General features: G+C 46.0%; 2 protein-coding genes and 2 non-coding genes across 9 annotated transcripts; all 4 read left to right on the top strand.

Annotated features, from left to right (window-relative positions):
- The first annotated feature begins 8,428 nt into the window (after positions 1 to 8,428).
- On the top strand, positions 8,429 to 184,266 carry ARMC9 (armadillo repeat containing 9). 6 transcript variants are annotated; one of them, XM_065930363.1, is made up of 26 exons: positions 8,444 to 8,516; positions 9,887 to 9,921; positions 10,279 to 10,366; positions 14,628 to 14,753; positions 19,324 to 19,494; positions 21,100 to 21,255; positions 24,895 to 24,987; positions 28,858 to 28,882; positions 36,187 to 36,344; positions 41,798 to 41,896; positions 54,893 to 54,927; positions 58,289 to 58,400; positions 61,339 to 61,431; positions 65,944 to 66,034; positions 68,006 to 68,129; positions 71,525 to 71,664; positions 72,817 to 72,893; positions 76,611 to 76,685; positions 93,205 to 93,295; positions 96,558 to 96,613; positions 141,778 to 141,882; positions 154,702 to 154,817; positions 164,582 to 164,718; positions 171,748 to 171,877; positions 181,457 to 181,629; positions 183,101 to 184,266. In XM_065930363.1, the coding sequence occupies exons 3-26, from the start codon at positions 10,316 to 10,318 to the stop codon at positions 183,121 to 183,123; spliced, it is 2,457 nt and encodes an 818-aa protein (XP_065786435.1). In that variant the 5' UTR covers positions 8,444 to 8,516; positions 9,887 to 9,921; positions 10,279 to 10,315; the 3' UTR covers positions 183,124 to 184,266. The 6 variants fall into 6 exon arrangements, with proteins under 6 accessions (XP_065786437.1, XP_065786436.1, XP_065786434.1 ...); XM_065930365.1 differs by lacking the exon at positions 9,887 to 9,921 and having other exon boundaries at positions 8,429 to 8,515; positions 36,187 to 36,329; XM_065930364.1 differs by lacking the exon at positions 9,887 to 9,921 and having other exon boundaries at positions 8,429 to 8,515; positions 183,143 to 184,266.
- On the top strand, positions 20,539 to 20,642 carry LOC136165723 (U6 spliceosomal RNA). Its single transcript, XR_010662720.1, has one exon. It is a non-coding gene; the product is annotated as a U6 spliceosomal RNA (small nuclear RNA).
- On the top strand, positions 137,846 to 137,948 carry LOC136165676 (U6 spliceosomal RNA). The gene has a single exon (XR_010662678.1). It is a non-coding gene; the product is annotated as a U6 spliceosomal RNA (small nuclear RNA).
- Positions 184,267 to 213,140: 28,874 nt separating the features above from the next.
- On the top strand, positions 213,141 to 217,213 carry B3GNT7 (UDP-GlcNAc:betaGal beta-1,3-N-acetylglucosaminyltransferase 7). Its single transcript, XM_065927608.1, has 2 exons — positions 213,141 to 213,200; positions 215,324 to 217,213. The coding sequence occupies exons 1-2, from the start codon at positions 213,190 to 213,192 to the stop codon at positions 216,516 to 216,518; spliced, it is 1,206 nt and encodes a 401-aa protein (XP_065783680.1). The 5' UTR covers positions 213,141 to 213,189; the 3' UTR covers positions 216,519 to 217,213.
- Positions 217,214 to 218,795: the final 1,582 nt, after the last annotated feature.

Raw genomic sequence — 218,795 nt, 5'->3', positions numbered from 1 at the left:
TGTCTGTGGAGATGGGGCCTCTCAAGAAGTAGTTAAGTTAAAATGAATTCGTATGGACGGGCCGTAATCCTATGACTGGTGTCCTTGCAAGAGGAGCTGAGGACACAGACAACACAGAGGTCAAAGGCAAATACGTAAGGACAAGCAAGAGGGCAGGCACCTGCAATCCGAGGAGAGAGGCCTCAGAAGAAACCAAACTGCCGACGCTTGATCTCAAGTTTCCAGCCTCCAGACTGTGATAAATTTCTGAGGTTTAAGTCACCCGGTCTCTAGTTTTTAGGATGGCAGCCCGAGCAAACTAATGCAGGAGCTCTACAAGGGGACCACTGAGGTGACTGGATGCGGGGGGCGGGTAAGGGTGAGGATGTCACTGCTGTCACTCAGCAGGGAGATGAGTCTTGAACGAAGCGGGAGACAAGTGATAAAGAGAAGGACATGGATCTGAGAGAAAGTTTAGGCCAAGCTGACACAACTCGGCCACTGGCTATGACGAAGTGAGGGTAGGGATATCAAGCTTCTTGCTGGAGCCGGATGGCGTCGTGTCCTTCACGGGAGGGAGGGAAGTCAGAGGCACCAAGTGGTGACCGTGAACTTTCACTGTGTTTGTCCTCACATGCCCCATGCCTCTCCCCACAGCAGGTTATTAGCTCCTGAGGCCCAGCTTGGTGGATTCGTTCATCTCCCCTCCACCGTCACAGCCTGGAACTAGGCTTCTCAGGACGGGACCCAATCACCCCCAGAAGGAAAGCATGTCCCGCATTGCGGGGGTATGGGCATTTTTAATTCCCATTTGATTGGCCTTCCCTGGGGACTCAGATGGTAAAGACTCTGTCTGCAATGCAGGAGACCCAGATTCCATCCCTGGGTTGGGAAGATCCTCTGAAGTAGGAAGTGGCAACCCACTACAGTATTCTTGCTTTGAAAATTCCATGGAGAGAGGAGCCTGACTGGCTACAATCCAGGGGGTCACAGAGAGTCAAGACACGACTGAGCGACTTTGATTTCACTTCATGACCGGGGACCCCAACAGTGTTTCTGGTGGGAACGCACCATGCTGGACGTCCCGCCAACCGTGGCTGAAGCAGCACACTGGGCTGAGTCTGGTCCAGAACTTTCCTATGAGCCGTTCCTCACCTTGAACTAGCCAGTCAAAAAGTTGCATCGCAGCAACTGCCTGAGGCCACGTGGACCAGCCTGCTTCATGTCCTCCCGTGAGGTCGGCACAATCTCACATGTGAAAATATGTGCTCCTTTAAATACACTGCTTTCCTTTTATTTCTTCCTATTACAGTGAGGGCATTATAAAAATCATTTTAAAATCAGGGGGATGAGCAGGTTATATTTTCTGGGGATTTCATTTTAGGGCAGGAAAGAGGCTGTTATTACAAACCATGTTAGAGAAGACAGCCTGAGAAGGTGAAGGAGACGCACCAACCAGGGTGGCAGCTCAGACTCAGTGGCGAGGCCTCCAAGGCCTCCCAGCCCGGGTATCCCTCAGGCCAGGCCTCTGCACAGCCTCTACCCTATAAGGCTATGTGTGGGTTGAGCAAGCAGAGAAAATAAATGGGCTCCCCCAGCAGGCGCCTGCAGCTCTCACAGCTTCCTGGAGAGGAGAGAAGGGGGGCTGGGGTGGGTTAGGGGCACAGCAGCCTCTCAGAGAGCCCCTTCTGCCCCCCAGAGGGCTTGGGCTGCACCATGCCCCGCTGCCGCTCCTGATTAAAGGAGCCAGAGTGAGCCTCGCTCCAGACCTTCAAGTGCAAGTAAAGAATGTTACCTTGTCTGCAGCTCCTTACTTCCTCCAGACAGGTACACATACATTTCCATAAGACACAGTGAAAAAGTGTTAGACACACAGTCGTGTATGACTCTTCGCGTTCCCATGGACTGTAACCTCCCAGGCTCCTCTGTCCATGGGATTATCCTGGCCAGAATACTCGAGTGGGTTGCCATGCCCTTCTTCAGGGGATCTTCCAGATCCAGGGATCGAATCCGGGTCTCCAGGACTGCAGGCAGATTCTTTATCATCTGAACCACTAGGGCAGCCCATAAGACAGAGGGTTCTAGAAAATGTGAGTCAGAACAGACCAGAATCCTGCGGGCTTTTGGGGTCAGTATTAAGGAGTGGGGAGGGCAGGTAGAGAAAACTCTCTTGTCTTGGTTCCTTCCCAAACCTGTGCTCCGTGTTCAGCACTGCTGGGGAAATGGCAAAAGACCTGGGCAGTTGTGTGACCACAGCTTGCCTAGCCTGAGACCTGGCCATTCAGAAACCTGGACAACTTTGACACAAGGGGGTTCCAAGAAAGGCCTGGACACTGTGGGGAGCAGGGCCACCATGGTGCACCACCATCCAGAATGACCCCTGGATACAGCAGTGGGTCAGCCAGCACCCCAAGACTAGCACTCAGCCCCCTTAGAAGGCCGAGAACTGCTCCTCTCATCTGCTCCTCACCCGCCCTAACCCCAAAGGACTTATCTGAGTATTTCTTCCAAATAAATCCAGTGCTCAGCCTATGAGAAAATCTAGAGAAAGAAATTTCCTTCCTCTCCATCCACATGGCCCCCGTCACCCTCCTAGCCCGGCCTTGGTTGTTGAGCTTCACCACGCACAGCCCAACTGGGGAACCTTGAAACAGAGCGGTTCCCCCTCTCCGCATCCACCAGCCAACAGGCCCAGAACAAAGGTGCTGCTGCATCTAAAGTGCTCCAGGTTCCAGCCGGGAGCTGAAGGGATGGATGGAGACTCCCTTCACAGCAGGAGGGCCCCTCCCAGGGACTTCTCTCATTCTAGTTTTCTCCTGTGATCCCGCTGACTCCAGAGCCTGTGGCCAATGCAGTAGTCCCAAAGACCTGGCTTCCAGTCCCAGCCCCATACAGAGGTGGTGGCAGAGCAGAGAGGACAGAAGCCAAGAGCTGAAGGTCCTCCTTCCAGCTCTGTCCCAGGCAGGCCAGCTCCACCCGACTTCCCTGTGACCAGAGCCCCAGAGAAGGGGAGGAGAAGGGAGCCAGAGAAGTCTGTTTTGGCTCAAGCTGCTTTGAGATGGGTTTCTGTCCCTGGACGTGAAGGAGCCCTTTGCTTCCCTGGTGCGACTTTGTCAGGAGTTGAGGAGGGAGGAGAAGGGACAGGGCAGGACCAGAGAGGCTTGGTGATAGGGAAGGTGGGCGTGGGCCTCGGCTGGGCAGCTACGACCCCGCCCACTCCCCTGCTCGCCCGTTCCCCCCCGCCCAGTGTCTGTGCCCGACTTCCTTCCCAAGGTCACAGCTGTGGGCAGTCCTGGGAGGAAAACAGTGATGCCCGGGCCACGGGTGGTGAACTGCCTCTGCTCCCGAGCGCGGGTGATTTCTGGGAACCTCTCTGCCCGGCTGGCACAGCCAGGGTCCAGGTTCCTGGAAATGACCGCGGGGCGAGGGGGAGCCAGGGTGTGCCTGGGGCCCGGGCCGGAGCCGAATTGCCGCCGGGGCGGAGTCCGGCTCAGGACCGAGGGCTGCTGTCTTAAGCTCTCCCCAGGACCCGCGCTGACCCGATCCTTCCCAAGTCCAAGGTCACTGTAGTGACCATCCCCCCACACCAAGATGGGGGTCACTGGGTGATAAGTGTTTGCGGGGTGACCACGACTCCAACTGGTCCCCACGGCGGCGGGGCGGGGTGCAGGGGTGGAGGGGGAGAGGTGGGGCGATGTCTGCGCGGCTTCCAGGGCCGTGCGGGAGGCGGCCTGGTTGCTCCGCTAATAGATTTATCCCAGCGATGCGGCGGTCGCAGATCTGGCCTTGCACTCTCCGGCTCTCCGTGCTGTGGTCGGGAAGGATGGGGGCAGCGGGCGGATACTCCCTCCCTAGCCCGCCCAGTGGGACCCACACTTGGAGTGCCCACCTGTCCCCATCACCTAGATTGCGGGGCGCCACCCCTAGGGTTTCCGGTTTGGCAAATCTTGTGGGACCTGAGAGTGTGCGCTTCCAACAAGCTCCCAGATGCTGCTGTGGCAGTTGCTCTGGGGACCCCCGTCCTCCCAAATGCTTTCCTTAGGGGCCATAGATTCACTTTTGGCTTCAAATGTCTATTAGCAGTAAAAGGGTTCACCCAAGAGCAGAACAGGGAGTTCTTCCTCTTACCCCTGACCTCGGGCTCATTTGAGCTCAGGGGACATTCATTACAGGTGGGGAGAAGGGTAAAAAGGGAGATTTACTGTTACTACCTGCAACATCTATCATCATGAATTATGCTTTATTTTTTTAATATTTATTTATCTGTTTGGCTGTGCTGGGTCTTAGTTGCGGCATGCAGGAGCTTTAATTGTGACATGCAAACTGTTAGTTGCATCAGGTGGGATCTAATAGTTCCCTGACCAGGGATCAAACCCAGGACCCCTGCATTGTGAGTCTTAGCCACTGGACTAGCGGGAAAGTCCCTGTTTTGTTTGTTTGTTTTTTACTGTCAAAATTAATCAACTGTTTATTTAGGAGCTGGGTTGTCACTTTGTCTCATACACACCCTTCAAGTCCACACACAGGTTTCACCGAGAAAGCAATAATCATAATGTAAAGTTGGTTTGCAGCAAGTGAGCCGGTGTTTAGGCTCAGACAACAATGAGGTCAGGAAATGCTTAGTGACAGGGTTGGCCACCTAACTAAACAGGTTCCCTGTGAGCCACGTCTTGCTGGTCCTCAGGATGTGTCCACCTGCAACCCAAATGCAATCACCGTAGCATCTACTCTCAAGTTCAAACCAACATACTACCTTCTGTGCTCACATCATGTGCCTTACAATGAGTGTTTTTAAACTTGCTTAGAAATTAGTTTTATTCCTCACTAAAAATCATGTCTGTACCTAGGAACATCATTGCTGAGAATGGCCTGAGGATTTCTTGCAGTAGCTGACTTGCTTTGCAATGATCTTGGATCCAGGTCTGCCCTATGGGAAGGCCATTTGAAGGCCTGCATCTTTTTACCAACCTCATCGAGGCCACAGAACTATTGGGGGTGGGTGCTTCCCTGGTGGCGCAGTGGTAAAGAATCCACCTGCCAAAGCAGGAGACACAGGTTCGATCCCTGATCCAGGAAGGTCCCACATGCTTCGAAGCAACAAACCCCATGTGCCCCAACTATTGAACCTGCGCTCTAAAGCCTGGGACCTGCAAACACTGATGCCATGTGCCGCAACTACTGAAGCTGGCGACCTGAAGCTTGTACTCCAAAATAGTAAAAGTTGCCGCAATGAGAACTAGAGAGTAGTTCTCATCTAGTTGCCACATGGCAGCTAGAGAGTAGGCCCTACTTGCTGCATCTATAGAAGAGCCCACACAGCAAAGAAGACCCAGCACAGCTAAATAAATAAATACAAAAATAAAATTAATTTTAAAAAGATCATTAAAAAATAGTGAAGTGTCTCAATTTAAAAAAACGAAACCTTTCGGAGGCCGTGATATGACTCACATCCCTGGGTCAGGGCAAAGAAGGACAGCACTCGAGGCCAAGGTGGATGCTCTGGTCTCCCCCATTTTCCTGCTTCCCTGCTTCCCTGCCTATGGACAGCTCTCCTGGGGCGATGTACATTCCCACCTGGCTGTGCTCTCCTTCCAAGAAACCAGGCAGCTCTTGGGAGACACCAAGACCCAGTTCTTCTATTTCTACATGGACCCTGAGCCAAGAAGACAAGTGGCTCTGACGTGTATGGGCTCTGGCTGCTCGCCGTTCAAAAGCCAATAAACAGGCCAGGCTGGTGGAAAGGAAAGTTTGCTTTAATTCAGGGTGGACATCTGTCCAAAGGCAGACTACCCACCCCACCCCCCGCCCCAATCGCGGACAGACAGGTAGGAGCTTTTATAGACAGAGATGGGGCGGGGGGCAGGGCTACATACAGAAACAGCACAGTCATCTCTAACAGCCATCTTTCAAGTTTGTCATCAGTGGTCTGACCAGTGTCATCTTGGTTGTTTTAGGTACAGTTAATCTTCAGTTCCAGGGTCCATTTGTTCCCCTTTTTTGGGGCCAGTTCTCAGAACTGTGGCAGCTCCTGTCCTGGGCACAGTCTGGTCATCATGTAGTTAACTTGGTACTTTGGTCTTTTGGTATCTATAATACAGTTCACAGGATATGGCTCAGAATATTATCTATAGCCCTTCAGAAAGAACTAAAGGCCCTTGACTGTGCTTAATGACCACATTAGTATTACTTGATCTCCTTTGACTGTTTTCCTTTGTTTTCACATGTTCTCATTTCTCTGATTAAACTTGTGCTTTGACTGAAGTTTTCCAGACAAAAGGCAGGCAGAGGACATGGTGAGGGAAGGGGGCGGGCAAGGATCATAGGGTCCTGCTGTTTCATGGGAGCTTCAGAGCCACCTGTTTTCTTGACTCAGAGTCCACGTAGTATAGTTCTTCTGTGTATTCTTGTATGAGTGCAAAGTTGCTTCAGTGGTGTCAATTCTTTATGACCCTATGGACCGTAGCCTGCCAGGCTCCTCTGTCCATGGGATTCTCCAGGCAAGAATACTGGAGTGGACTGCCATGTTCTCTTCCACAGGATCTTCTAGACCCAGGGATCGAACCCACATCTCTTACATCTTCTGCATTGGCAGGCAGGTTCTTTTCCACTAGTTGCCTCCTTTAAACTCTTCTTCTTCTGTTAGGTCCTTGCCATTTCTGTCCTTTATTGTGCCCATCTTTGCATGAAATGTTCCTTTGGTATCTCCAATTTTCTTGGAGATCTCTATCCTTCCCATTCTGTTATTTTGCTCTATTTCCTTGCAAGAAAAGATAAGAAAGCCTTCTTAACAGAACAATTCAAGGAAATAGGGTTGCCATATTTAGAAAATGAAAATACAAGACAATATAATGTCCTGTACACACAATTAAATAAGGCAATATTGGGGATATACTAAAAACTCATTGAAATTAAAGCTTAATTGATTGTCCTGTATTTTGTTTGGCAATCCAGCACAGAGCAAGCTGATAATAAATATTAACTTTCTTCATGAATGGAGAGATTTATTTTCAATTCATATTACCAGGAAGGGTGTCTCTCCTGCTAAATGCAACCTTTACTTTGAAAAGAATCTCAGACCTCCAGAGAGCAATTGCAAGGCTGGGTCCTGGAGAGATGACCACAGACCATCTCAGGGCTTCTTCAAAGGCAAGCTCATTTACCTTCTCCATGCCTTTTCCCCTGTCTCTGGCCTGTGTGTTCTCTACCTTCTTGGGGATGTACACATGTGAGATCAGGCCCACAGTGCCTGGAGGGGAGGGATTTTCTCCATCTCCAGCCACCTCCCCAGCATCCAGCCCAGAGTTAGAAGACTCACAGGTGCTTCTTCAGTGCTGGTGAACTTCAGTTCAAAAGCACCACGTGCAAGGTGAGGGAAGGTTTGCAATCCTGTTTTATTTTTACAAACCCACATTTCACATGGGGGGGAAAGTTTCTCTAAATTCCTGAAAACTGCTGCAGTGGGGTGGAATTCTAGTGCCTGGAGCTTTAAGGCAGATCTTGGGCTACATTTTTGGTTTTAAGGTGGCTTCAAAATCACTGCAGATGGTGACTGCAGCCATGAAATTAAAATAAATTTGTTCCTTGGAAGAAAAGTTATGACCAACCTAGACAGCATATTAAAAAGCAGAGACAATACTTTGCCAACAAAGGTCCGTCTAGTCAAGGCTATGGTTTTTCCAGTAGTCATGTATGGATGTGATTGTTGGACTATAAAGAAAGCTGAGCCCTGAAGAATTGATGCTTTTGAACTGTGGTGTTGGAGAAGACTCTTGAGAGTCCCTTGGACTGCAAGGAGATCCAACCAGTCCATCCTAAACGAAATCAGTCCTGAATATTCACCGGAGGGACTGATGCTAAAGCTGAAACTCCAATACTTTGGGCACCTGATACAGAGAACTGACTTATTTGAAAAGACCCCGATGCTGGGAAAGATTGAAGGCAGGAGGAGAAGAGGACCACAGAGGATGAGATGGTTGGATGGCATCACCGACTCAATGGACACGAGTTTGGGTAAACTCCCGGAGTTGGCGATGGACAGGGAGGCCTGGCGTGCTGCAGTCCATGGGGTCGCAGAGTCGGACAAGACAGAGCAACTGAACTGAACTGACTGAACTGAAGTCTGCTCCTCTGAAATGGGAATAACGACGCCTATCTATTTCTACTCACACCACACTGCAATCTCTTGCCAGTTTACTTTCCAGCCTGATTGGGCTTATCCGCAGAGCCAGGCACAATATTTGTGGAAATGAACCAATGGGAAGTTGTGGAAAGGAGGACGGGTTACTTGGCTCTGCAGCATGACATCCGCAGCCGTCACCGCTCCACGAATCCCAACTTCACTTCCGACGCCTGTAAGCTTCGGAGCGTAGCCTCCCAGGCTCCGCCTTTCCTCCCAGGATGCTCCGCACAGGTTGCGCCCCGTGATTGGCTGCTCTGCTGCACGTGGTGCCAGACTGGCGGCGGTGGTTGCCGGGGCGACGGCTGGAGACGTGGAGGCCGGGCCAGGTAGGCGCGTGCGTTCGCTACGGAGGAGCAGGTAAGTGCGTCCTCCCCGCCCCTACACGGCTGGGCGATCTCTGAGCCCGCTGTCCCCGGGGTGGGAGGGGTAGTGATGGGCCCGAGGGCCGCGGCTCTGCTGAGGAAGACCCCAGAGGAAGACCCCGATGCGCCAACTCAGCAGCCGCAGCCGGATGCCCTGACTTTTCGCTTGCTGTCCTGGACTTTTTCTCTGGCGCGGGCCTGAGGCGGCTGCCTGGAAATCCCGAGGACCAACCGCTTGCCACAAGTAGTCCCCGATCTTTGCTCTAGTGAGTCGGACAAAGGGGCCCCAGGTCGTCCAGTTGGGTAGTGGAGGCACGAGAAGGTGGCCTGGGGCTTTTAGATCCATCCCTTCCGTTATCCATCAGCTAACCCCTCTCCCGAGGCACCTAGGTTAAGTCCAGATTTGTACCAATCGAAGCAAAAACAGGATGCTTGCTATGCAAATTCCTCCTCCAGACAAATCCCATAGTCTTACCTTTTTTCAACTAGTTCGTTGCCCTAAATCCTTATCATATAGAAATTGCGAAGCTGCCACTGCAACCCTCAAAAGTGACTGAAGAAATTTTCTCTAGTTTTTGTGTAAAGTAAAGCTGTGGTTCTCAAACTTGGAACGTGCATAAAAGTCATCGGGAGAGATTGTTTATAGCAGTTTCTGGACATTATGTTCCATAAGATCACAGAGATGCTAGGAATTTTCATTTGCACAGGCATCCCAGGGGATTCTAATTCAGATGGTCCAGACTTTGGGGTAATACTGTGTAGTGGTTAATATCAGTGTGGATTTAAATTTCCACTTTGTCACTTATTAGTTGAATTCTAGGGAACACCTCAAACTCCCTGGGCCTCAGTTGCCTCATCTGTAAAAGGAGAATATAAATCATATTCATCATTCAGGTTTATTGTGAAGATTAAATGTGAAGCATTTTGCACATTGCCTGGCATATGGTAAGTCCTCAGTAAGTGAGCCTATTATGATATAAAGGTGTACAGAAAATTCTGTACTTTTTAAGAATGTCAGAGTAATAGAACACCCAGCGATGGCTCATATTCACTGAGAGATGATCACAACAGAATCTTATTCAGATGATGGTCATGAAGAACTTCTCTGACGAAGTGATGTTTATTAAGCACAGGGGTCAGCCAGGTGAAGAAAGAGAGGGGGAAAGTGTTGCAGGCAGAGAGAACAATATGCACAAAGGCCCTGAGATAGGAAGAAGCTTGATTCCCCCCTTCTAAGGAACCTCACATACTTACCTGTTCTGGGGATTAGGACACAGGCAACTTTGGGGGCCATTATTCTGCCCACTACAGCTGCCTTTTTTAAAAAAAGAATTATTACTTACTTATGTATTTTTGGTTCTGCTGGGTCCTCATTGCCGTGCAGGCTTTTCTCTGGTCGAGGTAAGCAGGGGCTACTCTTTGTTGTGGTGCTCAGGCTTCTCTTTATGGCGGCTTCTCTTGTTGCACAGTCTCTGGGCATGTGGGCCTCAGCAGTTGCTGCACTCTTAGTAGTTGTAAGGCTTAGTAGTTGTGGCCTCTGGAGTCCGGGGTGCATGGGCTTCAGTAGTTGTGGCTCATGGGCTTAGTTGTTCCATGGGCCATGTGGAATCTTCCCAGACTAGAGATGGAACCCGTGTCCTCTGTATTGGCAGGTGGATTCTTATCCATTGTAGCACCAGGGAAGTCCCCTACAGTTCTCTTTTGTTAATTCACAGATGATTGAAATGGAAGCCTTTGTTTTATGTTTTTGCCTTGCAGAGATTTTTGCTGTGAGAATTAACAGTATCTGTTCAATATGGTAGACATTCTGGCTCATGAATCAGAATTACTTGGACTAGTGAAAGAGGTATGTTTCACAAAACACAGGTCACAGAGAAAGAGATCTTGAAAACTTGTGAAGCTTGTATTTTACAGTGCAACAAATTCTATAATGCCTTGTAATGTTTATATCATTATATTACAGTTATCTATTTTCCATTTTATAATTATCAGTGTGTTCATAATCAGCTGAAATCTTAAAGTTGCTCTTTAGAATTCTTTCAAAGAAAGTTATAAAAGCAACACATGCTCATGGTAAAAGATTCAAACAGTATAGAAGTGTAAACAGTGAATTCTCCTGCTCTGCTCCTATAGTGACCACTGTTAATGGTTTAGTACATTATGTTTCCAGATTTTTTCCTTTGAGTATTCAAAATATATTTGCATGACTCTAGTTTCTTTTACAAAATGTAATACCATACACATTGTTCTGTAGCTTGCCTTTTTAAAAAATTTATTTATTTTTAATTGATTAATAATTGCTTTACAATATTGGTTTGATTTCTGTCATGCATCAATGTGAATTAACCATAGGTGTCCCCTCCCTCTTGAATTTCCCTCCCTGTAGCTTGCCTTTTATCTACCAACAGTCATACAGGATAAACATCTTCCTGTGATCTGCCTCATACTTCTGAATGCTGTAGAATATTTCATTGAGTGGCAATGTCATCATCTAGTTAACTTGTTGCCTACTGATGGATATTTATGTGCCCTACATTGAAAGTAGGGCCTAAGCCTTATGCTTTTTGGTATTCTCTACAGCTTTTAGCCTGCTTCCCAGGTGACTCTGCAGTCAAGAATCTGCTTGCCAAGCAGGAGATGTGGGTTCGATCCCTGGGTCAGGAAGGTCCCCTCGAAAAGGAAATGACAACCCACTCCAGTATTCTTGCCTGGGAAATCCCATGGACAGAAGAGCCTGGTGGGCTACAGTCCATGAAGTAACAAAGAATCAGACACCATTTAGCACCTAAACAATAATAGCTACTTTTATCAGGGGTCTGGCATAGAGTTGATGCTAAAGAAATGGTTGCAGCCATTTTGGGGTGTGACTGAAGTGTCCATTAGGCATTTAGTCCCACATGAGAGACATGGCCGTGGAGCAAAAATGAGGCATCCACCCTAGGGATGCAGCTTTGAAATTTGGTGTGATCATGAATAAATTTTCAAAGGTGTCACAGCAGAGGGTGGTGGACCGGGCCTGGAAAAATAGCCACAGTTAGAGGAGGTGGAAACAGAAAGGTGTGACTCACACAAACTGAGGAGATGGGCAGAGAAGTGGAGAGCAGCAATAGAAAAGTCTGTGTCACCAACATAAAGCTGTGTGTGTGTGTGTGTGTGTGTGTGCGCACTCGTGTGCACTTAGACCTGTCTGACTCTTTGCCACCCCATGGACTGGAGCCTGCCAGGCTCTTCTGTCCATGACGTTTAAAGATGAAGGGTGATCCTTAGTGCCTTACTTGAAGATCACAGATGGTGTTGCCCAGATTTAATGATTTACCTTTCTTCTTAGGGACAGGCATTATTTCTAATCCCTGTTGCAGGTAACAAATTCCCAGTGACCTACTAGACCCAAAGCCATCAAGCCTTCTGCCAATCACTTTTGCTTTTTTCAGGCTGCTGCACATATTATTTTCTTTTCTTTTTTCTTTTTTTTCATTTTATTTTCTATTAATAATTATAATGAATCATACAACTCACATTTTCATTCTAAAAGCACATCTATTTTATGTAAATGAACATTTTCTCCTCTGATCACAAGATGGTGGAATAGAAGGATGTATGCTCATCTTCTCCTGTGAGAAACTAACCACTGAACAGCCATCAACAGGAGAATGTTGGATCCCACCAACGTCCAAGGACAAAGGAGAAGCCCTAACAAGATGGTAGGAGGGGCGAAATCACATTTAGAATCAAACTCCTTACCCACCAGAGCCATCTGAAGGGCTCAAACAAAACAAAACATTTATACAGTCAGCAAAAACAAGACCAGGGGCTGACTGTGGCTCAGATCATGAACTCCTTATTGCAAAATTCAGACTTAAGTTGAAGAAAGTAGGAAAAACCACTATACCATTCAGGTATGACCTAAATCAAATTCCTTATGATTATACAATGGAAACAACAAATAGATTCAAGGGTTTAGATCTAATAGACAGAGTGCCTGAAGAACCATGGATGGAGGTTTGTGACATTCTACAGGAGGTGGTAATCAAAACCATCCCCAAGAAGAAGAAAGGCAAAAAGGCAAAATGGTTGTCTGAGAAGGCTTTACAAATAGCTGAGAAAAGAAGAGAAATAAAAGGCAAAGGAGAAAAGGAAAGATATACCCATCTGAATGCAGAGTTTCAAAGAATAGCAAGGAAAGATAAGAAAGCCTTCCCTAAGTGATCAATGCAAAGAAATAGAGGAAAACAATAGAATGGGAAAGACCAGAGATCTCTTTAAGAAAATTAGAGATACCAAGGGAACATTTCATGCAAAGATGGGCACAATAAAGGACAGAAATAGTATGGAACTAACAGAAGCAGGAGATATTAAGAAGAGGTGACAAGAATACACAGAAGAATTATACAAAAAAATCTTCATGACTCAGATAACCATGATGGCGTGAACACTCACCTAGAGCCAGACATTCTGGAGTGTGAAGTCAAGTGGACTTTAGGAAGCATCACTACGAACAAAGCTAGTGGAAGTGATGAAATTCCAGTTGAGCTATTCCACATCCTAAAAGATGATGCTGTTAAAGTGCTGTACTCAATATGCCAGCAAATTTGGAAAACTCAGCAGTGGCTACAGGACTGGAAAAGGTCAGTTTTCATTCCAATCCCAAAGAAAGGCAATGCCAAAGAATGTTCCACACAGTTGCAGTCATCTCACATGCTAGCAAAGTAATGCTCAAAATCCTTCAAGCTAGTCTTCAACAGTACGTGAACCAAGAACTTCCAGATGTTGAAGCTGGATTTAGAAAAGGCAGAGGAACCAGAGATCAAATTACCAACATCCATTGTATCATAGAAAAAACAGGAGAATTTCAGAACATTTACTTCTGCCTCACTGACTACACTAAAGCCTTTGCCTGTGTGGATCACAACAAACTGGAAAATTCTGAAAGAGATGGGAATACCAGACCACCTTACCTGCCTCTTGAGAAATCTATATGCAGGTCAAGAAGCAACAATTAGAACCAGACATGGAACAATGGACTGGTTCCAAATTGGGAAAGGAGTATGCCAAAGCTATATATTGTCATCCTGCTTATTTAACTTATATGCAGAGTACATCATGAGAAATGCCGGGCTGGATGAAGAGCAAGCTGGAATCAAGATTGCTGGGAGAAATATCAATAACCTCAGATATGCAGATGACACCACCCTTATGGTAGAAAATGAAGATGAATTGAAGAGCCTCTTGATGAAAGTGAAAGAGGAGAGTGAAAAAACTGGTTCAAAAAACTAAGATCATGGCATCTGGTCCCATCACTTCATGGCAAATAGATGGGGAAACAATGGAAACAGTGAGACTTCATTTTCTTGGGCTCCAAGATCACTGCAGATGGTGCCTGCACCCATGAAAGTAAAAGACTCTTGCTCCTTGTAAGAAAAACTATGTCAAACCTAGACAGCATATTAAAAAGCAGAGACATTACTTTACCAACAAAGGTCTGTCTAGTCAAAGCAGTGGTTTTTCCAGTAGTCATGTATGGATGTGAGAGTTGGACCGTAAAGAAAGCTGAGCACCAAAGAATTGATGCTTCTGAACTGTGTTGTTGGAGAAGACTTTTGAGAGTCCCTTAGACTGCAAGGAGATCAAACCAGTCAATCTTAAGGAAATCAGTCCTGAATATTCATTGGAGGGACTGATGCTGAAGCTGAAGCTCCAATACTTTGACCACCTGATGTGAAGGCAGGAGGAGAAGGGGACGACAGAGGATGAGATGGTTGGACGGCATCACCGACTCGATGGACATGGGTTTGAGCAAGTTCTAGGAGTTGCTGATGGACAGGGAGGCCTGGCCTGCTGTAGTCCATGGGGTCGCAAAGAGTCGGACACAATTGAGTGACTGAACTGAACTGAAATGAACATTTTCTATAACACTGTCTTTCTAGGCCTTTAGTATGTATATCAATAAGTAAATTTCTGATCCCACAGTACTTCCCCAAAGATGACAATTAATTAATCCCATTAATTAATCCCATATATTTGTGATAATATTGAGCTGATACAATTACATCAAAGACAGTCACTTTGTTGATAAATGTATGCTCACTTATGCTCTTTTTTTTTTACAGTATTTAGATTTTGCTGAATTTGAAGACACCTTGAAAACATTTTCAAAAGAATGTAAAATAAAAGGAAAACCATTGTCTAAATCTACATGTGGCTCTTTAAGGGACCCCAAATCATTGAAATTCCAGGTAACATTTTACTTTTTTGATTTTCGTATATAATCAAGATGCTCCCAACTTCTAAAATATGTCCCCATTAGAGAATGTTGGAATCGTTTCTGGGGACCTGGGCAGAGCAACTCGTTAGACTGTGCTGATATTTATGGATAAACGAGGGATATCATCTTCAAATCTCTGGAGAGATTTCACATCCTTCCTTGACTGACCTTGAAAATAAATGGCAACACAAGGTTTTTCCATACATATTTCTTGGTAGGAAGAAGAAGAAACCACACAATGCTTAGAAGCAGAGTCAAATGTGATCCCTACCCTGAGGAAGTTTAGGTTATTAAATCTAAGTACTGGGGACACTATGGTGAACAAAATAAAACAAAATATCGGCCCTCAGGGTGCTTGCCATCTAGTTTGGGGAGGTCGGAGGGGGCAAGAGCCATATACAGGGCAGCATCCTGCCAAAGGAAGGCCTGGGTGGCTGGGAGCCCCTGGCGGTGGGCTGCAGAGGGCAGATATCACATGGTCCTCAACTCTCAGAATCAGAAAGGACCTTGAAAGTCCTCATTTCAAGGACTTCCCTGGTGGTCCAGTGCTTAAGACTCTGTGCTCCCAATCCAAGGGGCACGGGTTCGATCCTTGGTCAGGGAACTAAGATTCCACATGTGTGGCCAAAAACAGAAAGTCCTCATTCCAGTCATTTGATTCTGTGTCCAGTTCAAAACCTTCTAGGTAAGGGATTGGCTCACCTTGAGTACGACCCGTGACAAGAGAACATACCCTTTCCTGAGGCAGCTTGTTTCGACTTTGCCTGATAATATTTTTAGTTTTTGGAATTAACAAATTTTATTCTAACTCTCTTGTTCATTTCCTAAATACTACATGGAGTGAGGTTAAATCAGTGTTAAACAGATCAGAATTTCTAATGGTAACCTATAAAACATGATTTGATTATTTTAATAAATTTGTTTCACTATACATACTTCCAAGAAAAATCGGGGACTTGGTTTGAGAGTCCCACCGAGTTGCTGAAGGTCAGGCCACAGCCTGACTGCCCCATAACCTGGCAGGGGTACCAGTGAGCAGGGACACCGTTGAAGTGGCCCGGGGAGTTGGAGTGGGGCTGTGCCCATGCCCAGCACCCCTCCAGGCCTTGGGCATCTGGGTGCCGAGCCCACAGCACTTCAGACACAGGCTCCTCTGTCAATGCTGCACCGGGCAGCCTGAGGCGTCCTCCCAACCCCAGTGCAAACTTCAGAACAGAAAACGAGAATCTGGTCATCATTAGACATACAAACAGGCTACTTAACTTGAAAGGTCTTGAAACTTTCTGCTTCTGAGAAGCCTGTCTTTTCTGCCCATTCAGTAAACAGCTGTGTCCCGCCTGTACAGATTTCCCAAACAAAAATACCTGGAGCGGTGGCTTAGCAATACTTGCTAAGCACCAGTGGCCCTCGATAGACAAAATTTCCTTAATTACAGTTCTGTAAGAACCTGTATGTATGGGTGATTGTTGGTGGTGTGTAAATTTTCTGATCTTGGTAATTCTGGCTGCGATCACACTTTACATTCGAGAAGTTAATTTTTTGTGACCCCTGGGAGTTATCACACTGGATTGTTCTATTTGTTGTTGTCACTAAGCTGTGTCTAACTCCATGGACTGCAGTACACCAGGCTCCTCTGTCCTCCACTATCTCCTGGAGTGTGCTCAAATTCATATCCATTGAGTCAGATTGTTTTATGTGTAGATATTATTTTAAATTCAGGGATCACTTTTTAAAATTAATTAATTTATTTTTATTTTTCTTGGAGGATAGTTACTTTACAATACTGTGATGGTTTTTGCCATATATCATTATGAGTTGGCAATAGGCATACATGCGTCCCCTCCATCCTAAACCCTCCTCCCATCTCCTTCTGCGCCCCATCCCTCCAGGTTGTCATGGAACACCAGCTTTGGATGCCCTACACAGGGACCATTTCCAGGTTCCAAATATGTTTCATAAATTTGGAGTATCATGGCCCAGCAAAGGTTTGTGGTCCCATGTCTACAAATGCAGAGTCTAGAAAAAACTGTAGATGGGCCATGTGAAGCGTAGGCACACTTTGCCAAACCATGTTAAGAAAACACTTGACTCCAGGCTTTAAGACACCCTGGAGAGTCTGTACACAGTCCCTGGACCTCGCGGGAGGCTCCTCCCCTGGGTGGTCCGCAGGGTTTGCTCAGAGCTTAGCAGGTGTGAGCCTGGGGCAGGGCCAGGCCCCAGCAGCACGTCCCTCTCACCTTCGTATTAGGAAGTGACAAGGACATGGGATCCTCTGGCCAGGTGCCCCCAGAGAGGCTGGTTTTGAAGTAGAATTTCACTGTGGGGCTTATTTTGAAAACTTCTGAGTTTCTTTCCAGTGTATGCCAGTCCCTTCCCGAGTGAGGTAATATTCAAAGACCGTTGTTCTCGGTCACGTGACACAGAGAACATTTTTGTAGTGTTCACATCGGAAGACTCCTTATCAGGGAATGTTTCTGACTTAAGGAAAACCAAACACGGCAACCCTGTTCTCTGTAGGTTTCTATCTTATGTTAAAAAGCTTGATTATAAACAAATAGAATGAAAGTGAAAGTGAAGTCACTCAGTCGCGTCTTTGTGACCCCATAGACTGTAGCCTACCAGGCTCCTCCATCCATGGGATTCTCCAGGCAAGAGTACTGGAGTGGGTTGCCATTTCCTTCTTCAGGGGATCTTCCCGACCCAGGGATCGAACGCAGGTCTCCCACATTGTAGGCAGACGCTTTACTATCTCAAATAGAATATGTTACCTTAAAACAAATTTACAGAAAAAAATGTAAAACTTTTCAAAGCATAAAAGAACAGTGCCCCGGTAATTGTGGTAAGTAATGGTGGTGAAGGATGGGGGAACTGGAGAGTCTACAGAAAATCTGAAAAAAAATCAGAAAACTCTGAAAAAAGTTTCTGCAGTTGAGCCCAAAATGGAGGTCTGCATATTGTGGGCATTTGATACAGAAAGGAAAACACTGCAGGAAGCTCTCTTGATCCTGAAGGCAAGCATGTGTGCTGAGTCGTGTCCCACTCTTTGCGACCCCATGGACGGAAGCCTGCCAGGATCTTCTGTCCATGGGATTTCCCAGGCAAGAATACTGGAGTGGGTTGCCATTTCTTTCTCTAGGGGATCTTCCCGACCCAGGGATTGAACTGGCATCATTGGGGGCAAGCAGATTCTTTTACCGCTGAACCACCTTGCCTAAATCCGTAAAGTCACACAGCAGGTGTTGGTGGCAGGTCAGTTATCGCTCCTCCTGTGAGACAGGTGATGTCTGACTGCCACCTCCTTTCTCCAGAGTTCTTTGTCTCAACCTCCGCGTGGTGAGTTGGGCTGTGGGCTCTGCCCCACGTCGTCAGGCTGGTACAACCCCGAGGCTGGCCCGGAGCCGGGCCTGTGCTCCTCCTTCCGTTTCCAGCTCAGGCGTCCTATTCCTGGACCTGGAGGCAGTCACTCTTTGGGGGGCTGGGCTCTGTGGTCACTTACCGCGCTGCCCTCTCCACCAGACACGCTTGTGGCAACAGCAGGCTCATGATGATGGTCAGTCCCACCTCCCAGGCCTGGGATTGACTGCTTCGAGTGGCTGAACTCTTGGCTGTATGCCACGTCTTGGCAGCTATGGTGTCAGCGACTCTCTGTAGGTATGAGGTCGCTCTGCTGAGGTCTGGCTGGGCTCTGGGTCCAAGCCATTCTCATCAGTCTTAGGCCGTGGGTCACCAAGTCCGAGGGGCGACCTCAGTGTATTCTCGTGCTGGTGGCAGATTCCTTCCATTTCAGAGATCTTCACCATTGCATCTGTTCTTCAGGGAAAGCTGCTCAGTCGTGTCTGACTCTTTGTGACCCCATGGACTATACAGCCCATGGAATTCTCCAGGCCAGAATACTGGAGTGGGTAGCCTTTCCCTTCTCCAGAGGATCTGCCCAACCCAGGGATCGAACCCAGGTCTCCCACATTGCAGGTGGATTCTTTATCAGCTGAGCCCCCAGGGAAGCCCAAGAATACTGGAGTGGGTAGCCTTTCCCTTCTCCAGCAGATCATTCTGACTCAGGAGTCGAACCAGGGTCTCCTGCATTGCAGGCGGATTCTTTACCCAACTAAGCTACCTGGGACACCCTCTGTTCTTCAACATGCTCAGATTTGAGGTTGCCGAGCAGTGGAAAACCAGGGGCGGTCTGCGGGAATCTCAGCCAAGGCAGTCTGAAGCCCTCTGGATCCCTCTTTTCCTATCCTTTACCTCTGAAAAGGAGACTTGGTTTTGCTCACACTGAAATGATGGAGTATATGGGTGTCTCGGATGAGGTGGTTGGATGGCATCACCGACTCAATGGTCCTGAGTTTGAGCAAGCTCCGGGAGATAGTGAAGGCCGGGGAAGCCTGGCATGCTGCAGTTCACAGGGTCACACAGAGAGCCGGACATGAATGAGCGACTGAACAGCAGCAAGGCGTCAGGAGGGTGTGAGAATCAGGGGTGTTGGGAGATGCGGCGTCCCTTGTGACCGACCGGGCTTCACTCTGATGTCTTCTCCACAGAGGGACCTCCTTGCTGCGTTTGACAGTGGAGACCAGAAGGTGTTCTTCAGGCTGTGGGAGGAGCACATCCCCAGGCCCGTCCGGGATGGCGACTCTCTGGCCCAGAAGCTGGAGTTCTACCTTCACATCCATTTTGCCATCTATCTTCTGAAGCACTCCGCAGGCAGACCTGTAGGTTCACCTTGTGCTGGGGGGTTGGTCCACGGGGTGTGTTAGAGGAGAATGTTAGCCGTTACCTTTTGCCAATGAGGATTAAGTTAGTTTTTCACCCCTTTTATCATATTGCTTCTCAGGAGTAGGCCTCATATGTCCTGATGAATGCTTTTTCTGTCTCATTCCCAGCAGTTTCTTTTCTAATTTGTATGGAAAATTAATCATTGCTGTGATGAAAGCTATGTCATCATTTCCTTGACTATCTCAAGATGGGTATGTCTAAAAGAATACATCTTTAGACCACATTTTTAACCAGAAGATGAATTTAGGCTTAAACAGTGGGGAAATGGTGTGCCCGTTTGTGAAAGTTTGAATGATGGGTTGAATTGGGCTTCTGCAGTCTTCCTGGAGGTGTGAAGGAGAGAGGGGAGCAGACACAGGCTGCTCTGCGGGTGAACCGTGGGGTGCGGAGGGAATGACAGAGGGGGGCTGGCCAGGCTGACATTGGACCATCCGCCTTTGTTTCACCACTTCTCCCTGTATTGGCTACTGCCCCGAGGACCTGTGTTACCTTGTTAACATGTCAGTGGCCACAGGAAGGGTCAGAGTGGAGGGAGCAGCTATATAGCCCGTTGTAGTAGCTGTTCTTGGAAGGCTGTTCCTAAAGATGGTTCTCAGCTGGGTGCCATTGTGGGAGATTTTCATTTCCCTTGTATCTGTTTTTTCTAATTTTTTCTGTTTTGCTATAAGATAAAAAAAAAAATCAATAAATTTTTTAAGTCCAGTGGGCTTCATGATATAGGTGAAGGGAGATACACTGATGAGAAGAACTGGCCTGTGTATGAGGCTGTGAGGGACCTAACAGGTGAGACCAGGGAAGACCTTCTCATTGAGGCCCAGGGGGAGGTGGAAACCTGGCCGGGGTGGACCCGACTTGCCTGGGGTTACACCCAGAAGTAGTGAAGCTGGCAAGGTCACCTCCTGGTTAGCTTAATAAAAGAAAGGAATAATGATATGGAAACTGCTGTTTCAAAAAACTGTTCACCCTTAAGTGCTTGCTTTGGCAGCACATATACTCTTAAAAAAAAAATAGAATGACACAGTGAAGATTAGCATGGCCCCTGTGCAAGGATGACATGCAAATTTGTGAAGAGTTCCACATTTAAAAAAAAAAGACTATTCACCTCAAAAAACCTCTCCTAAGAAAACCACAGGAATGCAGACAAATATTTTTTCTGCTATCTGTACTATGAAAACAATGTACATATCTAGTAATGGGAGATTGATTAAATAAATTATGATAGACCCACAAGATGAGGTTTTGTCATGCCATTAAGAAAGATGTTGATGAATTTAAGGATATCAGAAAATGGTAATGATAAAGTGAAAAGGCAGCACTTGGACTATATATATTATACATCTAGTTCTCTGATATTCCTGGCAGTTTCATGAAGGGGTGAAATAGGGGGTGATGTTCTGATGACTGGAGACAGCTCACAGGCTGGGCCAGGCTAGGAGGATGCCAGTGACGAGGCTGGAACCGAGGGAGCCTTGGAGGGAGGACAGGTGAACCGGTGAGCCAGCGTCAAGCAGGAGATCTCAGACATCCTCTCTTCCTTGCAGGACAAAGAGGACCTGGATGAAAGGATTTCTTATTTCAAAACCTACCTGGAGACCAAAGGGGCGGCCCTGAGCCAGACCACAGAGTTCCTCCCTTTTTACGCCCTGCCTTTTGTTCCCAACCCCATGGTGCACCCCTCGTTTAAAGAACTCTTTCAGGTAAGTGACTGTCTCCAGTTCTTGGATCCTGGGCAGCGTAGCAATTCCACCTTTTATACACTGGTGATTTCTGAAGGATGCTGTAAAAAAAAAAAAACCCTAAAATTTGGCATATGTTGTGTTTTAAAAGAATGTACAGGTAATTTGCTTTAACAAACTTTTTATCTGCTATAAATGTGATTTTGTTGTTGTGCACCAAGACTTGTTAACTCAGACTGACAAAATATTGTAAAATATACTAACTTCTTCAGTCATTCTGTGTAAACTTTTGCTGTATTGAAACGATAGCCTATTCAATTATACTGAAAACTAGTAGCCAGAGAAAAATCCAGGCTACTTTACACAATCACTGGTCATGTATATTTTGATTTGTGTTAAAATTTTCACTTACTCGGTGTATATTTGATTGTTTGGTTGTACTACATTATTTCTATCAGACTATTTGTCTATAGCTCTTCTAATTGTTATATTTCATCTTACTTGACATTTTAGCATAGTATTTATAAATAAATTTTACCTATTAAGGTAATTTTTGTTGACTTACTAAAATTAATACATCCCACTGAGAGGTTTATTGAAACGTATTTAGAAACAAATATTTCGATATGACTAGATAGTTTTTCTAAAGATCTCACACTGTTTTCAAAAATTTGTATGGCACTTGCTCCCCAACAACTGAACAATGGATGCAATTCTTCCAAACTCAGTACATTTCAGTTTCTACCATTTTTCTCTGTTTACTGAATTCAGTAAAACCAATTTCGTCACTCCTGAATAGCAGCTGCTAAATTGAAGGTCAGGTGGTTGACTCATTCTATCAAAGCCAGATTGTTATATAGTGGCACAGTTGAATTCTGTGCTTGTTTTTCTGGTCAGTCCCAATTTAGTTTTACTGTCTTCTCCTAAAAGGTTAAAAATATGGGACAGTTACAAGGGTGATGAACCTTGCAATGGAAGGTTAGATTTTCTCACAGTCAAGGTTCTGTTTATGAGAGTTATGACGTGGCGGTGTGGCTGCAGCTCAGGTCAAGGTGAGGTGGAGCTGGGAGAGTCAGGGAAAGGTTCCCGCTGAGTCCTTGGTAGGTCTGATGTTCCAAGACTGAGTTCAAGTTCTTCTTCAGAGTTCAGGAGGGTAGAGATATCAGTATTCACAGAGTCGTTTTATTCTCCTTTTTCTCCTTTGCTGCTGCTGCTAAGTCACTTCAGTCGTGTCTGACTCTGTGCCACCCCATAGACAGCAGCCCACCAGGCTCCCCCATCCCTGGGATTCTCCAGGAAAGAACACTGGAGTGGGTTGCCATTTCCTTCTCCAATGCGTGAAAGTGAAAAGTGAAAATGAAGTCACTCAGTCGTGTTGGACTCTTAGTGACCCCATGGACTACAGCCTACCAGGCTCCTCCGTCCATGGGATTTGCCAGGCAAGAGTACTGGAGTGGGGTGCCATTGCCTTCTCCTTTTACTGCTCTCTAAATATATTCTTTCAGTGGTCATCACAGGTACTTCAGTATACATAATAAAATCTAAAGTTAGTATCTTTACTCTCTTCCTGACCATTACAAGGACCTCATTTAACTTACGGTCTGTAGTTGTCAAATATTTTAGTATATACTTTAGCCCCACAAAATCTGAACTTTTAAAAAATTTTATGCAGTCAGCATGTGTATCGATTTACCCTTAGATTCACCAGTATTTTTGTTTACTATTCCATCTTGTGTTGAGGCCCTTCCATCCAGGATCGTTTTCACCCTACTTGAAAGATGTTCCTTTAGAATCTCCTTTCGTTGAGGATCCCTTCTTTCAGTTCTTGTTGTCTGAAAGGATCTGTACTGCCTTCTCAGGCAGGGTTAAAATACTAGGTTTATAGCTCTTTTTTCCCTGTGGCATGCAGGATCTTAATTCCTCGACCAGTGGCTGAACCCATGCCCCTTGCAGTAGAGCTCAGGGTCTTAACCACTGGACCTCAGGGAGGTCCTGACAGTTACTTTCTTTCAGGACACTGAAGGTTTTTTATTTTGTCTCCTGGCTCCCACTATTGCAGTTTTGGAGTTGGCCATCAGTCTGATTGCTATTCCTTTGCAGGTCACCTGTCTTTTTCTCTCTGATTGTATCATTTCACTCTAGTGTGTCTAGTGTGTCTTAGGGATACCCACATATTATATTTTGCTTTTATTTTTTAAGATGTCTTGGTTTATGTTGGCCAGCCTAGCAATGCTTTCCTGAGATTCATTTCTATATGGTTGAGCACAGAGAGCTCAAGCTGGAGCACACCGTATGAGTTTCCTGCAGTTGCTATATCCAAGGACCGCACGCTGGGTGGTTTAAAACAACAGAAATTGTCTGTCTCACAGTTTACGAAGCCAGAAGTGTGAAATCAGGGTGTCGAAGGATTGTGCTCCCTACAAAACTTCTAGGGGAAGATCCTTCCTTACCTTTTCCAGCTTCCAGTAGCCTCAGGTATCCCTTGGTTTGTGGCTGCATGATTCTAAATCTCCTCTCTGTCTTTGCATGGCTGCCTTCTTTCCGTGTCTGTGCCTAACTGTCCTCCTTCTTGTAAGGACACCAGTCATATTGGATTAAGAGCTTATTCTCATTCGGCCTCCTCTGAGCTAATTTCTTCTGCAGTGTCCCCACTCCCCTGACCTCACATTCCGAGGAGACTAAGGCTTCAACATGTCTCTTTAGGGGACACAGTTCAACCCACAACAGACACATTAGAAATAGAGTCATTGTGCTGTGGCAGGGAATTACAAAATCTTTTTTAAGATATCAGACTTTTCTGCTTATTTGGCAGTATTTTTTTTAAAGTGTCAGAGAATGCACTGGATAGACCAGTGGAGCTGGGTAGGGGGTGTGGGTGATGAGAGCTGGAGGGAGAAGTCGGGAGGATGGGCAGGTCGGAGGGAGATGGAACAGGATCTCAGAGCTAAGTTGACATGAATTTTTAGCAACAGAACTTCTTTTAGTGGGACCTCCCGGTTTAGTGGTAGACACTCTTGTCTAAGAACCTTCAGGAAAATTGTCCCGAGAAAGGTCGTTGCTTGTGACACTTATTCTTTCACTACGTAAGTCATTATTTTTTCCTTCTCAGTGAACATTATTTGAGATAAATAATTTATTCTTAAGGAAGAAATCAAACTAGACACATATCAGAATGCTGGACACAATGGAGTATTTGAGGCAGACGACCGCTTCTTTCTGGTTTTTCTTGTCTGAGTGAGGTTTATGGAAATGAGTCCTTTTCTTCCGGAGACTTTCTGTAACTTAGCTATAATTGTATATGCCTGCCAGTGCCACATATGCCTAAACCATACTGAATTATTTTTGGTATTCAGTCTAATAAGATTACTTGGCATCCTTGAAATACTCAAATCATGTTCAGGGTTATTTTTTCCCTGATTATGAAAGTACTCTGTCCTTTCCTCCTGCCATGGGCTCTTGAATATTCTATAAGTGAATTGGTCAAATGTCCTAAAACCTGTTTTTTACAACATCACACCACTGACAAGACATCTTGCTTCTGATTTCAGTAACTGTGGCAGAGCTATTTCATCCTGAAGGCCACAGCTTGACAGTGTTTGTTGACATTTAGTGACCTGGTGCTTTTCTTATTTTTCCTTGTTCTTTTTTCCTTACCTTTAGGATTCTTGGACTCCGGAATTAAAGTTGAAATTGGAAAAGTTTCTGGCTTTAATGTTCAAAGCCAGTAACACGCCAAAGCTTTTAACATTGTATGTATCCTTTTAAAGCAAATGGAGACCACCTATGGAATTAATAGTTGCCTATGTGTGTGTGTGTGTGTGCTAAGTCATTTCTGTTGTGTCCAACTCTTTGTGACCCTGTGGACTATAGCCTGCCGGGCTCCTCTGTCCATGGGGATTCTCCAGGCAAGAATCCTGTAGTGGGTTGCCATTTCCTCCTCCAGGGGATCTTCCCAAGCCAGGGATCAAACCCTCTTACATCTCCTGCATTGGCGGGTGGGTTCTTTATCATTAGCGCCACCTGGGAAGCCCAAGAATGGCTTGCTGCTACTGCTGCTGCTGCTGCTAAGTTGCTTCAGTCGTGTCCAACTCTTTGCGACCCCATAGGCGGTGGCCCACCAGGCTCCCCCGTCCCTGGATTTCTCCAGGAAAGAACACTGGAGTGGGTTGCCATTTCCTTCTCCAATGTGTGAAAGTGAAAAATGAAAGTGAAGGTGCTCAGTCGTGTCAGACTCTTAGCGACCCCATGGACTGCAGCCCACCAGGCTCCTCCGTCCATGGGATTTTCCAGGCAAGAGTCCTGGAGGTGGGGGGCCACTGCCTTCTCCCAAGAATGGCTTAGATGGCCACAAATAGGGATGGTTGTGGTTGTGCTGCTTCTATACTCGAGTGAATGAAGCACTAACAGGAGCATGTACCAAGGCCTGTAAAGAGTTGACTTCTGTGGCATTGGGTCTCTGAGACTTGGCGAGGGTCTTATTTTCATGTCATGTGCCAAGAAGCTGTCTTGAGTAGGAAAAAAATAATGCCTGTCTTCTTGGAAAAGAACTCTTTAGAATTGTCCCTTTACTGAAGGTCAGTCACTTAATGCCTTGAGGTCATGACATATGGATCAACTCATATATAACTTGTCCTTCCAATCAGGACTTTTAAGAAACAACTTTGTTGAGGTGTAATTTATATACCATAAAATTTGCCCACGGTAAGTATGTTATTGAATGATTTTTAGCAAATGCCCAGAGCTGTGCAGCCATCACCACAATCCATTGTAAACAGAAGCACTTTTGGGAGCAGAAGGGGGACACTGACCAGACAGAGGCCCAGGACGACGTGTAAGCGGAGGCTGGCCAGGGAGGAGCAAGGCCGTTGCCTGCCCATGGAGGCTCCTTCCCAGAGCTGGTCGGTCCCTAAGGATGCTCGTCTCCTTTTATTCTGAACAAGCATGTAGCAAAAGTTATTTCATGACAAGAGTTAGCATTTTGATTTGTAAAGTTGGTGCTTATTTTGTTTACTGTAATAAAAAATTTAGGCCGCTCTGCTGGGTAATGCCTTCTGCTTCCATTCTGACTCCAAAGCGCTGGACTCTGTTTTCCTAATTGGACTCTGAATAGAAATCCCTGGGATTTCATGACACGTTTCTCCTGCTTCCGCTTCCTGAACATTCAGTGGCTCCCTCTTGCCTGTACTCAGCTCCTCACCTCACCCTGAGACTGCCCCCAGATGGGCTTAGTACACCTCCCCTTTCCACTTTTATATCCTTTAAGGTTTTCTTCAAGTTCTTCTCTCTGCCCACGTTTGCAAACCTAGTTCCTTTCCCTCTTATAGTTTTGTATAAAAGGACAGTTTTCAGTGAAATTAGAATTTCTTTACTTGGTTTATGGCTTTTTAAATACACTTTGAAAAAGTATTTGTCAGGACTTCCCTGGTAGTCCAGTAGCTGGGATTCTGTGCTCCCAATGCAGGGAGCCTCGGTTCAATCCCTGGTCAGGGAGCTAGATCCCACATCCCGCAACTAAGAGTTCACCTGCCACAACTAAAGATCCTGTGCAGCCAAATAAATAATTAAAAAAATTAAAAATAAAAAGCCTTTCTCCTTAAAGGTAACAGGTACCAACCATTATGTAAAGGTTCTAAAAGAAAATTTTTACATAATGATACTGGCATATTAATAATAGCACCCACTTCATAGGAATAGTATGAGGACTGAGTTAATACATGAAAAACCTGCTTAAAACTATCCAACATGTAGTAAGCAGTTGTGTTATTGTTACCTGTTGTATTATAGTTTGCAAACACTTGTCACCTTTTATCCCATTCAACATTTGCTTTGAAGCAAATACACTGAAGTCCTGCAGGTAATTTTAAACATTATTCTTCTCTTTTCTTTCTTACGTGGAAATACTTGGAGTTCAGTTCAACATGTATATTAGGTTGAATAGTGTGCTAGGAATTAGGGATAAAAGAAAAAGCCAAGATCGTTGTCTTAGCTGGAGTTTTGAACATGAAAATGGGTGTCTGCGAGGCAGACAGAATGAGGGATAGGAGTTCCAGGTGGAGGGAACAGCTTGTGTCCAAGTGCTGAGCCAGTGTGTCTGGGACACTGAAGGAGTCAGTGTTGCTGGGGCAGAAGGATTGAGATGGAGAGGGTCAGAGATCAGGCAGGGCCGGGTCATGGAGCTTAGTGTGAGGTCCCCTAAGTATTGAGGAGAAAAACATGCTCATGTTTACATTTTTTGAAAATCACTCTCTTTTTATTCCTGATTATAAAATTGGCCCTATTCCTTATAGAAAGTTTGGAAAGCACAGAAATGCATTTGTTTGCACACATATACTTCAAAGTATGTAATGTTTACAATAAGCAAGGATAGACATCTCTATGCACGTATATTTTTAAATATTTTTCTAAAATGAAGAGTGTTTCCTCATAGCGTTAAAATATTCTTCAAAAATAGGTGGTCTCAAAGTTTAAACTTAGAAATTACCTATGTCCCAGCAATTCCACTCCTAGCTGTATCCTCAAGAGAAACAGAAGTGTCTGTCTACGCAGCACCATGTACATGAATGCTCACAGTGGCGTTATCCAAAATAGGCAAAAAGTGCAGACAGCCCAGATGTCCATTGTCTGATGCATGGATGACCAAGTGCACACAGTGGAATATTACGTGGCAATACAAGTGAGTGAGTTACTGATCTGTACTACTACATGGATGAACCTTGAAAACATGATCCTAAAATGAAAGAAGCCAGACATAGAAGGCTGCATATTGTATGATTCCTTTTGTGTGAGGGGGCTAGAAAAGGCAGATCTGCAGAAAGTGTAAGTGGCTGCCTAGGGTGGGGGAGGGTGGTGAGACGGGGTGGGGACCGCTGATGGCACAGGGTCTCTTTCTTGGGTGGTGAAAATAGTCCACTCCTGATTGCGGTGATGGTTGGACAACTCCATGAATATATTGAAAACCATGGAAATGTACACTTTAAATGGGTGAATTCTATAATATGTGAATTACATCTCAACAAAACTGTTACCAGAAAAAGTAAGGAAACCCAAATAAACTAGCTAAACACCTTGGCCTTCAATCAGGGGGCCAGATGTGTGGAAGCTGAGGTTCAAACCCAGGCCACCCAGCACTAGCGTCTGTGGTCATGGGCACTGTGCCATGTTCTTTTCATCAAAATCTCAATTTCCTTAGGCTAGTTGCTTTAATACTGAAGGTACAGAGGTAAAGGGTATGAACACAGATTTGCAGTTTTAGTCCAATGTTTTGGTAAGGAGGCCAGTTAGGGGGCTGTTGGATGCATAGACTGGTTCCTGAGATGGAGAGAGGAGGATTTCCTTAAGGGTAGTCACCCCAGGATTGAGAAGTCTGTTAGCTGTGTTTGCTGTTCATCGGGTTCCAGTTACCTGTTGTGAGCGGTTAACCATCTCAGCTCTTCATGGGGTTCGGGTTACCTGTCCTAAGATGGTTGGTTAACTGTCTTCGCTGTTCATCAGGTTCCAGTTCCCTGTCCTGAGATTTCTCTTTTTCACTGCACTGGGGCTGTTTCCCAGATCACCCAGCACAATGAGAGGGATACCCTGAGTACTGTCTCCTGAATGCCTGTTTTCCTGAACTTCTCATCCCAGAAGGAGAATGGACAAAGCAACAAAGGTAAATCATCTAGATTAACCATTTTTAAATAACAACTTCGCCGACTCGAGTTTTAAGTAATAAATTGGAGAGAATTCCACAGACTTGGCAAATGAGGGCCTTGAAAGTCTAAATACTTATGAAGTGCTTCGCAGTCATTCTCTGCATTCCTTGAGGCCCACGTCTCAGAGTGGCTGGTACTGTTAGCCTTGTCTTGTACGTCAGATGACTAAGACAGGGAGAATCCACTCAGGTGCCAGAAAAATGTCACGGCAGCAGCAGTTAGACGGCGCAGTGCAGCACGAGTGAGGAGAGAGTTATTTCCATGTCTTTCACTTTTACCTTGAACTAGTATAGTCTAACAGGGTCTTATCTCAGCAGCACATGGAGTGTCCGTTCTTATGAAGCGTTTCCGTTTTTCACATTCAAAGTAGGAATTCCAGTCTTAAATTTTTAGCATAAACTGATGGTTTTTCCATGATGAGTCATTTTACCACACCCCTTCATTTTTCAGAAAGATGAGAAAAGTTTTAGTGAACATGGTGGCCACAAGTGGGGTTCTCTGTAGGAGTTTTGTCTCTGACACAATATGATTATGAAAACGGCTGAAGTTACTCTGTTGGAAAGGGTGTGTGACGTGCTTCTTGCCTTTGCTAAGTATTGATGGCATCATCCTGGACTTCCAGCAGGTGGAGTGTTACTACGTGAAATAGCAGGTTTGTCCTTTTCACAGCAGTCCTGCCAGAGAGGATTTCAAAACTTCCTGCCATTGTTTCTCGGTTTCCTTTTAGAGAGTTAAAGTTTTCCAAAGAACAAAAGCGTTAGGAAGTTGTCATTGGCTCTTGGTTCTCCAGCACTGGGAGGATGATCAGTGCTGAGATCCCCACGGGGGCTTCAGTAACTTCAGGTGGGAAGTCCTGGGGTGTCTGTTCTCCACCTCGGGAGCCCTGTGGCCTCCAGCCCTGCGGTTCCAACGGTACAGCCAGTTCTGCGGCCAGGCCGCCCCTCCTGGAGCTCCGAGGCCCCACCTGGAGGAGTGGCAGGTCTCAGGACCCCTCCTCTCTGTCTGCCCGAACATGGAGGAGCGGGGTGCAGCTGTGTCCTTGTGGGGTCAATGGGGACCTCTCTGAGGGTCGCAGACCGCAGCCTTTAACCGTCGGGGTAACTTTGCCTCCAGCACAGTGACCCCGAGGACGAGTGCAGCCCCCAGGACTGCTCCGTACTGGGTCAGTGCAAGTCCGGGCCTTGACCAGGGCGAGTTCAGCCCAGTTTTGTCCCTCTCAGCACAGCTGGAACTCTTCAGCTGGGCCGGCACCTCCCAGGAATGCTCTTGTGCTTCACTGTTTCTCTAGCCATCTGTTTCTCTAGCCGTCCAAGCAGACCACCTCAGGCTTGGTGGCATGAAAGAGCAATGTCCATCTGTTATCCTCCTCTTGCGTGGTCTGGGAGTTATGGGCTCAGTCAGTTCTCCCTCAGGGTTTCTCCCGGGTGTAGACGGAGCCAGGTTGGGTTCGAGCCACCTCCAAGGCTTCCACGAGCACGGGTGTGGCGGCCGATACTGCTGTCAGCTGAGCTCTCAGCACAGGCCCTGGACCGGGACCCCCAAGTGGGCTTTCCTCGTAGCCTGGGTTTCCTCAGGGCCTGGCGGCCGGGTTCCCACCCAGGGTGAATGTCCCCAGAGGGGTGCGGATGGAAGCCGTTTCACCTCTTCACCCAGGCTCTGAAGTAACTCGGTGCTGTTTCTGGTACGTTCTCTTCATAACAAGCAAATTCCTGAAGCCCACGTTCAAAGGAAGGAGAATTACATTCCGCCTCTTGACGGGAAGGCGTGTCAGAGACTTTGCAGTCATGTTTTAGCCGCCGCCCCACCTGTGTCTTCGGGTCCCCGAGGCCTGCCTCAGTGCCTGACTGAGTCTGTTCAGTCCCTGTTCAGATTCGGTCTTTGGGCTCCTAGGCACTGAAGGCAGGAAGGTGGTGAGAAACTTCTCCCGGATTGCCGAGTTTCTGCCAGCCCCTGTCACCCGGCGTGCCCTGCAGTTTAGGGGGACAGCTTCTTGCCAGGAACCAGTTATGTCTCCAGTAAGCGGCCCAGTTTTGCAGACAAAAATAAACATGGGTGGGGGGAGTGCACGTAGAAGAGCCTGTGTTTTTTCTACAGATGTTTCATTTGGTGTTTCAGCAAGGAGGACAGGGTTCCGAGCCTTCTTTAAGTTCGATTTGAGTTTTCCGAGGCTAGCTAAGCAGGATGTCTGTGGAATTGAGTCTGGCAGGCACGGCGTGTGTCTGCGGCAGAATAGCCCCAAATGCAGTGTCGCCATGGAGATGAGGGAATAGCACCCGGCAAGGCACTTGTGCCAGGGGTTCGGGCCCAGGCCCAGCGTCACCACAGCTAGTTGACTGGATAATGTCATTATGTGTCTGGATAGGAAGGTTTCATGGGCAGAGTGAGATTTCCATTAACTTTTTCTTTTCTTGTTTTTGTTCTCTCTTTTTAATTCGTTATTATTTCCGTAAACTTTGGAAGAAGGGTGGGCAAAGTGTTTGGAGTATGGAAAAGTCTCTCAAAAGGAATTATATTAAAAATGGTGTTAGGAATAAAAACTTAGGTTGGCAGCATAGCATGTTGGATTATTATTTTCACCTAGCCGTCTAAAAAAGGATATAGAAATAGCATCTTTCAGCATTCCTGGCATTATTCATTTGGCCCCTTCAGAAAATGGGCAACTGATCATTTTTCTGGAGTTCAGAGCTATAAATAGTGTTTCTGATCATGATGACTGATATTCCTAGTTCTTTCTAGCCTTAACTTTCTTCATCCAGCATTTGTGGATTAGCAAAAGAACAAAGAACTGATTTATATCTAAATACAAAGAAAAAAGTATGTATATTGTAAAAATAAGGAGATTAATTTAGTTTTTTATATTGTTGTTGTTCAGTCGCTGCGTTGTATCCGATTCTTTATGACCCCATGGACTGCAGGACATTAGGCTCCTCTGTCCTGCACTATCTCCCAGAGTTTGCTCAGATTCATGTTCATTGAGTCAGTGATGCTGTCTAACCATTTCATCTTCTGCCACCCTCTTCACCATGTGCCTGCAATCTTTCCCAGCATCAGGGTCTTTTCCAGTGTGTTGGCTCTTTGCATCAGGTGGCCAAAGTATTGGAGTTTCAGCTTCGGCATCAGTCCTTCCAATGAATATTCAGCATTGATTTTTATATTAGGTTAGAAAAAGTTTCTGTATTTTGAAAGGTATTGTCTTGAGCAGCCTAGGGGGTCTCCAAAGTTAAATCTCATCTACTCTTATAAAAATGGTACACTGGGATGACCCAGAGGGATGGGATGGGGAGGGAGGTGGGAGGGAGGTTCAGGATGGGGAACACATGTAAATCCATGGCTAGTTCATGTCAATGTATGGCAAAAACCACTACAATATTGTAAAGTAATTAGCCTCCAACTAATAAAAATAAATGGAAAAAAAAAGCAATGCATCTAAATGAAGTATAAATGTTAACAGGAGAAAACTTGATTGTTGTACTGTAGTGAAGATCTCCGTCAGTTTTGTTATTGTTTCATTTCCTGCAGGAATTAAAAAAACCGTCTGTGACCTTAACTGGCATTCTTTTAGTTGTGTATATGTTTTGTTTAAAGCTTGCAGTTCTTTGTCCAAAGAATGGACAGAGAATGCAGTTCTTTGGACTTTTGCACAAATTATGTCAGTGACCTTGAAATATAAAGCATCTCAATAAGTTTTGCTGGCATGACTATGGCAGTTTCATTAAAATAACATGAGCCAAGACATCTCCACTAAAAGTTGACATCTTGGAAGGCGAGGCATCTTGGCTGAGTTGTCCTTCTCTCATAAAACTTTTGACAGGGAAAAGAAAGAGTCAGAGTTCTGTTTAATGCTCAGAAATAGAGTTGATATTTTGAGCTGTAACCCAGATATCTTACAGTAATGGTCAGGTCCTGTTTATAACTGTGAAGTTGTCTGCACATTGATGTCTCTGGATAGCAGACTGTTTTTGCTAACAGAGAAGGAGTTGCCTACTTCTTTCTTTCCTGTTTATAAAATTTGAATTTTTTCCCCATGAATGAAACTAATTTTTATAAGTAAATGCTGGGTTTTATGGGCTTCCCCTGTGGCTCTGCGGTAAAGGATCCACCTGCAATGCAGGAGACAAAGAGACACAGGTTCAATCCCTGGTTCAGAAAGATCCCCTGGAGAAGGGCATGGCAACCCACTCCAGTGTTCTTGCCTGGAGAATCCCACGGGCAGAGGAGCCTGGTGGGCTGCAGTCCATGGGTCCATAGGGTCCATAAGGTCGCAAAGAGTCAGACACGACTGAGCGACTAAACAGCAACTCTTTTCTGTAGGCTGCTGGTAGTTAGGGCTCTTTTCTCTCAGGTTACCATACTTTGAAATTGTCATAAATTCCATTTCTTTGTTCTCAAGGTAAAAGCTCCACAAATAGTCCCTTACATTTAGTTAATTGACAGTGAGTTTCTGAGGGGAGTTTTTTGGTGCAGTCCCCTTTCAAGAGGGACTCCTTGGGTGACATTAACATTGATGGTTTGAGAAGTCATTTGACCGAGCTAATGGGTTTTGGTATTTCATTCATCTACTACTTGGTACATGTTGAGAAAAATGTCATAGATTCTCTCTAATATTTATTAGCATAAAATGGGACTGTGAATAATCTAAAATTTTCATCCCTGAAAGTTCTTATCTATGTAATTTTGAGTTTTGGATGTATGAGAAAGCTTAAATAATACTTAGTGGGGGAAGAAGGTAGTGACTCTCAGTATTGTATTAGGAGAATGATAAATGATTCCCAGGGATATTCTCCAGAGGTTCAAATACTGGATGTAAATTTGTTTCAGATGACTTTTTAAAGCTATCTTTCAATACTGAAAGTTGATGGGTATTAAATAATAATAATAATTTGTTACATGGTAACTGGGGTTTTAATAGTTAAAGTATTTTGCTTCTGTACATCAACAATTGTGAAACATGAACGTTTTTTAAATACAGTGGGAATGTGGGTTATCATGGTAGCTGTTTAGGATACAAATTAAGAGGAATAGATAATTTAGGGCAGGGTTTCTCAAACATGCAGTTATGTGTCAGAGCCATTTGAGGAATGTAGAGTTTGTTAACAATGTAGGAATTTGTTAACAATACCCAGTATCCACAAAAATCAGCCTCTGAAGTTGAAGCTTGATCATTTTTATTTTTGGATGATTCTGATATATTTCAGAGTTTACATACCTCTGCTTTAGGACATAACCTTTCTGCCATTTTTTTCAAGTGATCTACTTATATAGAAATATATTTAGAAAATCTTTGACCCTTTTCCATGAAAGGAAATAATAATAATAGCTGCCATGTATAGCCCACCAGGTGACTGCAGACACAAAACTAAAAGATGCTTGCTCCTTGGAAAGACAGCTATGACATACCTAGATGTATTAAAAAGCAGAGACATCACTTAGCCAACAAAGAGGTCCATAAAGGCAAAGCTTTGGTTTTTCCAGTAGTCATATATGGATGTGGAAGTTGGACCATAAAGAAGGCTGAGTGCCAAAGAAGTGATGCTTTCAAACTGAGGTGCTGGAGAAGACTCTTGAGAGTCCCCTGGACTATGAGGAGATCAAACCAGTCAATCCTAAAGGAAATCAACCCTGAACATTCATTGGAAGGACTGGTGCTGAAGCTGAAGCTCCAATACTTGGCCACCTGATGCAAAGAACTGACGCATTGGAAAAGACCCTGATGCTGGGAAAGTTTGAGGTCTAGAGGAGAAGGGGGCATCAAAGGATGAGATGGTTGGATGGCATCATTGACCCAGTGGACATGAGTTTGAGCAAACTCTGGGAGACAGTGAAGTACAGGGAAGCCTGGTGTTGCATGGAGTTGCAGAGAGTCTGACACGACTGAGCACCTAAGCATAGCACAGCGTAGTTGATTTACAGTATTATATTAGTTTCAGGTATATATACAACATAGTGATTCAATATTTTTATAGGTTATATTCCTTAAAGTCATTATAAAATAATGCCTGTATTTGGTCTTTATAAAGTCTCTCTGTATGCATGGATGTGGGGCCAGCAACGGGTCCTTCCATCAAAAGTGTGACCTTCCAGGCAAGGGAGAAAGTAGGGCAGAGGCAAGGAGGGCTGCCACCGATGAAGATTCCAGCTGTGCCCAGGGTGGCTTGGCCATCTTGTGCCGCTGTGAGGGATGGGGGCAGGGTGGTGGTGGGGTTCCAGGAAGAGGACCCTAGAACCTTTCAAGGCTACTGCTGTAAGGCCCAGTGGGGTGGCTTATGCTTTCTCAAACCGGCAGAGTGAACACCAGGCATCTTACCTAACTTTTACTTAAAACTTTTACGCAGCCCTAATTTTTACTTAAAAGGAAGAACTTATCCCTCATACAGACTCACAGGGCACAAACAGAGAAAAAGACTCAGTTTTGGTTCAGCCATTTTGTGAACTGGTGATATAAGGAAACATTGAGTTCATTTCTCGTATATGTACAGAGAGGAACTGAAAGAAGTTATATGGGATTCAGCCAAGGAAGTAGATTTTGTTAGGAAAGTCAGTGATGAGCAGTTCAACTATCAGGGTAAAACATTAAAAGAAATCAAGGACTTCCCTGGGGTCCAGTGGTTAAGACCCTGTGTTTCCAACGCAAGGGGCGCATGTTTGATGTCTGGTCAGGGAACACAAAGATCCCACCTGCCATGAAGTGCAGCCAAAAAGAAGAAATTAGAAGATCGATGATTACAAAGCACTTTGTAAGTAAATGTGACATCAACAGAAGTGTAAAATACATACTGCTAAGTTCATTGTTATAGTAAAATATTCTTACAGGAGGCGTGGTATTCAGTTGAGAAGAATATAATTATTTTTTATTTTGTAGTTTTTTTTTAAAAAATCTTTTTAAATTTTGTTTTTGTTTCTTTAAAAAATTATTTATTTATTTACGGCTGTGCTGAGTCCTCCTTGCTGCACAGGTTTTTTTCTAGTTATAGCAAGCAGGGGCTACTCTCTAGTTGCAATGTAATAGCTTCTCTTGTTGAGGAGCACAGGCCCTAGAGCGTGCAGGCTTCAGTAGTTGCAGCATGTATGCTCAGTAGCTGTGGCCCATGGGCCGAGTTGCTCCATGGCACGTGGGATCTCGGATCAGGGATGGAACCCGTGTCTCCTGCATTGACAGATGGATTCTTTGCCCCTGAGCCACCAGGGAAGCCCTTTGTAGACTTTTTCCTTTTAACCATCGCTTTTTTGTTTTGTTTCAATGTACATGTAAATTGCTTCCTAGACATGTTGCAGCAGCTCCACCAGCAGCTGGTAGAAGCTGAGCGGAGGTCCATGACGTACCTGAAACGGTACAACAGGATTCAGGCCGACTACCACAACCTCATTGGAGTCACGGCAGAGCTGGTGGATTCTCTGGAGGCCACGGTCAGTGGCAAGATGGTAAGGAGGTCCCCCATTGTCCACGTGTCTTGAGATAAAGATGAGTTGTGGGCACAGATGATTCCTTGCCACCCCCAGCCAGTGACATTTGCCCTCTACTTTACAAGCCGAGGAGCAGCTGTTTATCACGCCGCTGCAGTATTTCATCCATTTTTCCTGACATATTACCTACTGAGTCTTTATTTCTCTAGCCTGTTCTTAATGTTAGCAAATAATGGGCAGCAGAAAAAAAATTATGTTGTGGCATAAAAACAGGGGGAGATACTCTTTTGGTATACAGGAGACCTCTGGGTTTTTATATACTGATTTTGTATCCGGTAACCTTTCTGAACTCCATAATCTGAGAGATTCTTTTGATCGATTCTCCTGTATTCTAGATTGGCAGTCATATCGCTTTCAAATAATGCTATTTTGTTTTTCCTTGTCTATCCTAACTTTCTTTTTTCTTGCCCCCCTTAGCTAATTAGCTAAGACTCTCTGGGAGGCTGTTGAATGAGCTGATGGGCATGTTTGTCTTCTCTCTGACTTTAATGGGAGTGACTCTAGTGTGTTACTCAATAAAAAGGTAGAAAGCATAATAAAATCACATTCTGGAAGTAGAATTTCTTTTACTGGAAGTAATTGTGGGTTCACATGTAATTTTAAGGCATAGTGCAGACAGTCCTTGTACCCTCTTCCCAGTTTCCACCAGTTGTAATAGTTTGCAAAACAATAGTACAGTATCTCAGCCAGGATATTGGCACTGATACAATCTATTGCTTTACCCTGATTTCCCCAGTTTTACTTGTACTCATGTGTGTGTGTGTATGTGTGTGTTTTAAGCTTTATACAGTTTTATCACCAATATAGTTTTATGTATTAAACTTGCTTTAACACCTTAAAATGTGAATATAAAATAAAATGTGTTCTAGAAATTTTTGAAAATATAGAACTAGGCAAAAATAAGATTAAAATTACCTGCCATTATCTCACTTAGTAATAACACTTGTTAACATTCCAGACTTTTTTTTTTTTTTTGACCTTTTTATTTTTTTATTTTTTCAGTGGGTTTTGTCATACATTGATATGAATCAGCCATAGAGTTACACGTATTCCCCATCCCGGTCCCCCATCCCACCTCCCTCTCCACCCGATTCCTCTGGGTCTTCCCAGCCCACCAGGCCCGAGCACTTGACTCATGCATCCCACCTGGGCTGGTGGTCTGTTTCACCACAGATAATATACATGCTCAGACTTTTTTTTTTTCAAAACTTAGATACACACGTTTTACAGAAGTGGGCTCAGTTCACACAGTCTTCTAGTCTGCTTTTCTCCTAAATACCGAATCATGCATCCTTGAAGTCATTAAATATCCTAGGATGCCTCACCTCTCGTGGCTGTTTTCCGTCATGTTACTTAGTGTGTTGGGTCTCTATTGTTAGGATTGTTTCCAGATTTTTACTTTCGTAAGGGGGCATTTTAGTAAACACTTGAATCAGTTGTGCAGTTCCCTGGGATTACCCCAGAACTCTAGGCCAGAGCAACAGGTGTGGATTCCTTTTTACTATAAAAAATTGTGAAAGTGAAAGTGAAAGTTGCTCAGTCATGTCCAACTCTTTTGCGTCCCCATGGACTGTATAGTCCATGGAATTCTCCAGGCCAGAATACTGGAGTGGATAGCCTTTCCCTTCTCCAGGGGATCTTCCCAACCCAGGTCTCCTGCATTGCAGGTGGATTCTTTTAAATATGTTTTAATACCCTATACTGAAATGTCTTTGCCCGGATGAAAACACAGCACACAAACATTCACAGAACTGCTGAAAGTTGCATGGTGTGACTGGAATGGCCGAAGCTAGAGGGTGGGGAGTAGCGTATGTTGGAAGACGAGGCAGGGGAGGTGTATTGGGGGCAGTCACGGAGAGATTTATAGACTGTACTTAGGAACATGTGCTTCACCCTGCAGTTACTGAGGAACTTTTGAAATGTATATCTTGAAAATTGTTGAGGCTTTTTAGTTCTGAAAACAACACATGCCGACTTTTCTTTAGTACAAAGAAGTACCAGAAACAAAACAAAGATGGCTTATGTAATCACTGTTAACAAAAAAATGAAGAAAAGAAGGCATGTATGTAAAGAATTCAAATAGTACAGAAATAAAAGAAAACGTGCGTTTTCCTTTTGCCGTCTCTCCTATTAAACAATAACTGCCATCGTCGTGGTGTGGCTGCCACAGCCAGGGTTGATGTGATGCTGGGTGTGACCTGCTGACCACAGGTGGGATCTGAGCTCAGTGGAGTGTGCAAGCAGAGGCCCACACACCACTAGGCAGGCGGTTGGAAGGGCCTCCATTATCAAGACAGGGAGACATGGGGTTGGGGCAGGGGGCAGCACTGGAGTCTGAACTAGCTTGTTTTTAATGTAAAATAAATACATGCTCTTAGTAAAAAATTGAAACACCTCAGAGGAGTATATAGTTAGGAGCAAAAGGCCTCTTACACACACAGTTCCTTAGTCTCATTTTCTTGCAAGATTAACACTTGTGTATTACTTCAAAACCCTTCTGTGCATACATGTGCATGCGTGTGCATATACACATACTACTTGGGGTTATGTAACCCATTATCCTTCTCAAACTTGCTATTTCACTTTCAGCATATCTTGGAAATCTTTCCACATGACCACACACTACTTCATTCTTTTTAATGCTTGTACATTATTCCACTGTAAGGGTCAGCCATAATTCGTCAGATCTCTGATGATGAACATTTAGATTTTTTTGTTTGCTATAACACAAAATGTTATACATACTGTGAAGTCACTCAGTCGTGTCCAACTCTTTGCGACCCCGTGGACTGTAGCCTACCAGGCTCACCTGTCCATGGGATTTTCCAGTCAAGAGTACTGGAGTGGGTTGTCATTTTCTTCTCCAGGGGATCTTCCCAACCCAGGGATCAAACCTGGGTCTCCCGCATTGCAGGCAGATGCTTTACCCTCTGAGCCACCAGGGAAGTCCTGTACATACTGTATATATCCTTATATATACAGTATACCTTTGAATGTAGGGAAGATAAACACCTGAATGGAATTACTAGGTCAGAAGTTATGGGCATTAAAGTCTTGATAGATGTTGCCAAATTATTTCTCCAAAGATTTCAACAATGTCTACCCACCCTCCACCCCCAGTAGCATATCAGAATATCTATTTCTTCACACATTTGTCAACACTAGGCATGATTATACTTTGAAATTTTTGCTGGTTGGATAAGTAAAACTTGGTATTCTGAATATTTCAACTTACATTTCTTTAATTATGTGTGAGGCCAAATATATTTTCATATGTCTTTTGGCCATTTATATTTTGTCCTTTAGTCAACTATTGTATAGATGTCCTGTCCTCTTTTCACTTGTTTTAAGCAAGAAGGTGACAGAATCAGATTTCCGTGTTAAAGAAACAGTTCTGGTATCAAAGGAGAGGAAGCAATTTCAGGAGCAAAGTGTTGCTCCAAAGTCTCAGAAATCACAGAAAACTCTAGAAGTCCAGAACTGAAAAGTGTCCAGTGTGTCTGCCGTTTAGAAAGTCATTGGTGGTGGCCTTTACCTTGGGAGTTTCCATGGGGGTGGTGCAGATGGAGGCTCACCTGGGTTGTGTGGACAGGTAAAGGGAAGGCGAGGCAGCAGATGTCGGCTGTTCTTTTAAGGACCATGGCTGTGAAGGAGGAACATCGAGAGGGTGGTTGATAGATGAGGATCTCGGGAGGAGAAAGGGGAAGGTATTTTTGAAATATGAAATATATCTGTACACGGTTCTAGGTTGTAGGGAAGGAACTGGTATAAAAGGAAAGGTGAGATGCACAGGATGAACAAGGAATGATTTGATTTTGATCCTGTAGGCGTTCAGAGATGGGCTGAGGATAATGTAGGAGGTGCAGCCTTGAGGTGGAGCCCAGATGATCCAAGAAATTCTGCACAAGGAACAGTCTTTCTTGTGGCTGAAACAGACCAGAGATTTCCAGGGGACAGACAGGAGAGCCACAGGGAGAGAAGGGGTCTAGCCCAGTGTTCCTGCTCCTTCCAACCCACCAGTTAGTTGAGTAGTTGTCCTCTTGTAGGCATGAGTGAGTGAGCATTGGGAAGGGACGCCTGTTACATTAGCATGTGGGAGTTCACCACACACAGTCAGGAGACTGGGAAAAAAAGTGTCCCTCCAACAGTCAGGCATAGAAAAAATCTGGAAGGAGGTAAAACTGTCTGGTGGCTCAGTGGTAAAGAATCCACCTGCAATGCAGGAGACGCAGGTTTGATCCCTGGGTCAGGAATATCCCCCGGAGAAGAGAAAGGCAATCCACTCCAGTATACTTGCTTGGAAAATCCCATGGATAGAGGAACCTGGCGGGTTACAGTCCATGGGGTTGCAAAAGAAGTCAGATACAACTTAGCAACTAAACATCGACAACCTCTAGGGATTGACTTGTGGGGGCAGGGTGGACTGGGGACAGGTTGGGGCACTCTTACCTTTTTTTTTTTTTTTTGACCACACAGCTTGTGGTATCTTAATTCCCTGACCAGGGATGGAACCTGGGCCCTTGACAACGAGAGGAGAGTCCTAACCACTGAATCACCAGGGAATTCTCATTTTTATATATATTTTTTTTAAAAATGAGAAAAAAATGTTTCAGAGATTACCACCTTAGATGCTGGATATCAGTCCTGAATCATGAAGGCTAATGAGAGAGGCATGAAAGGTGCTGAAGAAAGAGGCCATCGTGTGACTGCTTTGATGCAGAAGTAACCCATCTCCCGTCGTCGTCGAGCACTGGGTGGTTCATAACAAGCCTCCGTCACTCATTCAGTTACCGTTTACTGAGCGTCTATCACGTGCTGGGCTCTCCCCTGGTCCCCGGGACACAGAGCCATAGGCCTCCTTCATCTCTTCCCACAGGTCCGGAAAGCAGGAGGCAGACCCATTGGTTTTGTTGAGTCCACTGCTTGAGCCCAGATCTTCAGATTTTAAGCCCGGCATTCTTTCTATCATGACTTTCCATCCATTCTTACCGCTCCCCCCTCCCCCTGCCCTACCATGACTTCACTGCTTGAATTAACAAAAAATTGGTTTAAAATCAAGTTTATTTTATGGGAATTCCCTGGCTGTCCAGTGGTTAGGTGCTTTCACTGCGGAAGGCCCAGGTTCAATCCCTGGTCAGGGAACTAAGATCCCACGAGCCAGGCAGTGTGGCCAAAAAAGAAAGTTTATTTTGCAGGACAGTGGGAGTATGTTAAGTGCAATTACATGACTTAAAGTATGCTATCCCGTGGTCACACCTGGAGAGTGTTAGTTTTCTCATCAGGTTCAACTCGCTAGCACTCCGATGTTAAAGCAAAATCTCACCTCCGCGCCCGTGGAGCGGCCGTGGAGAGTCAGTGCCCGCACCGGCCAGGGCAGCACTCACCAGCCATGCCTCCTCTGTCCTCTGCAGATCACGCCCGAGTACCTGCAGAGCGTCTGCGTCCGCCTCTTCAGCAACCAGATGCGGCAGAGCCTGGCGCGCAGTGTGGACTTCACGAGGCCCGGCACGGTGAGGCCCACAGATTTCACCACGTGTGTTAGTTGCTCTGCGGTGTCTGACTCTTTTGCGACCCCATGGACTGTAGCCCGCCAGGCTCCTCTGTCCATAGGATTCTCCAGCTAAGGGTACTGGGGTGGGTTACCATAGATTTCACCATGCCATAACTTTAAAAAATGAGAGAGCAGGAGGAAAGAACACATTCGGGAGTCTGCATTCCAGCAGGCTTTGGAGGTCTGTACCTTCCCAGAAGGAAAAGAAAGCTGTTTTTGGAGAGTGAGCAGCTGGAAGGCAGCCTCCTGGCGGGGAGACAGGCTGGTCTCTTCCGGGTGGGGCTGCTCTGTGGGCACCAGGGCCGGTAACAGCAGCAGGTCGGGAGGAAACCAAGGCAACTTCATCCTCTTTTACGGATAACTGCCAGGTCTCAGGCAGGGCCTTTCTTTTTCTCTCTTTCAACTTTATAAAGCTATAAATAGCCCAAAGGACACTTGTATACCCTTTACCCATATTCACCAACTGCTGATATTCAACTCTTTTGTTCACTTCCTCTCCACACACACACACAATATGTTTTCTGAACCATCTGAGGATAAATTACATATATTATGTCCTTTTCTCCTAAATACTTCAGTGCACTGTGCATTCATTAATAGGAATGTTCTCTTATATAACTATGATGATCAGTTTCAGTACATTTAATAGTGATGCAGTATTTTGCCTCATTAACTTACTGTTCATTTTCCAGTTTTGTGAGCTGAACTATTAACACCCTTTACAGCATCTCCCCACCCCCACCCCACAGTGTGGGGTCAGGTATTACAGTTGACTTGTCCCATCTCTTTAGCCTCCTTTCGTCTTGAAGGTCCTCTCTGTCTTTCTTTGACTTTGATGACATTGACATTTTAGAAGAAGGGAGTCCTTCCCCTCCTTTAAAAATAGAACATTTCTCCTTTTGTGGTTGATGTTTCCTTGGGGTTAGATTCAGGTTTGCCTTACAGGCCAAAATACCCCATAGGTGATATATCCTTCCTCGGAGAGTTTGTCTGGAGGCTCGGGGAGTTGGTTGGGTCCTCAACCAGGAACAGACAGAGTACACCAGCGTCTCTTGAGGGAGTCTTCAATTCATGGACCCCTGTCCCGGGAGATACCAGCCTGGCGCTTGGTCCAGAGGCCGAATGTGTGGAGCTAGGCAGCTAGGAGGGAACACTGGGTTATCCTGAGGCACACTCGAGGGTCAGAGCTTTTCCCCGAGGACTAAAGCCCCATCACCCGAGGGTCAGAGCCCCCCCAGGATCAGCCCCCCCCCCCCGCCGTGAGGGTCAGAGTCCCCTCACCTGAGGGTTAGATTCCCCCCCCCAAGTTTTAGAGCTCCCCACCCCAGGATCAGAGTCCCTCCCCCCAAGGGTCACAGCACCCCTCCATGAGGGTCAGACCCCCTCCTTGAGGGTCAGAGCCCCCCCTCGAGGGTCGGAGTCCCCCTTCAAGTCAGACAGAGCCCCTCCTGCCGAGGGTTAGAGCCCCAGTTTTTCCTGAAGTGTTTGTACATGAACACTAGGGTCTTCATAAACAGAGGCCTTTTTTAGTTTTAAAATAATCTACCTCATTCTCAAATAGGTTTGAAGCAACTTCTTATTATGAGAAAACACACATGTGAGAAATGAAAAAATAGAAAATAAAGATAAAGAAATTTTGGTTAGAATTCATAGACACTGAAAGTAGATTGGTGGTTGCCAGCAGGTAGGGGAAATGGAGAGATATTGGTCAAGGGGTGCAGACATCCAGTTTTAAGATGAGTATGTTCTGGGGATGTAATTGACAGCATGATGACTATAGTTAACAATACTGTATTGTGAACTTGACGGTTTCTAAAGGAATAGATCGTAAATGTTCTTACTAGAAAAAAAGGTGAGGTGACAGCTGTGTATTGTGGTAATCACGTCACAGTACACACCTTTATCAAGTTATCACACTGTACACCTTGAACTCATACAATGATACATGTTAGTTATATCTCAGTGATACTGGAGGGAAAAGAGAAATTATGGTTAAAAGGAAATGAGGGTGAGAAAAATAAAAGTAAGCCAGGCTAAGACTGGTATAAAAAATGCACGTGGGGAAGGTGGCCTGAAATTGGTGCCGGCTTTCCAGCAGCCAGTGCAGAAAGCAGTTACATGATTTATTTATAACGGAAGAGATGATGATATTCACTGCATCTAAGACAACATTTGTGCTGCACGTGCAGCCTCCGAAGCACAGCGGTAAAATGAATGCCCATGAGCCCATCACACGTGCCCACAATAGACCATCTCAGTGCCGCCAGCGTCCCCTGGTGCCCTTTAGACCATGAACTTTTTCCAACTCAGTGTATTACTCTTACAGTTTAAAAGCAAGTCACTAAGTACATTATTTTTGAAGACTGGCAAGTCAAAAAAGCGCTGCATGGGGTGATGCTGTAGCTCAGACCTGAGGAGAGTTCCTCTCGTGGATCTTGGTAGAAAGGATGTGGTACCATCCTTGTGAGCCAGCGTCCTTGACCGTGTCCTTGGGGTGCACGTGGAAGGACTGGCCAGCCGCTGCTGTGTCGGCTGCGCCACACGTGGACAGTGAAGGATAGGAGCTGTGGAGCCGGTGCTTGAGGATATGGCTCCAATGACGTCTGTGTACAGAAATCTTAGTGAGTCGGCCATTTTTTTAAAATGTCAGTTAAGTACACACAGACATCTGAGTGTCAAACAAGTAACTTCCTCGTGGGCCCTCTAGGATGGAGGGCATTAGGCCACCTCCCTGAGGACCGGCTGAGTTGAGTTTTTATGTTCTATATATGCCTGGCTGTAAGTCATCAGTCTTGGGATGACTTTAAGGATCAGAGTGTCTTTACCAAAAATAGGGGCTTTCTAGGGACTTCCCTGGTGGTCCAGTGGCTAAGACTCCATGCTCCCAACGCAGGAGGCCTAGGTTCAATCAATCCCCTCATCAGGGAACCATTAACAGATCCCACATGCTACAACTAAGGTAAATTTTTAACCATAAATTGAAAGAGACCCCACATGACTTGAGGCAGAGCACAAAACAGAAGACTGATGTCATGTTTGAAAGGAGTAGCATCAAAGGGGATGGGGGCACAGCACGTAGGACCTTTCATCCCGCTGGAGGTCACCTTCGTTTGCCAAGAGACTGGTCCTGCCATCCTCCCCCGTTGCAGTGAGGCCAAGATACAGAGTCTAAGCCTCAGAATTCACAGGAGGGAGGGTGAACTCTGTTTATCTTAACTCATGACCATTTTTTTTTTGGTCACTGACTGAGTCACTGACTTACTAGGCAATAAAAGCTGCAAACAGTCTTTTATTGTTCCTGGTATATCTTTCTTACAAGATGATAAAAAAGAGTAGATGAGGGGTCATTATGAAAGTGTACAGGATATTGTCATTGATTGGGCATGCCTAACGTCAATGTGTGGTGTCAGATGTATAATGTATGGAGAGGAAATTAGGATACAATTTAGATGGGCTGTGTGGTGACTGAGCTGATAGGATCTAGGATTCGGAAGGAGTAAGTGCATGTGTTAGTCACTCAGTCGTGTCCAACTCTTTGAGATCCTATGCACTGTAGCCTGCCAGGCTCCTCTGTCCATAAAATTCACCAGGCAAGAATACTAGAGTGGGTTGTCATTCCCTTCTCCAGGGGATCTTCCCAACCCAGGAATTAAACCCAGGTCTCCTCATTGCAGGTGGATTCTTGACCATCTGAGCCACCAGGGAAGCCCTTCAGAAGGAGAAGATTGCTTTTTTATTTTTTAAAGGGGAATATATTCTATCGTAAGGGCTTCCGCAGTGGCTCAGCAGTCAAGAACCCACCTGCTATGCAGCAGACACAACAGGGGCCATGGGTTCAGTCTCTGGGTTGGGAAGATCCCCTGGAGAAGGAAATGGCAACCCACTCCAGTATTCTTGCCTGGAGAGTCCCATGGATAGAGGAGCCTGGCGGACTACAGTCCATGGGATGGCAAAGAGTTGGACATGACTGAGCAACTAAACAACAACAACATTCTACTCTAAGACCATACAGAATGTCATCAATTTCAAGATAAATCAGTGAGCACAGACCAGCCTTCTTTCTAGCCTGGTCCTTGATCAACTTCTCTTTGGGCTCATTCACTGTATTCATGGAGAAGCCTGGCCAGGATCCATCATAAAACAGCTGCATCTTCTACAAAATGTAGTACTTTGATCTGGTTTTTAAATCTGACTGCTAAGAATCTGGTCCTGTGCAACCTCATTCACTGTTGAAAGTTGTTCGGTAAATCGCACCCTTCTTCCCCTGGAGTTCTGAACCAATTGAAAAACACGATAGAATGAAGGAAAATGGAACTGAAGGTATTGCTGCTGATTCTGAGAAAGCTTATACTGGACAATGTGGGGGTTTTTTGGTAGGCAAGTGGGTTACCTACTTTTCAGCCCTGGAATTAAAGAAACGTTCTCACTCAGTCATGGACAGTGAAGGCCAATCCCTGCCCCCCACCCCCTCCACCCACACAGCCTCACTGCCCAGAGGAAGAGGGCCAGGGTAGTGCAAATCCAGCAAGTCACCCCCTCTGGGGAGTGTGTGTGAAGATTACCCTGGCAGAGGGCCCCATGGGGAGACCAGAGGTGTGTTTCTACCCTACCTCGTTCCCGCCCAGGTAACTGTCCCAAAGTCTGCTGCATTATCAGAGTTGTCTGTTGTGAGGTGCTCAGTCGTGTCTGACTCTTTGGAACCCCATGGACTATAGCCCACCAGACTCCTCTCTCCATGGGATTCTTCAGGCAAGAATACCGGAGTGGGTTGCCATTTCCACCTCCAGGGGATCTTCCCGACTCAGGGGTTGAACCCGCATCTCTTGCATCTCCTGCATTGGCAGGCAGATTCCTTACCACCGTACCACCTGAGAAGCATTATCAGAGTTGGCTGACAGATCTGGATGCTCCTAGGATTCAGTTCAGTTCAGTCGCTCAGTCGTGTCCGACTCTTTGCGACCCCATGAACCGCAGCACGGCAGGCCTCCCTGTCCATCACCAACTCCTGGAGTCCACCCAAACCCATGTCCATCAAGTTGGTGATGCCATCCAATCATCTTATCCTCTGTTGTCCCCTTCTCCTCCTGCCCTCAATCTTTCTCAGCATCAGGCTCTTTTCAAATGAGTCAGCTCTTTGCATCGGGTGGCCAAAGTATTGGAGTTTCAGCTTCAACATCAGTCCTTCCAATGAACACCTAGGACTGATCTCCTTTAGGATGGACTGGTTGGATCTCCTTGCAGTCTAAGGAACTCTCAAGAGTCTTCTCCAACACCACAGCTCAAAAGCATCAATTCTTCTGCACTCAGCTTTCTTTATAGTCCAACTCTCACATCCATACTTGACTGCTGGAAAAACCGTAGCCTTGACTAGACAGACCTTTATTGGCAAAGTAATGTCTCTGCTTTTTAGTATACTGTCTAGGTTGGTCATAACTTTCCTTCCAAGGAGTAAGCGTCTTTTAATTTCATTGCTGCAATCACCATCTGCAGTGATTTTGGAGCCTAGAAAAATAAAGTCAGCCACTGTTTCCACCGTTTCCCCGTCTATATTTGCCATGAAGTGATAGGACTGGATGCCATGATCTTAGTTTTCTGAATGTTGAGTTTTAAGCCAACTTTTTCACTCTCCTCTTTCGCTTTCATCAGGTTCAATTTTTGAGACAAGAACTGTCCCACATAGCCTCTTCTAGTTGGGCTGCTTGTCACCACCCTAACCCCAGGCTTGTCATGCCATGGTCCCTACCAAGTCAGGTTCCAAAGCCTGGACCATGATTTACTGGGATGTGAGATGAATTTGGGGCTTCCCAGGTAGTGCTAATGGTAAATAACCTGGCCGCTGATGCAGGAGATGCGAGTTCAGTGCCTGGGTTGGGAAGATTCCCTGGAGGATGGCATAGCAACCCACTCCAGTATTCTTGCCTGGAGAATCCCCATGGACAGAGAAGCCTGGCGGGCTACAGTCGTTGAGGTAGCAGAGTCAGACACAACTGAAGCGACTTAGCACACGCACATGCATGAGATGAATCTGATTTCATATTATCAAGCATCTAGTGATAAGCAGTAAAAGAAGAAGCTTCTTCTAAGAGCACAAGGAGAATTTTTTGTTTTCTAAGATTATACAGGAACTACACAAATATGTGTCAGCTGGAAAAAGTATAACAGTTTAGCAGGAAATGGAGTGAAGCACAAATCCCTTCCCTCCCTCACACCCCATCCTGCCTTCCTCCACAGGTGACACTGTTTGACTGTGTTTTATATGCATCCTCCAAACCTTTAAAAACTATATATGACTGAGATTTTATTAGATACATCCTTCTGCAGCTGTCTCTTTTAACTTAATGGTATATTTTCGGGAGTCTTTCATGTCCTTTTAGCATACTTATATCTCCCTTATCTTTTAGAATCTTAATTTGAGAACAGTATGATTCATTTAACTATTCCTCTGATAGACATGGTCAGTTTTTTGCTGTTTCTAACGGTGCAACATCTATCTTTGTGTGCTGCAAACAGCCTTTAAAAGTGCCATGGAATGCCTTTCTCCTCTTAGCCCCTGTTTGCAGTGGGTAAGAGTGAATGCAGAGACACTCTCAAGGTGGACACAGCCCCCTGCGTGAGTCCCAAGGCCCACCCAGTGGCACCTCTGGGTTTGTGATTCTTCAGATGGGAAAGTTTCCATTTAAATCTGTCCTTAGTGGAGAAAATGGCTTATTTAGAAATTAACCCTCCCTTTCTCGCACAACTCCCAGTAGGCCCCACTGGAAGTATAAGAACTTCCCTGGTGGTCCAGTAGCTAAGATTCTGCACTCCCAAGGCAGGGAGCCTGGGTCCAATCCGTGGTCAGGGAACTAGATCTCACATGCCACAAGTAAGAGTTCCCATGCCACAAATAAGAGTTTGCATGCTTCAGCTGAGACCCAGTGCAGCCAAATAAATAATATAAATAAATTTTTAAAAAAAAGAAATGTAATTTATAGTACTTCCAGATCTGATAGCATTAAGTATACTAAAAGCTCAGGACATGTGGCTCTTAGGAGGCATCTACTTCCAAAATCAGCCATCTATCTTAGCAGTAACAACCTGCAGGGGGCTGGGGGGGTGGCCGTGACCGTGACCCTTTTGGGAAGGGGCCTCGAGCAATTGTTCAGGAAGCCTTGCTGTGACGCTGTTCCGCTAAGGAGGGCACTTCCTGAAGCTTCCAGTAGGGGGAGCTGTGGCTCCCCCTGCCCTGCCTCCTGGTTTTGTGTCTGTTCAGGGTCTGTCTTTCTGTCCTGATTAAAGCAATGTTTTCTGCCTGGTCTCAGTCTCAAAGCCCTTAGATCTCTGATGGCTCCTTCTCATGGGAGCTGGAGTGACCTTTTTGGTTGTGTCTTTTTTTATTTTTTGGCCACAAATGGGATCTAGTTCTCTGAACAGGGATTGAACCTGCGCCCCCTGCATAAGATACCACGGAGTCTTAACCACCGGACTGGCCAGGGAAGCCCCTGACTGTGTCCTATTTGTTTAGCCCACAGGTTTCAGGAAGGATTTAGGTACATACAGGAATCTGACCTTGACACTCTACCTCGTGTAATACCTGTCACTCCTTGCAGTCCAGAGTGCTCTGCGTGGAGTCCTCAGCCCTCCGTGATGTGATGCCTGTCCATCTATCTAGGCCCAACTCTGGTCACAGAAACCCCGAGGAGCCCCAGCATGCCCGCCCCTGGCCCCAGGAGCTCAAACACCTGCAGGCTAGTGGGTGGAGGGACAGAGCCAAGGGCCTGGGGAGCCAGAGAGAACCCTGCCCGGAGAGTCCTGGAAAACTCGCCGGCACATTCAGACGCGGGCACACCCACGCCACTCACACGCTTAGCTCTCTTTCCACATGTCATTGGCCCCATGGTCCATGGCAACGCTCCCCTCCTGTAGCCACACCCCTGCCCTCTCGAGTCGTGCACCTCCTGGTAGAGGGTTGGCCATAGCAGTCACCCTTCTCCAGGTGGTGGGGATGCTCCCTGGGTCTCCGGCTCCCATGGCCTCTCTGCCCGCTGGCCAACACACAGTCCCTCAAGTGTCCTGTGGTTATTTAACGTCTCCTGGCGATCATGCCTTGTGAGGTCTCTTGACAAGGGCCCTGCCTTTGTCTGCACCGCACAGGCGGCCCCTGCATCAGCATTAGTCCTGGGTGAGCAGGGCCTGGGAAGCAGGGCTGGCCGCAGACTGGCCTGGTCCGAGGAGGTTTCGGGCCCCAAACAGGGCCTTCCGTCCCTGGTGTCCTTGCGGCTCTTCCTGACCCTCCCTGGACTGCATCCTCTGGAACAGCAATTTCCGAGATGTGTGCCCAGAAGCCAGCCCCACAGGATGACCCTGTCCCCAGACAAAGCGTTGATGTCACGAGTTTGAGACACGCTGTATCCTGAGGTTCACAACCACACACCGGCATCTGGAGAAGGCCCACGGTGAGGGACCGCTTACCCCGTCCCCATGGGGACTACTCTGCAGTCCCCATGACCGAGGGACACTCACGGCATGTCACACCTCACAGCAGTTTCTCTAAATACACTTCCTGATGTCATGCGTCATTAGCAAAGCCCCTCATCCTGCCGCTGTCACCAAGAGCTGTCCCAGGCTCGTGTGGCCCCTCTACCCCGAGGGCCAGGCTCAGGTCCCTGGCCTGCAGGCTGAGCAGTGATGGAGGCATAGCTCTGCCCTGTCACTCTCAGCCCAGGTTTATCGATTTATCTCTTCCACGTCCAAGCATTCCAGAGAGCCCTGCCCCGAACCTGGCACAGGAGAGGTGCTCAGTGACTAATGACGGGTTCAGTAATGGGTTCCTATGTTCATTGTTCCGCTGGCCTCTGCCTGGGCCCGGAAAGGGTTGCTGCACATTCACACTGTGTTTCCCCAGCTGGGAAAGCACCGCCTGCCCGCGCCTAGCATCCACTGTGGGCTGGGATGCCAGTCTCTTTCTGGTGCCCCAAGCCTTGGGGTCCTCGCCCTGACCACCCAGCGTAATGCACCAGAGGTCACACAGCACCCACATGGCCTGCAGTCAGGCCCCTTAGCAAGGGGATGCTCTCTGGGCCCATCGTCCAGACTCGGAATCCATTGTTAGCTCGAGAGGGAAATGATTCCAACTGATGATGGACTTGGACCCTTTCTCTCCCAGCTTTCTCTCCCTGGGGCTGTCCTTCCTTGGCCAGACCATTGGATCTGTGTCCACCCCACCTGCCTGCAGAGCAGCGCCCACAGCTGGTGGCGGTGACCTTTAGAAATCCTGTCCAGTGTAAAGGCTGGTCGAGAGGTCAGAGCAGGCCACCCCCCCGCCCCCCGAGGTGTTTGAGTGTTCTTACTAACGCCTCCACCTCAGGGAAGGAAGTGGTCATTGTCACCTGCAGTGAGGTTTCCATTCTGTGGGCAAGCTTCTACCGGGGTGTCAGTGTTAAGGTCAACATCCCAGTTCATAACTTCAGCTCATTGCCGCTCAGCTCCAGCACCCTCGTCAGTGCAGGGAGCTCAGGGTGGACGGGCAGAAAAGAGGGGGAAGCGAGGCTGACTTCCACGTGCTCTCCTTGGCGTCTGCACCCGCTGGTATAATATTGCCCCCGTCTTGCAGATTTGGTGCGGAGAGTTATTTGATCACTGATTCTCCCCACTGAATTGCAAGCTGTCTGAGAAGAGGGTCTTTGCCTGCTCACCAGTATCAACAGTGCCTAGCAAAGGCCTATTGGGTGAGCAGTCAGTAAGGACTTAACGAAATACCATAACCTCTCCTTTCTCATTAAGAGCGTGCTTAGCCATTCTTCCTACAGCTCATCACCAGTTTGGTGTTTTTTGTTTTTTTTTGGTGGTGTTGTTTTCTTTTACTTGATTAGATAATAAAGGAGCTTCCCAGGTGGTGCTAGTGGTAAAGAACCTGCCTGCCAATGCAACAGGGGTTCGGTCCTTGGATTGTGAAGATCCCCTGGAGGAGGGCATGGCAACCCACTCCAGTATTCTTGCCTGGAGAATCCCATGGACAGAGGAGTCTGCAGGCTACAGTCCAGGGGATCACAAAGAGTCAGACACAACCAAAGTGACTTAGCATGCATGCACAGATAATAAATTCTTGATACTGTTTGACATACTGGCTTTTCTCATGAAAGGGTCAGTTATTACTACTTTTCAGTTAATTTCTTCATAGGACAAATAGAATGACATAGAATTTAGCAAAAGAGGAACAGAATCAATTTTTTGAAAGATAGAAAAGGTTTTCTTAATTATGAGAAAAGGGGATGTATGTAAGTGAATTTTATTTGTGGACATGTGAATTAGCCAATATCACTAATTTTAAAATATTTTTCTTTTGTGCATATATTATGCTAATATTTTACTATGGCTATGTCCTTAATTGACTCATTCCTGGCTCCTTGATCCTCTTAGTGTGTTAGATGAGTAATGTAGTTGACATTTCCAACTTATTTTCTGAACTCCTTCCTACTTAAGCCAGTAACAGGAATAACAGGTAGTTTCTTCAATTAAAAAAACAAAAAAAAAAGTCAAGGGTTTTTAAAAAAAAAAGAAAAGAAAAGGAAATTCCCTGGTGGCTCAGTGGTTAGGATTCTGCTTTCTCACTGCCAAGTGCCAAGGGCCCAGGTTCAGTCCTAGTCAGGGAACTAAGATTCCACAAACCATGCAGTGTGGCCAAAAAAAAAAAAAAATAGTGAAAGAGTTAAAAAATGCAAAACATACTTGGTCATGAGCCATTTAAAAGCAGGGTTTTCTGTCTTCGAGGTGAGAATTGGGAGGTCTGTAAATACTTTGAAGGGAAACAGTTGACAACAGGGCTGATTTATTACAGTTGTTTGTTAAATTTGTCAAGGATTCTGAAACGGATTCTATTTTTTAAAATAATTTTATTTATTTATTTATTTTTGGCTGTCCTGGGTCTTTGTTGCTGTTCGGGCTTTTCTCTAGTGTGGCGAGTGGGGGCTACTCTCTAGTCCAGGTGTGTGGCCTTCTCTTGTTGCAGGGCATAGGCTTCAGTAGTTGTGGCATAGAGGCTTAGCAGCTCTTCGGCATGTGGGATCTTCCCAGACCAGGGATCGAACCTGTGTGTCCTGCATTGGCAGGCAGATTCTTTACCGTGGAGCCACCAAGGAAGCCCTAGAGTGCCCACTTTTGAAGATTTTAAAGAAAACAAAAAACTTTTTTTGGCTACGTGGTTTAGGGATCTTAGATCTTAGGGATTGAACCTGGGCCTTTGGCAATGAGAACATGGAGTCCTAACCACTGGACCACCAGAAAATTCCCTGAAGTGCCCCTTTAGGAAGTCAGTCCTGATTCATTCATTCAGCAAATGTTGACTGAGTGTCTCTGTGGTCCAGGCACTGTGCTTCGTGTTAGGTACCCGAGGGTGCTGTATCTCCAGCCTTTGAGGAACTCAGTGTCTGCTAAAGGAAAAGGACACAGAAGTGGCTGCAAAATAACCACCATTGAATATGATCAGCATGGATAAGGCTCGAGGATTGTAGTGACATAGAGGAAGCAGAGTACCACTGCCTGCCCCTTCTGGAAAGGCCCCACAGATGGCTGAGACTTCCTCTCTTCCGCTCTACTTAGCTTTTCCCTCCTAGAGTTCTCTTCAACAAATTCTAAACATTCTATCACTCTCAGTTCAGTTGCTTAGTCGTGTCCGACTCTTTGTGACCCCATGGATTGCAGCAACGCCAGGCTTCCCTGTCCATCACCAACTTCCTGAGTTTGCTCAAACTCATGTCCACAGAGTCAGTGATGCCATCCAACCATCTCATCCTCTGTTGTCCCTTCTCCTCCTGCCTTCAATCTTTCCCAGCATCAGGGTCTTTTCCAATGAGTCAGTTCTTCGCATCAGGTGGCTAAAGTATTAGAGTTTCAGCTTCAGCATCTGTCCTTCCAATGTATATTCAGGACTGATCTCCTTTAGGATGGACTGGTTGGATCTCCTTGCAGTCCAAGGGACTCTCAAGAGTCTTCTTCAATACCACAGTTCAAAAGCATCAATTCTTTGATGCTCAGCTTTCTTTATAGTCCAGCTCTCACATCCATACATAACTACTGGAAAAACCATAGCTTTGACTATCTATTACTTTACCTATAAATAATTCAGTATACATCTCAAAGAGATAAGGGCTTTAAAAAACAAACAAACAAACAAAACATAACCATAGTACCAAATATAATTAACACTAACTCCTTAGTATCATGTAATACCAATGAGATTTTCACATTTCCCTTCTTTTCTCAAATGTCCTTTATGGTTGGTTTGCGTCAATCCAAACAAGTGCCATTCACAGCACTTGGTTGTTTCTCTATTGTAGTGGATGCTTAATATGGCAAAAAGAAAGCAAGAAAACAATAAATGGGACATGCCCATAAAGTAGGCCGTGATTTGGCCTATAGACAGGATCTTTAAATCCCCTTTAGGGAGTGGTATGGGAGGGGGCTTGTGAATTTTTTCTATAAACATTTCTATAGTGTTTGACTCCGTGCAACGTGCACGTGTTATTTTTATATTCAAAGATAAAATCTTAGTAAAACCAGGATAATAAACTGATTTTCATTGCTTTTATTCTTTATGATGTCTTTGACTAGGCAGTTTTAAGTTCTTCCTCCAGGAGCTTGGTCAGGGTGACCCCACCCGGGGTTTTATAGAGTGCTCTTTGGAGTGGAGTTTAGCAACAAGTCAAGGGTGGGTGGCTTGGGAAATGCATCAGTAAGATGTTACGTAACTTGGACTTGGGCTAATTTTTATTTTTTATTTTTTTTATTTTTTCTTTTCTTTTTTATTTTTTTTGGGGGGGGGGCTAATTTTTAAATTGAATCTGATTATGGTTGGAGAATCCGATGGATGAAAAACTTTGCAAATCTGTTGTTTTTGTGCCACTGTAGTGATTGGGGGTTAGTGCATTGCTGTCAGTGTTTTAACACAATCTGTTTCCTTCTATCCCTTCCCCCACAGGCTTCAACGATGTTAAGAGCCTCCTTGGCACCCGTGTAAGTAACTGCTCTGAGGAATTGTTATTAAGGGGAATAGCTATGGGTAAAAATGGATTTCCAAGTGCTTTTAATAAATTCTCATTTTAATTGCCTAATTTAGATGAATTCCTTTAATTATCTGGAGCTCCGTGTAGGTATTAAAGGAAATACCAGTAATTATAAGTAATACTTATCAAATATGTTTGGAATAAAGTTTTTTTTTAAGTCCCCAAAAATACTTATAAAAATATCTTTTAAAGTTATTTCTATTTATGTTGGCAAGGTAAAATGGAATGGAAAAATCACTGAATTTTTCTTATAATGTTTTATAGAAATCAATTTAATTTCCTGTCATAAGGCAGTCAGCGGAGTGTTGCAGTGTTTACATTTTACGTTCTCCGCTGATTCACACCATGGCCAGGGCCACAGGCCGGCTCTGTGTTGTGCTGGAGCATTAGGTTGTCCCCCAAGGGGGTGGGGAGCTCCACCAGGCATGTGTGTTGCAGTAGCAAGGAAGTCGAGAGCCTTTGGCATGGACATGAGGACTAGGGTGGGTTCTGGTGACCCCCTGAGCCAGCCTTGGGTGGCAGGGAGTGGGGAATGCGGTGGGCTGGGTGCTGTGAGATGATTACACAGACACCTGCAGTTCACACAGCATTGCTCCTCCCTCCATCCTGCCTGAGCCTGACGTGGACCCTGCACTTGGTTCACTTCGGTTGGTGGCTCTAGAATGTGGTGCTTACGAGCACAGACTGTCAGGATTAAAACCCTCTTGGCCACAGACTCTGTGACCTTGGACCACTTTTATACCTCTCTGTAGCTCAGTTTCCTCATGGACCCTGGGAGAGTGGTTGGACCACAGAAATGCCAGGCTGTTGAGCAACTTGTTGGTAATATTGCCGTTGTTGTTCATTCTTTTAAGTCATATATCCAACTCTTTGCAGCACGCAAGGCTTCCCTGTCCTTCACTATCTCCCAGAGCTTGCTCAGACTCATATCCATCCAGGCGGTGATGGCATTCAACTATCTCATCCTCTGTCACCCCCTCTCTTGCCCTCAATCTCCCCCAGCATCGGGGTCCCTTCCAATGAGTTGGCTCTTCACATCAGGTGGCCAAAGTGTTAGAGCTTTAGCATCAGCATCAGTCCATTATTGGCAAGTAAATATGGCCCAAATAGGACAGTTTTTCCTCTTTACAGTAGAAGCTCCCCAGCTATGGAACATTATCAGACTTGGTTTTAAAAATGGAAATTTTTTTGTCTAGAAAAAGAGACTGTTTGAATTTTAATTTTATTTTTTTTTACTTTTGAAATAATTTCAGAGTTGCAAAAAGAGTACAGAGAATTCCCATATATCCTTCACCCAGATTCCCCAGTGTTACTGTTTTACACAAGCCCAGTGTAGTTATCAAAATGAGAAAATTAATGCTGAAGCAGTACTGTCATCTAACCTGCCGGCCTTACTCACACTTTACCAGTTGTTCCACCATGTCTTTTCTGTGAACTGAGACTCAACCCACGATCACACGTGTTAGTCCTGGCACGTCTTAGTTTCCTTTACTTCGAAATCCTTCTTCAGTCCTGGTCTTTTGTGGCCTTGACACTTTTGAAGAATACTGGCCAGCTATTTATAATTGCAATTTTTAACATATTTGTATTACTTTTAAAACTTACAATAGTATCTGCCTCCGGGGGAAAGAAAAATCAAAATAATCAATGTGTCATGTACAAAGATTTACCATTTGCTTGTTTTAAATTGAAGATGCTCTTCCCCAGGAATGTTAACTGAGACCCCATTTGATGCCTCTTTTCTAGCTTTTTCTTCCAGGCACTGTAAGAGGATCTTATTTTGTCTTTTAAAAACTAACATTAAGGGAATTCCCTGGCAGTCCAGTGACTGGGATTCTGCACTTTCACTGCCAAGGGTGTGAGTTCCAACGTGGTCGGGGAATTTAAGATCCTGCAAGCCACATGGTGTGACCAAAAAATAACCTAGCATGTAAATTTTTTCTATAATGTAAGTAATACATGCTCATTATAGAAATTTTGACTCCACAGAAACATATGAAGAAGAAATTTTAAAGAACCCCCAATCCTACCTCCCAGAAATATTAACCCAGTTTTTACTCCACCCTTAAAAACAAATGAAACCCTACATATTTAGTCTTTTTACTCAGTTCTCAATGAATCCTCATTGAATATTAATATTCTCTGCACAGTTTTAGTTTTTAGTCTTTTTGTTTTGAAACAATTACAGATGCACCTGAAGTTGAGTCCTCCAGTGTCTCCCCAGTGGTGACATCTCATCTGGCTGTAGTAAAACATCCAAATGAGGAAATTAACGTTGAGACAATCCATCATTCAGTTTTCAATTTTTCCGTACCCTCCAATCTCCTTCTGTTCAACAAAACAAAATGTGAGTTTGCTTGTTTAAAAGACAAGGCATCTAAGATGGTTCATTCCATTTCTGGTAAACCAAATGCAGGTGTCGGGTCGTCTGCACCTTGTAGATCTCTGAACAGAGAGCTCTCTGATTTGAAACCTGCCTTAGCCTGAGGTCCGACTCAGGTCCTCTCGAGGAGGGTTTGCAAATTGTCCTACTTACTACTCGCCTCACCCACATGTACTGCCACTTCCTGGCCATATCCTCCTACCTCCTGGAGCGTCAGTGAGGTGCACCGCATCTTCAGGGTGGTTTTCTGACCCCTGGTCTGTCCTTTGGGCTTCCCCTGTGACTCAGCTGGTAAGGAATCCGCCTGCAATACGGGAGACCTGGGTTTGATCCCTGGGTTAGGAAGATCCCCTGAAGAAGGGAAATGCTACCCACTCCCGTATTCTGGTCTGGAGAATTCCATGGACTACAGTCCATGGGGTGGCAAAGAGTCAGACACGACTGAGCAACTTTCACTTCACTATCCTTCACATCCCCCCAAGCCCGCCCCTCAGGTTTTTAGGAAGGACCCTAGGGGCCTGCTGACACTAATAAGACTTTGGATTTTGCTCAGAATCTTAGAACTTCGATGGGAAGTTGTGAGGTCTCCAACGCGATTTCTTCCCTTGGAAGCCCTGGTGGAGCCGTGGTCTATTGTGCATGCAGTGGTTTCCACAGCCATTAGGCAGACTCTTCGTGTTAGGAAAACGTATATAGATTTTGGTACATAAAAAAGAGAGGCAGAGCTGAGCCCTGTGAAGCCAGGGTCGGGGCCTGGAACCCAGCCCTCTCGGTAGAGGTTGATGCCAGGAACATAGGGAGAGCAAGTGGACCCCTGCCCGACAAGTCTGTCAGAGCCGCTCAAGATGGGACGTAATGATACTCAGGAGGTATAATGAACATGCCCTTCTGCCCTTTTCTTTCTCTTTGAACTTGTGTTGCTGAGCAGGAAATTGAAGGATGTCCCGTTACTGCCCTCCTTGGATTATGAGAAACTGAAGAAGGATTTGATTTTGGGGAGTGACCGCTTGAAAGCCTTCTTGTTGCAGGCTCTACGTTGGGTACGTACCTTTTTCTTGAAGTAGAAAAAAAAAAGACCATGCTGGTTTTCTTGACTGGCTCCCTTGCTTGTATCTTTCAACCCATCTTCTCAAAATCATTCTTCCTGCTGCCTGCTGATACCAAGAGCTAAAATTAAAAAAGCAGCTTCTGACGATCCCTGTGGTCTCTTAAAAAAAAAAAAACAAAAACCCTTATATTGACATCGTAGCTGCCATTACCCTCACTGGATGATTTGATACATGCAATTTCCAGGCCCTGGAGTCGCGCTGTCCTCTGGCCCCTTCCCTGGTTGTGAGTCAGACCTGCAGCTGGTGGCATCAGCCTGTTAGAGTTCAGGGTCCCTCTCATACTGACCCCCATAGAGATCTCCGGATTTAGATATTCCCCTGCAGCCACATCAAGAGAGAAAACTTATTAACAAGTCTTTAAGGAAAATACAGCCTAAACAGTGGCTTTTCTGGGAATCCCCCGGGGCTCCTGGTGGTTAGGACTCCGCACTTCCACTGCAGGGGGCCGCTGCTTTTGCCAAGGGGCAGACAAAAAAAGAAAAAAAAAAAGACTTCATTAAAAAAAAAAAATAGAAACTTCCCTGGTGGTCCAGTGGCTAAGACTTTTCACTCCCAATGCAGGGAGCCCAGGTTTGATTCCTGGTCAGAAAACTAGATTCCACATGCTGAAACTGACACCCAGTGCAGCCAAATAAAAATGAGAAAGTAAATAAATAAATGGTTGCTTTTCTCCCCAGTTTTCAGATTGATCACAGTTAAGGCAGTGATTCCCAAGCCTTTTGGTCTCAAACCTCTTGACATGGTCAAAAATTACTGAGGAACTCAAAGAGGTTTTGTTTATGTGAATTTTTTTCTACCAAAATTTATAGTGTTAGCAGTTAAAACTGAGAAAATATATATTTATTAGTTCATTTAAAATGAACAATAATAGGACTTCCCTGGCGATCCAGTGGTTAAGATGCCACACTTCCATTGCAGAAGAAGTGGGTTTGAATCCTGATCAGGGAAATAAGAGCTCATATGCCATGCATGTGGCTTGACCAAAGAATAAAAATAAATAAATAAACACTAATAAACCAAGGACATAACATAAATAACATTATGAAAAGTAACTGTTTTCCAAACTAAAAAAATTTTAGAAGGCTGACATTAGTTTGCCTTTTTATAAATTTCTTTAATGTGTGGCTTGATGGAGGACAGCTGAATTCTCATCTCTGCTTCTCCATTGTTTGTCACAGTATCACACTTCATCTAACCTCTGAGAAACTAATCATTAAAAAGACAAAACATGTCTTAGTATTATTATAGAAATAATTGTGACCTTGTAGACCCCTCTGAAGGGACTCTGGGAAGCCCCAGGGTTCCCCAGACTACACTTTGAGAACCGCTGGTGCAAGCCAATACCGGTTCACTCCTTAACTGAACAGTCTACTCTGATTGACCCGCAGTAGTGTCAGACCTCTTCAGGGATCCCCACATTTCAGGCTATCTTGACATCAAAATACCTTTGTGTCATTTCTCCATCTCTGGATAAAAATAGCTCTCCTCACGTGCACTCTGATGGCTGGTAGCACTTCCGGGAATGTGTTTTTTGGGAGCACTCTGAGTGCTCCCAGACCAGCAGGAAGAGTCCAGCGACCAGTTAGCATGTCTGCTCTGCCCAGTTGACTGGAATGGGTGGGGCAACAAGAGTAACCTGCCCGGAGGTTTGCCGCAGCCCTGGTTACCAGCCACGCTGGGGCTCTTGGATTATCCACTGGGTTCCCGCTGTTTGTGCAAGTGAGCCTCGTGGTGAGACCTGGTAATCCTTTGCTTACTGAATGACATTATCATAGAACAAGCAGGAAAAACACACAGATCCTTATAAGATTCTGTCTGAGACCCCTCCAACACCCCCACCTCAGCCCCTTCACACCAGCCCAGCAGAGGCCTCCTAGGTGTGACCATGAACAGCACATGGGTGAGAAGACAGGGTGGCAGACTACCCAGAACTGAACGGTGGAGGTCCCCAGAGGCAGGTGTCAGAGATGGACTGGACCCGCTGCAGCCAAGGAGAGAAAGTGAAAATTGCTCAGTCATGTCCGGCTCTTTGCCACCCCATGGACTATACAGTGCATGGAATTGTCCAGGCCAGAATACTGGAGTGGGTAGCCTTTCCCTTCTCCAGGGGATCTTCCCAACCCAGGGATCGAACCCAGGTCTCCCGCCTTGCAGGCGGATTCTTTACCGGGTGAGCCACGAGGGAAGCCCAACACTGGAGTGGGTAGCCTAATTCCTTCTCCAGTGGATCCTTCCCACCCAGGAATTGAACTGGGGTCTCCTGCACTGCAGGCGGATTCTTTACCAACTGAGCTATCAGGGAAGCCTGCCAAGGAGAGGCACCCCGGGAAAGAGAAGGGAAGGCAGTGCCAGGGATGCCCCACACAGACACTCACGCACACACAGTATCCCCAGGCCCCTGTAGAATGAGTGTGCTCCGTGGGCCTCGCGCTCACTCACAGCCCGCCCCATCGGACACATCCCTCCGCCGGACCACACATCCTAGCCTGCACCACGCTCACGCGTCACGTGAAGCCTGAAGGTCTGCTTATCCTTCAAGGACCAACTCTTGAGCCACTTTCGGGGGGCGGGGGATAATACCCACCAGGCACTGGGGAGCCCTCCCTTATCTGGTCCCTTGCAGTCCCGTCATTTTCCACTTTCACTGCTCAGGAGCGTATGTATGTTAGGTGACTCCTGCATCACCCATTAGGAAGTTCGCTGTAATTTTTTGTTCACCAGCATGTCGGCTGGTTGACCAGCTGCCCAGCTGGGTGTTACTCGTTTGGTTTGGTGAAAGGCACAGTTACTGTTCCCACCTGTGGTGAGAAAACGCCTTTTCCCCACGTTCACACTTGGACCTCGCTGCTCTTGTTTTTCTTTGTCCTAGCGCTTGACCACATCGCACCCCGGAGAGCAGAGAGAGACCGTCCTGCAGGCCTACATCTGCAACGACCTGCTGGACTGTCACAGCCACAGCCAGGTCGGTGGGAGACGGGCCGGCGCCCAGCCGGGGCCTGCCCTTCTGGGGAGGGTCTTAGGAGGAGGAGGCTCTTCATTTCTATGCATGACTTCAGCAGAGTGACCATATGTCCGCCTGCCCCAGGCCTCTGAAATCTGCTGTCCACCGTGGACCTGGGCCCACTTTTCACTTCTAACGCAGACTCCTAGTAAACAAGCTAGTACTGCCTGATTCAATTCTGCATCTCTTTTCTGCCATTTTTCTTTTTTTTTTCTTCTCAAAGTCTCTGCTCTTGCCCTCGTGCCACTGCTTACCATGAGTTTTAAAACTCAGCAGGACTTAAAATGGGCAAGGTAAAGAAGCAGATTCCAGTTATTTTCATCTGGACCTGACTTTTACACATGTCTTCCACACTATTTGTATAGAGCTTTGGACCAGATGGGTCTAATGGTGCAGTGGGGGAAGTATGGGGTTTAGAGGGACATGAACTGGTCTCAGATCTCTACCCCACCAACAACTGGCCAACGCCCTTAAGTAAGTTTCTTGCCTCAGGGAGCTTTCCCACCACCGAGTCACCTGCCTTGGGATGCTGTGGGATGGTTATGTGTGGTCACATGTGTGTAACTTGGTACCCAATGCGGAGGGGTCCATACATGGTGGTTCTCCTCCCCACGCCCACCCCTCTTCCACGGTCTCAGCACCTGTTATCAGACGGGAGGAACATCGAGAGCTTGGCCATGGTCTACAATGAGAGGATACTGCATCTCATTATTTCACTTACATCTTTATCTAGGATGCTCTAAACCTTCATCTCCCTACTGTTAAGGGAGTGGAGTATCCGTACCTCTTCGGAACCTGATGAAACAGCCCCCCCAGGAGGCTTGTCACACATGATGTGTTGTGTACACAGGCGGCAACACTGAAGGGTTTTGCATTTCTTCTTTGTACATTATCTTATTGCTCCCATGAAAGAGTTGTGTTAAGTATGAAAAATAGTCTCTCAAATTCTAGAGTTATTTTCTTTAAACTTTTTTGTTGTTGTTGTTGGTATTTGTAATGACATTGAATCTAGTTGAATTAAGCATGAAGCAGCTGAATAATAAACTCTCCTGACTTATAAACTCAAATTCAGTTGTATTTAATTGAATCAGAATTCAATACTGATTCTTTCTGAATTATGATATTTCATCAAATCTAAGATGCAGTTCCCCCTGCCCCATGCTAGCATCTATAAAAATAGTCGATGGCCTGTTACAGTTTAATTGGCAGTGCAGTTTTCTTTCTTGGTTGTGCATAAAAAAATACGTCCTCTAATAAAAAATGTCTTAGGTTTTATGATACGTGATATTTGTCAAAATGCTATAATCTTTATAGTCATGGAAGATGTCATATCTTCCTCAGGTCATTATTTTTTTTATTGGTATGGCTTATTTGTTTATTTTTTAATAAGAAATGAGCTGGAGTTATTTTAAGATGTCAGAGAATCTGCAGAATGGGGAAACTCCTTGGGAAACATGGATGCCATGTCACCATGACACCAAAATAAGTTGGGATATAAGTATTTGTCTCACAGTTTGTTTATCTGTTCATCTATTGACAGACACCTGAGTTGCCTCTCCCTTTTGGCTGTTGTGAATAATGCTGCATTGAACATGGGTGTGCACATCCTCAGCCTCATCTTAATCAGTTCCTTGTTTTTCTTTATAAGTAGCCTTATTTGCATATGTCCCCGGAATAATACAGTGTTTGATTTGGGGTTTGCTGAGAATCGAGCTCAAACCTTACTCTGCAAAGAATGGGTACTATTTCCAGGTTAGATGAAGGCACCTAGGGGAAGGTGATGTGAACAAAATCGCTGGATTATGCTCAGACATAGCTCCCCTGGGCTCTTATTGGTTTGTCTGGGGACATTGGTAGTCAGAGTCAGGAGAGAGTCTGGGGAAGCATAGGGCATCTGGCAGGGCTGAAATGTAGCCCAGGTGCTGGTTATCCAGCAGCAGTGTGCATGGCCAAGGGGAATGGTGAGGCACTCTAATTTGGGTTTTAAGTTGGCTTGGCCTGCTCATAGTTCTCAGGAGTTGATCACACTTCTGTGGGGTGAACAGCCTTTCCACAGCTGATCCACGCAGCAGGGTGTGGAAGGGGAGTTGAAACTTCATCAGCGCGTGGGCAGGGGTGTCCAAGTACACATGAGTCGGCTCACCAGCCCAGGTATGTTGCACTCTGCTTGAAAATGTGTTCCATGGTGAGCTACTGTGGAACCCTAGCCGTATTTACTATAACTGCATAGTCTGTGCCCTAGCAAAAACACACCTAAGTATAATCCCAGCAGAAGTGTGCATATGTTCAGCTGCAAGAGGTATAAGAATGTTCATAGCAGCAGTATTTATAAGAACCAGAACACTGGCTATAACCAAATGTCCGTCAAGAGTAGAATGGATAAGTCATCTTTGATATATTTTTAAGGTGGGATATATTGAGCCATTGGGCCATTGGGCTTCACTGCTGGCTCAGATGGTAAAGAATCTGCCTGCAATGCAGGAGACCTGGGTTCGATTCCTGGGTGGGGAAGATCCCCTGGAGAAGGGAATAGACAGAGGAGCCTGGCAGGCTACAGTCCGTGAGGTCACGAAGAGTCGGACGTGACCGAGCAAATAGCACTTTCTTTCCTTTCAAACACTGAGCCATGGGAAGGAGCACACAGCACACAACGTGGATGAGTCTCACAAACATGACATTGAATGGAAAAAGTCAGATGTAAAAGAATAAATACAGCATGGCTTTTTTATTAAAAAATTTAAAACAGAACTAACCCACGATATAAGAAGCCAGGAGAGATGTTGCCCTTGGTTTAGATAGGGACCCTTGGAGGGCATCTGGGGCTTGGATAATCTGTTTCTTTTTTGTTGTTGTTCTATTTCTTGATGTGACATGTCCACTTTGTGAAAACCTATCAAGCTGTATACTCATGATCTGGGCGATATTCTGGTGGATGTTATATTTCAATAAAATTTTTATCTAAACAGAGATGGCACAATGGCAATAAGCATCTTGGGGGTGACAGGCTTCAGTATGCCACTCTCTTGAGCCAGTCATTCAGTCTGCACTGGTGGCCCTCCACCTCTGGGGCAAAGCTGTCTTCCAGAAATCTCTCTCCACCAAAGCTATATTGATTCCTTTTACCCCTTTCCTGAACTGGATCTCTGTTTCCAACATTCTATAATTGTCTTTTTGGTGGAGCACAGCCTTTAGTTAATAGCTTCTAGAGAAAGGATAGATTGGGGGAGTATATTTTTCGAGGCTGTATATATATATATATATGTGTGTGTATATCTATATATATATCTTATATATATGTATTCGAGGCTGTCTGAAAATATCTTTATTCTTTATGTAGAACTCTGGGTTGTAAATAATCATCCTTCAGAATTTTTAAGATATTGCTTCACTGTCTTTCAGGTTTCAATGTTGCTCTTGAAGAGTCCAAAGCCTTTCTAATTACTGACCCTTTGTATGTGAGCTGTTTTTTTTTTCTTTCTAGAAGCATGTTGAGTCTTTTCTTTTTCACCAGTGTTAATGAATTTCCCATTGATGTCTTCCATGATGTGTATTTGATTCATTTTTTTGGAGTGCTTTTTGAGCCCTTTCAATCTGACAGCTCTAATTCTGGGAATTTTCTGGAGTTCTTTTGTTGATTTCTTCTCTTGTTTTCTCTGTTCGTAGGTAGGTAGGTAAGGGTTTGGTTGCTGGTGTCCTGGGAGCCAGGTAGGAGAGGAGGAGGGGGTGGCTGTTGAGCGTTTATTCTGCTGCTTTGGTATGGAAGCTCTGCTCACCTGCACCTGGTGTCCTCCATCCAGAGACCTTTGTGTGGCCCTCAAAAAACAGCATCCCAGGTGTGTGGTGTGGGGTGCACAGGAGGACACGGAGCAGGAGCAGCATGTGGGACTGAGCTACTGATCCTATAGCTTTCATTCCTTCTTGATTTTTCTCCAATTCTGGTGACTTCTGAGAATTAAGTGATGTAAACCGGGTAATTCCTCATTGCCTGTTTGGCATTCTTGGGTCTGCTGAGTGTGTTATCATCCTGCATTCCTGACCCCAAAATTGTGTTGTCATGGTTTCATGTTGTCATCTTCTCTGTCCTGGGAAATATCTGTCTCCTTAAAAACTCCATTTACTGATGGTTTTATGGTGTTTTGGAGGAGCAAAATTAGACATGTGTGCTGGGTCATTCATTCTACCTGGAAAAATGTCAGCAACAATAATAGCAAACAGCATTGCCTCCTTGGAGTCAGTCACCATTGTAAATGCTTTGAACAATTAACTCTTCTACTTTGGAAGTCTGAACAACTTCCTTTTGCCAAGTCACAGAAAAGATCAGTTGGAAATCAAAACTGAATCACTTCTAATACATTCACGCAGAGGGAGACTACAGCAGACCCTCAGAGGAGACACAGGCTTCTCTCTCACTTGTGTTTACCTCCATTGCTTTTCCTTGTTTGATGTTTTCATGTTTCTCCCCACCCCACACAGAGGAGTGTGCTTCAGCTGCTGCAATCCAAGAGTGAAGTGGTACGGCAGTACACGGCCAGGCTCATCAACGCTTTCGCATCCCTAGCAGAAGGTAAGATGCCAGCTTTCCTCGTCAACCGAAAAAAAAAAAGTTGAGGATTATGTTTTATTTGGCCGATGAAATGGACAAGCCAGGACATGGCATGTCAGACAGCTCTGAGAGATTGCTCCAAAGAGAAGAGGGAGGAGCCGGGACATATAGGCCTTTTGGCAACAAAGACCAGGGTAGTCGAAACTTCAAAAGATGATTGCTAAAGCCAGACCTCTTCAGGAATTCTTTCCCGGTGGCTCAGCAGTAAAGAATTCGCCTGCCAATGCAGGACATGTGGGTTTGATCCCTGGGTCAGAAAGATCTCCTGGAGAAGAAAATGACAACCCATTCCAATATTCTTGCCTGGGAAATCCCATGGATGGAGAAGCCCGGAGGGCTACAATCCATGGGGCTGCAAAGAGTTGGCCACAATTTAGAGACAAACATGTATGGGAAGATGCACGAGTCTGGGCTCACTGATGTCATTCCTTTGATGTGCACCTCAGCTGTCTGGGGCCAGTGTCCTGCTTTTCTCCATGCTGAGCCCCCCCAGGGTTCACCATCCAGGGTGACTGTAGTGACTTGATGGCTCCAGCATCCCTTGTTTACTGATACGGCAGCAACAGTTTCCTTTTTCACTGATATCTTCAAAGAGAAGAGCTAGGTCTTGCGGCTATGTTTTTCCCTCCTGGGAAAAGAGACATTCCCCCCAAGTTTCTTAAAAATGACATGTGTTTCCTCAATGTATTACTGTTTAACGCCTCTAAAGTCTTTTGTGAAAGTTAGCTGTTGTCCCATGGTTGTGGTTTATGTCAGAGCAAATTTTCATGGTTTTGGAGTTAATTTTGTCAGCCTCTGGTTTTGTTTTATAAGCTTTCTGGTATCGTAATGTAGTACTTTTTAGATTGCTCTCAAGATAGCAGGTAATGCATTCTCTGCCATTTTCTACTTAAGGCAAAATAAGGTGGTTGAAATAATTAAAGTGACTCCAATAAGCACTGTACCATTTCTTGTAAAAGACTAAGCCTCTTAAATCAAGAAGATTTGAAAATTCCAGAACTAAAATGCCGCCATAACAGAATTCAAAATGATTTTAGAAAATGCCATTATCTTCCATAAATTCTCATTTGTTTGAGCTCTTTTTAACATGAATGAAGGGAGTTTTAGATTGTGACTATGTGATACTCCAAAAATTTTCTCATTTGTTTGTTCTTCCATCTGCTTAGCAAACATTTTATGATTAGCCAGAGTAAGTGCCAGAGACCATTCATATAATATTGTTGAAATTTATGTCTGAAATTAATGTCATCTGTACCAAGATACAAGTTTACCACAGGCTAGTGACAATTCAAGGCTTATAATAGGGTCCCTGGTGTGGTTCCTAACTTCTCCAGGCCATGAGTGTGTCCAGAAAGTACTACTTGGCTGTCTCCAATGTTAAGACTAAAGGGCTCATAACACCAGATCCATCATCCCCTTGTGATTTGACTTTTGGGCTCAAGATCATGGGTAAATAAAAGACAGTGCTCCCCACAAGAACACAGTGATGAATCATGTTCAGATGACAGAAAAAGTGGTTTTCTATTCATTAGTTGATTGAATGAAACCAACTTGCAGATGAAATATGCTTTAGTAAGTTTTCTAAAACATAAAACCACCTGAATTCTTGTTGCTGTTGTTGTTGTTTAGTTGCTAAGTGGTGTCTGACTCTTTGCAACCCCACCAACTAGCCCGCCAGGCTCCCCTGTCCCTGGGATTTCCCAGGCAAGAATACTGGAGCGGGTTGCCATTTCCTTCTCCAGAGGATCTTTCCAACACAGGGATCAAACCCACATCTCCTGCATTGGCAGACAGATTCTTTATCACTGAGCCACCAAGGAATCCCAAACTCTACATGTGTTATATGCACAGTTTTCATAGAAAGTGGCTTCAGAGCAGAAACTTAACACAAGGTGAATTCTCTTGCTTGTTCATCTCTGGTCATATTACTAGGTCGCCGCTACCTCGCCCAGAGCACGAAGGTACTGCGGATGCTGGAGGAAAGGCTGAAGGAGGAAGACAAGGATGTCATCACCAGAGAGAATGTTCTCGGGGCCCTGCAGAAGTTCAGCCTCAGGTACTGACCGTGCAATAGGTCACAGTGGTTCCCATGAGATCACTTTGTGGTGTTCTTAGCCACTGTTTTGTGCTTATTTGTTCCTAGTGACAATTTAAGGGATGGGTGATATTTTTCAGTGAATACTTAGAAGAGATTGGGTGATTTTCCAACTAGAAAGCTTATCTTGAATCCCCTAAACCATCCTTTGTTGTTGTTGCTCAGTCAGTCATGTCTGACTCTGTGACCCCATGGACTGCAGCACACCAGACTTCCCTGTCCTTCACCATCTCCCGGAGTCTGCTCAAACTTATGTCCATTGAGTTGGTGATGACATCCAACCATCTTATCCACTGATGCCTACTTCTCCTCCTGCCCTCAATCTTTCCCAGTATCAGGGTCTTTTCCAATGAGTCAGCTCTTCGCATCGAGTGGCCAAAGTATTGGAGCTTCAGCTTTAGCATCAGTCCTTCCAATGAATATTCAAGGTTTATTTCCTTTAGGATTGACTGATTGGATCTCCTTGCTGTCCAAGGGACTCTCAAGAGTATTCTCCACAGTTCGAAAGCATCAGTTCTTCAGCACTCAGCCCTTTATGGTCAGCTCTCACATCGTGCTCCTACATGTTAAGGCATCATTGTATTCTCCCAATGAATGTTATCTCATGCTGACCAGATGCTAGATGATAGATTGTGTCTTAAGCCACATGCAAGATTTGGAAATAAACACAGGAATAAAACCCGATAGAGCCTCAGCCTGCTAAATGCTCAGAGTTCATTGTGGGAGATAGGCATATAAATCCACAGGCACAGTCAGTGGGGTCAGTTGCCCTTTGGAATTCAGGGTGGAGCTTCCTGGTTACTTGTCCATTCATCTCAGCCAGCCACCCTGTGGTCTCAGCCTGGACCCCCTCATGACATGCAACTGCTCCACATTAGAAATTTAAAAATCAGACACCTCTTCTTGAAGCAGAACTGATGTCCTCCAAAAGCGTGTTTGTTTTATTTTGTTTTGTTTTAGCTGACAGCATTGTTAAGATGTACTTTGTTGTTGTTGCTTGGTCATGTCTGTCACTTTGCAACCCCATGGACTGTAGTCCACGAGGCTCCTCTGTCCATGGGATTCTCCAGGCAAGAATACTGGAGTGGGTTGCCATGCCCTCCTCCCGGGAATCTTCCCGACCCAGTGATTGAATCCGAGTCTCCTGCATTGGCAGGCAGATTCTTTACCACTGAGCCACCTGGGAAGCCCAAGATGTACTTTACATACCACGGAATTTACCCATTTTAAGTGTACAGGTCAGTGATTTTTGGTATATTTACAGAGTTGTACAACTGTTACCACAGTCTAATTTTAAAACATTTCCATCATCACCAAAAGGAACTTCGTGCCTATTTGCAGTCACTTTTCATTTCTATTCCTCACCTGGGCAGCCACCACTCTGTTTTCTGTAGATTTACCTCTACTGGTGTATTCTTTTATGACTGGCTTCTTTCACTTGGCATACTGCTTTTGAGGTTCATACAGAGATGGCATGTATCAGCACTTTATTCCTTTGTATTGCCCAGTGATAGGCCATTACATGGATAGACCACATTTTGTCTATGCATTCATCGCTTGATGATACCTTACTTGCTTCTACTTTTTGCCTATTATGTGTAGTGCTGCTATGAATATTTGCATACAAGTCTTTGTTTTCTGTTCTCCTGGGTAGGTATCTAGGAGTGGAATTACTGGGTCCTATGATAATTCGTCCAGCATCTATATTCCCTGATGACACCTGACTTTTTATTTGACTATTAAGAATTTTATTACCTTGAGTCCCTAACTTTTTCTGTCAGTCCTCTTGTGAACACATTTTCTTTCATCAGATGTGGTCAATATTTGACTGACTCTGACTAATAACCTGGGCTTTCCAGGTGGCGCTAGTGATAAAGAACCTGCCTGCCAATAATGCAGGAGACATAAGAGACACGGATTCTATCCCTGGGTCAGGAGGATCCCCTGGAGGAGGAAATGGCTGCCTACTCCAGTATTCTTGCCTGGAGAATCCCATGGACAGCGGAGCCTGGTGGGCTACAGTTCACAGGGTTGCAAAGAGTCAGACATGATTTAGGTGACTTAGCACACACACTAATAACCTAACAACTGAAAAATGACATACTCTGAGTATATATATGTTCTGTAGGGGAAAAGCTATAGTTATGGCTGTAGATATGTAGACCTAGCAAAGTTCTCTTTGCTAGGGCCCTGCTAATGAAAGTTTCTTTTTCTACCTGTATGAATTGAGAATTACAAATGATCTGCAGAGTTATTACTTCATTAGATCACAGGAACATAATTCTGTTTGTTTATAGAGATAATTTAGGTTAATGTTGACAGTATTTGAAAAATTTGAAGAAATTTAATAACTGTAGTTATTGTAGTACTCAGTCAGTTCTTAAGGCTGACATGATGACATCCACCATAACAGTGTGATAGGGCATTGGTACTGTAAGATTTTACACCAGGACTTTGGGTGGAAAATAATTCCATATAAATTGTATTATCCAGGTTATTAAACTACCCTTACTCTATAGAGATCTGAATCAAAATGGTATTAAGCTGGTTTTATATTCTTTTTTGTATCTCTGTATTTTTACATAGCTCAGAGTGCCTGTGCTGGATTGTACAGACTAGATTTTAAGTAAAAATCTGTTTGTCGGTGAACTATTTCTGTGACTCTGTTTCCTGTGTTAAGTACACCAAAAACTGTCAATAAATATTTTCGAAGTATTTGAGGTGAGGATTTCCCTGGTGGCTCAGACAGTAAATCGTCTGCCTACAACTCATGAGACCCTGGATTCGATCCCTGGGTTGGGAAGATCCCCTGGAGAAGGAAATGGCAACCCACTCCAGTGTTCTTGCCTGGAGAATCCCATGGATGGAGGAGCCTGGTGGGCTACAGTCCATGGGGTTGCAAAGAGTCAGACACGACTGAGCGACTTCACTCGCTTCACTTTGAGGTGATACTCTGCTAATTCTAAAAATTGAAATAGAAACTTTCAAAGTAGGAAGTCTCCTTGCTGCCTTATTTTTCTTTAACTGTTTAATGGTACCCCTGAAAGGTAGAGTTTATTGTTGGGAATTCCTTGGAGATCCTGTGGTTGGGACTCTGTGCTTTCACTGCCGAGAGGCTGTGTATTCAACCCCCGGTTAGGGAACTGAGATCCCACAAACCACGTAATGTGGTCAAAAGAAGAAAAAAAAGAATTTATTGCTGTAGTTAAAAAGTTGTATAGGCCTAAAAGTAAAACAGTCCTTCAAGTCCATAACCTCTATAAAGTTCCTTTTCTGATATGCATTCATACTACTGTGTTCTCTTACATGGAAGGTTTCTTACTGGCTTTAATCACCTGTCGGCTATCTCATTCTAGGCGCCCACTGCAGACAGCGATGATTCAAGATGGCCTCATCATCTGGCTGATTGACATCTTGAAGGAGCCTGACTGCCTGTCTGACTACACACTCGAGTACTCGGTGGCCCTGCTCATGAACCTCTGCCTCAGGAGCACAGGTCTCACAGCTCTGCTCCCCTCCCCTGGCTCTGGGTTGCCTTTCATTTTTCCCTCTTAGAAAAATTCAAAACAGAGTGTGAAGCATGTCCAACTAGGTGTAAAGCTATTGAATCCCTAAAGCCAACATGCCACTCTGGCCTTAGAAAGAATAGTTTATGTTACTCAATTATATGCAATATATATGTTAAGAGGAAATTGAATTACATTATATTTTTCCCCCTCTTTGTTACATTATTCAAAGGTAGGAAATGAAGAATTATGACTTGTTTTATCTGAAGACAGAGAAGTATGTTCCCAGGATTCTATGGGATTAAGTTGTGACATTAATCTGACGTTACGGCAGAGCAGTGACGTTCAACCCAGACTCCCTGCTCTTAATCACAGTCTCCTTTTCCATTCCATCTCCTAGAGATGGGAATTCCCATGTGACATCTCAGCTCATTTATATCTTGATCAATAAAGGGAGTGATTTTTGCTCTCGGACAGATTCCACTCCACTTAAATGATCTGTTCCCTGAAATGGAAGAAGCCTCCTTAGAAGAGCTGCCCTGAGCAGTCCCAGTGTTGGGAGAAGGCTACCTGGATAAATAGCTCAGGGGTACTTGTAAGAAGCACCTTCCCCCTCAGACGCTATGGAATCTGAACCACCTGTGTGTTGTTTACTGACTAAAGGACTTCTTTCAGAGTTCTCTTTTGAAAAATAGCATATGCAAATTTCCTAGCTTGAATACATTTATCAGGTTATAATCAGCTTTTCTTGATTATCATCAGTTTATCTTCAGTGATTGCGATGATGATGTTTGGAACCACTGCGACAGCTGTAGGTTTTTCTGTGATGGTGTGTGCACTTGGGAGGAGTGCGATTCCTTGTGTTTCCTGTAGTGAGCAGCTCTGTGCTCTGCCCGAATGATAAGAACCACCGCTTCCTGGACACTGGGAGCATGTTGCCCTGTACTGGGCTACTTAACCTCTACATCGCCTTTTGAGGTGGACCCTAATGATTTCCAAGGGACCCCGGAGGTAGAAACAGGGCCTCACCCAAGATCACCCAGCTCATAAGCAGAGGAACCGAGATTCGTTTTTAAATCTGCCTGACTTGTGCCTCTGAGTTTAGACGTGACCTGTTCTGTTTTGCTCTTTTTCTCCTAAAGGGAAGAATATGTGTGCCAAGGTGGCGGGCCTGGTGCTCAAAGTCCTTTCAGATCTGCTCGGCCATGAAAACCACGAGGTACTCAGTCAGCGCTGCTGGCCCCGGGCTCAAGGGAGGGCTGGCCCGGGGTACTTAGCTCATCACCTTCCTCCAAATGTCTGTATAAGCTGTGCCAGAGCTTTCTATCAAATTTTGGAACCCGGAGCAGGAGGTGGCTTCCGGTTTCCGGTGTGTGAGCACAGCCGCCATCACTGGTCTGTGCCGCTCCCTCCTGGGCGTTATTTTTTTCCTCCTTCTCCTCTCCCCTCCCCTTCACCCGTCCCTTCCACGATGGCGCTCTTCTACCGGGTTTAATATATGTCGCTGGACGTGTATATAGCCTGATAATGTATTTAATATTGTGGGAGTGATTAATTTGTATAAATAACAGTGCCCTCTCCATTTCAGTCTTGTCTTACTCTTTTCCCCGCTGAAGGGGAAAGGACCCCGTCTTTAGGTCCTTTCTCCGTTGCTCTCTGTCCATCGAGAGCCTTCACTCTCGCCACCGCACAACAGCCCCCTGTTGGCAGCCCTTCCGTTTCACTCGTCCAGCCCCCAGGGGTGCCCCCCACTTTGCGTCCTCTGGGGGACATCTCCACCCTTGCCCCTTGAGGACCCAGGCCAGAGCGTCCCTGGGGTGTAGACACTGGTCACTGCTCACCCTGTATGTCAGGGTCCTGCCAGGTTGTCCTGCAGGGTGGCCGTCCTCGCTTCTACCCTCACCTGTGTCCTCCTCAGCCCTGGGGAGGTTTTCTAGCCTGTAGGGTTCAAGCCCTTTTTAAATGGAACAGAGGTCTGGATGAGCTAACACACAGAGCAGATCTTCTCTCACCTGCTTGCTACCAATGCCTTTGCAGAAACCATGGCATTGCTTTGCACCTGAAGCCTAATCTCCGCAGAGCTCTGCCCTCCTTAGCTCAGGCACAGGGCTGTCTCCACAGGGGGACCGGGTCCCACTGGGTCAGAGAGAAGCCCTCGGTCTTCCCACATCTGTTCCCATTTCAGACAGTTCCCATCCTGGCCATTCCTTTCATATCTCATGTTCCCCCAGCACCCCGGCAGCTGAGTGACCTGGACTGCTTTAGCGAGTGGAGGCTTATTCATCTTTACAATGCCCGAAAGTGAAGATCGCTCAGTTGTGTTAGACTGTGCAACCCCATGGACTATGCAGTCCATGTAATTCTCCAGGCCAGAATACTGGAGTAGGTAACCTTTCCCTTCTCCAGGTGATCTTCCCAATCCAGAAATCGAACCCAGGGCTCTTGCATTGCAGGCGGATTCTTTACCAGCTGAGCCACAAGGGAAGCCCAAGAATACTAGAGTGAGTAGGTTTTCCCTTCTCCAGCAGATCTTCCCCACCCAGGAATTAAACCAGGGTCTCCTGCATTGCAAGCGGATTCTTTAACAACTGCGCTGTTAGGGAAGCCCTTACAGTGCCTACCGTGCCTTTATATTTTAAAATCAGCGAGCTCTTAGCTACTTCTAGACCAGAGTAAACTCTCTTCTCCATTTTATTCAACTCAGGCAGTTGAAATCAGTGGGAATTATATCCTGTCACCTAACAGTAAAGTTTGGTTCCAAGTGTTGGAACTATGTCAGCTCTGAAAACTGAATAGACTAAAGGATTCATGTCTTGTCGTTAACTCTTGCCAAAGCATTTGCTTTGAAAATGAGCAGGAAAATCCAAAATATGGTTATTCATTTGCTCAGTGATGTCCAACTCTTTGTGACCTGCAAGCCAGGCTTCCCTGTCCTTCACCATTTCCCAGAGTTTACTCAAACTCATATCCATTAAGTCAGTGATGCTATCCAACAATCTCATCCTTTATCATCCCCTTCTCCTCCTGCCTCCAGTCTTTCCCAGCATTAGGGTCTTTTCCAATGAGTCAGCTCTTTGCCTCAAGTGGCCAAAGTACTGGCATTCAGCTTTAGCATCAGTCCTTCCAATGAATGTTCAGGGTTAATAATAATAATAATATATATATATATATAATATATTGGAGCCTAGAAATGTATTTCCTACATAAACAAAATTCTCACACACATGTCCTTATGAGATAGTCATGGTCTTGAAAAACAAAATCCAGAAGCCATAAAGAAAAAGATACCCATAGTTGAATATATGAACTTCAATCATATAATCATATGGGAAGAGATTTGCATCACATATGACAAAAGTTTTATATCCTTTACGTCTGAAGAACTCCTATACATTGATAAGTAAGAGATAAGAGAAAAATAGGAAAAAAAGATAAAGTATGTAAAAGGATAGTTTACAGAATAGTAAATCTTGATGATTTACTATAAACGTGAAAAGATGTTCAGTTTCTGCTAGTCATCAGGGAAATGAAAATAAAGACAACTATACAATGCCCTCTCTTACCTGTTATATTAGCAGAAATGAAAAGTGATAATAAATCCAGTGCTAGAAAAGGGTGGTGGGAAATGAGTCCTCCCCCCCACCCATGGTATGGAGAGAGCATTGCATACAGTCCACTCCAAAGGGAGGGCTCATTTATCAAGTCCTGTCTGGCCTAATGGTAGGGTTACCTGTGTGAGTAAGACTTGGGTCCTGTCCTTGAAGAGCTCATAGGGGAGACATAAGTATAAATCTTAAAATACACTGAGTCCAGCACAGAAGTGGAGGGATGTACAGGAAGCAGGGCAGAGCACTCTGGGCGCTCAGGAAAGGGTTACTTTCCAGAGAGACATATGTGGGAAGAGCATCCCCAGCAAGGTGAGCTGTTAGGACCAGCCCAAGGCATGTCCCAAGTGCTGTGTGTATCCGGGAGTCCGTTAAGTAGTGTGGAACCTATGCAGTGTGCATTTCAAGTAGCAGGAAGGGAGAAGCCGAGGACAACTGTATGTAGGCCAAACCTCGAAGGGCCCTGTGTTCTCTAATCAGGAATTAGAACTTCCCAGGGCATTTCTAGGGGGCTTCCACAGTGCCTCAGCAGTAAAGAATCTGCCTCAATGCAGGAGATATGGGTTCAATCCCTGGGTCGGGAAGATCCCCTGGAGGAGGGCATTTGCAGCCCACTCCAGTATCCTCACCTGGAGAATCCCATGGACAGAGGAGCCTGGTGGGTTTACAGTCCATGGGGTTGCAAAGAGTCGGACACGACTTGAAGCAACTGAGCATGCACGCAGGGAGTTTTATGGAAGGTTTCCGAGGTTGGGAGAGGGATTAATATGGCCCAAGTTGTAGACTCTCAGCAATGATTTGATGCTTGGATAAAAGGGTGAACGTAAAGGCGAAGAGATCCTTTTGGAGCAATGACTTGATGGTTGGATAAAAGGGTGAATGTAAAGGCGGAGAGATCCTTTTGGAGATTCAATGTAGCCCGGGTCATGGGCAATGACATCTGAACAAGGATTGTGGCAGCGCATCTGGACAGGAAGGGTTCCCATCAAAGATGACTTGTAGACTCAGCATTGGAGAGGAAGAAGAGAGGAATCAAGGATGCCTCCAGGGGTTCTAACCTGAGTGGTCAGGATGATATCAATTAAACAGTGAAAGGTAGCGGGAGTAAGCTGTGGGAGGGAATGGTGCGTACTCTGCTTTGAACTCTCAATCATAACCTTTGTCCTGCGACATGCCAGCGGAGATGTCTGTCATTTGGAGCTCAAGGGGCTGTGAAGATGGCAGTGGTCGCTCTCCTCACCAGCCAGGCTGCTCTCCAGGGTGGTGTGTGATAGTTGAGTTGTATGATGTTTGAGAACTTGCATGTGACTGTTTGTTTTCTCCCCTTAAAGATACAGCCGTATGTGAACGGAGCTCTGTACAGCATCCTTTCCATTCCATCCATCCGTGAGGAAGCTAGAGCAATGGTAAGCAAATGTGCTCGTGGGGTCAGTCACCATCTGTCAGCGCCACGTTCAGAGGCTATTAGCGCAATGGCCTCCCAGTTGGGCCTCAGGGGAGGGCTTCGAAGGGTTTCTAAACTCCCTGGAATTGTTTCCCAAATACATATTTGCCGTTCTCTGGGAGCAGAGTTTGTGGTTTTTATCAGATTCTCAAGGGATCTCAGCTGACAGAATTAAGAACTACAGCATCAGAAGTTCCTTTGTTGTTATTCGGTTGTTAAGCCATGTCTGATTCTTTATGACCCCATGGGCTGCAGCATGCCATACTTCCTGTCCTCCACTATCTCCCAGAGTTTGCTCAAGTTCACGTCCATTGAGTCGGTGATGCTATCTAACCCACCTCATCCTCTGCTGCTCTAATCTCCTTGTGCTTTCAATCTTTCCCGGCATCAAGGTTTTTTCCAGTGAGTCAGCTCTTCACATCAGGTGGCCAAAGTATTGGCGCTTCAGCTTTGGCCTCAGTCCTTCCAATGAATATTCAGGGTTGAAGTTCCTAGCAGATTTATTTTTTGGAAAGTTGTAGACCTTTCTAAAAATTTTAGTGACATTTTAGTTGGGGGCTTTGGGAATGCCTATGGATTTCATAGCAGGAGAAGCTTGGCCAGAAAATGATGAAATTGGACAAATCATCGCTCAGATTCATGTCCAGGTCTCCTGGAGAAATCGTGGCAGTAAGACCCGGGGCACTCACACACTCCTGTAATCCGCAGGCATCTGGTAGCAACCAAGTGAGACAGAGGCGCTGATGAAGATGATCCAACTGGCTGGTTGGAAAAGAGTGAATTGAGTATTTAATGTGTTTACATCAGTGCTTGCACTGGAAACATAAAACAAACCTCAGGTGATTAGCATCTTCCTTTGTGATGACAGATGTTTCTAGATCTAATCAAAACCACTGGAGTTTTGTCCTTTTTCCTTACGACTCGTGAAACCAGTGTAATTGTGTGCATGTTAAATGCTTAGGATGAAGGGGTTAAATATGTTTCCACTGTCAGAACACAGGCTAAATTCAGTTTGAGATCAATGAAGCATGCTCTTCCACTTGGCTTTGCTTACTTAGAAGAATTGCTAAATCTTCTAATGGGTCAGCTACAATTACATCAGCAATTATGCCAGAAACAAAAACTTACTTAAAGTCTATTCTGTGTGGTCACAGTAAACAATGAAACTGAATTACCTACTGCTTTTAAAGAAAAAAAAAATCTGCTTTTTCAATACAGACCAAGGGAAAACAAACTTTTTGTTAAATTCCGCATTATGGTCATTCAGGTGAATGAGAGAGATTGTCAGCCAAGGCAGAGGACAAGGAAGAAAGCACGTAGGTTGAAGAAAAGGAGAGAATGGAGGTGACATGGAGGCCGAAAGCACGAAGGCCAGACATCCAGGGCCCAGGGGTTGAGAAAGTTTGGGGGTGGGGGTGGTGGAGAAAGGAGACCAAGTGGGGCAAAGAGACTCACTCTTGTGGGACCCAGAGGGGCAGCCCTTGGAGATCATCCAGGCCAGAGAGAAAAGAGGTGGAGAACGGGTCAGCCTCAGAGCCCTGTATCCAGGGAGGTCAGTATCCAGAGGTGTCACACGCCTGTCACTGGAGCCCCAGGAGGAGAGGGGAGAGGTAATGAGCAGAAAAAGGGCTGAATAGACAATGATGAAAAAGCATAACCATAGTAATACGGCGTCTGGGAATGGGAAACCCTCAAATGTTTGGAAATTAAACAGCACAATTGTATTAGTTTTCTATTGCTTCGTAAAAAACTATCCCAAAGTTTAATGTTTTCTGAAAAGTTAATGCCTCACAGTTTCTAGAGGACAGAAGTTGGGGAGCACATTAGCTGCGTGGTGCTGGCCAAGAGTCTGTCCTTCGATTCAGTTCAGGCAGCCGAGGGCAGAGGATCTGCTTCTAAGCCCATTGTCGCATTGGCTATTGTCCAAGGACCTCCTTTCCCAGCCAGTGGCCTCTCCACAGGGCTTGTCTCTGCACGGCAGCTGGCTTACCCCCTGAGGGATCCTTGAGAGGCAGAGAGTGAGCCAGACAGCAGCCACAATCTCCTTGGGACGTATGGAGAGAGTAGCATGGAGACATCCACACTGCCATGTGTGAAAGAGACAGCCACGGGGAATTTGCTGCATGACTCAGGAAACTCAGATCAGGGCTCTGTGACAACCTGGAGAAGTGGGATGGAGGGGGAGGTGGGAGGGAGGTTCAAGAGTGAGGGGACATAGCTCTACCTATAGCTGATTCATGTTGATGTTTGGCAGAAACCATCACAATATTGTGGAGCAGCTATCCTTCAATTAAAAATAAATAAATTTAATTATATATATATATATATATATAAAGAAGTGGTTACATTGACCTGTTGCCCTAATCGTCCAGGAGCAAGCGATGAGAATGAAGACAGAACATGAAATCTGGTGCAGTGGGTCAGGGGACCTGAAACCTCTATTGGACTGAGGTGCAGAGTTCACTCTGAGTCCAGCTTTTGTTCCTAATTGCAGATTTTCCTTGATCTTATCTTTCTTAAGACACTATACTGACATAGCCTAGATCCTCTTGTTTTTACCCCTGGATGTTCCCTCTGGCCTAGTCTCAGGAGCAATCAGCAAGTGCTCAGGCAGCATCCAGGCCTGACTCCAACTCGGTGTTCCATGGTCCATGCTTTCATGATCCTAGCTATACTCCCTTCTAGGTCTGGCCTTGGGGTTTGTAACAAGGAGATTATTCTAAGAAAAACATAAACAATAATCATTAACTGATAATCCCTCAGTTTCTTAATATATGCTGTTTTCCGAGATTCTGCTTCTGTGAAATTTCTCAAAGCTGTGAAAGTACATTATTAGGAATTTCCACTACTTCTCCCCCTTTTTGTTATGTAGGAGTAGATACGCCAACCAAGCAACTTCTTTCTTCATCAGTTCTCAGATGGCTTCTCTCATGCATCTGAGGACTAGACACAAGACAGTCAAAAATAGACATCCTGATATTATGGTACCAAGCAAAGTTTTAATCCACATCTTGGGGTTAAGTTTATGTACGCTTTCCTAAATTTCTTCAAGTAAATCAGTTTCTGGGAGTAGTTGTAAGTGAGCATTCTGTATATTAGAAATAGAAGCCTGTAATTGGGAAATATCTAAGGATAGATGATCACAAACGTGTACTCTCAAATGTTTAGATAATTGTTCCCAAGCATATGCACTTTGATGCTACTTATGAGGTGTGACACAAAATGAAGAGATACTCCGATCACACTTAAGATGAATTTGAAATTTTGTACTTCGTCCCCTAGTAGAGGAACTGCATTTTCTAAATCAATCAATCACTCATTCATCTCTTGGTCTATGTGGGTTTGACTTCTCCAGGCAGAATTTGCATTTTGGTGCCATACTGTACCAGTGTAGTTGTTTGTATAGTTTGATGCAGTGCCATGCCGGCTACTGCCTTGGTTGTGGCTATAGCAATAACTCCCATAATAGCTGCTACAAGTAGTCCAATAAACCTCTTGGAACATTGTAGTACTTTCTTTATAACCTTTAAAAGAGCATGTGTTTCAGGGGAGCCTTCCCAAGGTCTGGTTTGATTTACTGGAAGCCATATTCCCAATCTCCTTCTTAGTATAACAAATGAGTGATGAGAATTATAAAGAATTTAAGCAGGTATATAATTTGCAATGCTGGCAAGAAAGTGCTTGTACACTTTCACTGATAGAAATTGTTGCTTTCAAAAGCACATAAAGATCTCTCACACAAGCATGAATATAAAATGTCCAGTTTGTACTGGTGTTAAATGTCAGTGAATAATTAGTTTTATTGGAATAATGTCCATCCCAAATTTGGAATTTTTTAAGACTTAAGGCCAATTTCCAAATCCCTTCTTGCCCTCTTCCTTGATCTAATTGTGGGAAGGGGGGTGACATGCCACTACCATGTCATATAATTGGATGATCTGAATGAGTGGTAATATTGGTATGGTTAAAGACTTTATGCACCTGCCACTGCAGCCTTTTGTGAGGATTGCAGGACTGATTTAGATGAGAGCAATTAGAGACTACATACCCTGTAGGGGACCAGTCCCATACAATTCCATAGGAACCATTAGTCAAAATTACTCCTTAAGTCCCTCAGCAGTTATTCCACTGAATATGATCTTGTTTTTCAGTCCACAGCTCACGATGCTCACCTAAAGGTCTGTCTGATTTGGTGTCGTTATTGGGTTCTGAGTTGTTATAAGCAAAACTCAGACCAGAGAGAAGATGTCGCTGAACCTTAGGATAGTTGTGATTTAAAGAATTAGTGGACAGCCTGGCTTGCATAGATAATTTAAGACATCCTATAGCCAGTCCTACACAAATTGGCCAGGATTCATACCCATAAGTAACATTGAAGGGAGTCCTTTTTTCTTGTTTAAAAAGAGGAAGACATGTATCTTCAGGTCCTGGTATCTAGGAAGAATCATTAACATAAGTGGGGATCATAGAATCCCCTCAATCAATGGGTTTTAGTAGTGGGTGGTTAGGTATGTATGCCCAATAAGTATAATTTTTAGATTCAGCTGTTGCTAGAGGGTATACTCACTGTGATGGTGATAAGAGCAAACATGGCAACAGCCAGATTGTTAGGAGTGACAGCTTTCCCTTCATCTTCTAAGATCTTCTCTGATTTCTGTGTTAAACTTTTAATTTGTCCCCAAGTGGGGATCTTGTTCTGATGCGTTGACAGGAGGGGAATCGTTATCTTTGTCTGTCTCCGATTCAAGCCTTCAAAACTCATTACTGGGGCTCTACATCTCATGCAAAGCGCCTCTCCCGTGGGATATGATACGGTTTCAGATGACACGAGGGAATCCAAATGGGTGTTTCTGAATCACCTGGCAAAACTCCCAAGGCTTCTATTGGAGATGTGGTTATTGCAACCGTCTGGCATGGAGGACAAGTCTGCACAATCTGTTTAGCTTAAGCCCAAGTGATATGAGACTTGGTTTTTAAACATTTTGAATTACAATGTGTCAGATCATGAAAGGCTGATGCCTCTGTAAAGGCTGGAAATAAAATGGCATCGGCTTGAGCATTTCCTTCTGTTAAGGGCCCTGTTAAATTAGTGTGAGCCTGAATATGAGTAATGTAGAATGGAAATTGTCGGTGTCTAATCACTTGTTGTAAATTTGTAAAAAGTGTATGTAATGTGAATGGGATAGTATCCTTAATAGTTGCTGTTTCTATATGTTTAGTGATATGTGCAGAATATTGAGAATCAGATAAGATATTAATTGCTTGGGGAATATTTTGTAATGCATGTGTAATAGCCAGAATTTCTGCTTGTGGTGTGGAATATCCAGATGTTTCAATAACTAGCATAAACATTCCTGTATATCCTGCTTTTCCTTGGGTAGTGCCATCTGTAAAAATGAAAGAAGCAGAGGGAATGGGGTTGACACTAGTAATTTTAGGCAAATCCATCTTGTTTGTTTTAAAAACTGCAAGATAGGTAAATCAGGATAGTGGTTGTTGATCTGTCCAATATAGTCAGCTAAAGCTAGTTTCCAAGATAGTGAATTTTGAAGAGACTGTTTTAATTCTTTGGAGATTAGTGTAGTGCAAATAAGGCAGGGATCATGTCCAGTAAGTTGTTGAACATGCTGTTTTCCTTTTAGAATTATAGCGAAGTCGCGAAGTCGTGTTCAACTCTTTGCGACCCCATGGACTGTAGCCTACCAGGATCCTCAGTCCATGGGATTTTCCAGGCAAGAATACTCGAGTGGGTTTCCTTAGAATTATAGTGGCTATCATATCTAAATAAGGGGTAATAGATTTTCTTTGTGAATTAGATAAGAATATCCATTCAACTATTAAAGGAGTTTGCATAATCAACCCAGTAGGGGTCTAAGGTTAGGGAAGACAGACAACTGGAGAGGCTAAAGGGTCTGCTGCTGCTGCTGAGTCACTTCAGTCGTGTCCAACTCTGTGCGACCCCATAGACAGCAGCCCACCAGGCTCCCCCATCCCTGGGATTCTCCAGGCGAGAACACTGAAGAGGGTTGCCATTTCCTTTTCCAATACGTGAAAGTGAAAGTGAAGTCGCTCAGTCATGTCTGACTCTTCATGACCTCGTGGACTGCAGCCCTCCAGGCTCCTCCATCCTTGGGGTTTTCCAAGCAAGAGTACTGGAGTGGGGTGCCATTGCCTTCTCACTCTGAAGGGTCTATTCTGTCTATTTGGCAGTTTTGTACTGCTTGTTCTATAATTGCTAATTCTTTCTCAATCTCAGGAGTTAGCTGTCAGGAGCTGTTAAGCTCTGGATTTCCTCTTAATAGAGAGAATAAATGGGATAAAGGATAAGTTGAAATCCCTAACTTAAGTTGAATCCAGTTAATATCTCCTAGTAATTTTTGTAAATCATATAGAGTTTTAATTGAGTCTCTGCTTATTTGCACCTTTTGTGGTTTGATTGTAGTATGGATAACTGTATTTCCTAAGCACTGAGAAGGTTCAGTGTATTCTAGTTTATCAGGAGCCAAATACAAGCCAGCACATTCCAAGCATTCCTTTAGTTTTAAAAACAATTCCTATAGGCTATCAATATCAGGTAAGGCACATAATATATCCATATAATGAATGATATATGCATGAGGGAATCATTGTTGCTCCGGGTGCAAAATTTTGACAAATACTGGGACTGTTAATTAATTAATTTTATTAATTGAGGTAATACAGTCCATTGAAATCTTTTATGTGGCTCCTTTAAATTAATGGAAGGAACTGAAAAGGTGAATCTAGGTTGATCATCAGAGTGTAAAGGAATAGTGAAAAAACAATCTTTAAGGTCAATAACAAACAAATGCCAATTTCTTGGAATCATATTAGGATTAGGTAGGCCAGGCTGTAAAGCACCCATTGGAGCAATAATAGCATTAACAGCTCTCAGATCAGTAAGCATTCTCCATTTACCAGATTTCTTTTGTATAATGAACACCGGAGAATTCCAAGTGCTAAAGGGCTCAATAATATGTCCTTTGCTAAGTTGTTCATTAACTAATTCATGTAAAGCCTCCAATTTTTCTTGTTTTAGAGGCCATGGCTCTGTCCACACAGGTGGATCAGTTTTCCAGTTAAGAGGTATGGGTGTGGGTGGAGAAAAATTAATACGAGCAGTGACCACTAATGAAAACGGGGCGGTTTGAAATCTTGAGTAGTCAAAGAATAAATTCTTCCTTGTTCACTTTTGCCCAGTCCCGCTCATGGTATATAACCTTGATTGAACACAATTTGGCAACTGGCCTCGAGCTATTGATTTGGAGGAATATGTATCTCAGCATGCCATTGTTCCCAGAGGTCGCGACCCCATAGGTTGACAGGTATATCCGCCATATAAGTTTGGATAGTGCCTGGTTGTTTATCGGGCGCTGAACAAGACAATACCATAGTGCGTTGCTTTAGTCCGTGTGCCTGTCCTAGACCTACAATAGATATTGGAGCAGGCCTAGTTGGCCATGCTTTAGGCCAATGCATAGAGCTGATGATAGAAACCTCGGCTCCAGCAGCTATTGAACTTGAATGTTTTTTGCCACGTATATTGATTTGACAAGTGGGTCTGTATTCCAAGATCTTTTCAATGAGAAAAATACCAGCCTTGCCTGTGCTTCCAAATCCGCTGGAGCCCTGCTTTTTGTCTGAATATCCTGTACCCACACAGTGAAGTGAAAGTCACTCAGTCATGTCTGACTCTTTGCAACCCCATGGACTATACAGTCCATGGAATTCTCCAGGCCAGAATACTGGAGTGGGTAGCCTTTCCCTTCTCCAGGGGATCTTCCCAACCCAGGGATCGGACCCAGGTCTCCCACATTGCAGGTGGATTCTTTACCAGCTGAGCCACAAGGGAAGCCCAAGAATACTTCCTGCCTTGCAGGCAGATTCTTTACCAACTGAGCTATGAGGGAAGCTGAGCAATTCTATCTCGTTTAGAAACCTTCCAGGGAAGAGTGGTAGAGGCCATAACCTTCAATTCTCCTTCGTAATAACTGTCTATAACTCCAATATATGAATTTGAACTCTCCGGGAAGTCAGCCCCAATCTTCCTAACAATAATCCAATTGTCCCCTGTGGAAGTGGAGGACCGGGGGAGGAGGCAGAGGAAAAAAATCCCTCATCATTTTCCTCGGGAGCTGAGGAAACAGGTTTCGAAGGTGGCTTACCCATTTCCCTATGCTTTACATATTCTGGTTTTTCAAAAGAGTCATCATCACTTTCATCAAAAGAATCAGAAATCTGCAAAGGTTCCAGTATTGACTTAATTAATGCCCACATATTCCAAATAGAAACAGGGAGCAGAGTTCCTTTTTCATGAACTTTTTTTAAACTCGGCTCCAACCTTTACCCAAACTTTCAAATCTAAGGTCTCTCTTGACAGTAGCCAGCAGCAATATTTATCCACTGCTTGCAACAGTTCTAATAATCACCCTTCACTAATAGAAGCTCCTCCCACTTTTAAGAGCTGTCTTAATAAACAAATATACGGGCAATGGTGTTCTGCACTCTGAACATTTCCCATTTTAACCCTGATTAAATGCCTGAAGGACTTACCAGTGGGAATTTTCAGAGGCCTCTTAACCGTCCCAGGTTCTGCATCGCTGTAGTTTTACTTTTACTCATAGCGGTCACTCCCTCCCGCCCCATGTTGGGCGCCAATTGTTGCCCTAATGGTCCCGGGTGCAAGAGACAAGAATGAAGACAGAACACAAAATCTGGTGCAATGGGTCAGATGACCTGCAGCCGCTATTGACCTGAGGTGCAGAGTCCACTCTGAGTCCAGCTTTTATTCCTAATTGCAGACTACAAGACTTTCTTTGATCTTATCTTTCTCAAGACACTACACTGACATAGTCTAGATCTTGTTTTTACCCCAAAGACTTCCCTGGTGGCTCAGACGGTAAAGTGTCTGTCTACAATGCGGGAGACCGAGGTTCAATCCCTGGGTCGGGAAGATCTCCTGGAGAAGGAAATGGCAACCCACTCCAGTATTCTTGCCTGGAAAATCCCATGGACAGAGGACTGGTAGGCTACAGTCCATGAGGTCGCAAAGAGTTGGACACGACTGAGCAACTTCACGTTCAGGTTCATCCCCTTCTGGGCTAGTCTCGGGAACAACCAGCAAGTACTTAGGTGGCATTCATGCCTGACGCCAACCTGGTGTTCCAAGGTCCATGTTCTCATGATCCCAGCCATACTCCCTTCTGGGTCTGGCCTTGGGGTCTGTAACAAGGTGATTATTCTAAGAAAAACATGAACAATAGTCATTAACATAGTTTCTTAATATATGCTGTTTTCCCAGATACTATTTCTGTGGAATTTCTCAAGACTGTGAAAGTACATTATTAGGAATTCCAACTACATTGACCAGCCTGGGAACAGGGTTGGGGGGACACTCAGGAGTATGAATTCTGGGAGGTGGGGTCATCTTGGAGCCTGGCTGCCACTCACTTCTAAGTCACCTCTAGATCAGAGAAGTCACAGGAAAATTAGGGCTATTAAGCTTTTAACATCATCCTCATAGTGAAGTTGCTCAGTCGTGTCGACTCTTTGTGACCCCATGGACTGTAGCCTACCAAGCTCCTCCATCCATGGGATTTTCCAGGCAAGAGTACTGGAGTGGGTTGCCATTTCCTTCTCCAGGGGATCTTCCCGACCCAGGGATCAAACCCACGTCTCCCACATTGCAGACAAGACACGTTACCATCTGAGCCACCAAGGAAGCATCTTTTGACATGTACTACAAATATTTCCCCAACTTTTCATTTGTCTTTTAGTTATGGGATTTTGGTCATATGGCAGCTTTATCTATAGTTAAATCTATTAATATTGTCCTTTATAGTTTCTGACTTAAGTTTCTACACACCCTGTGAATTTTTAACTTTAAAAAGAAAATGTAGGGAACTTCCCTGGTGGTCCAGTGGCTAAGACTCCACGCTCCCAGTGCAGAGGTCCAGGGTTCAATCCCTGAACAGGGAACTGAATCTGACCTGCTAATAGATCCTGCATACCTCAATACAGAGCCAGCTCGGCCAAATAAATAATAAAAAGAAAGACAGAAAGCTTAGACCGATTAGGTAAAGGTGTAGATAGCATAAGCTTCCCTCTGGCATTTTAACCAGGATCCAAGTCCTAAACAAACGGAAAACTCTTTTGGACACATCCTCTAAGCAGTTGCCCATTTATTTAGAAGAGAGGCCTCTAAGGGAGGTTATAGCTTCAACAGGGTTTTTCTAAAACCCCAAGATCTCCCCTCATTTCACTCTTATCCTTGAGTTTTTAGGTTGATAAAGAGTATTACATCGTTTTTGCATGTAATAGTAATAAAGGACACCAGACGGTGGGGAGAATGTCATCCATAATCTCCCCACCTTAGCATCTGCTCACACACAAAGCCTGGAAGAGGTGGCAGGGCTGATGTTCAGATCAGGCCAGTGTTTGCAATGCATGTCAGCACAGTCATTCCGGAAGGAAGTTTGGAAGTATATGTGAAAAATTATGAAAACTTCCATGTTTTGGATTCATTCATTTTCCTCTATCAGTGCAGAGAAGAGTTCTGCACATGAAGTTGCTCATTCCAGGATTTTTGTAATAGTGAAAAAACAGAATGTAAATGTCTGGTAATGCCTGCTCATGAAATTATGGTTCTTTTACTCACAGTATTAGTAGCTACTGAAGATGATAATTAGAAAAAGCAGTATGAGACAGTATGGAAACTTTTTATTGTGTAATGGGGGATAAAAGAAGAATATGACATTATTATTACAATAACTCTGTTTTTGCAACTGTGTAAAACATTTGTGTGCTTGTGGGAAATGACAAAGAATACATAAAATTACATTAGTACCAAATGCTACTATGGTGGTCTTAATGTAAAAAAAAAAAGAGAGAGAAAAAGATATATGTGTGCCCTGAGGCCTGTTTGAAATTTAAGATCCCTTCAAGGTCTGGGGCTGGAGAGCAGATGGGATCAAGAGGGCCGCCCTAATGCCAACTCCAAGGCCTTCTTGCGTCCAGGAAATTGTTGGCGTCAGACCTCCTCCATGGGATCTAAACCTCAGCCAGACATGGCACCCTGGACTGGAGCAGACCAGATGCTCGGTCAGTTGTGAAGGCTCCCAGGGTCTCCGGGAGAGCCAGGGAGCTGGGCTTAGAAGCCATGGAGCCTGGAGGAATGCCCACCCACCCCCTCGGGGTTGCTCCAGAGATAGCTTGCTGTGCCTTGCACCCCGCCTCCAGGCCATGCTCGTAGCCATGCTGGAAACTCAGCCCTGCTGTCCCCGGAGGCCGGATGCCACCCCAGCCAACTGTCCCGAAGATGTGTGTCCCCATGTGCCTGATTCTTCACATGGCCCACTGCTGAATCAGTCCCACACAAGCGCGTCTGTTTGTTGGCAGGACCGAGAGGTCATCTGCCTGCATGCCCCTCGCTCAGGGGAGCCTGGGGATGCTCAGAGTCTGGCTGCCACCCTGGGAGATGAACACATTGTAGGAAAGCCATATCAAGTGTTCATCAGCTCCAACTGCAGCGATTGTCCCTTACGGTTGGTGGGCCTGTTTGCTGTATTCCATGGCCTCCATGATGTGTGGACCTTTCAAAATTCAAAATGGACAGGATAAATTGATATAGCATTTTTACTTACGTATATCTTCTAAATATTTATTTGTTTGCGCCAGGTCTTAGTTGCAGACATGGGATCTTTAGTTGCAGCATGTGAGATCTAGTTCTCCAGCCAGGGATTGAACCTGGGTCCCTGCTTTGGAAGCAGAGTCCCGAACACTGGACCCCCAGGGAAGTCCTAATACAGCCTTTTCAGAAAGCAATTTAGCAATATGTATAACGGTCCTAAAAAATATTAACATTCTTTGCCCAGGAATTCTACTTCTGGAGCTCCATACAAGAACATGAACAAAGGTTCATGTACCAAAATATTCATCACTGCATTCCTGATCATAGTGGAAAGTAGGAAACAGCTAAATGCCGGGCATGGTTAAGGGGGGTCTGGTTAAGTCAGCACAGAGGCAGAGGGTGAATCAGGAGCTGATGAGCCCGGGGCTGTGTTTGAATCTTGCCTCTGCAACTTCCCAGTACCTCATGGTGTATCGTTGGGCTTATGACTTATTCTCTCAGTGGCAAAGTGGGTATTGTTTTAGTACCACATTCATAAGACCATTATGAGAATTAAAAGAGCTGGCACAGGTAAAATATTTAGAACAGTGCCTGGCACATAGCAAATATTGGGAAAATGTTAGCTATTATTATTATTATTATTATTAAAATTGTGTTTATAAAGATTTTATTGACACATTCAAATGGTCATAGGGTTTAGTTGAAAAACAACAGTCTTATATTATCAATATGATGTCAGTTATGTAAACAGTGCCCATAAAAGGAGGGCATATCTCAAAATGTCCAGTTTTTTTTATGTCTGAGTGTAGGGGCTTATGGATAATTGTAATTCTTTTCCTTTGTTTGTGAAAAAGTGAAAGTCACTCAGTCGTGTCCCACTCTTTGCAACCCCATGGACTGTACAGTCCATGAAATTCTCCAGGCCAGAATACTGGAGTGGGTAGCCTTTCCCTTCTCCATGGGATCTTTCTTTGTTTAGTTTATCAGTTTTCTGCAGAGAACCTATATAACTTCCATAGCTAAAAGAAAGTATTCATATGCACCTGACACACATGTTTATATATTTTTTTAATTAGTTGATTATTTTAGCTGTGCTGCATAAGTCTTTGTTGCTGCATGGGCTTTTCTCTAGTTGTGAAGAGTGTAGGGCTACTCTCTACTTGCAACCCCTGGGCTCAGTACTTGTGGCTCGAGGGCTTAGTTGCTCCAAGGCATGTGGGATCTTCTGGGAGCAGGTATCGGATCCGTGTACCCTTAACCACTGGACCGCCAGGGAAGTTCTGTTTATATTTCCCAAGAGAAATTTCTTGTGAAGACCCCTAGTGATGTAAATGTGGACCCTATGGGTCAGAACAAACTAGAACACTGTAGAGAGCTGACCTGCTGAGCGTGAAAGGAGAGTTAGAAATTACTTGGACTGGATGGTATTTGGTGCATGTCGTAGGCCCTGACGGGGGCTTTATCTATTTCATTCCTGAAAGACCCCCAAAGCAGTTGCTGTGGTTGTGCCCATTTTGCTGCTGATGAAATGAGGCTTAGAGGTTAAATCCCTTGTCCGGTGGCATAGCCAGTGAGCAGCTGGTCTGGGTGGTTTGGCTCCAGACAGCACCCCACACCTGGGTTGCAAAATCACCCCAAACTTGGGACTGGACACACCCCCAAACCTTTACCTAACAAGGAATCTGCATGTGATCCATCCTTTTCTTCCCTTCAACACTGCATACAAATACAGTCTTCTGTGTGATTGTCTTTATGATGGTCTCTAATCTCAGCGAGCTGGCAAGAACGGGCATTCCTTGTTTCTCTGCTATTTGCACACATTCATGTTCTCATTTTCACATACCTGGCTGATATACAAGTACCTGCTCGCTTACCCTTTACGTCTGGCTTGGCATTTTTATTTGGCCTGGATTATCTGAAATGACATGTTATTGCTTTCATGATAAAATATTATTTTTATGATTTTATTATTCCTATAATTTACATTTTAGATTAGTCAAAACTTAAACATTACAGTTTATGTATTTCACTTATTTTAATAAAATAAATTTCACTTCTTTTAAATATACATTTAATAATAAGTATAAAAATATATGAACTTCCCAGGTGGTGCTAGTGGTTCAGAACCTGCCTGTCAATGCAGACGTAAGAGACTGAAGTTCAATCCCTGGGTGGGGAAGATCCCTTGGAGGATTGCATGGCAACCTGTTCCAGTATTCTTGCCTGGGGAATCCCAGGCAAAATAGAGGATATGGATAGAGGAGCCTGGCGGGCCATGGTCTATAGGCAAAGAGTTGGACAGGACTGAAGCAATTTAGCACGAACATATACACATAAAAATATATATTTAAAAGAACTGAAATTTCTTACGGAGAAATTTTCTGTTAAAAAATCTTCCCCCAATAATCCTCCTTATTACAGAGAAGGAATTTGTGATTTCTTAACCCCCAAGTAACAACTGAGCTAGAGATAGAAGAGAACAAGTGAGAATTAAAAGATCTTTCAATATATGAACAGTTAATCATTTGCAAGAGTAAACTCTAGAGAAAAAAAAAAAAAAGATGGAGAGCCTGAATGAATCATTTGTCTCGCTCCACTGGCAAAAAGGTTAGATGCTGGCAGTGGTCAGCTGGTTGGTGGTGATCCTGACCTTTGGTGTTTTAGGGTTTATCTCTCTGCTTGCACTTGACTGTGTTCTTCCTCCTCTGGCCATTACTTTGGGACAGGGTGCAGGATGGGGAAGAGGTCAGTCTAGGAGACAGAGAGACATAAAATGCAGCCCTCCTGACAATAGACAAGCCCAGGTGTGTCTGATTGGTTCCCCAGGAGCCTGGGCACTGCTAACCACACCCTCTGTGAAACTCTCTTCCCTTGTGGACTGTCCAGTTCTGCCTCCCAGGTCACTCCTTCACCTTCTCCTCTGTGGACTGGTCTGTCTCTGCCCCCCAGTTAAATGTTATCATTCTCTGTAGTATCCCTCTTCACCCTGTGACCACCAGGAACTCTGCTTGTTCCCTTGCTTCACCCACCAGCTCTCTGTTCTGAGCCACAAAGCCCTACCAGACACAGCAAGTGCAGTCTCAGTCATTTATTAAGCATCTCCTATGTGTCAATCATTGGATTAGATGCTTTTATTTTTTTAGGTATTGTAGTTTACGAACAGTGAAATGCATGGGCCTGACATATATAGTTCAGTGCATTTTAAAATTTATTTATTTATTTGGCTGCATTGGACCATGGTTGCAGCAGTCAGGATCTTCATTGGTTCATGTGGAATCTTTCCTTGCAGCTCACAGACTCTTTAGTTGCAGCTAGAGAGCTCAGTTGCTCTGAGGCATGTGGGATCTTAGTTCCCAACCAGGGGATGAACCCCCATCCCCTGCATTGCAAGGCAGATTCTTAACCACTGGACTGCCAGGGAAGTCCCTCCCTTCAGTGCATTTCTACAAGCATACGTTTACATAACCAACACCAATATACATCCTTTAAAAATCTCATGTTGCCTTGAGTTGTTATCCTTATTTTATAGTTGAGGAAATAGGCTGGCAGGAGTCAAGTCATTTGACCAAGGTCCCACAGCTATTTTATCAGGAAACTAGGATTACTATCCAGATTGAACCTTCCTAGAAGATAGTGCTCTGCTTTAGGTGATGAGAACTCACCGTGTTCAAAACTACACTTGGCCCTTCTTCTTTGATTCTGTTAGAGCTGTTGATTCCAAACTGGCCTACCTGAAAAGGCAACTTATGACTCATGTAACTGATAAGCATAGGCGTAAGCTTCAGGCACATCCTGATCAGAATTCACATGTCACTTGATCCATGTCTCAGCCAGCACCTCTGGACTCTGTTTCCTCAGCTTTGGGTTCAATATTAGATACACTTTCTCCTTGTGCGGGCAAGAAGGCCTCATTAGCTCCAGCCACACATCCATGGGGTTTGCCAAGTAGCACTAATGGTAAAAGAACCTGCCTGCCAGTACCAATGCAGAAGACGTAAAAGACTCAGGTTCGATCCCTAGGTTGGAAAGATTCCCCTGGAGAAGGAAATGGCAACCCATTCTAGTATTCTTGCCTGGAAAATTCCATGGACAGAGCCTGGTGGGCTGCAGCCCGTGGAGTCGGGCTGCATTCCACAGGGTAGCAAAGAGTCGGACACAACTGAGCGATTGAGCACACACATACACATACACACGTTCACATCCCACAAGGGGAGAGCAAGGAGGGGAAACAGGTACTTATGGGTAAGTCAGTATCTTACCTCTGCATTTCCTGGGGATTCTGTGGGTCAAAATAGAAAATTCTGATGTCAGTGCTTTGCCATAGAGTAAATAATGCACAGTATAGTGACTTTATAATTATTTTGATAGAAAAGGAATGATGGCTGTTTAAAAAAAGGTTTTATTTGTTCATTTACTTCTCTGAACATATGGTTCCACTTTTCAAAGACCATTTTTGGCCCTAAAATCCAGATGGCAGTGTATAAATATAGGGAAAACACAGGAAAGAAACCACCTCCCAAAACAGCATACTGCCAAAACTAAAAGGAGTACTTATACAGTAAAATTGTACAATAGCTTTTTAAAAAGTAAATGCATTATAATTAGGTCAGCTAGTCAAGCAAAAATAAAATAATTTCATTGTAAATTCTAAAAACAACAAAAAAGAATGAACTAAGCAGAGGAATTTTTTTATTGTGCATATCCTTTCCTCCTTAAAAAAACGGGAGGGGGCGGATTTTTTTTTTTTTTTTTTTGGATTAGGTGGAACTATCCATCAAAAAGCAGTTTTCTCCCAAACTGAAATGTTCACTCTTCCTCTTTCCAACGCTTCCAGGGAATGGAAGACATCCTTCGCTGCTTCATCAAAGAGGGCAACGCCGAAATGATCCGCCAGATCGAGTTTATCATCAAGCAGCTCAATTCAGGTCTGTGTAATGCAAGAATCTATTAACTATCTTTTGAATCTTTCACATGTGCTAGAAAGACACACAGGCTTTCTGCAAGGGACTTGTCCTATCTCAGCATTCATTTCAGAGGCCTTATGGAAGCTAGCGCGATCCAAATGAACAAACAAAAGTTCAGCCAGGTGGTCAAGGCCACGTTGTCCCAAGATCAACAATCTCTCTTCACACTTTTGGCCTAAGTCAACAAAAAGCATTCAGAAGCAATTGCAGAAACTCTTCTCTAACCGGAAGTTCTCTTTATGTGAGCCTACCCCTCCTAATTACTGTATTTCCTCTGGCTCAGTAGGGTGGCTGTTTTCAGGTCAATGAACCATAATAAAATGGGGCCCAAGGGTCAGATAGTGAAAAAAGATGCCAGTCTTTCCAGAACCACTATGGAAAGTGAACGCATTCTCCCAGGTGCATCCACTCCAGAAGAATCCATGTTGCCAACCAACAACTCTGGACGATGTTTCTTCTTTTCTTTCATTACTTCGACCATCCACCAGAATCCCATAAGCAAGAAAGGAAGCCTTGGATGGGACCAGGTGGTGGGGAATCTCTTAGCTCTTTCTGTGGCTTCCTGATGCCTTCATCCTGACTCATGCACATGCCAGAGGCACCTGGTGCTGCCATTGTCCTGGGCCAAGTTTGTCACTTACATCTTTTCTACATGCCCTCATCCCATCACTGAACATCCAAGTGCATAGATCCTGTTTCTTACTTGAGTGGAGGTAAGAAATGAATCACCTGTTCCCTGCTCTAACCCCAGGGCCAAGTTTGACCAAGGCCAAGCAAAAGGGAGATGCCCAAAGTCCTTCCCCGGAGGACGCCCACTGGTGGCTTTCCCGGGTTCACAGCCAAGGCTGAACCAGGCAGTCACCTGGAGAGATCTGAAAACCCCCAAGGCAGCACCCCATGGAAATTAAATCAGAACCTCTAGCGGAGCCCCGGGGGAGAAATAGTGTTTAAAACTCCTAGGCGATTCCAATATGCAGCCACAGTGGTGCCTCCCTCCCTTGGACAGACACAGAAATGAGGAGGCACAGGAGGAGGTTAGAGGGCTCCCCAACAACAGGAGGCAGCTGGGAGAGCAGCTGGTGAGGTTATACCTCTGCTGCCTTCAGGTGTGGGGGCCCATTTCCATTCAAACCTCCTCCCCTTTGGTTTTTATGGAGCAAGCAAGATTCATCCCAAGTTCAGGTGAGCAAGGAACAGAACTATATTTTCTGCTGTATTTCTGACTTCCATTCTGCTAGGCAGGCATGTTGAAAAATAAATCATAAAATGACTTTTTATAAATAATAAAAATATAAATAGATAAATAATAAAAAGTAATAATAAATAAAAGGGAGCCGAGGTTGCTCCCTAATATTCTCTGGGTCGACTACAGTTTGGGAAGGTGGGGGGATGCTGGAGAAGTTGTTGCCGGTCTGCTCTGTGGTTACGGACTGCGACCTCCCTCCCAGGCCAGGGGTTCTCTGCAGGGTCAGGGTCAGGTTCTGGTTGGGAACCTTCTTCAGGGCTGATTTTGTCAAGATACACTTCTTTGTCCTTTTCAGTATTCTCTCTTCCCAGGCAGCCAAGAAGCACGGTGTCTTGTCTCCCTGGCCAAGAAACACCTCTTTTTCTAACACAAAACTAGCCCTTGGACCAGCATGCTAATGAGTGTGAGGAGGAGGGGTCAGTCTACTGTTCTGTAAGGGATGTGCTTTGGCAGGAAGTTATCATGGATGGAGCTAAAGCCTTACAACCTTGTGTATTCCAGACAAACTTGGGATCTACCTGCTCAGCTCCGAAAATTCCAGTTTAAATAGAGGGCCTACAGTAGTTCTTTTTCATCTCAAGCACAGAAGCTGTTCTATATCCATCAGGCAGTGGAAGGATCCCAGAACCCCAAACAGGGGTCTGTTGCTTTATAGCCAAATTAGAAAAATCATTGAACATTTGGGTGGAGGATCAGAAACACACACACAAATACCTTAGGATATGTGTCATCGGCATCAAGTCAGAATGAATCTACAAGCATTGTGCTGAAACCTAGAGGAGGGAGAGCTGGAGAGTTTTCATCCGGTCCAGGCTTCATCCTCAAGGGGAAATTAATAGCAGGGCTTCCCTGGTGGCTCAGAAGTAAAGAATCCACCTGCAATGCAGGTGATGCAAGTTCGATCCCTGGGTTGGGAAGATCCCCTGGAGAAGAAAATGGCAGCCCCCTCCAGTATTCTTGCCTGGAGAATCCTATGAACAGAGGAGCCTGGTGGGCTACAACCCAGGGGGTCGCAAAAAGTCAGACATGACCTAGTGAATAAACAACAGTGAACCATGGGAGCCTTCAGGAGCTCAGCCTGCTGTGACCACTAGCCTACCCTCTGTGGAAAAATGGTGGAATTTAGAAATAGGTGTAGTTTGAATCTCAACTCTTACTTACTGGGAATGTGACAATAATGTGTCTTTTATCCTCCGTGCCTCTGTTTGCTCTATGCTATAAAACCGGGATAAAAGTCAACAAACTCTACTGAGGATTAAGTCAAATCGCATGTGTGACACCATCTAGAATAATGCTTAGCAATAATATTGATACTAGTCTACTTTCTTTCTCCGAAAGTGAAAGTGAAAGTGAAGTCGTTCAGTCGTGTCCGACTCTTTGCAACCCCATGGACTGTAGCCTACCAGAGTCCTCAGTCCATGGGATTTTCCAGGCAAGAATACTGGAGTGGGTTGCCATTTCCTTCTCCTAAATTACTCTCAAATTATATGTTGGCTTTAATTTTTCTCATGTCGTGACTAATGTGTTCTGACAAAAATGGAGAGAGATATTTTAAATTGCTTATGCATGACATCAAACTATGCTGAAATGATACCAGGAAACAGGATTGTTTTGCTGTAACCTAACTCTCAAGAACTGAACTGAACTGAACTCTCAAGAGGGACTTCCCAGGTGACTCAGTGGTAAAGAATCCACCTGCGATGCAGGAGATTCGGGTTTGATCCCAGGATCAGGAAGATCCCCTGGAGCGGGAAATGGCAACCCACTCCAGTATTCTTGCCTGGGAAGTCTCATGGACAGAGGAGTCTGGTGGGCTACAGTCCATGGGGTCACAAAAGTGGTGGACACGACTGAGAGACTAAAGCAACAGTGACTCTCAGAAGGGTACTTACACATCCCTGCGGTAGTTGAAGGGTTTTCCTGACCCAGGCTCCCAGCTGTGGTTATAGTTATTCACTGACTTTTTTTCCTTTGTAGAAGAGCTACTGGATGGTGTTCTTGAATCTGATGATGATGAAGATGAAGATGATGAAGTAAGTTGGGGGCTCTTCACACCACATAGAAAGCTTGGGCCAAGTCTGCTGAGTCTTTTCTTTGCCTTGAAAAGTTAGCCTAGAAATGGAGATTTCGGTCCCTGCTACGTTACTTCTCATGATTCTGTGGGTCGGCTGGAACTCAGCGGGGTGGTCTCTCTTGTGGTGTCTGGTGGCTGTTCTCCATGTCCAGACTGGCATCTCGTCCTCCATATCCCCTCTCCATGTGGCCTCTAATCCCTCAGTGGTCCAGCCTGGACTTCCGTATTGGTTGGGGACTGGGCTCCAAAGGGAAAACAGTGGAAGCTTCCAGCCCTCATGTGGGCTCAGCAGTCTCAGAACATCACTGCTGCTCCGGGCACAGGACGACCAGCCCACACGGGGAGCAGTAGTTAGACCTCACCCGCATAAGGAGCAGGGTGGGAGGACTCGAGGGTGGCGTGTCTGGAGACTATCGGCCTTGCCTTGATGGGTTTGCTGCATTCAACATGGAGATGACATGCTCTATGGCACTGGGGTTGATGGGAGGTTGAAAGGTGACAGGTCTTGAGCCAGTTTTTTTGCTCTGAAAGGGCAAGAGCCTTGGCCCTGGAGGCTCCCAGGGGGAATTGGTTCAGAGCCAGCAGACAAACCGCTTGGCCCAGTCATTTGCATTCCTTTGTTGTGGGTTTCCTCAGCTGTGATGTCTGCTCACCTGTGTTTTTTAGAGCATGAAGGTTCAGGAGCACGCCGTGTGAAGTGGTGTGAGTGAGAATGGTGACTCATGAGCTGCAGATGGATTTTCACATGATGAGCTTTTTCATTATTTTTCCTTCAGAACTAAAAAGCCAGATGTGGTAATAAGTTTTCTGTGGAAATAAGTGATCTGCATTTCTTCTGTTTTGTGGGGCACATTTATTCCTGAAATGAGTGCTGGAAGATGTATTGCTATTTGGAGTTGTGGGCTGTCCATTTAAATGGTGTGTAAAGGCCAGGTTTTTTGTTCATTGATGGCATTCGTTGGGGGAGAGAGTTCATTTAAGAGCCGTCAACCCGAGAGGGCGGCTCCACCAAAGATGCGGACAGACCTGTGAGTGTCCCACCGCTGCCAGCCTCTCGCCTGCCATTTTCCTAACGGGCTGTAGGTGGCGCCAGCGGGTGCTCCTGCTCCCTCCCGTTCTGGCGGCCCGGCCAGCGCTTTCTCCAGGCCCCTTCCTTTCAAAGGTGCATCCAGACGAGGCAGGAGGCCAGCCTCAGGTCACACGGAGTTGATGGCAGTAAAATCTGGTTTAGAACAGGCATCAGCAGGCCTTTTCTAGAAAGAGGAAACTTGTGAACATTTTAGCTTTTCAGGCCGCACAGTCAGTTTCATTCACTGGATGGACCATTGTAACACAAAGTAGCCATGGACAATAAATAAATGCAAGAAGGCGGCTGTGTTCCCATAAATCTTTTTTCAATGTGTCCTAAAGTTTAAATTTTGTATGATTTTTGTGTCATTAATATTTTTTTTCAGATATTTTAAAATGTGAAAACCATTCTTAGTTTACTGGCCTTGCAACAAGAGACACCTTGGCCCACAGGCCACAGTTTGCCAACCCCAGAGAGAACTCAGCTCCTGGACACACTGGGGCTTCTCAGCACTGTGACAAGACACCACCTGTGTGCCTGGCCCTTCAGCACCGTTTTATATTTTGAGTTAACATCTTAATTATTTCATTCCAATAACTTTTTGTCCACGTACAGCTTCCCTAAAGATCTGGAATTTTTTTTCCTCCTGTTATCTCTTTGAGGTTGCTTTGTTTTATTACTATTAACCCTTTTGTTTTTGTACTGCATGGGAAATTTCATTTGGTTCGACTATTCTGTTAATGGTGGAATTTCAACTTTTGGAAATTTCTCTGTGGAAGTTAGAGTAGAATATAGCTAAGTTATAGTTTTAGTAGACTATAACTACAGTTTAAAAGTTATAACTATAGAACTACAGTTATAGTCTACTGTAAATTAAAGAATAGAGAGATCTTTTAGCTTTCTGGACTTTTTGCCATTCTGTGCAGATTTTTATTTTAGGAGGATAGTGTATGGGGACTTCCTCATGGTCCAGTGGCCAAAACGCCACACTCCCAATGCAGGGGCCCCAGGTTTGATCCCTGGTCCGAGAAACAGATCCCACATGCCACAGCTAAGACCTGGTGCAACCACATAAATAAACTTTTTTTTTAATAGAAAAAAAGAAGATAGTGTGTGAAAATATTTGTTGTGATAACTAGAATTTTCAGAAGATCCTTGAAAGGGTTTAGTTGGAAAATTATAAGGAAAGGACCTATCATTTGGGGCCAAAACTTGACTCTTTGTTATGAGCTCAAGTCAGCATATTCTGGGCTTATCCTCCCTCTTGGTTCTGACTCTCACTGTGGAGGATTAGCCAGGACGACCTGGCGAGGAATGAGCATGTCTATATTTTACTCAGCTTCCCCCAAGGCCAGATGTTACTTTTTAAAATGGGGTGTGTGGTTGGGAGAAACTGAAGGGTGCTTAGACTAAAGAAAAATCTCCAAAAAGCATTTGTGCAAGTCACACTGTTGTTGAAATGTGGCTGTGACTTACCAAGGTGATGACTTTGAAGGAGATGGCAAAATTATTTTAAGCAAAATTATTTAAACCCAAAAACAGATAATGAAGACTGTTTTCAGTTAGCTGCTAGTGCCTCTAAAGGTAAAATGGCTCTAGGAGGGGCTGAAGGCGGGGTGAATCATGGCAGCCTTGTCTGATTCTGAGCTGAAATCTGTGCCCTTGTGACTTTGGCCACTAGTCTGCCCCGCTGGAGACTCTAAAGGATCCCCACGTGCATAATCTGATTTTTCTGTCTAATTTCTAAAAATATAATTACTTGCCCTGGTGTATTAGCACTTATTTAGTTATATCTGAATATATATACACTTACATACCAACATAAAAAGTTTTTTAACTTGAGTAAAGTAGTCTGTCTAGGCTGTCACGTCAAGTGGAAAACGGAAATTGCAAAGTAACGTATGAGTCTGAGTCAATTTCAGAAAAGCAAACTTATAAACACACATCCTGATGAATTATATATCTGTGTATATACACATAGCAGAAAGGTGTGGAAGTTACACCCTCTTTGTAGACACTGGAAGTTTCCTGGGTGAGGGCTGGGGATGAGGAAGTGTGGATGAGAGAAGAAAGGCCTAGATGAGCAGGCTCACTGCGTGAGGTGAGAAGTGAAAAAGGCACCTGGATTTAATGGACAGAGGCCAGTTGCTGAGCATTTATGAAGACTTAATGGGGCAAAAGCCAAACTGAGTAGTTGCGGAATAAATGGGAAGTGAGAGAATGGAGCTAATAAGTAATAATACAGCTCTTTCCACTGAGTTGGCTGTGAGCAGGGGAAGAGGGTTGGATGGTTGTTGAACAGGGCATTTTTGTTGTGTTTTCATTTGGGAGATTTCCAAGCATGTTAAAATGCCATTGGGAAGGATTCGTTTGAGAGGAATGGTTGAACAAAAGAGCAAGAAGAGAGAGGATGGCATCAGAAGGACCGGCGTTTCCATTATATTCAAAATTGTCTACACTCTTCTTGGCCCATTTAAAGCTCCAAAGGAGAAAAACTATCACTAGATAAACTTGAGCAGTACAGACAAGAGACTGGACAGGTGACAACTACTGTTTAAGGATTCCGATGTATTTCACCTAGTGCTTGAAGAAATGTGTCATTATCTAATGCAATTTGTTTTATGTTAAACATATATAATATGCTCCCAAAGGGTGAATCTTTGTTGTTGTTTAAGTGCTAAGTCATATCGGACTCTTTTTTGACTCCATGGACCACAGCCCGCGAGGCTTCTCTGTCCATGGGATTTCCCAGGCAAGAATACTGGAGTGGGTTGCTATTTCCTTCTCCAGGGGATCTTTCTGACGCAGGGATTGAACCTGAGTCTCCTGCATTGGCAGGCAGGTTCTTTACCACCGGGGCAGCCCCATATGCATCTTTAGGAGCCCTGATTCCAGTATTCTCACCACAAAAGGCTCAGGTTTTCTTACAGTTTGAGGTGAGTTCCTTGTGTCTAGCTCCTCCGTGGCTTTGTAAGTGGAGATGAAAGGCCTTTCTGTGCTAATCCAGAAGATTGATTTTAAGATAAATATTGTTCCCTCTTAAAATAGATTGAAAGACCAGGTTAGATCAGCCATGAACATTTACTTGCTGGTTGCCATGAATGTGACAATCATGTGCTCAGCAGTTTCTTTCTCAACAGGCATCTCAAATCTAAAAGCCATTAACTTGTTTATTCCACAGGCATTAATATTTTTAATTATTTAATTGGAGGATAATTATCTGCAATATTATGATGGTTTTTGCCATATATCAACATGAATCCGCTGCAGGTATACATGTGTTCCCCCCATCTTGACCTCCCCCCACCTCCCACTCCACGCCATCCCTCCCGGTTGTCCCAGAGCACTGGCTTTGGGTGCCCTGTTTCATGCATCGAACTTACACTGGTCATTTATTTTACATATGGTAATGTATGTGTCTCAATGCTATTCTCTCAAATCATCCCACCCCTGCCTTCTCCCATTGAGTTCAAAAGTCTGTTTTCTACATCTGTGTCTCCCTTACTGCCCTGCATGTAGGATCATCGGTACTGTCTTTCTAAATTCCATGTATATGTGTTAATATACAGTATTTGTCTTTCTCTTTATGAATTACTTCACCCTGTATAACAGGCTCATCTACCTCACTAGAACTGACTCCAATGGGTTCCTTTTCATAGCTGAGTAATACTCCACTGTGTATATGAAAAGATGCTCAACATCACTCATTATTAGAGAAATGCAAATCAAAACCACAATGAGGTATCTCCTCACACTAGTCAAATGGCCATCATCAAAAAGTCTACAAACAATAAATGCTGGAGAGGGTGTGGAGAAAAGGGAACCCTCTTCCACTGTTGGTGGAAATACAAACTGGTACAGCCACTCTTGAGAACAGTGTGGTGATTCCTTAAAAAACTGAATAGAACTACCTTATGACCCAGCAGTCCCACTGCTGGGCATTCACCCCAAGGAAACCAGAATTGAAAGAGACACATGTATCACAAATATTAATGTTTCAGGGCCTTAAAATAACACTATTCTAGGAAATAATGGGGAAAAGATCCAAAATAAATTTAAAAGAGGATCTATGTTTTTAAATGCCCACAAGAGTTTGAAATCTAGATGGTTGCCGTTCAGTCACTCAGTCGTGTCTGACTCTTTGTGACCCCATGGACTGCAGCACACCAGGCTTCCCTGTCCTTCACTATCTCCCAGAGTTTGCTCAAACTCATGTCCATTGAGTCGATGATGCCATCCAACCATCTCATCCTCTGTCACCCCTTTCTTCTCCTGCCCTCAATCTTTCCCAGCACCAGGGTCTTTTTCAGTAAGTTGACTCTTCATATCAGGTGGCCAAAGTATTGGAGCTTCAGCTTCAACATCAGTCCTTCCAATGAATATTCAGGACTGATTTCCTTTAGGATTGACTAGTTAGATCTCCCTGCTATCCAAGGAACTTTCAAGAGTCTTCTCCAGCACCACAGTTCAAAAGCATCAATTCTTTGGCACTTGCCCTTCTTTATGGTTCAACTCTCACATCCATACATGACTTCTGGAAAAACCATAGTTTTGACTATACAGATTTTTGTTGGCAAAGTAGTATCTCTGGTTTTTAATATGCTGTCTAGGTCCCTGGGGTCTCAGACAGTAAAGAATCTGCCTACAATGCAGGAGATGCAGGTTTGATCCCTGGGTAGGAACACCCCCTTGAATAAGGAGAATGGCTACCCACTCCAGTATTCTTGCTTGGAGAATTCCATGGACAGAGGAGCCAGGCAGGCCACAGTCCATGGGGTCCCAAAAAGTTGAACACAACTGAGCGACTGTCTACGGCCATACGTACCACCCTGAACATGCCCAATCTAGTCTGATCTCAGAAGCTAAGCAGTCACGAGTGCCTGGTTAGTACTTGGACAGGAGATTAACATTTTCACTTTCACTAGGTTTGTCATAGCTTTTCTTCCAAGGAGCAAATGTTTTTTTAAAAATTTTGTGGCTGCAGTCACTCTCCACAGTGATTTTGGAGCCCAAGAAAATAAAATCTCTCACTGTTTCCACTTTTCCCTCATCTGTTTGCCATGAAATGATGGGACCGGATGCCATGATCTTAGTTTTTTGACTGTTGGTTTTTAAGCCAGCTTTTTTACTCTGCTCTTTCACCCATATCAAGAGGCTGTTGAGTTCCTCTTCAATTTCTGTTTTTAGAGTGGTATCATCTGCATGTATATCTCTCCCAGCAATCTTGATTCCAGCTTATGAGTCATCTAGCCATGCATTTTGCATGACGTACTCTGCATAGAATTTAAATAGGCAGGATGACAATATACAGCCTTGACATACTCCTTTCCCAATTTTGAACCAGTTCATTGTTCCATATCCAGTACTGACTGTTGCTTCTTGACCTGCATAGAGCTTTCTCAGGAGGCAGGTCAAGTGGGTCTGATATTCCCATCTCTTTAAGAATCTTCCACAGTTTGTTGTGATCCACACAGTCAAAGGCTTTAGCATAGTGAATGAAGCAGATGTAGATGTTTTTCTGGAATTCTCTTGCTTTTTCTATGATCCAACAGATGTTGACAATTTGATCTCTGGTTTCTGTGCCTTTCTAAATCCAGCTTGAACATCTGAAAGTTCTTGGTTCACATATTGTTGAAGCCTAACTTGAAGGATTTTGAGCATGACCTTGCTAACATGTGAGATGAGCACAATTGTGTGGTAGTTTGAACATTCTTTGGCATTGCCTTTCTTTGTGATTGGAATGAACACCTTTTCCAGTTCTGTGGCCACTGCTGAGTTTCCCAGATTGGCTGGCATACTGAGTGCAGCACTTTCACAGCATCATCTTTTAGGATTTGAAATAGTTCAGCTGGAATTTCGTCACCTCTACTAGCTTTGTTCGTAGCAATGCTTCCTAAGGCCAACTTGACATCACACTCCAGAATGTCTGGCTCTAGGTCAGTGACCACATCATGGTTATCTGGATCATTAAGGCTTTTGTTGTATAGTTCTTCTGTGTATTCTAAAATCTAGATAGGTGAGATAATAAAGACGCTGATAATAGCTTGTGTGTCCTCACCACATGCCAGTGCTCCTGTCTTGGCACTATTCACTCATTTACTCCTCATAACGACCCTGTGATAAGTACTGTTACTGTTCCATTTCACATTTGAGGAAACAGAGAAAATATGTCACTTGCCATGTTAACACAGCTAATGAGTTAAGTGATGGAGCCAGGAATCAGCCCAGGTGGTTTGACTTGGCAGTTCATGCTATTAACCACTACAAGATTTTGCCTCCTGTGAGATATAGATATAGATAGATAGATAGATATAAACACACACACATATATATATATTTATATATATAAACAAATATAAACAGCAAGTAATAGAAAATAAATAAACACTCATAGGTTCATGAATATGATAGAACTAGAAAGTGTTACAGAAATTCTAAGTACTCACAGAAAACTGGAAAGTGGCTGTCTTGACAGGGCTTTGCCTCGCCAAGGGTGAAGGGTGGGTGGAATGGATTGCTGAAGAGAAGGATGTGATCAGGAAAGTAGGAAAGGCATCTTCTAGGGGAGACAGCGTGAGCTTTGTCCTTGCCTCTCCGCAGCCCACATCGACACCCCAACGAAACCCATATTAACCACCTAGTGTGTGTATATGCTTTCATACTTTCCTTGTAAGACACACACAGAAAGTACACACATACAGGTACACATGTTCATGTGTGGTTTTGTCAGTATTTGTTTTACACAATGAGATAACACAGAAATACAAACACACACATCCTCAGGGTCGCCTTTTTCCCTTGTTGATATCTTTTGGAAATCCCTCTAAGCCAGCCAGCACCACAACTGATTCTTTTTAATGCTGTGAACTCATGCAGTCTTCCCAATACTTGCTGCTTCAAACAATACCTCGATTAACATCTTTGTAAATATATCCTTTTTTATTTACATGGACTTTTTTGCTGGTTGAAGTGTATGTGTGTTTTAATTGCAATACATTTTTCTAAATTGATTTTTAGAAAGAAAGAAAGTGAAGTCACTCAGTCGCGTATGACTCTTTGCAACCCCATGGACGGTAGCATGCCAGGCTTCTCCATCCATGGGATTTTCCAGGCAAGAATACTGGAGTGGTTGCCATTTCCTTCTCCAGGCGATCTCCCCAACTCAGGGATCAAACCTGGGTCTCCCGCACTGCAGGCAGACTCTTGACTGTCTGAGCCACCAGGGAAGCTTTTTAGAAAGGCTGTAACAATTCAGATTTCGCTAGCAGAGCAGGAGAGGAGGCTTTCCTTGCATCTTCCTCCAGTGGTAGGTGTCATGACTCTTTCTTTGTGTTTTTGCTAATTTAATGGTGGCTTCCCTGGTGGCTTAGGTGGTAAAGAATCTGCCTGCAATGCAGGAGACCCCGGTTCAATCCCTGGGTTGGGAAAATTCCCCTCGAGAAGGGAATGGCTACTCACTCCAGTATTCTTGCCCAGAGAACTCCATAGACAGAGGACCTGGCAGGCTACAGTCCACAGGCTCACAAAAAGCTGGAAACAACTGAGGAACTAACATTTAAAGGATTATGGTGGTAAGGTGCTAGCTATCTCATCATTTTAATTTTACATCCCCATGAGTAGTGAGTTTGAGTGTCTTTATGTTTATCAGAGTGGATATTTGGATTTGCTATGCTGTGTTTTTCCCATTTCTGTCCTTTCTCTATTTTTAAAGTTGCATTTGTCTTTCCAGGTCAGCTTATATGGATTCTCTGTATATTACAGATATTGATCCTTCTTCACCTTAGTTGCCAATATTTAAAAATGTATCTTTTACCTTTTGACATAGTTTTATAACTTCTTTTGTCATAAATCTTAAAAAAAACCTTTTACATGATTTAGTTTACTATTTTTGGTTGTGCCAGGCCTTCATTGCAGCGTGCAGGCTTTCCCTAGTTGCAGTGTTTTGTTGCAGAGGCTTCTCTTGTTGTGGGGCACAGGCCTTAGGTGCGAGGGCTTCAGTACTTATGGTTCACGGGCTTAGTTGCTCCATGGCTTGCGGACTCTTCCCCAGCCAGGGTTCAAACCTGTGTCCCCTCTTTGGCAGGTGCATTCTTATCCACTGTACCATCAGGGAAGACCCAAAAAAAATTTTTAAAGATAAATATTAGCTTTTTCTATTATACCCTTTGGGTTTTCTATCCTGATTAAGGTTTCTATTAACCCTAAATTTTATATGTAGTTTCCTAGATTTTCTTCTAATAATTTATTTTTTCTTTCTTTTCTGTTTTGGTTTTTTTTTTTTTTTTTTTTTTTGGCTATGCTTACGCAGCTTATGGGATCTTAGTTCCTTCAGCAGGGATTGAACCCACAACCCCTGCATTGGCACAGAGTCCTAACCCCTGGATTGCCAGAGAATTCCCTTTTCATTTAAAGTTTAATTATTAATTATTTTATACATATAAGAGAAAAATACATGTTTATGTAGGTTTGAAGTAATTGTTCTCAAAGTTTTGCTCTTAGGACATTTTTATATTGTTGAAACTGTTGAATATTGCAAAAAAATTTTATGTGTATTTTGCCTATGGATGTTTGCTAAATTAGAACTTAAAAACTGATAAAATGTACTAATTTTAAAATGACAATAATAAACCCATTACATGTCAATGTAACAAAGAATTATTATCAAAAGCAAATAACTGTTAAGAAGGGTAGCATTGTATTTTGGAAATTCTGTGGCTGTTCAGTAATTAAGACTGTGCTTCCAATGTAGAGGCTGCTGGTTTGATCCCTAGTTGGGGAACTAAGATCCCACATGACACGTGGCATAGCCAGGAAGTAACAATTAAAAAGAACAAAATAAAACTCTGTTGTGCACCTGAATCTATCGCAGCATTGCTAATTGGCTATACTCCAATTTGAAATAAAAAGTTAAAAGAAGGAAAAAAAAGTTAAAAGAAAAAAAAGAAGAGTAGCATTGTATTTTATTTTTATGAATCTTTTTAATGTCTGGATAAGAAAATAATTAGGTTCTCAAATCCACCTCTGGGGCAATATGTTGTTTTGATCAAAGGATATGAAGAAAATCCAGCCTCATACATTTATGTAGTTGAAAGGGTTGGGATAGAACTATTTTTCTTGATACTACTTTATTTTTTTTTCTTTCTTTTTTTTTTATTTTTTCAATTATTTTTATTAGTTGGAGGTTGATACTACTTTAGAACTAGACAAGTGATCATTTATTAAAGGTGAGTCGCAATGTGGAATCAAGAACAATATCAAGTCACCTTTTTTATTCTGTTAATTAAAATCTATTCATCTATTTTGCATTTTGCTTATCTTATTTTATGGTTATTCATTGCTAGTTTATAGAAACACAACTGATTTTAGTATTTCGACCCTGTGTCCTTGCATGCTTACTGAACTCATTTATTAACTCTAAAAGTTTTTGGTTTTTGTTTGCTTTGTGATGAATTCTTTAGGCTCTTCTGTTTACAACACCATGTCATCTGTGAATAGAGATAATTTCACATCTTTTTTTCTAGTCTAAATGTTTTTTATATCTTTTTCTTGCCTAATTGCCCTCACTAAAATTTCCAGTACAGTGTTGAATAGAAGTGGTGAGAGTGGACCCCTTGCCTTTTCCTCATCTTAGGGGGAATGTTTTCTGTCTTTCACTGTCCAGTATGAGTCTAGCTGTGGGTTCTTCATAGATATTCATGATCAGGTTGATAAAGCTTCCACCTTTTCCAACTTTATGTGTTGAATTTTGTCAAATGCCTTTTCTACATCAGTTAAGATGACCATGTGAGGGAATTTTCTTGCATTACATTGACTGTTATATAACATTGACTGGTTTACTTCTGAAATCCTGCTTCTTCATGATATATAATACCTTTCATATGTGCTGGATTTGATTTGCTAGTATTTTGTTGACGAATTATGTGTCTATATTCATAACAGATTTTAGTCTATAATTTGACTTCTCTTGTGCTATCCTCATGTAGTTTTGATATCAGGGTAATACTGGCCTCATATATGAGTTGGCAAGTGTTCTCTCCTCTTCTGTTTTTGGAAGAGTTTGTGCAGAGTTTATGTTATTTCTTGGTAGAATTTACCAGTGCTACCTTCTGAACATGGGCTTTTCTCTGTGGGAAGTTTTTCATCATTATACTAATTTGATCTTTTTTACTTATTACATGTCTATTCATATTTTTATTTATTCTTGAGCCAGTTTCCATAATTTGTGTCCTTCTAGGAATTTTTCCATTTATCTAAGACATCAATTTGTTGGTGCATGCTTGTTCATAGTATTTCCTAATGATCCTTTTAATTTCTGTAAGGTCAGTCAGTAGTATTCCACCTCTCATTCCTGATTTTACTAATCTGAGTATTATCTCTTTTTCTTAATCAGTGTTATGGACTGAATTGTGTCTCCTCAAATTTATTTGTTGAAGCCCAAACCCTCAGTGTGGCTCTATTTGAAGACAGGGCCTGAAAGGAAGTAATTAAGGTTAAGTGAAATCATAAGGGTGGGACCCTAATCTGGTAGAATTAGTGTCCTTATAAAGAGGTACTTCAGAGCACTTTCTCTGTCTGTCTTTCACCACCATGTGAGGACACAGAGAGAAAGCAGCTGTCTGCAAGCCAAGAGGAGAGCCTTCATCAGAGGTGAATCAGCCTGCACCTTCATCTAGGACTCCTTAGCCTCCAGAACTATGAGAAATGAATTTCTGTTAGTTAAGCCACTCAGTCTGTGGTAATTTATGATGGTGGCCCAAGCTGACTCTGCAGTCAGTCTAGATAAAGGTTTGTCAGTTTTGTTGATCTCTACAAGAAACAACTTTTGTTTTTTCTCTATTGTTTTTCTATTCTCTATCTCTGCTCTAATCTTTATTACTTCTTCCCTTCTGCTCTTCTTTTTCTGGTTTCTTAAGGTAAAAAGTTAGCTTATTCATATGAGATTTTTCTTCTTTTTAATCTAGGCATTAAATACATCTAATATATAGAGCTATAAATTTGCCTCTGAGTACTGCTTTTGCTGCATCTCATAAATTTTGGAAGGTTGTGTTTTCATTTTCATTCATCTCAAAATATTTTTTACTTTTTCTTGTGATTTCTTCACCCACTGATTACTCAAGAATGTGGTTTCAACAGAGCCTTTGAGGACAATGCTATTGGCCCCACGTGAACTCTTTGGTTAAAAAAGGATAAGTTCCATCAGGAGGGTTTCCAGGAAATTGCCAGACAGGTCAAATAATGACAGTCCTCTGAGAGCGAGGTTTTGGGGAGCTCAGAACCTGTCTGCTTGCCCCAGTGGCTGCGTGGATGCTGGTCTTCACTTTGATTGAAGAGCTGGTGGGGAAAAAAAAGAAAAAAAAAGAAAAGAGCTGGTGGTTTTCAGAGAGGTGGAGCGTGAGTGAGACGAAGAGGTCAAGTTTAAATGCCACAACATTTGCTGTTTATTATTTATTTATTTATTTAGCTACGACTGTGTCAGGTCTTACTTACAACACATAGGAGCTTCGTTAGGTCATGCAGAATCTTTGCTTGTGAAGCATGGACGCTCTAGTTGTGGCACGTGGGCTTAGTTGCTGCACAACATGTGGGATCTTAGTTTCCCGACCAGGGATCAACCAAACCCAAGTCTCCTGCCTTGCAAGGTGGATTCTTAACCACTGGACCACCAGGGAAGTCCCCGTTTGCTGTTCTTATTAAGAGTCAGTTGTTTTTTGTTTTTCTTGAATAAACACTCCTCTGATTGCCGCGAGCCTTTGATTAATTTTCAGAGTTCTGAAGAAATGGATTTTGACAGTTGTTGCCAGTGTTCTTGCTTTTATGGAGAATGGATTTCCCGAAGTTCTTACTTTACAAGAACTTTACAAGTGCCTCTTGCACTTTCAGTTGTTCTTTTACTGATGCTTGATTTTGTATTTTCATGCATTGATAATTGGGGAAATAATGGTTTTGCATTTTGCAGTTCTTCTAATCATTGCTGTATTTTATTATAAAACATCCCTCCAAATTGCATTAGCTAATATCACCACTGATGTCATCAGAAAATCTTTAGGTTTGGGGAAGCTAACAGGCTTACTGTAGCAGGTATAAGTTTTTTTAAAATTCTTGTTTTCACTTGAGAGTTCATTTTTTATTATTGATAACTAATACCATCCATTGTTTTCCTTGAGGTGACAGGCTCACCTCATTAATTTTTGGGAAAATGTCTACCAAATACCCAAGTCTAAATAACATAATTCTTCTGTCATTCTTTTGAGTAAAAGCGATGTTCTTTGAACAAAGTGGTAGTTCAACTTGCAACTCAAATAACTTCACAAATGCTTTTCCTCAAGATAATGATCACGTGCATCCTTTTGTTATACAGAATGTTAAAAAGATGGGTCATGAAAATCAAGATTTTAATCAAATTAATTCCTGCTGCTTCACTGAGGACTTCTTAGATGAAACTCTATCATCTTTCTTTTATCTATCTGTCTCCCTATCATTTTTCTGCTATTCATCCATAAGTCTGTCTGTCTATCTGTGGTGGTCATGGAGAATGCAGTGACTACTGCTAGAGCTTGTTAGCAACAACCTGACTGATGCTGTAGCACTTGTGGTTTTACCCTCCTGTTGGTTTTGTACCGTAAGCTCAAATACCAGGATAAACCATAAAAATCAATAAAGGTATTCAGTATGGTACTTCAACCTGCACCACTTGTGTTTTGTTGCCAAGCATTTACATAAAAGATCTTTAAAGACTAGTTAGTGTTGATACTGGATGAATACAAGCCACATAGCAAGTCCAGGCATACCTCTGCAGATGAGGTATTAACTCAGCATTCATGTTTGCAGCTAAATCTTTAAGTTGACAAGCTACTGTTTCATTGGAAAACTCAGTTCAGTTCAGTTGATCAGTCGTGTCCAACTCTTTGCGACCCCGTGGACTATGCATGCCAGGCTACCCTGTCCATCACCAACTCCTGGAGTTTGTTCAAACTCATTGGAAAGTAGTGTGCTATAATTTATTTTCGTAACTTTCCATCCAGCAGGCATTTAGTAGTATTAGCTCTACAAGGCTATTGTCTATTTTTCTTGGACCAAAGTCATGTAATAACTTACTCTTTAAGGTCTTCAGTGTCTTTATTTTTTAAATAATTTTATTTGGGAGTGGGGATAATTTTAGATTTACAGAAAAAAATAATACAGGCAATTCCTGTTTGCCCATAATACAACTTCAGTGGCTTTAAAATTTCTAGTCTGGAAAGTTCTAACATATTTTTGATTTTTCACTTTTAAAGAACTCAATCACACCTGTGTTTAAAATATTTAAATTCTTTTTCATTAGACTCTAAATGATTGGTCTCAAAATTACACCTCACCTTCACTAGCTTCATAATACTGTGTTCTGTCACATAAGACCCAATAAGATAAACTATTGACATCTTTAAAACTGAAGGAAAGATAGCTTCCATCATAATTCTGTTTTTTATTTGCAGTTTTGCCAACTTCTCTGGAATAGGTTCCTCCCTTCCATGAGTCAGAGAAGTCTTTGATAAGTCAGTTTCATTTTTTTCAGCATTTTTTCATATAAATGGTGCAGCTGTGGGTTGAGAAGTTGAGTCCCTTGATCATCCCTTTTTTTTTTTTTCATTTATTTTTATTAGTTGGAGGTTAATTACTTTACAATATTGTAGTGGGTTTTGCCATACATTGACATGAATCAGCCATGGAGTTACGCGTATTCCCCATCCCGATCCCCCCTCCCACCTCCCTCTCTACCCGATCCCTCTGGGTCTTCCCAGTGCACCAGGCCCGAGCACTTGTCTCATGCAACCTGGGCTGGTGATCTGTTTTCACCATAGATAATATACATGTTTCGATGCTGTTCTCGTGAAACATCCCACCCTCACCTTCTCCCACAGAGTCCAAAAGTCTGTTCTGTACATCTGTGTCTCTTTTTCTGTTTTGCATATAAGGTTATCATTACCATCTTTCTAAATTCCATATATATGTGTTAGTATGCTGTAATGTTCTTTATCTTTCTGGCTTTAATCATCCTTTTTTAAGCCAATGATCTATCCTTAAAGTGTAGCAAAAACACTTTATAAACAGATTTTCTGTTAAAATAAATGATTGTTAAATTTTGAAATAAGTTTTAGAGAGAAATTTTAAAATTAGAAAATCTTTTGAAAATTTATAAGAATACTGTTGCAACATAGGGCTTCACTGGTGGCTTATTGGTAAAGAGTCCACCTGCCAGTGTAGGAGATGCAGGTTCGACCCCCGGGTTGGGAAGATCCCCTGGAGGAGGGCATGGCAACCCACTCCAGTATTCTTGCCTGGAGAATCCCATGGACAGAGGAGCCTAGTGGGCTACAGTCCCTGGGGGTCCCAAAGAGTCAGACATGTCTGAAGTGACTGAGCATGCACACACATAACGCATTGCAACATAAAACAATAAATATTTCTAGTCTGTTCCTGTATAGGAGCAAGAAAGACCTCATAATTTCAAAATAAAGATTTATTGGGTAATAATGAAGTTATATCAGTTATAGTAAATATAACCAAAGATAGCTAGTAAAAGCACAGTAAAAGTACTAGAAACAAACTTAGGTATGAAAATGCACATATCTATTCCCCAAACCTTAGAAATTTCTAGAAAACACAAGAATACTCAAATAAACATACATTTTACTGTCAGAATAATATCATCATATGTCATGTAGCCTCCAGAAAACCTCTCTGTATCATAAGAGAAAGAGTGAAAATGACAAAAAGTATTACTATTAAAATAGGCATGTAATATTTTATATTTTATAAATGATAATATATAAGTGTAGTTTATGTGATATATAAAAACATTCTATTATGAACATAGTATAGACTTTATAAACCTCCTGAAAGGATCTTGAGGCTTTTGAAGGGTCCCCAGACCACACTTTGAGACATGGGTTTATAATTTTTATATGTTTGGTTATTAAAATTTATTCTGACTTCATAATATAGATCAGAAGAGTTTTCATCTTGTCGTAGGGATTGGAATTAGTTTTGTTTTGTCTTATCATTTCTTTTTCCCCCTACCCATTCCACCTGGTCCATGGCATGTGCTTGTGTGCTCCTGAGGAAGTGAAGCTGACCAGGTGGGGGTGGCGGTGGGTGGGTGGGGCAGTCCAATGTTTGGGTAAACCCAAACCCAGGGACCATCCCATGTGACTGATGTGACATGAGGAAAGTGAGGCTTTTTCGTTTTTAATCGTACTTCCTAAAGCATCAATGCAGAAAGCAGAAAACTAGGTCTTATTCCTTAAAAAAACGTTTTTATATCACTAATTTTCAACTGATACCCTCTTTATTTATTTTTTTTTTAATTTTATTTTATTAGTTGGAGGCCAATTACTTCACATGATACCCTCTTTAGATGCATTTACCAATACAAGCACCTGGGTAGAAATGTTAATATCCAAAGAAAGACCGGACTCAAGCAGCAGAGCAGAATCAGTGGCCTTTATAAAAATCCCAGTATGTTTTGATGTCACTAAGGAATCACATCAAAACCCCTGGCCCGGTTCCTGAGATCCTGGAAGCCCTTGGTGAATGTTGGCTCTCGTCCTGATGATGGTGATGTTATCAGCTTCAGCCCCTGCCACGCCTGGCTGCAGAGAACAGGTTGAGTCCTGGTGTTTCTGGGGTGCCTTGTACTCTGGCTCTGGTGGAAGCGATGTGCCACAGAGGAGCCTTACAGAAGGATATGGCCTCAGGTCTTTTAAAATGCAGTGTTTGAATAGAAGATGTGAGCTTCAGCTAGGCTAACAGATCAGAAAACAATTGTTCTGTTATGGTTGAAGGCGGGGGCAAGGGGGCAGGTGTGTGGGAAGGGATAGTTAGGAAGTTTGGGGAGGTCATGTGCACACTGCTATATTCAAAATGGATAACCAAGGACCTATTGTATAGCACAGAGAATTCTGTTCAATGTTATGTGGCAGCCTGGATGGAAGGGGGTTTGGGGGAGAATGGATATATGTATATGTATGTGTAGGTGTATATGTATGGCTGGGCAAGTCTACAGAAATTTGTGAATCCCTAAGTTTGATTGAAGGCGGGAGGAGAAGGGGACGACAGAGGATGAGATGGTTGGATGGCATCACCGACTCAATGGACATGAGTTTGAGTAACTCCGGGAGTTGGTGCTGGACAGGGAGGCCTGGTGTGGTGCAGTCCATAGGGTCGCAAAGAGTCGGACACAACTGAGCGACTGAACTGAACTGAAATTTTTGTCAGCCTGGGAAAGGTGTGAACAGAGCTGTGCTATAGGAAGGTTGATCTGGTGTGTGTTCAAATTAACAGGAGATCCAGAGCTTACTTAAATTACTTAAAACCGCGTATCATCTGAATGGACTTCTCTGGTGGCTCAGACGGTAAAGAATCCACCTGCAATGCAGTTCGATCCATGGGTTGGGAAGATCCCCTGGAGGAGGGAACGGCTACCCACTCGTCTTCTGGCCTGGAGAATTCCATGGACTGTACAGTCCACAGGGTCGCCAAGAGTCGGACACGACTGAGCGGCGTTCACTTTCACTTTCCTGTGGGGTCACTGCTCCTTTCCTCTGGCTCTTGGTATGCACAGGGTTTTGTGTGTGCCCTCCAAGACTGGAGTCTCTGTTTCCCCCAGTCCTGAGGAAGTCCTGTAAGCTAATCTTGCTGGCCTTCAGGGACAGATTCCCTGGGGATTCCCGACCCCACAGGAGACTGAACCAAAACCACCTGCTGGTGTTGGAGGGTCTCCTGCGCAGGCGTGGGTGGGCAGGGGGCTCACCACAGGGATGGGGGCGCTGGCGGCAGCCCTGGAAGGTTCCCCTTGGCGTGAGCTCTCTTGGAGGTCACCATTAACCCTGCCATAGAGCCCACAGGCCCCAGGACTGGGTCACCTCAGGCCAGACAACTAACAGGGAGGAAGCACAACCCCATCCATGAGCAGATAATTGGATTAAAGCTTTACTGAGCAAGGCCCTGCCCACCAGAGCAGTTTTTCCCACTGCCAGTCCCTCCCATCAGCTTACTCATGCCTCTTAGCCTCCTCCATCTGAGGGCAGACAGAAGCAAGAAGAACCACGGTCCCACAGCAGCTAGAACAAAAATCACATTATAGGAAGTTAATCAGGATGAAAAAACAGAAAGTTATGTCCCAGATGAAGGGACAAGATAAAACCCCCGAAAAACAACTTAATGAAGTAGAGATAGGCCATCTTCCAGAAACAGAATTCAGAATGATTCTGTTGATAGAATCTAACCCAGATAATCACAATGGTGTGACCACTCACCTAGAGCCAGACATCCAGGAATGTGAAGTCAAGTGGGCCTTAGAAAGCATCACTACAAACAAAGCTAGTGGAGGTGATGGAATTCCAGTTGAGCTGTTTCAAATCCTGAAAGATGATGCTGTGAAAGTGCTGCACTCAATATGTCAGCAAATTTGGAAAACTCAGCAGTGGCCACAGGACTGGAAAAGGTCAGTTTTCATTCCAATCCCAAAGAAAGGCAATGCCAAAGAATGCTCAAACTACTGCACAATTGCACTCATCTCACACGCTAGTAAAGTAATGCTCAAAATTCTCCAAGCCAGGCTTCAGCAATACGTGAACTTCGAGATGTTCAAGCTGGTTTTAGAAAAGGCAGAATAACCAGAGATCAAATTGCCAACATCCTCTGGGTCATCGAAAAAGCAAGAGAGTTCCAGAAAGACATCTGTTTCTGCTTTATTGACTATGCCAAAGCCTTTGACTGTGTGATTCACAGTAAACTGTGGAAAATTCTGAAAAAGATGGGAATACCAGACCACCTGACCTGCCTCTTGAGAAATCTATATGGAGGTCAAGAAGCAACAGTTAGAACTGGACATGGAACAACAGACTGGTTCCAAATAGGAAAAGGAATACTTCAAGGCTGCATATTGTCACCCTGCTTATTTAACTTATATGCAGAGTACATCATGAGAAATGCTGGGATGGAAGAAGCACAAGCTGGAATCAAGATTGCCGGGAGAAATATCAATAACCTCAGATATGCAGATGACGCCACCCTTATGGCAGAAAGTGAAGAGGAACTTTTTAGCCTCTTGATGAAAGTGAAAGAGGAGAGTGAAAAAGCTGGCTTAAAGCTCAACATTCAGAAAACTAAGATCATGGCATCTGGTCCCATCACTTCATGGGAAATAGATGAGGAAACAGTGGAAACAGTGTCAGACTTTATTTTGGGGGGCTCCAAAATCACTGCAGATGGTGATTGCAGCCATGAAATTAAAAGACGCTTACTCCTTGGAAGGAAAGTTATGACCAACCTGGATAGCATATTAAAAAGCAGAGACATTACTTTGCCAACAAAGGTCCATCTAGTCAAGGCTATGGTTTTTCCAGTGGTCATGTATGGATGTGAGAGTTGGACTGTGAAGAAAGCTGAGCACCGAAGAATTGATGCTTTTAAACTGTGGTGTTGGATAAGACTCTTGAGAGTCCCTTGGACTGCAAGGAGATCCAACCAGTCCATCCTGAAGGAGATCAGTCCTGGGTGTTCATTGGAAGGACTGATGTTGAAGCTGAAACTCCAATACTTTGGCCACCTCATGCGAAGAGTTGACTTATTGGAAAAGACCCAGATGCTGGGAGGAATTGGGGGCAGGAGGAGAAGGGGACGACCGAAGATGAGATGGCTGGATGACATCACCAACTCAATGGACATGAGTTTGAGTAAACCCCGGGAGTTGGTGATGGACAGGGAGGCCTAGCATGCTGCAGTTCATGGGGTCGCAAAGATTTGGACACGACTGAGCGACTGAACTGAACTGACTGAACTGAATGATAGAATGATAGAATCTAATATCAACCTACTAATGATAGTTACGATCATCCAGGATCTCAGGAAACCAATGGAGAAGATGCAAGAAATGTTTGTCAAAGACCTACAGGAACTAAAGAACAAACAGACAGAGATGAATGATGCACTAGAAGGAATCAGTAGCGGAATACCTGAGGCAGAAGAATGAATAAACCACCTGGAGGACAGAATGGTGGAAATCACTCCCACCAAACTAAATATAAGAAAAAGAGTAAACCCAGGCTGGGGTGAGAGCCTGTGCACCCACCCTTCCTCTGCTGTGTGATGCTGCAGAGGGGAGCTGCAAGGGGAGTGGTGCTGAACTTGGCTGATGGCTGGGAGATTATATTTTCGGGGTTGGGGGCTCCTGGAGGTGGAACTGGCAGGAGTTGGTATGTCATTAGGAACTGAAGGCTGGGAACCTTGACCCTAGAAGGCAAGAAGGGTGGTGATGCATTTAACAACAATGGGGCACACAGCCTTAGGGGTGTAGGATATACCATGTATTAGGGGAACTTGATTTTCTGTGGGAGGCCCTTAGCATGACCTGGCTGGAACAAGAAAGTGGTGGGATCTAGAACCAGTCAGTTTTTGACCAGACCTCCTATGAGTGACCTTGTGTCCCACAGAGAGAGACATGCTGAGTGCTTGGGCCATGAACTCCTTTCTCTCTGATGGTGCTGGTTTAGTCTCTAAGTTGTGTCCAACTCTTGCGACCCCATGGACTGTAGCATGCCAGGCTCCTCTGTCCATGGGATTCTCCAGGCAAGAATACTGGAGTGGGTTGCCATTTCCTTCTCCAGGGGATCTTCCCGATCCAGGAATTGAACCTGGGTCTCCTGCATTATAGTCAGATTCTTTACCAACTGAACTACAGGGGAAGCCCTTTCTGTCTGGCACCTTTACGCACAGCCTATGAGATGGTTGACCCACCTGAAGCTGCTTCAGAGTCCACGTCCAGAGGACCAGCTGCTCTTGGTGAATCACTTCTGATGGGTCACCCTCTATGATTCGCTTGCTTGGCCCGGTGCAAATGGGAGTTTAAGTCGCTGCTACCTAATTAGCAAAGAAACGTCTGTTTTATGTCTGTGTTACTTGCAGGGCCTTTCCATTACTTAACCAAGTCAATAAAGAAACCAGTGTTTCCCAATTAAGATTTTTGCTTTTTTCTGGTTCTAAATTTGTTAACTTCTGTAACGCGGCTCCCATGCTCTCATACCTTGGCGGGGACGAACCACCCAACAGGCTGACTCATGGCTGCTGCCCTCGTTTCCACTCTGGTTTCTATGGAAATAGACATCAGCTGGCTCAAAACAAGGTGAGGGCTCTGAGACACCTCCTGATTCCAAGGCATTTACAAACCCTATTTGTCCACCATCTGTTGCCATGGAAACAGATGCAGAAAAGGCCAACCAGTACACTACAATAAATTTTTTTCTCTTATCTAATTTTTTTTTTACAAATACCAAAGCAGTGCATGGCTTTTTCCTGTTATCACAGATTTTTTGAATAGTACATCTTATGTGTTTTGACCTATTTGTTAAATCCTTATACTTAACGTGCATTCTGCATTATTTTAAATTTTTTATTTAATAAATTAACTTGTTCTACTTACCTAATCAAGTCACTTTCAGTTGGCATTCAAAGATGAAACAGTGTCCTAGGCCTGGGAATGTGACTGGAGGAAAAACAGTACATGAGCTGCCAATCCCTTCTAACTTTAGAATTCAAGACATCAGTTCTCCAGGTAGTAACTGAGGCCCTTGCTTGTATCACTGTCATTTAGTTGTAAGGGCTCAAGTTGACTCAAATTGAGTCAGTTAGTATCTAAATTCTGTGTGCCAAATAAGTGATATAAAATATTAAATATGTCTGTGATGCAAAGCTTAGAAATAGAAGCAGTTTTCTGTTAGTGAGCAAAATGAGCAACACACCATATTCAGTTTTGTAGAATAAGAACTACGAAATGGACAGATACTCTTGAAGCTGTGGTTAGGCGTGGCATATGCAACTTATGATCTACTGCTAAGAGTAGACAGACGTTAAGTCACATGTTTGAAAGGGAAAAACAGAGGGAGCTTACTTGAAATAGAAAAAAGCAGAAGCAAAGTGAAAGTTAACATTGCTATGTGGTATGTGGGAGACACGCTACAGGGATTTAGTTATGCAGCCCTTGTTGCCTCTGATTGTGGCTCCTCTTGGGCTTTTATTTTGATATTACCTTTCACGATGGATTCATCTTTTAGCTGCTGTTTATTCGCACTGCCTTTTATTTTCCACCAGTGAACTGTAAGTGCCCCTGGCGCAGGGACAGTGTCAGCTTTGTTCTCCAGCGCACCCTCGGCACCTCGCACGGCACGTGGCGCATACTGTCTGTTAGAGAGGGATGCCGACAGGGTGGATGCCCACAGGAGCTCTGATAGTTCTTCTCTGCCCGGAATCCCCCAGGAGAGTGGACACAGGCACGTTCACCTGATCCAAAGGCACACACCTGTGTAAGCCACCACCCTCTGCATCTCAGGAGCCCCGCCTTGAGTTCTAACCCTGTTGTTGACACTTAGAGGGAATCATACAGTGAAACGTACACTGAGTCTGAACCGTTGGCTCAGTCATATTTGTGACAGGTCCCGTTAGCCTTTGCTAATTGATAAAACCACCCTAAATCTTAATGGCTTAAAAAAAAGCAACAGTCTTTTCCTACCGATTCTATGGGCTGACTGGGCAGGTTGTCTGTGGTTTCACCTGGACTCTGTGCTGAGACTGCATTTGGCTGGAGGTCAGGCGGGTGGGAAGGTCAAAGTGGTCTCACCCATAGGCTGGCGCAGGGCCAGCCCCCCTCCTCCAATGAATGTGCTGGGCATCTTCACAGCACTGTCATTGCCAGGCTCTAAGAAGGTGAGGGCCGAAGCCATGGGCCTCTTGCAAGGGAATATGCCTTCTGGCCTTAGAGGGAGTTGGTGTCTGCAACAGTCCACCGTAGTCAGATTCATCTCAGAACAAACCCTTTTAAGATAGCTTTCATACACAAGCAAAATAACTTTGTGGTTTCACACACATGCACAGGATTTGACAATAAACAAGAAAAAAGTACCTTCCATTTAGAGTTTTAGCGATCTAAACTGACATCTGTTACCACCTCAGCCTTACCAAATGGGCAAAGCCAACTGGCTTTTTCAGTCCGAGTCCCCTACTGCCCTCCCCTTACCAGGGTTTACCCTCAGGTCTTAACTTCAGAAACCTAGCTTTTATTTCTACCAAGCAGACAGCAGTGTTGTCAGGGGTGGCGGAATGTCTGTGCCAAGTCTGAGCAGAGGCCTGGCATGTGTAGTCTGTGCTCAGTCAATGGTGTCGAATCCTGGGTTGTGTTCTCCAGCTTCATCCGAGTCGATCAAACTTTGGGAATCTTACAAAAACCGACTTAGTGAAAATTCATCTCGTTAACAGGTGTTTATCAGGCACCTCTTTTATGCCAGAAACTAGTCTCGTGTCCTTACTGATTTTTCTGTCTACTTGTTCTACCAGTTTCTAAGAGAGGAATATAGAAATCTCCGATTATAATTGTATTCTTGCCTATTTTCCCTTTCTGTTCTGTCAGTTTTGCTTCATCTGTTTTGAAGTTCTTTTGTTTGAATCATACGTATTTGTAATTGCTGTATCGTCGCAGCGTTGACCCCTTTATCGTTAGGAAACGTCGTCTTTGTCTCCAGTAATGTTCCTGGTATGTTTTCTCTGGCCGATAATAATATAGCAATCCCAGCTCTGTTGTGCTTACCGTTCACACAGTATATCTTTTTCCATTCTTTTACTTTCAGCCTATCTGTATCTTGGAATTTAAGTGCTTCTCTTGGGACTTCCCTGGCGGGCCAGTGGTTAAGACTCCAAGCTTCCAATGGAGGGCATGCAGGTTCAATTCCCGGTCAGGAATCTGAGATCCCACATGCCATGTGGCATGGCCAAAAAAATAATAATAATAATAAAGTGCTTCTCTTGTAGACAAGCTATAGCTAGATTCTGCTTTTATATCCAGTTTGACAATCTCTGCCTTTGACTGGAGTGTTTGATTAGAGCATTTCTATTTTTAAGCACTTTTATTAAGGTTTACATACCATGATCTTCACCTGTACAATTAAGGTACAATTTAATGATTTTTAGTAAATTTGCAGTTGCACTGCTAGCCCCACAATTCAACTTTAGAACATTCCCAGCAACACCGAAAAGTCCCTTAGGCTCGTTTGTAGTCCTGTCCAACTCTTTTGACCCTATGAACTGCAGCCTGCCACGCTCCTCTGTCCATGGGATTCTCCAGGCAAGAATACTGGAGTGGTTGCCATTTCCTTTTCCAGGGGATCTTCCCAATCCAGGAATTTAACCCGGGTCTCCTGCATTTCAGGCAGATTCTTTACCTACTGAGCTATGAGGGAAACCCCTTTTTGTAGTTAATCACTGTCCATTGTCTCCCTCCCCCCAAGCCCCAAGAAACTACTAATTTGCTTTCTAGCTCTGTTGATCAGCCTTTTCTGGACATTTCATATGGTATATAGTCTTTTGCATGTGGTGGGTTTCATTTAGTATGATTTTTTTTGAGGTTTAACCATATAGAATAAAGCAGTAGTTCATTTCTTTGTAGTTCATATTCATTGCTGAATAATATTCCATTGTATGGATAGACCACTTTTTGTTTTTCCATTGATAGACATTTGCATTGTTTTCACTTTTCTGGCTATTATAATAAGGTTGCAATGAACATTTGTGAGTAAGTCTCTATTTGGTCATACATTGTCATTTCTCTTGGGGAGTTACCCAGGAGTGGAATTCCTAGGTTGTATGGCAGATTTTTGTTTAACTTTTAAAGGAAAGCATTAATTCTTCAGCACTCAGTCTTTTTTATTGTCCATCTCTCACATCCATACATAACTACTGGAAAAACCATAGCTTTGACTATATGGGCCTTTGAAGGCAAAGTAATGTCTCTGCTTTTTAATATGCTGTCTAGGTTTGTCATTGCTTTTCTTCCAAGGAGCAAACGTCTTTTAATTTTATGACTGCACCATCCAGAGTGATTTTGGAGCCCAAGAAAGTCTGTCACAGTTTCCATTGTTTCCCCATGTATGTGACTTGTAAATATATTCTCCCAAAGGGTGGCTTGTCTTTTCATTTTCTTAATGGCATCTTTTGAAGTACCCAAGTTTTTTATTTTGATGAAATCTGATTTACCTACCTTTTTTTTTTCTTTCATGGTTTGTGCTTTTGTTGTTGTATCTAAGAACTCTTTGCCCAACCCAATGTTTATCAACTTTGGGCACTACTGACATTTGGGGCCAGATAATTCTTTGTTGTGGGGACTATCCTGTGTGTTGTAAGATATTTAACAGCATCTCAGGCTCTTATGTGCCAGAATTAGTCACCCCACTCCAAAGTAGTGACAATCAAAAATGTTTACAGACATTGCTAAATGTCCCCAGCAGGTAGAATCACCTCCAGTTGAAAACTATTGGCCTAAACTAATATTGCAAAGATTTTCTCCCATGTTTCCCTAAGAGTTTCATAACTTTAGCTCTTACATTTAGATCTAGGACCATTTGTAGTTAATTTCTGTATATGATTTCAGGCAAAGATCTAAATTTATCTTTTTACATATGAATATCCAGTTATCCCAGTACAGTTTGTTGAAAAGACTATGCTTTGACCCATTGAATTACTTTGTCAAATTGGGACTCTTTAAAAAAAAAATGGCCATAAATGTAAGCATTTATTTCTGGATTCTGATTTTTGTTCACTTGACCTACATGTCTATCTTTGTGCTAGCACCACATGATCTTAATTATTGTATTTAACTTTATAATAGGTTTTTAAATATGAATCCTCCAACATTGTTCTTTTTCAAAATTATTTTGTTTAATATTTATTCATATTTAGTGTACTTATTGGCATGGCTGGGTTTAATTCTGCTAGTTGCTGTTTTCTATTTATGTGATCTCTTTGTTCCTGTTTTTCCTCCCTTCCTTTGTTATAAACAAATAACATGTCTTACCCTATTTTGTATTGCACAAATATTATTTAGTATATCATTTTAATTACTCTATTAGCTTTTTAGCTGTATTTTCCTTTTTCTTTCTGAGTTGGTTTGAGGGATTACAGTATACAGCTTACCACAATCTTCTTTGAGTTAATACTGATTTATTTCTGGTAAAATAGAACTTTGCACCAGTACAGCTCTATTTCTGTTCCTCTTTTGTGCTCTTGTTGCCACATGTACTACCTCTATATTTATTATCAACCCTGTAATGTAAGTCTTTGCTTTAAATCATCATAAATCTTTTAAAGAAATTCGGGGGAAAGCATCCATCTATGTATCTATCCATGTATTTAGCATTTTTCAGTGCCGTTCATTCCTTCCTGTGAAATTACCATCTGACACCATTTCTGTTTTGCCTGAAGCACTGCCTATAGCATTTCTGGTAACTCAAGTCTGTTAAATTCTCTCAGTTTTTAAAATCTGGAATTGTCTTTATTTCACCTTCATTTTTGAAGGACAGTTACACTGGGTATGGTTTTTCTCTCTTTGAATATGTCGTTGTCTGTGTTTGGGTGTAGTTTTCTTTGTATTTATCCTTTTTAGGATTCATTGTGTCTATGAAAAGTGAAAGTGAAAATCTCTCAGTCATGTTCAACTCTTTGCCACCCCCATGGACTGTATCCCGCCACCAGGCTCCTCTGTCCTTGGAATTCTCCAGGTAAGAGTACTGGAGTGGGTAGCCATTCCCTTCTCCAGGGGATCTTCCTGACCCAGGGATCGAACCTGGGTCTGCTGTACTGCAGGCATTCTTTACCGTCTGAGCCACCAGGGAAATCCTCTTGGATCTATAAGTTACAGTTTTTCACCAAATTTGGAAAGTGTTCAACCATTATCTATTCAGGTGTTTTTTCTGCCCCTTTCTTTCTCTCCTTTCTTCCTAGAAATTCAATTACACATGTATGAGAATACTTGATTATTATCTGACAGATCTCTGTGGCTTTATTTTCTTCAGTGTTTTTTCTCTGTTCTTTAAGCCAGATACTTTGTGTTGCTCCATTTTCCAACTGACTGATTCTTCTGCCAGTTCACATCTACTGTTGTGCCCATCCACTGAATTTTTCATTTCAGTTTTTATACTTCTCAGCTCCAGAACTCCCATCTGGCTCCTTTTTTTACAGGGTCCACTTCCCTGTTTTTCACTCATTTTTAGTATGTTTTTCTTCAACTCTTGAGCTCGTTTTCCTTTAATTCTGTAGACATTTTCATAAAAGCTATTTTGAAGTCTTTGCCTGCTAAATCCAACATCTGGGCCCACTCAAAGTTAGTTCTTGGCTACTCAATATTTCCTGAGCACAGGTCACATTTTTTTCTGTTTCTTGGGCCACGTCTGATAATGCCTTTGGTTGAAAACCAGGCATTGCAGATAATACGTTGCAATGATTCTGGATTATGTGTTGCTTCCTTGAGTGTTGTTGAGTAATCATTTACCTTGCCTGGTCTCTGTGTAACCTCTCCCCCTGTGGCATGCAGCCCGTGGTGTTTCTGCTTATTACCTGCCCTGCCATATGGGTCTCCCTGCATAGTTTCACTGTCAGTGAGAGATTTGGTTAAGATTATGTTTACACACCTCAAGTGACCATCTTCTGTGACTTGAGTTACCAGTAGGTTGAAGAATGCATTTAAAAGTCTAGAAAATTTCCGAGTTCCTCCAAGCTTTTAACTTTCTCTGAGCTTCCTGGGTTTTCTGCACACATCTGTAGTTAACAAGTCCATCGGGGACGCTTGGAGGTTTTATCATCTCAGGCCTTCTGTGGCTCCCTTGCTCCTGGGAATCCCCCTTCAGCTTCTGGCTGGTTTCTTACTTGCCCTCCACCAAGTCCACACCTTCAGTTAATAAAGCTGTGAGTTTTCACTGCCTGAAATCAACAGGAACTCTCCCAGCAAAGCACCATGCTTGCCCCAAGTATAATAGCACTTCCCCAGTGAGCAGTTGTGATCTGTCACTGGTCATTTTCCAGTGTCCTGAAATGATTGTTTTTAATAAATTTGTCACATTTTGTACTTGATGTGTGTAGAGGGGAATTGCCTGACCTACTTATTTTCCTTTACCAGAAGCTGTCCGGGTGTGGCAATAAGCGAAATAGATACCCTATCGGGAGAAAGCAGACCTTAAACAAATAAGGAAATAGAAATGTAATATTTCCTTACCTTTTCAAATGGTGGTAAGTGCCTCAAAGAACAATAAAACTTGAGGGACTTGAGGGAGAAGCCCCAAGGTGGACACTGGGAACAGCGAATGTCAAGGTAGAAACCTCCTGGGGACCCACAAGACATGGGGAGGAAATAGGATACAGAGTCAGAGGGAGGATGGGGTCAGATCACCTGGAGCCTTGAGAAGGACATTAGCTGTTTTTAAAAAATTTTTGTTTTTACTGGAGGATAATTGCTTTGCGTTGTGTTGGTTTCTGCCTACAACAACGTGAATCAGCCTTAAGGATATATATGTATTCCCCTCCCCCTTAAGCCTCCTTCCCACTCTCTCCATCCCACCCCTCTAGGTCATCACAGCATCGAGCTGAGCCCCCTGTACTACATAGCAGCTTGCCATCATTAGCTGTCTGTTTTACACATGGTAATGTATATAAGGACATTAGCTCTTTTTCTGAGAGAAGAGGGAAGTTGTTGGAAGATATTAAGTGAAAAGTGACATTAGCGCTCATCTTGTATTAAAGGGTCACTCAGAGTGCCCATTGACTGCATGACAATGAGAACTACAGTTGCCAACTGATTACAATAAGTCACTAACAGGGCTTGGCATCTGTGTCCGTGAACTGAGCTTTGAGGCACTGGGACCAGGTAGCCTGTGGACCTTGTGAATTTCTTGACTGAAGAGGCATCTGGGCTTAACCGAACATCATTCATCTTAGAATCAAGGACCCTCATTGAGGTCTGGACTCTGCCGTGTACAAGACTTAGTTTCTGTAAATGAGCCAGCTGTCTAGTGTCTAACACATGTGATGCATGGTCAATAAGTGGCTCTAAATCAAGTGTATTAAGTATTAGTCACTCAGTCATGTCCGACTCTTTGTGGACCCCATGGACTGTAGCCAGCCAGGCTCCTCTGTCCATGGAATTCTCCAGGCAAGAATACTGGAGCGGGTTGCCATTCTTTTCTCCAGGGATCTTCCTGATCCAGAGATCAAACCTGGGTCTCCTGCATTGCAGGCAGATTCTTCACTGTCTGAGCCACCGGCAAAGCCCAAAAATCAATTGTGGACATTCACAAAAACTGAGATTCTTAAATTGCCCGCTTGTCCAGGCACCCGTACTCTTTCAGCGGCTCCGGAATCTGTGGTTTTTCCTTCTCCCTCATACTTTGTCATCATCTTCCAGACGCTATGGCTCATGGTTCTAAAAGTCACTTTCATCTTCCCCTTCATTTCCTTTTTCTGCTCCACATCCTGGCTTAAGCCTTGGTCTCCTCCCTTCCCAGAGAAGGGCCTGCATGTGGCCACCAGACCATCTTCCCAGAGAAGGGCCTGGATCACGTAGGGCCGTGATCCCTTCATTCTTAAATTTCGGAGCATTTTCAACTTTCCAGAAAGTCCAGAAACTAACCTGACCGCTGTGGCTCCATCTCTTCCCTACTCTCCTCTCCCACCTTCCCCAGAGTTAACCACCATCTGGAACCGGTGTGTAACATTCCACAGGCATTCTGTGCTTCTATATCTTTATGTCTCCCTTAACTGTATACACTATTGTTTTGTGGTTTTCAGTTTTACATAAATGGCATAATGCTCTATGAATCATTTACCAACTTGCTTTTTTTTCATTCAACATTACATGTTAGAGATTTGTTCATACCAAGATGTGCCACCCTAGTTCATCCTCTTAACCCCTGCACAAGGGTCTTGTCTTTATTACCAATAGATACTGCCAAGTTGCTCTCGAAGGTGGCCGAACCCATTTTTGCTTTCAGTTGATTCCTTCTTAAAAACATTCCCATGCCCCCTATCACCTAAGAAAAAAGTTGCAATGGTGTTATTCAAAGGTCCACTCCATCGAGACCCCAGTCGAGGTTTATATTTTCTTTCTCATTACTAGCCTTGTTTCTTCATCTATAAAGATAATTACTACTGAATTGTTGTGAGATCAGTGAATTAGTCTGTGGCACACAATGGACACACAAAAATGGAGAGTTTCCATTTCTTCTTTTGTGTCTATATAATATCCACTTGCTCCTTCTGGAGCTATGCGAAATAAACTGGGGGTGGGCAAGGGGACATGTTAAGGCCAGCAGATCTCTTGATCTACTGATACTTCACTGCTATAGCCGTTGGGGCCTTGAATCACATTCTTTTCTCCTTTCATGGGTGCACTTGATCGTATGTGCTGCTTGTGTCCTCATTTCAAGTCCAAGGTAAGAGGAGCCAAGCACAGAAGCCTCTCTGTAGCCCCAACAGACCCTGCAAATGTCAAATACTTGCTGAATGGGAAAACAGCAAGTGTTTGAATCTCAATACAGAGAAAGTGGTTCCGTAATCAGCCTGCCAGGGTTTGAGCCCAGCCCCTCCTCTCATCAGCCATGTGGCCGAGGGCAAGTTGGTTCAGCACCCGAGGCCTCGGTGTTCTCACCTGTAAAGTACAGCTATAAATATCCTTTTCATCAGGTGGGTGGCTGTGAGGATCGAATGAAATGATCCCTGTGAACTGCTGGCACAGACTCAGAGCTTGTTAGCCAGTTTTGACATTTCAGTATCGTCTGCTAGAGTGGAAGTCCCTGTTGCGGTGCCTGGCCAGAGCTGGAGCTGGTCGGTGGGTGGCCAGGATGGAGCTGGGGGTGGACAGTGGGGAAGAAGGGGTTGGACACCCTCAGTGGGTGAAAGGAGGGGAGGGAGGCTGTTCCCAGAGCAAACTTCTCATAACAGCCAGCCTGTGAAAAATTTTCTTAACTCTTCCTATATTTCCCTGTTTTTCCTAAAATACCAAATTCAGATTCCTAATCACCCCCCCCACACACAAAAACATCCTCCTTACCGAGGGAGCTTGAGAAATGATGACAAATCCTCGCTTTTCAAATCTCCTTCATCTAGTTCTTTGGGGACTTTGAAGTTCATCTAAACATTATCTCAGAACTTGACATGGTTTATAGAATAAGAGTTTTTCCCTGTGACTTTGCTTGCTGGTGTACCTTCATTGTATCAGATACGTTCCTGTATCTGGGGTGGTGGTTTCTACTTATTAGCTAGCCCCTCCCTAGTCACTCAGGGTTGAGGAGGGACACACCCAGACTTGGGGTGTTTTGACTCCCCAAGTGCCAGGTCCACCCCTGCATCTCTTGAGCACACTCGGTGACTCCTGTTTAGAAGGAACTCAGGACTTCCCTGGTGGTGCAGTTGATACGAAACCGCCTGCCAGTGCAGGGGACATGGGTTCGATCCCTGGTCTGGGAAGATTCTACGTGCCTCACAGGAGCAGCTAAGCCTGTGCACCACAACTACTGAGCCTGTGCTCTAGAGCCCAGAGTCAGCAACTACTGAGCCCAGGTACCACAACTGCTGAAGCCTGAGTGGCTGGAGCCTGTGCTCTGCTATAAGAGAAGCAACCACATGAGAAGTCCATGCACCGCAACAAAGAGTACCCCCGCTCTCTGCAACTAGAGAAGGCCCTTGCAAAGCAACAAAGTCCCAGCACAGCCAAAAATTTAAATGATTAATTCTTTTAAATTAAAGAAGAAACTCAGTTACCTGAGTCCTCTTGTCTGCCTTCAGCACGGTGTCTAGACACTGCTGTGATGGTGGCTCCCTCCCTCTGTGCCACCAAATCTTTCTACTTTCTTTTACTTCCAGAGTTGTTGAACTTCCCAGTCTCCTCTGATTTTCTGTATTACATATTTTTGTAAGCTTGCCTCTCTCAGGGTTTCTCCAATGGCTCAGAGGTAAAGTATCCAGCTGCAATGCAGGAGACACAGAAAATGCAAGTTTGATCCCTAGGTTGGAAAGATTCTCCTGGAGAAGGAAATGGCAACCTACTCCAGTATTCTTGCCTGGAGAATCCCATGGACAGTGGAGCCTGGTGGGCTGCAGTCCATGAGATTGCAAAGAATTGGATTCAACTGTGCAACTAACACTTTCATTTTCTTTTTCACTTTCTCTCAGAGCAACACTACTGTCATTTCCATGTGTCTTGTCATTTTCACGTAGACTTCAGGGAAGTTTAAGCAAGCACATTGGGCAGCTAAAGCCTTGGATTAGAAGAATCAAGGAAGCGAAGGGTGTTACAGATTATCTGGTTCCTATAATGTAGTTAGTTAATGAACTGGGCTGGTTGTCAAACCAGCTGTCATTGCACCCCAGGAATGTCATTCTGTGGATGGGAAGTTGCTGTTTAGAACAACTCAGCCTCAAAACAAGACCTCCTGGGCTCAGAACCTGCTTGCATCCACAGTCCTGGCACACACATAAAAGAAAGCTGCAAAATTGGAAAAAAAAAAAATCCATTCTGCTAGGAGAAATAGGTTGATTACACTGCCTACCTGGTCACCTTGGTCCACCCTTTCTCTCCCATGTGGAGTGTTTTTTCCTTATTTTTACAAAGAGCAAGATTTCCAATTCAGGGTTCTGAGAAGGTATCTCAAGTTTAAACTGCTGCGAGAAGTCCTATAATTATTTCAAGTGGAAAACACACTCGATACTTTCGCTTGTCATATGTAAAACCACTTGAATACATTCTGTGCTCTGCATTGTATCTGCAAAGAATCTGAGTTTTCAAATGCATTTAGTGGTCAACCTTAGTTTTGCTTTCAGGCCAACTGCTTAGAATCTGGTTTGTCTGGAGTATTATGTATCTAAAACCTTCAGTTAAGAATCTTGTAGTGTCATAAGATCACCGAGCCACTATGGGGAAGCTTCGTATTAGAGCATCTAAATTCATCTCAGCTCAAGTGCCTTTTTTATTGAGGCATTCTTAATTTCTTGACGTGATCAGTTATCCTTGGGCTCTCCCTTTAGTAATCTGATGCATTCTGCCCAGGTACATAAAGACCAGTAATTTTAGTAAAATTCCTCCCGACAATGGTATTTAAAACCCACCCTAATGAGGCATTTATTCTCCAAGAGCTCCTTATCCATCACCTGCTTACTTCACAGAGTAGATTGCAAAATATGCATCGTTTGGAATTCACAAGCAGCCGGGGAAAGCTGGCAGTGTGCTGTTTCTACACAAGTGAAACCCACTTAAATCGGGGGAAACTGGTGGAAAGTAGTCTCTCCTGTCCCAGAGAGAAGGCTGAAGCTGTAAGATCATCCCTGAGTGTCTCCTAGGTGTGCCTGTTTCAGAAAATTCTAACACATCCTCAGTGGTTTCCACCCACTTGGCCCCAGCGGCACAGGTGGACCCAGTGCCCTGCTATCAGCAGGCATCAGTTTTATGGGCTCTCTCTTTACGTTTCCCACCACATCTCGTGATTTCCTCTGCCTTCCCGAACCTCCCTCTGTATCTGGTTTCCCAAGTGTTGCTGGAAACAGATCGTATTGAATTAAGCTCTTGCCTCAAAAGTATAAGTTAAAGGGCTTCCCTGGTGGCTCAGTGGTAAAGAATCTGCCTGCCAATGCAGGAGATTCGGGTTCGATCCCTGGAGAAGGAGATGGCAACCCCCTCCAGTATTCTTGCCTGGGAAATACCATGCACTGAGGAGCCTGGCAGGCTGCAGTTCATGGGGTCGCAGAGAGTACTCAGTGACGCAACAACCCTGTTTAATGGCACCTTCCAGCTCATGGAGTACAGCTCGTTTTCCTTCTTTTTTTTTTTTTTTCAATTATTTTTATTAGTTGGAGGCTAATTACTTCACAACATTGCAGTGGGTTTTGTCATACATTGACATGAATCAGCCATGGAGTTACATGTATTTCCCCATCCCGATCCCCCCTCCCACCTCCCTCTCCACCCGATTCCTCTGGGTCTTCCCAGTGCACCAGGCCCGAGCACTTGTCTCATGCATCCCACCTGGGCTGGTGATCTGTTTCACTATAGATAATATACATGCTGTTCTCTCGAAACATCCCACTCTTGCCTTCTCCCACAGAGTCCAAAAGTCTGTTCTGTACATCTGTGTCTCTTTTTCTGTTTTGCATATAGGGTTATCATTACCATCTTTCTAAATTCCATATATATGTGTTAGTATGCTGTAATGATCTTTATCTTTCTGGCTTACTTCACTCTGTATAATGGGCTCCAGTTTCATCCATCTCATTAGAACTGATTCAAATGAATTCTTTTTAATGGCTGAGTAATATTCCATGGTGTATATGTACCACAGCTTCCTTATCCATTCGTCTGTCGTTTTCCTTCTGTTCTTTATGTTTCAGGAGTCTTGACGATGCCTCTGTTTCCTTTTGGTGATATCAGTGTTTCTTAGAAAAACCATGACAGTGACTTGTTTATGTCTACACAGTATATGGAAAACTTAAGAAATTTTCTTAATCAGTAAGTCCTGATAGCCTCCAACTAATAAAAATAAATGAAAAAATAAAAAATTTTTTTAAAAAGCATTCTTAAAAAAATAAATAAATAAAGGGAGGATTTTAAATGATCTCATTTGCTGGAGGCAGAAGTTCAGGCACTGATAAGAATCAAGTCTAATCAGAGCCTCACTACTAGCTCTCTTAACCAGGAGCTATCCATTTAATAATGACTTTCAGATCCATTTTCTTACATTTCTGCATCTGACGCTAATATGATATTCTTGAAAGCACCCAGTGTATTTGCCTGTATGTTGGCAATAGAAAAACTGTGGCAGAAGAAGCAAAGTCTCCAGGTGGAAGCAGACTGGCTGAGGTGCCCTGGTTCTTCCTTGGGCCCCACACTTGAATATGACACTGTGACTTAAGTTAACTTCTATTACCATATATATTAGGGAGCCAAAATATAGAAACTATCCTGTGTTTTCCAAAGTTTATCAATTATCAGTGAATTTAACTATGAAGTACTTTTAATTTTTTAAAAAGAAATCAATTTGTTTTAATTTTTTTAAAAATTGAATATCTCAGTGAATCTCTGATTTGTTTTTTAATTAATTTATTTTTAAGAAGAATAATCACTTTACAGAATTTTGCTGTTTTCTGTCAGACATCAACAAGAAGTTAGTAAGTAAGGCTTTATTTAACTTATGATTGAGAATATGTTTGTTAGTTTGTGTATTTGCAAGTGAATGTCTTACATATGTACTTGTTGTCCAGAGTAGAGAAATACTTTTGCTAGTGTTGATTAATCTTAGCCATTGACCTTTTATTTTTCATTGAAATGGAATGTGGACGTTTGTTTTGTTTCTTAAGGTTTCCTATTTCATCCTGGCAGGGAAGTGGTGTATCACCAATACCTCTGTGAAACTGTGATTCACATGCCTGTTGCCAGCTGGTGCCTCCACAGCTTCATTCCCTAGAAAAGAAATGAAATCCTACTCCACCGCCCAGCACCCTTAGCCATTCACTCTGACCACAGAGCCCAGTGCTGTCCTCCACAAAGAGCAGTCATTTTCCTAAAATAGTCATATAGTGTACATACTATTTATTTGATCACCAAGATGCTGGTGTTTTAAGTAAAGCTAAACTCGAAGCCCAGGCAGCAGCAAAACCTTACCTGGCTGTCCCAGACCTGACCTCAGGTAGGGCCTCACATAGCATTACCTTTAAGGAACCCCAAGTGAAATTTCAGGATGGCGGGTACACCACACTTGGCAGAGTTGCCAACTCAGGTGAACAGCAAAAGAAGGCAGTAGCCCTTGCGTGGAAAATGATCAGGACAAGGGGCTGAATGACCATGAACCTGGTGTTCCAGTTCAGGCAAGAATAGGTTCTTCATCCGTGATGAGACAGGATGGATGTAAAGAGAGAGGACGAGGGGTGGGGTGGGGGGGGTTGGGGGGTGGGGCAAGTGGGGTGGGGGGTGGTGGGACAGGAATGGGGGGTGGGGGGTGTGGAACCAGCCCTTGGCCCTCCTCTCCCCTCTCTCTGCCCCGTTGTGCTCAATCTCCACTGGGCACTGAGGTCCAGCCTGTGCCTCCCTGGAAACAGGCTTCTCTGCAGGGACCCCGGTCGTGGAGTCAGAAAGTTCTGGGCGGACGGGGGCTGCCCCGAGCTTAGAGTCCAGACCTCCCCCTCCAGGCCAGGCTCTCCCTGTGGGCTTATCACTCCTCTCCAGCTCAGGTTCCACATCACACAGAGCAGTGTCGTGAAAGGAACCCCCACGGAGTCCCTGTGAGAGCTGAGGTGAAGTGCTGTGGAACGAAGTGGGTAGCGTTTCCTCAGCAGCCCCCGCGGCGAGCGAGACAGCGCGGAGCGCGAGGACACGCCCCGGGGTGGACTGGAACCTTCCTGAGTCTGCTGGTTCCGGTCTCCTCTGGGGGCCACCTAGGATAAGTCGAATCCCCTTTTCCTAAGACAGCCTCCCCCGCCCCGCCCCCCCCCCACCCCGGGGTGACAGGGTCTGGTGGTGGCGGGTGGCGCTGACTGACCGTGTGGTGAAGAGCCCTGTGGAGACGGGGCTGCGCCCCGGAACAGCCTCCCTGTCCCAACCCCGCAAAGGCAGTCCTCACAGGAACTGGGGGCTTTGGTATCCTTTGGAAACTGACTCAGATAAATCACATTCACCAAAATGGCTAGGAATTAGCTTGGAAATAAGGATGGGTATTGACTTAGGTTTGCAGAGCAGAGCTACCTCTTCCTGTTGGCAAGTTTTAGAGTAAGCAATTTCCACATTGTTGAGTGGGTGAGGACTCAGGAGAAGGACTGGCTGGATGATGTCAGGGACCCTTGTCACCCAGGCATGATGGCCTGGGGCAGCCCTCTGCCCTGAGACTGCCAGGCCCTGGGCCTGCTGCCCCTCCAGGGCCCCTTCCTTCCTCTGGCCTCACTTCACAGCAGGCCAGCTACCCTCACACGGACACATTCTTTCCCTGGATTCTACCCCGGTCAGGTGACAGGACAGGACAGTCTGGTCTGTTTCGTATTATTTACTTATTTATAATTTATTTTAATTCATGTATTTATTCGACTGACCCAGGTCTTAGTTGCTGCACGAGGGATCTTTAGTTGCAAAACATGGGATCTAGTTCCCTGACCAGGAATCGAACCTGGACCCCCTGCATTGGGAGCATGGAGTCTTAACTACTGGACCACAGGGAAGTCCCTGGTCTGTCTTTTATGGCTCTTTATAATTTAACCTACAGAGGACAGTGTAGTGTCTGAAGTGCTGGCTTGGAGTGGGGGAGAGTACCACAGCTTCCCCAGTGCCAGCTGGCATTTGATTAGATGCAGTTCATATTTACTCAGTTCAGTTCAGTTCAGTTGCTCAATCGTGTCCGACTCTTTGAGATCCCATGGACTGCAGCACACCAGGCCTCCCTGTCCATCACCAGCTCCCAGAGTTTACTCACACTCATGTCCATTGAGTTGGTGATGCCATCCAACCATCTCATCCTCTGTCTTCCCCTTCTCCTCCCGCCTTCAATCTTTCCAAGCATCAGGGACTTTTCAAATTAGTCAGTTCTTCGCATCAGGTGGGCAAGGAATTGGAGTTTCAGCTTCAGCATCAGTCCTTCCAAGGACTGATTTCCTTTAGGATGAACTGGTTTGATCTTCTTGCAGTCCAAAGGACTCTCAAGAGTCTTCTCCAACACCATCATATATATATTATTATTATTTATTATTATTATCATATATACTATTACTTGGTTTTTAACTCCTCTCTTTTTGTATATTTGAAAACTTTTTTCTTAGATCATTGTAGATTCACATAATAATAGAGAAAAATCTTGTATACCTTTTACCCAGTTCCATCCACTGCTAACATCATACAAAACTACAGTATAACAACCACCAGGGTATTAGCACGGATACATTCAAGAGCCAGAAGATTTCTATAACCACCGGATCCCTTTTACAGTCACACCCCATTTACTCCTTAAACCCTGGCAACCACTAATCTGTTCATTTCCAGAGTGTTGTAGTTTCGAGAATGTTATGTAAATGGAGTCACATAGTATGTAACCACGAAGGTCTGGCTTTTTTCATACAACATATTTCACTGGAGGTTCATCCAGGTGCGTGTGTGGTCAGTAGCTCATGGTCTGGCTGGACCATAGTATGTTTAACATTCTCCTGTGGGAGAACATCTGTTGTTCCCAGGTTTTGGTTTTACAGATAAAGCTGCTGTGAACATTCATACGCAGATTTTTGTGTGACAATAAGTGTCCATTTCTCTAGGATAAATGCCTAAGAGCATACTTGTGGGTCATATGTAGTTGCATGTTTAGCTTTATAAGAAACTGCCAAACTGTGTTCCAGAGTGGCTGTACCAGTTTTGTGTTCCCACTAGGAATAGATCTACTTTCTCTGCATTTGATGTTGTTACTATTTTTTAACTTAACCATTCTGATAGGTATGGAGTGACTTATTGTGGTTTTTAATTTACATTTTCCTAATGGTGAATGATGTTGAGCATTTTCTTGTGCCTATTTGTCATCCACATGTCCTCTTTAGTGAAATGTCTCTTCATATATTTGCCCATTTTCTAATTGGATTGTTTGGGGGACTTACTGTTGAGTTTTGAGAGTTTTTTATATATTTTATATATTTAGATACTAGTCCTTTTTCAGATATGTGGTTTCCAAATATTTTCTCCTGTCTATAGCTTTTCTTTTTGTCCTTTCAACAGGGTCTTTCAGAGAACAAAAGCTTTTAAAATTTCAATAAAACTCCCATTTATCAAATTTTCCCTTTGTACTTCAAGTATAAGAACTCTTTGCTTTACCATAGATCCAAAAGATTTTCTCCTGTTTTTTTTTTTTTCTGATGATTTGATAGTTTTATATGTAAGTCCATGGTCCACTTGCAGTTACTTTTTTTATATTATAAGGTGTGAGAATTAGTATAAGTTTCATTTTTTTCCCTGTGCATATCCAGTTGCTCTAGCACTCCTTATTGAAAAGACTGCCCTTCCTCTGTTGAGTTACTTTTGCATCTTTGTCAAAAATCAGTTGGGCATATTTGTGTAGGTCTGTTTTGAAGTTCTCTGTTCTGTCCAGTTGATCTGTATGTCTGTCTCTCTGCCAATATCAAGATTATCAGTCCTAATTCTAGTACATGCATAATGTCAACTGGAAAAAAATTCTCAGCCTAAACGTTAAGAGTTATGTTTTATTTGGGACCTCAGTGAGGACTATAGCCTGGGAGACAGCATCTCAGACAGCTCTGAAGAATTGTTCCTAAGAGATAAGAGAGGAACCAGCTATAATAGAAGTTCTAACAGACATCTCAAGTTAATGATTTTAGTATTTTTCTGTGTCTGGGAAGATGCAAGTGTCTGGACTCATTGAAATTACTCTTGTGATAGTCATCTTAACTGTGTAGAACCAGCTTCACTGGCTGATAACTCTATGAGCCCTGATGGCTTCCCCGGTGACTCAGTAGTCAAGAATTCACCTGCAATGCAGGAGATGTGGCTGGAGCCATGGGCTCAATCCCTGGGTCAAGAAGATCCCCTGGAGGAGGAAATGAAAACCCACTCCAGTATTCTTGCCTGAGAAATCCCATGGACAAAAGAGCCTGGTGGGCTACAGTCCATGGGCTCACAGGAGTTGAATTCAACTTAGTAACTAGGTACACACACATCCTTCATTAACTGAAATGTTCTTTGTCAACAATAATGTCCTGAAATCTAGTAGACTGATTCCTCTCCCTTATTCTTTTTTTTCAAAATTATCTTAGCTATTTGACTTCCTTTGTCCTTCCATGTAAATTTTAGAATAGTCTTGGGTCCATCTACAGAAAAATCCTGCTGGGATTTTTACAGAAACTACATGAAACTTATATATCAACTTGGGGAGAATTGACATTTTAACTATGTTGGGTTTCTTCTTTTAATATGTATTTATTTACTTGACTGTGTCAGTTCTTAGCTGCAGCAGATGAGATCTTTGTTGCATCATGCATAGCATGTCTCTAGCTGTGGTGTGCAGGTCTCAGAGCGCTTGGGCTCTGTAGTTGCCAGGCATGGGCTTAGTTGCTCCTCCACGTGCAGGATCTTAGTTCCCAAACCAGGGATCAAACTTGCATCCCCTGCATTGCAAGGCGAATTCTTAATCACTGGACCACTAGGGAAAGTTCTATGTTGGGTTTCTAATTCATGAACAAGATTTGTCTTTCCATTTATTTAAACCTTTTTTATTTCTTTCATTAGTGTTTTGTAGTTCTCAGCATACAAGTCCTATACGTATTTGGTTAGATTTATACCCAAGTATTTCTAACCAGGTGGCTCAAGTGGTAAAGAATCTGCCTACCAATATAGGAGGCACAGGGGTTGCAGATTCGATCCCTCAGTTAGGAAGATCCCGTGGAGAAGGAAATGACAACCCATTCAAGTATCCTTGCCAGGAAAATCCCATGGACTGAGAAGCCTGGCAGACTACGGTCAATGGAGTCACAAGGAGTTGGACATGACTGAGCATACATCCACACACTTCTTTTTATGAAGATACTATCATTGTCTAGTTTTGGTACCAGGGTAATGCTAGTTTCATAAAATGAATTAGGAAACATTTCTTCCTCTTCTGTTTTCTGGAGAACATTGTGTAGAATAAATGTTCAGTTCAGTTCATTCACTCAGTCCTGACTGACTCTTTGCAATGCCATGGACTGTAGCACGCCGGGCTTCCCTGTCCATCACCAACTCCCAGAGCTTGCTCAAACTCATGTCCATCCAGTCAGTGATGCCATCCAACCATCTCATCCTCTGTCATCCCCTTCTCCTCCTGCCCTCAATCTTTCCCAGCATCAGGGTCTTTTCCAAGGAGTCAGTTCTTTGCATTAGGTGGCCAAAGTATTGGAGTTTCGGCTTCAGCATGAGTCCTTCCAATGAATATTTAGGACTGATTTCCTTTAGGATTGACTGGTTTGATCCCCTTGTAGTCCAGTGGACTCTCAAGAGTCTTCTCCAACATCGTACTTCAAAAGCATCAATTCTTCGGCACTCAGCTTTCTTCATAGTTCAACTCTCACATCCATACATGACTACTGGAAAAACCATAGCTTTGACTAGACAGACCTTTGTTGGCAAAGTAATGTCTCTGCTTTTAAATATGCTGTCTAGGTTGGTCATAGCTTTTATTCCAATGAGCAAGCATCTTTTAATTTCATGGCTACAGTTACCACCAGCAGTGATTTTGGAGCCCAAGAAAATAAAATCTGTCGTGCTCGCTTTGGCAACACATATACTTCCATATATCATTCCAAAATTGGAACAGTACAGAGAAGATTAGCATGGCCCCTGCGCAAAGATGACATGCAAATTTGTGAAGCGTTCCATATTTTTAGACACTATAAAACTCCTAGAGGAAAACATAGGCAAAACATTCTCTGACATAAATCACAGCAGGATCCTCTATGACCCACCTCCCAGAGTAATGGAAATAAAAGCAAAAATAAACAAATGGGACCTAATTAAACTTAAAAGCTTTTGCACATTGAAGGAAACTATAAGCAGGATGAAAAGACAGCCTTCAGAATGGGAGAAAATAATAGCAAATGAAACAACTGACAAAGAATTAATCTCAAAAATATACAAGCAACTCCTGCAGCTCAATTCCAGAAAAATAAATGACCCAATCAAAAAATGGGCCCAAGAACTAAACAAACATTTCTCCAAAGAAGACATACAGATGGCTAACAAACACATGAAAAGATGCTCAACATCACTCATTATCAGAGAAATGCAAATCAAAATCACAATAAGGTACCATCTCAGACTAGTCAGAATAGCTGCTATCAAAAAGTCTACAAACAATAAATGCTGGAGAGGGTGTGGAGAAAAGGAAACCCTCTTACACTGTTGGTGGGAATGCAAACTAGTACAGCCACTATGGAGAACAGTGTGGAGATTCCTTAAAAAACTGGAAATAAAACTACCATATGACCCAGCAATCCCACTCCTGGGCATACACACTGAGGAAACCAGAACTGAAAGAGACACGTGTACCCCAGTGTTCATCGCAGCACTATTTATAATAGCCAGGACATGGAAGCAACCTAGATGTCTGTCGGCAGACGAATGGATAAGAAAGCTGTGGTACATATACACAATGGACTATTACTTAGCCATTAAAAAGAATGCATTTGAATCAGTTCTAATGAGGTAGATGAAACTGAAATCTATTATACAGAGTGAAGTAAGTCAGAAAGAAAAACACCAATACAGTATACTAATGCATATATATGGGATTTAGAAAGATGGTAATGATGATCATATATGCAAGACAGCAAGAGACACAGATGTAAAGAACAGTCTTTTGGACTCTGTGGGAGAAGGCGAGGGTAGGATGATTTGAGAGAATAGCTTTGAAACATATATATTATCATATGTGAAATAGATCGCCAGCCCAGGTTCGATGCTCAGGGTGCTCAGGGCTGGTGCACTGGGATGACCCTGAGGGATGGGATGGGGAGGGAGGTGGGAGGGGGGTTCAGGATGGGGAACAGATGTACACCCATGGCTGATTCATGTCAGTGTATGGCAAAAACCACTAAAATATTGTAAAGTAATTAGCCTCCAATTAAAATAAGTAAATTTTAAAAAATAAAAATAAATTAAAAATAAAATAAAAATAAAATCTGTCACTGTTTCCTTTGTTTCTCCATCTATTTGCCTTGAAGTGATGTTACTTTTTTTTCAAAAGTTTGATAGAATTCTCCAGTGAAACCATGTGGGCCTGGAGATTTCTTTGGGGGAGATTCTAAAATTATGAATTCAATTTTCTTAATAGTTATAGGATTACTCAGGTTATGAGAGTGTAATAATTTGTGTTTCTTATCTAAATTGTCAAATTTATGTACACTTGCTCATAGTGGTCCCTATTATCCCTTTTTAAAATTTATTTTTAATTGGAGGATAATTGCTTTACAATGTTGTATTGGTTTCTGCCATACAACAATGTGAAACAGCCATAAATATACATACCCCCTCTCTCTTGAACCTCCCTCCCACCCCTTTTGATGTCTGCAGGTCTGTAGTGATAGCTTCTATTTCATACCTGATATCAGTAACTTACGTCTCTTTCCTTTGTCAGTCTCACTAGAGGTTTGACAATTATATTCATCTTTTCAGAGCCAGCTTTTAGTTTCACCAATTTTCTCTTTTGTTTTTCTGTTTTTCTTTTCATTGATTCCTGCTCTTCTCTCTGTTGTTGCCTTCGTTTTGCTTGCTTTGGGTTTACTTTGTTTTTCCTTTTCTATGTTCTTGAGACTTCCTGGGGTTTTTTGTTGTTGTTTTAATATTTACTTTTATTTATTTATTTGGCTTCACTGAGTCTTAGTTGCAGCACATGGGATCTTTGATCTTTATTGCAGCATTCAGGATCTTTTTAGCTGCAGCATGTGGGACTCAGTTCAAACCCAGGTGCCCTGGGAGCTCAGAGTGTTGGCCACTGGACCACCAGGGAAGTCCCAAGACTGTTTCTTTCATTTGTTTCAAAAGTGTTTGTGATTGCTCACTGAAGCATTTTTATGATGGATCCTTTAAAATATTTTCAGATAATTTTAGCATCTCTGTATCCTGATGTTGGCATCTATCATTTTTCTCTTAATTCAGTTTGAGAACACTCTGATGCCTGGTATGATGAGTGATTTTTTTATTTAAACCCCAATACTTTGGATACCTTAATTCAGTTTGAGAACACTCTGATGCCTGGTATGATGAGTGATTTTTTTATTTAAACCCCAATACTTTGGATACCATGTAATGAAACTTTTGTCTTATGTGAATCTTCTGTTTTATCTGGCTTCTTCTGACGCTGCTCTGGCAGGGGAGCAGGGGCTCCTCTTCATTACTGTTAGAAGTGCATAAAAGTCCAGATTCTGCCCGTGGCCTCTGTGGAGACCCAGTAGAGGGGAAGCGGGGAGGAGACTCCTTGTTAGTGCAGAACGGGGGTGGGAGTTCTCCATCCCTAGGAGGCTTCTGCCATAGGAACGGCACATTACTGCTCCCCACATGCCCCCCCCCCACCCCAACACCACAGGAGCATGGAGAAATAAGGCAGTGGTGGACATCCTGAGTCTCACCAGGGCTCCTCTGACCCCATCCCCCGTTGGCAGACGGGACATCTCATTACCGCCGAGTGGGGGTGGAAGTCCAGGCTCTCCACCAGGTCTCTTCTCTCCCTGGTGCTGGGGTGTGGGGATGGCTCATTACCACCCAGCAGGGTCGAAACTCCCCCTCCCTACTTGTCCTCTGATGTCACCACCCCCCCTCCCAGTGACATCACAGCCTGACGAGGGCAGAAGTCTCAGCTCCCTTGCCGGTGTGCTTGGGGGTTGGTTGGGGGTGGGGGGGGAGTGGGGTGACAGTGTTTGCTCCAGTATCTGCTTAGTGTCTAAAAGTCCCAGCACACTGGGCACTCCCCTTTACTGGTTCTTTGGCTAGAGAGGGCAAGCGTTTGTCTTCCCATTCTCATTTCTGGGTTTGCTGCCTTCTTCAACGCCAAGTCTAGACTCTCTAAGGCCAGAAGTAAACCCGGGGACTCACCACCTTTCATTCCTTGTGTCCCAGAACAGCCGGCCAGTCTGCCTCCTCCTCTCCACCTTTCAGGGTCTCCTAGGTTTATTTGGTACATAATGTCCAGTATTTCTGGTTTTGCTTAGTGGGAGCAACAAGGGGAAAGATGTCCACTCCTTCTTCTTGGAAGCAGAACAGTTCTTATCTTTTTATTGAGTCTTTTCACTTACAGACTGTAAATTTCATGAGAAGAACAAGCCTGTAATATACAGTTTTGTATCCCCTGTAATACCTGTGCATATGGAGGGGCTTAATAGTTATTTGTAGGCTTGCTGGTTCACATGGTCTTGACCTCACGAAGAAAAACATTTTGAGAACTGTAACTAGGAGAGACCATTCAATAGCATCTTGTTGAATCTGTTCCCACATGTGATCATGGAAGTGGTCATTAGGCACGAGACTTCTTAAAGAGGTGGGTTGGCATTTTCCTTTTCATCTTCACAGAGGTCATGAGCCGAGGGCGTTCTGCCCTTGAGACCCTTGAAATGCCAACCCAGGGCCTTCCCATTTCACGACAGGTGCCCGCTCAGGGAGCCACCCTCTGAGGACTTGCCAGCGGGTTCAGAGCTCTCACTTCATGTCTCCTTTGAAACAGGAGGACCATGACACTATGGAAGCCGATCTGGACAAGGACGAACTGATACAGCCCCAGCTTGGAGAGCTCTCAGGAGAGAAGCTTCTGACCACGGAGTACTTGGGAGTAAGTACCATGTGAAGGGAGTGGGGACCCCATAATAGAAAGGAGAGATGGGCCATTGATGGACTTACCGTTTACAGTAACACACAAGGATTTGGCTTGATCTGTTATGATACTGTGTTTATGAGACGTTCCATCGTGACCAACTTGCTTCCAGGGGCAAAGGGCACAGTGGCCCTAGTTATTATCCTAAACAGACCCACTGGCAAACAGAAGGCGGTTAGAGTTTAGCTAAAAGGCACACTCTAGAGCCTTCATAATGCCTGAAGGTATGCTTATCCTGTGTGTGTGCATGCGTGCTAAGTCGCTTCAGTTGTGTCCAGCTCTTTGCAGCCCTATGAACTGTAGCCCACCTGTCTATGGGTTTCACCAAGCATTCCTGCCATGCTCTCCTTCAGGGGATCTTCCTAACCCAGGGATCGAATCTGTGTCTCCTGCATTGGCAGTCAGGTTCTTTACTACTAGCACCCCCTGGGAAGCCCCATGCCCATCCTTAAGAGTTATCATTTGCCTGTCTAGTTTCTTGGGTTTCTTGTGCCTTATCTATGAGAAGGGAAGGCTGCTGCAGGTTTGTCAGTCATCAGCACACAGTTCAGTTCAGTTCAGTCACTCAGTCATGTCCAACTCTTTGTCGACCCCATGGACTGCAGCATGCCAGGCTTCCCTGTCCATCATCAACTCCCCGAGCTTGCTCACATTCATGTCTTGTCGGTGATGCCATCCAACCATCTCATCCTCTATGGATGAGGGGATTTCCCAAGAAGTCAGTTCTTCACATCAGGTGGCCAAATTATTAGAGTTTCAGCTTCAGCATCAGTCCTTCCAATGGATATTCAGGACTGATTTCCTTTAGGATTGACTGATTTGATCTCCATGCAGTCCAAGGGACTCTCAAGAGTCTTCTCCAACTCCACAGTTCAAAAACATCAAGTCTTCAACACTCAGCTTTCTTTATAGTCCAACTCTCACATCCATACATGACTACTGGAAAAACCATAGCTTTGACTAGACGGACCAGCACACAGGGGATGGCCAAAACCATCACACCAGATGAAGTCACCCACTGAGGCAGAGGGTGGACAGGGAGGGGGACGGGGCTGAGGACAGAGGGCCCACCAGCATGTCAGGAGTCGGGGAAGAAAAAAGGTGGCCCCTGAGATGGACAGAAAGTGAACAGTCAGAGAGGCTTAAGGAGAACCAGGAGAAAACAGTGCCATGGAAAACAGGAGGGAGAGATCTTTCTAGATGGGTTAAGTGGTCACTCGAAGCTTTGAGAGGCCTGTGGAGTCACAGGTTTGTGAGGGGCCATGATCTGAGCTCCCCAAAGACTCTGCTGCTGTGGGACCCTCTGGTTGCACCCACCAACCACACAGGGAAGGTATGAATCAGGGGAGCTACCGATTGGCTGGGAGAGGATGGCAGTGTGATGGAACCTCAATCCAAGAGTGCACAAGTGAGCAGTGGGTGCTCAAAGCTAAGATCTGAAAGGAGGAGCAGTTGCAAAGATTGAGGCCAGTTCAGACTGAAGCCCCATGACAGACAGCTGAGCACATGGGAATGAAGGCTTTAAAAGGGACTCCTGAAATTCTGATGCTGGTGGCTGACTGGTTCAGTTACATGGACCCTGAAGTCTCCTCAGATTGGGCAGGTCGGCGTTGGTGCTGGGAGCCAGGCTCTCAACAACTGAAGCAGAGACAGTGACTTGGGAAGGAAAAAGATGGCGGGTGCAGGTGCATGAGCTTTCACAGGGGCAGGCGGAAGCAGAAAGCTTCCCCTTGCTGCCCCACCCAGGCCCTCATCACCTCACCCTGGGCACTGGTCTCCCTGGTCACCTCGTTGTTCGTGGAATTTCCAGGGACCCCCCAGCTGGAGCCAGTATATGCTGGCAGAACTTGAGTTTGGAGGACAGCCAAGGGCTGGGCATGAGAGCGTTGTCGGTGAGGGCTTTGGAGTTTACCCTGCATGAGCTGGGAGGTTGTCGGAGGGCGCAGAGCAGGGGAGTGACTCAGTTTGATTCATGTTTTACTACATTAACTTCTGTTTCACTCGGGCTGCTTTGTGAAGAATAGTACATAGAGGGGTAAGAGTGGATGAAAGAAGGGAGATGACGTGGGAGGCTGAGTGACCACTGGCCCCCAGTCACGGACAAGCGCCACTGCCCCTCAGAACGACTCAGGGATCAAAGGGCCCTAACTGACCGCAGACGGAGGTCAAGCGGGGGGGTGCTCGAGAAGGGCGGGGAGTGAGGCACCTGGGTTCCGAACTGTTGATGGAAGTCGTTGAGCCCTGACATCTGGGAGGACACTGGCTTTGTCAGGAAGGACGGAGCTGCATTGGAGAGGATGTGCACGTTGAAAAGCAAGATGGTGAACAAAGCAGAAGGCACACTGGTGGGGCTTCTCTGGAGGGTGGTGGCGGAGCTGTCGAGAACACAGCCCTCAGGTGCTGGGTCCTCCCAGCGCACAAGCAGGTATGTTCAGACAGAAACCCCACCATGGCCCCTCCCCTAATAGCTTTTAGCACCTCTGCGCAATGAAATGCCATGGGTGAGATGTTAACTTGAAGATGTTAACTTGTTAACTGAAGATTTTTAACAGCAACAACAAAAAAAGACCCCAAACATGCTGTGACTCCCACCTGGATCATGCAGGTTGGCAAGATGCAAGAGGGACAGAGTTTTGAAATCAACCAGTGGCCCGACTTAATGGCATCTGGAAATGGTGTCACTTTACCGCAGTCTGTAGTTCTAAATCTCCTTAATGCATAGGTACTGTTCTTTTTACCGGAAGGAAATATTTAGAAAAGTCGCATGCATGCTTGTTTATCTCATCGGTGTCAGTCTCTTTTCAGTGGCAACGTGAGTGTTAAGAATGAGGTACAGAAAGAACTCAGTACAGAGATGGGGAGCCCCAGTGTATTTGTCTTCTAATAAACTGGATGGCTTCAAGTAACACAAATGTGTTCTCTCCCAGTTCTGGAGGCCAGAAATCCAAAATCAAGTTGTCCCACAACTTTTCTGGCTCTTGCAGCTTCTGGCAGCTGCAGGCCCTCCTTGACTTGTGGCTGTGGACCTCCATACTCTGCCTCCATCTCCAATAACCTTCTCCTCTTCTCTTTATGTTCTTTCTCTTAAAAAAAAAAAAAACTTATTTATTTGCCTGTGCTGGGTCTTAGTTGTGACACTTGGAATCTTTTTTTTTTTAGTTGTGGTATTCAGGATCTAGTTCCCTAACCAGGGATCGAACCCAGGCTCCCTGTATTGGGAGCATGAAGTCATAGCCACTGGACCACCAGGGAAGTCCCTATGTTCTCTTCTGTCTCGTATAATGACACTTGTCTCTGGATTTAGGATAATCTAGGATACAGACCCCATGGGGTCACAGAGAGGCAGACACGACTTAGCAACTGAACAACAGCAACAGCTTAACTAAAATTTGCAAAGACTCTTTATCCAAACCAGGCCACATGCACAGGTTCCTGAGGTTAGTACCTGGACAGACCTGTGGACGGCCACCATACCACCCACTGGGCCCGATCACCAAAGGATCCCCTGTGGAAGCAGTTTAAAGTCTTATTAGAAAACTTACTGTCAGGCAGTAATTGCTGAGGTTATATGTACACTCCCTATTTGCTGTCTTTGTTCCTTAGATCTCCTTAGCTGCTATTAGTCACCCGGTCTTTTTCTTTTTTTTTAATTTGGCTGTGCCGGGTTTTAGTTGCAGCATGTGGGATCTGGGATCCTTAATTGTGATATGGAAACTCTTAGTTGTGGCATGTGGGATCTAGTTCCCTGACCAGGGATGGAACCCCAGGCCCCATGCATTGGGAGCACAGAATCTTAGCCATTGGACCACCAGAGAAGTCCCAGACACACAGTCCTGATTTGAAATTGGCAGCTGGCCAGCACTGCAACTCACCTCACCTGCCCCCCTTGGGTTCTAATGGTTTACACTAGGGAGGGTTGGTGGGTAGGGGGGCGCTGTATGCTTGTTCACATGGGGGCTGCCAACTGCTTGTGCCAAAGGAGGGAACCTGCCAGAGACAGGAGTTGCATTTCCCTAGGGAATGTGCCCCCAAATCACAACTTGTACCTCCCATTCTGATGTCCTAGGGAGATTGTAGATCTATCAAGATCAGTAGAAATATGTTGATTTTTTGAAAGCTGTATTCAAAAACATTTTATTGAACCCAAGTCATTTGCTGAACATACCACAGAATCCTAGAAAAGTCTCACAGGCTGTTATCCTCCAGAAGTTTATAAAAGAAAACACAGAGCAGATAAATCTGTGCTATTGATGAGGGCTGGAGATAACAGGGAGGAGTGATCAGGGAGTTGATGGTTCTCCTCCCACGTGGCTCGCCCAGGGCTTCTCAAAGTCCCAGACCATTGAATGTGGTTCACATAGAATCTAGGCCCCACCCCAGACCCCCTTACCATAGTCTCAGGAGTGGTTATTGTACACACCAGTGATTGAAAAACTGCTAGTTTGGGGATAAGGATGGAGTGCAGTGAGGGTGGCCCCCCCAGGGTGTTCTGAGAGTGAAAGGGAGCCCTTTCCTAGGATTCCTGGACTCATGGCTCCTTCCCTTCTGAGCACTGATGGGCACCCCTGAACCCTGCAAGGCCACACTCGCTGCCTGTCTGCACCCCCTCAAGGACAAGCAGACAGCACTGAACACTACAGAGCCCGGGGGCCATGAAAATACTGGTGACCACAGGGAGCTCAGAGAGTCCCAGAGAATAGCAGTGGTCACATCAAATGTATCCTTTACTCATAATTCTGGTGAAGAACAGCACCCTTTTATGTTTCTTCTTCAGTAGCAGGGCAGATTGATGACTTGTCAACTTCTGTATGCTTGGTTATGTCTAAATTTTTAAAAATCATTCATACTATGCCAAATAAGTCTTAAATAAGTCTTAATTAAATAATTAATAATTAATTCTTAATTCAGAATCATCCATACTGTGCCACTTAATTCTTACTAAAAAGTGTACCCTGATTTTAAATATCTTTAATACCTTGATTAAAGGGCTGTAGGTATTTTTCATAGAATCTCAGTTTTTTTTTATTTTGAAGTTTAAATCTGTTGTTCAGTTATTTTTAACAACAGTCATAGGCATGTCTTAAATTAGTTGGGCATGCGTCCTGGGCCAAGTCCTGTGCTGACTACTTCACACGTTTGATTGCATTTATTTAATCCTGGGGTGAATTCTGCTCGCATTGCATGTTATAAATGAGGAAGCTGAGGTTGAGAAAGGTTGAGGAACATGCTCAAATGTTATTTGAGCCTGCTTGCTCGTTACCACTAAGCTGTGCCGTCTTCTGGGCGAGCTGTTGATTTTCCAGTGAACTGTGAAAGTTTTGAGTCTCTGACTCTATAAAATATTCAAAGCTATTTTATGGTCTAATGCTGTTGTTATTCAGTCGCTAAGTCATGTCAGACTCTTTGAGACCCCATGGACTGCTGCACGCCAGGCTTCCCTGTCCTTTCCCACTTCCCGGAGCTTTCTCAAACTCATGTTCATTGAGTCGATGATGCCATCCAACCATCTTGTCCTCTTGTCATCCCTTTCTCCTCCTGCCTCCAATCTTTCCCAGCATCAGGGGCTTTTTCAGTTAGTTGGCTCTTCACATCAGGTGGCCAAAGTATTGGAGCTTCAGCTTCAGCGTCAGTCCTTCTAATGAATATTCAGGATTGATTTCCTTTAGGATTGACTGGTTTGATTTCCTTGCTTTATAAGGGACTCTCAAGAGTCTTCTGAGAGAAGCACCATAGTTTGAAAGCATCAGTTCATTGGCAGTCAACCTTCTTTACGGTCCAACTCTCACATCTGTACATAACTGCTAGAAAAACTCTAGCTTTGACTGAACGGACCTTTGCTGGCAAAGTGAAGTCTCTGCTTTTTAATATGCTGTCTAGGTTTGTCATAGCTTTTCTTGAAATTGAAGCAACAGCAACGATTTTTAAGCATAGGCTCAGTTTTCGGGGGGGATGCCTGTTGTCAATGCTAATTTCTCCCTTTCCGCACTGTGTTATCCCCCCAAGTTCATTTAGTTTTCCAGAGTTCTCTTGAAGAGCTGGCTAAAGCAGGAGTCCTGGCCCCACCCCCAGAGAGACTGAGTGTGTGGCCCTGGCCCTGGGAATCTGCGTCCTTACTATACCCCTCAGTGCTTCTGCAGCCAGAGTCTGCGCCTTGAAACACACTGCCCTGTGTGTAGACCTCCAGGTGAACGGGCCACCACACGGGAAGTGGGTACAGCCGGCCAAGGGGCAGGGCCCAGCCCCCCGGAGACAGGACAGAAGCTGGGGCGCCTGCAGCTCACCCTGTCTTACTCAGTCAAAGTCAAAACCAGGAAGGGAAGGGCTGTAGTTTCCAAGTTTTCTTTTTTTCAAATTTGTCTTCACTTTGGGTTTTTTGTTTTGTCTTGTTAGTATTTATTTATTTGACTGTGCCGGCTGTTAGTTGCAGTATGCAGGATCTTTAGTTGCGGCGCGTGGGATCTAGTTCCCCGACCAGGGATTGAACCCAGGTCCCCTGCAATGGGAGTGCCGAGTCTTAGCCACTGAACCACCAGGGAAGTCCCTGGGGGGCTTTCTACTCACTTTTCCACCGTTATTTATGCTCTGCCCCACCCTGATGGTTGAAAAATCAGTTGGAACTAACTTAAAATCCATGTTCTATGAAAACACAACCAAATGAGCAAGGGGAAGATCCCCAACCCCCAAAGATTCCAAGTCCTTTTCCTTTTTCAGTTTGTTTCTAGGATTCCTTTTTCTGATTACAAATGAAGTACATACTTATTACTGAAAAGCCAAAAGTAAACACAGCGTAAACAGCCACCATAATAATTCTGTCCACCCAGGGACGACCACCGCTCCCTCTGTTCTGCTCCCATTTATCTCTGTGTCTTATCTTTCCTTTGTCAGTTGGAATTGAGCTCAACTGCAAAGAGCCAGGAATCCGGCCTTACCAGACCCAAGGCTCATCTTTCGCCTTCCTTCACCCAGACTGTCAGGGAGAAGGGAGCATCCAGGTTTTGTGGGCCCCCCAGTCACAGGGTTGTGGAGGCCTTCTGTAAAACAACAGAATACAAAGTTTAGGTATTAAAGTGAATATCCAGAGTGAGCCTTAGAGAAATAAACAGCAAATTCAAATTTTAAGAACTGACAAATCGATAACCAACAAGGACTTAACATATGGCACGGGGAACTAGACTCAGTACCTTGTAATAATAACCTATAGGAAAAGAATCTAAAAAGGAATCGATATATGTATAACTGAGTCACTTTACACCTGAAACTAACACAACATTGTAAATCAACTGTAGTTCACTTTTTTAAAGTAGGTAAATGAACAAAAAAATGACAGGTACCAGCAACAGAAAAATAATGTTTTGTTAACTAGTGGCTTGCCACACGCTGTTGAGGTAATCCGCATGGGTTGGAAAAGAATTTCCAGACACAGAGCATTTCAGAAGGGAGTGATTTTATTAAGAACAAAGAGCAGAGATAATGTGGGCACTGCAAGTGCAGTAGACCAACCTCCTGACAGACCAGGGAGAGTTGACAGTTTTCGTGGGTTAGTAGTCACCTTTTATAACCTCAAAACAAAGAAAATTCCTGCTGGAAGGTTGGCATTAGGTGATTGGTTAGGGCACTGTAGGGTGACTACCAGGGTGGGCATCTTTGCCTAATTTGGGGTCAGGAAGCCTGATGGTGATGATCACCGGGGCTTTTGGCAATGGTTACAAAGGGGCTTAGTCAGCCAGAGGGAACCTGGGTTCTGAGCTCCACTTCTGAGGCCTTGGTACAAGGCTTTGCACCTGTGGCCTTGGGGCAGGACTTCACACATGCTTCATGGTTTTCTTTCTGGATATTTTTTATTTTATGCTCTTTGATTGCTTCTACATATGTGAGAAGTTTGTAATATTTTCTACAGTGAAAGAAAAGAAATTTTATTTCTTATTATTAAGAGATTAGAAATTTTTCTGTCAACTTCACATTTAGTTTTTGGTAATGCTGTGTAAATTTTTAGGATTTCTATTAAATTTGAGAAAACCTTCCTCAAACTTCTGAAAATGGAAGACTAGGGACATTTCAAAGTTTCCTTGCGCACTGACTCTTCATAAATACTCTGATGACCTGCGGAATTCCTTGTAGTCACTTCTGCACCAGGACAGCTCACCATCATTTGGCTATGCACAGAAGTGACTGAGAAAAATATTTTTCATTAAACCCAAATTGTATGTCACCTGGGTTCAGCGCCCCCTTAGCTAAGTTCCAATTTGTCTTTGACCATTCTAACACCGTGTGGGGAGGTATAACAACAGAAGTTGGTGTAGAAAGAAACAGCACTCTTAAGTGACTTCAATTAAAACTTGCTACTTTTGCAAATTTTACAGAAACATGTGACTGTTTGAACATGTTGCTAGGGTTCCAAAGCTCCATCTGGAGACCTCCATTTACTGCTTACTGGTCAGAGCTGGTTCTCATGGCCTCTAGCTGCAAGGGGGTCTGGAAAGATGTTTTTAACTAGACATATTTCTGGGCCAACAAAATCAGAGGGCTGTTGGTCAAGAAAGAGAGAATGGGTATTGAGTGGACAGCTAGCAGAGTCTCCTTCAGCTTCCAGGACGTTCTCTGTGTGTATGGATAGACAGATGTATTGTGTGCCTGTATTTTCTTACAAAAATGCATACTGTTTATAACATGCCATAATTGCTTTAAGTGATTTCACCAATACTCAAAAACAAGTACTGGAAAATTTTTTTAACCTAAATTGATATGTGTTGACCATCTTTTGCTACAGAACAAATTGTTGTTGTTATTCAGTCACTCAGTCATGTCCAATTCTTTGTGACCCCATGGACTGCAGCACACCAGGCTTCCCTCTCCTTCACTATCTCCTGGAGTTTGCTCAAACTCCTGTCCACTGAATCAGCAATACCATCCAACCATCTCATTCTCTGCTGCCCTTTTTTTGCCTTCAGTCTTTCCCAGCATGAGGGTCTTTTCCAGTGAGTCATCTCTTCACATCAGGTGGCCAAAGTATTGGAGCTTCAGCATCAGCCCTTCCAATGAATATTCAGAGTTGATTTCCTTTAGGATTGACAGAACAAATTACATTCAGCTAAATCAGATGCTGCATTTTGGGGGTTTTGTGTGTGTGTGTGTGTGTGTGTGTGTGTGGTTAAATATGCTCTATTTTTTTTTTTTTTTGTAGCAGAACATTTTTTCAGACAGCATCTCCATGTGTAACCCAAATGGATGCTGAGTTCTGTGATGGGTAGGGTGGTTGTTGGGAACCCTTTCCCTTCTCTCCCAGCACCCCCTGAAGCATTTCTGTGCAACTCAGTATAGACAGATATGCTTTAAGACCTTTCCATCCCCAAAAGTCTCCTTTGCAGCCGAGGCACCCAGAGAAGACCCTGGAGCTCCCCACAAGCACAGGGGGTTGTGAGGTGAACAGGAAACAAGCCCTCTGGACTCCTCTGAGACACCCAGCACTTAAGGCAGTCATTCTGGGCCCTCATACCAACCCTCTTCACCAGGGACCCTTCCTCAGGCCTTATGATGACACACCAGGCAACTCTGCCCACAGGCTGACCCAGTTTCCTCATCCAGTGCATGGGTGCGTGCATGCTAGGTCACTTCAGTCGTGTCTGACTCTTTTCGACCCTCCAGGCTGTAGCCCGCCAGGCTCTTCTGTCCATGGGATTCTCCAGGCAAGAATACTGGAGTGGGTTGCCATGCCCTCCTCCAGGGGATCTTCCCGACACAGGGGTGGAACTTGCGTCTCTTATGTCTCCTGCACTGGCAGGCGGGGTCTTTACCAGTAGTGCCACCTGGGAAGCCCCTTCCTCATCCACTGCAGAGGACAAATACCACCCACCTTAGGTCATCTCTTGGGCCTGTGAAGTTTTAGGGAGATGGTGTGGTGGGTGGGGGTTTCCACAGGTTGAAACACGAGTACGTGCTGTGTTCTCTCTCCTGAGGAAGCAGTTGGAAGGGTGACCTGGGAAGGACTGGAGCAGAGAGGAGGCGTGGGCTGAGCGACCCACACGCTCACCATCGCCCTCTCCCAGCGCTTAAGCCCGAGCCTTCCTCTCCTAGCTCCCGTGGAAGGGCCCAGGTGTCCGACTGGCATAAGGGAGGGGGAGAGAGAAGGCCCAGGGGATCCTAAGGTACCCCTGAATTTCGAACTTAAGGAACCTGCCCTGATGACGGGGACAGCAGGTCAGAAGGGAAAGGGGAGGAGCAGCGGACAGAGGAGCTCAGTGTTAGTGATGGCAGGTAGGATAGCCTTCTTTCGCGTATTTCACAGGACAAGGGAGATGAAGCTGCACTGGTTCTTACTTGGGAAGCTTATGGCCCATCGTTTCCTCCACAAGGGTGGAGGCCTCCCATCTCCTCTCCCCTGCCTTTCTCCCCTTCCCCGCCCCCCACCCCTCACCACCCTGCCCCGCCCGCCCCTCCAGCTGCTGGCTGTCCCCACAGCACAGCTGAGACCTGGTGATTCCCTCCCACTGGAAACTGGGCTTTTTTTCTTATTCCTACCTCAAATTAAAAAAATATATATATAAAGAAAGCTGAGCGCTGAAGAATTGATGCTTTTGAACTGTGGTGTTGGAGAAGACTCTTGAGAGTCCCTTGGACTGCAAAGAGATCCAACCATTCCATCCTAAAGGAGATCAGTCCTGAACATTCATTGGAAGGACTGATGTTGAAGCTGAAACTCCAATACTTTGGCTACCTGATGCGAAGAACTGACTCATTGGAAAAGACCCTGATGCTGGGAAAGATTGAAGGTGGGAGGAGAAGGGGATGACAGAGGATGAGATGGTTGGATGGCATCACCGACTCAATGGACATGAGTTTGAGTCAACTCTGGGAGTTGGTGATGGTCAAGGAGGCCTGGTGTGCTGCAGTCCATGCAGTCGCAAAGAGTTGGACACCACTGAGCGACTGAACTGAACTGAACTGAACCTCAAATACTAGATAAACCCAAATAACTTTCAAGCAAAAATCAAGAAATCAAAGATGTAACTCCCATTCATATATTTTCTGATTTTTAAAAAATAATTATTTGTTTCTTTGCCCGCCCTGGGTCTTAGTTGTAACACATGGGATCTTAAGTTGTGGCATGTGAACTCTTGTAGTTGCATCATGTGGGATCTAGTTCCCTAACTGGGGATTGAACCCAGACACCATGCATTGGGAACACAGAGTCTTAGCCACTAGACCACCAGAGAAATCCTTCTGTTGGTTTTTTTTTTTTTTACATTTTATTTGTAAATAATTATAGAGTCACAGGAAGTTGAAAAAGTAGTAGAGAAGTGCTAGACACCCTTCACCCAGCATCCCCAGTGGTAACTGTAGCATGTAGGGGGTCGATGTTGGCACAATCCACAGACTTCATTCAGATTTCACCAAAAAAGTGATTTCTTTTTTAAACAAATTTTCTTAATTATTAACATAGCTATGTTACAGAAAATAGAAAAAAGTTATTCTTGGTTCACTGTCCTGTGTGGCCACTATAAGCGTTATTGTTCCTTTCCTTCCAGTCTTTTTGTTTACTTTTAGCATCATTTGTGTACCATTTATAACCTGACTTACAATGTTTTAAATAAGCTTTTTCTTCATAACCTAGTCTTTATCCTTATAAATGGCCATATAATATTTCAAATGAATATGCCACATTTTCCTTCATTGCTTCCCTATTACTACACAGATTGTTCCAGTTTTACTCTACAGTGATTTTGTAACAAACAGCTTTATTTAACATCTTCCATATTTTGCAGTCTTCCTCTAGGGGCTTTTTTGGTGGCTCAAACGGTAAAGAATCTGCCTGCAGTGCAGGAGACCCAGGTTCTATCCCTGGGTCCGGAAGATCCCCTGGAGAAGGGAATGGCAACCCACTCCAGTATTCTTGCCTGGAGAATCCCATGGAGAGAGAACCCTGGCAGGCTACAGTCTGTGAGGTCACAAAGAGTCAGACATGACTGAGCAACTAACACTCTAAGGTTTAACACCCAAGGATATGAACATTTCAATGACTCTTGGTATAAAATGCCAAATTACTTTCCAAAAGCACTGTCTCTAATTTCCATGCCACTGACATCTTAAACTGTTGCCAGAAGCAGATGGGGTCATTTCTTTAATTGCCGCTCATTTAATAATTTAAGAATGATACAGGTTTTTGTAAAGTTGTAGTTTCCAGTTACTTGTAAGGTTGATGATTTTTTTCTTCTCTTGCCTGATGATACTTTTAATTTTGTGACTTGGCTATTCGAAATCTTTGCCCTATTATCTGTACGGTGTTTTACTTAACTGATTTATAAGAATTCTTTATCTAATGAAAATCTTAACCTTTATAATCTGTTAACTGTGCTGCAAATATTTCTTCCCAGTTCATTGTTTTACCTGTTAATTTCATTTATCATTAAAATACTGTATATATGGAAATGTTAATTTTTTCTGAAACCAAATCTGTCCATCTTTTTTTTCCCTTCTCACTTTCAAAAGTCAGTATACTCCAGAGATGCGATAAGTTACTATATTCAACTCTTTTCTTCCCCTTTTTCCATGGTTTGATTTTTTTTTTTAATTAATACTGCTAGGTGGTATAATATTGCAAGCTAAAGGGATTTTTCCTGAAATTTTCTGTTTATCTGAATAATCTGTGTCATGACCCTTCCTCACTTGTTGCTAAGTCTCTTATTCCTATAGATGAATGTATTAAATACAGTGAGTTAGAATGTGTGGTCTGCTCTCAGCCAGATGACCTCTCCAGCCCTGTTTCCTCTTTGCTTCCTCCAGATCATGACCAACACGGGGAAGGCGAGGCGGAGGGGGGCAGCTGGCATGCAGTGGGGTGGCCCGGAGCCCCTGCGCCGGCCGGTCACCCCCGGCGGCCACAGGACCGGGTACCCAGCGTAAGTCCGGGCTAAAGGAGGCGGGGATTTATTTTCCTAAGCTTTGTTTTGATGAACTGCACCGAAAGATGTACGTATTTAAAAAGTCAAAATAAAACGTTCATACTGTAAAGCATTTCTCTCTTCATTATTCATCTTTGGGGGATTTTTTGAAAGGACAGAGGTCAAGTCTCCCTCTTCCCCTCCACGTTTCTCAGGGTCTCCAAGGCACTTACAACCTTTATCTAAGAGAAGCCTGGTGTTGGCCAGTGTTGATTCTGAAGGAAAGGACCAGAAAGGGGCAGGGTGTCTACCCAGAGAGGACTCTCAGTCTTTTCTGCAGCCTCTCACTGCAACCCAGGCCCTTTGTTGGGAAGAAATATCACAGTTTAAGATGCCACCAGCCTTTTTTTCTTTTTTTTTTTTTTTTTTTTTTTTTTTTTTTAAATATTATTTTATTAGTTGGAGGCCAATCACTTTACAACATTTCAGTGGGTTTTGTCATACATTGACATGAATCAGCCATATAGTTACACGTATTCCCCATCCCGATCCCCCCTCCCACCTCCCTCCCCATCCGACTCCTCAGGGTCCTCCCAGTGCACCAGGCCCGAGCACCTGACTCATGTATCCCACCTGGGCTGGTGGTCCGTTTCACCATAGATAATATACATGCTGTTCTTTCAAAACCTCCCACCCTCACGTTCTCCCCCAGAGTTCAAAAGTCTGTTCTGTACTTCTGTGTCTCTTTTTCTGTTTTGCATATAGGGTTATCGCCACCATCTATCTAAATTCTGTATATATGTGTTAGTATACTGTAATGATCTTTATCTTTCTGGCTTACTTCACTCTGTATAATGGGCTCCAGTTTCGTCCATCTCATTAGAACTGATTCAAATGAATTCTTTTTAACGGCTGAGTAATATTCCATGGTGTATATGTACCACAGCTTCCTTATCCATTCATCTGCTGATGGGCATCTGGGTTGCTTCCATGTCCTGGCTATTGTAAACAGTGCTGCAATGAACATTGGGGTGCATGTGTCTCTTTCAGATCTGGATTCCTCAGTGTGTATGCCTAGAAGTGGTATTGCTGGGTCATATGGCAGTTCTATTTCCAGTTTTTTAAGAAATCTCCACACTGTTTTCCATAGTGGCTGTACTAGTTTGCATTCCCACCAACAGTGCAAGAGGGTTCCCTTTTCTCCACACCCTCTCCAGCATTTATTGCTTGTAGACTTTTGGATAGCAGCCATCCTGACTGGCGTGTAATGGTACCTCATTGTGGTTTTGATTTGCATTTCTCTGATGATGAGTGATGTTGAGCATCTTTTCATGTGTTTGTTAGCCATCTGTATGTCTTCTTTGGAGAAATGTCTGTTTAGTTCTTTGGCCCATTTTTTGATTGGGTCGTTTATTTTTCTGGAATTGAGCTTCAGGAGTTGCTTGTATATTTTTGAGATTAATCCTTTGTCTGTTTCCTCATTTGTTATTATTTTCTCCCAATCTGAGGGCTGTCTTTTCACCTTACTTATAGTTTCCTTTGTTGTGCAAAAGCTTTTAATTTTCATTAGGTCCCATTTGTTTATTTTTGCTTTTATTTCCAATATTCTGGGAGGTGGGTCATAGAAGATCTTGCTGTGATTTATGTCGGAGAGTGTTTTGCCTATGTTCTCCTCTAGGAGTTTTATAGTTTCTGGTCTTACATTTAGATCTTTAATCCATTTTGAGTTTATTTTTGTGTATGGTGTTAGAAAGTGTTCTAGTTTCATTCTTTTACAAGTGGTTGACCAGTTTTCCCAGCACCACTTGTTAAAGAGATTGTCTTTTTTCCATTGTATATCCTTGCCTCCTTTGTCAAAGATGAGGTGTCCATAGGTTCGTGGATTTATCTCTGGGCTTTCTATTCTATTCCATTGATCCATATTTCTGTCTTTGTGCCAGTACCATACTGTCTTGATGACTGTGGCTTTGTAGTAGAGTCTGAAGTCAGGCAGGTTGATTCCTCCAGTTCCATTCTTCTTTCTCAAGATTACTTTGGCTATTCGAGGTTTTTTGTATTTCCATACAAATTGTGAAATTATTTGTTCTAGTTCTGTGAAAAATACCGTTGGTAACTTGATAGGGATTGCATTGAATCTATAGATTGCTTTGGGTAGAATAGCCATTTTGATAATATTGATTCTTCCAATCCATGAGCACGGTATGTTTCTCCATCTGTTTGTGTCCTCTTTGATTTCTTTCATCAGTGTTTTATAGTTTTCTATGTATAGGTCTTTTGTTTCTTTAGGTAGATATACTCCTAAGTATTTTATTCTTTTTGTTGCAATGGTGAATGGTATTGTTTCCTTAATTCCTCTTTCTGTTTTTTCATTGTTAGTGTATAGGAATGCAAGGGATTTCTGTGTGTTAATTTTATATCCTGCAACTTTACTATATTCATTGATTAGCTCTAGTAATTTTCTGGAAGAGTCTTTAGGGTTTTCTATATAGAGGATCATGTCATCTGCAAACAGCGAGAGTTTCACTTCTTCTTTTCCAATCTGGATTCCTTTTATGTCTTTTTCTGCTCTGATTGCTGTGGCCAAAACTTCCAACACTATGTTGAATAGTAGTGGTGAGAGTGGGCATCCTTGTCTTGTTCCTGATTTCAGAGGAAATGCTTTCAATTTTTCACCATTGAGGGTGATGCTTGCTGTGGGTTTGTCATATATAGCTTTTATTATGTTGAGGTATGTTCCTTCTATTCCTGCTTTCTCGAGAGTTTTAATCATAAATGAGTGTTGAATTTTGTCAAAGGCTTTCTCTGCATCTATTGAGATAATCATATGGTTTTTATCTTTCAATTTGTTAATGTGGTGTATTACGTTGATTGATTTGCGGATATTAAAGAATCCTTGCATTCCTGGGATAAAGCCCACTTGGTCATGGTGTATGATTTTTTTAATATGTTGTTGGATTCTGTTTGCTAGAATTTTGTTAAGGATTTTTGCATCTATGTTCATCAGTGATATTGGCCTGTAGTTTTCTTTTTTTGTGGCATCTTTGTCTGGTTTTGGAATTAGGGTGATGGTGGCCTCATAGAATGAGTTTGGAAGTTTACCTTCTTCTGCAATTTTCTGGAAGAGTTTGAGTAAGATAGGTGTTAGCTCTTCTCTAAATTTTTGGTAGAATTCAGCTGTGAAGCCATCTGGTCCTGGGCTTTTGTTTGCTGGAAGATTTCTGATTACAGTTTCGATTTCCTTGCTTGTGATGACTCTGTTAAGATCTTCTATTTCTTCCTGGTTCAGTTTTGGAAAGTTATACTTTTCTAAGAATTTGTCCATTTCATCCAAGTTGTCCATTTTATTGGCATAGAGCTGCTGGTAGTAGTCTCTTATGATCCTTTGGATTTCAGTGTTGTCTGTTGTGATCTCACCCTTTTCATTTCTTATTTTGTTAATTTGGTTCTTCTCTCTTTGTTTCTTAATGAGTCTTGCTAATGGTTTGTCAATTTTGTTTATTTTTTCAAAAAACCAGCTTTTAGCTTTGTTGATTTTTGCTATGGTCTCTTTAGTTTCTTTCGCATTTATTTCTGCCCTAATTTTTAAGATTTCTTTCCTTCTGCTAACCCTGGGGTTCTTCATTTCTTCCTTCTCTAATTGCTTTAGGTGTAGAGTTAGGTTATTTATTTGGCTTTTTTCTTGTTTCTTGATGTGTGCCTGTAATGCTATGAACCTTCCCCTTAGCACTGCTTTTACAGTGTCCCATAGGTTTTGGGTTGTTGTGTTTTCATTTTCATTTATTTCTATACATACTTTGATTTCTTTTTTGATTTCTTCTATGATTTGTTGGTTATTCAGAAGCGTGTTATTTAGCCTCCATATGTTGGAATTTTTAACAATTTTTTTCCTGTAATTGAGATCTAATCTTACTGCACTGTGGTCAGAAAAGATGACTGGAATGATGTCAATTTTTTTGAATTTTCCAAGACCAGATTTATGGCCCAGGATGTGATCTATTCTGGAGAAGGTTCCGTGTGCACTTGAGAAAAAGGTGAAGTTGATTGTTTTGGGGTGAAATGTCCTATAGATATCAATTAGGTCTAGCTGGTCCATTGTATCATTTAAGGTTTGTGTTTCCTTGTTGATTTTCTGTTTAGTTGATCTATCCATGGTTGTGAGTGGGGTATTAAAGTCTCCCACTATTATTGTGTTACTATTAATTTCCTCTTTCATACTCGTTAGTGTTTGCCGTACATATTGCGGTGCTCCTATGTTGGGTGCATATATATTTATAATTGTTATATCTTCTTCTTGGATTGATCCTTTGATCATTATGTAGTGTCCTTCTTTGTCTCTTTTCACATCCTTTATTTGGAAGTCTATTTTATCTGATATGAGTATTGCGACTCCTGCTTTCTTTTGGTCTCCGTTTGCGTGAAATATTTTTTTCCAGCCCTTCACTTTCAGTCTGTATGTGTCCCTTGTTTTGAGGTGGGTCTCTTGTAGACAGCATATATAGGGGTCTTGTTTTTGCATCCATTCAGCCAATCTTTGTCTTTTGGTTGGGGCATTCAACCCATTTACATTTAAGGTAATTATTGATAGGTGTGGTCCCGTTGTCATTTACTTTGTTGTTTTGGGTTCACGTTTATACAACCTTTCTGCATTTCCTGTCTAGAGAAGATCCTTTAGCATCAGCCTTTTTTTTTTTCTATATGACTTTTTTATCTGCAGTTTTGGCTGCCAAGTCTTTATTCATTCTTCATAGCCTTGCTCCAACCCTGTTTATATAAACAAATCTAGTCTGGTTACCCAGAGCCTCTGGTCTCCCTGGGAACCCGGGGACCAGACCCCTGGGGACTCCTGGGGAGCCCTAGGCCAGGCAGTCCAGCTTGGGCCTCTTCGGAGGTCTGAGTGACCTCTTCGCCTGTCTAGAGAGAACACTGGAGAGAAACAAATGCACATAAAGGGGATTATGGAGAGCAGGCAAAAACCTACATTTGTTCATGCAACAATTATTGGCCATAAAATATTTCAAACGAATATGACATATTTTGCTTCATTGTCCCCTATAGCTGAGCAGTTTGCTTGTTTCCAGGTTTGCTGTTATAGTCATTTGTAACAACCAGGCACCGGGGCTACGGCAGCAGACAGAACGCAGAAGCACCCAGACCTGGTGGAGTTTGACTGCCGGTCCGGGACCTGACCTGTGAATATTTCAGGGCCCATGCTGTGGATCAGTGCTGAGATCTGTTTGATTTGCCTTCACAACTAGTTACCATGTGCTTCATATTTCAGGGGGTTTATTTTTCATATTGTCTAAACTAATATGCCTTTTTCTCTTTAACCTACAGAAAAGTTGAAAGAATTATTAACAATAAAGAGCTTCCAGCTGTTAGCATTCTGCAATAATTGTGCTCTCTTGCTTACTCACTCTCTTGCTCTCGTTCTGTGCATAAAATATAATTTACACACATACACATTTTTTTTTTCTGAATTGTTGAAAGCAGGTGGCATAGTTTCTGCCCACATCTCCAAAGAATAAGAATATCCTTTTATTTAACCACATGAAAGTGAAAGTCAATCAGTCGTGTCTGACTCTTGGTGACCCCATGGACTATACAGTCCATAAAATTCTCCGGGCCAGAACATTGGAGTGGGTAGCCATTCCCTTCTCCAGGAGATCTTCCCAACTCACGAATCAAACCGGGATCTTCTGCATTGCAGGTGGATTCTTTACCAGCTGAGAGCTACCAGGGAAGCCCATTATTTTTAACTATATAACCACACCCTAAAAAGTTAACATTAATTTAAAAATATGAGCGTATAAATATTCCCTAATTGTCCCCTAAATGTCATTTATATCTAAGAAGTTTTGTGCTCGACCTTTTGATCCAGACCTTAGCCAAGTATCAACTACGAGTAGATCCAGTTTGTAAATATAGTATCTTTTTGAATGGAAAAAGTAAGAGGAACTAATAAAATTCATCTTGTTTGAGATGGGAAAGAGGACACTGAATTCTCATTTTAAAATTTTTTTTAAAGTTACTAAAACCCCAGCTTTACAGAGAGGCAACAATAACATGCATATTTAATCAGGAAGGAGGACAAAGATAATCTAATAAATACAAGATCCAACCAATGGACACAGTGAATTGGGCCAAATGTTTTACCTTATGGAGAGGAAAAAAGAGGACATTTTTCCATACCTGGGGAGCACACATGGTGTTCCCCTGACTTGTGGAAGTATTCCCTGCAAGGAATGAGAGCTCTCATTTTCCTGAAATTCCCCGACCAGGAGTTGAACCTGTGCCCCCTGCATAGGAAGGGTGGAGTCCTAACCACTTGGCTGCCGGGAAGTCCCTGAACCTTCCAATTCTAATGAAGCCATTGCCGCATAACCAACTCCATCCGTTATGCCAATTTAATGAACATTTATAACACTTCTGTGTGCCAGTTGCCCAGTTCAATTCAGTTGCTCAGTTGTGTCCAACTCTTTTTCGATCCCATGGACTGCAGTATGTTCAGCTTCCCTGTCCATCACCAACTCCCAGAGCTTACTCAAACTCATGTCCATTGAGTCGGTGATGCCATCCAACCATCTCATCCTCTGTCGTCCCCTTCTCTTCCCGCCTTTAATTTTTCCCAGCATCAGGGTCTTTTCCAATGAGTCAGTTCTTCACATCAGGTGGCCAAAGTATTGGAGTTTCAGCTTCAGCATCAGCCCTTCCAAAGAATATTCAGGACTGATTTCCTTTAGGAAAGTTGCTAGAGGTGCAAAAATAAACAGTGTGGTCCCTGCCCTCAGGAGCACACAGAGCAAGCTACCTAGTAGGGGAGAGAGACAGTAAGTAGGTGATGGCAGAGCGTAGGGGTTCCCCTCGGGCAGGCAGCACAAAGGTAAGACTCAGGATCTTCAGATCGCCTCTTTAAAAAGATTACATGAGTCTCCACTCCCAACCAGTGTCGTCTGATAACCTAGTGATGCCAAATGTGTAGATAAAGCAAGAATCTTAGTGACAATATGCATTACACTCATTCCAGACACTAGTACTTTTGCAGTCAGTAATCCCATTACTAGGGTTTTACACTGAGATAATCAGATATATACATAGATATGCACACAACAGGAGTTACTGAAAAATCATCTAAATGCCCAAAGCAGGAGACTGGTTAAATTATTATCCACACAAAATGTATTGAAAATAACATTTTAGAAGAATATTTAATGCATGGGAAGAGCCTCACAAGACACTCCTAAGTGAAAAAGCAAATTATGAAATAGTGTGGATCTAACCTGCTGGCCAAATATAGCAATCCTAAGTTTTAAGTGTGGTTTTTTGTTTTTGTTTTTTTTTAAGGCATATATTTGCTCTTTTAAAAGAAGATACCAAATAAAAGAAGATATCAAATGTTAATAGGAGTTGTGTCTAGGTATGGTGAGGACAGGGCAATCTGTTTTCTATATATTTTCCTGATTTCTCATGATAAATGCTGGTTTTAAAATCAAGAAAAGAAAGGTTGGAAATAACGACTACAGTCGCCCCTGTGCAGTGCAGGACTCTCCATCACCCTGCATCTGACGGCGCCTCCCAACGCCATCCCCAAGGCCTGGCCCCAGGCTCCGTGTCTCCTGGGCTCCCTTACCTCTGGTTCTCTGGCCACTTCCCTGCACCATCCTCCTCTCTTTGAAGCCCACATGGTCTGGCGGTGACTTCCTCAAGTTAATGCTGCCACAGCCATGCCCATGACTTCCCAGACCCTGCTGACCACCCTCCTGGGAGCTCTCAAGCATCTGCCCCGTGGCCGCTGTGTGCTGGTCCCCCAATGCTCCGCCCTCTTCCTCCTAAAACACTGTGTTGTGCAGGCCCCGTCCTGTGTAAAGGTCCCCATCCCATCTTGCTGGCCCTCCGGTTTCCATTACATGCTGCTGATGCCCAAATCTCCCACTCCAGCCCACTCTTGCCCCCAGTGCTACGTGTGTCCCCGCAGCACCCCCAGATCAGTACCTCCCAAATGAAGAGCCCTGTCTTCTGAGCCCCCTGCTTCAGGGAATGGAGTTAATACTCCCAGACACAGAGCCAGGATCCCACCCCAGTTTGCCCAGCCACCCCTTCTCCTGGCTCGGGCCCCTCATCTCTGCCCTCCTGAGCCAGCTCCTTCTCCCCAGCCTGGGCGGAACCTCCAGACCATTCTGCCGGCCACAGTCCGCCCTCCAGGACCACAGACACAGTGATCCTTATAGCACATCATCATGGAATTTCATTTCTGCATCTTCTATTTCCTTTAGTGCATGCATGCTCAGTCACTCCGTCATATCTGACTCTTTGTGACTCCATGGACTATAGCCCACCAGGCTCCTCTGTCCATGGGATTTCCCAGGAAAGAATACTAGAGCAGGTAGCCATTTCCTCCTCCAGGGAGTCTTCCTGACCCAGGGATTGAACCTGTGGTTCCGGCATTGCCAGGCAGATTCTTTACCTCTGAACTACCTGGGAACCCCTATTTCAGGACCAAATCTACTCAAACCCTGGCCAATCAAGTCCTTCTTAATTGACACCGTCCATCTCCACCCTCAAAGTCACATGCTGCTCAGGACACTATGTACCCTCCTGCCTGCATTTTTTGTGTGCCCTAAATCTCTCTGTAACAAAGCAATATAAATACATGCTTTCATTTTGCCTCCTCTTGCTTCATCTTACTTGTTCGTGGTGCTACCTCTGCTGGGAAATGCTACCTCTTCAGCCCCCTGTCAAACCCCAGCCCAGAGATCAGAACCGACTGAGTCACACACACATACACACACACACCGAAACACACATACACTGAAACATACACACACTGATACATACAACTACATATACACATGTATACACACACATACACAGGTACATACACACACATATACACACACATACATATACACAGGTACATACACACATACATATACACAGAAATACATACACACTCACACTTACAAGCTTTTATGCTCTATAGGGCAGTTAGGTCTCTGCTTATCTTTGCTGCTGGAACTGACATTCAAGAACAGCCATTTCATGGGGTACCACTCTGGGCAGAGCGGGGACAGGCCTGCCATGGTGTGTCCCCACCAAGCCCTTGCTGCGAGCAGGTGGCTCGTGTCTCCTCGTAGATGGGGAGCGAGTACGCTGCTGGTGTGCGCACACTGCAGAACCCTCCTGGGATCTGCTGTGAAGGTATCCTGCTTCTCTCTGATGTGCTTGCCCAGGCCACCATCTCTTGCAGGCGCCCAGTGCATGTCTGCTGGGTGGACCAGTCTCCACCGACCCAGGTGGCGGCGTTAGACACTACACACACCGTTAGATAGTGTTCCAGAGAACAAGCTCTTCCCCACTCCTGTGCCTAGTGACTCTTGTTGTCAGGGCTATGACACATCCCATCTTTTCTGACTGATTTCATCCCTGCACTAATCTGCTTCCTCCTTGGAGGGAAGCCCAGAAGATTGATATTTTAATTAAATTGTTTGGTTGAAATGTTATGTTCTTAAAAAAAAAAAAATGTTATGTTCTTGTGTCACCCAAAGCCAAAAGATCCAACTCTGTGTTAGAAAAATAATAACCATGTTTAAAATGTATAAGAGCTCACATGAGTGAGGCAAGGGGCACTTCCTATTTCTTAAAGACATCCAATATCTGCTAATACTAGCTTAACAAACGGCATTCAGGTGCTTCCACTTCCTGTGTTTGTTTGTGATGCTACACAGTAGTCAGCAGTCAGATATCTCCTGTCTGTATTGATTGCTGCTTTTCATTTTTTCCTCCAGGCTGGAAGATCATCCCAGTTCTCCCCAGATGGCCCAGCATGCCAGAAATGGCTGTCTCCCATCCCTGCCAAACACCCACGCTCCAGTCTGCAGGGGGGGCAAACCTGCTGCTCCTGAGCCTTGCCTGTCCTTTTCGTGTAAGAAAACTGGCAGCATATGGGGGGGGGGGGGCGCAGCTCCAGAACTGGGGGCAGCTCTGGGACTAGGGGGCAACTCTGGGACTGGGGGCAGCTCTGGGCCTGGTGATGCCTAGGATCTTATGAAACTGCAGCAGTTCCAAACCCTGGAAGACCTCAGCCTCACACCTGCTCTTGAAAAGCCCTCTGGTCTCAACCATTACCCCATGTCACAGAGGCTCGCAGGCTTGTGACCCCACAGCCAGACCTGACCATGGACTTTTCCTCCAGACTCCCTTCTATCAGAGCACTGCATCCAGTGCTCACCTCTGCAAGCTATTTGAGCAAGATTTCTGACTGGGGAAGCCACGTTTAAATGTGAGATTTTGAAGTAGAACTCTCCGAACAACGTAGATCTTTGACCAAAACTCTGGTGCCCCAAACTCTATTGCTGAGGTGGTCAGCCACACAGTAGAAGGCTGAGCTGAGTTAGAAATGTGCAGCCAGGAGCAAAAGCTAGTGTGAGATTCAAACACATTTTTAAAAATAATTTTATTCATTTATTTTTGGCTGTGCTAGGTCTTCCTTCCTGAAAAACCTTCCGCAGGTTTTTCTCTAGTTGCGGCGAGTAGAGGCTACTCTCTGATTGCAGTGCATAGGCTTCTCATTGGAGTGGCTTCTCTGGTTGCAGAGCACGGGCTCTAGTGCGTGCAGTTTTCAGTAGATGCAGCGCATGGTTTCAGTAGTTGCGGTTCCCCAACTCTAGTGTGCTTAGTCGAGCAGTTGTGTCCAACTCTTTGAGACCCCAAGTAGCCTGCCAGGCTCTTCTGTCCATGAGGATTCTTCACACAAGAATACTGGATTGGGTTGCCATGCCCTCCTCTAAGGGATCTTCCCAACCCAGGGATCGAACCCAGGTCTCCCACAGTGCGGGCGGATTCCTTATCATCTGAGCCACCAGGGCTTCAGAGCACAGGCTTAATAGCCGTGGCACATGGGCTTAGATTCTCAGGTGTCATGTGGGATCTTCCTGGATCAGAGATCGAACCTATGTCTCCTGCATTGGCAGGCGGATTCTTTACCACTGAGCCACCAGCGAAGCTCTCCAGACACATTTTGAAGCTTCTTGTTGAGCTCACCAGAGACTGATGGGGAATAAAAGTATTTTTTAGATGCTAGAAAAAATATATATGCTTTGAATTAGAAATGTACAAAGTTTTTTTTTTTTTAATTTTCAAGAGGAAATTAAAAGGATATGAACAGATCAGATAAGACTCCAATTTCTCCATTCAAATAGGAAAAACAACAAGAAGATCAGGTCAGATTCCAGTATGAGAAACATCTGTGAGCTTTTATAACATGCTCAGAATTGGATTCAAATGCTTCTGATCCCTGATTCAGAGCAGTAGACCTGTCCCAGAGTCAGAAGAAAACCAGGCTGTTTGGTTACCCTGGGAGAGGGTCTCTTGATTACAGCAGTTTTAGAGGGTTGGGTTTTTGTTTTTTTTTTTGCCAGCTTTGATCATTTATTATTTTACATGTGTTTTTCTAGAGCTGCAAACATTAATATGCCTTCTTTAAAAGATGGTTAGCTCAATCATTTACCGAGAGATTTCTGCTGCCAGGGTGGAGGTTTTAGGTGGTCTAATGATTTTTGCCAATTTGACCTAATGCCATTGAGTTAAAAATGATTTCAAATTCTATAGGCCTGGTCTTCCCAAGTGGTGCAGAGGTAAAGAACCTGCCTGCCAATGCAGGAGACACAGGAGATGCAGGTTCAATCCCTGGGTCAGGAAGATGCCCTGAAATAGGAAATAGGAAATGGAATAGGAAATAATCGCTCCAGTATTCTTGCCTGGAAAATCCCATGGACAGTGGAACCTGGCAGGCTACAGTCCATGGGGTCTCAAAGAGTTGGACATGACTGAGCACAGCACCACTATTCCAAAGAGTTGCGTTTAGGCTAACTTATTTATCAGTAACATCCTTGTTTTACCCAAATTGCACCAAGGTGACCCTCTGTCTTGCACTGATTCTAAGTGTGGCCTCACCTTTTAGGAAGATTTGTTGTGGTATTACCTGTAGGGTAGAGTCACTGGAGGTTGTCGGGGATGGAGGAAGCTGAGTGGTGGCTGATGTCGCTGGTGATGTAGACATTATTGTTATTTTCAAGAACATTTGCTTTTGACCCTGGCAAATTCTGGTTCCTTGCATGAAAACGGTGGGCACCCACCAGGGCACTCATCCCTGGCATCACCAGCCCTTCCTGGTGCTTCTCCCTGGGAAGGCAGCAGCTACTCACCTTCCCCTCTAGATGGGCCACCTGGAGCCATGCAGCTGCTGCTGCACCCAGGAGCCTACTCTAAACACTGAGGCCATGCTTTTCAGGTCCCATCCTCCACCTCTCGTTCACTCAGGCCTGGCTGGGAGCCCACCTGCTGCCCTCCTGCCTCAGTGGACTCCCCTACACTGACCCCCAGTCCATCCTCACTCCCCCTGCCAGATACCAGGCATATTAATCACTTCCTCCACCCGCAGAGGCTTCCCAGGTATCGCTAGTGGTACCTAGGATTGACCCAGGTTCGATCCCTGGGTCAGGAAGGTGCCCTGGAGTAGGAAATGGCAACCCACTCCAGTATTCTTGCCTGGAAAATTCCATGGGCAGAGGAGCCTGGTGGGCTACAGTCCATGGGGTCGCAAAGAATCAGACACAACTGAGCACACACCCATCCCCATGCCTTTTCTCTTCCTCAGGCCTTACTTAGTTCTCCTTCAAACTCCTTTTATAGGACAAACGTTCTCCCCTTGAAGAAGCCAAGGGTCCAGCTTATTGGCTTTCCTGGGGTCATTTATTTATTAAAAAATTTTTTTAACTTTTTATTTCATATTAGGATGGGCTCCCCAGGTGGCACAGTGGTAAAGAATCAGCCTGCCCGTGCAGGAGACACAGGAGATGCAGGTTCCGTCCCTGAGTCAGGAAGATCCCCTGGAGGAGGAAATGGCAACCCACTCAAGTATTCTCGCCTGGAAAATCCCATGGACAAGGGAGTCTGGCGGGCTACAGCTCATGAAGTCACAGAGAGCTTAGCAACTGAGCACGTATAGCCAATTAACAAACAATGTTGTGAAAGTTGCAGGGAAACAGTGAGGGTACTCAGCCATACATATACACGTGTCCATTCTCCCCCAACTCCTCTCCCATCCCGGCTGCCACATGACACCGAGCAGAGTGCCATGTGCTGTATGGTAAGTAGGTCCTTGTTGGCTATCCATTTTAATTACATCAGTGTATACATGAGCATCCCAAACTCCCTAACTATCCCTTCCCCCTGATCCTTCCCCCCTCCTGGGGTCATTTAATGAGTGTGGATTCCATTTCTGGTGTAGACTTCTATTCTTCCTTCCTTGCCCAGCGCAACCACCCCAGGCCCTCGCCTCCTCTGTGAGCTTTTCATCCGGTCTGGCCACCGCCTTATCTTCGTCTTTTCACTCAGCCTCCTTGAGGGGACGGTTGCAGACCGGCTTCAGCCAATATGCTCAAATGCTGTGTTGAGGCTAGTTCTGAGGCCGCATCTGGTCTCCGCCGACCAAGCACCACGGTTGAGGGAAGAAGAAGACAGCAGCATGTGGCAGGACGCTCCTGATCCTTACTGTCCCATTTCGTTCCTTCCCCGGCGAGAGCTGACCTGACTTCCTCTTGACCCTCCCGCCCGTCCAGTCCTGCTCCTCCAACCCTTTCTCCCTGGTCTCTGCACCTGCTCACCTTGTCCCCCCAGCCCGTTCTGGCCTCGCCCGGCCACCAACCCCCCAACAGGTTCCCTCACACATGACCTTCACCCCTGCTGGAAATTAACACCGCACCCAAGACCCGTGGGGTCCCAGCACCCCGGCCCAAACGTCGAGTTTGTTCAGGACGCCCCCCATCACGGCTGTGCGTTTCGTCAGCACTGAGGCAGGACTTGGAACGAGGGGGCCGTGGGATCCTTACATGGCTCCATCAGTTCTGTGAGGGACCAGAAAGTACATTATTTTTAAGCAAAGGACTCAGCCCCACAGAGCCAAAAGGAAATAGCTCCCAAAGAAAAAAAAAAGAAAAGCCAAGAATGTGACTCAGTATCTTGTACGATATTGACCTGAGGAAAGTTATTCTCATTTCCTTCCCCATCCACCAAGACTGGGATATCAAAATCGCATGTTCTGTCAGTGGACCCTGAGGGAAAATGCCAGCCCTGTTTGAAATGGGTGAAGAGGCAGAGAAACAGTGGTTTGTCTCAGGAAACTTCAGGTGCATGCACACAGCTGCCCTCCTCCTCCCAGCTCCCATATCTTTCAATGGAGATATATTTTTTTGGCAGGGAGCAGGGGAGAGGTGACGTCAGGGTCCATAGGGGTTGCTCTGAAAGTCTGCAGTGTGGCCTAAGCAGGCGGAGCAGGTGGGGTGGCTAACCTGAGAAGACCCGAGAAGGTCTCCGAAGAGCCCAGCTCAGTTCCTTCTCCCTCCTACCAGGGGCCTTTGGCACCTGTCCCCCGCCGCCACCTGCCCGGGAAAGCTCATGATCCTGGAGAGCTGCCTACCCCTGGGCGCCATCTTGGAACACTGTTGACCCTGATGGGGTTTTCCATGTGCAGCCCTGCTCTCGTGTGTGGTTCCACTCAACCATTATTTCATACACCCAAATCTGGTCTCCTGAGCATTATTATAAGGCCAGTCAGCAGAGAGCACAGACAAGCAGGCCAGTTGTCCACTAAGGAACAGCTCAGAGAAGGCTGAAATCCTGATTCCAGTCACAGTTCTGGGTGGAGACTGTCCAGTGAGTGAGTGAGTGAAAGTCACTCAGTCGTGTCTGACTCTTTGCGACGCCATGGACAATCCAGTCCATGGAATTCTCCAGGCCAGAATACTGGAGTGGGTAGCCTTTCCCTTCTACAGGGGATCTTCCCAACCCAGGGATCGAACCGGGATCTCCTGCATTGCGTGCGGATTCTTTACCAACCAAGCTATTAGAGAAGCCCAGAGACTGCCCAGTGTGGGCTGTAAATAAAGCCACCCAAGAATTCCGTACCAGAAACAGAGTCCTTGTTTGGGTCAAAAGAGAGTTATCTGGAAGTCAAAGCTGTGCCCCCTTGCCATAGGTTTGAGGCAACCTGCAGGGAGGATTCTTTTTATTTTTAAACCAAAGTATAGTTTTTAATGGACATGGGTTTGGGTGGACTCGGGAGTTGGTGATGGACAGAGAGGCCTGGTGTGCTGCGGTTCATGGGGTCACAAAGAGTTGGACATGACTAAGCAACTTAATTAATTAATTAATTAATATTTGATTTAAAATGCTATGTTAATTTCTACTCTTGCAGCAAAGTGATTCAGTTACACATGTATATACATTCTTTTTTCCTATTCTTTTCCATTATGGTTTCTCACAGGATATTGAATAAAGTTCCCTATGCCGTGTAGTAGGATCATGTTTATCCATCCTATGTATAATAGTTTACATCTGCTAATCCCAAGCTCCCAATTCACCCCTCCCCGATCCCTCTCCCCCTTGTCAACTGCAAGTCTGTAGTCTATGTCTAGGAGCCTGTTTCTGTTTTATAGAACAGTTCATTTGTGTCATATTTTAGATTCCACATGTCAAGTGGTATCATATGGTATTTGTTTTTCTCTTTCTGACTTACTTCACTCTGTATGATAGTCTCTAGGTCCATCCACATCTCTGCAAATGGTCCAGTTTCGTCCCTTTTTGTGGCTGAGTAGTATCTCATTGTATACGTGTACCACATCTTTATCCATTCATCTGTTGGTAGACATTTATGTTGTTTCTGTGTCTTGGCTATTGCAAATAATGTTGCTATGAACATAGCGATGAATGTATCTTTTTGAATTATAGTTTTGTCTGGATATATGCCCAGGAGTGAGATTGCTGGATCATATGGCAACTCTATCTTTAGTTTTTTGAGGAATCTCCATACTGTTTTCCATCGTGGTTGTACCAATTTGCATTCCCACCAACAGTGTAGGAGGGTTCCCTTTTCTCCACACTCTCTCCAGCATCTGTCATTTGTAGACTTTTTGATGATGGCCATTCTGACCAGTGTGAGGTGATACCACACTGTAGTTTTGATTTGCATTTCTCTAATAATTGGTGATGTTGAGCTTTTCGTGTGCCTGTTGACCATCTGAATGTCTTCTTTAGAGAAATGTCTGTTTAGGTAGGGAAGATTATTTAAGATAAAGCTGAGGCCATTGCAAAGCTGCTAGAGAGATTCTTTTTTTTTTTTTAATGAGCTGAAAGGAGCTTGGGTAAGGGCGTAGTGAATTCAGACTGCCACAGTGTTGCTCTGACAGTGACATGGACCCCTTTGAGCTGGAGAAAGAGGGGTGCATGTCATTTGAAGTACAGAACAGGCCCGTCCCCAGACCCTTGGGAGGGACCCTCAGCAGTGTCATCGAGGACTTCTCCCGTCATTCCCTATGATCTAGGGGTGGCCCAGGCAGCCTGGTCCTTGCTGGGAGGTATTAGGGAGGTTCCTGCTCTTGTGGGAGGGCAGGGATTCAGGCCTGAAGGATCCGGGACGGCTCAGAGAGCCCCACCTCTGGGCTTGCCAGATTTGGCAAATGAAAACACAGGACACCCAGCTGAAGTTGAATTTCAAACAGACATGAATAGTTTTTCAGTTTGCCTCTGGGCCCCTGTGCATCTGTGCCAAGCAGGGGACCCAGGAGACAATTCCAGGTTTTGTTGGCTTATCCCGAGAGGTGGGGACAGGGGTGGGGACGGGGCAGGCCACAGGGCTGAGGGTCCAATCTTCCCTGCGTGCGTGTGTTCCAGCCAGAGCGTGCCCACTGCACCCTCAGGTTACAAGTACCCGAAGTGGTCGTCTGGAAAGGTCCCAACCTGCACAAGTAAACAAGTCCCCATCCATAGGCGCCGGGGAGCCATGAGGGACTGGCCCCAGGCTTTTCTTGGCTCCAGGGCCCAGCCCAGTAAAGAGCATCTTCAAAGAGCTTCCAGAGCAGAGGTCAGCTGAGCTCTCTCTCCTGACTCCCCCCAGCCGCCACTGATGCCAAGCCGGGAGAGTGGTCGCCAGCAGGACGTCAGGGAGAGCCTCGCCTTCCCTCAGCAGGGGCCCCAAGCCAGCCTCGAGGGGGGCCCCAGGCCCCGGAAAGTGGAGACACCACCAGGTAGGCGTGGAGCAGTGTCCCAGGAGGGTTCCTCTGAGGCCAACCTCTGATGATGGAGGCAAAGGAGCTTTCTGCAATTCTGAGACCCTCAGGGGAGTATGGTCAGCTCGCCTGACAACCTCAGAGCCCAAAGGGAGGGACCTGCCCTCCTGAGAATCACTAGTCGTCAGGCCGGAAGGAGAGAAAAACTTACAAACACACCCAAGGGGCTCGTTTTAAGAACTGCTGGGGAAAAAAAAGAACTGCTGGTTGAACACATTTGGGAGGGCGAGTGATGAGAAGTAATTTGAGGTCAGTGGCCTCTCTTAGCAGTTCGCTTTTGGAGAGGGGGCTGTGGAGGCGAGAAAGGTGAGGAACGAGGTCAGTAAAAGCGTTTGGCTCAGATGTCAGCTTCCTAAAACAGAAGCTGGACCCCCAGGAAGAAAAAAAAAGTTTTCTGTTCCTCTGTGTCAAATGAGCACACTCACTCAATAGGTGAGGAGGGATTCTTTAGAATTTCGAAAGAATTTTTTTTTTCATGATCTCACAGGCCCCTTCTTTCAGATCTGAGGGAACCTGCTTGGGGGAGGGTCCTGGCCCTGGACTCAGACCCAACCTGTCTCCTGACCGCCGCCCACCACTTCCTCTGGCTCGGCCCCACAGGCTGAGAGTTTCAAGACAGAGGAACCTCGCTCCTGCACTAAAACACAGCTCTAGAGAGTCATGCTGAGCATCATGACGACACCCTTGGAGTCTCTGATTAGAGCAATTTTGCCATGGTGACTGGTCAGGCCTTCCGTGCCCTACTTTCTCCGTAGAACAGGGAGGGACGTCCGTTACTGTGTCTGCAGTGAGCAAGCCCCCACCTCCGCTGTGGTCACAGCTGACTTGCAACTCCTCCAGCAGCGGGGCCCTGTGGAGCTGGGTGAGGCTGTGGGAGGCCTGCATTCTAGGCCCCTCGAGGCCTGAAACCACCCACCCCCTGCAGATCTGGCCCCCATCACAATGCAGGGGAGTCCGAGAAACCAACCCACTGGTCCTCCCCTTGGGGAACTTCCTGCCTTCCTGCAGTCTCCCACTGACGGAAACCCCACAGAAACAGGAATTCCTGCCAAGTTCTAGAAGCTGCTGGACACCTTGGAGGGATCAGGACCCCCCGAGGACAGGCAGAAGGCCCGGCAGGGCCGCACCCCCTGGCGAGAAAGTCATGGAGAGGAGGGGGCGGGGAGGTTGCCAAAGCCCACCCCTCTGGGGGCAGGCAGCGACCTTGCACCTTCCTTTCCTGCTTCCGGGGCAGAAGGGCGGCAGGTCTGTGTAGGAATGAGCCGCAAGGACCTTGGGACCTGAACCGGGAGGGCAGTCCTGGATGTCTCTACGGGGCAGAGAGTGTCAAAGATGGTGAGCCAGAGTTCCGCTGTGTGGTCATGTGCTCCATGACTGTCTCCCGCTGTCCTCAAAAACAGGGGCCCGCTGTCCTCAAAAACAGGGGCCCACTGTCTTCAAAAACAGGGGCCGTGGGTAGGGTGTTTGTTCCCCATGTTCCTGGCGCAGAGCAGGAGCTCGAAATACATGTTAGATGAATCCCTAGGAGAAAAGAGAGCGTGGCTCTCTGGCTTGACAGCTCCACTCTCTCAGGCTGTAAAGGAGGGCAGCCCCTGGCCCCAAAAGATGAGTTGGCTGGGTTGGGCCTTTGCTTGTGGGGAGAAGGAAGGCCCTGAAGCCCTGGGTGTGGGTCGTTGGTAGACAAAATGATAGCCCACATTGCTTAGCCCTGACTTTGAGGTGGCATAAAGATAATTGCAGCTCCAGTGACTTCCAGCAACTGGTCTTGCTGTGAAATTGGCTTTCTGGAAGCCAGGAGTGAAAAGGTTCAGACTCCACCAGCCCACGGCCTCCCCACGGCCCACGGCTTCCTTTTCCTTTTTCTCTCTGCCTCTTACCGTCCTTAGCTTTGAATAGCTGTTAACCAAACTATGAAAATGCTTTTTCAAAGAAAACAAGCATTTATCCCAAGGAGAACCAAGGCACTTTCCCAGGGAAATCTGTCAGTCCCGACCTGGAAGGGCTGACCACCCCCCCCAACCTTGGAATGTACAGGGTTGGTTTCCAGCCATCACCTCCGGGAAGGTGAGGGGCCGGGCTGCCCAGACATGGCCTTGCCCGCCCACTGGCTGCCTGCCATCTGCTGGGGCCCTGCTCTGCACGGCATTGGCATGTCATCCACATGGAGATGCCAAGGAGCCCAGCCAGACCAGGAGGGCATTTGTCTGGACATTCCCTCTGTGTGGCCGAGGGTGGGTGAGGGAGTGGGCTCCCCTGGTAAGAGCTCTCACTGCCCTGCAGACGTCCACCAGTGCCAGCCTGAGATGGGAAGCACACTGTCAAAATTCCTGTCCTTGTGGCTTTTAAAAAATAAGGAAGAATGAGATTTTATGTATGTCTGTAGTTGTTGTTTAGTGTTGTGTCCGACTCATTGTGACCCCATGGTCTGGGGTAACCCTCCAGGTTCCTCTGTTCATGGCATTTTCCAGGCAAGAATACTGGAGCAGGTTGCCATTTCCTTCTCCAGGGGATTTTCCCAACCCGGGGATCAAACTCGAATCTCCTGCATTGCAGGCAGATTCTTGACCACTTAGCCACCAGGGAAGCCCTTACATATACGTCCCATATATGCTTTTCCCTCCTCACATTGTTCCCAAAGGATATATGACAGCATTGAGCTAAAAGAAACTACAGGCTAAGAACCAGGAGGTCAGGGAAATTGGGGTAGCCTGACTATTTATACAGACATGTGTGCACCCTCACCAAACATCCATGTGTGAAATTTGCCTTCGTTCGGCATGCTCTCTCCCCAGCCCCCCTTCTCCTCCCTGGACTTTGTTGCAGTCCAGATGAAATTCCACAGCAATGACCAAGTTAGAAGCTAGTTAGGAACTTTGATGAGCAGAGTCCACTTAAGCAAGCCCTGAGCACTTTGATTCGTATCTTAATGCAGACGGTATCTCCCTCCGAAGAAATGAAGGGACACGGTGATGTTCTGCCTTGGGAATCTCAGCTCTGGGATTATGACTCAGCAGCATTCCAAACACAAGTAAAGATTCAATATCTCCAGAAGCTTTTTATTGTGACTCGCTTGCAACACAATGTTCCTATTGACGAGCAGAGATCATAGAAGCTGGCCAGGCTTCTCTGATATGTAACCGCCTACCTTGAGGGGGCGCTTCCCAATTTACCAATATATCAATCGACCTTCACCCTTTTCTAGGACCCAAAACCGTGTGTTCCTGCAGCCGAACACATATTCCTGAGTCAGAGGCGATAGCCGTCCATGTGCACTTCCCATGTGCTCTTTCTGCTCTGCCCTAATCTGGCCGCATCCCTGGCCAGACCATCGCCATTTCCTGGCTCTGGCTCCTGGCTGCCTAGACTAATAAGCTCACACCATTCAGGGGCTTGAGAGGGCTAGGGGGCCACTCAGGGGCCAAGCTGACCCTTCCGACAGCCATCCCTCCCTGCCTCCCGCAGCGTCCTCTCCAGGGGGCCCCGAACTCACCACCCCCCAGAGTTCAGCGACAGTGGCCAGCACCCTCAGTCAACACAGCCACCTCCTGCAGCCGCCCAGGTGGGGACCCTATGGAGGGGAGAGGTCTGCCAAGTTGAAGGGGTGGTTCCCTGGTGTCTGCCAAGGGCCACTTTCCCCAGTGCCAGAGGGAGGCACCAGTCAGAGGGAGGCTCTGTCTGAGATGTTCTTTCATAGCGACAACACGACCCCAGTCAAAAAAAGGTCATGCCCCAGGGCCAAGAGGAGGCCCGCTCTTAGGTATATTAGTCAGGATTCTCCAGAGAAACAGAGCCAACAGGAAGTGTGTGTGGAGAGAGATTTAATTAAGGAATTGACTCACGTGGCTGCAGAGGTAAGTCCAGAACCCAAGAGCGAGTGGATGGGGCACAGTCGCTTTCTAGAGGGCAAGCTGCTTTACTTAGCGTCCCCCCCATGGAATGTCTGCCTTGTCCAGAGACACCTGCACAAAAATATGCAGACAGTGTTTGGTCAGATACCTGGGCGCCATGGCCCCACGACACTGCCACGTAAAATTAACCTACACGTAGGCTTTTCAGTCGCCATGTGGCTCTCCAAAAGGATGGGTCCCTCTCCTGGGTGCCCTGAGTGGGGAGGTTGGTAGATCCCCAGCTCTGCTGCCCTGACTCTTCTCTCCCTTCACTTCTTTTTTTCTTTTCTTTATGTATTTATTCAGTCGTGCTTTGTTCTAGTTGCAGCACGTGGGATCTTTCATTGCAGTGTGCGGGCTTCTCTCTAGTCGTGGCCCACGGACTTAGCTGCCCTGAAACTTGTGGAATCTTCCTGGACCAGGGATCGAACCCATGTTCCCTGCATTGGCAGGCAGATTCTTAACCACTGGACCCCCAGGAAAATCCCCTCCCTTCACTTCTTGCCAACTCACCTCAGCTATCCCTGAGACTCTGCAACTTGACCTTGCTGCCCATTGGCTCTAAGGCCCCACAGGGTGAAGTGGGCCAAGCCGTCCTGAACCTGCACAGCTAACTCCTCCAAATCTGGCCCCCTTGTGTGAGAGGACATCCCCAGGTAACCCACGGCTGACTCTGCCATCACCACTGCCAGGAACAGCCCCAGGGCTCACCTGAGGAGTGTCTACCAGGGTCTCTCAACTGTTCCTTCTTAAAGTGTAATGGATCATCAAAAAAGCAAGAGAATTCCAGAAAAACATGTATTTCTGCTTTATTGACTATGCCAAAGTCTTTAACTGTGTGAATCACAATAAACTGTGGAAAATTCTGAAAGAGATGGGAATACCAGACCAACTGACCTGTCTCTTGAGAAACCTGTATGCAGGTCAGGAAACAACAGTTAGAACTGACATGGAACAACAGATTGGTTCCAAATAGGAAAAGGAGTACATCAAGGCTGTATGTTGTCACCCTGCTTATTTAACTTATATGCAGAGTACATCATGAGAAACGCTGGAATCAAGATTGCCAGGAGAAATATCAATAACCTCAGATATATAGATGACACAACCCTTATGGCAGAAAGAGAAGAAGAACTAAAGAGCCTCTTGATGAAAGTGGAAGAGGAGAGTGAAAAAGTTGGCTTAAAACTCAACATTCAGAAAACTAAGATCATGGCATCTGGTGCCATCACTTCATGGCAAATAGATGGGGAAAGAGTGGAAACAGTGTCAGACTTAATTTTTTTGGGCTCCAAAATCACTGAAGATGGTGATTGCAGCCATGAAATTAAAAGATGCTTACTCCTTGGAAAGAAAGTTATGACCAACCTAGACAGCTATTAAAAAGCAGAGACATTACTTTGTCAACAAAGGTCCATCTAGTCAAAGCTATGGTTTTTCCAGTGATCATGTATGAATGTGAGAGTTGGACTATAAAGAAGGCTGAGCACCAAAGAATTGATGCTTTTGGACTGTGGTGTTAGAGAAGACTCTTGAGAGTCCCTTGGACTGCAAGGAGATCCAACCAGTCCATCCTAAAGGAGATCAGTCCTGGGTGTTCATTGGTAGGACTGATGTTAAAGTTGAAACTCCAATACTTTGTCCACCTGATGCAAAGAACTGACTCATTTGAAAAGACCCTGATGCTGGGGAAAGATTGAAGGCAGGAAGAAAAGGGGACGACAGAGAATGAGATGGTTGGATGGCATCACTGACTCAATGGACATGGGTTTGGGTGGACTCCGGGAGTTGGTGATGGACAGGGAGGCCTGGCATGCTGTGGTTCACGGGGTCAAAAAGAGTCAGACACGACTTAACTGAACTGAACTGCAAGTGTAATGGGACTGCATTTTAAAACAATCAAGATTTTATGTTATGTGTATTTTACCACCATAACAATGATATGTTGAAACAAATTTCAACATTAGGGAGTTCCCTAGAGGTCTAATGGTTAGGATTCTGGGCTTTCACTGCTGTAGTCTGGTTTCAGTTCCTGGACAGAGAACTGAGATCCTGTAAGACATGCGGCACAGCCAAAAAAAACAAAGAAAAGAATATACATCTCAAAATTAGAAAAGCTTCATTGTATGTTTCAGAAAAGTGTCAGCAATGCATGCCTGTTTTCACACACTTGCAGTCAGATTTACATGCTGCTCTGTATCGCTCCTCACTTCGGCTTCCCTTGTGGCTCAGCTGGTAAAGAATTCACCTGCAATTCAGGAGACCTGGGTTCAATCCCTGGTTTGGGAAGATCCCCTGGAGAAGGGAAAGGCTACCCACTCCACTATTCTGGCCTGGAGAACCATGGTCACAAAGAGTCGGATACAACTGAGCCACTTTCACTTTCACTTTCTGTATCGCTCCAAGGGCTTCCAAGGTGGCTGCATGGTAAAGAATCCTCCTGCCAATGGCGGAGACGTGGGTTAGATCCCTGGGTCGGAAAGATCCCCTGGAGGAAGAAACAGCAACCTATTCCAGAATTCTTGCCTGGTGTATCCAGTGGACAGGGGAGCCTGGTGGACTACTGGGAGCCATGCGTCCATAGGGTCACAGAGTCAGACAGGACTTAGCAACTGAGCACGCTGTATTGCTCTGGAATTTTGGGGTGTGTGTTTGTGTGTTTCCTTTGTTTTTGATTTATTTTTAATTGCAGGATAATTGCTCTACATTGGTATGTTAGTCTCTGCTGTACAACAGTGTGAATCAGCTCTAAGGATGCATATGTTCCCTCCCTCTTGAACCTCCCTCCCACCGCCCATCTCACCCCTCTAGGTTGTCACAGAGCACCAAGTTGAGCTCCCTATATTATACAACAGCTTTATTCCTCTGTTCTGAGCCTCACTCCATTCACTCTCACGTGCCTGAGTAGCCCCTGCAGTTATTTATGATGATTGCATACTCTCTCATCTGATCAATATACCCTAACTTTTTACATTTCTTTCATTCACTGATAATGCATGTGGGTGTGTGCTCAGGGTCGGGAAGATCGCCTGGAGGAAGAATGGTAACCCACTCCAGTATTCTTGACTGGAGAACCCCATGGACAGAGGAGCCTGGCGGGCTACAGTCCGTGGGGTTGCAAAGAGTCCGACACGACTGAAGCAGCTTAGCACATGTGTGCTCAGAACTGTGCTGGACAGTGGATATCAAAGGTGGACTAGACCAAATTGCTGCTCTGAGGCAGTTCACCTGGAAGGACAGTGTTATACATGACATGAAAATTAATTTGCTTTTTAAAGAAAAAAAAATTAAAGTTAAAAAATTGTAAGAGGGCTAAATCTCTATCTTTTCAACCAGGTATGAAAGATTTCTTGTCTAAAGTACAGGCAGTTTTTTACACCAGTCTTTTTCTAAATTTGAATTTGGAGACTTTTCAAATATTTAAGTTTTATTTTTCTGATTATTAAAGTAATAGATTCTCAATGTAAAAAAAAAAAAATAAATAAGGTGGGGAGGCATAATGAAATGAATCAAAAAATTATACAGTTGCCTCCCGAGTCTCACTCCCCAGAACCATCACCCCTGTTTACGGGACGCTTTACCACAGCTGGGCCCAGGGACATCACCTCACTGAACCTTCAGAGCTGTCCTACAGAAGCCATTTCACAGATGGGGAAACTGAGGCTCCCAAGATGTCAGCAGATTGCTCACTCTCCCTCACCTGCTAGAAAGCAACGGAGCAAGACTGAGAATCCAGGCCATTCCACGGCCACCACCCTCCTCCCTGCCACCAGATCCTTCACTTCCCACAGCTCTCAGCTTCAGCCCCCAACACGGTGTACACACACACACACACACACACACACACATGCGCGCGCGCACGCACACACACACACACACACACACACACACACACACTGCCCACTGGGTGCCCTGCAGTTGGTCAGCCTCTCTCTGTCCTGGGGATGTGGTGGGGAGACCCCCCCCCTTACTAGCCAAGCTCACAATGTCTGCTCCGCACTCACAGCATGTAGCCTGCAGACCGAGATGCCCACCTACTGAAAGGAGGTCAGGCTGGGAGCCCCTGCTGCCTGCCGGGAGCTGAGCTGGCGCTTACATCAGCTCAGTCAGTGGTGACCACAGTCCTGGGTGACAGCCCCTGGGACTCCAGTCTTCAGAGTTAGGTGTCAGAAAAATGGACACATAGATAGCAAAGGTCCCAGGTCGAGCAAACTCTAGGAGATGGTGGAAGACAGAGGAGTCTGGCGTGCTACCATCCATGGTGTCACAGAGTCTGACACGACGGAGCGACGGAACAACAATAGCAACAGAAGCCGAGATGGGAATAAAAATTGAGCTTGTTTATACTTCAGTGACAGCCAGGGAGTAAAGGGCTGGGTGGGGGAATCACGTCCCTAACCCCAGCTGCGTTGGCTGCGGGCGCTGGTAGGAAGGAGGGAACAGGCTCTAAGACGTGGCCTCTTGTCTCTGTGAAGCCGGCCCACTGGGCTGGGGTCCTGAGAGCATATGGAGAATGGCTGGCTATAAGATCCCACCAGGTTCACTGCCTGCTTGTTATGTATGTAAACTTGGGAAACTTGAACAACTTGGAGCCTCAGTTTTGACATCTGAAAATAGGGTAGTAATGCCTGCTTCACAGGATTGTTTGGGGGCTCAATGTCATCTTCTCATTGCAGCCTTCCCTGGTCACCCCATCTAAAGTTAGCTTCCAACTGCTGCTGTGATAAACTTCCAATTGCACAAATTTAGTCACTAAATAAGCACGGATTTATTATTTTCCAGTTCTGTAGATTAGAAGTCCCACATGAGTCTTCATGGTCTGGAATCAAGGTGTCCACAGGACAGGTTACACCCTAGAGGTCTAGGGAGGAATCTCTTTTCTATCCCTTCTGGCTTCGAGAAGCCTCCTGCCCTCCTGGGCTTGTGGCCCCTTCCTGCGTGCGTATGCAAAGTCGCTTCAGTTGTGTCTGACTCTTCGTGACCCTATGGACTGCAGCCCGCCAGGCTCCTCTGTCTAATGGGACTCTCCAGGCAAGAATAACGGAGTGGGTTGCCATGCCCACCTCCAGGGGATCTTCCCGAACCAGGGACCAAACCAGCGTCTTTTACGTCTCTTGTATTGGCAGGCGGGTTCTTTACCACCAGCACCACCTGAAAAAGCCTCGTGGCCCCTTCCTCCATCCTCAAAGCCAGTGGCATTGCATCTGTATCTTTTTTTCCACAGCCACACCTATTTCTCTTTCTTCCTCTGCCTCTCTCCCACTCTTAAGGACGCTTGTGATTACAGATATCCCAGTAATCTAGGAAAACCTCACACCTGCAGCCTTGATTTCCTGTTGTCATGTAGGGTTCCAGGGACTGGGACATGGAACTAACTGGAGCCAGACACACCTTTCCTGACCACTCGACCTGACACTATAATACTCTCTCAGGTTCCCTATTCTGCTCCCTTGCTTCATCACCTCTCTCATCATCTCCCTCCTCCCCCAAAGTGTGAGCTCCACATGCAAGGATTTATGCCACCAGGTGCCCTCTCTACCCCACCCCACCCCCTGGTGCCCAGGATGGTGCCCGCCTGGCATCCCTTAGAGCCAGAGGGGGAGTCCTTCCTTCTTCCTCCTGTGACTTTAGGTTGGATGTTTTGTTCCAGGGGATTCACATCAAGCTTCGCCTGCAAGCCCCGGGCCCCCCGCACCCTGGAGATCCTGGACATGAACCCACCCAAGGTCAAGGCGTCGGCTCTGGGCCCTCAGTTCTCCTCGTGTGGCCCCAAGCAGGCCAGTCGTCCCAGTTCCACGACGACTTCCACAAGAAGCCTGCAGAGTAAGTCAACCTGCATGGGAGGGCATTGGGCTTCCCCATCTGACTCGTGCTCCTTCCGTGGCCACCAGACCAAGGGGAAAGGCCCACCTCTCCTCCCCACCTCTCCTCCCCACAAGACCAGGGCCCTGGCTGCCTGCTTCCTTTGCCCCAGGAACCTGTTCTTCACTCATCTTTCTGTTTAAGAAATTGCCCTTGGCCTCAGCGGGTCATGGGCTTCCCTGGTGGCTCAGCTGGTAAAGCATCTGCCTACAATGCAGGAGACCTGGGTTTGATCCCTGGGTTGGGAAGATCCCTGGAGAAGGGAACGGCTACTCACTCCAGTATTCTGGCCTGGAGAATTCCATGGACTGTATAGTCTATGGGATCACAAAGAGTCGGACACAACTGAGCGACTTTCACACTTCAGCGGCTCATGCACAAGCTGGCGGAGTGAGACCCTTCCAAACAGTCACTCGGGGATAAGATCCCCCTGCCCGCGGGCTTACAGGTCAGCCCTGAAACCAGAATTGACCTTCTGGTGGGAAACAGAGGCAGGTACTTCCTCACAAGCTGGGTGGAGAGGCCCCCTGAGGGACTGAGGGTGGGGTGGGCCCTAGGGAACCCGCTCTATCCCTGGGACCACCCTCCCACTCTTTTGCTCCTGATGAAAATCACTTCTCTGTCACCTCCCAGTCAACCAGTTGACCACACACACACCCCTTTCACTCCTCAACCCAAGCCTGGAACTTTCTAATAGGGCTTTACTAAAAATAAGGGAAAGCAAAAGAGAAACCGAACAAAAGGACGTCAAGTGGCAGAAAATCAGTCACACTCAGGATGTGTGAGTCCTGTGACCTGGCCGCCCCCTCCTTCCTGACAGGACCCTGGGCGCTCTGGCCAAACCGGGGAGCTTTGGGCTGGGACCGTGGTTCATGGGCCAAGGCTGGGCAGCCCGTAGGGGTGGGCAGGCCTCCGCCTGCTCTCAGCGCCTCTCTGCTGGCAAACTCACAGCGGAGCCCCGGCCCCATCTCCCCACCACAGTGCTTCTGCACGCGGGCCCAGAGCAAACGCCAGCAAGTACAGGGAGAGAGCGGCCAGAAGCGAGGCAGGCCGGCTTCCCCGGCGCGCTGCCCGGCCACCAGGCTGGACGCCCCCTCTGAAGTAACCACAGTAGCCGTGCCCAGGGCTGCCCGGCTGGCTGGCCGCACAGGGTGGGGAGCAGCTGATACCCGCCCCCTCGGCCTCCACAAACACAGGAGATGCTGGCAGCAAGGCTCACCGAGTCCCCACACCGAGCTTCCTGTCAGGAAAATGCATGGCCACCCCAGTGAGTCAGGCCCTCCCGGCCACAGAGCAGGTGACCCGGGAGGAAGGCACTCTGCATTCAGTTTGCACAGGGTCCGTTGAAAGGAGGGCTTGTGTGGGGACAGAGAGGGGCTCTGTGCCCAAGTCCACCCTGGCGCTGGCAGCTTGCCTGACTTTTCTTCTCCAGGCAGCCCATCTTCCAGGAAGTGAGGATGGGTTCTTCCCCAAGGTTACCATCCCTTTGCCCAGTGACCAGCCCGCTTCCTGCTCTCGGCCAGCCGGCAGCTGCAGATGACAGATGTGACGAGACGGTTGTCGTCACGCCACCAGGTGACTCAAGGAGCTGAGGAGGACAGCCCTCCAGGAGTCCAGGAGCAGGCTCACCATAGCCCCTTCCCGAGGGTCCTGCCACTGCCCTTCCTGCCCACCCTCCCCGCCGGCACCCAGCTTGGGGGTGGGTGCAGTGGGGGACAGCAGAGCCACAGCCAGGAGCTCGTCCATCTCAGGGAGCCGGGGCCAGACAGCTCAGCCAGAGGCAGGCCCTCGACCTTGGAGGAAACCAGTCCTCCTCACCCAGACCAAGTATGAGGAAACAGAAGGGGGTTAGAGCCTTCTCAAATCGGCTGCCTGAGCCGCCGACTTTGGATTTTCTTCCTCTTAAAACCTGGTAAGAGTATGGGGTGTTTCCCTCTGTGGCTGGAATACGGCTGTTCCAAAGCGGCCCTGTGCTTCTTCCTATGTGTTCTAAGGGCTCAGAGCATTGACCAGTTTAAAGCCATTTCCCTCCCTCCGTCCGTTAAGACCACAAGCAGAAACTGTGCCCCCGGCAGGGTGACTGGTCCCCGCTGGGGGAGGCCCGTTGCTCCCTCCTTGCCAAGGGTGACATCAGGGCCACATCCTAGTGTTGGGGCCCATGTGAGGGAAGCAGGAGAGACTCCATCTTGAAGCCTGTCATCCTTCTTAAATACAGGATGTGAACTGGGCCTGAACCCAAGCCCAGGAGTGAGGAAATGGTCGCTAGTGAAAACCAGGTCTCCTGGAGACTTCCCTCCTTACAGATGGCAAACAGAGATTGTAGCTGAAGTCAGGCTGCCCCTGTTAGATTAACCATGGAGACATCCCCTCTTGATGTATAATCATTGTCCCCCCACCCTCCCTCCTTTAACCTTAATTGTTTGTTTTCCTAGCACCTACTTGTTGTAAAACTCAATCACATGCAACAGAGAGGTTGCTAACACCTAACCAGTCACGTAGTGGGGGGTATAAAACTGGGCTTCTCAGAAACATCAGGGTCCTTGTCGGGAACCGATTCACCCTTGGACCTGCTGGCGTAATAAACTGTACTCCACTGTCTTAAGTGTCCTCCAAGGTGTGTTTTGCGACTCCGGATTCCACAACACTGGGACAGAGAAAGAACCTTCACCTGCAGAGTCAGCACTGTTACCCAAGCCTGTAGCAGGGTCTGACCTTGCCTAAAACAGAAATACTGAAATAAAATGATCAGTATTGAGATGGCACTTGTGTATGTGTCTCTGTATGAGTTTGTGTGTGTGTGTGTGTGTGTGTGTGTGTGTGTGTGCACGCACGCTGTCCCCCAGCCAGTCCATCTGCCCTGGCCAGGCCTTTTGGGAATCATCTTGGTGGTCCCACTGGACATAAATAAAGGACAATGTTGTGTTTTTCAATATCCTCCCAACTCCTGAGGAGAGCAGGCAGAAGAGGTAAACAGAACACTGGAGCAGGCAAGAGGCCAGGTTAGCCCTGTGATGACCGTGGACACATCATGAGCCCGACCCTGGGTTAATTTCACAAGTTCTTGGCAGTGGTGCCAGGGTGGGCACATTAGAACTCTGTGGTTACATGACTAGCCCATCTTGATCCTCTGGAAATATGTGAGCCCCTCTCTGTTCCGGGGGGAAGAAGGCTGTATAGAACACTGCCCTCCAGCCCCTCCAAACTCCTGACTTGATCTCTAGAGGGATAAAGAGAAAACACGAATGCTTCTCTCGGTGTTGTGGATAATGGACCAGCAGGAGAAGTGGAGACTGGGTCCCTGAAATGGAAGCGCTCATGGAGAAACCCTGAAAAGGCAGAGAGTGTTTGCAGATGAACATCAGAGGAGCATCATGGGAAAATCTCTCCCTTTCTCCCAGCAAATCCACTCCCTTCGGATTCCTCACATGCCGCCAACTGACACAGCCTGGCCCTGCCTTGGCGAGAGAGCAGCCCCATCTCCAGATTCCAGAGGGAGTGGGTGACTCATCCGTTACTGCCCACGGTCTCCCCGAAGCCAGGGAGACTTCTGTTTCTCCCTCAGGCCCCCGGATGAGCTCAAGTCTGATTTGGAGATGTCTGGCCACTTAGAGTAAAAAAAAATGTGGACAGACTGCACTGAGGTCACCAGGTGTGGTCTGGATGGTTCTCCGGGGATTAAATATGGCCTCGGGGAGAGCCCTCTTGCAGACACACACTTCTGCATCCCAGGGCTGATGGTGCATAGAGACTTTAGAAAATACCAACTAGCATAAATATTTCAGCTATGTGTAGGCTTAACGGGGAGCTGGATACAACCACAGTCTAAGGTGGGAGAGGGGTAGGAATCAAATACGCAAATAAACCGAAACGTTTTCACAGGTCATCTGGAGACCAAATCCTATAGCTCCTAGGCTTTGCCCATGACACCTACCCAAGGAGGCCACAGAGAGGAGTCTGTGGGACTTTGAAGAAATGGGGACCTTTAGGGAGAGCCCATCTGCCCCTGGAAGCTGACCCCAGCTCTCTGGTTACCTGGCCCTCTGCTTTCTCCTGAGTAGGACTTGATCTTCATTCACAAAAGGATGTAAATGTCCGGCAACAGCCTAAATGATGACCCTTGGTGGGAGTGTTGAGATTTGAGATCCAGTTAGATAAAAGGGCTCACTCAGTACGTTGGAAAGGACTTGGCCCAAATCAAAGGAGCTTAAAAAAAAAAAAAAGCACAAATAAATAAGATTAACACAAAAAATCCATGACAAAGTCTCAAACTTTTAATATGAACAGGATCTGAGCCTGTGTTTCTGTGACCCTACCCTGCTTGCAGAACCTTGATCCAGCATCGATTCCAATAAAGCTTTATTTACAAAAATAGGCAGCCAGCCCATGAGCCATAGTTTGCTGAACTGCATGAAAATGTTATTGAGTTTCAGGGCACCCCTTCCATTTTGTGTGCAAGGTGAAGCCGAACTGGCCTCACCTGGGATCTGGGGGTGGGGTATCCTCCAGGGCTTCCCAGGGTGCTCATGACATAGCCTTGTGGCCGAGGCACTGGGCCTGCCTGTCTGACCATTTTCAGCTCTCCAGAGACTAGCTGTCCTAAGGAGCAACGCAGCTCACCTTTGCACGAAAAAGCTACCCCAAAAACTTAATGGCTTAAAACAACCAATTTATGGGACTTCCCTGGGCTTCCCAGGTGGCACGAATGGTAAAGACCCCACCTGCCAATGCAGGAGACATAAGAGACACAGGTTCAATTCCTGGGTAGGGAAGATCCCCTGGAGGAGAGCATGGCAACCCACTCCAGTATTCATCTCTGGAGAATCCCATGGACAGAGGAGCCTGGTGGGCTAAGGTCCGTAATGTTGCAAGTTGTCGGACATGACTAAAGCGACGCACTGGTGGTGCAGTGGCTAAGACTCCGAGCTCTCAATGCTCAGGTTCAACCCTTGGTCAAGGAACTAGATCCCACATGTGGCAATTAAGTCCACATGTGGCAGCTAAAGATCCCACACGCCACAATGAAGATCTCAGACCTGGCACAGCCAAACACATCTTTTAAAAATTTGTGAGTATCACAGTTATGTGGATCAGTGATGAGGCTGGGCACAGGTGGACAGCTCTCCCGGGCTCAGCTGGACCTAGGAGCACATCTGTGATCAGAGGGCAGTCAAGGGCCTCACTCAGGTCTGGCAGCTGGCTGTGGGCTGGATCCTGGGTTCACCGTCCGGCAAATTAGCTCAGGCTCCTTCACCTGGTGCTCTCAGGACATCTGCAATGAGAGAGATCAAGCCCGCATGCTGTTCAGGTTTCTACCTGCATCACATTTGCTGCTCTCCTATTGGCCAATGCAGGTCTCACAGCCAAGGCCTAGTCTCTGCAGAGGGACTAAAAGGAAACAAAGACAAACCCGACAGGACTGCAACAATCTGCCACAGAGAGGGTGTTCAGAACTTACACATCTCAGAATCGAATCTTCCTGGATGAATTTTCCACCAAGGGCGTAACCTCTCCATTTTAATTCAGTTCAGCATATCCTGGGGGGCTGTTCTGCGTTGTGTTGTGGGAGGTTGTGACTACATTAAATTAACATCGGTTAGCTTGAACCCTCGGAGAAGGCAATGGCACCCCACTCCAGTACTCTTGCCTGGAAAATCCCATGGACGGAGGAGCCTAATAGTCTGCGGTCCATGGGGTCTCTAAGAGTCGGACACGACTGAGCGACTTCACTTTCACTTTTCACTTTCATGAATTGGAGAAGGAAATGGCAACCCACTCCAGTGTTCTTGCCTGGAGAATCCCAGGGACGGGGGAGCCTGGTGGGCTGCTGTCTATGGGGTTGCACAGAGTCGGACACGACTAAAGCGACTTAGCAGCAGCAGCAGCAGCTTGAACCCTGGTGAAGGGAAGTGCAATGGAGACAGTCCGGGGGAGGCGCATGGCTCTCTTGGGCGTGGAGGGTCCCAGGAGGCGGGGAGACTGTGTCACAAGGCCCTTGGGGAAGTGCAATTGGGAACTTACTCTTAGCTCCAAGCTGCAGGCTGCACTGGGTCTTGCACTGGTGAGGGGGCTGGGATCAGTTCAAGGACCCTGCGGCCTCCCTTACCCACACAGACCAGATGCCGCCGGAACATCCTAGAGAAGCCTGGTTAAACTTGAAGCAGGAGACAAAGTTCCACTGGCCAGCAAGTTGCCACCCATCTTCTAGGAAGAATCCCTGGACTCTGCAGATAGCCAGGGTTCAGAGCAGGCAACAGTGCCAGATTGAAGCCATGGGCAGATTTCCAGGAGGTTGTGGAATTTAGAGAAAGGTCTAGAGAGACCTACCCAAAGTTGTAAATTAAGGTGTCAGTTGAAGCCTGGGAGTGGATAGAATCTCAGAGGAGAGGACTGGAGAAATAAGAAACCTAGGGCAGAACCAGGGGTGAGAGAAGGAAGAGGGCCTGGTGCAGGAGAAAGTCTCCAGGGAGGAGGTGGCCTGGGAACCTGGGCTCTCGAACCAGGGGAAGAAAGCAGTGCATGGAGGGTGGTCACCATGGTCAGAGCTGGAGGAGGGTGGGGCTGCCTGAGGACACATTCCAGAGAGCAGCCCTGGGCCAGAGGTCAGCCTGGCCCAGGAAGAACTGAGGTGACCAGTTGGATGCTAGAGGCGTTGAGGTCGGGGGGCTTGGCTGGAGAAGGACAAGGTGATGGCATGAGCATCACCTCAGAGGGGCAACTGGAGCCAAGGCCACCAAGCAGTGGATTCAAGTTGCTGGGAGCAGGGTGTCCACCAGACCCTGAGTCAGGTCCACCTGGATGGGAGACAGTGGTATTCTGGAGCCAGCTTGTACCTGCTCACTACATTTCAGGAGTTCCTGAACTGGAACTACTTTTCAGGAGTTCCATGAGCTGGTGTTGAAGACAGCCATTTCCAAAGCTCAATTTTTACAAACTTAAAATTAGTGGTTTCCCTGGCAGTCCAGTGTTCAAGACTTCGCCTTCCAATGCAGGCGGTACAGGCTTGATCCCCATGCCTGTACAAAACAGGCCTGTACAAAAGGCAAAACACAAAACAGAAGCACTGTTGTAACAAAGTCAATAAAGACTTTTAAAATGGCCCACATCAAAAAAATCCTTTTAAAAAATTAAATCAGTTCAGTCACTCAGTCATGTCCGACTGTTTGCAACCCCATGGACTGGAGCACACCAGGCTTCCCTCTCCAGCACCATCTCACAGAGCTTACCCAAAGTCATATCTATTGAGTCGGTGATGCCATCCAACCATCTCATCCTCTGTCGTCCCCTTCTCCTCCTGCCTTCAATCTTTCCCAGCATCAGTGGATTTTCCAATGAGTCAGTTCTTTGTATCAGGTGGCCAAATGGAGCTTCAGCTTCAGCATCAGTCCTGCCAATAAATATTCAGGACTGATCTCCTTTAGGATGGACTGGTTGGATCTCCTTGAAGTTCAAGGGATTCTCAAGAGTCTTCTCCAACACCACAGTTCAAAAGCATCAGTTCTTTGGCGCTCAGCTTTCTTTATGGTCTCTTACATCCATACATGACTACTGGAAAAACCATAGCTTTGACTAGACGGGCTTTTGTAGGCAAAGTAATGTCTATGCTTTTTAATATGTTGTCTAGGTTGGTCGTAGCTTTTCTTCCAAGGAGCAAATGTCTTTTAATTTCATGGCTGCGGTCACCATCTGCAGTGATCTTGGAGCCCAAGAAAATAAAGTCTGTCACTGTTTCTATTGTTTCCCCATCTATTTGCCATGAAGTGATAGGACTGGATTCCATGATCTTCGTTTTTTGAATGTTGAGTTTTAAACCAGTTTTTTCACTCTCTTCTTTCACTTTCATCAAGAGGTTCTTCAGTTCCTCTTTGCTTTCTGCCATAAAGATGGTGTTATCTGCATATCTGAGGTTAATGATATTTCTCCCAGCAATCTTGATTCCAGCTTGTGCTGGAATCAAATCCCTTATGATTATACAGTAGAAGTGACAAATAGATTCAAGGGATTAGATCTGGTGGACAGAGTGTCTGAAGAACTCAGGACAGAGATTCCTGGCGTTGTACAGGAGGCAGTGATCAAGACCATCCCCAAGAAAAAGAAATGCAAAAAGGTAGAATGGTTGTCTGAGGAGGCCTTACAAATACCTGTGAAATGAAGAGAAGCTAAAGGCAAAGGAGAAAAGGAAAGATTGAACCATCTGAATGCAGAATTCCAAAGAATAGCAAGGAGAGATAAGAAAGCCTTCCTCAGTGATCAGTGAAAAGAAACAGAGGAAAACATTAGAATAGGAAAGACTAGCGATCTCTTCAAGAAAATTAGAGATATCAAGGGAACATTTCATGCAAAGATGGGCACAATAAAGAACAGAAAGGGTATGGACCTAACAGAAGCAGAAGATATTAAGAAGAGGTGGCAAGAATACACAGAAGAACTATACAAAAAAGATCTTAATGACCCAGATAACCACAATGGTGGGATCACTCACCTAGAGCCAGACATTCTGGAATGTGAAGTCAAGTGGACTTTAGGAACCATCACTACAAACAAAGCTAGTGGAGGTGATGGAATTCCAGTTGAGCTATTTCAAATCCTAAAAGATGATGCTGTGAAAGTGCTGCACTCAGTATGCCAGCAAATTTGGAAAACTCAGCAGTGTACACAGTTTCTTTCCCAAAGAAAGGCAATGCCAAAGAATGTTCAAACTACTGCACAATTGCACTCATCTCACACGCTAGCAAAGTAATGCTCAAAATTCTCCAAGCCAGGCTTCAACAGTGTGTGAGCCGAGAACTCCCAGGTGGTCAAATTGGATTTAGAAAAGGCAGAGGAACCAGACAGCAAATTGCCAACATCCATTGGATCACACAAAAAGCAAGAGAGTTCCAGAAAAACATCTACTTCTGCTTTATTGACTACGCCAAAGCCTTTGACTGTGTGATTCACAACAAACTGTGGAAAATTCTTAAAGAGATGGGAATACCAGACCATCTAAACTGCCTCCTGAGAAATCTGTATGCAGGTCAAGAACCAAGTTAGAACTGGACATGGAAAAATAGATTGGTTCCAAATTGGTAAAGAAGTACGTCAAGGCTGTATATTGTTATCCTGCTTATTTAACTTCTATGCAGAGTACATCATGGGAAATGCCGGGCTGGATGAAGCACAAGCTGGAATCAAGATTGCCGGGAGATAAAACTAAATAATTTCTATTAAAAATAAAAGTAATAAATGCTCAAAACTCATCCCTTCCTAATTTTACCGTTTGCCATTGTATGCATCCTGAAGGGTACTTACACCGTGTTGTATTAACATCTGTATGGGGGGACATAGGGCTTCCCTCACAGCTCAGATGGTAAAGGATCTGCCTGCAATGCAGAAGACCAGGGTTCAGTCGTGGGCTGGGAAGATCCCCTGGAGAAGGAAATGGCTACCCACTCCAGTATTCTTGCCTGGAAAACTCCATGGACAGTGGAGCCTGGCGGGCTATAGTCCATGGGGTCACAAAAGAGTTGGAGGTGACTGAGCAGCTAACACTTTCACTTTCACTTCACAAACCAGGGCACCCCACCCTCCCCACCCCCAGTGCAGCCTGAAGCAGAAGGATGGGTGGATCAGGGACAAGGTGGAAGGAGCAGGGCAGTGTGTGTCCCCTGGGATGGTACACCTAAAGGTGGCAAGTGAAGGAGACAGGTGACGGTTACATCACTTCACGGCCAGGCCTTCGCCCTGCCAGAGCCTTCTGTCTGAGTCACGCGCTAACTGAGGGTGATGTCTGGTGACCCCGGGTGTCCTTGGACACCTCCCTCTTGGCACACTGCTGCTGCTTGCCCTTCAGCAATCTCTGTGCCACCTAGAAACACACCCACCGTGTGTGCTCAAGGGTGTGACACTGCTCCTGCCCACCCATCATCATGGCAGGTCACCCTCCCAAGGAGTCAGGAGGGCTTCCGTAGCTACACTGCTAGGACTTTGTGATCTGGTTCTTCAACACCCAGGTAGGGACACTGACAGGGTCAAGAGCAGACAAGTGTGGATGCCCTGCTCACACCAGCAGCACTCAGGTGAGGCTTGACCTCAGGCAAGAGCATCTTCAAGTGAGAAGCCAGGCAGAGGGTCTCAGTGACTTGTAAGTCCAGAGGGGCAGTCTGGGTGTCCTGAAGACTGGTTGCACTGGGAGAAGGCAGGCATAGAGCCTGGTTAAGTTGTCTGAGCCAAAGACAAGAAGAGCAGAAGCAAAAGTGGCCAGGACATGAGCTGGGGAGACACAAGCCCCGGGATAAAGGCCAGTCTTCCAGGGCCCCACCTGGGAAGCAGCATGACTAGGGGCTTGGAGCCTCCTGGGAGCCCCCAGCCCTGAGGCTTGAGGATCTATTTATAGACTCGTGTGAGCCTCCCAGCTGAACCGTCTTCCAGGGGGACCCAGTTTCTGAGCCCAAAGTCCCACAGACAAGATCCCTGGGCAGAGGGGCCCAGAGGCTGGGAGAGTGTTGGTCATGGGCTCCCGGGTAGGGAGTCGGTGACCAGGACTTGCCCTCCACTGAGGGTATGGAAAAGACCCTGATGCTGGGAAAGATTGAAGGTGGGAGGAGAAGGGGATGACAGAGGATGAGATGGTTGGGTGGCATCACCGACTCAATGGACATGAGTTTGAGTAAACTCCGGGAGTTGGTGATGGAGAGGGAGGCCTGGAGTGCTGCAGTCCATGGGATCGCAGAGTCGGACACAACTGAGCAACTGAACCGAACTGAACTGGAGGGCGTGGAGTGGAGGGAGGAGGGAAAAGTGGAAAAACACAAAAGTCAGGCAAAATGAAGGATTTCTGAGATTTTGGGGACCCTGAGGGGAAACTCATGGAAATAGGGAGGGAAGTGGGAACCTGGCTCTCACTGGACCACCTTGGAACACCAAGGAGAACAAGTCCCCCATCATCAGAAAGGGATCCAGGCTGGGCCAGGCCAGCCCCTCCCCTGAGCAACCTGGGTGCCTACACCTTGGCAACTGGACCGTTGTCCCGGTGGCTACAAAGAAAGGGGAAGAATGGAGGGAGTTGCACATCCATTACAATGACTTCAAGGAGGATTTAGCACTAAGAAGGGTGCAGGGGGGCAGCCAGCAAGGGAGAGCCTTGACCCACAAGCTGCAGAGGCACCAGCAAAGCTGGGGGGTAGGGCAGCGTCACCCAACATCCAGATAGGATGTTGTGACACTCAGCCGTAACATCTGAGGGCCATCCCACCTGTGCCTGGGATTCCCTGATGATCAGAAATTGGATTACTACCATGATAGCTCAACTGGTAAAGAATCCACCTGCAATGCAGGAGACCCCAGTTCAATTCCTGGGTCAAGAAGATCTGCTGGAGGAGTGATAGACTACCCACTCCAGTATACTTGGACTTCCCTGGTGGCTCAGATGGTAAAGAATTCGCCTGCAATGCATGAGACCTGAGTTCAATTTCCTAAGTCAGGAAGATCCCCTGGAGGAAGGCATGGCAACCCACTCCGCCTGGCTGGCTACAGTCTATGGGGTCACAGAGTGTCGGACAAGACTGAGCAACTAAGCGCAGCACAGCACATGGGATGCCTGAGCAGACTTCCCTCCAAGTAGAGGGGCATCTCCTTCCCTACTGGCAACCACATGGTCCAAAGCGAAATCCCACTCTCCGCCTTGCCCCTGCCTTCTGAAGTCATGCAGGGCAGGAGGTGGACTGGAGCCTCAAGGGTCAGGCCCCAGGGCCCCTCCCCCTCTGGACAGCAAACCTGAAGTGCTGACTGCCCAGGCTGAGTCCCTTCTGCAGGAGCAGAGAAGGAGATGCCACTGAGGAGGAGACAGAGGCATGATCCCTGGGCAGAGTCAGCTTGCAGTTGTCTCCAGCAACACCTTGACCTTTTCTGCTTACTTGGGCCAATAAGTCACCAACAAATCCCTGCCTTGTTGATGTTTGGTTAATGATTCTTCAGGTTGGGTGTCCCTTTCGTGCATGCGTTTGCATGCTCAGTCGCTCAGCCGTATTCCAATCTTTCGCGACCCCATGGACTGTAGTCCACCAGGCTCCTCGTCCATGGGATTTTCCAGGCAAGAATACTGGAGCAGGTTGACATTTCCTTCTCCAGGAGGGTGTCACTTACTAGCAACCAAAACAGTGACCCCACCCACTTAGATGTGGGTTGCCGTCGGGCTCAGCTGGCCACATCACTCCCAATCTTCCTTCCAAACCCACCTTCTTTTAGCAGCTGGAGAAAAGCGTCTCTAACTCAACTTGTAAATTTCTTCTTGTGCGACCGCCCTCCCTCCCACACACCCACACACGTATGTGCTCCCCGCATGGCCCTCAGGAAGTGTGGTCTGATGTTGTGGCTCTGCCGCTCAGCCTCGGGTCCCTTCAAGGAAATGTCACCTGGTTGGGTCCCTGGTGATTCTTCAGCAATAAACACTGCCTTACAAAGTTCCAAACCACTCGCCCTTGAATTTTTGAGAGAACAACTTTCCACCTGTGTGGTTTTTGCAAAATGGTGAGGGTAGCTCAGGCAGTAAGTAATTTGCCTGCAATTTAGGAGACCCATGTTTGATCCCTGGGTTGGAAAGTTCCCCTGGAAAAGGGAATGGCTACCCACTCTAGTATTCTTGCCTGAAATCCCATGGACAGAGGAGACTGGTGGGCTATACAGTCCATGGGGTCACAAAGAGTTGGACACGACTGAGCAACTAGCACACCCTCTGTGACAAACACAAGACTAGGAGGGGGCAAGAGCGGGACCCATGAGGCCAGGTATGAAAGTGAGTCATTCAGTCGGGTCCGACTCTGTGATCCCATGGACTGTGTCCATGGAATTCTCCAGGCCAGAGTGGGTAGCTTTTCCCTTCTCCAGGGGATCTTCCCAACCCAGGGATTGAACCCAGGTCTTCCACATTGCAGGTGGATTCTTTACCAGCTGAGCCACAAAGGAAGCCATGGGGAATCAGCAAAAGGAGTTAAGGTGGGACCAGGGGGCCACTGCAGGCCGACCTGGAGGTCTTGTGAGGACTAGACTCCCTCCACAGCCTCCATTGTGAGGGTCAGGGTTTCCACAAGGATTCTGAGGTCACTATAAGACAGGAGCAGCAGCAGGTCAAGCAAACTGAACCCAAAAGTCCAAGGTCATAGTTGTAGTTAAATAACATCTTCACAGAAACTCAGCCTGGCCCAGGGATAAAATACACCACCTCCTTTTTCCTGCATGGCTCTGTGGTTAACAAGAAAGTTTTCTGCCAGAAGGTAAGGCACCCAACTGGTGCCAAGGGTGGGCCAGGCAGGCAGAAAATGCCCTCCCCACTATTTCTACCCGCCATGCCCCCTGCCACCCCGAACGGCTCTGGCCTTGTCCTCTCTCTGTGTGTGCTGGAACTGACCTCCCGGGGCTGAGGCTCCAGGATCAGCAGCCCCCCACCCGCACCCCACTCACACTGTGCTGGTCACCTTCTGCTGTTACATCCTCAGGTCCAGGACCCACTTTTCTTTTCTCCTTTGTTGGTTCGCCAACATCCATAATCAAACATCTGTAATCAGTGGCTCCCCCACACCTGCAGTGACCCTCCCATGTGAGACATGGAGTATTTGCAGCCCTATCAGCAAACAAGGACGTCACAGTCACCAATGATTGCAGCCCTCCAGTGTGAGTGAGTGAGCCCTGAGGAAACTCAGGAAAGAAAAGAAGACCTGCCACCCAACTGCCATCAAACTGCAATCACTCCCTATGGTGAGCCCTGAGGAAACTCAGGATGTGAAAACACAGGACACTGGCCCCAGATAGCGGAGGTGCATATCAAAGGAATGATTTCAGTGAGCCCAAACTCCTGCATCTTCCCATACACAGAAAAACACTAAATTCCTTACCTTGGGTTACCTGATTTTCTTCAATTAACCATCATCTTTTGATGTTCCAACTCCCTGCTCTTTGTTACAAACCTTCTATATAACCCAGATCCCCTCCTTGCCTCCTCAGAGCAGTTCTCTCAAGGTTACTTGAGGTGCTGCCTCCAGCCTTGAAGTCCTAAAAATTCCCACCAAATAAAACAAAACTGTCAACTTTTAAGTTGTGGATATTTTTAAAGTCTGCTCATGTTAAGGAAAGATCCTGTGTCCAATTGTCCAGAATCATGGTGGGGGGGCCATGGCTCTGAAAATGATTTTATCCACTCCTGCCCTTCACCCCAGCCCTCACCGGCCCACTTCCTCCCAGCCCTCCTGTCTCATCTTTCCGGGGATCCGACCAATCTCCCAGTGCTTGCTCCAGACAGATGACACTCTGGGAGAGTGGAAGGGCACCAGGGACTCCATCCAGTGATGAGAAGGTCTAAGCAGCAAGAAGGGAACTGATCATCTGTCCCTCTCTGTCCCCAGGCACCTCTGGCTCCTTAAATTCTGGGAATGGAAATGGTATCCTGGATCTAACGTCAGCCTCAAACCAAGACCAAACAAATTCAGAACTGTGGTCCCCGCACAACTGAGCCAAAATGGCTTGAGCCACAAATCCCAGAATGGAAGCTCCCTGTCAAAGAAGAAATTATTTTCTCAGTGTCTCCCCTCCCTATATTGATGGGGAGAGCAGGTCAGGGGTTAGGAGGAGGAGAATGGGAAAAGAGCTGCCACTCAGAAGTGGGGTACTCCTGAGTACAAAATCCCGTGTCTTCTCCAGGAGTGGACCAGCTCAGCCTTCCATGGCCAGAGGCCTTGCTCTCCCACAGGGAGTCTGAGGCTGTTTAGAGAGAGATCTGTCCATGGAGAATACAGTGGGAATGATGTAGGACACATGAATGATGTAGGGCTCCGGGTTAAACATTTACAAGTGGCTCCCTGTTTACATTTCCTGGGGCACAAAGAAGTAGATTTCAGACTGGATACTTATCAATTCAGTTCATTCCCTTTGTCATGTCTGACTCTTTGCAACCCCATGGACTGTAGCTTGCCAGGCTTTCCTGTCCATCACCAACTCCCAGAGCTTGCTTAAGCTCATGTCCATCGAATCAGTGATGCCATCCAACCATCTCATCCTCTGTCGTCCCCTTCTCCTCCTGCCTTCAATCTTTCCCAGCATCAGGGGATTTTCCAAGGAGTCAGTCTTCACATCAGATGGCCAAAGTATTGGAGTTTTAGCTTCAGCATCAATCCTTCCAATGAACATTCAGGACTGATCTCCTTTAGGATGGACTGGTTTGATCTCCTTGAAGTCCAAGGGACTCTCAAGAGTCTTCTCCAACATCCAGTTCAGAAACATCAATTCTTCAGCACTCAGCTTTGTTTATGGTCCAACTCACATCCATACATGAGTACTGGAAAAATCATAGCTTTGACCAGATGGACCTTTGTTGGGAATGTCTCTGCTTTTTAAGATGTTGTCTAGGTTGGTCATAGCTTTTCTTCCAGGAGCAAGCACCTCTTGGCTGCAGTCACCACCTGCGGTGATTTTGGAGCCCAAGAAAATAAAGTCTGTCACTGTTTCCATTGTTTCTCCTATCTATTTGCCATGAAGTGATGGGACCTGATGCCATGATCTTTGTTTTTTCAATGTTGAGTTTTAAGCCAGCTTTTTCACCCTCCTCTTTCACTTTCATAAAGAGGCTCTTTAGTTCCTCTTTGCTTTCTGCCATAAGGGTGTAGCGTTTTCTGAGGCAAGATATGTGGGCTCCAGTTAAGGCATGTACAATCAGCCTCCTGTTTGCCCTCCGAAATGAAAGTAACAACAGAAACAGGATAAATAGTCATTGTTTGCCTCTTGTAAACACATTGAGGTAACAATCAAGGCAATAGGGTAATAGTCTTGGCAAGGACAAAGAGAGGCAAAATCCTGTTTGGGTGAAAGATTAAGGAACCTCTGCTTCCCCCTCTTTTGGGACAAGGGACACACTACACATGCTCAGAAAGGCTCCTTGTGGGTCAAAAGTCAAGAGATAATGCCAAGCCCTAATGAGTCTTGCTCCTCCCAGAAGCCTTCACTTCGAGATCCATCTTGACTGAGGGGTGCGTGTATACCCAGGAGAGGGTCTCAGGGTAGGTCAGATGTGGATAAAGAAATCAGATATTTGGCCTGAAGGAAGACAAAGACCCAAAAGAACTGCCCTATATAAATGACCTAACCTCCTCTTTACTGTGCTCCTCCTCACAAGGTGGAATGCCCATCCCCTCTCTCTCCCCATGTGCATCTCTGCTTTGCTTCTGTCTTAACTATAATAAACCAGCCGTTTCTTTATGCATTCTCCCGCTTGTTGTGCTGTGTTATACCTGCATTTAAAGCTTCTGCCTCTGTGACAAATGCATTTTTTACCGAGGGCAAAGATCCAGGGAAAAATAGCCTCTAGCCCTTGCTGGTCTGGTGGCTAGGAATCCTGGTTTTCTTCCAGGCTACCCAGGCTCAATTCCCGGGCAGAAAATTAAGATCTCGCTTCACATCACCGCTCTCTGTTGCCTCGCCCAAGATCAGCAAGGGGCGTTGAGCCCAGCTTCATTGGTCAAGCAGGACTGGGTGTGGGGTTTCACCTTCCCAAAGCAGCTCTAGCTGCAAGAAGGCAGGAAGGCCAGCAGAAAGGCGGGCCTCGCAGCTTCATTTCTTCCGCTGTCCAAGCCCAAGGGGTAGGCCGCACAGGTGGGCAGCTGCCTGCAGCCCAGACAACTTTGGCGCATGGCGCCACCATGTCTGTGCCCAGCCTCTCCTGGCAACACTGGATCGGAGGTCTCTCAACACCAGACGGGATCATATTGGCCTCTTATTCGTGGCTGAAGGATGCCCTCCCACCGTGCCAGGAGCAGGCTGGGGCCTCCACTGGGACAGTGGTCTGGCCCCTGAAGTATGTATCACACCTCGTACTTGTTAACACTTTCTGGGCAGCGTCGGACTTCCTGAGATCTTGCCCTGTGCTGGGGCTGGGGGGAGGAAAGCAAGACCAACAGGGGGGCCATGGAAGGAGTGGGGGGCCTGGGGCTGGGAGGCTCGCCCCGGCCCAGGTGGAAGTCGGGGACCCACATCACAATGGAGGAGGGCCCTGTGGGACCCTGGGGAGGGGTCGGCCCCCAGGAGACACAGGGCTGGGCTGCTCCTGCCTTTCTCTCCCTGGCCAACTTCCCACATGTGCTTTGGCCCCCTCCTGCCCTTCCCCACTCACCTCCATTCCTCCTTGGGCCTCCACTGGGACCCCAGCTTCCAAGAGAACTTTCTCACTCCTTTTGTCACAGCACAGACACCCTGGGGGTCCTTGCTGGGAGCTCTGGGAGGGCAGGGAGAGCCTGGGCATCTTCCCAGTGTCCTGCAGAGTGGGCATGGTACACCTGAACTTGCAGAAGTCACAGGGCAGGGCCGGCACCCTGTCCCAAGAGCTCCAAGGTGCCACTTCATCTAGGACAACCCCCTGAGCCCCGCTCTTAGGGCCACACCTGGCTGGTGCTCAACTCTCCTCCCCACAAACCACACATCCTTTCAGGGAGCACATGTCTAATCGCTACTTCTTCTTTTTAATGGTTATATTGAGGTATCATTAACATACAATCAACTCAATTGTGTCAAGTGTACAATGTGATCAGTTCTGATAGATGTGAACACACATGACCCTATCTCCACAAGCAGCCGAGTGAAGAGATCTATCACTCCAAAAGATTTGCTCCAGACTCTGGTAACCTTTTCCTTTCCTGCTCCCCATCTCTAAGCAACTGATTTTCCTGTCATTAAAAGCACATTTATCTCCTCCCAATTTTTATGTATTCACTAGAATTACTTTTGTTATTGTTGTTGTTCAGCCACTCAGTCGTGTCTGACTCTTTGCAACCCCAAGGACTGCAGCACACCAGGCTTCCTTGTCCTTCACTATCTCCCAGAGTTTACTATACAGCAGGTATTCTTCCTGATCTGGCTCTTTCACTCAATATAACAGATTTATTCCTGTTGCGGTGTATATCAGGAGTTTAGTCCTTTGTATTACAATACTGAGTAGTGTTCCCTTTTTTTTTCTTTTTTAAGATTTATTTTATTTTTGGCTGTGCTGGGTCTTCATTGCTGCCCATGGGCTTTCATTAGTTGCGGTGCATGGGTTTCTCATTGCAGTGACTTCTCTTGTTGCAAAGCACAGACTCTAGGTGCACAGGCTTCAGTAGTTGTGGCCTCCAGGCTCTAGGGCACAGGTTCAGTAGTTGTGGCACACAGCCTTAATTGCTCCATGGTATGTGCCATCTTCCCAGACCAGGCTTTGAACCCGTGTCCCTTGCATCGTAAGGCAGGTTCTTTTTTTTTTTGTAAGGCAGGTTCTTAACTACTGAACCATCAGGGAAGCCCCTAGGATTCCATTTTATAATAACACCGTTGGTTTATTAGTGACTACAAAAAAAGATGTCATGAGCCTTCATGTCCAAGTCTTTTACAGACATGAGTGTTGTTTCTCTTTGGTAAACACTTAGATGTTGAATGACTGGGTCACATGGTAAGTATATGTTTAACTTATTAGAAAACCATTGGGAAATGAAATATTTCTTGCCATATCAGTCAACAAGGATGTCACAGTTGTTAGTGATTGTAGCCCTCCAATGTGAGCTGGTAAGCTCTAAGGGCACTTAGGACGGAGAAGAATACCAGTCAGCAGATTGCAACCCCTCCCTATGGTGAGCCCAAAGTGATCTCAAGATGTGAAAAAACACAGGATACTGGCCCAGGATAACTGAGATGTGTATGAAAAGAATGATTTCAGTGAGCCCAGACTCTTGCATTATGAGAAAAACCCCGATGCTGGGAAAGATTAAAGGCAGGAGGAGAGGGGGACGGCAGAAGATGAGATGGTTGGATGGCATCACTGACCTGAGTTTGAGCAAACTCCAAGACATGGTGAAGGACAGGGAAGCTTGGTGTGCTGCAGTCCATGGAGTTGCAAAGGGTTGGACACAACTGAGCAACCGAACAACAAGACTCTTGCATTTTCCCATACAGAGAAAAGTGCTAAATTCCTTAACTTGGGATATCTGATTTTTTTTTTAAGTAACAGTAACATTTTGATGTTAAGACTACCTGCCCTTTGTTGCAAAACTTCTATATAAGCTGACTCCTTTCCTCACCCCCCCCAGAGCAGTTCTCTCAGGGTTACTTGAGATGCTATTCCTGGACTCAAAGTCCTAAAAATTTCCACCAAATAAAATATAACACTCAACTTTTAGGTTGTGACTATTGTTTTAAGTCCAGCTGTTTTCTGAAGGTGTCACACCCATTGACATTCCCAAAACCACCAGTGGACGAGAGTTCCAGTGGCTCCACATCTTCAGTAACACTTGGTCTGGTCAGACTTGGTAATTCAGATCTTCTAATACATTGTAAAAGGATCACTTCCATCATTTCATAGGTTTTTTTTTTTGGTTTTTTTTTTTGATGATAAGTTCCAGTCTCTTAGCAAATCACAACTATACAATGTGGTATTACCAACTCTACTCACCATGTTTTACCTCAGATCCTTAGAACTTATTTTGTTTGCTTGTTTGTTTTGTTTTTTGTCACATCACATGTCTTGCAGAATTTTAGTACCCTGACCAGGGATTGAACCTGTACCCCCAGCAGTAGAAGCTCAGAGTCCTAACCACTGGACCACTAGGGAAATCCTCTTATTCACCTTATAGCTGAAAGTGTGTGCCTTTTTATCAGCCTCTCCCTATTTCCTCAAATCCTAGTCCCTGACCACCACTTTTTTGTTTTTTTGAGTTTGACTTTTTTAAATTCCACATATGAGTGATATCATGCAGCATTTATTTTGTCTGGCTGTTTCACTTAATATAATGCATTCAAGGGGCTTCCCAGGTGGCTCAGCAGTAAAGAATCCACATGCCATACAGGAGATGTGGAAGACTCAGGTTCAATCTATGGGTTGGGAAGATTCCCTGGAGAAGGAAATGGCAAGCCACTCCAGTATTCTTGCCTGGAGAATCCCATAGAAAAAGGAGCCTGGCAAGCTACCGTCCATGGGGTTGCAAGAGTCAGACATGACTTAGCAACTAAATAACAATAACACACTCAAGATCCATCCATGTTTTCAAAAATGCTAAGATTTCCTTCATGGCTGAATAATATTCATATATATATATATATATATATATATATATATATATATTCAAATGACACCACTCTTATGGCAAAAAGTGAAGAGGAACTAAAGAGCCTCTTTATGACAGTGAAAGAAGAGAGTGAAAAGGCTGGCTTAAAACTCAACATTCAAAAAACTAAGATCATGGCATCCAGTTCCATCACTCCATGGCAAGTGGTGGCTACAGCCATGAAATTAAAAGACACTTGCTCCGTGGAAGAAAAGCTATGACCAACCTAGACAGCATATTAAAAAGCAGAGACATTACTTTGCCTACAAAGGTCCATCTAGTCAAAGCTATGGTTTTTCCAGTAGTCATGTATGGATGTGAGAATTGGGCTATAAAGAAGGCTGAGTGCCGAAGAATCGATGCTTTTGAACTGTGGTGTTGGAGAAGACTCTTGAGAGTCCCTTGGACTGCAAGGAGATTCAACCAGTCCATCGTAAAGGAAATCAATCTTAACTAACTGATGTTGAAGCTGAAACTCCAGTACTTTGGCTACCTGATGTGAAGAACTGACTCATTTGAAAAGACGCTGATGCTGGGAAAGATTGAAGGAAGGAGGAGAAGGGGATGACAGAGAATGAGATGGTTGAATGGCATCACCAACTCAATGAACATGAGTTAGAGCAAGCTCTAGGAGTTGGTGATGGGCAGGGAAGCCAGGAGTGCTGCAGTCCATAGGGTCGCAAAGAGTCAAACGTGACTGAGCGGTTGAACTGAACTTTTATATATATATATATATATATATATATATATATATATATATATATATATATATATATCTCACATCTTCTTTATCCATTCATCCACTGACATACATTGACAGTCACTTAGCCAAAGGGTTTCAAAGAGATATTTGCACACGTTTGTCACAACATTACTCATAGTAGCCAAGATATTGGCTAAGTATAGATCTCCTGGAGGAGGGCATGGCAACCCATCCCAGTATTCTTGCCTGGAGAATCCCATGGACAGAGGAGCTGGGCAGGCTACAGTCCATAGGGTCACAAAGAGTCGGACACAACTGAAGTGACTCAGCAGGCACAAACACCTCTTTGATGAGCTATCTTAACAGGTATGTGGTGATATCTCATTGTGGTGTTGATTTGCATCTCTTTGATGACTAGTGATGTTGAGTATATTTCTTGTACCTGTTGACAATTTGGATGTCTTCTTTGAGAAAATGTCTATTGAGTTCCTTTGGCCATTTTAAGAACAGATTGTTTGGCTTTCTGCTAATAAGTTGTTTGGATTTTCTATATATTTTGGGTATTAACCCCTTCTCAGATATATGATTTGCAAATATTTTCCTCTCCTTTTGTAGGTTGCCATTTCACTTTGTTGATGGTTCATTTGCTGTGCAGAAGCTTTTTAGTTTGATGTAGTCCTGCTTGACTAGTTTTGCTTTTGTTGCCTTTCCTTTGGTGTCAGCTCCAAAAAGTTGCCAAGACTAATGTCGAGGAGCTTACTCTTTGTGTTCTTTTTCTAGGAGTTTTATGGTTTCAGGTAATAATCCACATAAGACTTAAATCCATTTTGAGTGTAGCATATGGGTCCTTTCTCACTCTTTTGAATGCGGCTGTCCAGTTTTCTCAACACCATTTATTGAAAAGACTACCCTTCCTCATTGCATATTCTTGGCCTTGGCTCTTTTGTTGTAAATTGACTCCATATACATGAGCTTATTTCTGGGCTCATTATTCTGTTCCATTGATCTTTGTGTCTGTTTTGTGCCAATACCATACTGTTTTGATTATTGTACCTTTGTAATATAATTGGAAATCACAAGTGTAATTCCTCCAGCTTTGTTTATCTTTCTTAAGATTGCTTTGGTCATTTGGGGCCTTTCATGATTCCATACAAATTTTAGGATTTTTTTTTTTCTTTTTCTGTGAAAAATGCCTTTGGGATTTTGATAGTAGAACCATGGGGAGATAGCCAGTTAAGAACTATTTGTTGGTTATAGTCTAATGGGTCTTGGGGACAAAAACTCCTTAAGCTTTCAGGGCTACATGTTTTGGGGTCTCTTCCCTCAAGTGGAAGTTAGGGCACTAGAAAGACTTCTCTGACAGTCCAGTGGTTAAGACTCTGCATTTCCATTTCAGTGGGCACAGGTTCAATCCCTGGTCAGGGAACTAAGATCTCTCATGCCACAAGCTCAACCAAAAAAAAAAAAAGTTGAGGTACTATATGTTGGGTCCAGCCCCTTCACTTCTGAGGGAGAAGTTGGGAGTTACGAGCTTCCTCCTAGTACATGTCACTCTACAAGAGGTAGAGTGTGGTAATAATGTGTCTCGGCATTACCTACTCTTTCAATGTAGGTCTTTTACTATTTTCTTGATGTGTAGTTGTCACTCAACTAGTTTCTGAGTTTCTTTCAGAGAGAAACGCTCCATGTGTCAATGTAGATTTGATGTGTCCCCAGGAAGAACCGGGTTCAGGTGCCTCCTATTTCACCACCTTGGACTGCAACTCCCTATATCTATTGACCCTGCCAAACTTCACAAGTTTTGACTAAGTCACCATAGGACATTCTCAGACAAGTCACTCATCCCTGGCTCCCTGGTGCTGGACCTCTCCCAAGTGACCTCAGCCCTGCCTGGTGAGGAAGAGGCAGACTGGGCCACCTGAGTTTCTGGAAGAACTGCCTTAGACCTTTGAAGGCTCTGAGGTCCAAGAGGTTCTGTCCCTCCCATCCTCTTTGCTGTCCCCAAGCCTGTACAGTGGTGGCTTGGGCACCCCATCTCCTACCCACCCTTGAGAGCAGACTTTGGGAAACAGTGAATGAGGAAGATAACAATAACAGCATCAGTCTAGAGTCTTTGGTCACGGGTGAGTGACAAAGACCACCAACAAAAAATTATTGACGCCTGTAACCAAACCAAGAAAGGCAGAGTGGCACTAGTTCTCAGGCTCTATTTTATCTTCCTAAAATAGAAAGAGGGCTTCCCTAGTGGCTTGGTGGTAAAGAGCCAATGCAGGAGATGCAGGTTCAGTCCTTGGGTCAGGAAGATAGATCCCCTAGAGAAGGCAATGCAAAACACTCCAGTATTCTTGTCTGGGAAAACCCACAGACAGAGGGGCCTGGTAGGCTACAGTCTGTGAAGTTGCAAAGTAGTTGGACATGACTTAGTGACTAAACAACAACAATACTAAAGTAACAAGTGCAACATTGGTGGCACAGTGGTGAGCATAGATGGCTTTCTATTACTGCAATAACAAATTTCCACAAACTCAGCAACTTGAAATTTATTCTCTCATGCATCTGTAGATCAGAAGCCCAGGTTGGCTCAACTAGTTTCTCTACTCAGAATTTTACAAGGTCAAAATCAAAGTGTTTGCCAGGTGGGTTCTTATTGGGAGGGTCTGGGAAGAATCTGCTACTAAACTCATTCACACTGTAGACAGATTCCAGTTCCTTGTGGTTATAGAACTGACGTTCCCAAATCCTCACTGGCTGTTGACTGGGAATGGCCCAGATGTCCTAAGGGCCTCTCTGGTCTCTAGGCTTCAAGTGGGTCCCTGCATTTCACACCTGGTAAAGATATGTCAAAAGCCTCTCACACCTGAAGTCTGACTCTCCCTCTGCTTCCAGTCAGAGAAGGTTCTCTGCTGTCAAGACTTCTTATGATTTCACTGGGCCCAGACTAACTCCCGTATTTCCAGGTCTATAACCTTATTACATCTGCATTCTTTTTGCCTGTTTCCTAACACAGCAGCAGGTTCTGGGGGTTAGGACAGGGACAGCCTTGTGGGAAGGGCAATACTTTGCTGACCTCAGGGCCTTTAGATCCAGGATTCTGACCCTGTTTCTCTGTTTGCTGTGTGTGTTGTTTGCTGTTGTTGTTGTCATTTGTGAGTGGGGCACAGGATACATGTGGCACAACACTTTCCCAGTGTGTTTAGAATCACACCCTCAAAAACCTGGTGACCAGAAGGGACAGGGGTGTCCCTCTCTCCATTCCACTCCCCAGGGCAGAGCCCTGACTATCCCAGGGGAGGGCTCAGGTCCACCCCTGTGGACCGGCAGGGCAGGAAGGTACGTGTGGGACTGACTAGCCCACACATGGGCCCCTGGTTGAGGGCCCACCCTGAGGCCAGAGGAAGGAAGTCTGTTACCAAAAGAAGGGAGGAGTGCTGGGTACAAAGCCCAGGACTGATTTTGTGACCACTGTCACATGGAGCCCCCTCACTGACCCCGTCTCCAGGGCACCCAGCTCAGCACGTCATGGTGCTCACTGCAGTTCTGTAAGGTCCATTGTGGTATTCACTCCTCTTCACCCAGCTCTACCATCTGCCAGCAGGCTGACTCTTCTCAGGCCTCAGTTGTTCCTTCAGTAAAATGGGAATAATAAAACCCCGTGCCTGGCCAGGTTATCTAGGGCTGCTAGGGAAACAGGCAGGAGGGTGCGTGTGAAGAAGAGTCTTTGTCAACCTGTGGAGGCCTCTGACCAGAGCCTGGGAGGGATTCTGGGGCTCCGAGTCTTCGGCCAGAGTCTCAACGGTCCCTCTGGCTCCGGCCCCCTCAGTGTTAGCAGCACCAAGGCCGACAGCTCCCCGGCGGGCGGTGGTGGGAGCAGGGCTGCCCAGAACGCACCTGGCCAGGCTCTAGGCCATGAAAAGGCGGCCATTCAGGGCTTGGACAGGAGCCGGGTGATGAGAGACAGGGAGCCCTGTGCTGTGAAGAGGAAGGCGGCCTCTGCCTGGCCTCCCCGTGGGGTTGAGCTGCCAGGCCGGGAGGGCAGGCCGGCTCACCGCGGAGGGGAGGCGCCCAGAGGGAAGACTAAGCTAGTGTGTTGGAGGCCGAGAGGCTGAAAGAAGGCTTGTGTGTGCCCAAGCCGGCTGCCTGGCGGCGGGGGGGATGTGAGTCACTGGTGGCCTGGGGGAGGGGGGCACCCAGCTGTCCCAGACAAGGGGGCCCAACGCCCACCCTCGTGTGAATGCGTGTCAGTGTGAATTTGGACGTGTGTGCGGGGGATGGGGCTGGGGCCCTGCAGATCTGTCTGGGCCGCCCCAGGCTCCCCGAGGTGGACACACACCCCATCATCCTCTGAACCCGGCCGTGGTGAAACTGGCCTCATCCCTGCCAGGGTCTCCTCCAGGCAGCCAGGGCTGGCAATTCACGCCCTCCATTATTCAGTTGATGGCATCCCTGTGCAGCCAGGAGAACAGAAGGGCCTGTCCCTGCTCTTAGTTCTCTTAGTTGCAGTGGGACAGGCAGGGGGCAGGCGGGGGGGGCGGTGCAGACAGACAGACAGACAGACATGATGCCAGCCAGGAAAGGGAGTATCTTCTCCAAGGAAGGGTACGTTTGAGGTGGGTATTATAAGATGACTGGAAGTTCACTCAATGAAGAAGGGACAAGTGCATTTGAGCAGAAGCAAGCTGGGGTCTTGGTGAAGGAGCAAGGAAGGCCAGGGCGGCTGAAACAGGGATGGGGTAGATTCTTAGGATGTTAAGTGCTCCAGGAGGTACCTGGAGGCTTCTGGAGGTGCGGGCATAGGCTTGAGAACCTGGGAAGAGATCAAAAGAGGCCACTCATGGATGCAGCAGGTACCTGCCTAGCACTGAGCCCATTCTCAAGGGCCTGCCAGGCAGGGTTTCACTGTTGGCAAGTGAGCTGGTTAGGGGAAGCCCCTGCCACCTGGACATGTGTGTGAGTAATAAGTATCTGTGTGTGTGGCGGGGGAGGTAAGTCTAGGTGTGTATGTGCATCTCTGCAAATGTGTGTCCCCGTAGGTGCATGCATATATGTGCGCCTGTGTGTGTTCTTACAACGTGTGCATGTATCTTGTGTGTGTGTGTGACTATGATTGTCACGTGTGTCTTTCTCTAAACATCCATGCTTCCACGTGAGTGTGTCTGTGCACGAGCGCTGTGTGTCTCTGAGTACGTCCGTGTGTGTGTGCCTGTCCCTGCTGTGTGTGTCTCGGTCTGTTGCTTGGCGGCCTGCGTGGCTGTGTGTGTGTCTGCTGTGAGTGTCTACCACACCCAGCTCTCAGGAGCCTGGGGAGCAGCCCAGCTGGTCTGTGTCCAGGGCAGCACCTGGGAGTGCACGTTCCACTCCTGCCCAGCCTTCAGAGGGAGCCCTGCCCCCACCCCTGGGCCTGTTTGATTCTGGCTTCTCTCTGTCTGCCCAGCTCCACCCACACATGACTGGCTCCCGACCCATCAAGGCCAGGGCGGCTTCAGCCGCCCCCAGACCAGTGATGCCAAAAGTTCAGCTTCTCTGTACACTGGTGCCAGATTAAATCTTGGAGACAGAGTTTTGGGTGAAATAGAAAAGAGTAGCTTTATTGCTTTGCCAGGTAAAAGGGCTCACAGTAGGCTAACGCCCTGAAAACCATGTGTCCCAACTTGAGGACAATAGAAGTTTTACAATAATTGTTCAAATTGATCAGTTCATGGGTTGGTGAGGAGCTAAGTAGCAGTCAATATCAACAACCTTCAGGTCCAACTGGGCTGGGGTCTACAGGCTTGTGGGCAGTGTACCATCATTAATCATTAACTTCGCCCACGTGGAGGGGGTTTCAGTATCTGCAAAGTAGCTCAAAGACACTGTTGTGTGTATTCACTGATGGAGAAACAGGACCTTGCCCCAAAGCTGCTCTTGACTGTTTGTTTCTCCCTGGTCTCATATCCCTTCCCTTCCCTAATTAACAACTGCTTGAACTCAGGGAAGGTCATGGAGGCTGAATGAAGGCTGTTGATGGGAGACAGAGAAAGGCCTTAAACCCAGGAGCTCCACAGGGCCCTGCATGGTATCACCACCCAAGAGGGGCCCAGGAACAGCAAAGGAGTCAGAGAGTGGCCAGCCCCCCGAGGGAGCTATACCCAGTCCCCACGGACCAACCTAGAGCTCCTTCCCCAGGAGAGAAGGACTTGTCAGGAAAACATGTGCAGACACTTGCCACACAGCCAGCACCCTTCTTCCTCCTTCTGGGGCCCTCCAGCTTCAGAGCTTGTTTCAGAGGGCTGCTGACAGTCCAAGGGAGTGTGAGCAGGAAGACCGGCCTGGGCAGCTCTTCGCCTGCCTGTGTGAGACTAGCAGCTTCCTTTAAGGGACCTACACCCTCACAGTCATTCCCACCACCACAGCAGGCAATATGTGATCCCGGCCTGGACGACTGCAGCAACCCAACCCCTCAGATGCTATCGCTGGCCTGTCTAACAAGCCTGAGCTACTTTGAGGTGGGGTTCTGTCACTTGAAGCCAAAGGGGCCCTGGACAATCCTTGCCTTAGTTGTGGGTCTGAGGCAAGGTCCACCCTTGCCTGATGCTTCACACTCCACCGTCCCTCCCTGGCTTTCTCAGATCCCAGGCAGGGCCTGTGGCCACCTCTCCTCCTCTTCTCAAGCTCATACCTCCAGCCAGATTGCTGTGGATGGAAGGACCCAAGACCAATGAAAGAAAGTTCTTGGCCTGGGCATTGTGCTGCTGGCTTACGGGGCTCATTCAGGCTCAAACAGAGGCGCCTGTCCAGTTTTTTGCCAGGTACACATGTTCACCAGACAGCGATGGTTTCTGAGACTCCAGTGTGAATTAACAGACCCTGTGGTGCAAGTGTGCTGGCCACCCTTGCAGCGCTGACCGTGGCTGCCCCCAGAGTGTGGACTCCTGCTGGGGAGCGTGTGAATTCACACACTCACCCACATCACGCTGCTGCACTGATGTGACTGTGGTCACGGCTGCTCTCCAGCCTGCAGCCCCTGCCCAGCTCTGGGTTTCATCCCCTCTCTCCCAGTTGCCCAGAGCTCCTCACACCTTGTCTGCCCAGGGGCTGACCCAGGGCACCCTCTGGTCTGGCACAGACCCGCCTCTGCCCCCCACATCTGAGGGCTAAACCGGCCCTGGCCTTGGGCATCTGTCCTCAGGGGAAACCAGCAGGGGCTGGATCCCAATCCATTCCGGAGGGTTGGTGGGGGCTGATGTGAAAGAAACTGGGGAGCAGGGTGGGGAAAGGGAACCGGGAGAGGAACAAGAAGAGAAGAGGTGGGGAGGGAAAGGGGGGTATGGTCCAAAGTGTGTGGAAAAAAAGGGGGACGGAGAAGCGGGGGCTCCTGAGATTCTCCCAGACAGGGCTCACTGAGCCCCCACTTTCATGGCAGAACATCAACCCGAGGGGAGCAAAGAATGACTGTGGGGCAGAGGACACCTGACCCACTTCCACCACGCTTGGGACTCCAACCCAAGCCCTCCAACCAGATGCTTCCATCCCCCAGCCTCTCTCCAGGGTGACCCACAGACTACCACCCCACCCCCCCACCTCCTGGATCTGTCTCTGCAGCTGCCCTGTGTCCTCAGCCAGGGCGGTGGGGCAGTGACTGATCCCCTCTGCAAGCTGCCCTCTGCCTCCTCGGGGGACTTGCTCAACCACCCCAGCCACGGCTTGAGACCATTGGCAGGAATCTGCCGGGACTCTGCCTGAAGGACCGTTGGAGTGGGCCAGATGGGGTGAGCTCCAGCTCTCCTGACAGAGACAGGCCCAGGCAGCCTCAGGGAAGCCTGTCGGACTGACAGTGAAAGCTTGACCAGGGCCTGGCCCGGTGCCCACAGCCCCTGCCCCCACCCCACAGTCAGGCACTGAGTATTTAATTGTCATCCCTTTCCCAGTCTGAGTTCGACCCGAGGCACAGATCAAATGAATCCGTGATGACAAACCGTTTCTCTCAATGGACCAGATTCCACTGGCAAACACTCCGCTGGCTTTGCTGGCGGGCCCTCCCATCCCCACCTCGTTGAGCCTTCCTGGGTTCTGTGGCCTTATGGACTGGGTAAATATTAACAACAATAATACTCACGGCAACCGGTCTGTCACAATGCCACCACTAAGGAGACAGTGATCAAGCTTCTCATGCGTCATCTCCTAATTCCATGCTGGCAGGAAACTGAGGTCTCAGGGGGATAAGCCACCTGCTCCTAGTGACAGTCAGGAAGTGCAAACCTGCATACCCCACACTCTCCAGTCCAGTAGTGGTAGTAGTAATGCCTGTCGCTCAGTCGTGTCCGACTCTTTGCAACCCCACTGACTATAACCCGCCAGGCTCCTCTATCCGTGGGATTTTCCAGGCAAGAATACTGGGAGTGGGCTGCCATTCCCTCCTCTAGAGGATCTTCCCAACCCAGGGATCGAACCCAGATTACCTGCATTGCAGGCAGATTCTTCACCATCTGAGCTACAGGGAAGTCCCCAAATCTAGGTTCAAAACACCTTCCCAGGGATCTCTGTGTCCACCCTCAACTAGGCTCCTAAAAAGACCCCACAGCTTCTGTGTGAGACGTAAACGCTGAGGCAGGGTAGACTGTCCTCGGCCAGGCTAGCACAAGCCCCCTCCAGGCCACACCTGCAGGGCAAAGCAGAAGCCCAGGCAGTGAGTTACCTGGTGCCCTGTGGGATGGGTGGCCAGGGGGCCTGTGGGGGCTCCCCAAAAGCAGGCAGCCAGGCCCAGGGGGCTGGGCTGCAAGTCGGACCTTCTTCCTGCGCTGGCACTTGGGAGGGGCTGCTATGAAGGGCACTGGTCCCAGGGTCCTCCTCTGGAATTCGACCTGAAAGGCCCTTCACATTCCCTCACTGAAGCTTGCAACATCCGGAAGAAATTCTAATGACTGTTTCTCCTCCTCCTCCTCCTTTCCTTAAGGCTCTGGAGAGGCTCTGGAGTCTTAAGGAAAGACCTGCTCACCCAAGCCTCAGGGGTTCAGGCTTCCTATCTCCAGTCTCTTACTGTACCTGGGGGCCTCCTGGCCTCCCTGAGGGCCTCCTAGCAGGAAGGAGCTCCCTGGGTGAAAGGCAAAAGAGCCTGCCTCTGGAACCAGGCAGGCCTCCTGGGTTTGCTTACTATGAGAGCTGACAGGCAGGAGTCAGGCACCTTCATTTCCTCCTTTGTGGAGTGGTAATAATAATAATAGCCTCCAGGACTGAGTCACTCACGCAGGGGCCTCAAGTGTGCTTTGCATACTGCACTGCTTGATGAATGCTAGCTGTTATTTACTGGCCTGCAAAACGCTTGTGTCACTACTACGGGCATTTCTGAGGCCCTCCTGTAAGTTCGGGGGCTTCCCTGATGGCTCAGACGGTAAAGAATCCGCCTGTAGTGTAGGAGACCTGGGTTCAATTCCCGGGTTGGGAAGATCTCCTGGAGGATGGAATGGCAACCCACTCCAGTATTCTTGCCTGGAGAACCCCCATAGACAGAGGAGCCTGGAGGGCTACAGTCTGTGGGTTCGCAGAGTCGGACAGGACTCAGCGACTAAGCACAGCACTGTAAGCTCAGGGATGGGACTTCAACCTGGAACAAGGCTAGAACAGGCCTGAGCAATAGCAGGACCCACGGAGGGGTTTACCTTTTAGGGGGTTCCGGAAATCACCTGGGTGGAATACCCACCACCCTGGACCGATTGCGCCAAGAACACCCCAGGAGTTCTCTGTCTTCATGCAGCCCACTCCCTAGGAGTCGCTGGGTGTGGCATTCACAAACAGATTAATAAAGGCTTAGGGACAAAAAGGGGTTTGAAGTGAAATACTAGTTGACATGAAAAGGCAGGCTGGGCCAGCAGACAGGCATTTTGGCGGTGAGGAGGGGTTCTCTGGGATTGGAAGGGCTCCAGAGATGGAGAAGGCCATTGTCCGGGGCAAAGAGAAGGCTTCAGAGCTGCGGCGTGGGCCGCTGTCCCCACTCGGGTAAGTCCCCACTCGGACAGCCCAGCCGCCTCCTGACCTCTGCTTGGGGTTCAGCTCTCTCCGCCCCTGTCCCTCTCCTCTGCAGATCCCACCTTAGATAGCGGGGTGCGGGGGTGGGTGGGGGGGCCCTGCCTGGAAGGGGCCAGGGGAGAGAGGGCAGAGGGAAACAGACAGGAGGAAAGGAAGCCCTGTCTCTGCCTCCCTCACCCAGAAAAAGGCCGGACGGGGCTGGAGGGAAATGGCGGGGCCCCGCGCCCCCGGAGAGATTGGAGGTGGGTGGGGTCCCAGTTCGCAAGCATCCAGAGGGGCAGGCGACCCCGGGGAAGCCCCCCCACGGGGGGGAAACCCCCGTCCCCGGTGGCGGGGGTGACCTTCGTGGGTTCCGATGTCCCGACTCGGCCACTCACGCTCCGGCCGAATGACCGTGGGCGGCTCCGCGCGCCGCCGGGGCTCGGGTGCCGCCTCCGGAAAATGGGTCACTTACCGCCCCGCCGTGCTGCGCCCCGCGGCCGCGGGGATGGAGGGCCGGGGGGGCACCGAAGGGGTTAACGTACCTGGGCCGCCGCCTACCCTGCCAGCCCCTCCTCCCGCCGCGGGGAAGTGGAGAGCCTCGGCGGGGGCGCGGCCGGACCTCCGCCCCCGCCCGCCCCCGCCCGCCCCAGTCCCTGTCCCGTTCCTCGTCCCCGCCCGCCCGCCGTCCCCGAGCCCGCGGCGCCCAGAGCTGCGATCCGCGCGCCCCGCTCCGCCGCCGCCGTGGCCCGGGCCGCCATGTCTCTGTGGTGAGTGGGGCCGTCGGGCCGGGGACCCGGGCTGCGGGCGCGGTGAGGGATGCCGCGGGTCGCGGGGGGCGCGGGCTGGCCTCCGTTTCCCGGGCGCAGCTGGGCTGGCACGGCGATGGCTGGAGATGCCCGGCCGTGCGCGACGCCTGGGCCGGCCGGTCGGCGACTGGAGGACCGCGGTGGACTCGTGCGCTCAGCCTTCCCCTGCCGCCCCTATGCTCTCTTACGCTCTGGCCCCAAGGCACCCAGAGCTCATTCCTGGACCCGCGGAGTTGGGGACCGCAAGGTCTCGCCGGTAGCTGGGTCCCGTCCCCGATTCCGAGGGCTTCCTGCGTCCTGGGCGACCCCTGTCCTCCACCCTCAACCCCGAGTGACTGTCCTTCCTCTCCGGGAGCTGGGGCCTCCGGCCTGCCCACCGCTCCCCTTGCACTGGAGGAGGGGGGGAGGGCTTTTTTCCCCCACAAATGGAGTGGAAACAGCCTGGAGTGAAGGGGCATAGCCTCATGGCCCTCTTTGGGGTGACCCCCTCAGTCCAACCCAACAAACCAGGCCAGAGTATTCCCCTGTCCTCCTCCTGGGAGGATGGGGTCTGGGTCACACCCCACCCCAGCACCTGAGATGACCCAGCCTCCCTCCAACTCTATATCTTGGGAGCCCATGGGAAAATGTCTCTCCATTGGGCTCTGCATCACTCACCCTGGGTGCCTGCACCTTTCATCAGCCGGTCCTGAGGCCACCCCAGGCTGGACCACCTGGTCCCTGTCTCACCATTTTGCTGCCTGTCTCTCCCATCACCCTGAATCTCCCCTCTTGACACCCTTCTGGCCTGGCCCTGTGAAACCACACTTTCTGGCCTGCCCTTTTCCTGGAGTCCCCAGCTCTGCCTCTCCCCAGAAGAGAACATGGCAGGTGGCCTGGATCTCCCCAGACTGTGAGCTGAGGAGAGAGGGTCCCTGGGCCCAGGGACTCAGGGCTCAAAGATTCAGAACCCTGGCCCTGTGAGCGCTCCTAGAAAATAACTGATTTCTGCTTCCTAAAGGGGTGTAGTGGGGTTAACTTGGCATGAGGGACCCTGGAGAGTGGGGGTTCAACTGTGCCCCTCTCAAGGCAGCAGAGTTGGGGGAATTCCGCTCTCCTAGTGGGGCTCAGACTGGAGCTACAGGGACAGTGGGCTTGCTAGGAGATGCTTGCCCCATTTTCAGGCTTCTGTCAATGGTGAGAACTGTTCTTTTTTTGTTGGGTCAGATGGATGGGGGGATTGGAGGGGAGGGACAGGCTTCTTCAGGTTCTAGGTGAGAGCTTTCTCCCCAGTATCCCCTATACTTTTAGAACAGGTGTCATCTCTGCACCTCCCAGTGGTTTACCCCAGGGGTTCACCAGGTTTGCACAAAGCATACAGGGTGCCTGAGGGAGAGATGGGGAGCAGGGCAGGTCAACCCCTTGTAGAATCACAGCATTCCCCCAACTCCAAACCCACTCTGTGCCCAGCACTGCAGCTGACACGCCAGTTGCGTGCTATCCTCATTTTGAGAAAGAAAAAAAAATCACAGCTTGGAGAGGTTAAGAGAAATCACAGAACGTCTCCGTATAGCTTGTATTCAGTAAGTGCGTGTGTGTGTTAAGTCACTTCAGTCATGTCTGACTGTTTGCGACCCTATGGACTGTAGCTCAGCAGGCTCCTCTGTGCATGAACTTCTCCAGATAAGAATACTGGAGTGGGTTGCCATGCCCTCCTTCAGGGGATCTTCCCAATCCAGGGATCGAACCCGTGTCTCCTGCGACTCCTGTATTGCAGGCTGATTTTTTTACCACTGAGCCATGGGGTGGAAGGGGGGGGGGCAATTTTCCCCATTCATAGCAGGACCAAAATCTGAACTCCAGGAGCCTGACTCCACAGCGCCTGTACTTAAGCTCTGTGTTATGTGGCTCCCTGTTCCTGGAGGAGGGAGGTCAGGATGGGAGAAGAAGCAAGACCCTCCTCTGACCATTCAGGGGCCCAGGGACTTGAGTCTGTGTACAGGGGCCATCTGCCCATCTGGGACTGCAGCTCTGTACAAGGGGATTGACTCATCCTTTCTTCTCTCTTCTGAACCATCCGCTCCCCACCTCACCCCTACCCCCAGGAAGAGAACCGTCTACAAGAGCGTGTGCCTGTCCCTGGCCTTGCTCGTGGCCGTAACGGTATTCCAGCGCAGTCTGACCCCCAGCCAGTTTCTGCAGGAGCCCCCGCCAGCCTCCCTCAAGCAACAGAAGGCCCAGAAACCCAGCGGACTCCTGGTAAACCCTGACAGCTTTTGGAAGAGTGCAAAGGAGGCGGTCACCCCCACTCCCGTGGTTTCACGGAGGCCCCAGGCCTGGGACGTGAACACCACTAACTGCTCGGCCAATATAAATTTGACCCACCAACCCTGGTTCCAGGGCCTGGAGCCACACTTCCAGCAGTTTCTGTCCTATCGCCACTGCCGCTACTTTCCCATGCTGCTCAATCATCCGGAGAAGTGCAGCGGTGATGTGTACTTGCTAGTGGTCGTCAAGTCCATCATCGCGCAGCATGACCGCCGCGAGGCCATCCGCCAGACCTGGGGCCGCGAGCAGGAGTCGGCAGGCAGGGGCCGCGGTGCAGTGCGCACTCTCTTCCTGCTGGGCAAGGCCTCCAAACCGGAGGAGCAGTCCCACTACCAGCAGCTGCTGACCTACGAGGACCGCATCTACGGGGACATACTGCAATGGGACTTCCTCGACAGCTTCTTCAACCTGACCCTCAAGGAGATCCACTTCCTCAAGTGGCTTGACATCTACTGCCCTGATGTCCGCTTTGTCTTCAAGGGCGATGACGATGTCTTCGTCAACCCCACCAACCTGCTGGAATTTCTGGCCGACCGGCGGCCCCAGGAGGACCTGTTTGTGGGTGACGTTTTGCATCACGCCCGGCCCATCCGCCGGAAGGACAGCAAGTACTACATCCCCGGGATCTTATACAGTCAGAACAGTTACCCGCCCTACGCAGGCGGAGGGGGCTTCCTTATGGCCAGGGGACTGGCCCAGCGCCTGCACCACAGCTGTGACACCCTGGAGCTTTACCCCATCGACGACGTCTTCCTGGGCATGTGCCTGGAGGTGCTGGGCGTGCGGCCCATGGCCCACGAGGGCTTCAAGACTTTCGGCATCTCCAGGAATCGCAACAGCCGCATGAACAAGGAGCCCTGCTTCTTCCGCTCCATGCTTGTCGTGCACAAGCTGCTGCCCACCGAGCTGCTGGCCATGTGGGAGCTGGTGCATGGCAACCTCACCTGTTCCCGCAAGCTCCAGGTGCTCTGACCTGGCCTGGGCCATCAGGATTGACGAGGAACATGTGCTCCGGAGTGCCTGCGAGTCACGAGCCTGCAGCTGCAAGGCCAGGGCGCCACCTCTGGTCCCCTGCAGGGAGGTGGAGGGGTGGGCCTTATGTGCCCCTAGGTGTGGTGGGGTGCGGGTGACCGGGACTGAGGCCCGGCCACGTTCTGAATGGCCCAGACTGGAGACTGGTTCTCTGGCAGCCCTCCCAGCCTGGGTCTGTGGTCTGGCTCCCTCTAACCGGGCGGGAGGCCCTGATGGCCTTTCAGGCAACCCTGTGCTCAGGTACCCCGGGCTTGACCTGCCCTCGACGGGTCCAGGGCTGCCCTCTTGTCTTCACAGAGAGGATCCTCCAGTTTCTGTGAAACGCCTCAGTCTCCCCGCGGGCTGCTTGGGCAGCCCTTTCAGGAGAAAGCTCAACCCTGTGCAGGCTCACAGGCCTCCCCCCGTCAATGCCTCTGGGGGCTCCTGGAGACCGAGCCGCAGAAGGCTCTCAGCACCCCCTGCCCCCCAGGGCCCTGACCCTCCTGGGGTTTGACTGCACAGTCTCTGCTCCCAGGTGGCTTCGCTCCTGGCTGCATCCGGCGCTGCTCCAGCCGGCTCCCGTCTGTCCGGAAGCCAGAGCAGCGGCTCTGACTACCTCAGTGATCCTCAGAACCTCTGGATGGGCTGCAGCCCCACCTCACCACACCCCAGCCCCCACTCCCCTGCCCCCAGACGCAGGGCCAGAGAGCTGAGCTCCGGTCCCAGCAGTCCCAGTGCTGCTCCGCAAGGCCTGGCTCCCCCAGTCGGAAACCAGCTGGTCTGACCCTGGAAGGATATGCCTCCATTACTGTGAAGTTTTATTTATGAAGAATTCGGAGGGAGAAGGCGCCAGGCCTCGGAGATTGGGGGGGAGGTGGTGTTCTTCCCTTCCCTTATTTCAGCAAGAAATCGCCTGCCTCCGCCACTCTTGTCCCCTCAGCCCCGCCCCCACCCCAGGCACACACCCCCATGCCCATCACAGCTCCCCCCTCAGCCTCCAGAGCCATGCCCACCTGCACGCCTACTTCTCCAGGCCCTGAGCAGACCAGCATTGGCCCCTGTGAAGGGATGGAGTGACTTGGTGCCCACCCCACTCGGGTTCAGGGGTTCCTGGGGGATGGCTGCAGAAGATGTCACCTTGCATCAGGGTCAAGTCCCCTGGGAAAATTGAGGGATTAACTCTTATTTTCTTAATAAAAGGGGACTGGTTTTTTTTTCCCCCATCCCCGGTGTGAAATTTCCTGTCGCCATTTCCATTGGAGGGCCTGTCTGGGGCCAAGGTGGCTGGAGGTTTTTTGAAGACACAGCTTGTTCCTTGTTACTGGCTGGTGGGTACACAAGGACCCTCTGAAGGGCCTCTTGATCTCCAGGAGGAAAGCAGAGGCCACATGAGCCCCTAGTTGGGGGGTGGGGTGCAAGAGAGACCTGCAGCTCAGAGAGCATTTTCTGGTGAGGGCCGGGCCGGAGCTGCCCCTGAGGCTGGGGTGACAGTGAGCGGGGTGGGGTGGGCGCCTGCAGGGGCTAGTAGGCTTCCTGACATTCCTGCAGTCAGCCTCAAGCCTAGATCAGGTTGATAAGAAACACTGAAACAGTGGGGTCCAGTGATGGGGGGACTGCACTGTGCAGGGAACCTTGGCCGAAACTGCTTACCTCCAGGGTGAGGAGGGCAGTCAGCCCCAGGAGGAGGGACACTGGGGTACAGTGGGCAAGCCAGCAGCTCCCTGCCTGTGTTCAATGGGTCAGATGCCCTGAGAGAGTCACTTGCTTATTAATGTCCACGCCAGGCCTCTCCCCCAAATGAGTGAGAGCAAGGGCTGGGTCCTAATATAAGGCACCATCTTCGAATGTTAAGAATGTCACCACCAAGCTGGCCCTTCTGAGGTGGGACCTGGTGACTGCACAGGTCACCAGCTCTCTTTGTCTTTCACTCACCATCTGAGCCTGGGGGCTGCAGACAGCAGGGTGGGGCTCTAGGGTCTCTGCCTTCCCAGAGCTCAGTCCAGCCAGGGCAAGAGCCATGGAGAGACAGCCAGGAGACAGAGGTGGAAGGGCCACTGGTCCCAGTGCACAGGTGGGGGCCCAGAGATAGCATTTGTGCTCAGAAATCACCTGAAGGATGCCGAGCAGGTGCATGCTGAAGCAGATAGCTGCTCCTCAAAAGTGGGAGGATGGAGTGGTGGGGTGGGGGGAGCTGGGGTGTGAGAAGAGGATCTCAGGGCCTCCTGGGTTGCAGGGGGG

This window comes from Muntiacus reevesi, chromosome 3, assembly GCF_963930625.1.
Source record: "Muntiacus reevesi chromosome 3, mMunRee1.1, whole genome shotgun sequence".
In the NCBI taxonomy this organism is placed as follows: domain Eukaryota; kingdom Metazoa; phylum Chordata; class Mammalia; order Artiodactyla; family Cervidae; genus Muntiacus; species Muntiacus reevesi.
This window is presented reverse-complemented; position numbering and strand designations above follow the sequence as displayed.

What these genes read in the sequence shown, in the direction of transcription:
- ARMC9 (XM_065930364.1), top strand. Translation starts at nt 10,316, where the DNA reads ATGGTAGACATTCTGGCTCATGAATCAGAATTACTTGGACTAGTGAAA. An exon ending in CCAAATCATTGAAATTCCAG is followed by an intron (nt 14,754 to 19,323) that starts GTAACATTTTAC and finishes TCTTCTCCACAG; the next exon opens with AGGGACCTCCTTGCTGCGTT. An exon ending in AGAGCCTCCTTGGCACCCGT is followed by an intron (nt 54,928 to 58,288) that starts GTAAGTAACTGC and finishes GTTGCTGAGCAG; the next exon opens with GAAATTGAAGGATGTCCCGT.